This window comes from Macrotis lagotis, chromosome 3 (assembly GCF_037893015.1).
Source record: "Macrotis lagotis isolate mMagLag1 chromosome 3, bilby.v1.9.chrom.fasta, whole genome shotgun sequence".
Taxonomy (NCBI): Eukaryota; Metazoa; Chordata; class Mammalia; order Peramelemorphia; family Peramelidae; genus Macrotis; species Macrotis lagotis.
The window spans coordinates 138443057-138731414 of NC_133660.1; the positions used below are offsets into that span (position 1 = coordinate 138443057).

Consider the following 288358-nt stretch of genomic DNA (forward strand, 5'->3'; position numbering starts at 1 on the left):
ATGATTTCTATCTTTCAATCTTGTTGAAAAACCACAGTGTACAAAATGAAACTATGGACAAATAATAGGAAACAGCATAAGTTAAATACTAACATATTCTGACATTTCAATGGCTTGTAGCTTACTTTCAATCAGATCTCATCATAAAGCCAGGAGACCTTTTCTCAGAAAACCAGACTGACTGACATAGAGAACTCAATGCTAATTTGCCATAGTGATGTGGACAAGAATTCATTCTACATGAATGCTTTTCTTCATTGAATCTTAGTTAATAACATCATTATTATTTTGCATAGATTAATGAGATAGTCCCATAATATCTTAATACACATGGATTTGCTGCTTTCCTAAATTTCCAGGAAAAAATGTTTATGTCACATCTAATAGCAATATGAATCCCCAAAAAGATGAAAAAAAGGCCTTATATAGGATGTTATTATATACCATTCTATTGTGACTATTTTCCATTGCTTAAGGCTAAAAGGGGGGTTAGTAAAATTGGGTTGGGGAAGAGAAGATGATAGTGATAAGAAAGCAGGGAAGTTAGGTTGATGAAAGATGAATATAGACATTGACTAGGGGAATAACCCATAGGGTATAGTGATAAGAAATACAGGATAACATGGAAAAAACTGGAGGAAGATAGACAACTACTCAGACACACCTTACTCCTTTGTTCCCCCACTACAAGATCAGTTTTCACATTCAGATTTTTTATTGCTATACTTGGAGTTGCTGACTTCTACACAAAATTTTACTATGAGGTCAATCAATCAATTAGTAATCATTTATTAAACATCTATTATATTCCAAGAAATAGATGTTACCAAATGCCAAAAAATTACCTCTGCCCTGAATAAAGGTTTACATATTCTATCAGGGAAGACAGTCCTCTGATCATTAGTGAACAAGGAACAACCCTCATGAAGAAAGGGTCTGACTTTCTTATCCACCTAAATTCCACCAACTTACATTCAAGGCAGGGAAGCCACTTCTGCTGAAGGAACAAGAACACATAAGAGATATAGCAGAATATTCACTACTAAGAGATCTGAGACTAGCAATGACCTACAGATCACAGATCCTGTTTCCAGCTCAGTTCCTACAGTGATTAATGATGGGAATTGTTGTGAAGAAGGAACCTACCATTTTTGTTATTACCAAAGTCGGTCTTATCAACTGCCCTTGGTATATAGGAAAGACCATAACATCCCCTCAAACCACTGCTTTTGATTCTCATTTAACCCCTAAAACCAAAATGTAGGGCAATAACCCTTGTGGAGATGGAATCATGTAAATTTATTTCTAGATGCTTCACCATATCTTTAGGAGTCATACCTACTGATTAAATGAAAGCCTTTGATACAATAAACTGCTTTAAAACCAGTAATTGGATTGGATTTTGTAATAGAAATGCACTAAAGGACCATGGGACCTTTCCTTTTCATTTGCACTTGAAGCTTCTTATTTTCTCCTGCTTAAAATATGGACTCCTGGAGATTAGAACAAGTTATTTTTTTCTAAATATTTAGTAGAGTGCTTGATACATAATAAGGGTTTATTAAAGGCATATTGAAGGCTTTTTTCATTCCAATTATTCATTCACCCATTCATTCAAGAGTACCTAAAGTAAATGCTAAATAAATAAATAGCAGATAATTTGTTACTTTCATTTGGGTGTAGCAGAAATGATTAAGTTAGCTGTTGAAGACACTCCATTCTACAAATGGTAAAAGAGGAGATATTGCATTTCAAACAAGTTTTCATACCTTATTCCTATGCATCCTACTCTGAGCTAAAAATTCCATCTCCCTACTGAGCTTGAACTTTGAACCTTACATATCCCAGATGATATATTTCTATATATTCCCATTCAGTCTTATAATCCATAATTTTGCTACTCAAGGAATATGCTTTTTCTGTTTCTTGAACATTTATCATAATTTCTCCTCACCTGGGCTAAAATTGTAGAAAATGGAGGCTAATCAATTTATAAGGTTCTTAGTAGTATTTTTACTCATTTAATAGCATAAATATAATAGAATGAATCACTCATTTAGCAATAATAATTGGTGATAATAAAAACCTACTCTTTTTTTGCCATATAGGCCACACAGTTATTCTCCCACTAGTAATTTCCTGGTGCCAATGTCCTATAGTCTTTCTCTTTCTCCAATAGGGTAATGCCCTGTCACTCCAATTACTTCTTTTTGTTTGTTTGTTTTTTGTTTGTTTTTTTTTATTTTTTTGATATTTTTTTTTAATTTTTATTAAAGATATTATTTGAGTTTTACAGTTTTCCCCCAATCTTGCTTCCCTCCCCCCACCCCCACCCCACAGATAGCACTCCGTCAGTCTTTACTTTGTTTCCATGTTGTACCTCGATCCACATTGGGTGTGATGAGAGAGAAATCATATCCTTAAAGAGAACAGAATTCTCAGAGGTAACCAGATCAGACCATAAGACATCTGGGTTTTTTTTTTTCCGAATTAAAGGGAATAGTCCTTGTACTTTGTTCTAACTCCACAGCTCCTTATCTGGATACAGATGGTACTCTCCTTTGCAGAAAGCCAAAAATTGTTCCCAATTGTTGCGCTGATGGAATGAATGAATCCTTCAAGGTTGAACATCACTCCCATGTTGCTGTTAGGGTGTACAGTGTTTTTCTGGTTCTGCTCATCTCACTCAGCATCAGTTCATGCAAATCCTTCCAGGTTTCCCTGAAATCCCGTCCCTCCTGATTTCTAATAGAACAATAGTATTCCATGACATACATATAACACAGTTTGCTAAACCATTCCCCAGTTGAAGGACATTTACTGGATTTCCAATTCTTTGCCACCACAAACAGGGCTGCTATAAATATTTTTGTACAAGTAATGTTTTTACCCTTTTTCCTCATCTCTTCAGGGTATAGACCCAGTAGTGGTATTGCTGGGTCAATTACTTCTTAAGTAAACGGACCTGGGACATTATTATTCTAATATATTTGTATCCTTGTTCTGGATGAAAATTTCTAATTTTGGCTATGAACCTCACTTTCCTTTTCCCAGTCTAAAACCCAGACTACTTTTAGTTCTTTATTCATTTCCAGTTAATATTTTGACAGTCAGAAATGATTTAATATAAAAAGGGATAGGTTGGTCTAGAAAAGACCTAGATTGAGAGAGGAGAAAAGATTAATTCTCTACTTGGACAGAAAATACCTGTTGAATGGCATATAAGGTAGTCTTATCTAATAAGTCATTCCCCTTCTTCCTCTGAGTAATCTTGCTATTCACAGCTTTGCATAGAGACCTGTGTATATGATCATGTCATTCAGATATGATTTATTATATGGATAGAGAGTGATACAATTTTAATAAATGTCTAAAACCAGTATATTAAAATAGACTTCAATACTACCTTAAATGAAAGTATGGATAATAGAAAAGTAGAAATCTATCAATAGTAGCTGATGTCTAGGTGAATTTTTCAGTGAAAATAAAAAAAAGTTTTCACCAAAAGGACCCTCCTTGATAGATTCTCCAAATGATCATAAAAAGTCTTAAAAGAGGTCTTTGATCTTGTATAAGCTGAACTTAAAAGTCTATCATGAATATTTCTCCTTTTGAGTTATCATCCCTGCCTCTATCTAAATCCATAGGCAGCTTTTGACTATTAAAATGCATTATACCATATGTTTTGGAATTAAACTTTTGAAAACTAATATCTAAAATTCAGTTGGATTCCAAATAAAGCTGTAAATATATTAATGGCATTACTGGGCTTACTTCTAATTCATATGGTATAATCATATATGGTGTCCAGTAATCTATGTAATTTGCAGCATATAATCACTGAAACTCCAAAATACAACTTGAAGATGGAGAGGGGGGGAAATTTTCAATCTGCTTCAGTTTAGCATGTAATTTAGTTCAGTATTTCTTCATTGTGGGTACTTTTTCCACTAAAAGAGATTATAGTTTCCCTATACCTTGTTAGATGCCCTATGAGTTACTGTGCTAAAAGTCCATTACCCTATGATCAACTTGGTGATGAGCATCTGAAAACATGAGCTATTTAAATTGCTTCTTGCACAGTAAACATATTGTCTGTTTGGGCTGAAAATTTACAGCTTTTCTTGACTGTAGAACTTCCCAAAATTGCATATGTTTACATAGTGTTCAGTAACCAGATAAACCTCAGCTGACAGGAAAAATTGAGTGGAAGACTAGAGCAGTTACATGTAAATTTTTTTAAAGCCACAGGAAGAACAATCACTAGCCCATCTCCTATTCTAAACATGAATGTGAAAACAGTGTTATCATGCCTATTTTAATAACTTTTGAAGGATTCACACTCTTCTGTAGCAACCATAATATTTAGTCATAAACTAGCACTAGTTTGTATCTATTTATGGGAAAAGAGCAATAACTACTATGGAGGCACAATAATATAAATGGAAAGAGTCCCATGAGCTTTAAACTGAGAGCACCTGAGTTCAAATTTAATTTGAGTACTTGGCAAATCATTTCACTTTTCTAGACCTGAGTTTTCTTGTTTGCTTAAACATAAAAGGATGAAATTAGATTTCATAATCTACAGGCTTCCTTCCAGCTCTAAATTTAAGATCATATGATTATCAATTCTTTTGAACAATACTAAATTATCTTTATACTCCTTCAAATACCAGAGTTGACAATCATATTTTAAAATTTCCTTTTGATATTAACATAAGATTTTGCAGTGACAAACCCAGAAAAAAATTAAATCAAATAAATATTTAACTTTTTAGGAATCCTTTCAACATTTTGTAAGAGTTGGGGTACATACCTGAACAAGGTCCCTGGCTCATGAATCAAAGAGATTTGGCCATGGTGTATGATATGTTCATGAGATTAGATGAAATTAAATGTACACCTGGATCAAATATAATCAGAATTTCTTCTGAACAAGCTCTATACAGAAGATTATATTTTATTACTGAAAAGCAACCAACAAATTAAATTCAACCAATTCCAGATGAAGGAAACATTAATATAGACCATCTGATTTGGAAAAATGAGCCAATGTTTTTCAGTCCACATGAGCAAATATTTCTGAACAGTTTCTTCACATCATTCAAGAGGGAAAAATAAAAATCTTTTAATAAGATCAAATTTAATAGTTCATCTAAAGCACTAAAAATAGTTCTTCTCTCTCTTGAAAAGCATTAAAGCAGGTTAAGTGTCAAGAAATTTCTTCAGAGAAGTTAGAAATCATCAATTATTCTTTCTGAAGTCTGGATTCAAATATGAAGAAAAGTCTCGGCATCAACTGCAGTTCCAACAATGAGGATTAGGATGATGCTGAGGAGGGTTATATTCATGCCCCTTGGGCCTACTTGGTTTATAGATATAAGGAAATAAAGATTATTTTCAAACTCTGGTATTTCAAAAATCTCAAGTATATTATTACAAAATTCATTCTCATTGATGATGGTTTGTAATGAAAAGTAATTTCATTGAAAAGCAGCCAAGGAAAGCAAGGTTTTGGAGCACCTTAAAAATCAGGATTAAAGAAAAAAACATCTTGAACATTATTCATATGCTAGGAAATTTTACATCCCAGAACAATACATTTGAATGGCTAAGCATGGAATTCTATGGGTTAATCCAAAAGAACAAGTGTCAGGGTTACAATGTCCAACTGGCATTCAAATTTGCTCCAACTATCTTGCAATCCCTAGCTGTTCTCCATAGAAACAAGACCATTCACTGTGAGCTAAAGTCAGAAAGCATTCTTTTAAAACATCGTGGATGGGGGATTTCTGAGGTGAAGTAAAGATGATGGCACAAAGCTAGAAAAATCGCAAAGTTTTTTTTCTGAAGCTATTTTAAATGAATCTCTACACAGAAATTAAAACTACAGTTCTCACAAAAAAAAGAATGAAATAAGTTTTCAACTTGAGACATCACAGAGGAACTCCAGTAAAGATCAATCTCTTCTTGGTAAAAGGGAATTATAGTTCAGTATAGGGAGAGCTGAATAGTAAGCAGAAGGCTCTGAGCTACAGTGCACTTGAGTTCAAGGTTCAGCAAGCCAGTGATACAGCAGGCCAGCAGTGAGGGTCTCAAGTTCAGCTCAGAAGACAAAGTTTGAGCCCTGGGAACACTGATGTGACAGATGAGACTGAGTTCAGTTACCCTAGCAAAGGAAACAAGCCACTGTATAATGAAAGGTAAGTGGAAAACCAGGGACAAGATGTTGGCCTCAACACAAAAAGCTTGGGACTATACTCCTCTGATTTAGGAGGAGAGCACAACTATCAAAATGAGCAAAACTAAAAAAGAAAACTAAAAAGTGTTAACTATAGATAGCTACTATTCTGAGAGGGTGGCTAAAAATGTCACCTAATAAGAAAAAAACAGTGACAGAGTGCTCATATCTGAAGCCTCAAAGACTTTCTGAATTGACCTCAAATCTTAAAAGACTTCTTGGAAGAAATCAAAGAGGACTTTCAAAACCAAAGAAGTAAAGGGGAAAAAAATGGAGAAACGCAATGAGAGTCACATAGGACAATTGTGAAAAATTAGACTGAAAAAATCTAGAGAAAGAATATAACTCATGAAGAAGTAAAAGTAATCAACCACTAAGGAAACAAATTCTAAGTGAACTTAAAATTATTATTGGTGAAAAAAAAACTATGGTATCGATGAAAAAGGAAGATTTCATCAAGCAAAACTAAAGGGCTAAAAAAATAAGAAAATGTAATGTATAACTTAGCGAAAAACTTAGAAAATAGATTTATGAAAGATAATTTTGGAATTATTCTATCTGAAATCCCTGATCAAAAAAAGATCCTAGAAAACACATTTCAGGAAGTTTTCATGGAAACTGCCCCAATAACCTAGAATAAGAAGACAAAATAGTCCTTGAAAAAATCCATTTATCACCTGCAGAAACAGAATCCAGAAAAAAAGAAACCTCCAAGAATTGTTGTACTCAAGTTTTAGAATTCTCAGTAAAAGGAAAATGTTCCAAGCAACCAAAAGGAAACAATTATAATAACATTATATGAAAACAAGGAACCAGAGTTAGGAGTACACAAGTCTTAGAATCTCCAACATTAAAGAATTGGAAGACCTGGAATCAAATATTCTTGAAAGCCAAGAAGCCCGGATTATATCAAGGAATCAACTATCGTGAAAAATTCAGCATATACTTTTAGGGCAAAAAAAAAAAAAAGGCCTTTCAAGAAAATAGAGGAATTTCAAAATTATCTGATCAAGAGTAGAAACTGAACAGAAAATTTAATCTTCAAATATAAAATAGAAGGCAGGAATAAAAGGTTAAATAGAAAGGGGGGGGGGAATGCATTAGTAGGTTAGTTAGGTGGCACAGTGGATAAAGCAAGGGCCCTGGAGTCAGGAGTACCTGGGTTCAAATCCGGTCTCAGACACTTAATAATTACCTAGCTGTGTGGCCCTGGGCAAGCCACTTATCCCCATTTGCCTTTCAAAAACCTAAAAAAAAAAGAAAAGCATTGGTAAAGAACATTGAACTGTATGCATCACTACATGTGAAGACAAAACTTGTAACAAGTGAGAATTGCATTTCTCTTAGGAATGATAAAAAGCATACCTAGAGAATGTATGGATATAGATTGATCATGAAAGTGAGAAAATCCTTTAGCTGATATGTTAGATAATAAATATTAAACATAGTGGGAGGGAATATACTTTAGAGGGGGGCATAAATATATCTTTTTTATTTTCTTCATTTATTAAACTTTGATCTTTTGGATATTGACTCTTGGGCTTAGATATTTCTCTATATATGTTGATAACAGTCTTTTAGCACAAATATTATTTCTTTTTAAGGAAATATTTTATTTATATTTCAAACTATAAAAAATGGTAGTTTTACCAATCAGTTTTGCAAGGTTTTGAGGTTTACGATATTTCTTCTTCCCTCTCTTCCCTTCCCCCTGTCCCCAGTAGAAAACAATCTGATATGGACTTTGCTAATCATAGAACAAAATCAAATATTGTAAGAGAAGAATTAGATCCAAATCGAAGAAAGAAAACATTTAAGACAACAAAATTGCATAATACATAATACATAAGATAACTGTTAAAAATTGATGGTAATTAGCTTTGGTCTTCATTTAATCTTCACAGTTTCCTTTCAGGATATGGATTGTATTTTTTCCATAACAAGTCTTTTGCAATTGTCTTTTTCAGCTGAAATAAACAAGTCTATCATGGATGATCATCACCCTTTGTTGCTGTTAATGTATATAATGTTCTTTTGGTTCTACACATTTCACCCAGCATCAAATCAGGCAAGACTTTGCATACTTTTCTAAGTCCCTACCCTTATAATTTCTTATAGAAGAATAGAATTCTATCACATAAATATACCACAATTTGGTGGACAGACCCAATTGATGGACAGACCCTCAGTTTACAGTTCTTTGGAGATACCAAAAGAGGTACTATGAATATATTTGTACATGTGGAATTTTTAACACTTTTCATGACCTCTTCAGGATACATAGTAGGTATAAATGTATCTTGAAGTGATTTTACTTTAGATGATTCTTTAACTCATGATGATATATTGGGATAGTTTTGGGTGAGAGGAAGACACTGTATATAGAGGGTCTAGAACTAAATACATGATGAAATGATTTTGCTTTGTTATTTTAGATGCAATTGGAAGGAGTTTATTTAGAGAAGGTGGGTATAAATGAATCATGAGGTGTTTTTTCCTTTACATCATAATTTGGTTCATTAGTAATATGTTTTGATAGAAGGTATTTAGAAATTAAAGTATAAATTGATTATAATTTGAAGATGTTTTTGCCTCTTAATAAATATATTTCTAATGAAACAGTTGAAGAACATGTACTCATTTAGAGGCTTTGGGTATGAATTGAATATGCATTAACATTGCTTATATATCAAACCATAGATTTGACCCAAAGAGGAAATATCATATACTCCGATATGGGTATAAAAATTGATCCCATCCTACAGGGAAGGGAAGAGGGAAGAAAGGGGAAAGAATGGTGGAATAAGGGAATGATAAAAAAAAAGGGAAAAGGAAAGGGAAAAGGATTGATCAAGAGATAGCAGTCAGAAGGAAAAGGACTGATTGGGAGGTAGCAGTCAGAAACAAAACATTAGTGAAGAGGGGTAAGGGAAAAGGAAAGAGAAAAGTATAACTGGGGAAGATGGCATGGAGGGAAAGACAAAATTAAAATGTGAATTGGATGAGCTCTCACATAAAATGGAAGAAAATAGCAGAATGGATTAAAAATCAGAGTCCTATAATATATTGCTTAAAAGAAACACATTTGAAGCAGAGAGATATACACAGAGTAAAGGTAAAAGTTTGAAGGCTTTTATATTATACTTCATATTAAATGACACATTCAGGGCTAGCAATCCTGATCTCAAAGAAAGAAAAAGTAAAAATAGATTTCATTAAAAATTATAAGAAGGAAAATGTACCTTCTGAAAAAAAGATACCAAAGGCAATACAATAATATCACTAAACATATGTGAACCAAGAGGTATAGCATCCAATTTTTTATAGGAGAAGCTGAATGAGTTACATGAAGTTATATTAAAACTACAAGAGTGGGACACCTCAACGTCCCTCTCTCAGAATTAGATAACTATAACCACAAAATTAACAAGAAGAAAGTTAAAAGGTGAATAGAATTTCAGAAAATTTAAATATGATAGACCCCTGGAGAAAACTGAATGGGGAAAGAAATTAATATACTTTCTTGCTCTGTACTACATGGGACCTACATAAAACTCCTCATGTACTAGGTCATAAAAATCTCTCAATCAAATGCAGAAAGGCAGAATTGTTAAATGCATTTTTATTTCAGATTATGATGCAATTAAACTTACATGTAATAAAACATTGTAGAAAGATGAACTAAAATTAATGGGAAACTAAATAGCCTAATTTGTTTTTTAAAATTGCCAAAGATAGTGGGATGCAGGCAAAGCAATTTAAGGGAAATTTTATAGCTCTAAATGATTATATGAATAAAGTGGAGAAAGAGGAGATCAATGGATTGGGCATGTAGCTAAAAGAATTTTGTAAAAAATATTAAAAATTCCTACATAGTACAAAGGAGAAATTAATAAATTAATAAAATTGAAATAAAAGGTTATTGAACATAAACAAAATTAAGATATAATTTTATGAAAATTATTTAATATGGGGAGAACTGTAATTCTTAGATAAAACTTCAGGTAATCTGATTTTAAAAAAGGGGGGAAAGGCAAATTATCAATATCAAAAATGGGAAGTGTAAACTCATTACAATTATGGAGGTAATTAAAGTAATAATTTAGAACTCATTGGCCCTAATGTATTCCAATAAATCTATCAATATAAGTGAAATGGAAGATTAACAAAAATAGAATCCATTCAGTTTAATGGAAGAGTAAATAAGATATCTAAATAACCTTATTTCAGGAAAAAAGAAATTGGAGAAACCATCAATAAACTCCCTAAGTAAAAATCTCCTGTGCCAAATGTATTTACCAGTGAATTACACCAAACATTTAAGGAACAATTAATTCCAATTCTATACAACTTATTAATAAACAGGAAAAGATAAAGTTCTATAGTTACCCAGGTGGAACCAAGACAGACAAAAAATTACAGAACAATTTCCCCAATGAATATTGATGCAAAAAATTTAAATAAAATTTTACCAAAGATATTATAAGAAGATATTACATAGGATGATCAGGAAGGATTTATACCAGTCAATTAGAAATGATCAAATATTAGGAAAACAATATAATCAACCATATCAATAATAACATTGGCAGAAATCATATGATCATCTCAATTTCTATTTAAAAAACCCTAGAGAACATAGGAGTAAATGGTTTTCTTTAAAATGAAAAAAATCTATCTATCTAAAACCAATACCAAACATTATATGTATTGGCAGCATTTCCAGTACGATAAAGGGTAAAACATGGATGCCTACTATTACATCTACAATTCAATTTTGTATTAGAAATGTTAGCTTTAGCAATTAGAAAAGAATAAATAAATTAAAAGAATTAGAATAGAACATAAAGAAGCAAAACTTTTAAACATTGTTGACAATATTATAATTACCTTAGAGAATCATCTAAGACAATTACCTTAAAGAATACTTAGAGGAAATAACCTAAAAAATTAACTCAAAAGACACTTGAAGCAAGTAACATCTTTAGCAAAGTAGCAAAATATAAAAATAAAACCATATAAATTGACATGTTTATAAATATTATCAAAAAATCCAAAAAGTAAGAGTTAGAAAGAGAAATTACATTTAAAAGAATTTTTTAAAAATTCCATAAAATACTTGGGAATCTTCTTCCCAAGACAAAACCAGAAACTGTATGAATACAATTACAACATAATTTAAACACAAATAAAGTCAGATCTAAAAAATTGGAAAAATATCAACTGCTCATGGTTAGGTAGAGCTAATATAATAAGAATGACAGTTCTACCCATATTAAATTATTTATTCAGTTCTACATCAATCAAACTACCAAAAAGTTATTTTATAGAGCTAGAAATATGGTAACAAAATTCATCCTGGTGTCAGGAATATCAAGGTAATTGATGAAAAATTGCTAAGGAAGGTGGCCTAGCTGTACCAGACCTAAACTATATTATAACATAGCAGTAATCAAAATTATCTAATACTGGCTAACAAAAAGTAATGGATCAGGGAATTAGAGTAAGTACAAAGGAAAGAGCAGTAATTGACTATAGTAATCTACTGTTTGATAAACCCAAAGACACTAGCTTCTGAAATAAGTACTTACTGTGTGACAAAAACTACTGAAAAAACTGCAGAACAGCATGGTAAAACACAGGCATAGGTTAACATCTCATGCCCTACACCAAAATGTCTAAATGACTACAGGAATTAGATATTAAGGAAAATACAATAGATCAATTAAGAGAAGAAGAAATTATCTGTTGAATCTATGGAGAGGGGAGAAGTTTATGACTAAACAATAAAGAACATTATAAATTCCAAAATGGATGTTATCAACTATATTAAAATTAAAAAGATTTTGCACAAAAAAGCTCAAGGCAGCCAAAAAGTAGAAGGAATGCAGAAAACCGGCAAATAATTTTCACAGCTAGTGTTTCTGAAAAAAAGATGCATTTATAAAATATATAGGGAATTAATTCAAATCTATAAGATTCCAAGTCATTCTCCAATTAAAGATATGTTGAAAAAATTAAAGATTTTATAGTGATATGAAAAAAATTGTCCAAATAACTAATAATTAGAGAAATGCTTATTAAAACAACTCTGAGGTACCATCTCACACATATTAGATTGACTAAGATGACAAAAATGAAAAATGATCAATGTTAGTGAGGATGTGGGAAAATTGTGACACTCATGCTGTTAGTGGAGTTGTGAACTGATCTAGCCATTCTGGAGAGAATTCAGTAATTATGTTGGAAGGGTAATAAAACTCTACATACCCCTTGATCCAGTCATATAAATACTAGGCTTATGTCCCAAAGAGAGCATTAAAAATGGGAAAAAGGTCTCACATGTTTAAAAATATTTATACTAGTTGTTTTTCTAGTGACAAAGAAATGGAAATTGAAGAGATATCCATCAACTGAGGAATAATTGAACAAGTTAAGGCATATGAATCTTTTGTAAGAAATAATGAGATGCCAGACTCTATGGAAGCATGGAAAGACTTGCATGATCTGATACTGAGTGAAATGAGCAGAACCAAGAGAACATTGTACACATTAACAACAACATTCTGAGATGATCAATTATGATGGATGCAGTTTCTCTTAGTAGCGTGGAGATTAAGGATAACACAAGAGACCTGCTATGGACAAAGCTATCCACAACCAGAGAAAAAACTATGAAGTCTGAATGTAGAGGAAATCATACTAAGTTGACTTTTTAAAACTCCTTTTATGTTTTTTGTTTTTCTAAGAATTTTTCCCCTTTTATTTCTAATTCCTCTTTTACAACATGGCTAATATGGAAATATATAAAATCTGATTGAACAAGTAAAACTTTTTTTAGCAAGGCAATGGGGTTGTTACTTGCCCAAGGTCACACAACTAATAAGTATCTGAGGCTGCATTTGAACTCAAGTCCTCCTGATTCTGGGATGGGTTCTCTATCCACTCTTCCACATAGCTGCCCCTAATGTACAACTTTTACAAGATTATTTGATACCATTGGGAGAGAAGAAGGGAAGAAAGAATGGTAAAATAGTTACAGAACTAATAATCTTGCACTTGGATGAATGTGGTAAACTACCTTTGCATGTAATTAGAAAAACAAAATGAAAGAAACATTGGAAAAAAAAGAAAAAAAACAAGGATATGAAGAAGGACAAATACCAAACATTAAAATAATAATTAGAGATATAAATAAATAAATGCAGCCCTTGAAGAAAAATCAAAAACAGAAAGACAATACCATAGCCACAGTAAAACCAAGGTCATTTTTTTAGTACTAAAATTCTGCATGTATATCCATTCTTGTTTCTGCAATGCACCAGGGACCATCTTGGGTAGTTATACAGTATTCCTGTTGATGTATGGGATTTTTGGCTGTGTTCTTATAGAAATTTTTGACCCAACAATCTTCTCTTTCCCTGAAAGAACAAGAGAAGCTAGTAAGTTTTTATATAATAGAATTTCTATGAAGGGAAAAGCCCTATATGTTCCAAAATATTCATAGCAACTCTTTTGGAGTATCAAAGAACTGGAAATTGAAGGAATAACCATAAATTGTGGAGTTGATAAATTATGGTATGTGAATACTATGAAATACTATTGTTCTATAAGAAACCATAAATGCTTGAATTTTAAGAGTAGTATGGAATGACTTATGGGATCTGATGCTGAATGAAGGGCATAGAACCAAGAGAATAATGTACAAATCAACAGCAGCATTGTGAGTTGAACAACCCTTAATGGAAGCAACTCCTCTCAGAAGTTTAGAGAGCTATGACAACTGTATTAGAGTTGCTATGAATTATTACTATCCCCATCCAGAGGAAGAAATACACACACACACACACACACACACACACACACACACACACACACACACACACACTCTTCAGAATCTGATGAAGACTTTACAAAAAATTATCTCTTATGTATCTCTTTCCCTTAATTATAATTCCTCATACTTAAAATTACTAACTTGTAAACATATTTATCAAAATATGTATGTACAATACTTACCTGACTGTTCCCTGCTGAGGGAATAGCAGTGGGAAGGGAGAGTAGAAGAAAAAATTGTAATTTAAAAGTAAACATGTGCATATGGATGAAAATAAATAATTTTTTTAAAAAGAGAAAAAAAAGTTTCTATGGATGTCCTGCTCTTACCAAAAAATCCTTCTTAAACAAATGGAGTGTGCCAAGTCCATTATCTAGGTCTACCCCAATATTGTACATACAATGAAAACTCAGACAAAGTTATTTATTTTGCACCATTTTCTTATTAATAAAGGGTCTTGGATAAGAACCAAGGATGTTGGACTTAAGAGTCATGATGATATAGGTCCAAATCTAAGCACTGATATTACTTAGCTACATACAACTGTTTAAATCATTCCACTGCTTTGAGTCTCTATTTCTTTACTTGTAAAATAGGACTAGAAATAGTAATAGCACATACTATTTTAAATCTCAAATGAAACATTTTATATAAAGCATATTAAAAGTTTAAAGTGCTATATTGTAAGAGAAAAACAAAATTTGGTTTTTGTTGTTGTTATCAGCTCTTCACTTTTAGGTGAAAACAGGATTTTTCCAAATGATAAATGATTCTTTAAAGTAGAATAAATCTGTTTTTTTTCTAAATTATGACCACCATAAACTTGATAAATTCATATTCCTATGTCAAACATCTGATGTCAATTGCAGCTAATGAAGCTTCAGGATTCCCTATTTTCTAGAGGATTTTCTGGAACTCTGACAAATCTAGGTCACATAATCCATAGAGCACTGGGCTTGGAGTCAAGAAAATCTAAGTTCAAATCCAGCCTCAGAAATTTACTAGCTGGGTAGGTCTAGGCAAATTGCTTAATCAGTGCTTTCTTCAGTTTCCTTGATAATAAGAATTCTAATCACCTATTTCAGAAAGTTGTTGAATGGTTCAAATTAAATAATATTTATAAAGTGCTTAGCACACTTTTTAACACATGACAATCATTTAATAAATGTGCATTCCATTCCCCAATGTAATTACCATTTAAAAACTTTCAATCAGGTTCTCATATTTTTTTAGATTGATTATAAATTATTCTCTCTTCAAGAATTCTAAGTTCCAGACAACCTAACATATTTGTTATTCCTTATACACAACACTCAATTTTCCAGTTGCGTTTTTTTTTTTTTGCATATAAATTGCTCCTCTTAATTCTACCTCTTAGAATCCCTTTCTTCCTCCAAGGATTTTCTCTATTGTCACCTCATACAAGAGGTCTTAATTGAGCATTACTTCTCACTCCAAAATAACTTCATATTTACTTTATATATGAATGTATATACATATAAATATATTATCTATCTGTGATTTATTAATCATTACTTATATGTTCATATATCTTTTCTGCCAATAAAACATGACCTCTTTTTACATGGATTAATTTACCTTTTTTTTCTTTGTATTCTAAGTAGCTTAGTAAATGGGATAAATCAGGCACTTTTTTTGTACTTTCTAAATTAAATGAATTGATTTGAATATATAAAAAATTATAATCTTTTATCAGGATGACACAAATAATGACATCATATTTACAAATAATGATTATAGTTACTTTAATTCTTGAGTCATATATATTGGAGAACTCTTGTGACACCTTACTGAGAGAATGAAAAGATATTTAATTCTTCAATCATTTCTTTCATCAAGACTGATGCTGGTAGAATGGCATGCTCTACATGCAAGGGTAATATGATCAGGCCTTTTCCAAGATGTAAAACTCAAAATATGTCAAAACCCAGAGCCTTTTTGGGCTAGAGTGACAGCCATGTGATGAAGGCAGTTCTTGGGTCTGTTTAGCATTTTCCATTACTGTCTCAGACAGAATATATATATATATATATATATATATATATATACACACATATATATATATATATATGTGTGTGTGTGTGTGTGTGTGTGTGTGTATCAATGACAGAATACACACACACACACATATATACATATTCATGACAGGCAAGCCTTTGTGCCAGGAAAATTTCAGAATGCTGGCATCTTCACCTCCTCTCTAGTAAAAGGAGCAGAGGATTTATAGCTAAAACAGGTCTTTTAGATTTTACTACTACTACTACTATTACTACTACTACTACTACTACTATTTCTTTATCATTCTTATTGCTCTTCTTTTCTTTCTACTTCTTCAATAGAAAAAAGAAAGACACTGTGACATAGTGACTCAAATCTAAAGTAAATGACTTCAAATTCTGATCAAGAATCTTACCAGCTAAGGTATAGCTCTAAGTCACATATCTATGTGGGCTACTGAGGTTTGCAAAGTACTTTAAACTAAGCAAAAATAATAAAAATAATAAATAATAATAAATAATGAATTCAATAATTTTAATAATTAATAATAAATTTAATAATTCAGGATATGGGCATGGAACAAATCAATCAGTAGAGAGTATGGAACAATAGTGAAGATAATAGTGATGATGGTGATGATGATGATGATGATTATGATGTTGATGATATTTTCCCCAGAGAGGTTTTGTTTTCTTTTTTTTGCAGGCTGTGACAATCTTGCTTCCCAGCATGTGTATCCCCTAGGAGTGTATTTGACATATTAATGCTAAGAATTTTTCTAGATGGCTAACCATTACAATAATACATTGATGTCTATACAAGTACCTAAAATATATCATTTCATTTGATTGTTACAACAACTTTGTCAGGTGCCATTATTATCATCATTTTGCGGAAGAGGACATTGAAGTTCAGAGTTTTAGTGCACTGTCCAGTTAGATAGCTAGGCTATGAAGACTTGAACTTAAACTCAAGATTTTCTGAGCTGTTTTTTTTTTTATTTTTTTGCAAGGCAATGAGGTTGAGTGACTTTTTCAAGCTCACACAGCTAAGTATTGTCTGAAGTCAGATGTGAATTCAGGTCCTTCTGACTCCAGGACCAGTTCTCTTTCCAATGCACCATCTAGTTGCCCCGACTTTTTTATTCTTAACGTCATTTCATTACTGGGTTCCAGAATTCTTATCATTAAGAAGTAAATAATCATATCCATAATACATACTTCTCATGGACATTCAGAAAATTAAATTATAAAATATATTTAAAACTCTATACAAATATTAAGACTTAAAAATAGTCAGCACTTGGACATTTGAGACTCAAAACAAAAAAAAAAATGTCAAAATGATTTGGCCAAGGTCATAAAGGCAATAAACAGAAGGGTTAGGAGTGGATTTCCATCCAGGACCCATGACTCAATCTCATCTATTTTTTCTGTTATACTCTGTATGAGAGACCCAAAGAAAGGGGAAACTTTCACCCTTTTCTAATTTCTCACATTAAAGATTCTGCTTCTTTGATTTTCCAATATTGTCCTGTGTCCTTGCTCTCTTTCTATTTCAATATAGTGAGAAATTGAGTCACAGAAAAATTATTAAAATATTTTTTAAAAATGTGCCAAAATTAACATTATTTGTACTGCATATCTATAATGTAACATTTTGAAAATTCTCCCTATTAGGATTTTTAGTAGGAGGGGAAGTTTTAGATCATCTGTTTGAATCTTTCATTTTAAAGATAAGGAAACCGCTCAGAGAGGTAAAGAGATTTATCAAAGATCACACAGGTAGAAAACAACAATGTTGCTGGATTTCATCTTCATTTTCTCTGATTATTTAGTATATTTCCATTGGACCACAATGTTCAATGGTCACAATTATGTTTGACTTTAGAGGTCATCACCAGGTAATTTGGAACATTGCAGAATGTATAACAGTTTCAATAGTTGTAACCTGATTCAAATTACTTCAATTTTATTCACTTTGACCAATTTCTATACTTCTGAAAATCAGAAACAAAATCTAAAAAAGGCTTTGATTGACTGAACATGAAATAGAATACTAAAAGGAATTTTTGGGGGGGATATATTTTTTCACTAATTAAAGAAGAACTTATAATATCAACAATTAAACTCTTTTGCAAAATTTTCCTTTTATTAACTGTAATACTAGACATTACTTATTTCCCCATGCTCCTAATGAGATAAGAATGCTTTTATTTAGTTGAGGTGGGTGGAAATGACAATATTTTAGTGGTTGCTTTCAGGATCATCAACATGTGAACTTTGCTTAGATGATTTCTAATCCATGAATAGATTGACTGGTTTCCCTATGGACCTCCCAGTTCACTTTAAAGGAGAATTCTGCTGAAATAAACATCAATTCTCTTGTGGAATTACTACTTAAGATGGGTAATATTCTGTCCTGAGAGTGGAAAAGGTACTTGGAAGCTCTATGGCTAATAGATCAGTCTAAAAGAGAAAGAACCCATCCAACAGACACATAAATAACAAGAACAATTATGAGATTATTTATAAACAAATGGGCAGCTACACATTTATCAATGAATTTCATTCATTTTCAGTCATTTCATTTACTCCAAGCTGTAAGCATTCTCCCTCCCTGCTTGCCCACTGGTTTTGTTTTTAAAAAAATGTTTTAAGCTTTTATAAATCAGAATGTTATTGCTGTTTCCATGTTGCAAAAAGCAGATAAAGTAGCAAGGAAAAAATAATGAAAAAGGAAAACAATCCAGCAAGGCAATTTACAGCAGAAAAATGTAGCAGGATGTAGTATTCAGATGTATTCAGCAAATGGGAACAAAGAAGTTCAGTAATCTACCTTTATAGCACTGAATTGTTAAATGAAAATTACTTTTAAAAAATATAGTCTATGTTCCTCAAAGAGAATGGAGAGGGAAGTCTATTTCAAATATCGTTTTTCTTTCTTTTTGTTAAAAAATTTGTATTTTATGCTTATGATTTTTTTTCCTTTTCTCATGTTAAGGTCACCAATTGACAAAATGATGATGTTATTATTATTTATAGAAGCGATCTTTTAGGTGTATCATTTGTTACTCAAATTGAAAATAATTGTATAAAACATAGTAGAAATGTTAAATCTAGAGATAGACAACAATAAATTTAGTGATGACCTGTGATGTAATTGTGACAAATTTATTTAAATTCAATACTAAATTAACTTGAGGAAGTTACTTTTACTTGATGCAGGCTCAAACACACTCTGCAACTTGCAGACCTAAAGTTGTCTGGAACACCAAAAGGTTTCACAACTTATTCAAAGTTGACCAATCAATATATGTTAAAGACAGTATTGGACAAGGAACTCCCAGTTAATCTTTCTATTCAATCTCCCATATTTGAGTAACTGAGTGAATGCATACACACACTCCTATCCATTCTTCTTGACTTTGAAAAATCTGAGCAAACTCTTCAGCTGAGGCTAGTTTTTATATATCTAAGTGATCAATTACAAATTGAGTGATAATTGATAGAGTCAATGAATGCAAAGTTGATCCTTAAACATCCATTGAAAAACAAGCTAATGGAATTCCAATTGTTTAAGCAATCCATTATTTCCTTAGGGGGGAAGATGAAATTAATATCTGAACTGAGTCTATGTATCCATAATAAAGCAGATACTGGAAATATTTCCAAAATTGTACAAGTTGTGTAGTGGCATGGTCAGAAGTACCTTTCCCTCCACTATGTACATTTGCAAGAGTACAACGATTTGGAGATTTTGGTGGATCAGATAATTGTCTCTACTCCTTAACAACTTTGAAAGTATAAGTATAACAAAAAAATCATATATATATATATATATATATATATATATATATATATATATATATTTCCTAGGTATTACTTTTATCCTCATAATCACAAAAAAGGAAAAAGGAAATATCTGATGACTCAACATTTATAAATTCATTACCAAAATTATGTTTCTGCATATTATATGTTGATTTGTTTTTGTTTAAATACATATTTATGGCTTTGAATGAGTAAAACTTAATCAAAGAACAGTTCAGTTAAAGGGGGAGTATGGTGGAATAATATATTAAAAAACTACTTTCATATCAAGAAATCTGAGCTCTAGAGAGAATAAGCATATTAAAGAGTATTTGATTAAAGATAGGAGAGAAAAAATAAATGATAATTTCACTGGAGTAGCAAAGTGCCCTAAATGCAGTGGGCACTTAATAAATGTTTATCGATTTATTTATAGAAAGTCTGGAAGAAAAAGAAGAGATGAAGCTTTTAATAAATAGCTATGGGGCCTTTGATTATGCAAATATCTACTGCAGAGTCAGTAATTATTACATGCCTTATCTTAATGATAATTTTAATTATCACATCATAGAGGAAAAACAAATAGAAATTCCATCCTAAATCACAATCTGACAAATAGAATTTGTTTGATGAAGAAGAAATGAAAAGAATTCTGGGGGATTGACCATCCCCTCTCAAAATGTATCTACTCTATTCTTGCATATTTTGAGTATTTGATTCAGTTCTGGACATGGCATTTAAATAGGATATTAATAAACTGACAAATATTCAAAGAAAGATAACCAAAATAGTGAAGGACTTCAAAATCTTTTTCTAATGGGATCTTTTGAAGAAATTGAAGATTTTTAGAGAAGGAATGATGATAGGTTCTTCAAATCCTTAAAGGGTTTTCATGGAAATGAAACAATACCCTTCCTATGCTTAATCCCAGAGGGAATAATTCAAATTAATAAATGTATAGACTTGCATACAGCATGGGTCAGATGAGTTTGTAGACTCTTTACCTGAAGTAAAGTAGATGGATCTAATAGACATTTTTTCCCCAGTGTGTGCCATAAAAGAAAGCATACCTTCTGAGTATAGTGAATGGAAGAATTTTTTTTTAATGCAGATTTAGGTTTGCTAGAATAGACAATTTCCTTACAATTAGAGATCTCCCCACATGGAATGGGCTGCATGGAAAGGTTATTGCTTCTTAAAAGTATTCAAATGAAGGCTCAATGCTGACCTGTCAAGTATGTTGTAGAAGCAAATTTTATTCAGGTAAATTTTTGTAGGATAATCAAGTTAAAGACAGAAGGGGTCCTAGAAAACATCCAGTTCAAAACCTCATTTTCTAAGTAAGAAACAGAAAATAAGAGAGGTTAACTGATTAGTCCAGTGTTGCATATGTAGAATAAATATGGTAGAATTTGAACCCTGGTTCACTTATTTCAAGCCTATCCATAAAACCATAATACTTGGATATCCCAGAGGTAAGTCCTAACTCTGAGTTTCTGTGAAATCTCTAAGCTATAATCATACTAATTGTATAACAAAGTAAGTGGTACAGTTTTCCAGCAAAATAGACAAATGTTTTATATTAATTTCAGCATATTATGACAGTCTATCATTGATCATGCTGAGATTTTTCAACATACATGTATGAAGTTGTTAGAAAAAAAGATACTTCTAGATGTACAGGATCTATTAAATTGTTCAAGAGCAGAATCTAATCTAAAAAACTATAATAGGTAACAATACAAGTAATATTCCTAAAAATATCTTGTCAACACAATTTTATAATAAGACATCTTAAAGTGATGATGGTCCCATCCAAATTTAAAATATGAAACATTTTGAATTCTCAAAAATAAATTTTGATTATTCAATTTCTAATGTCAGAATCACAGCATCATAGAATTTTAAAAAATAAAAGGAATATCAAAGACTATGAGTCCAAATTGTATATAAAAAATGGTAAGGTCTTTCATGATCTCCGCTATTTACCCTCTCTTGAAATTCTTTTGAATATTCTGCTTTATATATCAAGCCCTGACATTGTATCCTTTGATTGGAATCTTTCTGTAAAGGGGAATCCATGTCTCATTAGACAATTTTTCCTGTAAGATTTTGTTTTATCTTCCTATACTATCCTGGAACTTGCTGTTTTCTTCATTTTAAATTTGGGGAATTACAGTTGTACTCATTCTAATTATAAATTTAAACAGCATATTAACATAATAATTTCCAGTGACTAAGAGTCATTTGACCCCAGAAGAGATATAGTGCCCTCATGTTGCCTTCTGAATTGAAAAACTATAACCTATTATAGTGCTTCGCCACTGAGGAGTAATTGTCTCATTCTTCAGATTTAATTCTCTGACATGTCAAGATTAACAAGTCTACAATATACAGCACTTTATCATATCTGTTAAGTACAAACTATGCTAAAGTTACAAAGACAAAAATATTACATTCTCTGATGAAGATATAACTTTAAGACAAATCAAGAAGAAAAACTCTGGAGAAGAAATCAGTATCACCTGGAAGGTTCAGAAAATACTTCATGGAGAAAGTGTGTTTATATTGAACCATGGAAGAAAACAAGGATTCAATAAGCAAAAATAATGAACAAATTAATTCCAAGCCTGAAGTTAGTTATATCATGTCTGAGAACAGTGCAACTGGCAAGATAGATCCCATTGCTACAGAATTTTAAAAGGAAGGGTATGTGAGCAAGAGGACAGAATGCAGTTGGGAATTTTGACTTCAATAACTTCTAAGTAATAATTCAAGAATAAGTAAATGACAAAACAATGAATGTATTCACCTCATTAATTTGGCAGGATTTTTTGGAACTAGAAACCTGGAAGAACCAATCGATCAATAAACAAATTTGATTAAGTTTCTCCTATTTTCCAGGTACTCTGCTAGGTGCTGGGGATAAAAAGATTTAAAGAAAAGCTTACATATTTTGCCCTCAGGGGGTTTTCTTCTTTTGAGAGAGAGAGAGAGAGAGAGAGAGAGAGAGAGAGAGAGAGAGCTATAAGAAATGATAGGTTTTTCCAAACCATGATAGTAACAAGTAACTTTAGATAAGTCTAGGAAACCTTCAAGTTCTGAAATTTATCAAAGATTTTAGATGTAGCATAATATATGATTCGTTCCCCCATTCTAACATAGGACCATTTTCTGGCCTTTCATTAATTCACTCTAAAATAATGTTCACCTAGGGAAGCTAGGTGGCGTAGTGGATAAAGCACCGGCCTTGGAGTCAGGAGTACCTGGGTTCAAATCCAGTCTCAGACACTTAATAATTATGTAACTGTGTGGCCTTGGGCAAGCCACTTAACCCAATTTGCCTTGCAAAAACCTAACAAAAAATAATGTTCACCTTCGCTAAATGACTAATATGGTAATATGGAAACACAATTGTAGATGTATAACTTTTACCAGATTGATTACTGCCATAGGGAGCAAGAAGACAAAGGAAGGTGGTAGAAACATGTAGAGCTCATAAAGATGCAAATGGATGAATGTTGAAAATTTCCATTCGCCTATAATTAGAAAAAATAATAGAGAAAAAATAAAATGTTCACCTGATCTAGAAATATATTTATTTTATATTTGTTCAACTAAATTATTTCTCAGTAGAATATGATCTCATTGAATTACTTACATATGGTCAGTTCTCAATGCATATGTTCAATTGTGTGTGTATATATATATACATATATATATATATATATATATATATATATATATCTTCCTTTTTGAAAACATTGATTAATTGGTCTAGTTAATCCCATTGTTAATCATTGTATTTCTTGTTTACATATACTTCAAAGTATTGAACTTTTGTTTTAGGTTTTTTGATTATGTAAATTTTAAATATATTTTTATTTATTTTAAAAATATTTTCCTATTGCATATAAAATTCTTTTAACAATCACTTTAAAAGAAATCTGAGGTCCACTTTTTTCCTCATTTCCATCATTTCTCATTTTTTAGAAGATTATAAAAATTTTTAATGATTGTACTTGTGAAATCAGGCAAAACATTTCCATATTAGCCATATTGCAAAAGAAAACAGAGAAAAAATAAAGCAACAAAAATTTTAAAAATTAAGAATATTGCTGTTAGTGTGTATAATGTTCTTATAATTCTGTTCAATTCTCTTTGAATGAGGTCATATCAGTCTTCCCAAGTTTTTGCTGATAAATCATGCTGCTTGTCATTTCTTATAGTATAAAAAGAATTTCATTGAAATAATAGAGCATAACTTGTTTAGCCATTCCTAAATTGTTGGTTAAATCCCAAGTTCCAATTCTTTGCACCATAAAAAGAACTGACACAAATATTTTTGTAAAATTAGGTCCTTTTCCCTTATCTTTGATCCTTTTGGGATATAGATCTAGTAGTGATATTGCTGGTTCAAAGAATATACATAGCTTTCTTTTTTGCAAAACAGTAGGAGTGACATGACTTGCTCAAGGTCACACAGCTAGGTAATTATTAAGCATTTTAATCTGGATTTGAACTCAGGTAAAATAATTTTGCTGTTACTTTGTACAATGTTCTCCTGGCTCTACTCATTTCACTTTGCATATGTTCCTCTAAGTCTATCAGGATTTCGGAGAGCATCCTGCTCATCATTTCTTACAAGACAATAGTAATCCATGGCAATCATATAACACAATTGCCCTCTAACAACAAACTCTACCTTGGTATTTTGATTAGAATATGAGTATAGGCAGTGCAATAGAATCCTGTTGTCAGTGCTCCCTGTATTCTAACTGTATTCCAGTCCTCTTATTATCTGTTGACTGAGAGCACTGGTAGCCACCCTTGCTGTTCCAGTCACCCTTAGGACCTGTTCCTGGTTTACTGGGATACTGTCCATACTAGTGTAGCATATGACCCACTCTTTTCCTGCTAAGAGAAACCTTTCCTGTCAACCTTCTATGCTGTCATGGGCTGGAAACTTGTTTCACCTTTTATTTTTGTGGGTTGTGCTACACTAGAATTTTTCTGAAGTATTATTTAAAGTTGTTTGGAGAGGAATTTGAAAGAGCTTAGGTGAGTCCCTGTATTTTCTCCACCATTTTTGGTCTGCCTCTCAACATTTGGGTCTGCAGTTACTCTAAATGGAATTTCTCTTTGTATCTCTGCCTGATGAATTTTGTTGGTAGTACCTAATGGTAATGATTTATATCAATTTATTTTACATAATAATTCAATTAAATTAAAATTGAAGAAATTTAAAACTTTAGTAAGGTTTATTTTATACAACCTTACTAAAGATTTAAATTCAATTATTTTTAGTTGATTCTCAAGGGTTTTCTAAATATAACATCATATCATCTTCAAAAAGTGATAATTTTGTTTCCACATTTCTGATTGTTTCCAATCAGTTTTACTATTAATATTTCACATTTATTTAAAACTTTTAAGTTTTTAATGAATTTATTTGCATTATCTCATGTGAAGCTTATAGCAATCTTCTGAAGCAAAGTTAGAGGAAGCTATGTGACTCAGTTGATATAGTCCTAGGCCTGGAGTCATGAACTGAGCTCATATCTGACCTCAGACACTTAGTAGCCATATGGCTTTGGGGAAAAAAATCATATAATCTCTGCTTACATCAGTTTTCTCAATGGCAAAAGAGTGATAATAGAATATACCTATAAAAGTTATAAGGATCAAATGAGATATTGTAAAGACCTTAACATAGCTGTCGATACATTTCTAGAAATTAACAATTTTTTTCCACCTCCTTCCAGTTTTCAAAAAAAGAAGACTGAAGCTTGCAGAGCTAAAATAATTTTTTATGGTCATATAACTACTAAATGGCAATGCTTTGATTCATATCTAGTTCTCTTGACTCTACTTCTAGCACTCTCCTTATTATATCATAAGAATGACATAATAGCAACTTAGTCTTCAAAAACAAGAGATCAAATTAAATCTTATCTAACCTACCTTTCTACATCTTACTCCATTCCAACCTTAAGTCTAAAATTTAGCAAATGTTATCAGTCATTGCCCAAGATGAATCATCCTAATGGTAGACCGATTGAGATCTCTAAGATATTTTATTAAGACCTTAATTAAATCTCTTTCACTTCACTCACTTTGAGGACACTCACGTAACAAAATGATAGTTAAGTTTTCTTTTTCTTTTCTTCTTTACTTTCCTCCTTTTAGATCATACATATGGGGATAAAGCAATGGACAAAAAGAGAGTGACCAAGAGGACCTTCAAGCTTCAAACCAATTTTTCTTCTCAAATGCAGTGTGGAGTGTTTTTCATTCAGCTAAGTTTCTGATGCAGATCACAGCCATGATGGAGTGACACTGGCCATTACCTACTGCTGCATGCACTAGTGTATAAGTTGGAAACAGGGAAAAATAATGTTCTTGCCAGGCAGGAAAGCAGCTCAATTCATCTTGCTCAGCTTCTTCACTGCTGTGTATAATAATGATGCACTCCCCCAGAGAGGACTAGCCTGTTTCCACCCCCCTCTGTATGTCTTGATTGCCATTTGCCCTTTCAAAAGAATGCACTGCCCTCAGGGCTCCTCATCCTGTAAAAATTAAAATGCTGTCTTGTTTGGGGAATCAGAGGGTCTGCAAGACCGTGAAAAATTAATGGGACATGTGTGAGTTTACGGCCCTTTACTTGTGATAAACCCAAGATATATTTTAGGAGTGACCTCTCATTAATTCTTAATATAAAAGAGAGCTTTACCTCAGCAGCCAAAGCTGTTGCCTGGTTCTATGGTGTCCCTCTAATATCTGTGGGGAACATTTAGAAAAGGAAGAGGCCCATTGGCCTGGGCAATAGATCTTACTTTGCCTCTGTAACCAAGTGGGCTGATGCAAAGCTGACAGTCTCCAAGGAAATATTATTCATTATGTATTTACAATTATTGGATTAAAACTTTGTAATGTGCTTTGTTCAATTAATAATCATACCAAGCTGACTGAACTCGGAAAAGCATTGTGCTTTTTAAAAGCTCTAATATAGGAAAAGACAAGCAGTTTGTCCTAATGAACGCGTCTAATTGGTGCACTTTATTATAAAACACTGGAACAGCATTTTTCAAGAGGCAGTTCTATTTGTAACAGGCTGTCTTCAGCATGTCAGAGTGTAATAAATGTGCTGCAGACTAGAACTGCTGATTAGCATTTCTGGAATCCCAGGAAGTTAGTAAAAGCTATTTTCCATTAAAGACAGACCTTTTTAGCAATCTTTGGGAAGGGAACTCTAGTAGAATGACCTGTAGGGGTGATATAGAAGTGTAAGTAACTTTCTAGAGATTCCCTTGGGTCATTCTAGGAAGTCTATGTACCTACAAGGGAAAAAAAATGTTCAAGAAAATATGTTAGTTTTATTTTGTTCTGGGAATCTTTCGGTATTTAGCACATGAGGTATCTTTTCATTAGCTATCTACTAGGTAATTATTAAGTGTCTGAAGCTGGATTTGAACTCAGGTACTCCCGACTCCAAGGCCAGTGCTCTATCCACTGTGGCACCTAGCCGCCCTGCATTCACCTTTTAATATGTAGAAAGAAAAATCTGAACTTCTGATTGTTAGCTCCATCATCCAATATAGTTGGCCTGGATAGTTTCTGGAATGTTACATGATCTTGTCCATATTCATATACCTGGTGAAATATTAAGGATACTGAGAAATTTTCTAGATTTCCTAAGTTTCTTAAACTGTTTTATATATGAAGAGAAATGGGTAATTTTTAAAAATGCTTTTTAACTCTAAACTTTTTTCTCATATTTCATTTCCATTACAGACACTTTATTCACTCAGTAGTAGATCAACAATTCATCTGTAAGTTGAAGTTTTACAAAGTTTCAAGGGTCTGCTGTGAAACTTACAGTCAAACACGTAGAATATGTTACAAGCAGGACCAGAATTCCTTTCATGTGTTTTATGAGACTAAAACTTTCTATCCAGTAACATTTTAAGCTTTTAATAATATAATAGATATTATTATTATTATTTATATCTATAAGTCAGTGATCCTCAAAACCATTTTTAAAGGACAAAAACACATAGACATGGAGGAAAAATGAAAGGAGATGAAAATAATGTTTTAGTGGGGTAAGGGAATGGTGCTAAGAAATACCACAGACGGAAACACAGCTTTAAAAACAAAAGTATGGGAATGTTAGGTTGATTCTCTATTTTGCTTAAGAAGAATGAAAGGCAGAAAAGTTATCTCTGAAATGAACCCTAATTAGTCAAAAGAAGATCAAGATCATTTTTCCTCTTGCATACACAAAAAGCCAGACTAAGAAATCATCACATCATGTAGAATGCTCATTTGAATGATATACTCCCAATGTCTATAACAATACTCATTATTTCTACCAGTAACTTTTGAAAGTGAATCCTATTCAATATGTTTTCTATGTACATTCTATGTACATATGTAATAGAAATATTTTCTTCTGCTGTTATATTGCTTAGACTGAAGTGAGAAGGTGAATGGAAACATATAGTTCACCCATCCATTAGTCATATTTGTATACATATATAAATATATCTGTATATATAATATAGAAATTTTTGCAAGTACTTATATCTACATATGTCTATTTTCTATTTGACTTTGACTTTCAAGTGAAATGTTGTAGGTAACTTCTCAGTGAAAAAATATCTGTCAATATAGGTTAATAATTGTCATGAAATGCATAGTTTTAGACAATTCTGTCATCATGCCTGTATATTTTAGAGAAAAGGAGTTGGATATAAATCCAAGAATTTATGATTTTGAGGCCATTGTGATAAACTGTAAATAAATAAAAAACATATTTACATATTTAAATACATAATACATATTTTTTCACCAATGTTTGTACATACATATTATGTACACATATATACATAAACTTGCCTATATTATATCATTGTTTCTTTTTTATTTCAAAATAATTTGTTTCTACATATGTGCTTGCTTGTTGTGCTTATAGATTTTTTAGCTCCTTGAGAGCGATGACTGTCATTCATCTCCTTTAGAACCACTAGCACCTTAACACAGGCCCTAACCCCATATTAAGGGTTTAATAAAAGTTTACTGTCTTACTGGTTGAAATTGTAAATGACCTTGAATCAGAAAGCATTCAGGTATACAGACTACACTTAGAGAAGTTAAGGTTCAGAGGAGCCTAATGCCCTAAAGCATAATACACACTCAGTTAAGATCAGAGGTAACTTCACATCGTAGTTGATCTAGAAAATAAAGAATGAGAAAAAATTTTCATATAAAGGAAATTGATTTTATATTACCAATGTCCTTCAGGACACATTCTCTTCTATATCTAGAATTTAGGATCTCAATTTTCTCTCTCTATCTCTGTCTCTCTCCATATTATATGCATACATATAGTCATATTCATACATGAACACGCACACATACATATATATATATATATACATACATATATACACATATGATTGTTGTTTTTGCAAAGAGATAGAACTCAACTTCATATAAGGCAAGTCAGTCCTAACAATTTAAGACACAGAAAAGCAAAGTTGACAACTTCCAAAGACAGCAGATTTCCTGTTTTCTTAGACTTTCAAATGAAGGCTAGATAGTCAGTTCTCTAGAATGTTACTGAATCTATTCTTGAATAGATATTAGCTAAATAAAATGGTCTCCCTTATGATTTCCCCTATAATTCTGAAATTATTACTTTTTTAAAAATACATTTTCTAAATTTTATGTTACAGGAGATCATGGAATATTTTAAGACATCAAAGTCATCCTTCTGGGACCTTTCAATATTTAGGTGAGTTGGAATCATTGATGAAACATGGTCATTTTAAATATAAAGCAGAAAAAAATAAGCCAAAAACATCTGTCCAAACTGTCTCATTTCTGTGCATTATTGTTTTGTTTCTGTTTTTAGCACAGTGCTTTGAACCTAAAGAAGTGCATAATAAATTATTTTTGAATAATTTATTGAAATGAAATGTCTTTAAAGTCAACAATTAACTATTTTCTATTCATTGTGTCATCTTTTTCTTTGCCATAATCCACAATTTGCCTTCTACTCAATTTTAATATTCAGAATGACAAAAACACAAAATTATTTTTAATTTAAATCTTAAAAGAACCATATAGAGAACTTACTCCAAGTTTACAAAGTAGAGGTGACTAAACCTCTGAAACACTAAGATTTAATCACTATAAACCACTTAATCAGAAAATTAAGACAATTGTTCAATATCTCCTCATTTCATATGGAGTAACCATTACATCTGGAATATAGGATCTAAATTTTCTCTCTCTTTTGAGAAAAATTGTTACTTTGAATAATTTCTCTGCATTCTACCTCTTCACGTCAGAATAAATTACAACTTAGTACTCCTCCATATCTATATTCCTTTAGAAGTTGTCCTTAATGTTTTGCTACTACAAAAATTGAAATAGTAGATGTATTTTTCTATGATCCCATAATCCCATATTGTTTAGTTTATTATATTTTATCTTATATTATGAATTCATGTTGATTTTTTTGTAGACAAAAAACTTTGCAAAAAATTTATAACTTTTGAACTGAAAAGAACTTAACTAAACATTTAAGTATACCTGAATAATAATCTACTCTCCCACCAATTCAGAAAATGGTCATCTGATTTGATCTTGAAGACATTGAACTTCTGAAGCTGTTCAGATAGCTCTAATGATTTGGAATGTTTTCCCTTATAACAAGCCCAAATATACTTCTTTGAAACTTTATTATATTGTTCAATTTCATGAAATCTAACACTTCTTCCAGAAAACAGTATTGCAAATATGTGAAGTCTGTTATATTATTCCCTTAAGTGATTGTTACCCCAGACTAAGTACTTCAATTTCCTTCAGGTATTCCAAATATTGTAAGAAGTTGAGACATTTCTTCACAATGACTGCCATGTTGTGACTCTCCAGTATACAATGTTATGTCTTAATATGTTGTTCCTCTAAATTGGAAATGACTTTTGGAGTTTAGTTGTAAATGATTAACACAATCACTATAGAGTCTAGTGTGTGACTATTCACAAATCCTCATTCTTCTAATATTTAATAAACCTTCTTTCATACTTCTAAACATTCTTATGCTCAATACTAAAACTTGAATAGTTGTATGATCTCATTGACTCAGGCATTGCCTCCAGTGAGGATAGACACAACATACCTATGTTTCTCTTATCCTATGTTACTCTTGGCTGTATACTACCATACATAACTTAGCCAAAGTAAGTTTGCCTAAGTTTCTGAGGTCTGCCTTTTACATATTACATGTGGCACAATGGAATACAAGGAATAACAACTGCTTATTCTGTTACTCTAATCATATGAACAAAAGCTCTTTTAAATTTCCCAGTCATACTGTTTCTCTGAAATGTCCTTTTGACAACTTATTTTACACAGCTCTTTGTCATCCTATATACCTCTCCACTACCATTTAAAATGACCTCCAATTTCAGTATCTGGAAGATAATGACATTCTTTGATATGTAGTTTTATAATCCCTTTTGACTGTGCTAGATGTACACAAGATCTGGTAGGTTTTATCAATAATGAAGGATTTCAAGTGCAGTTGAGGATTTCACTACCAGCTATGTCTGTTTGATAGCCTGGCCACATGATAATGAATTATTTAATGATGACAACTCATATACTAATCAATCTCAACAAATTTATATGATTTTATATGCATTTACATTGAAATATCTTAAAGGACAATGATAATTCACTGCTTGTGAAATTCAGTACCTTGGAGAAACTAATGGACACAGATTTGTCATTCAGAGGCTTACAAGTTATGGCTACCAGAGAATTTCTTGTTCAGTTATTTCAGATATGTCTCCTAGGTGACAAACTGAGTAGTACTTGGTTGTTTATTCATCATAAACTATCTAGCCACACTTATGAATGTCAAATCATAAGAGATGATAATACATGAATGCATGTAATAGGCTTATTAAAACAAGCTGTTACATTCTTATTATTGTTCAATATTGACATCAACAAAGTGAATGATACTAAAAAGATTATGTTTCAAAAGTACATAATAAAATGTCACAAAACTACATCATAAAAATGTTACTATGTGCCATAAGGAATATAAATAGTTTTAGAAATGAAACTGTTCAACCACTTAAAGTCAGGGAATGCAACTCTAAAAATCCTCTGTGGTCCAATGTAATACTAAGTAAAAATATCAAAAGTTAAATTTGCCTGACATGAAACCTTACCCAATGTAAAAGTTAATTTATGGGGGCAACTAGGTGGTGCAGTGGATAGAGCATGCTGGCCTCAGACACTTAATAATTATCTAGCTATGTGATATTGGGCAAGTCACTTTTAATCCCATTGCCTTAAATAAATAAATAAATAAACAAACAAAAATTAAACAAATAAATAAATGAATGAATCTTTGATGTATGTTTTTTCTCATTTTGTACAAATAATGTTTTTTATACATTAATAACATATATTTTAAGAGTAAACAAAATACCCCCTCCCCCAAAAAATATTGTCTCACTTGAGTGATAAAGTAAAGGGGAGAGAGAAAAAAATTAAAATAAACAAAATAGTAATAATTGTAGGTATGGCCAGGTGGTGCAGTCAACAGAGTACCAGCCCTGGATCCAGGACCACCAGAGCCCATATCTGGCCCCACACACCCAACAATCACCCAGCCGTGTGACATGTAAGATACCCCAACCCCACTGCCCTGCAAAAACCAAAAAAAGGGGAAAAAAAGACCCAATATAAAATAAAAATAGTAATAATAGTAGAGGTAGCTGGGTAGCAGACAGAGCATTGGCCCTTGAGCCAGGAGCACCCAGATCCAAATCCGGCCTCAGACACACAAGGATCACCCTGCTATGTGGCCCCAGGCAGGCACCCAGCCCCATTTGCCCTGCACCCCCCCAAAATAATAATAATAAAAAATGTGCTTCAGTCATTGTTCCACCAACAACAACTCTGTAGTGGGTGGATCACATTCTTTATAAGTCCATCAAAAAAGTTACTTCCATATTTTCCCACCATTGCCATTGCTAATCCAGCTCCCTCCTTTCGTATTTCTCCATTACCATGTATTATATTTTTCTCTCTCCTTTCACTCTGACTCTGCTGTAGGGTAGGTAAGTGGCACAGCAGACAGATCCCTGGCCCTGGGGTCAAGAGGCCCCAAGGCCCCCCTACCACCCCTTAGGCCCAGCATCCACCTGGCCCTATGGTCCCAGACAGGCTATCTAATCCCAGCCCCTTGCAAGAAGTAAAAAAGAAAATGTGTTATATCTGACCACTCTCCCCCCATGTTCCATCCTCTCCTCCATCACTCACATCTTCCCCTTACCCCTGCCCCCCTTCTTACTCTAGATGCCTATACCCCATTGCTTCCTCTTCTAGGCACCTCTGATGAGAGCAAAGATTCCCTCATTCCCCCCTTGTCTTCCCCCCTTCCATATCATTGCAGTAGCTCATTGTAATAAAGAAAAATCTTATTATATGAAATATCTTGGCCTATTCCCCCCTCTCCTTTTTCTTTCTCCCATTACATTTCCCTTTTTTCTATTGACTCCATTTTACACCATATTTTATCTTCAAATTCAGCTTTCTCCTGTGCTTCAACTATAAAAGCTCCTTCTACCTGCTCAATTAATTGAAAAAGGTTTATGTAAGTATTATCAGTGTCATTTTTCTATGCAGGAATACATGTAGTTCATCATCATTAAGTCCCTCATATTTTCCCCTTCTCCTCCAATCTCTATGCTTAACCTGAGTCCTGTATTTGAGGATCAAACCTTCTTTTTAGCTCTGGCCATTCCAACAGGAATATTTGAAATTCCCCTGGTTCATGGACAGTCCATCTTTTTCCCTGGAAGAGGGCATTCATTTTTGCTGGGTAGTTGATTCTTGATTGTATTCCAAGCTCTTTTGCCTTCCAGTATATTATATCCCAAGCCCTATGAGATTTTAATGTAGTTGCTGCTAAGTCCTGTGTAATCCTGCCTGCAGCTCCATGATATTTGAATTGTGTCCTTCTGGCTGCTTGTAATATTTTCTCTTTGACTTGGGAGTTCTGGAACCTGGCTATAATATTCCTAGGGGTTGTTTTTTTGGGATCACTTTCTCAGGGGGATCGGTGGATTCTCTCCATTTCTATTTTTCCCTCTGCTTCTAGGATATCAGGGCAATTTTCCTGTGGTAATTCTTTGAAAATGATGTCAAGGCTTTTTTTCCTGATCATGACTTTCAGGTATTCCAATAATTTTTAAATGATCTTTTCTAAATCTCTTTTCCACATCAGTTTTTTTTTCAATGAGATGTTTCACATTTTCTTCTAATTTTTCATTTTTTTGGTTTTGAAGTAATGAGGCCTGATTTCTCATAAATTCATCAATCTCCCTGAGTTCTATTCTTTGTCTTAAGGATTTGTTTTCCTCAGAGAGCTTTCTTATCTCTTTTTCCAGGTGGCCAATTTTACTTTTTAACGCATTCTTCTCCTCAATAACTTTTTGAACTGTTTTATCCATTTGACCTTAGCTGGTTTTTAGCATACTATTTTTTTTTTGGATTTCCTTGACTAGGCTGTTGACTTCATTTTCATGTTTTTTCCTGCATCTCTCCCATTTCTTTTCCCAGTTTTTCTTCTAACTACCTCATTTGATTTTCAAAGATTTTTGAGCTCTGTCATAGCCTGATCCCAGTTTCTGTTTTTCTAGGAGACTTTAGATGCAGGAGCCTGTGTTTCCTCATCTTCAGAATGAGTATATTGATCTTTCTTGGGATCATAGATAATGTATTTCTCAATGGTGTTCCTCTTTTTTTCTCTGCTTGCTCATTTTCCCAGCCTAAGCCTGTTTGTGGGTTCTTCCTGAGCTTTTGGGACACTCCCACAAGGGTCTCAATCTGTAAGGTTCTGTCTTCCCTTCTGGTCTGTAAATGACCATATGCACCCTCCTCTGCTACAGAGCTGAGGTGGAGGGGGCCCCTGCTGTTCTATGGGAGGGGGTAGACTGTGATCAGGATCTGAATGTGTTCAGAGCCCCAGAGTCCTCTTCCAGGGGCAGATAACAAAGCTCAGTAGTCTCTCTCTCTCCACTCCCCTCCCTAGGTTCAATGGGCTCATGTCCTGGGGGCTCCTGCTTACCAGCTCTGCCTGCTTATGTTTCCTGGATAAGGAATGCAATGATCATGCTGCTCACTGAGTGCCCTAAGGGCTGGACTTCACCTGCTCACTCTGTCAGAGGTCCCCCCTGCTGTTCCCCCAATTTGTACCTGGTGCTTCCCACGGTTGGAGGGGTGGCCTGCCAGAGGGGTGGCCCACCAGAGCGAAAGAACTTCAGCCTCCAGGAGGCAGCCCCAGGGTTATGGGAGCTAGGCTCACAGCAGCAGGGAAGTTTCCTGAGCTACAACCCAGGGAGCCTTTCTGCTCTTTTCCAGGTTAGCTTGAGTAGGAGAACTGCCTTACTAGGTCCCTCTGTAGGTTCTGACTCTCGAAAATTTAGTTAAAGTCCTTAGTATCAAAGATTTATGAGAGAGTGCCTAAGACAAGATCTGCTCTCGTCCCCATCTTGGCTCTGCCCCCCAATGAATAAATTTAAAAAAACTTTTAAAAAGTTATGAAACAAAGAATATCTTGTATAGTTTTCTTTATTTAAACAAATGCATTCATTTAAAAAACATGCAATTTAAGAATTTAAAAATAATGAAAAAATATGCTTCTAGTAAGATCCCTGTAGTCCTGAGTCAGAATTAGGCTGAGATTCAAGTCCAAGAGTTTCAACTCTGCTATTTACTAATTCTATGGCAAAAGAAAAGTCACAGAACTTCTCTGAGATTGCTTTCCCTGTCAAATAGAAAAGATGATCTCTAAGTAAAAGATCCCTTTAGCTTTGGCATTCTATGGTTCCATCATTCCATCCTGATAAGAATGAATTGAATTATTCTGTTTTGGAACTTATCATGAGTTACTTTCTTGAGGAAATAACTTACAATTTTGAAAAGTGAATCAAAGCAGCCTATGGCAGTACAGTGTGAAAATGAGAGGAAAAAGGTGTGCATCTTAGACCAATTATCAAGACATGTCATGTAAGTTGAAAAAAAGGAGGATGTAACAAAAGGTTGTTTCACTCCAGAAATTGCTTAGGTAGCAGTCTGCACATAATAATAAGGCCTTAAAAAGGTGACAGAGTATAACATTGAAGGAAATGGAAAGGCAAATATAGAGACTGGTTAAAAAAACTTGATAATAACTTTCTAAAAACCTAAAGTCAGTGGAAGTTCAGTAATTGCCACAATCTCAGGTATCTATCTTTCCCTGATTTAGTTCTCTCAATTGAGTCATTAAAGTTGGTCCTACATAATTAAATTCTTTAATTCTTCTGTGAGAGGAGAAACCTGTCATTTATAAAAGATGCCCAGGATACAAAAGGGGGGGGAAAAGTGAGATGTCTCAAAAACCCAGATTTGCAACTGAAACAAATTTAGAGTGAGTAAACAAGCTTCCTTAAAGTTCTTAGTGGTTTTCCATTAATGGTTCTATAAAAATCACCTCTAAGCTCAACAAAAATAATTTAACATAATTTGTGAAGAATTGGAAAGAAATGAATAAACATTGAGTCATATATTGAAACTTGATTCATAAGGGTCATTAGTCTTTTAATTTTTTTTAAAAATTCAGGTTCATTTTTGACAAGTTATTTTATGAGTTGACAACTCATAGCTTTTATAAAGCCACTACAGAAGGCTCCTTCACAAAAAATATAAAAAGATAAAAGAAAAACAAATCAAATAATGACATCTGACAATATATGAAGCATTCTGCCTGTGTTACTCTGTTTTTGTTTTTACTTCTGTTTTTTTGAAGGGAGGGGCTATTTCTCATTTTTCTCTTACATCAAGATTGGTCTTTATGATAAATGAGTTTTTCTGATTTACAGTATTGTTTTCATTTATGCCATGAATACTGCACTGTATTTATTCTTACCTACAAACTTTATTCTATATCAGTTAATAGAAATCATATTGCTTTCTGAATTTTTTGTATTTGTTATTACTCTTGGTGCTATAATTTTCCTTTAGTCTTTCATGTCATTTTATCACTTTGCTTTCAGTTTGTGGGATTCAGAGACAGTGATTCTATGAATACTTTTTCAGAAACTTTTGTTCTGAAATTCTTTGGTGTGATTTCTGGGTCATATACACTCTTCCCTCTTATAAATAATTTAAAGAAAGCTATTCATTACTGACCCTTAAGAAAGCTAATTTGTTAATTTCCAGAAGTTCAAGGTGAAAAATCACCTCAGAACAAGGAAAATCAAATTTATTTAATGTAGAGAATGCCTTTACTTCCTTAGTTCTCTATCCTTTTTAGAGAACCATTATGATATCATTATGCATGACTATTTCTAGAATTTAGTTTATATCTTAAGAGACTGTACAACCTTTAAGACTGCTTCCTGAGCTCAAATTTTACCTACATAGCATTGAATGCTTTGAGAGGGACAAAAACCCCACCAAAGTCCTAAATTATTTTCATCTATCATCCAAACTCTTATATATCTGACTTTGGAACTGTTGAATTAGTATGATGACTCTTCCCTGAATAACCAAGGAAAAAAAAAAATCTTGAGAAGTGCAATTAAGCATGGGAAGTCTTAGCATAATGTAGCATTATTTGAGTGCAGATTAAACAGAAACTTGAGAGGAACTTCATGTCTAACCAAATGGGATGGTATACAAGCTTGATTCTTTATGCAAACAAGACTATCAATTCTCCTACAGAAGGGAAAAAGTCACAGAACTTCAGAATTTCCATACAAATATTTTCTGACATTTTAAAGTATCTTTATATGCAAGACATTTTGCTAGTTACTGAACACCAATATATAAATTAATAAGACCCCCTTTGTTTAAAAATCTTGTGCTTTATGAGAAAAGTTTAAGATATTATTCATAAGAATGATTACCTTGCAGATTAGAATATAGTAAATTAACAAGAAAAATCAAAACTAGTTGCTTAGAGGCTCTTTAAAATGGAAACATTATTTCCTGTTGGATGGGGATAGAGAGAATGTAGAAAGTCTTCACAGGAAAGGTGATGTTTGAAGAGACTGACTGGAGGAGGTGGAGGTGAGATATCACAGGTTTGGAAATTCACATTCACTCTATTTACAAGGGTGGTAGGAAATGGTGAGGATGAGAATGGTAGAGGGTTGGAAGCAAAACAGAAATGAGCAAGACAAAAACTTTTGCTCTAATGAGTTATGTAATAAATGTTGAAAAAACTTTCATATCATGTAATTGCAAAATTAAATAAAACATCATTTGAGGAATAAAAAAGAGTTATGTAAAGAAGGATATGTCCCAGGAATGAACAGGATATATGATTTTAAAATCAAGAGACTTCATACCTTATTTGTAAGCTAGAACCAGTAGACTATCTGTGTTGAGGATGACTTCACTGTAGGTATAACTGTCTGTCTAAATGTAACTATGATGAGAGGAAAAATGGATGACAGATTGACACTGAAATAAGGGACCTCTGGTTACATGTCCTGCAACCATGACAAGTCCCTTAATCCTTCAGTACTCTGAAAAACTGTTAATAAGAATTAATAATCTCTATTGATGGAGGCAGTTTCTAATCCACAAACTCCCCATGGTGGTGAACCCAATGCCCTATATCTAAAGGGAGGGAATCAATGGAGAGAAAAAACATTTATAAACCATCCACTATTGTCATAAGTGATATTTTTCTTAAAAATATTTTAATTTGATCCTGATAACAACTCCTCAAGATAAATGTTATCATTATTCTCAATTTCCAGTTGGAAAAATGGTAGGTTGAATGACTTGCTTAGGGCCACAAAACCAGTAAGTATTTGAGGTCAAATTTGAAATCAGATCATAGTCGATAAATAGAATTCATTAAAAATTGAGACTATATCATCACCCGCATCTAAAAATATGTATGATTAAATATGATAGAGCAGATAGCAAACTGCATTGGCAGAAGGAGTTCCTTTCTGGTAGATGCACACAAATAAATAATTACACACAAACATATATTTAGTCTAGACAAGAATACACATTTTTACCTCTAATAAAGTAATAATATGTTGAATTCAAGTCAATCTATGATGATTTAAAAATCAAAAACTATAGGAGAGTTAAAGAAAAAGCATATGTTCCTCAGGCTTCTGTGGTTGTATTAAAGAGTCTCTCATCTTTCATTCATATGCTCTTTATCTACCAAGTGTTTTGTTAACTGGGTTTTTTGAAGAAGTTCCTCCAATTTATTGACCCAGAGCAAAAGCAGAAGGCCTGAGTTTAGTAAGTCTGTGCCAAGTAAAACTATGAAATTGATCAACCTTTCTTTCTCTTTGGCAGCTTCATCTTCCTCTTCACTTGCCCTATACCATCAACTGGAAGATTATCATTCTATTTGCTCTCCTCAACCTATCCTATGTTTCAATCTAAAAGGGCATGTTTTCAGTCTAGCTGTTAAGTGAAGTTAAGTGTCAAGAGTTTATGAGGGTACATCTTCTAAGCAGGAAACATTTTTAAGAAATGTATGATATAATGCTTTCTCCCAAGAATCATGAATTCATTCCAAGAAAGTTCCTTATTCTTCAATCTATTTATAACTGTTCCCTTTAAAAATATTTTTTTGCTGATTGCTATCTGCTCTATGACACTTAATCTTACATATCTTCAGATGCGGGTGATGATATAGTCTCTAGTTTCTGTGAGTTCTATTCATCTACTATGACCTGATTTCAAGAAAGAAAGAAAAATTCCTACCTTCCCAGGACTAGTGAATTCCTCTTCCTTTAGTAATATGGTTGAATTTCCTATTTTGTTTTTATAGCCCCTTTTCTGTAGGATGCTACAGCCTTCTTACACTACCTCTGTATTGTGTTTTAGGTGAGGTTCAGGGAATCGCATTTTGCTTTGAGCCATAAAAGTGGAACTTTTATACTACAAGCATTATTTCCCCATTGATGCAAAAAAATCTGATTCACACATTTGTCAATCAGATAAATGTTACATTTTTGTCATACCAAGAAATAAGAATTGCTATTTTTATCTGTGGAGCTAGAAAAGTGTGGAAAATAAGAACACCCAATTTGTTATTTATAGGTAGAGAGCAAACCCCATTTTGAAACTTTGTTTTGAAATGAACCAGTCTATTAGTCATGTTCAATTTAGTCCCAGACAGCTATACAAAGAAAAAAAAAAAACAAACACACAAATAAATAAATAAACAAACAAATAAATAAATATAAATTGATAAGAATTAAAAAAGTAATTTGCAAAAATTACAAAGAAAAAATGTAAACTTACTATAGAGAACAATTCTCTAAAAACTAGAGCAGCCCAACTATAGAAGATCTCCACTCATAGGAGATCTCCAACAATTACTAGATAAGCACTTCCTCAATATGTTTTAAAGGATTTAATGTAAAGACAGAGATTAGAATAAATTGTCTTTATTATCATTTCTTAACTCTAAAATTCTCTAAGGCTTTAATTTTGAGGGTGAACACTTATGCTTCAAGGAAGATGATGACAGCACCTATTACTACTACCACCTTCACCACTACCACCTAACACTTCAACCAGATTTTAATATTTCTAAAACATTTTTTCTTAATAACTCTGAAATGTATATATATCACAGGCAAGATTTTTTTCTCTTTTGCATATGAAGAAATTGAATCTCAGGGAGATCAGATAGCTGACCCAAAATCATATGAGTAATAAACACAAATGGGAAAACTTGAACACTGAGTTACATCTTTTTCTTTATGCTCTGTTTTTGTTCAGTGGTACATAGAGCCATCCATCCTATTCTGTTCTCTCCCCAGTCCTAAAGGGTGAAAGAACTGAGACCATCATTAAAATTTTTATCTCTATTTATAAAGATGAACAGTCTGCTTAGCATTTCATTCTTGACTGAATGTGAAAACAGATTCATATACTATCCATTTTCTTCAGCAATATCAGAAATAAAGAAAGGGGATAGGGACTGGATCTGTGGATTCACAAAATATTATGGGGAAAAATTTCCTTTGTCAATGATGGTTAACAGCTTACTTGAAACTTACAGAATGTCATATATGAGACCCACTGACCAGATGTAGCTGACAGCACTGCACAGTGGTAGCTAAAACCAAGTTAAGGTTATATTAGATTGGGAAATATTTTTTCCCAAATAAATTAAAAAATAGGATGAAACACAATATTATATTTTAAAACTAAATTAATAGTTTGCCTGATGGAATCTTTACATGCAGGTTTACATATAGTTTAGTATATCCCAATTTCTTTTGATCTGAGTTCACTAAAACTTTCTTGAGTTGCCTAGAACAGAGATATTAAGTGACATTCCAAGGATCACATAAGCAGTGTATCTCATTGATAAAACTTCAGGGTTCAAGGTCAGCTGTCTATCTACTATGACATAGTGCCTGTTGTTGTGCACAGGCATTTTGTTAAATCATAGAGATATATTCTGGGATCCTCAAAGGAATCATAAATTTAGAGATAGAAGGGCTTTTTAAAGTCATCTAATCCATATGCCTTATTTTATGTATGAAAAAAGTGAGACTCAGAGAAATTTTGACTTGCTCATGGTCATAAAAATAATTAGAATCCAAACTAAGTTCTTCCAACACTTCCTCCAGTATGATATGTCTACTTCTCACCCTAATGGAGGGTGAAATTAAGGACAATATGCATGATTCTAACTTACCTAAGGAAGAAAAAAAGATATCTAAAGAAGTAGAAAGAAGTATAGAATTATATTTCTTCATATTCAGTTGAGTGTTTCATATACATATGTTTGCTACTTAAAACTTGAGTATAAAGTAGAAGTTTACATTTGTGAGACTCAAATTCATCAGTTTTTCCCTTGTTGATCACATCCAAATTCTCATTCTGTAGAATTCAATTCTGAAATGAATATATCATTTTCATAACTTCATATTATACATACACTGATAATTAATTCATGTCATTATGAAGCTCAATTTCAATACAATTCTTATAATGCACAGATGGATTTTCTCTTTAGCAGGATAAGAAACTCAATGTACAAAGGGAAAAAAGGGAAAAAACTACAACCAGAAGTTAGAATATCAAGCAGGTACACATTCTAAGAAGTTTCCAACACCATATTTGGGCTAGTTGCTTTTTTTCTTTGATTGAGTCTGTATCTTTTAAATGGAAACCCTGGAGCATAAAGTCAGTCATATGTAATTCAATTGATTAAGTACTTATTAAGAACACCTGCTGTGTGTAAAGTCTTATGCTATGTGGTAAAGGACACAAGGGCAATGTAAAGAATATTAGGATAATGATGAAAAATTAGGTCATTCCCTGGAAAATTCCTATTTTATTTGAGGTGGGAATAGTTGATGAATGGAATAAATAACCAGATATTTAAAATAAGAAAACTTTGGGGGGGAAGATAAAAGGTAAGAGGAATATTGAAGACTTACCATAGGAGGTGGTCTATGAGATGATCCTTAAAGGAAGTCAAGGACTCTATGCAACAGAGAGGGCACATACCAAGCTTGGGGGATAGAGGTATGGGTAACCTGTGCAAAGGCAAAAGAAACAACAACTGGATATTAAAAGTTGAATCTAGGAGACAAATATACAAGAAAAATTGGAACAGAGATTGTATGAAGAGTAACAATATGAACTAACTCTAGGATAGTAGGATCTTCAAGGTGTTAGATGCCAAATTGCAGATTCCATATTACCCTATAACAAAGTTTCATAACATTCTTAAGTCATCTGTTTATTTGGTAGTCTGGAGAAATTACAAAATAAAATTCACAGGATTACAAAGGAAATGTATTATATTTATAGTTATCAAAGTTATTTTTTTAATCTTTTCATGGACTTCAGATAAAGAAATCCTGTCTACAGAGGGAAGCTACCTACAGTTTTTGAAGTGAGTGATAAGGTCAGAATCATTTTTTCATGAAGAATTTCACGGTAGTTAAATGGAGGATGGGTTAATAAAGGGATGTTGAAAGAAGATGAACCAATAAAGAAACTCTTAGTGTAAGGGATTGATGAAAAGGGTTGGTGAACTAGAAGGGGATGGTAGATACATGATCAAAGAGAAGTAGAATAAGGATGAGAACAGACAAGAATGAATTATATGACTGAATAGTCAGTAGATATCTAAATAGCATCTAACATCAGCCAATCATTCAACATTGTTTTGGCAAAGTTATAAAAATTCTTCAAGAAGCTCAAACTTCTCCCTCAAATAAAAGTTTATCACTTGAGAAAAAAAAGTTTAAGGTCATTGAAAGTATGCATGCACTTTACACATGCATAAACATGAATAGATATCTACAGATTTGTAAATTTATAACTATGTATATTCATATACATAAAGACATATCTAAACACAGAAATATTTCTAAATATAGACATATTTATATAAATATTTGTATACAGATATTATATATACATATATGTACATATATAAATATACATAACACAAATATATGAATTTTTTTGCTCATATATATGTTGGTTTATTGTTTCCCAGATTTAATTGAATATAATAGAAGCTATCAAAGCTAAATCTACACAAATCAAAACTGTAGGCCAGATGAGAATAAAGAGGTGACAAATATTTTTCCTGCTCAGTCATATTATTTGTTAATTAGGAGCACTGTTAAATAAAACAAATTAACTTAAAGTAGTTCATTATTTACTGTGAAGCTTTTAAAAGTAAGTTATGGTGACATCCAGCCAAGATGGCAGAGAGAAGTCAGGCACTGTGATAGGTGCTCTCTCTTTCCCCTCAGAAATAACATGAGAGAAACCTCTTAACAGAAATTCAGTCAACAAAACCCAGAAAGAGAAGGTAGAAGAAGAATACCTACCAAGAAGGTCTGTCTCAGGGGACCTTGGGTGAATGGGGAGAAGAGAGCAGAGGATCAGCTCAGGGACTGAAGCTGGAGGAATCTAGAGGGCCATCCTTAGCCATAGAGACTTCAGTTAATGGCAGGTGTGAGATCCAACTTTAGCTGTGGAGTCTTTGGCATGGGGGACAGTAGCTATGGGAGGGTGAGTTCCAGCACAGAATCTCAGAGCATGCCTGGAGAACAATGAGCTAGGTCTGGGACCTGAGCACCATACTTTCAGCAGAGCCTTTTGCCCAAAACAAACAATAAACAACTGTCCACCCCCCACCCCCTCATGGCAACAGAGTTCACTCAACAGAAAGAGATTAATTCCCTTCCCCCAAGGCCCAGCCCAATGTACAAGATCAACTCAGACCTTGCTGCTGAGACCCCCCACTTCAGAGAAAGCAGCAAACACTACCTACTGGCAGATCCTTGAAATTACCAAACCAAGTGAACAAAGCCTCTAGGATATTCAAAAGCAAACCTCTGAGAGTCAGCTCCCCACCCCCCACACACACACACAAGATGAGAAAAAGCCAGAGAAAATGTGGGTCCATGGAGAAATACTTAGAAGAGAAAGATTCTAACCCAGAGAGATCTAGCAGTGATGAGGAAAATATGAATTGGTCCCCATCGCACAAAGACTTCCTTGAAGAAATCAGGGAGTTTAAATATCAATTGGAAAAATTGGGAAAAGAAACTCAAGAGAAAATTAACATGTTGGAAGAGAAGATTAACATCATGCAACAAGCAAACAAATCCTTGGAAAATACAATCAGATAAATACAAAATGTGAATAACTAAATGAGATCTTCAGTTAGGCAAATGCAAAAAGAAAATTATTCTCTCAAATCCTCTATTGGGCAAATGCAAAAAGGAAATGATTCTCTTAAAACGACATTTGGGCAAATAGAAAAGGCCTTCAAAAATAGAAGGGACAAACTGGAAAAGGAATTTCAAAAGATAAATGAAGAAAAATCTTCTCTTAAAAAAAAAGAATTGAATTGGCAGAAATGAATGATTTCTTGAGACAACAAGATTGTGTTAAACAAAACCAAAAGTAAAATATTAAATAGCTCATGAACAAGACCACTGACCTCGAGAACAGATCAAGAAGGGAGAATCTGAGAATTATTGGCCTTCCTGAAAACATTGAAGAGAGAAAAAAAGCCTGCACTTACTATTACAGGATGTAGTGAAGGAAATTACCCAGATGTCATGGAACCAGAGGGCAAAATAGTTAATAAAAGAATGCATCAATCCCCTCTGGAAAGAAATCCTAAAATGAAAACATCAAGGAATGTTGTGGCTAAATTCCAGGACTATCAGATAAAATAAAAAATTCTACAAGCAGTCAGAAAGAAAACATTTAAATACCAAGGAACCACAAAATACCTGGCCACAGTAACATTAAAGGATCGAAGGGCCTGGAATGAGATATCCTGAAGAGCAAGGGAGCTTGGAATGAAGCCAAGAATCCACTAACTGACAAAGCTGAGTCTTCCCTTACAGGGAAAAAGATGGACATTTAATGAAATGGGACACTTCCAAGATTTCATGATGAAAAGACCTGAGCTAAATAGAATATTTGGACATCAAACAGTTATACAGTACATGGCATTAAGTGGCTATATACCCACTTGGGAGAAAGATTCTCATAACTCTTGAGAACTGTAACTCTGTTAGAGAGAATATACATAGTCAGAAGTGATGGATACTCATAGGTTTTCTGTGACTCAGAATGATTTAAAAACAGTATCTCCTTAAAGAGGGGGGCAGTAAAGATAAGGGAGGTTGGAGGGAGACTGAATGGGGTAAATTTCATTGAATCAAGAGGTACAAAAGACCTATTATAATTGAGGGGAAGAGGGAGGAGGTGAGAACCCCATGAATCTTCATCACATCAGACTTGGCTTAAAGTTAACTTAGACAGATATAATTAAGTTAAGAAACGTAGTTTACCTTTCCAGCATTAAAAGGGGAAAGGTGGAGGGGGGGGCGGGGAGGGGGAGAAAGAGGGGAACTAACAGAAAGAAGGGAAGAAGGGGAAACAGAAAGGGGAAATAAAGGGGAGGTGGTACATTTAAGAGGGTAAACACACTGAAGGTGGTGGTATTCAGAAACAAAACACTGGAGAATATGGATAAAAGGCAAAAGACAAACAGAAGGAAGATAGCATGGATGACAAGAAAGAGTTAGTAATCATAACTTTGAATGTGAATGGGATGAACTATTCTGTAAAATGTAAATGGATAGCAGAGTGGATTAAAAAACAGAATCCTACAATATGTTGCTTACAAGAAATTCATTTGAAACAAAGAAATACATATAGGTTAAAGGTAAAAGTTTGGAGTGAATACTTATGTCAGACAAAGCAGCAGCAAAATTAGATAGCATTTAAAGAAATCAGGAAGGAAACTATAATTTCAAAACTAAATATGTATGCACCCAATAGCATACAAATTCTTAGAGGAGAAGCTGAAAGAGCTACAGAAAGACATAGACAGCAAAATTCTAAAAGTGGGAGAGCATAACTTCTGAATCTCACATTTGGATGAATCAAATCATAAAATAAACAAGAAGGAACTTAAGGAAGTAAATATATTGTTAGAAAACCTAGATATGGGGGGCAGCTAGGTGGTGCAGTGGATAGAACACCAGCCCTGTTTTCTACAGGACATGGCACTTACACAAAATTGGTCATGTACTAGGGCATAAAAACCTAATGATCAATTTCAGAAAGGCAGAAATATTGAATACATGTTTCTCAGAACATAATACAATAAAAATCATATGACATACTGGGCCAGGGAGATATAGACCCAGAACTAATTGGAAACTAAATAACCTCATTTAAAAGAATGAGTGGATCAAGCAACAAATTAAAGAAAGTTTTAATAATTTCATCCTAGATAATGACAATAATGATACAACATACCAAAACCTATGGGATACATTCAAGATGACTGTCAGTGGCTATAATATATCTTTAAATGCTTACATGAATAAATTAGTGAAAGAATAAATCAATGAACTAAATATGCAACAAAAAATAGAGAAATAACAAATTGAAAGCCCCAAATAATACCAAATTAGAAATTCTGAAAATTAAAGGATAAATTAATTAAATTGAATGCAAAAAAGTATTTAACTAATAAATAAAACCAAGAGCTGATTTCATGAAACAAACAATAAAATTAGTAAACCCCTGGTCAGTATGATTAAAAAAAAAGAAAGAAGAAATCCAAATTACTAGTATGATAAATGAAAAAAGGTGAACTCACCACCCATGAGGAAAAAATTGAAGTAATAATTCATAATTCTTTTGCCCAACTCTACGCCATTAAATTTGACAATCTAATTGAAATGGATGAATATTTACAAAAATATAAGTTGACTAGATTAAATGAAGAGGAAATTAAAAACCTAAATAACCCTATCTCAGAAAAAGAAATTCAACAAGCCATTATTGAATTCCCTAAGAAAAAAATCTCCAGAGCCAGATGGATTCACAAATGAATTCTATCAAACATTTAAGGATCAATTGGTTTCAATTCTATATAAACTCTGGAAAAGTAGGTGAAGACAGAACTCTGCCCAACTCATTCTATGATACCAATATGGTACTGATACTTATACCAGAAAGAGTTATAATAAAGAAAGAAAATTATAGAGCTATCTCCTTGATAAATATAGATGCAAAAATCTTAAATAAAATTTTGTCAAAACAATTGCAAATTATCACTGGGATAATGCATTATGATTAAGTAGGATTTATCCCAGGAATGCAGGTTTGGTTCAACTTTAGGAAAACTGTTAGTATAATTATTTATATCAATAATATACCTATCAGAAATCATATGATCATATCAATCGATACTGAAAGTTCTTTTGACAAATTACAGCAACTATTCCTAATAAAAACAGTGGAGAGTGTAGAAATAAAAGGTTTGTTCCTTAGGATAATAAGCAATATCTATCTGAAGCCATCAACAAGCATTATATGCAATGAGGATAGACTTGAGGCATTTCCAATAAAATCAGGGGTGAAACAAGGATGGCCATTATCACCACTACTATTCAGTATCATATTAGAAATGTTAGCCTCAGCAATAAGACAAGAAAAAGAAATTGAAGGAATTAGAATAGCGAAGGAGGAGACAAAACTCTTACTCTGCAGATGACATGATGGTATATCTCTAGAATGCCAAAAAGTCATCTAAAAAACTACTAGAAATAATTAGCAAAGTAGCAGCATATAAAATAACCCCTCATAAATCCTCAAGATTTTTATATATGATTAGCAAAATACAGCAGAAAGTGCTAGAAAGAGAAATCCCATTCGAAGTAACCTCAGACAATAAAAATATACCTTGTAGTCTACCTGCCAAGGCAGACTTAAAAAGTTTTTTGGAAACAATTAAAATCCCTTCTCAAACAAATAAAATCAGATTTAAATAAATGGGCAAATATCAATTGTTCATGGATAAGTTGAGCGAATATAATAAAAATGACAATTCTACCAAAACTAAACTACTTGTTTAGTGCTGTATCAAACAAAATTCAAAAAAAATTAATTTAATGAGTTAGAAAAATTGATAAATGAATTTATGAGGAGAAATAAGAAGTCAAGAATTTCCAGGGATTTAATGAAAAAGAGTGCAAAAGAAGGTGGCTTAGACTTCCCAGATCAAAAATTATATTAAAAGTATCAGTCCTCAAAACTGTCTGGTATTGAATAAACTAGTTGCAATAGCTCAAAATGATTTTAATAATCTGCTGTTTGATAAACCCAAAGAGTCCAGCTATTGGGATAAAAAACTCTCTCTTCAATAAAAACTGTTGGGACAATTGGAAGTTAGTATGGAAGAAACTTAGATTACATCAACACCTCACACCCTAAACTAAGATAAGATCCAAATGGATATAAGATTTAGACATAAAAACCAATGTTATAAGTATACTAGAAGATCAAGGAGTTGTTTAGCTGTCAGATCCATAGAAAGGGAAACCCTTTATGATCAAGGAAGAGATGGAGAACATCATTTAAAACAAACTACATAATTTTGATTACACTAAATTAAAAAGACTTTGTACAGCAAAACCACCATAACCAAAATCAAAAGAAATGTATTAAATTGGGTAACAAATTTTTCAAGTAGTATTTCTGACAAAGGACTCATTTCTAAATATACAGAGAACTGAGTCAAATTTTCCCGAAAACCAAGCCATTTCCCATTTGAGAAATGGTCAAATGATATGCAAAGGCAATTTATAGTTGAGGACATCAAAATCATTACTTATTAGAAAAATGCAAATTAAAGCATCTCTGAGATACCACCTAATATCTCTCAGACTGGGCAATATGACCAGAAAGGACAATAATCAATGGTGGAAGGGATGTGGGAAATCTGAGACACTAGTACATTGTTGTTGGAGCTGTGAATTTATCCAGCTTTTCCGGAGAGCAATTTGGGATTATGCCCAAAGGGTAACAAAAATGCACATACCCCTTGACCCAGCTGGATGGGGGGGGGGGGGGCTAGGTGGTGCAGTGGATAAAGCACCAGCCCTGGAGTCAGGAGTACCTGTGTTCAAATCTGGTCTCAGACATTTAATAATTACCTAGCTGTGTGGCCTTGGGCAAGCCACTTAACCCCATTTGACTTGCAAAAATCTAAAAAAAAAAAAATACTACTACTGGATCTATACTCTGAAGAGATTTTGAAAAAGGGTAAAATCATCACTTGTACAAAAATATTTATAGCAGCCCTGTTTGTGTTGGCAAAAAATTGGAAATTAAGTGAATGTCCTTCAACTGGGGAATGGCTTAACAAACTGTGGTATAAGTATGTCATGGAACACTACTGTTCTATTAGAAACCAGAAGGGATGGGAATTCAGAGAAGTCTGGTGGGATTTGCATGAACTGATGCTGAGTGAAATGTATAGAACCAGAAAAACATTGTACACCCTAAAAACAAGATCGGGGTGATGGTCAAACTTGGTTGACTTGCTCATCCCCTCAGTGCAGCAACCAGGGACAATTTTGGGCTATCTGCAATGGAGAATATCATCTGTATGCAGAAAAAGAATTATGGACTTTGAGCAAAGACCAACAACTATTGCCATTAAATTAGAAAAAAAAGCCATTATATTATCATGTAATTTTACTATCACATACTTTATTTTTCTTCCTTAAGGATATGATTTCTCTGTCATTACATTCAACTGAAATCAATGCATAACATAGAAGTAATGTAAAGACTAAGAGAATGCCTTCTGTGGGGGGTGGGGGAGTGAAGCAAGAATGGGGGGAAATTTGAAACTCAAAATAAATAAAATCTTTCTTAAAAAAGTTATAGTGAGGCAGATAGGTGACACAATGGATAGAGCTCCAGCCCTGCAATCAGGGGGACCTGAGATCTGATGTAGCCTCAGACACCTATTAATTACCTAGCTGCATGAACATCAGCAAATCACTCAACTCCATTGTCTTGCAAAAAGTAAAAAAGCCTAAGAAAAACATTGCCATTGCGTAATGGAACTCTTAGGGGACAAGATCCTGAAAGTTCACTCCTGGGATACACATATTAATTTCCTCAAGGTGAAGAAAGGTTTAAATGCAGTATACTTGAATGTTTTCAAATATATGTGCATCTTTATTTGTGTATCTATGGATGTGAGCAGCTAGGTGATACAGTGGATAAAATATTGCTATTACATTCAGAAGGACTTCTCTTTCTGAATTCAATTATGGTCTCAGACATTTTCTATCTGTGTGACCCTGGGTCTGTCACTTAATCCTGTCAGCCTTAGTATCCTCAAAAAATGATACTGAGGGTACTTCCTTCCCCTTCCCTTCCCACTCCTCTCCTCCCCTCACCTCTACTCAGTTTTCCTTTCTTTTCTCTTCTCTAAGAGCACTCAGTTCTCGGATATAAAACCAGAAAAAGAACTGGCAATCACTTTAGTCTCTGCCAAGAAAATCCCAAATTGGGCTTTGAAAAGTTGAATACAACTGAAAAAATGGCAACCAATATAGATGCTTGAATATATATAAATATGTAGAGACATGAATGTCTATGCACACAAACACATAGAGGTGTGTATACATATTTGCATATATTAGAGCTATTAATAGGAAAAACTTGGGGTTCAAAAAATATTAAAAATTACTTTTTAAATATCTACTTGCCTTTTTTAAACAAAAGTGTTTTATGAGCCTAATATATTCAAATGTTGAGGTCAAACAGTGAGCTTATTTATAGGAAAAAATATAATTTTCCAAATGACAGAAGACATCTTCACTACTTTTCAACTGTTTGAAATATGTTGAGAGTTCAAGATGCTACCACAATTATTGCTTGTAGACAATTAAAAGATATTTGATTCAGGAGAACAAAATGTCACCTCAAGATTTTTCTTCCCATAAGATATTTTTGATGAATACATTAAATGGGTTTGTCTTGTTTGGTTTTTTTCCTTGTTTTGATGATTAAACCAAACCCATTTAAAGGATTTTGAATCTCATGTAGAACTGTATGCATTATAAAGGTTGCTGTACCTGGCACGATACCATCTGCAGTAGTGAATATCTGGAAAACCTTACAATCTAATAGTAATTTTCTCTAGCCTTTTTGGTTATTCTTTCACATGAGAGTGATGATCACCTTTTGCAAACATATACCTGCTTTTCTTTTGAGTTCTTTTGTTTTATTTTGTTTTTTTCCCACAGAGAGTTATTGAACAAGGTTGTTTCTTTTGTTCTATCACTCCAGGAATCTTACATATTCTGATGTGGTTTTTTAAGATTCATTGTTGGAAGTGAATCCCAAAGCTGCAGTTTTGCACTTCTGAATCAAATGTCTTTTCATATTCAACAATAAGTAGCATGGAATTTTCGATTCTGAACTCATATGTGTCAATTAACATTGTAAAGATGTAAAGTATAGAGGAAAACTTTGCTACTTCCCTACAAATATCCTCATTTAAAATGTATGCAAGGTATCAATAAGCTCAGGTCACAAAAAATTCATTTAGAAATGAAAATGTGAATATTGGAAGCACTTGTTAACTTTCTCTCAGTCTCATTTTTTCATATTAATAAGTCTAAGATATTTTTGACGTCAGAGTTTTGGTGTTTTGACTATTTTCAAATAACTTGTGACTGATTCTACCATTCCCTCAAAATGTTGTCATTTCTAGAATGAAATTCCTCTTTGTTCTCTAGTGTTATTCCTCCTAGCTTTATGAACATAGACTGGCTTATGATATTAGAATCCAAGTATAGTGGTCCATTTTCCTTGAAGTTTGTTATAAGAATCTTTGCAAACCTTATCAATCCTTATTCTGCTTGCTATCCTCTTTTCATTTTTTTACTTAAATGTCCTCGGCATGATTTTCCTTATTAGATCTTTTTGGCAACCTTCTTTTTTTTTAAGGCAATGGAGTCAAGTGACTTACCCCAGGTCACATAGCTAGGTATTATTAAGTGTCTGAGTACAGATTTGAATTCAGGTCCTCCTGATTCCAAGGTCAGTGTTCTATCCACTGTGCCACCTAGTTGCCCCTTGCAACCTTCTTTAAATTAGTTTTATAAGACAACTCCTTGTACAATCTTCCAGTATTTTTCCCTATATTTTTTTAATATGAGTTTAGCATCTAGATCAATATTGTTTTTTGTTAATTTATTTCCCTGCTAGATATGTATTTGATAAACATTTTATTTATATTTTTCAGTGTCCTTTGTTTTAGCAATTTAATTTTATTAGTAAAACATGTTCACAATTATTATATATGTATAAAAATACACTTTTTATTTTCACCTATTTCCCAGTTTTTATTATCAATAACTTGTTGTTCAAGGTTAAGTTTGAGTTCTTTTAATGTTACCTTGTATTTTTCACATCATTAGTTTTTTTAGTTCTGAATTTATTTTCATTTTTTCTGTAATGACTGGTATAGAATACTCATGATGCAATTCTAACTTTTTTGCCTTTCCATGAATATTCCTAAATTTAATTAATATGGACTTCTAAATGAAAATTATATTTGAGCAATAAAGGGTAAATTGAGTGGTGCCACGGTGTGTGTAAGCAGACTGAAACACAATACTAATAAGTAATTGCACTTAAGAATTGTCATCAACAATGTAATCAGGACAAAAAACGAAATATGGTCTATTACATATAGTAAAATAAAAGAATAATAAACAGAGAGTTTACTTGCTCCAACATTTCCATGTGATATCAAGAGAAAACAACAGTTATGGGAAAATGTGGAGCAAATATCAATAGGATGGGCAGGTTATAAAATTATCTATAAAATTATAAAGCATACCTCCATAAATGACAACATAGATTTACCAAAGTACCATAAACAACATGGATAGTTCTAGAGTATTTTCAGCTCTTTTTCCTAATCATGTTTTCCTTAACTATTAGCCTGTTTTCAAAATGTCCATATGCTTAAACATCACTTCAGTTAGATTTTTCAACCACAGTTGACAATTGCAAAATATTCTCTCCTCATTTATCTTGTAAAAGTGATCTATGAAAGTCATAACAACCGTCCATGGATGAAAGAATTCCAAGGAACAGAGAGCATACTTGATTTGACAACATGCAAAGGGGCTTGATTTCATAATTTCTCTCATTTGTATCTTTTGTGAGTCTATTACATAAAGCTCATCCCAAAGGAAAGAACATGCTTTTTTCTCTCTGAAACTTTGTAGGTCATGTAACAATTCCTTCTCAGCTGAGAATTTGCTGTTATTGTCAGAAAGCAGTAAGATTCTGGCTATATTACCTTTCTTCACAGTGGAGCATTGTGGAGGTGCAACATTGGATGTCACCCAAACATGCAAGGCTTAAAAACCAGATGTGGAATTTGTAAAGTAATATTGAATCACAGGAGCGACCATAAACTTTTTTCCGAGATTAAAATCATCTCAGCCACAAAATTCATCTCTAGGCAAATGGGGCATGTTCTCATACATCCAGTCCCCAACCCCCTAGAACTTTAGAGATTCACCTGATATTTAGACTAAGTCAACTGTGTGGAAAAGGAGAAATCTAAAGTGTTTTTTATATACAATTGTTAAATTGCTTTTAAGTTCTCATTTTTTTTCAGTTTTTACAAGGCAGTGTGGTTGTGTGTTGTCCAGGGTCACACAGCTAGGCCATTATTATGTATCAGAGATTGGATTTGAACTCAGGTCCTCCTGACTCCAGGACTGATGCTCTATCCACTGTACCACCTAGATGCCCTACTCTCACTTACATTTTTCAATTTTTTTATATATATTTTTTTTATTTTTATTTTATTTTTATTATATATATTTAATCCAAATTCTCTGCAAATGCATTGATGAAATAGCATTCTTATAAACAGATATTTTAGAACCTTTACTTAGAATTAGTATTACCTACATTATATTCCTTTCCAGTTGTGATTACAGGGGACTATCAGTGAAGTGAAAAACATTTTTAGATATCATACATTTGTCGATTCATTTCACTTAAACTGCATTAATTTATAATGATATTCTATGAGTAAGTGTGGGAGAATCATTAGAAAAGACAGCATTTTCAAGATAATCATGAATTGATGAATGAGTGAAAGAAAAATAAGATGTCAATACTAAATAATCTACTGAAGCAGAGAGGGTTACAATTTGATTGTATTTGTATCTGCAGGATCAAGTACAGTTTTGTATAATATAGGTGTTAAATAATGAAGTACTCCAAAGAGCTTTGATTTCCACAACACAAAAAGTTCCTGGAATGAGATTTTAAGATAAGTGTGAGGGAGTTGCCCCAATCAAGTAACTTCCAAAGTCATAAACTTAGTGTCAGAAATGGGACTTGGAGGTTAGGTCTTTAAGCCTCTAAGTTCACATTCTATTCATTGTACCATTCTGTTTCATAAGTACCTCATGAATATTTGTGAAATTCAATTGAATTGGATGTCTTTATTTACAATTAAGAAATTAAAAAACTAAAAAAACCATCATAATTGGGAATATGTACCTTTCTCACTACCTACACTTCTGCCACCCTGATGCAGCCTTTCATCACTTCAAGCTTGAAAGATTCTAAGACTATGGATTGTTTTCTCTGCCTCAAGTCTCTGGTATTCTAGTCCATTCTTGGCTCAGCCAGCGATTTTCCTAAAGCTCAAGTCTGACCATATCAACTCACTACTCAATAAACTGCAGTTGTTCAATATTACCTTTAGGATCAAAAATTAAACCTTATGTTTGACATTTAAAGCTCTTCACATCAGGCTCCTTCCCTACTTTTACAATCTTCTAATATTTTTTTTTTAGGTTTTTGCAAGGCACATGAGGTTAAGTGGCTTGCCCAAGGCCACACAGCTAGGTAATTATTAAGTGTCTGAGACCAGATTTGAATCCAGGTACTCCTGATTCCAAGGCTGGTGCTTCATCCACTAAGCCACCTAGCCACCCCCAGTCTTCTAATATTTCATTCCTTATCACATACTTCACCAATCCAGAGACACCGGCTTTCTTACTGTTTCCCAAATATAATATTCTATGACCCAAACACTGTTGTTTGAGCATTTGTGACAAATGACCCAAATGTTCTTAATTTCCTAATTGATTTTCTATTTTCTAGACAGTTAAAAGTGTATCTATTATAGGTGTCCTTTCCACCTATGATTTTCAACTAATATCAGTATTGTCCCTCTGAGATTACCTTCCATTAAAAAAAAAACAACTACAAACACACACACATATACATATATATATATATATATACACATGCACATATATGTTTATATGTATTTGTATAATCAATGTTTTCAAAACTGTCTCATCCATTAAAATTTAACTCCTTTGAGACTATCTATTAGATTTTTGCCTTTCTTTGTATGCCCAGATCCTAGAATAGTGCCCTTCAGTCATTAAACCATATTGTAGTATTAAAGTTATAGTATGCTAAACAATGGAGATTTGAAGAAGCCCAAAGACAAACTTTGCTCTGCAAGAGTTCACAAAATAATAGATAAAGACAAGACATAAGAAGAATATGAACAGGAGATGGAGAGGGTATCAACATATTAGGTTTGATAAAGTTCAGGAAAGCAATTTTGTGGGAAATAGTTATAATTCTTCTCAGTCTGCTTCATTGATTGCATTCTTATTAATCACTTCATTTATTTACAAAACTGGAATTTCCACATATCTTATTACCAGAATTTAATTTTTCTCCCCTAGAATTTCTGAATGCAGTTTCCAGATAAGTATACTAAAAAATACAAAGGAATATGAATACTTAATGGATCCATGACCTAAATGTGTGAGATGTTTCCTTTAAAAGCATAGTTCAAAACCCAAGATCAGCTGTAGGTCTGCTTATCCTCCATGACTTTTGTCCATGACTTTTCATAATAATCCCATTCTTGGTACATCCATCATGCATAGAGCTTTCCTCAAGACCTTTTCACAATCTTTAATGACCAAAAGTACTGGAGAGAAGTTACAAATTGTCTATTACTCTTGCTATATCACAGACCCAACATTTTTTTCCTTTATTTCACTTCTCCAATTAATCTTGTATTACACAAAACATTTCTAAATGGAAAATAAGGAATGCTTTTGAACATCTTTGAATTGAATAAATTGTTCCATTGGTTGCCATTTTTCCAAGCAGTAAAGAGAAAAGAGAAGGCATGGCTTCTTCAAGAAAGAGTTAATGTTTCTTTATAAATTGCAATGTTATGGTAGGATTATACTTGTCCTTCCTTCTTGAAGAAGACCACAACATCAGGGAAGTGAAGCCATGACAATCACATGAATGGGATTTGAGTGAGGGGGTGTTGTGCTGTCATCAGCCTCACTTTCTCCTCCAGAGTCATCTGGGTTCAGTGACCAGATATGAAACATGAAAACCAGAGATAGTCCTGGATGTGAGGCAATTGGGATTAAGTGACTGGTCCAAGGTCACATAGCTAATAAGTGTTAAGTGTCTGAATCTAAATTCAAACTCTTGTCCTCCTGACTCCAAGGACAGTACTCTACCCATTGTGTCACCATAAACAAACACACACACATATATACACATATATACATATACATATACATATATACATATGCACACATATGAAGAGAGTGGGTGAGAGAGAGAGAGAGAATTTTGGATGATATTAAAGAAAAGATCACTTCTGAGAATAAGAAAACGGTAGTCTCTTTGAACTAAGCCCTGGTCATAAAACTTCTGGATTCATATCATATTGTGTCAAGTTCTGGTCAACTATTCAGGAAGGTCCTTGACAAACTCAAGAGAATTCAGAAAAAGAAAACAAATAAGAAAATAAAGACCCTTGAGACTTTATACTATATACTCTATGTTTATTAGGTGAAGTAATGGAAACTGTTCATCCTGAAGAGGAATAGATTTTAGTAGGAGATGGAGATAAAGAGACATGATATTTGTCTTCAATTTTTTGACTAGTATTCATGCATATAAGGTATTAGATTTTTTGTTTGGCCACAGTGAACAAAATTAAAGTTGTTTAGAAAAAAATTTAGGCTTACTGTCTAAATTTGGCTTATGCTTACTTCCTAATCAGTGTTGACTAAGCATGATGGATTCCCTTTTCATTAAAGGTCTTCAAACATTGACTCAATGATTACTTACAGGTAAGCCAAAGTATTATAAATTATAATTTCCTTAATATATGCATTAATTGGTTCATATATGTTCCAAAGTTCACTAAGATCCTTACCAACCATGAAGTTCTCTTAATTTTATTCTACCACTGGCTCTTTCGTTGATCTTCTCCAACCACCACAATCTGCTCTATCTCCACATGAATTGCTCAGCTGCATCACATACATATATTTAGGGGTAGCTTTGTGGCACAGTGGATAGAGCACTGCTCTTATGACTAGGAGGATTTAAGCTCAAATCCAATCTTATACACTTAATAGTTAGTTAGCTGTGTGACCTTGAGCAAGTCACTTAAGACCATCGACTTGCTAAAACTAAATAAATAAAAAGAACAGGAAAAAAAATAAGAAAAAAGAAATACATATATTTAGAGATATACCCTCTCCACTCTTCCAATTATTACCACTACTCGCCACCTCCCCTCTATATATATTTTGTCTTTCTCTAGCAAATCCACTAAAATATCTTAGATTCTTGTTACCAAGGAAGTTAAGGTTAGTGATTGGGATTTGCCAACACTTAAGTTTGGGAGATCTGAGTTACTGTAGGGCTAAAGCTAGTTAGGTATCTACACAGTCTTGCATTACTATGGTGAGGAGGAGCTCCTGGGATCCCCCAAAATTAGCGAGCCAACTCAGGTTGGAAATGGATCAAGTCATGGTTGTAATGCAAATCAATAAATGATCAGTACTTTAATTGACTGCAATAGTATCAGACAGGGGAAAAAAGATAGGGATCATCCTGTTTTTGTAAAACTTGCTCTTATCATAGTGCCAAGAATATGATAACACTTAAATAAATGTTTTATATATTTGATTATTTTCTATATTTTTGACCAAAAATATGTAAATCTATCTAAAACAATGTTTGTTTTCTCCACAAGAATAATAATTCAAGCATGAATTATCATAGAGGATGAGTAACCTCCTAGAGAGCATCTTCAGTCAATTTTACAGAAGATAAATTATTGATGAATTCTCTGTGGTTCTTGTATCAGCTCTTGAGAAAGACAAAGGAAAAAAATAGAATGTACTAACAATGAAGATATTTCAGAGACAGGCAGAGAAAGCAAGGATCAATAGTTCTACTTTTTTCACCATCTACATTAATATAGAGATAAAACTGGGGCTATTAGAATAAGTAGACATTAGAATGTCTACTAAGCTATGAATCTCCAATATCACATGTATTGAATGAAATGTCGACAAGTGCTATTTCTCATTCTACTCACAAAAAAATACTAGTGCTGATAGTACAGATATTTTATATTGTTGATTAAACTGAGGCCCATGGGTTCAGCATGAGAGATGTAAAGGAGACAAAGTTGACATTTTATTATGAATGCTTAGAGACAAATTTGTATTTCTTCCCAGACAGAACCCAATAACCCACTTTTCATAGGCATGACCAACAGGGGTGCCTATATAAAGAGCAAACTTTATTCTTTTTTGTTTTGTTATGCTTTCCTAATTAATGAATCAGTGATCAATGAAGAACCCTCTCTGAGATTTCAAAAACAAATTAAAAAGAAAGTATAGTCTAATAGAGTTCTGAATTTGAAAATACGTAGACTTGACTTGCTATAATGACTCTGACACTTCTTAGCTGAGTAACTGTACAAAAGTCACTTAAATTCAATTTTCTTATTTTTAAAATGTAGATGAAATATATCTATATTATCTACTTTCGAATGAGAAAATATACAGAAACAATTTTTAAAACTTTAAAGCAAGGGGGCGTCTCGGTGTTGCAGTGGTCCTGGAGTCAGGAGTACCTTAGTTCAAATTTGGCCTCAGACACTTAATAATTACCTAGCTGTGTGGCCTTGAGCAAGCCACTTAACCCCATTTGCCTTGCAAAAAAACCTAAAAAAAAGTTTAAAGCACAAAATGTCAAATATTATTTATTGTTATTAAACACCATGGAAGAGATGACGTTGTTTTTCCATATTTAAAGTAAAATGGATTCAGAATTCCCTAAAAAAACCAACAATAAATGACAGATTCTTTGGGTTCATTTACAAGTTACTGTATATATCTGTACAGTTATAATCAGACAGATAGTTACCCACACACATACACACCCACACACATCCACACACACACACACACACACACACACACACACACATACACATACATAGACACACATAAACACAGAATCTCTGTCTTTCTAATTATATATCTAAAGTATACCACTACACAGTTTATCTAATTAGTTTGAAGACTGAGAATTAAAATCTAACATTTCAAAAAATGCCAAAAAACATTTCCAAACAGTGCACTAGTAGTTGTAACTAACATGATACGATTCCTCCTAGAAATAGTTGACCAAGAAATTGAATTGTTTCTTAAGATTATTCCCATTCAAGAACAATAAGAACTGTCACATTGAGGAATAGTATAAAAGTTGAATACATTATCCCTTTCATCCAAACTTTCTATCATAATCCTGCCTTGTAAGTTTTTTTTATATTTCTCGTCTCTAGCTAAATATTTCAGATCTTTCTCTTTCTCTCTGTCTCTCTCTTGAACATGCAGTGTTTACATGTTTACATATTTTGATAGCCATTCTCTTCCTGAAATTAACTTCCTCTCAACTTTACATACTGAATTCATAGCCATCATTTAATACTCAACACAAATAACACTTCTGTCAAGTTTTAACACTTCTGTGAAGTTTCTTTGATAATGATCTTTCCCCTTTATACTACTATAGCAGTTTGTTCTACAAAATACCACTTTTGCAATATGTAATAAATTCATAATCTGGGAACCATGGGATCTGTGGCTCCTCCCTAACTCTGTTACAAGTCAAAGCCAAAAATTACTTCATCCACAAAGTTAAGAAGATGAATAAATTTGTTTTCCAATTTAGATTCCTCCACTGAATCAATGATTAATTTTAGGACAGTGAAAATTAAGGAAAGTTTTGCATTTTCCCCTTCATTGAATCCACAATCTGATATGCCTCACAGAAAATTATTGATCCTAGTCTGAAGAACTTCTGGTTCTAAGTTTGTCACCATTCTCAAAAATCTTTGTTGCCTCATCAGGACATAAGTAGCATACTTCAGTGCTTGATTTGCCCTGATTAAAGATCTTCAAGCAGACCTCCTTTCAGGAACTTTGTATAAAGAGTCTTTGTTAGGTAGGGCATTGGGAAGGAATGGGTGGGAGTAGGGGACACTAGTCAATTTCTTAATTTCTTTCTAGATCTGAATATCTGTAATTCAGTGACTACTTTCATACAATGATTCTAGAATTCAATTTCCTCCTGCAAATTTTTTCTAGGGAACACAAACCTACTACTTAATGAGGAAAAAGTGAATCTATAACTTAGAAGAAATACACAAAAAACTATTTCATGTACAATATGTGTAATTAAGGGCTGCCTACAGAGAGTGGGATAATAATAAAAAAAAAAGAAACAGGCAGGGATGGGGGCAGCTAGGTGGTGCGTTGGATAGAGCACTGGTCCCAGAGTAATGAAGACCTGAGTTCAAATGTGATCTCAGACAATGATTATCTAGTTCTTTGATCTTGAGCAAATCACTTAACCCCATTGCCTTGCAAAAACTAAAAAAAAAAAAAAGGAATGAAATAGGGGCCTCTAAATTCTACCTAAAGATCGCTGTGGGACCTATTGACTTAGGAATAAAAACCAAAATAATATAACAATATCCTTTTGTATTTTTAATTATTTTCCTTTTTTTTAGGTTTTTGCAATCAGTGGAGTTAAGTGGCTTCCCCAAATCCACACAACTAGATAATTATTAAGTGTCTGAGGCCTCAGGTACTCCTGACTGCAGGGCTGGTGCTGTATCCACTGTGCCACCTAGCCTCCCCTAATTATTTTCTTAAATTTTTTCAAATATTTTAATTTCGTATCTTGTGAGCTTCCATGATTGTTTTCTCTGGGATAGACTATATTTATAAGACATCTTTTATTTAAAGATTTTGTTTATTTTGAGTTTTACAATTTTTCCCCAATCTTACTTCCCTCCCCCCACCCCCCACAGAAGGCAGTTTGTCAGTCTTTATGTTGCTTCCATGATATACATTTTTCCAAATTGAGTGTGATGAGAAAGAAATCAAATCCTTAAGGAAGAAACATAAAGTATAAGAGATAGCAAGATCAGACAATAACATATCAGTTTTTTTTTTCCTAAATTGAAAGTAATAGTCTTTGGTCTTTGTTCAAACTCCACAGTTGTTTCTCTGGATACACATGATATTCTCCATTGCAGAGAGCCGCAAATTGTTCCTGTCTGTTGCACTGATGGAATGAGTGAGTCCATCAAGGTTGATCATTGCCCCTATGTAGCTGTTAAGGTGTACAATGTTTATCTGTTTCTGCTCACCTCACTCAGCATCAGTTCATGGAAATTCCTCCAGGCTTCCCTGAATTCCCATCCCTCCTGGTTTCTAATAGAACAATAGTGTTGCATGACATACATATACAACAGCTAAACCATTTGCCCAATTGAAGGATATTTACTTAATTTCCAATTCTTTGCCACCACAAACAGGGTTGCTACAAATATATTTGTCCTAGTGAAGTTTTTACCCTTTTTCATCATCTCTTCAGGGTATAGACCCAGTAGTGGTATTGCTGGATTAAAAGATATGCAGAATTTTGTTGCCCTTTGGGAGCATTTCCAAATTTCTCTCCCAAAAGGTTGGATGAGTCCACAGCTCCACCACCAATGTAATAGTGTCTCAGATTTCCCACAAACCCAACAATAAGCATTATCATTTCTGGTCATATTGGCCAGTCTGAGATGTGTGAGGTGGTACCACAGAGAAGCTTTAATATGCATTTATCTAATAAGTAATGATTTAGAACAATTTTTCATATGAGTATGGATTGCTTTTATCTCCTTATCTGTAAATTGCCTTTTCATGACCTTTGACCATTTGTCAGTTGGGGAATGGCTTTTTTAAAAAATATGACTCAGTTCTCTGTATATTTTAGAAATGAGTCCTTTGTCAGAAACATTTGTTGTAAAGATTGTTTCCCAGTTTACTACATTACTTTTGATCAGGGTTACAGTGGTTTTGTCAGTGCAAAAGCTTTTTAATTTAATGTAATCAAAATTATCTAGTTTGTTTTTAGTGGTTCTCCATCTCATCCTTAATCATAAACAGCTTCTGTTTCCATAAATCTGACAGGATAACTAGTCCTTGATCTTCTAATTTGCTTATATTATTGGTTTTTATGTCTAAATCCTATATCCATTTGTACCTTATCTTGGTATAGGGTGTGAGGTCTTGGTCTAATCTAAGTTTCTTTCATACTAACTTCCAGTTTTCCAAGCAGTTTTTATCAGAGAGTATTTATCACAATAGCTGGACTCTTTGGGTTTATCAAACAACAGTTTACTATAATCGTTTCCTGCTATTGCACCTAGTCTATTTCAGTGATCCACCACTCTATTTCTTAGCCAACACCAGATAGTTTTGATGACTGATGCTTTAAAATATAATTTTCTATCAGGTATGGCTAAACCCCCTTCTTTTATGCTTTTTCCCATGAAATCTCTGGAAATTCTTGACTTTTTATTTCTCCATATGAATTCACTTACAATTTTTTCTAAGCCACTAAAGTAACTTTTTGGAATTTTGTTTGGTAGGTCACTAAACAGGTAGCTTAGTGTTGGTAGAATTGTCATTTTTATTATATTAGCTCTACCTATCCTTGATCAATTGAAGTTTCCCCAGTTATTGAAATCTGATTCAATTTGTGTGAGAATTATTATGTAATTGTTTTCAAAAAATTTCTTGGCAAATAATCTAGCAGTTATTTTATATTTCTGAGGTTACTTTGAATGGGATTTCTCTATCTTGTTATTCATATGTAGAAAAGTTGAGGATTTATTAGGGTTCATTTTATATCCTGCAACTTTGCTAAAAATTGTTAATTGTTTCCAGTAGTTTTTTTTGGATGATTTCTTGGGATTATCTAGATATACCATCATATCATCTGCAAAGAGTGAGAGTTTTGTTTCTTCCTTCCGAATTCTAATTACTTCAATTTCTTTTTCTTCTCTAATTACTGAAGCTAACATTTCTAATATGATATTGAATAGTAGTGCTGATAAAGGGCATCCTTTTTTTCACCCCTGCTCTTAATGGTAATGCCTTTAGCCTCTCCCCAATGAATATAATGCTTCTTGTTTGTTTTGCAGAGATATTACTTAATATTCTAAGGAACAATCCATTTATTCCTACACTCTCTCTAGTGTTTTTAGTAGGAATGAGTGCTTTATTTTGTCAAAAGCTTTTTTAGCATCTCATATGATCATATAATTTGATAGGTTTGTTATTGATATAATTGATTACACTAACAGTTTTCCTAATATTGAACCAACTCTGCATTTCTGGGATGAATCCTAATTGGTTAAAATGGATTATCCTAGTCATAACTTCTTGTAATCATTTTGCTAAGTTTTTATTTAAGATTTTTACATTTATATTCATCAGGGAGATAGGTGTATAATTTTCTTTCTGTGTTTTAACTCTTCCTGGTTTAGGTATCAGCACCATATTGGTTTCATAGGAAGAGTTAGGCAGAATTCCATCTTCCCCTATTTTCCAAAGAGTTTATATATAAATGGACCCAATTGTTCCTTAAATGTTTGGTAGAATTCACTTATGAATCCATCAGGCCCATGAGATTTTTCCTTAGGGATTTCAATGATGGCTCATTGAATTTCTTTTTCTGAGATAAGTTTTCTTAGATATTTAATCTCTTCTTCATTTAATGTGGGCAACTTATATTTTTGTAAATATTCATCCATTTCACTTAGATTGTCAAATTTATTGGCATTGAGTTGGGCAAAATAAATTTGAATTATTACTTTAATTTGCTCCTCATTGGTGGTGAGTTCATATTTTTTCATTTATAATACTACTATTTTGGTTTTCTTCCTTTTTTTTTAATCAAATGGTCCAAAGTTTTATCTATTTTATTGCTTTTTCAAAAAAAAACAACTTTTGTTTGTATTTATTAATTCAATAGTTTTTTTGCTTTCAATTTTATTCATTTTTCCTTTAATTTTTAGATTTTCTAATTTGGTATTTAATTGGAGATTTTTAATTTGTTTTCTCTATTTTTTAGTTGCATATTTAGTTCATTGATTTCCTTTTTCTCTAATTTATTCATGTAAGCATTTAAAGATATGAAATATCCCCTGATAAGCACTTTGAGTGAATCTAATAGGTTTTGATATGTTGTTTCATTATTGTCATTATCTAGGATAAAATAATTAATTCTTTCTATAATTTGTTGTTTGATCCACTCATTCTTTAAAATGAGGTTATTCCATTTCCAATTAGTTCTGGGTCTGTATCTCCCTGGTCCAATATTGTATATGACTTTTATTTCATTGTGATCTGAGAAAGATGTATTCACTATTTCTGCCTTTCTGCAGTTGATCATTAGGTTTTTATGCCTTAGTACATGGTCAATTTTTGTATAAGTGCCATGTACTGCACAGAAAAAGGCATATTGCTTTCTGTCCCCATTCAATTTCCTTCATAAGTCTATCATATCTAGGTTTTCTAACAACTTATTTTTCTCCTTAACTTCTTTCTTTTTTATATTATCAAGATCTTAGAGTGGGTGGTTGAGGTCTCCCTCTAGTAGAGTTTTGCTGTATATGTCTTCCTATGGCTCTTTCAGTTTCTCCTCTAAGAATTTGGATGCTGTCCCATTGGATGCATACCTACTTAGTACTGAAATCACTTTATTGTCTATGGTACCTTTTAGGAGGATATAGTTTCCTTCCTTAACTCTTTTAATGTTATCTATTTTTGCAGCTGTTTTGTCTGAGATAAGGATTGTTACCCCAGCTTTTTTCACTTTAGCTGAAGCAAAATATATTTTGCTCCAACCTTTTACCTTTACTCTATATGTATCTCTCTGCTTCAAATGAGTTTCTTGTAAGCACCCTGTTGTAGCAATCTGTTTTTTTAAACAGACTCTGCTATTCTTTTGTGTTTTCAGGGAGAGTTCATCTCATTCTCATTAAAGTTACAATTACTAACTCTTTATTGCCCTCCATTCTATCTTCCCTCTGATTGTATTTTCCACCTTTTCCCCAAGTATTTTGTTTCTGAATACCACTCCCTTCAGTGTGTTTGCCTTTCTATATCCACCCCTCCCTCTTTTTCCCCCTTTCCCTTTTTCACTTTTCCCTTCCCTTCCTTCTGTCAGTTTCCCCTTTTTCTTCCCCCTTCCTTTCTCCATCCCCACTCTGCTTTTGCCCTTTTAATACTTGAAAGGTTAGATGTTTTTTTAAGTTAACTTAGTATTTGTGTAAGTTAACTTTAAGCCAAGTCTGATGAGAAGTTTCAGGTGTTTCCTCATCTCCCTTCTTCCCCTCTATTACCATAGGTATTTTGTACCTCTTAATGTAATGAGATTTATCCCATTCAATCCCCTCCTTCCTCCAATCTCCATCCTTTCCCCTTTTTCAAGGAGGAGGTATTATTAAATCATTCTATCTGAGTCATAGAAAATTCTGAGTATGCATCCCGTCTAGATAAATACATTCTATCTAATAGGGTTACACTTCTTGAGAGTTATTAGAGTCTTTCTCCCAAGTAGGTTTATAGCCAGTTTCATGCCATGGGATAATAGCTTCATGGATAAGTCATGAGTGTTCATTACTTCTGGCTAGGTATATTCTCTCTATTAGAATTACAGTTCTCTCTCTTTTTTAGATTTTTTGCAAAGCAATAGTGTTAAGTGGCTTGCCCAAGGCCACACAGTTAGGTAATTATTAAGTGCATAAGGCCAGATTTGAACTCAGGAACTCCTGACTCCAGGATTGGTGTTCATCCACTGTGTACAACCTATCCACCCTAGAGTTACAATTCTCAAGAGTTCTGAAAATCTTTTTCCCATGCTGGGATTTAGTCAGTTTCAACTTATTGAATAGCAGTTTTTTTTCTTTACCCCCATTTTCTTCTTTTTTACCTTTTAATCTCTCTCTTGAACCTCCTATTTGATGTCCAAATTTTCTATTTATCTCTAATATTTTCATTAGCAAATTTTTGGAATTCTTCTATTTAATAAATGTCCATCTTTTCCCCTGAAAAAGAAGGCTTAGCTTTGCAGGATTTTGGATTCATGGTTGCATCCCAAGCTCCTTTGCTCTTCGGAATATCTTGGTGCAAGTACTTCAATTGCTTAATTTTGATGTAGCCTGGTCCTGCATAATCCTTACTGTGGCTCCTTGGTATTTAAATTGTTTCTTTCTGACTGCTTGCAGAATTTTCTCTTTTATCTAATAGTTCTGGAATTTGGTCCCAACATTTCTTAGTGTTTTCATTTTAGGATCTCTTTCCAGAGGGGATTTATGTATTCTTTCAATAACTATTTTGCTCTCTGGTCCCATTATATCAGGGCAATTTTCCATCATTAGATTCTTTAATATTAAATCCAGCCTTTTTTTCTCTTCAAAGTTTTCAGTAAGTTCAATAATTCTCAGATTGCCCTTCCTTGATCTTTTCTCGAGATCAGTGGTTTTGCTGATGAGGTATTTTATATTTTCTTCTATTTTTAGATTCTGTTTAACAGGTTCTTGCTGTCTCATGAAGCCATTAGTTTCTGCAGACTCCATTCTTTTTTTTTATTAGAGATTAGTTTTCTTCATTTACCTTTTGAAACCCCTTTTACAATTGGTCAATTCTACTTTTGAAAGAGCTTTCCATTTGACCAGTTGAGGTTTTGAGAGAATTATTTTCTTTTTGCATTTTCCCAGTTGAGGATCTAAGAGAATTATTCTCATTTTGTATTTGTCCAATTGTATTTTCCAATGATTTGTTTTCTTGTTGCAAGGTATTAATTGACTCTCCCAAATTTTCCAATTGATTTTTAAACTCTTTACTTATTCCTTCAATGAAGTCTTCCTGTGTTGGAGAACAGATCTTATTCCCCTCAGACGTTCTAGGTCTCTCTGTGTTAGGGTCTTTTCCTTCCAAGAATTTTTCTATGGATCCACCTTTCCACTGACATTTCTTCATTTTGCTAAGACCTTGAGTTGGGGAGGGGCTGGTTCACAGACATTTGGTGTTGGCATCCCTAGAGGTTCTATTCACTGAGTGTAAAATCTCCAGCTGGCCAGAAGCGGGTGCTAGAGGATTTGCTCACTGAGTGTAATTTCTCTGACTGACCAGTAGGAGGTTCTGATTGCTTTATCTGGAGTGTCTGTGACCTTTATTGAGGCCTTCTCCCTTAGCCTGGAGGGAGTGATTGTAGCTGTCAAATATTTTTGTCTTCAATCAATGGTGGGTTCTACCCTGGGGTGAGGTCATCCCTTACTCTATTGTCAGCTGGGCTGGTTCTTTTGCTCACACACCTGTGCCTGGGGCAAAAGTAGTCTGTAACTGCTTTTTTTGGGAAGAAGCTTCAACAGTAATGGAGGTATAGACTAGGAATTCCTTGGGACCAGAGGAACCCATTAATGATACTCACAGTTCTCCTGCACCAGGACTCTCCCCCCAGCCCTGTCAGCAAATTCCAGAGGGTCAGCACCAACACCAATGCCTCTGCTCCTTAGTTGACCCAAGCCACCATGGTCTAGCCCACATACACACACACACACACACACACACACACACACTGATCAAGCAGTTCCTTCTCCATGGACCTTCAGGCTCCTGAGCTCCAACCCTGCTACTAATCAACCTGATCGATGGCTGATCCATCCTCTGAGACCGGACTCACCCAGGACTGAGGAAGACAAATCCTGAAGTAGATATTCTTTCTCCTGGCTTTTCTTTCTGGGTTTTGTTGATCAGATTTCTGTTAAGAGGTTTGTTTCCTATCACGGATGGGGAAAGATCAGTAGACTTTAGAATTATGCCTGTCTTCCCTCCACTATCTTGGCCAGAAGTCTATAAGACATCTTAAAAGGGACTACCAATTGGAATGATTTGAGAAAATGGTTTAAAATGAATTATTGATGATCACTCACATTCTGAACATTAGGTCTCATTGATCTCATTCCATTCTTTCAAGAGACATTGTGAGTTTAAAGAAATGTAAACTGAAAAATGCTGGAGGATTTGTGCAAAAAACCCCAGAAACTTTAATTCTATATTTGTGGAGCTATGAACTGACCCAGTCATGCCTGAAAGTAATTTGGAGTTTTGCTCAAAATACTATTAAAGTATCATTTGATCGAGTGACAATCATATTAGGCCTATACTCAAAGAATTCCAAAGGAAGATGAAAAGAAATCATGTAAAATTATTTATAGATGCATTGTTTTGGTGGTAAAGATTTGGAAACTGAAAGAAATTTTAAAAAATAGAGAATGACTAAACAAGTAATAGTATATGAGAGTGACTGAACAATGTTTATATATAAATAATTACAAAATGGATGACTTCTTAGCAAGTGCAAAGCGAAGGGAACAGAACCTGGAGAAAAAATTATATCAACAATATTGTAAAGATAAGCAACTTTAATAGATTTAGAAACTCTGATCAAAACAATAATCAATTAAAATTCCATATGGCTCGTTATCAACTATAAGATAAAAGTGTATATTTTGTCTTTTCCTTTCTTTTATGGATATATGGACATTTTTTCTTGACTATACATATTTGTAACAAAAGAAAAAAAGAGTGAAAGTGATAGAGTGGAAATAATAATCAATTTTGAATTAAGAGACTTTTTGAGTGAATTCCACAAAGGACACTTGATAGGTGTGTAACCACAGCTTCTAGGAGTACAGGAGTATTATGTTGCCTAATTATAATACAACAATCAATCATAATGGATTAGAAGATTTTCTTTAGCATTAGGAATATCAGAGTTTACTTCCTACCTCAGGAACTACTGGCTGAGTAACACTGGATGAACCAAATTAATTACAAATTGCTCACCTTTTATTTTACTTTTTGTAAAATGAGGATAATAATAGGACCTACTTCATGGGAAAGATATGAAGAACTGTTGATAAAATATATATTTAGAGCATTTTATAAAGCAAAGAATTATAGAAATGACTATTATTGTTGAAGTTATCATCATTATTACCACTATCACATAACAGTGTTTTGATCGCATGATAGTAGCATAGTCTCTCTTTGCCATAGAACATTCTCTAGGACAATAAATTGATCTGTGTTAGTGGGGGAGTTTCCATATTTAAAATTTCCCACAATATTGAAACTACAAATCCAGCCTAAAAAAAAAAAAACAAAGAAATAAAATATACTAAATGACCACTTTCTAAAGAGTTATGTAAATAAAAGAAAGCTATTATGAGTTTTCATCTTAGTCTTTCTACCAACAAAGACTGCTAGCTAATGGAAAACATCCTTTTCTTTCCCCAGTCACTTTTGTTTTCTGGATCTTTGACACATCTGCCCTTCACCCCTTAGTAATATGTCACAACCATGGTGAATCTCAAAAGAGAGGCTAAAAATCAAGGTGAGTCAAAAAAAGAGTATTCCTTCCCCCAAAATGATAGAAGACAGTCAGGATTATGATATGTCATGAGATGAAAAAAGCAGTGGAAAAGAGTTTTTAGTCCTTCCAAAAAAGGGACAAGAAGGTTATGGTTACACCAGTAAAGAAGGTGCTACTAGACAAACAAGTAGTTGTTGCCACCACAACTTCCAAGAATATAGTCATGATTGCTGGTAAGAAGGCAGCCATGACCTGGCCACCCTCGCCCCCCCCCCAAATGGCTGCCCCATTAAAAAGCTAATATCACACCAGACAAAAGAGAAGCCACTGCAGCTAAAGTTCCAGCCACACTTGCTCCACAAAAAAGACCAAAAAATGGAAAGAATACAAAGAAAGAGAACAGTGAATCTGAAGAAAAGAACAGTAATGATCAGGAAGATGAAGAAACTGAATAACCCTAAACCACAAAAATGGGCACAACTCCAACCAAAAATAATTATGAAAAATTATGAGAATGTCACAGAAGATGAAGAGGATGATTTTGACAATACAGAAGATGAAAATGACTTTGAAGAGGTATCTATGTATACCACATTCACAAAAGGGAAGAATGCATTTGTGAAAGTTGCCTCTGGGAAACATGGAAAAGTCAAAAACAATATTGAGAGGAGGAGGAGGATGAAGATAAAAATAAGGAAGTGGAATGTGAGAAAAAAGAGGAGGAAGATGAAGAGAAGTAAGAGCCCATCAAATAAGCACAATAAAAAAATAAAAAGCAAATGAAAGAATAACAAGCAAATAAAAACGCACAAATACCCTGAAGTCAAGATAAAGAAAATGGAACCTGAAGCACCTAAAAATTTCAATATCTGTTTATTTCCAGAACATCAACAAAGCTTCTTCTGAGCTAAACACTGACATTACAGGTTTCTTTTCAAAAAGGACCTTACCCCTGTTGATATCTGCTTTGGTGCCTTCAGGAAGTCTAGCAATATAAAATTCAAATCCCCTGATGATGTAGAAAAGCTCCTAGATTTCAGAAGTTCCAAAATGCTTTATTCTGAAATGAAGGTAGAATAAAGCAAAAAAACTAAGAAAGATTGATATGTAAGGATGTTATTCTTCAATGTTCTTCATATAAAGAACTATGGCTGACCTAAAGGATACATATTCATTGAATTTGCTCTTTCAGTAGAAGTGAAAGAGCCTTTGAATTCTTGTAACATAGCAATTAAAGACAAAGTCATCTAGCTGCAACTGAAGGGACAGGAAAAAAGCTAATGCAGTTAGCTCCAAGAAGTCAGTTTTTCCAAAATATTGTTCATCAATGAAGTTTCCAAAGACATAGCAGAAGAAACATTAAGAAATTCATTTCATGGATTTCTGAGTACTAGGATAGTCACAGACAGGAAGACAGGGTCATTAAAATAGTTAAGTTTTGCAGAATTCAATTCAGAAGAGGCTAAAACTGCAAAACCCAGAAAACAGAAGATGGGGAGAATGATGGAAGCAAAGTAAGTCTGGACTGGACAAAGCCAAGAGGCACTGGAGTCAAGAAAATGGCCAAAGTCAATGGTCAGCAGCCAAAGAGGTTTTGGTGAAAGAAACTGAAGAAATTTTGGAGGTTGAGATGGTTTCTGAAAAGGTCTAAGAGGACAAGACAATAAAGGACAAAGAAATAAAAAGAAAATTAAGTACCTTTGCCCATTCTCTTTTCCCTTTGAATGGACTCTGTGTTTTAAATCCTATCATGTAATCACTGACAAAGCTGTCTGAGGATATTACAAGACAAAATGGCAATCTGGTCATCATCTGACAAAACCTTGATGGGATTTCAAGGGAAAGAGCCTGTTGGTTTTGACTGGGTGGATGTGTCAAATAAACTTTTTAAAGAAATGAATGATAGATGCAAAAGTTAACCTTTTCTCTCATGAGTTTATAATGTTATATCCTAAGTGAAAAATGATTTTTCCAAAAAAAATAAATTAATGAAAAAATTGCTTTAAAAACTATTAACTAAATATTTTAACAAAAATGAAGCTATTGGTATCTGGGTAGCACAGTGCCATTGTGATCAAGCACAAACCACTTTAATGAATAGTCTAGGTAGTACACTTTTCATGGGTTCAAATATATTTTTATTCCTTTAAAAATATATTTTTGGAATAAATGATTATGAATTCCTAAATATTTATAGTTGTTCTTTTTTGTGGTCATAATGGATGCATATAAATGGAGAATGGCTGATCAAATGGTATATGAAAATGATGAAGAACACTTCCATTATTAAAAATATTATAATATCAATGGTTTCAGTGGAATCTAGAAAGGACTATATGAAATGAAACCAAATAAAATGAACAGTAGAACCAATTCAACTAAATGAAAGAAACACATCTGAGGTAAAATGATTGAGCAAAGTTACTATTAGTTTCTAGTTCTTAATGCATAAATGTATAATTTAATGCCTCTCTTGATTCTTAAGGAGGGTACTCCCTTCACTTCTTCAGTTGGTTACTCATCTATATACTTATCCATTCCATTGGAATTTTGTTCATGTCATGAACCTCTACAAAGTTCTCTAGGAGTCATGCTCTTTTTCTCTTGTCATGTCACAAATAACAGTAGAATAAAGAGATTGTTCAATAATTTTTCTTTATTCAGTACAAGATATGTATGTTTTCTTTACAAATTAGGTATTCCTTTTGGTAACTCTTTCTTCAAAAGGCAAGGATTTGCAACATTCATGTATTTCAGTCTTGAACCCACCATGGACTTCAACATTGTGCTTTAGCCATTAATAGTTGCAGAGGTGTGAAAGTCTGGAAGAATTGAATTAAATTTCAGCTTTATATAGTTAGTAGCCATGTGACCTAGGTAAATCACTTAAATTCTCTCTATTTCTCAACAATAAAATTTGTTGTGAGAACAAATGAAATAATATTTTAAAGTATTCAGAACATAATAGGTACTTAATTTGTTTTTGCTCCCTTCATTTTACCCTTTCCCTTTTCCCACTTGGATGACCTGTAACATTTTTTTTTTTTGATTTTGCAAGGCAAATGGAGTTAAGTTGCTTGCCCAAGGCCACACAGGTAGGTAAGTATAAAGTGTCTGAGCCCAGATTTGAACCCAGGTACTCCTGACTCCAGTGCCAGCGCTTTATCCACTGCGCCACCTAGCCGCTCCAACCTGTAACATTCTTTAGAGGACAACGCATTTCTTCATATTTAAACATAATATATTACATGAAAAAGGTGTTTATTTTTTTCCTCAAAGAGAAGTTTGGAGTTATTAAAAGTTCTCCAATGAAATTTAGCATTCTCTCCTTCTTCAGCTGAATTATATACACAAGTTCATCATATAGATACATTGTCTATCTCAGATACTTGTACTGATAGACCAATCCCATAGGCTGTCCATCCAATTTCATATAAGAGTTGAGACATAATACACTTTTAAGCAATTTGTCCTTTTTTATCTTTGTCTTTTGTCATTTTTCATTTGTCTTTGTCTTTTTTGTCTGTTAGCTGAATTGAATTCTTAAAAATATCTATGAACCTTATTTATATATTCTTCTAGAGTATTTCTTGAATAAATCATACCCATTGTGGTTATCAAAATAATCCAGATGTTTTAGCATACTTCCTTCAGTGATTTTTCATTTTTTCCCTTTCCTTTCAGTTTCATTAATTAATTGATTCAATTTGCAAAGGATAAAATCATCACTTCAATTCCTTTGAGGATGATGCTATCTTCAGGTGAGTTGTACCTTCCTCTTTCTCAGATTTGTTTCTTCACAACAAGGTATTTTTATGTCATTTCTGAAATTTTAAAATTCATACTGCTAGTTATAACATCATATATATATGTATATATACATATATATATATATATATGAGATGCAATCTTAAATTTGTCTATTTGTTAGCTAACTGCTTTTCTTTGATATATATATAGAAGCTAAGGTCTTAATATTTTTACCAATAACATCCATGTTATGGCTTCCAATGGATAACTTGGCATAGTCATCATTTTTCTTTGTGGGTGTGTTTGTTTTATCTGCAATTTTCCATAGTATAGTGCTTTAATCTTTTCCAGATGCTTTTCTTCCTTCCCTTCTGTAATAATTTTAATGTCCTTATTCAATTTGACAAGTCTCTAGATAAGAATGTTCTTACCTTAAATCTTGAAATATATCTCATCTCTAGCCAAGAGTTTATCATTCTGGCATCTTAACCTATGGCCCATAAAACCACATTCTATTCTTTGCCATGATCTATAGAACCAGCTGTTCACTTACCATATTCTCTTTTCTCTTCCAAAAACTAAAACTTCAATTGGAAAAAGAGATGAAAACACCACCTGTGCCCCCAAGTCCTTGCATTTTCTGTCCAGGACTTCTTAATTACTATAGATACTTTCCAGGTTTCTTTTGGCAATACCATTCATTTCCAAATATATACATATCAACATAAGTGGATTTTGGTTGGCAGCTGTGATAAATCTTGGCAGGCTCAGGTAGAAGCTCTAGAGTGAAATATAACTCCCAAATGGACATGTAAGATCTCCATATGACCACTTTCATACCTTTCAGCAACAAGATTTATATTTCTCTTTTGAGTCAAATAACATGTTTCTTCACACCTGCAAAACCTGTGAAATCTCTTTCTTTTATCTTGGATATGAAAGGATGATTCTTCTGAAAAGTTCTGCATTTACTTTCTATGGAATAAATCTCATACTTGCTATACTACTGTCCCATTTCAGTGATGTTGCATTTTCCTTGTGTTCTATGTGCCCCATTCTTCTGATCTTCAAAGTCTTGATTCCAGCATCAGTTAGTTTCTGCTACTCAAAATAATTTTCTTCTTTTCTTCTTACTTGCATTATTTTTTTTTCATATTTACTCAAGACCCTTTAAATTCATTATTTATTAAGCTGATAAGTTAAGGAATATCCCCCAGTTCCTTTCACATGATCCTAAAGAAAGAATGGCAATCTGCAATACTCATGGAGAGAGTCTTTAATAAAGGGATTGGGAACCTTTTTTTCTGCTGAGTTACTTGAATATTTATAACATCATTCACCTGCCAAATTTGGTCAAACATCCAATTAATCCACCCTAAAAGCCTCCAAGATTTATTGTATTTTGAGTCCTACCTACAGTTGTGGCAGTGCCAGATAACAGACCTTATACTGCTTGCAGGTCAGGTATTATCCACCCCTACTTTAGTAGGAAGACTAATGGCATTAGATCTATACTACCTTTGAAAAATACCATTTATGAATGTTCTTCCTTATTCAACAATTATTTTTAATTTCATAGACCTGAGATGATAGATTTAGATTTTGTTGAGAACCTAGAGAACATCTAGTACATTCCCCTTTCTCTAAATACTAGAAATTATGACACATGGGAATTAAATGAATTGACCAAGATCATCTGGGCAGTAATTACAAAAGCTGAGATTTCAACACAGGTCCAACATCAAAAGTGACTACCTCTGACTAGTCTCACTTCTGTATTTAATTATCTAAATTTTATTTCTATTCTAACTCTATTTCCCACAAATTAGATCAGAGAGAAAAAACGGGTATAAATTCTATATAAGATATTTATATTTCGTGGATGAATTAAACTAGGTAAACAATAAGATTCCTTGTTTTCTCTAGTTCATATACCAAATTAATCCACTACCTAAACCAACTTCCCGAAATAGTATCTCAGTTCAACTTCTGCCAACACCATAAGAATAGCTCAAAGGGTAGAGAAATGCCTTAACTAAAACTAATGGAATTTCTCCTCCAAAATGTACTTGTGTGTTTTATATATACACATACAAACATAAATTATATATATATACATATAAGAATATTTATTTTATATACATATTTTATATACATATACATATACATATATATATTTCCAGGTTTATTTATATATTTATATTTATTTATTTATTTATTTACATATTTATATACATATATACAAATGTGTATATACATACACATTTACATACATAATTTATATACATATAAGAATATTTAAAGAGTTTCTGCCTCACCTCTTATTGTGGTGCAGTCATTCAATCATATCTGATCTTTTCTGACTCTGTGAACAACAATGCCTATGGAGGCAAAGATTCATTGCAAAGATAATAGAGTGGTTTATTATTTCTTTCTCCAATAGATTAAGGAAAACAAAAGTTTAGTGATTGTCCCAGGACCACTCAGCTAGTGTCTGAAACTGCATTGAACTCAGTTTTTCTACTGTAGGCCCAGTGTTCTAACCATTGAAAAATCTAGATGACTCTGGCTCCCTAGGTGCTTCCTTACATTGACTTTGTGAAATAGAGAAAAAAAAAAGCTAACTTCAAAGTCTGGATCAGAATATGCATAGAACATATTTTAGCTTTATCTTGAGTAATTTACATACATTCAGAATACTTCATGCAACTCTTTAAGACACTATGATAAAGAAGAAAAGAGAGAAATGTTTCGACCACATCATTGAAATCACAGTTAGACCCCATCAAACTATGACAGGAAAAAATGAAAAAAATGATATGGATTGCTCATAAGTATAGGAGAAGCAAAAATTAAAAATGCCACAGGACTGGGAGAGATGAGAAAAGTATATTTCACTTTACAGCAGCAAAAATATTTTTTTGTAGATACATCCTCCAAAAATAAAAATCACAATCCATCCATATTGCAAATGTCAAGTGAATCTTATCTATGTCCAACACAATAAAAATATCGCAAGAAATTCAATGCTATAAAATTATTATCTGAAGGAAGAATCAAAGACAGATATTAAATTTTTCTTTAAAGTCTTCTATTTGAAATTTTTTGAGATTGATTTTCCCTACATCACCCAGGCTTGAAGTACAGTAGCACTCACTGGCCCAATGCTATTACTAAATTTATAGGAGTGTTGACCAGGAATTGGTCATCCCTCCTTACATAGTCTGATGACCACTTCCTCCTCGAACTTACCACACTGGTGTCACACTTAATGAAGTCTCCTGATGACCTTAGCCCTAGAGCAATTTAGATTACCTAAAATGAAATGATACAATATCCTTACCTGAATATAAGTATGTGGTACTTCAACCATCAAGTTCATTTTTTAATACAAAAAATTATACAACAATTTCCTTTTTCTTCAGAATCAAAGTATGAAATATGAAAAAGTATAAATTATTATTTAAAGTTTTAGAGCTATTTAGTTTAACTTGATAGAGTAGGAAAATAAAGCAAAGATGAAATAACATGTTCAAAAAAGACACAAATAGGAAATTACCCACTAGGAGTTTCAGTTTAAGTCAAAAAAGATTATTTCCCCTAAACTGACCAATTTTTTTTTCCACAACAGATTTCAGGTGTGGAGGAAGAGCCAAGGTGATAGAGAAAAGGTAGGAAATCAAGTGAGCTCTCTCCAATTTCCTTCAGGCAACTTTATTATTTTTAAGAAATTTTTTTAATTTTGTTCTACAGTTTTTCCTCTATTCTTGCTTCCCTTCCCGCCCCCCCCCGCCCCGCCCGCCACAGAAGGTAGCCTGGGTAGTCTGTTAGTCTAGTCTTTACATTGTTTGGATGGTATATACTGATCTAACCTCAGTGTGATTAGAGAGAGAAACCATATCCTTATGGAAGAAAAATAAAATATAAGAAAAAGCAAAATTTTGCTGTTTTTTTTCCCAAAATTGAAGGTAATAGTCTTTGGTCTTGGCTCAAATTCCATATTTCTTTCTCTGGAGGCAGATGGTATTCTCCATCACAGATAGCTCAAAATTGTCCCTTATTGTTGAACTGATGGAATGAGCAAGTCCATCAAACTTGATCATCACCCCTATGCTGCTGTTGGGATGTACAATGTTTTTCTGGTTCTACTCATCTCACACAGCATCAGTTCATGCAAATACTTCCAGGTTTCCTTGAATTCCTACCCCTCCTGGTTTCTAACAGAACAATAGTGTTCCATGACATACATATACCACAGTTTGTTAAACCATTCCCCAATTGAAGGAACCTTAATTAATTTCCAATTCTTTGCCACCACAAACAGGGCTGCTATGAATATTTTTGTACAAGTGATGTTTTTACCCTTGATCATAATCTCTTCAGGTTATAGTTCCAGTAGTGGTACTGGTAGATAAAAGGGTATGCAGATTTTTGTTGCCCTTTGTGCTTAATTCAAAATTCCTCTACAGAAAGGTTGGATGAGTTCACAGCTCCAACAATGTATTAGTATCCCAGATTTGACACATCCTTTCTAATATTGATCAATGTGCTTTAAGGGAATATTAGCAAGTCTGCAAGGTGTGAAGTAGTACTTCAGAGATGCTTTAACTTACATTTCTCTAATAAGTAGTATTTTAGAACAATTTTTCATATGATTATGGATAGCTTTGAATTCCTCATTTGTAAATTGCTTTGCATATCCTTTAATCATTTGTCAATTGGAGAATGGATAGTTTTTTTGAAAATTTGAATCAGTTCTCTGTGGATTTTAGAAACGAGTCCTTTTCAGAAATACTAGTCACAAAAATTGTTTCCCAATTTACTATATTTCTTTTGATCTTGGTTGCAGTTGTTTTGTCTGTGCAAAAGCTTTTTAATTTAATGTAATCAAAATCATCTAGATTGTTTTGAATGATGTTCTGTTTCCCCTTCCATAGATGCGACAGGTACACTACTTCTTGATCTTCTAGTTTACTTATAATATAGTTTTTTATGTCTAAATCCGGTATCCATTTGTATCTTATCTTAGTAAAGGGTGTGAGGTGTTAGTCTATTCCAAGTTTCTGCCATACTAACTTCCAATTTTCCCAACAGTTTTTATCAGAGAGCTTTTATCCCAATAGTTGTACTCTTTGGGTTTATCAAACAGCAGAAAACTATATTCATTTTTTGCTATTGCATCTAGTTTATTCCACTGATCCTCCACTCTATTTCCTAGCCAATACCATTGATGACTGATGATTTACAAAATAATTTTAGATCTGATGAGGATAAACTGCCTTCCTTTGCACTTTTTTCATGGAATCCCTGGAAATTCTTGACTTTATGATCCTCCATATTAATTTACTTATAATTGTTTCTAACTCATTAAAGTAATTTGTTGGAATTTTCATTGGTAGGGAACTAAACATGTAGCTTAATTTTGGTAGAATTGTCATTTTTCTTATATTAGCTCAGCCAATCCACGAGCAGTTGATATTTGAACATTTATTTAAACCTGATTTTATTTGTGTGGGTATTGTGTTGTAATTGTTTCAAAAAGTTTCTGAGTCTGCATTGGCATGGAGACTCCCAGGTATTTTATATTGTCTAAGGTTATTTTGAATGGGATTTCACTCTCTAGCTTTTTCTGCTGTATATTGCTAGGCATATATAGAAATATTGAGTGTTTATGAGGGTTTATTTTATATCCTGCAACCTTGCTAAAGTTGCTAATTATTTCTAGTAGTTTTTAGATGATTTTTGAAACTCTCTAGGTATTTCATTATGTTGTCTACAAAGAATGAGAGTTTTGTCTCTTCCTTCCAAATTATAAATCGTTCAGTTTCTTTTTCTTCTCTTATTGCTGATGCTAACATTTCTAATAAAATATTGAATAGTAGTGATGATAATGGGCATCCTTGTTTCACCCCTGCTCTTACTGGGAATACCTCTAACCTATCCCCATTGAATATAATCCTTGACGGTTGCAGAAAGATACTGATTATTACTCTAAGGAGATATCCATTAATTTCTACACTCTCTAGTGTTTTTAGTAGGAATGCGTAGTGTATTTTGTCAAAAGCTTTTTCGGCTAATATTGATAAAATCATAGGATGTCTGATAGGTTTGTTATTGATATAATTAATTATACTAATTTTTCCTAATATTGAACCAGCCCTGAATTTCTGGGATAAACCCTACTTGGTCAAAGTGTATTATCCTAGTGAAAACTTGTTGTAATTCTTTTGCTAAGATTTTAATTAAGATTTTTGCATCTATAGTCATCAAGGAGATAGGTCAATAATTGTCTTTCTCTGTTTTAACACTTCTTGGATTAGGTATCAGCACAATATTGGTGTCATTGAAAGAGGCAGAGTTCCATCTCCAGCTATTTTTCCAAAAATGTATATAAAATTTGAACCACTTGTTCCTTGAATGTTTGATAGAATTCATTTGTGAATCCCTCTGGTCCTGGAAACTTTTTCTTAGGGACTTCATGAATGGCTTGTTGAATTTCATTTTCTGAGATGGGTTTATTCAGGTAATTAATTTCCTCTTCATTTAATCTGGGCAACTTATATTTTTGTATATATTCCTACATTTCACTTAGATTCTCAAATTTATTGCCATAGAGTTGGGCAAAATAATTCCCATATTATCACTTTCATTTCCTCCTCATTGGTGGTGAGTTCAACATTTTCATTTATGACAATAACAATTTGATTTTCTTCTTTCTCTCTTTTAAAATCTAATTGATCAGAGGTTTCTCAATTTTATTGTTTTTTTCATAAAACAAGTTATTGCTTTTATATATGAGTTCAGTAGCTTTCTTGATTTCAATTTCATTAAAGTCTCCTTTAATTTTTAGAATTTCTAATTTGGTTCTTAATTGGCAGTTTTTAATTTGTTCTTTCTCTAAATTTCATTTGTATATTTAGTTCATTGATTTCCTCTTTCACTAATTTATTCATATGATCATTTAAAGATATAATATGTTCCCCTGACAGCTACCTTGAGTGTATTCCATAAGTTTTGGAATGTTTCATTAATGTCATTATCTAGGATAAAATAATTAATCCTTTCAATAATTTGTTGTTTGATCATTGTTGTTTAAAATGAGGATTTTAAGTTTCCAATTAGTTTTGGGTCTATATTTCCCTGGACCAATATTGCATATTTTTATTGCATTATGATCTGAGAAAGCTGTATTCACTATTTCTTCCTTTTTGCACTTGATCATTAGATTTGTATGCCCTAGTACATGGTCAATTTTGTGCAAGCGCAATGTGCTGAAGAAAAAAAAGTATATTCCTTTCTATTCCTATTCAATTTCCTCTATAAGTATTACAACTAAGTTTTCTTTTCTTTTTCTTTTTTTTAGGTTTTTCCAAGTCAATGGGATTAAGTGACTCATACAAGGTTACACACCTAGATAATTTTTAAGTGTCTAAGTCCAAATTTGAACTCAGGTACTCCTTACTCCAGGGTTGGTGCTCTATCCACTGTGCCACCTAATCACCCCACAACTAAGTTTTCTAACAATCTATTTACCTTTTTAACTTCCTTTTTATATATTTTATGATTGGATATAATCTAGAAGCAGGAGTTTGAGATCTCTTGCAAGTAGAGTTTTACTGTCTATGTCTTCCTGTAGTTATTTCAACTTCTCCTCTAAGAATCTGGGTGCTATACCATTGGGTACATAGATACTTATTACTGAAATTACTTTATTGTCTATGGTACCTTTTAGGAGGATATAATTTCCTTCCTTATCTCTTTTAATGATATCTATTTATGCAGCTGCTTTGTCTAAGATAAGCATTGAACCTCTGCTTTTTTCACTTCAGCTGAAGAAAATATATTTTGCTCCACTGTTTTACCTTTACTCTGTATGTATCACTTTGCTTCAGATGAGTATCTTGTAAGCTGCATATTGTAGGATTCTAGTTTTTAATCCACACTGCTGATCATTTAAATTTTAAAGAAAAGTTCACCCCATTCACATTCAAAGTTATAATTATCAGCTCTATTTTCCCTACATGCTATCTTCCCTCTGTTTGTATTTTCCCCTTTTTTCCTCTTATACATATTCCCCAGTATTTTGTTTCTGAATACCTCCACCTTCAGATTTTTTGCCCTCCTATATCAACAATCCACTTCCCCTTTCTTTCCCCTTTCCTTTTTTCTCTTCCTCCTTCCTTTCTTTCTGTTAGTTCACCTTTTTTCTCCCACTTCTCATTCCCCCTCCCCTTTCCCCTTTTTAATACTTGAGAAAGGTAAGTTAAGTTTCTTAACTTAATTGAATGTGTGTAAGTTGACTTTTAGTCAAGTCTGATAAGAAGAGTCAAGTGGTTCTAACCAACTCCTTCCTTTTCCTCATTTGCAATAGGTCTTTTGTGCCTCAATGTGATGTGATTTACCCCATTCAATCTCCTCCCATCTCATTACTATCCCCCTTTTTAAGGAGGTATTGTTTTTAAATCATTCTATCTTAGTCACAGAAAAGTCATGAGTGTCCATCACTTCTGCCTAAATATATTCTCTCTAATACAGTTACAATTCTAGATAATTATTAGAGTCTTTCTCCCCAGGGAGGGATGTAACCAGTTCCATCCTATTGCATCGCAGTCTCATGGAGAAATCATGAGTGTCCATAAGTTCAGGCTATGCATATTCTCTCTAATAGATTTACACTTCTCAAGAGTTATGAGAATCTTACTCCCAAGTGGGAATATATCCAGTTTCTTCTTATTGGATAGCAGTTTTTTTTCTTCACACGCCCCCCCTTTTTGTTACCTTTCCATTTATCTCTTGAGCTGCCTTTTTGATATCCAGATTTTTTATTTAACTTTGGTCTTTTCCTAAGGAATTGTTCAAAATATCCCATTTAATGTCCATCTTTTCTCCTGGAAGAGAAGGCTCAGCTTGCCAGATAGTGGATCCTTTACTGCCTTCCAAGCTCCATTAACTCTTCAAAATATCTCATTCCATGCCATTTGATCCCTTAATGGTGATGTGGCAAGGTTTTGTGTAGTTCTTACTGTGTCTCCGTGGTATTTAAATTGGTTCTTTCTGGCTCCTTGCAGGATTTTTTCTTTTATCTGATAGTTCTCTAATTTGGCCACAAGATTTCTTGGTGTTTTCATTTTAAGATCTCTTTCCAGAGGGGATAAATGTATTCTTTCAATATCTATTTTGCCTTCTGGTTCCATGATATCAGGGCAGTTTTTCATCACTAAATCCTTTAATCTTAAATCCAAGCTTATTTTTCTCTTCAATGTTTCAGGAAGTCCTAAAATTTTCAGGTTGGTCCCTGCGCATTTGGTTCTTGAGGTCAGTGGTTTTGCTAATGATGTACTTTACATTTTATTTTTTTTTTGATCTTTTGGTCTTGTTTAACAGAATCTTTTTTGTTTCTTGAAGTTATTAGTTTCCACAGATTCTATTCTTTTTTTTAGACAAGAATTTTCTTCATTTACTTTTTTGCAGCTCCTTTTCCAACTGGTCAATTCTATTTTTGAAGGAGTTTTCCATTTGCCCAAGTGTACTTTTGAGAGAATTATTTTCTTTTTGCATTTACCCAATTAAGGATCCGAGAGTATTATTCTTATTTTGTATTTGTCCACTTGTATTTTCCAAGGATTTTTCTTGTTTTGAAATGTTAATTTTCTCTTCCCAAGTGTTAACTTTCTTTTGAGTTTCTTTTCCCAATTTTTCCAATTGATTATTTTGTTTTGTTTTGTTTTTTAGGTTTTTTCCAAGGCAAATGGGGGTTAAGTGGCTTGCCCAAAGCCACACAGCTAGATAATTATTAAGTGTCTGAGACCAGATTTGAATCCAGGTACTCCTGACTCCAGGGCCAGTGCTTTATCCACCTAGCCACCATCCAATTTATTTTTAAACTCCTTCCTGATTCCTTCAAGGAAGTCTTTCTGAGCTGGAGACCAAATCATATTCTCCTCAGAAGTGCTAGATCTCTCTGGGTTACAATCTGATTCTTCTATGTATTTCTCCATGGGTCCCCCTTTTCTCTGATTTTTCTTCATTTTTTTAGAATCTTGTGTGGGGGGTGGGCTGGCTCTCAGAGGTTTGCTTTTGAAAACCCTAGAGGCTTTTTTCACTTGGCTTAGTAATTCCAAAGGCTGGCCAGTAAGGAGTGCTGGTTGCTTTTTCTGGAGTGATTGAAGCCCTCTCCCAATCCTGGAGGGAGTGAGGGGGGTGAGGAGGGAGTGAAGAAGGGCAGCAGGATTTGAATTGACCTTGAACAATGGGCTGGAAGCCAATCTCCTTTTCTGTGCTCTGTAGTCCACACTTGAGCCTTGAGGCAGGGGACGGGTAGGGGTGGGGGTGTGTGTGGGGGCTGCTACCATTTGTTTCTTGAAGAATACTCCACTAAAAGTATGGAGCTCAGGTTCTGCAATGAGCTGGATAATTTCCAGGCATGTTGACCAACCCTCCCCTTCCCCAAACATTGAGTTCTCCAATCCAGGTCTCACCAAAGTCTTTGCTGCTAATTCCAAGTATTCTGGCTCCCCACCCCCCACTGCCATCCCTTCACCCACTCTTTGATCTCTCTGCTCCCTTTTCACCTGCAGTCCCCTGAGACCGACCTTGTTGGTAGGCATTCTTCTCCTAGGTGCTTTTTCTGGGTTTTGTCAATTGAATTTCTGTAAGAGGTTTCTTTCATGTTACTTTTGAGGGGACACCAGGAGTGCTTAACAGAATGCCTGTCTTCTCTCCACTATCTTGGCTGGAAGTCCTTCAGATAACTTTAAAACAAGCCTCAAAACAAATTCTGAAATGACAGAACCCACAAACGAATTAAGTAAAACAATTTTCTGGTCCAACATACCTTAGGTTACACATAGGAAAGGTGTGTCTCACTTTATAGGGGAGCTCAGCCGAGTTAAGGCACTGTCCAGCAAAGCCAGCAGGAGGCTCTTAGCTCTGGTTGATGGTCATGGCTGAACATACCAGCAACCCAGAGATCAAGTCTGGGAGATGCAGAGTAGGAGTTACTGAGCCATGCAAGCCCCATATAGCAGGTTGATCATAAAGATGCCCTGGTGCAACAGGTAAAACTCTATTTCCTGAGCCCCTCCCACTCATCCCCTGTGCTCAGCAGACAGTTTTCAGCCCCTCCCCCTGGAAAAAGAAGAGTGGGACAGTACTGTGCCCAAGGAGCAAAACTCAACTTTAAAGATCAAAAAACTGATTAAAAAAATGAAAATAAAAAAAAAGAAAACGACCACAGAATGCTACTATAGTGACAGGGAAGATAACACAAACAAAGAAGCATACAATAGTGTCAAAATATCTACATGCAAAACCTCAATAGAGAAATATGAATTGTTTTTAAAAGGTTTTCTTGAAAGAGTTCAAAAAATCTTAGAAATGAAATAAAAGATGTAGAGGAAATATTGGGAAAAGAAGTGAGAGCAGAATTATTGGGGTGGGGGGGAAGAGTCAACAGGTTGCTAAAGGAAGCACACAAAAATAGGAAGAGATGAATAAAAATTCACTGAAGAAAACAACTTGTTAAATCTGGAACCTACTGTTTGGAACATGTAAATGCATATGTGAGAAATTTTTTTATTATTTTCACAGTATGAAAGGCTCTTAATATACAAATTCTTTTCAAGGTTACTGATAACAGTCTGGTTGATATTTAATGAGTTAGTCCCTAAGAGATGTTTCAGTAATATTGACATGTAGAAAAACAATTAATAATGCCTTTTCCCCATTAATTTGCTTAGTTCAAAGATTTGCTCAGGATTATGTATCTAGGAAATATCATAAGAACATTGTAACCTAGGTTCTTCTGATTCCCTTTTCAAGCCTATATCCCTTTATACCTGTGAAAATTCAATGTTTCATAAATTCTTGATTGGATTGTTGCTGCTATTATTTAAAAATATTTAAACATATTTGATATTTACCCTCAAAAGGGATAGTATTAAATATGCTTCCACTGAATTCAGAGTATTTCCTTCTAGAAATTGTCAATATTTAGAAATCAGAATTAGAGATAAACAAGATTTCTATATTTTAAAATGTGATTAATGAAGAAGCATATTTATGTATTAATTAGTTTTAAAAAATAGTATGCATGTGTCTTAGCATGTCATTCTATAGTTTGTGTATTAAAGCAACAGTCAGCAATCTTTGGACTATATTGCACTTTGCTATTATAAAGCTTAAATAATCTAAGGACAAAATAATGACCCTTTTAACACTATTGATGCTATGTGAACACTTATGGAAATGATTTTTTTTATTTATTAACAGAAAAAGAGGGAAAGGGGATAAAGATAACATTAAGGGACAAAGACAGAGACTGTCTGGAAATTGATATAACTCCTGTGAATGACTTTAAATAATGGCTCAAAATAAATTCTAAAGTACCATAATCCACAAAAATACAGAATGAAATAATTAAGAAAACTAACAAGGACATTGTCTTAATTTCCATGTCTTTGCCACCAAGAACAGGGATGCTATGAATATTTTGGCATAAGTGATGTTTTTACCCTTTTTCATCATCTCTTCAGGGAATAGATCCAATAGTGATATTGCTGGATCAAAAGGTATGCACATTTTTATTGCCCTTGGGCATAATTCCAAATTCCTCTCCCAAAAGCTGGGATAAGTTCACAGCTCCACTAACAATGTATCAGTGTTCCAGATTTCCCACATCCCTTCCAACATTGATCATTATCATTTCTGGTCATATTGGCCAGTCTGAGAGGTGTGAGGTAGTACCTCAGAGATGCTTTAATTTTCATTTCTCTTATAATAAAAATGATTTAGAGCAATTTTTGACATGACTATGGATTGCTTTGATTTCTTCATATGCAACTTTGATATATTTTTGACCATTTGTCAGGGAGTGGCTCGATTTTTTAAAAATATTTGACTCAGTTCTCTGTATATTTAAGAAATGAGCCCTTTGTAGAAACATTTGTGGTAAAGATTGTTTCCCAAATTACTACATTTCTTTTGATCTCAGTTACAGTGGGTTTGTCTGTGCAAAAGCTTTTTAATTTGATGTAATCAAAATCAACTAGTTTGTTTTTAGTGATTTTCCTCCACCTCTTCTTTGTTCATAAACTCTTTCCCTTTCCATACATCTGACAGGTAAACTATTCCATGAACTCTGAGATTGCTAATAATAAGGGTTTTTTTATGTCTAAATCCTCTATCCATTTTGAACTTGTCTTGGCATAAGGAGTGATGTGTTGGTCTAATCCAAGTTTCTGCCATACTAACTTCCACTTTTCCCAAAAGTTTTTAGTGAAGAAAATGGCTCTATCCTAATAGATGGAATCTTTCGCTTTATCAAACAGCAGATTATTTTAATCATTTCCTGTTATTGCACCTAGTCTATTCCACTGATCTTATACTGTGTTTCCTAGCCAATACCAGATAATTTTGATGACTGATGCTTTGTAATATAATTTTTTCATCTGGTAGGGCTAAGCCACCTTCTCTTGCATGTTTTCTCATTAAATCCTTGGAAATTCTTGACTTTTTATTTCTCCATAAATTTACTTATAATTTCTTTTACCTCATTAATCTTTTTTGGAATTTTGATTGGAAGGGTACTAAACAAGTAGTTTAATTTTGGTAGAACTGTCATTTTCATTATATTAGCTCAAGCTATCAATGAACAGTTGATGTTTGCCCAGTTATTTAAACCTGATTTTATTTGTGTGAGAAGTGTTTTGTAATTGTTTTCAAAAAGTTTCTGAAGGGTGGCTAGGTGGCACAGTGGATAAAACACTGACCCTGGAGTCAGGAGTACCTGCGTTCAAATCAGTCTCAGATACTTAATAATTACCTAGCTGTGTGGCCTTGGGCAAGCCACTTAACCCCATTTGCTTTGCAAAAAAAAAACCCTTAAAAAAATTCCTAAGTCTACCTTGGGAGGTAGACTCCCAGATACTTGATAATGTCTGATGTTACTTTGAATGGGATTTCTCTTTCTAGCTCTTTCTGATGTATCTTGCTAGTCATGTGTAGAAATGTTGAGAATTTTTAAGGATTTATTTTATATCCTGTTTCTTTGCTGAAGTTGCTAAATTTTTCTAGTAGTTTTTTTGGAATTTGGGGGGGGGATTCTCTAGGTATACCATCATGTCATCTGCAAAGAGTCAGAGTTTTGTCTCTTCCTTCCCAATTTTAATTCCTTCCATTCCTTTTTCTTCTCTTATTGCTGAAGCTAACATTTCTAATACAATATTGATTAGTAGTGGTGATAATGGGCATCCTTGTTTCACCCCGATCTTTGTGGGAATGCCTCTAGCCTATTCCCCTTGCATATAAGACTTGTTGATGATTATAGATACTGTTTATTATGCTAAGGAACAATCCATTGATTTCTTCACTCTTTAGTGTTTTTAGTAAGAATGGTTTCTGTATTTTGTCAATAGCATTTTCAGCATCTATTGATATCATCATCATATGACTTCTGACAGGATTGAAAATCGGTTTAATTAATTATGCTAACAGTTAACTTAATATTGAACCAACCCTATATTCTTGGGATAAATCCTTCTTGGTCATAATGTATTATCCTAGTGAGAACTTGCAATCATTTTGCTAAGATTCTATTTAAGATTTTTGCATGTATATCCATCAGGGAAATAGGACAATAATTTTTTTCTGTTTTAATTGTTCTTGGTTTAGGTATCAGCACGATATTGGTGTCATAGAAAAAGCTAGGCAGAGTTCTGTCTTCACCTATTTTTCCAAAAATTTATATAAAATTGGATCCACTTGTTCCTTGAATATTTGATAGAATTCACTTGTGAATCCATCTGGCCCTGGAGAATTGTTCTTATGGAGTTCAATAATGGCTTGTTGAATTTCTTTTTCTGAGATAGGTTTATTTAGGTATTTAATTTCCTCTTCCTTTAAACATGGGCAATTTAAAGTTTTTGTAAATATTTATCCATTTCTTTTATATTACCAAATTTATTGGCATAGTTTGGCAAAATAATTGCAAATTATTCATTTAATATCCTCCTCATTGGAGATAAGTTTACCTTTTTCATTTATGATATGAGCAATTTGGTTTTTTTCTTTTTTAATCAAATTGACTGGATATTTATCAATTTAACTTTTTTTTCATCAAACCAACTTTTATTTTTATACATTAGTTCAATAGTTTTCTTGCTTTCTAGTTTATTATTTTCTCCTTAAATTTTCAGAATTTCTAATTTTGTATTTTATTGAGAGTTTTTAATTTGTTCTTTCTATAACTTTTTTCAGTTGCAAGTTTAGTTCATTATTTTAATTAATTTTAAATTAATTCTTTTAAATTTTATTATTATTATTATTTTTTATTATTATTAATTTATTAATGTAAGCATTTAGAGATATAATATATCCACTGACAGCCATGTTGAGTGTATACCATTGGTTTTGGCATGTTATTTAATTATTATCATTAACTAAAATGAAATAATTACTTCTTTCTCTAATTTGTTGTTTGATCCACTCATTCTTTAAAATGAGGTTATTTAATTTCCAATTAGTTTTGGGTCTATATCACCCTGGCCCAATATTGCATATGATTTTTATTGAATTATGATCTGAGAAAGATGTCTTCAATATTTCTGCCTTTCTGCAATTGATTATTAGGATTTTATGTCCTAGTACATGGTCAATTTTGGGGTAAGTGCCATATACTGCAAAACAATAAAGAATATTCCTTTCTATCACCATTCAGTTTCCTTGATAAGTGATTATGTCTAGGCTTTCTAACCATCTATCTCTTAAACTTCCTTCCTGCTTATTTTATGATTAGATTTATCCAAATCTGAGATCAGGAGGTTGAGGACTCCCACTTGTAGACTATTGCTCTCTATGTCTTCTCCTCTAAGAATTTGGATGCTATACCAATGGATGCATACATATTTGGTTTTGAAATTACTTTATTGTCTATGGTACCCCTTAGGAGAATATTTTTCTTCCTTATTTCTTTTAACACTATAAATCTTTGCAGCTGCTTTGTATGATATAAGGATTGCAGCCCTTACTTTTTTCCACTTCATCTGAAGCAAAATATATTTGACCTTTACTTTGGCCTTTACTGTATATGTATCTCTCTGCTTCAAATGAGTTTCTTGTATGTAGTATATTGTAGGATTCTGGCTTTTAATCCACTTTGCTATTCACTTATGTCTTAAGGGATAGTTCATACCATTCACATTCAAAGATATAATTACTAAGTCTTTATTGTCTTCCATGCTATCTTCACTCTGTATTTTTCTCCTTTTTTTTACTTCATTTATATTCCCCGATATTTTGCTTTTGAACCCACCATCTTCACTGTTTGCCCTCCTCTATCTAGCCCCCCTACCCTTTCTTTCCCCTTTCCCCTTGTCCCTTCTTCCTTCCCTTGCTTCTGTTATTTCCCATTTTCCTCCCCCTCCCCTTTTCTGCCTTTTAATACTTGAAAGGTAATATAAGTTTCTTACATTAACTGAGTGTATTCATGCATGTTAACTTCAAACCAAATCTGAGGAGATGAAGATTCGGGCATTTCTCACCAACTCCCTTATTCCCTTCTATTGTAATAGTTGCTTTGTACCTCTTACTGTGATGAGATTCACTTCATTCAACTTCCTCCGTCCTCTTGTCTCCATATTGGTCCCTTTATTAGGATATGTTTTATTTAATTATTCTGAGTCACAGAAAATTCATGAATGCCCATCACTTCTGACTAAGTATATTCCCTCTAATAGAGTTGCATCTCTAAAGACTTATGAGAATCTTTTTCCCAGGTGAGGATATAACCAGTTTCATCTTATTGGGTAGAAGTTTTTTCTTTACCCTTTTTTTATCCTTTTCATGTGTCTTTTGAGTCTACTGTCTGATGTCCAACTTTTCTATTTATCTCTGTTCTTTTCATCAGTAAATGTTGCAAGTCTCCTATTCCATTAAATGTCCATCTTTTCCCCTGGAAGAGAAGGCTCAGCTTTGCTGGATAGTGCATTCTTGGCTGCATTCCAAGCTCCCTTACTATATGTAATACCTCATTCCATGACCTTCAGTCCTTTAATGCTGAGGCAACCAGGTCCTTTGTAATCCTTACTGTGGCTCCTTGGTATTTAAATTGTTTCTTTCAGGCTGCTTGTAGGATTTTCTCTTTTATTTGAAAGTTCTGAAATTTGACCAAACTATTCCTTGTTGTTTTTATTTTAGTATCACTTTCTCAAAGGGATCATTGTATTTTTCAATAACTATTTTTCTCTCTGGTTCCATGATATCAGGGCAGTTTTCCATCACTAAGTCCTGTAATATTTGGTCCATGTTTTTTTTTTTTTTTTACTCTTTAATATTTTTAGGAAGACCAGTAATTCTTAGGTTGTCTCTCTTCAATCTATTCATGAGAACAGTGATTTTGCTGATGAGGTATTTTACATTTTCTTCTATTTTTTGGTCTTTTTGTTTTGTTTAACAGAATCTTGTATTCTCATGAAGTCATTAGTTTCCACATATTCCATTCTGTTTTTCAGAGAAAAATTTTCTTCAGTTACCTTTTGCAAATGCTTTTCTAATTGGTTGATTCTATTTTTGAAGGAGTTTTCTATTTGCCCAAGTGTAGTTTTGAAAGAATCATTTTCTTTTTTTGCATTTGCCTAATTGAGGACCTGAGTGAATTATTCACATTTTGTATTTGTTCAATTGCATTTTCCAAGGATTTGTTTTCTTGTTATGAGATGTTAATTTTTTCATTAGTTTCTTTTCCAAGTTTTTTCCAGTGGAGACCAATTTATATTCTCCTTGGACGTTATAGATCTCTCTCTCTCTCAGGTGGATCTGTTTGTTCTATGTATTTCTCAATGCCCCCCCCCCCCACTTTTCAATGGCCTTTCTTCATTTTTTCTAAGATCTTTTCTTGGAGCAAGGGCTGACTCTCAGAGGTTTGGTTTGAAACCCCTAGAGGCTTTGTTCACTAGGCTTCATAATTCCAAGTGAACTGGCCAGTAGCTGACACTGGTTGCTTTCTGTGGAGTGTTTGAGAACCTCTCCGTAGACCTGGAAGGGTTTTGGGGTGGCAGCAGGGTCTTAATTCTCCTTGACCAATGTGGACTGGGCCCTTGGGTAGCTAGTTACTCTCTCTTTCAGTTCAGGGACTTCTGTCACTCACACCTGAGCCTGAGGGAGTGGAGGGGCAGTTACTGATTGTTCTGGGAAGAGGGCTGCACTAAAAGTATGGAGCTCAGGACCCCAAGCCAGCAGGTCAATGTCTAGCTGTGCACTGCAGCTATCTGGGCTGCAACTCACCCTCCAGCCCAGTTGGGATTCCTCAGACCTCCACACCACCAGCCAAACACTCCATGGCTAATGTAGGTCCTCAAACCAGCCAGTCACAAAAGCCTCCATGGCTAAGACTGATCTGGCTTCACCCTGCTGCTGCCCCTGTGCTTGTTCTCTGCCTTCTACTCGTGGGTCACCCACGTTCCCCTAAGACAGACCTTGTTCTTCTCCTAGCTTCTTTTTCTGGGTTTTTTCGATTGAATAGCACAGTGCCTGAATTCTCTCCACCATCTTGGTCAGACATCCTCAAAGCTTCTTGATGAAAAGACCAGGACTGTCTAAAAATTTGACATAAAAAGGCCCATATAAAAAAGGGAACTAAGAAAGACAAATCAATAAGTTTTTAACTATTTACATTCCTTTATGGGAAACTGATATTTGTAACTCCATATAAATTATCTGAAAAAAAATATTTTTTTTATCATGGAGGTGAACATGGGGGAGTTGTGGGTAAGTGCATGAATTTAATTTGTATTGGAATTGAATATGGACATCTATTTTACCCTTAGTGTCAGGTAAAACAGGAGAGGAAGGAGAGATAAGAAGATTGTGGGGCTGATAGAAGGGACAGAAGACTAGGGGAGAAAAAATCAGAATTAAAAAACACTTCTGAAAATGGACAGTGTGTAGAAAGAGAGAGAGAGAGAGGTAGAGAGAGAGAGAAATAGAGAGAGAGGAGTATAAACAGGGTGAAACTAGAATGAATGGAAATGCAATATTCATTACTGTAAAAAATTATAGCAATTTTCTATGATAAAGAAGTAATTTCTCAAATATATAGATAATGAAAAACATAGATATCAAAATATATAGCCATATATCAAAGCTATATATAGTCATATGCTTTAAATCACTTCTGGTTAGTGAAATGTAAATTAAAACAACTGAGAAAAGATCTCATAAATCTATTAGATTTGATAGAAAAACAGTATGATAAATGTTGGAGGAAATGTTGGAAAATTGAGACACTGATGCACTGTTTGTAAGACAATTTGCAATTATACCTAAAGGACTATAAAACTATGCACACCCATTGACAGTTATATCACTAGTAAGTCTGAATCCAAAAGAGAATTTAAAAAAAAAGAGAAAGGACCTATATGTACAAAAATATTTATATCATCCCTGTTAGTAGTGAGAGGGAATCTGAAATCTAGTAGATGTCCTTCAATTGGGGAATAACTGAAAAAGGTATTGTTTAGAATTTGATAGAATAGTATTGTTGGAGAAGAAATGCCGAGCAAGATGGTTTTAGAAAAATCTGGAAAGGATTTTAATTATCTAATGCAAATTGAAATAAGCAGAACCAAGAGAACACTGTGTGTAAAACAGCAATATAAATGATCAACTATGAATAAGTTAACTATTCTCAGAAGTACAATAATCCAAGACAGTTCTGAAAGACATGGTAAAAATGTTCTTCTACTCCAGAGAAAGAACTACTGGATTCTAAATGCAGATTGAAGTCTTCTTTATCTTTCTTTTCCTTTTTTTATTGTATTTTCTTTCACAATATGTAAATATCTTTTATATGACAGCACATGTATAACCTATAACAAATTGCTTGTCTTTTCAATGATTGCAAGAGGACAAGGAATAAGGGGAAAGAAAGCAGAATTCAAAATTTTTAAAAAATGAATATTAATTTTTTACAAGTAATTGTGGATAATAAATAAAACAGGAGTTAGAGCTTCTAATTCTAGCAACTCATACCAGTTTGTTCAGATAAAAGTTTGGAGGAAAATGTCAGACTATGTTAATAAACTACAAAATGGTATTTATTAGTCAATGATTAACAAGAATAATGATCACATGTCTTTCTGCTTTGTTATTATTTCTCTTTAATCCCTTATACAACAAGATTTCATCTTCTGAGAAATGTTAGTAGGAAATTATAGAAAGATTTTCCATAATATCAATAAATTAGTTTTAATTCTTTTCATTCTGGCACCATGTCAATGAACTGGAATTTAAAAATGAGATTTTTCTAATATTTTACTGCTCTACAGGAATACAGAGAAATTGGTTAAAGACTAGAACATAGACCAGAAGAGCTTTGATCACAATTCTCCTTAGATCATTCCATTTTGGTAGGCCTGAAAGCTTATAGACATCCAGAATTATCTCTACAAATAGCAACACAGAAAACCTGAAACTCATTTTGGTTCCTGTTCCACCCTAAGAGCACAGTGCAACTTAAACATAAATTAAAAAACCCAATAAATAAGATGTAAAATGAAACAAGCAAACAAACAAAAGCCTGACTATATCAAGTTACTATGATGACAAGGAAGATCAAGTCAAAATTTAAAAAAAAAAAAGGTAATTATATGAAAGAGTTAAATGCAAAACTTCAAAGAAAAATGTTAATTGAACACAATGCCAACAAAAATCCACTGAAGAGAACTTGTTAAAAAAGTAAATTAAGAATACTTCTCTAGGATGGTAAAGGAAAAGAGAAAATTTGGAATTCAAAATTTTAAAATAATTTTTAATATAATTATAAAATAGTTTATGAAATTCATAACAAACAAACAAAAGGTCAAGAATGCCTGGGTGAAGAAGGGTGACTTTGCAGTTCCAGATCTAAAATTATATTAGAAAGTGATAATTCTCAAAGCAATCTAGTACTGGCTATAAAATAGAACATGGGGTCACCAAAATAGATTATTTACATAGTAGTAAAAGAAATAGTAATCAAGGCTTTAGTAAACTCAAAGTTCTAAGCTTTGGGTACAAAAAATTCACTGTTTGAACAAAATTGCTGATAAACTGGAAAGTAGTTTGGAGAAAGTAAGCATGGACCAAAGTCTGATACCATAGACCAAGATAAGTTCAAAATGGATAAATGATTTAGACATAAAGTTTGGTAGCATAATTTCATTAGGAGAGCATGGAAAATATATTTCTCTGATATATGGATAGGGGAAGAGAATTTGACTAAACAAGTCACATAAAGGATGATGGAAATTAAAATAGTCCATTTTGAAACTAAAATAAACTTTTACACAAGGAAACCTAATGCTGTCAGACAGAAACCAGGATACTTGGGGAGGGGTAGAATTGGGGTGGAATTAGGGGTTTTCTCTGATAAAACCCTCATTTCTCAAACAATGAAAAACTGAGACAAATTTATAAACTAAAGATCCATTTTCTTGTTGTTAAATGTTCAAATGGTATGAACAGTTTTCAGAAGCAAATTTCAAAGTCATTAAAAAATGTTTTAAATCAACTCTAATTAGAAAAAAGGAAATTAAAACAAATCTGAGACACCACCTCATCCCTCCCACACTGGCTAACATGATATTAAAAAATGGACAAATGCTAGAGTAAATGTGGAAAAATTGGGGACACTAACCCAGTATTGAAGGAGTTGTAAATTAGTTCAACCATTCTAGGGAACAATTTGGAATTATCAAAGTTAATAATTTTTAGAGCCTACGCTACGCGCCAAAGTTCACATTCTCAATCTATAACTAAAGATAAGGGTTTGGAATTTCTAACTTTTATTGTTACTTTTTCTAATAATCACAGGAAATCAGATAATTGGAAATTGGAAATCCTGACTTTTCTTTGTGAGAAACACATAGATTTCTAGTACTTGTTAAATATTATATCAGGTTAAAAATAGATAACCATCTTCTCAATGAAATGTAGGGGTAACACATTTGTGAGTAAAATGTAATCTAATTTACTAGCTGTCAGAAGTTTTAATGATCTCCTTGCTCATTTTAATGTATAAATGCTTTCTTTTTCCCTCTGTTTGGAGTGGTCATCTTGAATAGATGGTATTCATCTATAGATCTATGGTAAATCTGAGAGAATAAATTTTACATATTTCTTTTATTTTATTTTAATTGTAAGTTTTAAGGCATTCAGAATTATAGATAAAGGGCTATAAAATTCTTATATCCTTTGAACTGACAAAATCACCACTAGTCATTTATCCAAAAGAGATTTTAAAAAGTTGGGAAGAAGGATCTATTTGTATAATTATTCTTATAGCAATTTTTATTTTCTGTGAATGCAAAGAATTAGAAATTGAGGGGAGATCTAGGAATGGGGAAATGGATGAACAAGTTACTGCTTATGATTGTGAAGGAAATATATTGTCTTATAGGAAATGAAAAGCAAGATGGTTTCAGAAAAATCTGGGAAGACTCATGAAATCATAAAAAGGCAAGTGAGCAGAATAAAAAAAAAGTATTGTATACAGTAACAGCAATGCATTAAGAATGATCAACTATCAAAGACTGTTCTGATCAAGACAATAACCCAAGTCAATTTTTGAAAGCCCTATGAAAATACTATCCAGTGGATAAAAAATATTATCCAGCTCTAGAAAGAGAATGAAAATTGAAGCACATTTTAAAACTTTAATTTGGGTTTTTTTAAACTATATATACCTATCTATATAGACAGATAAATAAAAAATAATTCCCTGGATTTTCAGTGAGGTAAGAGTGTCGGGGGGAGAGAGAAAATTTAGAAATTAATTTTTAAATGCTATTTTTTACTTTTAATTGGAAATATTTAATAAAATAAATACAATTATATTTTAAAATAAAGTAAAATAAAATAAAGACAAAAGTAAAAAAGCATTGTCTCCAATAAAGTAGAAGTAAGCAATTTTATTCTAGTTTCCATATCTTCTGTCTTATGTAATATTACCTTTATGATATAGCTCAGAGTTTTATATTGATTATTACGTAGGAGTTCTTAAATAAGTTCACTCATTCCATTTACATAATTAATCCTTATTTTGTAATGAAAAAGTTTATAGGCAAAAAAAAATCTTTTCCCAATATGAAGTTTGTAAAGTTGATTCCTTCAGTATCCACGTATTTTAATGACCCCAATTTTTATCTATAATTGATTCACATTAAATTTAGTACTGAAAATGTAAAATGTGGTCATAAGATATGGTGATTAAAATAGTAGGGGTAGATATCTATTTGAAAATAAATGTTCTTCCTAAATCTTCCCAGCTCTACTCATCTCCTTGTCATCCCTGTTTCTTCTGGTTCGCATTGCTGAAGTGTGTTATAAAAGTCTCCAGATTGCAACTCATCTTGTGGTGATAGTATTACAAACAAAGAGGATGGTTACCTATACAATGATACCCAAAGCCTAAAATAGGACTGCACATACATCTTCCTGATTGGCTCACTAAAATCTGCCCTCAAATTACAAGAAAAGTATCACCACTTGGTTATTTTTCAAATTTTTTTAGGGTCCTAGGCATAGTCCTAGGGGCATATGAAGGGAGATATGCATTTACTTCTTATCACTTTAATGTTTGTTATCCCACTGACATAACTCCATTTAAACAAAAAAGACAAACAATAGCAATATAGATTTAAAACACAATCCTTTACTTATCAATAAGGAAAAGGAAATAATAATAAAACAAACAAAAATATTAAAGAAAATACAGGAGTTATAAAATACATCATAACTCATAGGTAAAACTTGGTCATATTTCCCAAACAAATTTTCACCTTCTGTGAGGGAGAACTGGCACATTTGTAACAGGAATATGGCAGGAGAACAAAAGGGGAAAACAAAACAAAATAAAATACATTTAGTAATGTAAGTCACCATTCTGAATTTCAGGCTTTCAAATCCTTGGTTCATTCAGTAAGCCATTATGTTTCAATGGACCTCCAGAGAAGATAGTGGGGCTGGTGACAGTACAAAATCCCCTCACTCAAATTGAATTCATGTGCTTGTTATGCCATCACCTCCCTGATGTAACGTTCTTCTTCAAGAAAGTCAAGAATGAAGGACACACAACATCATTCAGGAATCACAACACCACAAGGAATTGCTTATCTCCATTCACCACCATTTAGCAGGGCAAAGGCTCTTCCATTCTATTCTCAAACTGATGTCTCTTTCAACTTAAAATAACATCAAGAAGGTATTGGAAGTTGAACTCTAGTAGACTGCCTAGGCAATCTCTTTAAGAGGGAAACCTTCAAAACTTATCCATCTAACTCTCTCTTGTCTATTCAAGCAAAAGCCAACAACATCAAAAAAATCAAGAAGCAAAGTTTAAAGGAAACTACTCAAATTGCCTATCTATTCAAAACAAACATTTTAAGCTTATCATTCCATCATCTCACTAGCATTCAGCATTATCCAATTACATTACAGTATTTTTTCAATTTGCAATAGCTGCTTTCTCTTCACAAATCAGAAAGCAACAATCAATAAATCAATCAATCAATAAATAACTGTTTCTTTTCAGAAATTTCACCTCTCAAGTTCTGGTTGCCCTGAGGGGAAAATTGCAGGAACTGAAGCTGTTTTCTGAGATTAATCTTTATTCTGCCATTCACAAAGTAGCCAATGAAGGTTTCTTGTCAACTGACTGCCACTGCTCTTGGTTTCTTCTAATAACTCTGACAAAACTACTTTTCAGCCTCCTACTGAGCCTTTCTGGCTTTTCAGTTTTGCTAGAAATTTTAATCAAATTACCTTGAAGAAACCTAAGAAAAGAAAGTTTGAACACCTGAAATTTTTTCACACAGAGAACTTTTTTTTCAAATCAATGACCAATCTTTAAAAGAGAGATCTGTTGTTCCTAACAACTCTCAATTTTCCCATTGTTAAAATATTCCTTTATAATGGAGATACCAGTTGCAGAAATAGATTAAAAGGTAATTGTGAAATATAAAAAATACATTATAACATATATAATGCTAGTTTGTATTTTTCTAATTCAATATGCTGCCAAAAACTTCTTATGTAAGGCATACTGGCCTTACATTTCTACCTGAATTTGACACCACTATTTTCAGTTTTCTATGAAATATAACTTGTTCCCTTCATGTGTTTTCATATGATGGTGAAAGATTATACTAATTTAAAAAAATTATTAATAAAAAACTAAGGCTCAATAAATGCTGTTGACTTTTAGATCTCCCTTTTGACAAAAGTAGTAACCATGATCATTTCAATAATTTGGAATGTTTCCAAGAAAATCTATTTTCACATTCAGCATATGCTTTTATAGATGAGTAAATTCAGTCAAACAGGGATAAATGACTTGTCCAAGATCATACAGTTAGTAAGAACCTGAGACTGAATTTGAGCTTGTCTTCTAGACACTAGGCCTAAAACTACACTACCTAGATGTCCTAAGCAAAAATATTCTATTTCATAGACATTTGTTGCTCTCCAGTTTTCATCTACAGATTTTCTCTAAATGATTTGACTTAGCTAAGTAGATTTCCTATAAAATTTCATTTTCTTCTCAAGTACTTTAAAATTATTTATAAGATGAAACTGCTCATATTCTTCCTACTTTCCCTTTATCTTCCCTTTCCATCTCTTTTTCTGTGGATGGTAAATTTCTATCTTGAGAAAGTCAACTAATCAGTCAATTTATATTTTCAAATTATTAAACTTTCACAGAAACTAATCTATAATATAACAAGAAAATTAGATAATTCTATAAGAAATCTTAAAAGATAAAAAATATGTCAACATAATAATGATAGAAAAATTGGTGGTATCATCATGAAATAGAGTTCTTTGGAAGTGAAAAAAATCACTACTAGCTCTGAAGCTAGTATAAAAGCTCAGAATTTTTATTTTGAAAGCCTACAAAGTTCACAGATTAAACCTTTTTTTTTTCCTGGAGAGACAATAAATGCCTTGAGGATAGGTAGAATCATCAAGGTGAGAGTGACTAAAGGAAAGAGAAAAAAGAAAAACAGCCATAAGAGCTGGCTGGGCTTAGACTCCAGTGAGTCTGGCTACATGGAGCTGAGACAATATTTCTCTAACAGAACAGGCTGAGAGAACTTTGTTCTAGCTTAGAAAGAGAGAGAGAGAAAGAGAGAGAGAGAGAGAGAGAGAGAGAGAGAGAGAGAGAGGAGTGTTCCTTCTTGGCAAATGGTTTAGCACCTGGCTCCAGGTATTCTCCATGTATTCTCCCACCATAGGACTAGATCCCACAAGGAGTGGTTAAGACAATGCTCATTGTGCACAGGTGGCATTCTGCATACTTGTCTTTCCCAAAGGATGTGACCTTCAAGTCCAAGATGGCCATTTGTCTGTGCCCTGATTTAATATGATACTGGGATATGATGCCTGAGGATATGATAGATAAGATTAAAGGAAAAAAATCATGTGAGAAATAAAAAGGTCTAAAGTATTTGCCAAGGATGGTGATTTTTAGGCTAATTCATCTCCTGTATTGACTATTACATGTAGGTGATAGATTTTTTAATATTTCACATTTTTTTTCAAGAATCAATACTTTATTGAAACAGGTCAAATTGAAGGAATTTTAATCACACAGTGTCTAATCTGCCTTTATCTTCTTACTTGGACTTGCTTCTGACCTTTGTTGCAACCAGCATGCAATCTGACAGCACACAGAAAGGCAAAATGCATTTTATGTCAATTAACCATTTCCTATTAAGATAAAATCATTTTAAATAGCTGATATTCATGAAGATAATATTAATGGATTTTACTTATGACTACTATTGAGTAGTCTACAAGCCTTTCACCTCTTTCTCTCTTCATAGCAAATCATATTTGAATATGGTTTAACTTCTACTCCATGATAACTTTCATATTTTTCATCCAGTATCATATGTTGACATATTTTTTATTTTTTTTTAAGATTTCTTACAGAGACTTCCTTCAAAGATGGCTGAGAGAAGACAGGCATTGTGTTAAGTGCTCATCTTTCCCCTCAAAAACAACATGAAAGAAACATCTTAACAGAAATTCGACCCACAAAACCCACCAAGAAGGTCTGTCTCAGTGGACCATGGGTGAACCAGGAGATGAGAGTAGAGATTCAGCATGGGCACAGCAGCTGGGGGAAGCCAAAAGGTCAACCTCAGCAGTAGAGACTTTGGTGAGTGGAGGGTGCAAGATCCAACTTTAGCTGTGGAACCTTTGGCTGGGGGCAGAGGAGTTACTGGAGAGTGAGTTCCAGCACAGAGAGTTTCAGAGGACACCTGAAAAACAACCAGCTGGGCCCAGGACCTGAGCTTCAAACATTCAGGGCAGCCCTTTTCCCAGAACAAGCAATAAACAACTCCCCCACCCCCCTCAGGGCAGCAGAGTTCACTCAATAGAAAGAGATTAGCTCCTTCCTCCAGGGCTCAGCACATTGTTCAAGGTCAATTGAGACCCTGATGCTGAGGCCCCCAAACAGCAAACCTCTGAGAGCCAGCCCCAGCCCTTTCCCCAACTTAAGATCCTAGAAATATGAAGGAAAGCTACTGCAAAGGGGGACCCACAGGGACATGTTTAGAAGGAACAGATTCTAACCAAGAAAGGTCTAGCACTTCTGAGGAGAATATGAATTGGTCTCCAGCACAAAAAGACTTCCTTGAAGAAATCATGAAGGAATTTAAAAATCAATTGGAAAAATTGGGAAAGGAAATTCAAGGGAAAATTAACACCTTGTAACAGGAAAACAAATGCTTGGAAAATACAATTGGACAAATACAAAATGAGAATAATTCTCTCAAATCCTCACTTGGGCAAATGTAAAAAGACAATGATTCTCTCAAAACTACATTGGAGGCATGGCTAGGTGGCTCAGTGGATAGAGCACAGGCTCTGAAGTCAGGATTACCTGAGTTCAAATATGACCTCAGACAGTTAATAATCACCTAGCTTTGTGGCCTTGGGCAAGCCACTTAACTCCATTTGCCTTGCAAAATCCTAAAAAAACTAAACAAAAACAAAAACTACATTGAGCAAATGGAAAACTCCTTCAAAAATAGAATGGACCAATTGGAAAAGGAGTTGCAAAAGCTAAATGAAAAAAATTCTTCTCTAAAAAAGAATGGAATTGATGGAAACTAATAACTTCATGAGACAGCAAGATTCTGTTAAACAAAACCAAAAGATGAAAAAAGTAGAAGAAAATGCAAAATATCTCATCAACAAAACCATTGACTTTGAGAATGGATCAAGAATGGACAACATATATATGTTGTTGAATATAGGGCTTCATGAAAAACTGAAGAGAAAAAAAGTGCGGACTTAATATTACAGGATTTAGTGAATGAAAATTGCCCTGATTTCATACAGAGGGCAAAAATAGTTATTGAGAGAATACATTGATCCCCTTCAGAAAGATATCCTAAAATGAAAACACTGAGGAATGTTGTTTCAAATTCCACAACTATCAGTTAAAAGAGAATCCTGCAAGAAGCCAGAAAAAAAAAAAAAACAATTTAAATACCAAAGAACCGCAATAAGTATTACAGAGGATCAAGCAGCATCAAAATCAAGGGATCAAAGAGCCTGGAATGAGATATTCTGAAGAGCAATGGAGCTTAGAATGCAGCCTTTAATCCACTATCCTGCAAAGCAAAGCCTCTCTTCCAGGGGAAAAGATGGACATTTAATGAAATTGGGGACTTCCAATATTTCCTGATGAAAAGACAAGAGCTAAGTAGAAAATTTGGACATCAAACAGGAGGTTCAAGAGACACAGGAAAAGGTTCAAAAAAGGTAAATAAAAAAACTGTTATCCAACAAGATGTGTCTGGTTATACCCACTTGGGAGAAAAAGTCTCATAACTCTTGAAAATTGTAAGTCTATTAGAGGGAATATACTTAGCCAGAATAATGAACACATAACTTTTCTGTGACTCAGATAGAATGATTTAAAAACAATATCTCCTTAAAAATGGTGAGTCAGTAAGGAGATGGGAGGATGAAGGAGACAGAATGGAGTATATCTCATTACATCAAGAGATACAAAAGACCTTTTGTAATAGAAGGGAAGAAGGGAGGAGGTGAGAACAACCTGAATCTTCATCTCATCAGACTTGGACAAAAGTTAACTTAGACACAATCAGTTAAGTTATGAAACTTATCTTACCTTTCAAGCACTGAAAGAGTATAAGAGGAAAAGGGGAGGGGGGATAGCGAAAGTGAGAAAAAGGGGAAACAATTGAAGGAAGGCAAAAGGAGAAAAGGGAAAGGGGAAGAAAAGGGGAGGGGTTTGATATAGGAGGGCAAACACACTGAAGGTGGTGGCTTTCAGAAACAAAAAAAACCTGGGGAAAATGGATAAAGGGAAAAAGGGGGGAAAATAAAAACAGAAGGAAGATAGCATGAAGGGCAATAAAGACTTAATAATTTTAACTTTGTATGTGAATGGAATGAACTCTCTGTTAAAACATAAGCAAATAGCAGAGTAGATTAAAAACCAGAAACCTACAATATATTGCCTACAAGGAACTCATGTAAAGCAGAGAGATACATATAGAGTAAAGGTAAAAGGTTGGAGCAAAATGTATTTTGCTACAGCTAAAGTGAAAAAAGCAGGGGTAGGAATCCTTATCTTAGACAAAGCAGCTACAAAAATTGATAGCTTTAAAAGAGATAAGAAAGGAAACTATATCCTCCTAAAAGGTACTATAGAACATAAAGTAAATTCAATACTAAATATGTATGCACTCAATGATATAGCATATAAATTCTTATAGGAGAAGTTGAAAGAACTACAGAAGGACATAGACAGCAAAAATATACTACTAGAAGGCCTCAAACTACTACTCTCAGATTTATATAAATCTAATCATAAAAGATTCAAGAAGGAAGTTAAGGTGGTAAATAGATTGTTAGAAAACCTAGATATGATAGACCTATAGAGGAAATTGATTAAATTTCAAAAATCAGTTGGAAAAATTAGGAAAAGAAACTCAAGAGAAAAGTAACATCTTGCAATAGGAAAACAAATGCTTGGAAAATACAATTGGACAAATATAGAAAAGGTATATTTTATATATATATATATATATATATATATATATATATATATATATATATATATATATATATATATATATTGTGCAGCACATGGGGCTAAAACAAAAATTTTCAATTTACTAGGGCATAAAAACCTAATGATCAATTACAGAAAGGCAAAATTAGTGAATGCATCTTTTTCACACCATAATGCAAAAAATCATATGCAATATTAGGCCAGGGAGATATAGACCCAGAACTAATTGGAAGTTAAATAATCCATTTTAAACAATAAGTGGATCAAGCAACAAATTATACAAAGAATTATTTCATCCTAGATAATGACAGTAATTAAACAGCATACCAAAACCTATGGGATTCACTCAAAGTTGTTGTTAGGATATATATTATATATCTTTAAATGCTTACATGAATAAATTAGAGAAAGAGGAAATCAATGAACTAAATATGCAATTAAAAATTAGAGAAAGAACAAATTAAAAATCCCCAATTAAATATCAAATTAGAAAATCTAAAAATTAAAGGAGATATTGATGAAATTGAAAGTATGAAAACTATTGAACTAATAAATTCTAGAGATGGTTTTAGGAAAAAAATAAAATTAATAAACCTCTAATCAATTTGAGATAAAAAAAGAAAGAAGAAAACCAAATTGCTAGTATCATAATTAAAAAAGGAGAACTCACCACCAATGAGGAGGAAATTAAAGTAATAATATGGAAATTATTTTGCACAACTCTTCCAATAAATTTGACAATCTAAGTGAAATGAATGAATATTTACAAAAATATAAGTTGCCCAGGTTAAATGAAGAGGAGATTAAATACCTAAACAACCCTATCTCAGAAAAAGAAATTCAACAAGCCATCATTGTACTCCCTAAGAAAAAATCTCCAGTGCCAAATGCATTCACAAGTCAATTCTATCAAAAATTTAGGAACAGTTGATTCCAATTCAATATAAACTCTTTTGGAAAAATAGGTGCCTAACTCTTTCTGTGTCACCAATATGGTGCTGATACCTACAGCAGGAAGAATTAAAACCGAAAGAAAATTATAGACTTATCTCCCTGATGAACATAGATGCAAAAATTTTAAAATAAAATCTTTGCGAAATAATTACAACAAGTTATTATTAGGATAACATATTATGATCAGATTTATCCTTAGGAATGCAAGGTTGGAGACAGCTAGGTGGGGCAGTGGATAGAGTACCAGCTCTAGAGTCAGGAGTACTTGATTTCAAATCTGACCTCAGACACTTAATAATTACCTAGCTATGTGACCTTGGGCAAGCCACTTAACCCCATTTCCTTGCAAAAAACTAAAGAATAAAAGGAATGCAGGGTTGGAATGCAGGTTAGAAAAACTGTTAGTATAATAAAGTATATCAATAACAAACCCATTAGAATTCATATTATCATATCAATAGATGCTGAAAAAGTCCGATAAAATTCAGCACCCATTCCTACTAAAAACACAAGAGAGTATAGGAATGAATAGATTGTTCCTCCAAATAATAAGCACTATCTGAAAACATCAACAAGCATAATTTGCAACAGAGATAGGCTAGAGGTATTCCAAATAAAATCAGGGGTGAAAAAACGGATGCAGATTATCACCACTATTATTAAATAAGGGAGGGGGATTTATATAGGAGGTCAAAGACCCTGAAGGTAGTGGTATTCAGAAACAAAACACTAGGAAAATAAAAAAGGGAAAAAAGGGGGAAATCAAAACAGAAGGAATATAGTGTGAATGGCAATAAAGACCTAATAATTATAACTTTGAATGTGAATGGAATGAATTCTCTCTTAAAACATAAGTGAATAGCAGAGTAGATTAAAAATGCTTAGAAATTAGATTAGGTTACAAATGTTAGCATTAGCAATAAGAGAAGAAAAAGGAATTGAAGGAATTAGATTTGGAAAGGAAGAGACAAAACTCTCACTCTTTTCAGATGATATGATATTATACTAAAAGAAATCCAAAAAATTATCTAAAAAACTGCTAGAAATAATTAGCAACTTTAGCAAAGTAGCAGCATATGAAATAAATCTTCATAAACCTTCAACATTTCTATATGTGATGAGCAAGATATAGCAGAAAGAGCTAGAAGGAGAAATGCCATTTATATTAACCTCAGACAATAAAAAATACCTGGGAGTCTACCTTCCAAGGCAGCTCAAAAGCTTTTAGAAAACATTTGCAATGCACTTCTCACACAAATAAAATCAGATTTAAATAACTGGGCAAACATCAACTGTCCATCCATGGGTCAAGATAATAAAAATGACAATTCTACCAAAAGTAAACTACTTGTTTAGTTCCCTATCAATCAAAATTCCACAAAAAAATTACTTTGAGTCAGAAAAGTTGCAAGTAAATTTATATGGAGAAATAAAAAGTCAAGAAATTTCAAGGATTCAATGAAAAAAAGTGCAAAAGAAGGTGGCTTAGTCTTACCAGATCTAAAATTATTTTATAAACCATCAGTCCTCAAAACTGTCTGGTATTGGCTAAGAAACAGAGTCGTGGATCAGTGGAATAGACTAGGTGGAATAGCAGAAAATGATTATAGCAATCTGCTGTTTGATAAACTGAAAAGAGTCCGGCTATTGGGATAAAAACTCTCTCTTTGATAAAAACTGTTGGGAAAGGTGGAAGTTAGTATGAAAGAAACTTAGATTAGACCAACACCTCACACCCTTTACCAAGATGGGATCCAAATGAATACAGGATTTAGACATAAAAAAAAAATATTATAAGCAAATTAGAAGATCAAGGAGTAGTTTACCTGTCAGATCTATGGAAAGGGAAGCATTTTATTACCAAGGAAGAAATAGATAACATAATTAAAAGCAAACTAAATAATTTTGATTACATTAAATTAAAAAGCTTTTGCACAGACAAAACCACTGTAACCAAGATCAAAAGAAATGTAGTAAATTGGCAAACAATTTTTGCAAGTAGTATTTCTGACAAAGGGCTCATTTCTAAAATATACAGAGAACTGAGTCATATTTTCAAAAAAAAACAAGCCATTCACCATTTGACAAATGGTCAAAGGATATTCAAAGAAAATTTATAGTTGAGGAAATCAAAGCAATCCATAGTCATGTGAAAAATTGCTCCTAATCATTACTTATTAGAAAAATGTAAATTAAAGCATCTCTGAGATACCACCTTACACCTCTCAGACTGGCCAATATTATCAGAAAGACAGTGATCAATGTTGGAAGGGATACATGAAATCTGGGACACTAATCCATCCATTGTTGTGAAGCTGTGAACTCATCCAACCTTTCTGGAGAGTAATTTGTAATTATGCCCAAAGGGCAAAAAAATTTACATACCCATTGATCGAGAAATATCACTACTGGGTCTATACCCTGAAGAAATTTTGAAAAAGGGTTAAAACATCACTTGTACAAAATTATTATAGCACGCCTGTTTCCGGTGGCAAAGAATTGGAAATTAAGTGAATGTCCTTCATTTGGGGAAACAAACTTTGGCAAAGAATTGGAAATTAAGTGAATGTCCTTCATTTGGGGAAACAAACTTTGGCATGTGTATGTCTGAAAGCTATTGTTCTATTAAAAACTAGAAGGAATGGGAATTCAGGGAAGCCTGGAGGGGTTTGCATGAACTGATGCTGAGTGGGATGAGCAGAACAAGAAAAAAATTGTAAAACACTGTAAACATTGTATATTACAGCAACATGGGGTTGATGATCAAACTTGATGGACTTGCTCATACTATCAATGCAACAAGATCTGCCATGGAGAATACCATCTGTATCCAGAGAAAGAATTGAAGAATTTGAACAAAGAGAAAGAATTGTGGAATTTGAAGAAATACCAAAGACTATTAGCTTCAATTTAGAAAAAAAAAGCCTGTTATCTTATTATGTAATTTTGTTATCTCTTATGCTTTCTTCTTCCTTAAGGATATCATTTCTCTCTAATCACATTCTACTGAGATCAATGTATTTCACAGAAACAATGAATAGAGTAACAGAATGCCTTCTGTGGGAGGTGGAGGGAGGGAAGTAAAAATGGGGGAAAATTGTAAAACACAAAATTAATAAAATCTTTTCAAAAAAAGACCAACAGGTAAAAAAATAATTATAATAATTCTAGTGGCAAATAATATGAAAATGATGAGATCCTCATCATCTGAGAAATGCCTGAACAAACTATGGAATATGAATGTGATGGAACACTATTGTTCTATAAGAAATTATAACTAGTGAACTTCAGAAAAAATATAATTAAACAACATTAACAAGAAAAAAAGATTTTTTATAGAATTATTTAATTCTTTATGCTGTATATAGTTATAATTCTGAGAAAGTTTAATATGTATTTCATTTTTTAAAATTTATTTTTGTCATCCACAAATTTCCTTCCACCCTCCCTTCCAACCCCAATTCCCTCAGCCACAAACAGGCAGCATTGTACATATATATTTTTAATATACATATTTACTGATTAGTCATACTGGGTATGAGGAATTAGGCTTAAGGGAAAGAGATACATAAGGGATAATTTTTATAAGCTGCTCATCAGATTCTAAAGGGCTTTTTTTGTTTGTTTTTGTTTTGTTTTTGTTCCTCTGAATGGAGATAACATTGTCCATAGCCAGTCTTATAGGTAGCCCAGCTCTCTAGTTGCTGAAAGGAGCTGTTTCCATCAAGATTAATCATCTCACAATGTCATTGTTAGTGTGTACATTGTTCTCTTGGTTTTTAAAAGTACATCAAATTTATATGTCTGGTAAGAAATCTGATTTCTTTTTTATTGTAAGAAATAGAATATGGGACAGCTAGGGTGCACAGTGGATAGAGCACCAATCCTGGAGTCAAGGGACCTGAGCTCAATTCCAATTTCAGACAGTTCATAATTTCCTGGCTGTGTGACCTTGGGTAAATCACTTAATTCCATTGCCTTGCTGCTCCCCCCAAAAAGGAGTGGAAAGTTATTTCTCCATATATTAATTACAAATTCAGAAAGACAAATGATTGCAAACCTCCTTATACTTTACTACAGGAAAGAGAGATAACTATGGATCCTCTTTTGAATCAGATGGCATTGTGTAAGGATGATATTCTTTGAAGGGCAATTGTACAATCTAATATTGCGCCACCTGATAGCCTGACCTCTAAGAAGGCTTAATGATTTCATTATTATTTGTTTATCTATAAATATCCTGTCTTCCTCTATTTGGGGCAGTCATCTTGGATATGGCCATAACCCAGTAATAGGTTTTGTGTGTCATCTTTAATAGAGGATTTGTTGTAAATCTTAGAGAACAAATTTCATATCTAATATTTCTATCATTTTATTTTAATCTTAAATTATTAGGCTTTACAGTTCAAACGCAAATTGTCTTCAAGGTAATTTTATTTGTTCCCATTAAAAAAAAGGTTAAAAAAGTCAACTATTCCTAGAAAGCATATGATCCTTGGGCACAAGATAAAATTAATTTTACTCACCTTTCCAAGAACAATATGCAAAATATTATCTTTGACTATCTTTCAAATTTCCAAGTCCATAAGATCACAGAATTAAAGCAAGGAAGAGAACTGTGGAGTCAACTAATTCAACTACCCTCATTTGTATAGTAGGAAAAATTAGTCTTAGAATGTTTAATCGACTTGCCTAAAGTCATATAGGCTGTAGCTAGCAAAACAAAAATATCAATCCAGATATTCTAATTCGAAATGAAATATTCTTTCTGTCATACCATATTGCCTTTACTTAGATCAGAAGTAGCACTATACATGTTTTTATGTTTTCTTGGTGGCATATTCACTCACTGATCAAATTGATAGAAGTCATTATTAGAGTGCATATTTAATTTAAAATTCAGAGATTGTTTAACAATTATATGATTTCTAGAGTCCTCTGCCCTCTATTTCCATCATTAATACACTTATGCAGATAGCTTAAAGTAATTCATCAAGGGGCAACCATACTACTCACACTTGAGTTCCATGAATAACTCTAGTGTGGGGAGAAACCTACCCACTACTTGCTACTGTTCTCATTTATGCAATTCAGTCACTAGGACACTACTAAATCTTAAACATGAAACTTCTTCCAAACAAAAAGAAAAAATTATCAGAAAATTTAGTCCATATACAAAAAGAGAAATAATAAAAATGTAACTATCCACTTGAACATGTTTACCAGTGTACACAGTCTATTTGTTTTCTAATAGTTAAGACAGTCATTAAAACCAAGGATTGCATAGAAGGCTTATCTGGATTTGGAGGTATAAATACCTGGGTTTCAACTTCAGTCTCTGAAATGTAATGACTTTGTCATCCTGTGGAGTTCACCTAAACTCTAATTACTGTAGACAGATTTCTAAGTTGCAAATGAGTGCTGAGTTACACTTCTAGAGTTCCCTAACCTAGGAATTTCAGTGAAATTCCAGTGAAATCGCAAGTCTAATCCCTATTACTATCACTTTTAATATAAACAGTCTAAAAATCTGCCTTCAAATCTTTTATGACAGTGTTAAAAATTTTATTGGAGAATAATTCTCAAATACTCTCACTAAAATGTTAATACTATTTTATTATCATAATTTATGTGTCAATAATTATGATAATATATTCTTAGATTCATGAATAACAAGTTTCATAGCATTCTTAAATTATTGTTTTAAAATATTGTTTATTTGATCTTTATCACACCCTTTAAAATTTTTAATTTTGTGTATGTTTCATTATGTATTTTTCAGTATAAAATATTCCAGTGCCTGGCATATTTTAGTTGCTTTATAAACATTTTGACCATCAATCTAGCATCGGTAATATTAGACATGCATACTATTTGTAATATGGGAAAACTATTATATTGTTCAGCAAAATTTAATAATATTATTTAAATCCAAATTTGATGATTTAAGGTTGTTCATACTTAATATATCACCTGATCCTAGTGACTCTTGAGGAAAGCTACAGATGGCTACAAGGTATTTGTACTTAAATCAGGTCCTTGATCCATCCAAATCATTCTTGTTAGTAAACTCTGGATTGGTGATGGGTCTACCTAATTTTGTGATTTTGCTACCCTTGTGTTTTGGCTTCAGCCAAATTTTCTTGAATATTTGTAGTTACTCATAACTATCTTAATATTCCTTACTTTCAAATTATCCTATTTGCAAAATTGTTTAACTGAGTACCTAAGTTCTTGTTTGGACACCCTTATAATGAAAATAATATAATGCAATGTCTAATGTAAACCTTCCAGAACCTGGAAGAGAGAGAGTCACAACTTTTTGTCTCCTTCTCCACTACTAAATGAAATGATAAATTTCTTTCTAAATTGTTTCAGATTTGGAGAAATTTGTTCTCAGAAATAACAATAAATGATAGAATGAATATATAATGGGAATGAAAGAGCAAATATTTTTTACTCACAATAAAAATGTTTTAAAAACATTCTTATAGATGATTAATGACATGATATGGAAAAGAATTGTGCAGATGAACATATATGAAGCTGTTACATACTATATTGACCATCTATAAATTAATCTACAGTCAATAAATGCTCATTTACTAGACAATGTACTTGTTCATATTCAAAGAATGCCATAATCCCTAAAGTCAAGGACTTTATAATTGCATAGGGAAAATAAGTGTATTTGTGTATGTTTATATACATGTGTACATATGCAAACATATACCAGACAATAATATATATAGTATGTATGTTTATGGATGTATATGTGTATATATGGACACACACACACACACATATATATATGTATATACATATATATATATATATATATATATATATATATACCTAATAATAATGATAATTAATTTAAATAAATGCAAGGGATGGCTCAGTGGATGGAGTGCTGAGCCTAGGAGTTGGGAAGATATTAGTTCAAATATGACTTCAGACATATGTAAGTTTTATGGTCCTACACAACTCACTAACACTCTTTTAATAATTCATATGAAGAAAATGGCAAACCACTGCAGGTTCTTTGAGAAAACAAAAACAATCTCACAGACAGTACAGACCACAGGATCATGAAATCAGACATGACTGACTAAATGATTCCACAGCAACAATGTTAAATGCAAAATAGTGGGAATGACACCAATAGATAAGAGAGGAAAAGACTTCATTTATGATACTGTTAGAACTATATCTTAAAGAAGAAAAAGGTACTTTGAGGCTGAGAAAAGGATAAAATAGTGTCCAGAGATGAGACAAGCTCAATATAAAAATATAGAAACAAGAGATTATAATATCATATGAGAGATCAGTTTGTCTCTATTCCTTTGAATGAGGGACAGGGATAATGAATAAAGAAACTGGAAAATCATTAGGCCCCATGAAAACAAGGGTTTGGTTAACTAACTGAAGTTTATATTTTGTTTTAAAGACTATATAATCTCACAGATAAGTTCTTTGCTAGATATATAAACAAGTGAGTCATATATATATATATATACACACACACACACACACACACACACACACACATATACACACACACATATATATATATATATATATAGTTAAAACAGATATGATGAAGTCATGTTGAGAAAGTATAGAAAGTAAAGAGAGGAGGTCCAGGACAGATCTTTGCAGAATACCTACAGTAGGAGCAAATGTTTGACTGCATGGTAACTGCAAAGGAAGACATAAGGCATCATGGTTCTGGAGTCAAAGGACCAGTTTTCATATCCAATCTCTGAAATTTCCTATGTGATTTTGACCAAGTCCCTAGGCCTCCTCCATTTTCCTCACTTGTTAGATGAAAGGATTGCACTAGATGTCCACAGTATCCCCTTCTATCTCTTTATCTATGATCCTCAATTTATTTTTCTCATATATGGTAGTCCAAATAAAAAAAATAATGTAGTTGATAGATCTTTGATGACAATGAAGTTCACGCTATAGTTTCTTGGTAAGAACCTCACCTGGTTTTTTGACAATTGAGAAAAAGAGGAAAAAGAGACCAAGATTCATATCTAACATTGTGCCTGTGAATTAGAAATTGACTTTCTAATGAATCTTAGAAAATAGTCTACTCATATGATGAGGTTTCCATGTATGGATTTTTATCCTTTATTTAACTTAATATAGTATAGTTTTTGGTTTACATTTACAACAGGGTATTTTCTACTAATTCATTGTATATCTAAGAGAATAAACAGTTTATTCCCAGTAATGATTTCCCTATTCCCCTCTGAAAAATCTTGTCTTGTCATCCCCTCCTTGTTCTAAATTCAATCTATGAGGCTTTAAGTAATTCATTATGCAGAAGACCTTTCATCCTTTCCAGTGGCTGGCCACTCAGTATTTAGCTATATAACTCTATATAGTTAAAGTTATAATCACATTACTTTTATCATTTACACACACACACACACACACACACACACACACACACACACACATATATGGATGTATGAATGTATATATATATAAATATACATATATATATATTTAAGTATATATATATATTTTGGTTAACATTGTCTCAATTATTCAAACAATTTATCCTCACTTTATCAGCAGCAGTTGCTTATGTTTTTACTAAAAAGATTGGATTAAAATAATTTGACATGATTACTACTTAACTTTTAATTACTTTAATGATATTCACTGATTTCTATCCTTCTCAGGATTATCTTTATTTAGGAAATCTTAACAAAAGATTCCTTCAGCAAACTCAGTTCAGATGCGAAATAAACATTTCAGAGTCAGATATTTTGTTCAGATTACCACTGGATTTCTTGATCACTTAGCTGTCTTCCAACTCTGAGAATCAGTTATTCTGACTCCTAATTCTAGTGAAGATGTGAGCCACAAACTCACCTTAAAAAAATGACTACTGACTGAAGACAGAACCAAGATGGTGGAGTAAATATCCCCAAATTTTGCCAAATATCTTTGAACAATGATATTAGTTAAATTCTAGAGTGGCAGAACTCACAAAAAGATTGAGTGAAACAACTTTCCTGCCCACAACAAGCTGGAAGATTGGTGGGAAGGGGCTGCTGTCCCAGGATGGTACAGGAGCACAGAATAACTTGTACAGTGCCCCTGTATTCAGGGACAGGGAGACAAACTATTTGGTAATTGACAGCATTTGTGATTTGCAGACCTCTCAGCCCAGGAATTGCCATAAACAAGTGAGAAGTTTAACAGGAAAACTGCTGTGCCCAGGTGAGATTAGAGCGCAGTCCAGCACAGACCTCAGCAGTGTAGACCCAACCCAACCAACCAGAAGCAGGTCTTGGAGGTCACTGAATCATTAGCAGTAGCTGTTTCCAGAGCTGTCAGACCATGGATGGTATCGGGGTCAGAAGAATGGAGTCTCTTTGCTATCACTAAGTAGGAATCTGTTGATCTGCCTAGGCTCACAGTCACAGCCTGGGTCACAGTCTGGGGGCCCAGTCTCAGGAATAGGACAGAAACTCAACAGAGTTTACTGCAGCAGCAGAGTAAGGATCCTCCTCACAGTTCCAGGACAGAAAAGCATGCTAGTGGTCCCACAGATAACAGAACACAGGAAAGGAGAGGAGTCATAACTTGTCATAAGACCCTGGGAAAACTGAAAACTGGCAGGATCCTAGAAGAATCTCTGAAAACAGTTAAAAACCCCTCAAAACCTTGGGAAAATAAATCCTCCACCATAGAAGAAGAGTCTCAAGTGATCAAATCAAGTCACAGGCTGGGGAAATGAGTAAGCAACAAGAGAAAAAAAAAGAAATTCATCATTAGACAGTTTCTAGTGTCATATGAAAGATCAAAATCCACTCTCAGAAGAATACAGCAAAGTCAAAGATTCTACATCCAAAGATTCCAAGGGAAAAATATGTATTGGATATAGATCATGGAAGAGATTAAAAAGGATTTTGAAAATTAAGTAAGGGAAGTATTTGAAAAAATTGGGAGTGAAATGAGAGTGATACAGCAAAACACAAAAACTGAGTTAGCAAACTTGGTGAAGGAAATACAAAAAAAAAATACTGAAGAAAGTAACTTCTTTCAAACCAACCTGGGTCAAATGTACAGAGAGGTCTAAAACAATCAATGATGGGGGTGGCTAAGTGGCAGAGTGGATAGAGCACCGGCCCTGGAGTCAGGAGTAGCTGAGTTCAAAACTGGCCTCAAACACTTAATAATTACCTAGCTATGTGGCCTTGGGAAAGTCACTTAACCCTATTACCTTGCAAAAAAAAATCAAAGATGAGAAGAATGTATTAAAAATAAGAATTTACCAAATGGAAGAGGAAATACAAAATTTCATTGAAGAAAATAATTCCTTAAAATATAGATTAAAGCAAAGGGAAGCTGATGATTTTGTGAGAAATCAAGAAATAATAAAACAAAACCAAAAGAATGAAAAAGTAGAAGAAAATGTGAAATATCACACTGGAAAACAACTGACCTGAAAACACATCCAGGAGAAATAATTTAAAAATTATTGAACTACCTAAAAGCCATGATAAAAAAAAAGCATATACATCATTTTGCAAAAAATTATCAAGGAAAATCTCTTTTAATATTCTAAAATCAGAGGTCAAAATAAAAATTGTAGGGATCATCAATACTGCTAAATGAAATCCCAAAATGAAAACTGCCAGGAATGTAAAGCAAAATTTCAGAACTCTGAAGTCATAGAGAAAATACTACAAGTAACCAAGAAACAATTCAAATATCAAGGAACCACAGTCAGGAAAACACAAGATTTAGCAGCATCTACTTTAAAGGATCATAGGGCTTGAAATATGATGTGGAAAAATTCAAAAGCGTTTATATTACTAACAAGAATCAACTATCCAGCAAAATATATTTTTTCCAAGGGGAAAGATGGACATTCAATGAAATAAGGGACTTTCAAACTTTCCTAATGAAGCAACCATAGATGAACAGAAACATTTGCTCTTCAAATATAAGATTCAAATGAAGCATAAAAAGATAAATAGGAGAAACAAATCATAAGGGACTTAATGAGGTTGAACAGCTTATATTCCTGCCTGTGAAAATGATAAACCTTTTTGATCTCTTCCATAGCCTATGCCCAATTCCTATTTTTTTCTTGGAGGTTTTAAATGTAGAATCTTTGCTTTTCTTATCTTCTGAGTATGTAGTTTGATCTTTCATATGATCATAATTATCTATAGTCAGATATTTTTGCCTACTGTTGCTTTCTCATTTTCCCAGCCTATGATTTAATGATACATTGAAAAACTGGAGTTAATGGATGAAAGAACATGTACTGGGAGACAAGGGAAAGGGAGAGTTAGAATAGGGCAAGTTACTGCCCATAAAATAGGCAAGAAAAAGCTTTTGCAGTGGAGTGGAAGAGGGAGGAGGTGAAGGGGAGTGAGTGAGCCTAACTTTCATTAGAATTAGTTCAGAGAAGGAATGAGAAGCACACTGAATTTGGTTCAGAAATATATCTTTCCTTAGAGAAAAGCAGAAGAGGAAAGAGATGGGAAAATTTGGGGAGGGGATAATCAGATGGAAAACTTTTGTGGAGGGAATGGGTGAAAGGAGAGAAGGAATAGAATAAATGGGGATGGGGGAAATAGGATAGAGGGTAATATGGTTAGCAATAATAGCTGTGGGGAAAATATTAAAGCCAGTTTCTCTGATCAAAAACTTATTTCTCAAACATAAAGAATGAAATCAAATTTATAAAAAAATAAGAGCCATTCCCCAACTGATAAATGATCAAGGGATAGGAACAGTTTTCAATTGATGTTACCAATGTTATCTATTTAAATCATTTAAAAAATGTTCTAGCACACAATTAACAGGAGAAATGCAGGTTGGAATAATTCTGATTAATTCTGATAGTACAGAAAGAGAAAATGAAAAATGTTAGAGGGGACATATGAAAAATGAAACAACAATGCACTGTGGGAGGAGTTGTGAAAAGATTCAACAATTCCATAAAGTAGTTTGGAAGTATGTCCAAAGGGTTATAAAACCATGCCTACCCTCTGACCTAGCAATGCCATGAGCAGATCTTTATTGCAGAAGAATTGAAAAAATAGTGAGGAAAAAGACCTATATTCTTAAGGATATTATAGCAGTTATATTCTTGGGGCAAGGAACTGGAAATTGAGGGGATACCAAAATGATAGGGAATGACTGAAAAAATTATGGTATATGATTAAGATGAAATGCTATTATAGGAAATGATGAATAAGATACACTAAGAAAAAACAACCCCCCCCTTAAATTAGCATATGCAATGGGGAAAGTACTATATACAAAATAACAGCAATGTTGTAGATTGATCAGCTGAGAAAGACTTACTTTTTATCAGCAATACTGTTTATTAACCTAAGAGAACTCTGAAGGACTTATGATAAGGAATACTATCCATCCCAAAGACAGAGGTGATGGTATCTGAATGCAGATTGAAGCATTCTTTTTAAACTTTACTTTTCTTAAGATTTCTCTTTTTTGAGGGGAAGGAAGCTAAATTTGCTTTTACAATATGATTATTGTGGTAATGTTTTTCATGTTTACACATTTTTAACCTGTATCAGATAACTTACTTTCTCAATGGAGGAGTTGGGTAGGAAGAAAGGAGAAAATTCAGAACTCAAGATTTTAAAAGTGAATTTCAAAACTTGTTTTTCCATGCAACAGGAAAAAAAGAAAAGAAAAGAAAAGAAAATTTAAACAAATGATATTAAAAAAAGAAAAATAACTACTTAGTGTTTTTAAGTACTTTATAAAATGTGAAAATTGAGTTTTCCAATTAATTTCATTATGGGTATTCACAACCTAACTTTTGTCCTTTTTTTTGAAGAACTATACCACTTATAATCAACATCTAGATTCAAGTGAACCCCCCAAAATATTTATGAATTTTAGCTCATCCAAGTAATTTTTCCTATTGATATCTCTTATTAGGATATTTCCTATTCTTCCTTTATTTAGGATATTTTTGCAAGTACTAGATAATATGCATCTAACAATATTTTACATGACTTAATTGTCCAACCTTAGTATTTGATGTTGTTTGTATTTATTTTAAAATGTATTAAAATATTTATTAATTGGACTGTACATGCAAAGGATTTTACTAGATACTGAGGATGTAAAGTATAAAGAAAGGCAAAAATAAAGAATCCCTGTCTTCAGGTCAGAATAGTATTAAGGGGATAAGTATGGAGTGGCAGAAGACAGTAAAAGAGGAAACTTTCACTTCTAACAATGTTTATTCATCTCTTTAAGGTTTATGAAATCCTTCATTCTCTCAAAAACTTAATGACTCTTTCAAAGATGAGAAAGCTACTGCTCTAAAAAATTTACTTGGCCATGATCATACAACCCAAGTTTTCCTAACACTTGATTAGTAATAAGCTATGCTATTCTATTTTGGTTTGTTTGTTTGTTTTTCTCTTAGTTATAAGAACCAGGGAAAGTTTGAGGATAAAGGAAAGAGAAAAAAAATTAAAGTAAAATTAAAAAATAATAATAGGGGCAGCTAGGTGGCACAGTGGACAGAGCACCTGCCCTAGAGTTGGAAGCATCCCAGCCCAAATCCTGTCCCAGACACCCAACAATCACCCAGCTCTGTGACCCTGGACAAATCACCCTAACCCCATTGCCCTGCAAAAATCAAAATAAAAAAATAATAATAACAATAATAATAATAAACGTGCTTTTCAGTCTGTGTTCCCTACCAACTATATCTTGGGTGGATCTTGGGTGGATCACATTCTTTAGGATAAAAAGTTACTTCCATAGTTTTCCACTGTTGCCATTGCTGATTGCAACTCCCTCCATTTGTACTTCCCCACTACCATACACTATATTTTCTCTCTCCTTTCACTTCGTCCCTCTTCTTAAATGTGCCGTAGGGTAGCCGAGTGGCACAGCAGATTGATCATTGGCCCTGGGGCCAAGAGGCCACTAGCCCAAATACCATCCCTAAGGCCTAGCAACTACTCTGCCCTGTGGTCCCAGACAGGACATCCAATCCCAGCCCCTTGCAAGAAGTTAAAAAGAAAATGTGTTATATCTGACCACTGTCCCTCACAGTCCACCATCTCCTCCATCACTCACATCCCCCCTTCCCCCTGTCCCCCTTCTCTCCTTCTAAAAGAAGTTAACTTAAAAAAAACAGATCTAAGTACCATATAATATATATATATATATATATATATATTGCATATTTACATTTTTATAGTTTCTCAACAATGTAAGTCTTAATAACTTTTCATCTCTCCCTGCTTGATAGAAAGATGTTTTCCATATAACAGATGTTTAATATATTTGTTAGTGAATGAATGAATGAATACTATACTCTAAGCTTCCTCTTAATTGATATTGCTATTCCTAGATTACATCTCCTTGATTGGTACACTTTCAAGTACTTCCAAGTACTATTTTTATAAATATAGATTTCAGTTGACAATTTAATCTGATATTATTAAGTCAGAGTCCATATAGGAAGGCAATCAGAAGAGTGAAAGGTCTCAAATTCAGATCCTATGAGGAAAAACAGATAATGTAGGACTATTTATTCTGGAAAGAAATCTGAGGGAGAACTTAATAGATGTCTTCAAACATTTGAAGTTCTCTGTCACTGAAGAGAGGCTAAATTCTGAATAAGTATAGACTTCATACCAAAGAGAAATTTTTAAATATTAGAGATATCCCAAAGTTTGTTGGACTACCTGAGAGAGCATCTTCTCCCTCCTTTGGAAGTTTTCAAGCACAGAATAGATGACTATTTCTCAGGGTAAAGAACTTCAGATAACTCACCTGTATCTGACATTCTGTAATTTGGGGTTAGAAGAGGTGAAAAAAATGAATGTAAATTCCTTTACATTGACAGAAGGCATCTACTGCTCTCTAGGAAAGAAAAAAAAATGATATCATGTTCAACTACAAGCAAACTAAACCTGCTCAGTAATTTCAATATGTAAAGTGTGCAGTTCCTGAAACTTTTATTGAATTATTTTTATGGTTTCTTTTATTATTTAGTTGACAGAAAATTTCAATGAATCTGCATATTGAATTGGCAGAAATATATGTTGAAGCACCTATCTGAGGAAGGTTTACTTTTAATTAATTCAAGATTAATGCAAAAACTCAAGGAAATTTTTAAAAACATGATTGGCAAGACATTTTCAATTATAGATGAACTACTCTGAGAAACAAAACAAAAAAAACTAGTATTTCTCTTTATTTTTACCAATTTAATCAACAAAGGATTTCAACTTACTTAACAACTTGAGTTTCTGTGATATTAGCATAATGCCTGGTTTCTTAATAATGCTGTTAAATTTTTATCTCAGAATGTTGAAAGTTATCCATTTATAATTGGTACTTTTCATAAATATTATCATTCCCTTGGTATATTCTAAGAAATCAGTCAATTCATTTCATCTCCCTGAGGCAGGAAAGCAATAAGTTCTGCATTTGGAAAACATCCTCATTAGAATATGAATACTCTCAAGGGAATCTAGGCAAATTATGAAAATATTACTTAAGCAAAGAGAATGGAAAAGCAAAAATCAATCACAAAACACAACAAAAATGTACATAGATTTTCCCAAAAGCTTATGGACAAATCTGGGCTAAACAAGAGACATTCCTTTTCCTGAAGAGGTAAATGACTATGGTTATGAACCATTGCAGATATGGTTCTCAAAAAAAGGGTGTTTTTCTATTTATTTTTTTCTTTTTATTTTATATGACACAGTGTTTACTACAAAGGCAGGTGGTTAGTAAGACCCTAAATGATTCCAATGTTAAAGATATTTTTCAATATAATTTTCAGAAGAATTGAAGATCTCATGGAGAATTTTAATTTGCCATTTAGCTATTTTTAAAAATTGTTACTTAAGTATGTTTCCTCAGTGAGTAAGGGGGAAATAATAAAATCTAGACAGTTAGTTATCTTTTGTTGGTATCAATTTGCTATTATTCTAAAATAAAGCATATTTGGTATACAGAATCATTTTTTAAGTCTCACAAGACTGTATTAATATATAAATTTGAGCGGCACTGCTGGGAGTGTTATCCTTTTTATTTTCTTTGAGAAGTATATTTATTTATTTATTTGTTTTCCCAACAACATGCAAACAGTAGTTTTTACTAGTCATTTTTAATAAGATTTTGATTTTATCTTTTTCTCCCTTCCTCCTTTCGCTCTCTCTTCCCTGTGACAGAAGACAATCTAATATAGATCCATAACAAATAGCCTTTAAAAAACTTTGAATGCATAGGAACATGAAGAAATTTGAAGAAAAGAAAGTCAAAAATAGGGGAAAAATGCAGAAAGTAGCCTTTGGAGTAACATAAATTTTCAGACCTTTAGATTTCCATAATCAGTGCTCGGGAGATTGAAATAATTGTTTAGGCTTTATTTGCAAATCATCACTTTTTATATGATTAGGAAAGTCATAGGTATTAACATTGTAATATATTGGCCTACGGAATTCCAAGATGAGAAAATGCTTTCAACCAATATAGATTAGCCTCATCTCTGGATCTTCTATTTTTAATCCCATTTTAAGGCTTTATAATTATCTTTATTTTACAGAGGAAGAAACTGAAACTTTAACTTACTTGCCCATGGACAAACATTACTTTTATTCCATTCTCCTCAAGAGGTTTAGAATTTAGCACTTAAATTTTTAGTGGTAATTGATAACAGAGTGATGATATCTTTTTTGTTCATGTTTGCATTTAGGTTCCTTGCATTCAACTATGAATTCCTTGAGTGTGGGAGCAGTTTTCCCCTGTCTCTGTCACTGCAGAGTGCACAATACCATCCAAATGGTGGATATGTAGTAAATTCTTGACTTGAAGGCCAGGTTGTAAAGATGAAAAAGGGAAGAATTGGGATAAACCTATGGAGAGAGTGTTACAACTGAGGAACTAAAGGTATGAATGGTAGATTACACAGTTCAACTGGACTTTCAGTGTCCTATGATTTTGACTCACCCCCCTAGCTTCCACCAAATTACCCAATGACTCTTATATTCAAAATCACAGTAGAGTCTGTTAAGGCTAGGCAGGCAGACTTTACTCAGTTATATGTACAAGTTCTTTTATTCTACCAGAAGAAATTCTTTATTTGATGTTAAAGAATTTAGGCACCCTTCCCAGAGTGCCTACAGATGGTCAACAAAGGTGGCAATCTGATTTACCTGGTATTGTAAGAAAGTGAAGGAAATACATGGCCAGTAATGTCTCTTATAGCAAGGGGAAAGGGAAGAAGAAAATATTTCATTATGTGATTCAGGTAAAATCCTATTTTGTTGGAACATATGAAGTCTTCAAATGACAAAGTAATTGCCTAATAAAATGTTACAGTACAGCTCTAAGCAGAAAAATGAAGCAATTATTTTTTTATGTAGCTCTTAGCTTTCCTAACTCAGAATTCCTTTGTTCTTTTGTTTTGCTTTTCCTCTTGATCTGTTTGAAGAGTGTTTTTCTCCTGCATGTTTAATAGAGCCTGTTCCTCCAAAGGCTGATACTCTATGCTGCTTTCCCATTACTCACCTCAGCAGTATTACCTGACTGACTGTAAAATTAAAACCTGACTGTCAAACAGCAAGCAATGAACCAAAAGCAGAAATTGCCACACTATTGGTACGAAAACTCGTTGTCATTTGGGGCCCACTAGAGAGCATACTTCATAGTCAAGCAAACACAGTGGCAGTTCAGAAAGAGGTAAAATAAGAGAAGGTAAAAATAAACAATAATTGCAAACCTAAAGCTTAATACAACCTAGGAAAGCAAAGCCCTCTTAAAGAACACTAGAAAATAAATTTCAGAAAAGTTCACAATTAACTCCAGTTTTTACTGCAATGAAATATTTTAGTTTTTCTGTCCCCAATTAATTGCCTCGACATAGTTTGGTGACCCCTTATAAGGATTATTGGGCAAAATAATTAAGAACATTTGTTTAATCTTCTCTCAACTATTTATTCTTCATTACTTAATCTCATATACTTAAATTGTTGCTTCTTCCTATTCTGTCTGTCTCTCTCATTATCTCTCTCATATATACAAATATACACAAACATGATTGTGTCTGTGTATATATGTATACATACATCTATACATATATACACAGACACAAACATATATTTATAAATAGAGTATTCTCTTATAAACACACACACACACACACACACACTCACACACACTGAAACTGAAGGGATAATAGAATGTAAGCAGGGGTCAAAAATGTGCATTATGTATCCAGGACTGAATGCTATATACAATACATAGTAACTGATAGAGCAAAAAATTAAGGTTACATTAGTAAGAGTATATTAGAATAATGGATTGTAAAACATGCATTTGTCATGTCATACTTGTTTTAGGTTCTTGTTTTCAAGGAAAAGAACCTAAACTTTTCACTGAAAGTACTGAAGAGAACTTACAAATCAGAGTCGAACCCTTTCACTTTATACAGTATTAAGTTGAGACTCAAATAAAAGAAATGATTTGCCAAAGGTCTCATTCTGTGGGAATGTGATAAAAAGCAGAACTTGGATATAAACTCAAGTAATCTGACTGTAAATCCAGTGCACTTTCAACTATAATGACCTAAAAACTAATCATCTAATTCTACTCATCCACCAAAGAGAGAGATAAGGAAACCTGCCACATGCTTCACCTGTTATTTCCCCCTATTGACTTCATTGAATTAAGTTTCACGTGAAACTGTTCCCAAAAGGGGAACTCTGTTCAGATACTAGTCTGACCCTTCTCTCCGTTGGCTCATAGATTTTTAGGGTTACTGTACACTGCAGTAAACAAAGATAAATATTGTAATATAGAATGACCTAATTTCAGCAACCTTTAGTACCAATCACCTGTGATGGAGTCAGAGATTATGGTTATTGATTATGCTTCAGTCACAAGAGCTTTCTATAATATAATTCCACCCCTCAATGAAATCAGATCTGACTTAACTCGGAATAGTTATTGACTATTATTGCTAGTCATAATTAAAGTAGTTTTTCCTCCAAATTTTCTTTTAATTTTTTCTATTTTATGCTTCAACATTTTACACGTGGTAGCCAAAATAAAATACATTATTAAATGTGAATTCCACCAACTTAGATAGATGCAATATAATATTGCCCTTTTCATGTTAATTCAGTATATGATTTTAAGTTTGTTATGTGTTTTGCCTTATTAAATAGTAATTTTTCATCTAGCTGCCCACAATAGATTCATTTTTCTTTTCTTTTTCCTGTGTGAGATGACTAATGTAGAATCCAGCAGTGGTTCCAAGTCAAACAAATAATTTCTTCTTTGGCTTTCTCTGTTTCTATACCTGCTGAATTTATAAAATTAAAGGGTTTTTTGAGCATTTCTAATACAGTGAAGTTGATTCTCAGAATTCCAATGCAGTGAGTAGAGCACAAAATTTATTAAATAGCAAGATAAAAAAAAAAAACATTGGAGCACTGATCTATTGACAGGATGTTTCAGTCACTTGAAGATCAGTCATTCTAATTCAGGAAAGGCTTATCTTCAGAATGATGATTATCAGATATTGAAGGTTTGAGGCCATGCCAACTTATTATTTCATCTGCTTAAGTAGTAAAGATTTGTGATATGCATTAGGGAATAGATACTAGTATCAAGTTCATAACTGGAAGGGATGTGAGTTTCCACATGTGTTAGGTTACATATTCTTAAAGTATTGAAGATAGCCTTAGCTTACTGACCAAATTTTTTATGAGCAGTCCCAAGCTCATTCTGGTGATTGTGAATGCTGCCCTAAACTAGAAGGTGTACTGTAAAGCACAAAGCTTTCTATGGATGGAAAGTGAACAATTTCCTGGACATTTCCCCTCTCTCTTCTAGGAGACCACACTTATTCTTAATTTGTCTAAAAAGTGTGGCTAATGTAGAAGGACATAATCACAAGTAATTCTAGAGCCTTTAATTCTCCTCTACATTTCTACCTTGCAGAATATATTCCTCCTCCTCTAGTCATTTGAGACTTACATAATGAAGTCCCTCCTTAAGCAAGAACAGAAAACCATGCTTAACTGTGTATGTTGATTTTACTCTTTTTATAAAAACTAAAACAATGTGCAATGTATAATAGTGGAAATTAGTTATTATGTGGTTACTTGCTTAGATTTTACTCCCAATTCAATTGTTTTAACTCTACCACATAAATGAATAAGACTTAAAGAAAAATACATTGGTCCAAAATACCCTTGCCCTTTCAGAGGTTGGGGTCTATATCTGGGTTGGGGTAACATAGATACTGAGGTTAAAAATTAAAAAATATAAAATATGAAAAAATATATTCAAGTTTTATATTAGTGATAAGCACTAAATTAATGAAAGAAAAAGGGAGTTGAATTTGATAAACAGTTTTTTAAATAAATTTATTTAATTTTAATTTTATTAAGCAAGTATGTATTAAGCATCTATTATTTAAAAGCTACTATTCTACTGATAATATGGAAACACAGAATCCCAGTGATGAAGAAGCTCACTTTCTATTTAAAGATATATGTGCAATAATGAGCATATACAAGGGAAAGTGAGGAAAGTAGAAGAAATACATTTTTATTAATTTAATTTAATTTAGCTTTCCAATTACATATGATTATAGTTTTCAACATTCATTTTTTGTAAGAGTTTAAATTCCACATTTTTCTCCCTCTCTTCCTTCCCTCCTTCCTCCCCATGACAGCTAGTAAACTGATGTACCTTATACTTGTATGTTCATGTTAAACATATTTCATTCTTAGGCATGTTCTCAAAGAAAAATCAGAACAAATGGAGAAAAACTGTGAAAGGGAAAAATCAAAATAAATTTATAAAAAAGGTTAAAATAGTATGTTTTGCTTTGCATTCAGACTCCTTAGCTATTTTTTTTCTGGATATGGGTGAGCAATAGATGTTCTTTAATAAATCATAGAATCCAAAAGATTAAAAAATAAAACTAAAAAAGAACTATAACCTGCCATTTGATGATTGTCTTTATTCTTATTACCTTTCTAGCTAAATTATAATAAGGTAGGGTGAAAGAAAAAAGGAAGCAAAGAAGGAAACTAAGGAAGGAATTATTGGACTTTCAAAAATTACTTCTCTAAAATGAAACCTTTGTTAAAGGCAGTAGATTATACACAACTAATTGAATTAAGCTCAAGGAATTTAAACAACTTTTATTTATAGTTCACACCAATTTCTTACTATTAGGCTGGCAACACTAATAACAAACAAATTCGGATATTTCTTATGTTTGCATATTGAAGAAGTGATTATCAAGAGGAGTATTTTTCTAACTATATTATCTTATAATTGTTACCCTTCTTAATGACTCATGTTCAAAATAGGTCTAAAGTTTTCCAATTATAAAATATATTTTAAATATTTATATAGACTATTATATATATATATATATATATATATATATATATATATATATATATATATATATATATGATTATATAGAGGTCCAGAGAAAGAAACCAACAAAGAGAAAGAATATTTTTAGCATATCATTAACCAAAATTTTAGATGGGGTAGAAGATGGACTCATCTTTTACCAGATTCTGTTCTATGAAGAATCAAAGTTAAAGGTTATAATCCAGGCAATATTCTACTTTAAACTATGAAAGAGGGTAAGTAGTGAGATTTTTAGAGTATTGAATGCATCTTTGTATGTAGGTTCATAAAAGGTGTCTTCATTCTATCCTAAACATTTCAGAACAACTCCATGAAAGTTCAAAAGAACATTGTGACTTATTGATGCCAGAAAAGGATGCAATATTATGGGACTTTTACGAAATTAAATCACTACATGTTGATGTTCTTGGCATTTTTAAGTGGAGTGTTCTCTCCTAAATATCCTATATGTTCATTCTTATTGTCACCAACTTATTTCAGGAGTTTAACTTCAGGTCTGGGCTAGAAGTATAAGTTAGATTATTTGCCTTGAAGTTGGGGAAATTGTAATCAAATTCTGCCTTTTCTGCAGACTACCTGTGTTTCCTTGATTAAGTCACTTGTTCTCCTCACTTCCCTTATCTGTAAAATTATATAGTTGTATTTGATAACACCTGAAGTTCCTTTTGATTCTAAATTTCTATTGTAGCACCCTTCTTCTTCTGCCATATCCATCTTAGTAAAACACTCCATTGTTTTTTTTCATTTATTTCACTATCTGAAAACATCACAGTCTCATCAATATTAACTTTCTCCATATCAGTATTAGATAGTAAACCCCTCACAGACTAGTAGATCATCCTTGTGATTTTCTAAGACTAAAAAGCAAACAAAGCAACAACTATAACAAAGGTTAAGCTCACAAATGGTCCCCCAATTCTTGCCTTTTCTGGGTCTCAGATGACACAAGCCTGATAGGCTATTACAGTCAAACTCAAACTCTCTCCAAAGACATAAAATCTCCTAGAATTTATGCTCTTCTGTCATAGTATTTTTTAATTCTCCAGATCATCTCCATTCCCTTTGGAGGATTTTGAAGAGGCATATTATTCCCTCTTACTGAAAACACTATAGTGGTTCTTATTTTTTTATAGTAAATACCAAAAAAATAAATTAATCATTTAATATTATATTTGATCTGGGCTCCCACATTGCCTTTGCAACCCACTCCTTTCTCAAGTGTTACCCATTTCAGTAAGCTGAAAACTCTCCTTGCACCATATCTCCATGAGATAACTCCACTCTCATTTCAATATTTTTAAGTTTCTTCATATACCCAGCTCTTAGAATAACATCTGGAACATTATTATATTCCTTATTAGGATAAAATTGAGCCTTATTAATGATTCTGTTGCTCTACATTGATAAAGGGATGTTTCTTAATATGGATATTGATGATTTGTGTGAATTTATTTTAAATTCTGCTACAATGCTGAATTTATTATTTTAATCAATTTGATGTGTACTTTAGATTTTTCCTAAGTAACTTATGTCATCTACAAAAATAATTTTATATTTTCTTTACTGATATTTAATCTCTTTATTTCTCTTTCTTTTCTTATTTCTAAAGTTGTTGAATTGAGTCAAAATCCTTTTTCAGTATTTATTGACATAGTCAATTAAAAATAATTATAAATACTATCATGCTGAACGAAGTTTTCATTTCTAATATACACCCAAGCTTATCATTGTATATTATTGTTATATCTTTCAAGAAATGTTGAATAATTTTGATGTATGACTGGGAGTCACATTATTGTAGGAGAACCTTTAAGGTCATATCTTTAATATTTGTTTTTTCTTTATAATCATAATGATATAAGTATAGAGGAATTTTGTATTTTTTAATATTTTAGGATATTTGTATCATGGTAATGATATAGTTTGTGATGGAATATTATTTTCAAAATCCTATTTCCTAATAATATCCTCAAGAATATCCTTGAAGTATAAGTTTGATGATTCCCATAAAAATGTAATCTAGATAGTAAACCAGGCATATGAGTCAGCAATTGTTCTCCCAACCCCTTTTTGGCATATTAATAAAGTTTTCAATACATTTAATTTGTCTAATTCAGCTGCTTCCTTTTTCTTTGTCTACTTTAGTCACATTTTATGTCTTTTGTAAATAGAATTTGAAACTATGGTGCTAAAGGCCAAGTATGCTGGTATTCCTATACTTTCCTTGATGATTAAAATAAATCTATAGATTTCTGTAATAATTTGAGAATAATTCTTTGATGTATTCATTTTATTTTTAAATGTTCTTAGGTCTGCTTAGTTGGATCTCTCACCAAATTTCTGTAAACTGGCTTTACCTTTTATTGCTTCTTTCTATTTTACTGAGTGATAATTTTCTTTTTTTCTCATTTGAGTATATTTATTTTGAATTTTGCAATTTCCCCTAATCTAGCTTCCCTCCCCCCACCCCCATTAGAAGGCAGTCTTAGTCTTTACATTGTTTCCATGATGTACATTGATCTAAGTTGAATGTGGTGAGAGAGAAATCATATCCTAAAGGTAATAGTCTTTGTTCTTTGTTCAAACTCCACAATATTTCATACATTACTAAAATATTCTTGTTTAAGAGAAAACATAACCCCTCCCCCACAAAAATATAGAACCTCAATAAAAATAAATTAAAAGAAAGAGAAAATATGTGTTTCTGTCTGTGTTCTATTATCAGCTCTGTCTCAGGTGGATCGCATTCTTTATCATAAGTCCATTACAGTGCTCGCTTTGGCAGGACATATACTAAAATAGGAATGATACAGAGAAGATCAGCATGGCCCCTGTACAAGGATGACACCCAAATTCGTGAAGCCTTCCATATTTTTTAGGGGGCAGCTAGGTGGCGCAGTGGATAAAACACCGGCCCTGGATTCAGAAGTACCTGGGTTCAAATCCGGTCTCAGACACTTAATAATTACCTAGCTGTTTGGCCTTGGGCAAGCCACTTAACCCCATTTGCCTTGCAAAAACCTAAAAAAAATAAGTCCATTACAGAAGCCACTGCCATATTTTTCCACAGTTGCCACTGATGACTGTGACTTCCTCCATCCATTCCTCCCCACTACCATATATTATTTTCTCTCTCTTCCTTAACCCTGCTCCCAACTCTATATTCCATCCTAGAGACACATCAAGCATGGTCCCAGACAGGCCACCCAATCCCAGTGCCTTGCAAAAAGTAGCAAAGAGGGGAGGTTAGGTAGAGCAGTAGATAGGGGACCAACCCTGGAGGTAGGATACCTGAGTACAAATCTGGCCTCAGACACTTAATAATTACCTAGCTAGTGGCCTTGGGCAAGCCACTTAACCCCATCTGCCTAACAAAAATACCTAAAAAAATTTAAAAAGGTAATGCTTTATATCAGACTATTCTCTCCCATGAACTGCCCTTTCCTCCATCACCCACATCCCCCCCCCTCTTCCCTGACCCCTTCTCTTCTCCTTACTGCAGATGCCTATACACTATTGATTATGTATGCTGTTTCCTCTCTGAGCCTTTTCTGATAAGAGTGAAGGGTCCCTTATTCCCCCTTGCCTTCCCCCCTTCCATATCATTGCAAAAGCTCATTGAAAAAAATATCTTTTATATAAAGCTTCTTAGCCTATTCCATCTCTTCTTTCTCTTACTCCCAGTACATTCTCCTTTTAGCCATTGACTCCATTTTTACAATATATTATATATCTTCAAATTCAGCTCTCTCTTGTGATTCATTTATAAAAGCTCCTTCTATCTGCTCTACCAAATGAGGAGGCTCATATGACTATTATCAGCATCATTTTCTGTGAAGGAATACATGCTTTTCATGATCATTAGGTCTCTTATAATCTACCATTCTCCACTCTCTATGCTTCACCTGAGTCTTGTACTTGAAGGTCAAACTTTCTGCTCAGTTATTGGTCATTTCAACAGGAATATTTGAAGTTGCCCTATTTCATTGAAAGTCCATCTTTTCCCCTGGAAAAAGATATTCAGTTTGGGTGGGTAGTCGATTCTTGGTTGCATCTCAAGCTCTTTTGTCTTCTGTAATATTATATCCCAAGCCCTAAGAGCCCTTAATGCAGTTGCTGCTAAGTCCTATGTGATACTGACTGCAGCTCCATGAGATTTGAATTGTGTCCTTCTAGCTGCTTGTAATATTTTCTCTTTGACCTGGGAGCTCTAGATCTTGGCTATAATATTCCTGGGGGTTGGTTTATTTTTTTGGATCTCTTTCTGGGGGAAATCAGTAGATTCTCTCAATTTCTCTTTTGCCTCTACAATTTCTACTTTGCCCTCTAGGATACCAGGGCAATTTTCCCGTAAGAATTCCCTAAAAATGAGTTCAAGGCTCTTTTCCTGACCATAACTTTCATGTATCCCAATAATTTTTAAGTTATCTTTTCAGAATCTTTTTTTCCAGATAAGCTGTTTTTTCATTGAGATGTTTCACATTTTCTTCTAATTTTTCATTCTTTTGGTGTTGAAATATTGTGTCTTGATTTCTCATAAATTCATCAATTTCATTTGGATCCATTCTATATCTGAAGGATTTGTTTTCCTCAGGGAGCTTTCTTATCTCCTTTTCCATCTGACAAATTATGCTTTTTAAATCCTTCTTCTTAACAACATTTGTAACTCTTTTATCAATTTGACCTATGCTGGTTTGTAACATGTTATTTTCTTCAGCATTTTTTGGATCTCCTTGACTAAGCCAATTACTTTGTTTTCATGCTTTTCCTGCATCCCTTTCATGTCTTCTCCCAATTTTTCTTCTATCACCCTTACTTGATTTTCAAAATCTTTTTTGAGCTCTGTCATAACCTGAGCCCAACTTCCATTTTTCTTGGAGTCTTTAGATGCAGAAGCTTGTACTTCCTCATCTTCAGATTGGGTATTTTGATCCTCCTTGGGATTATAGACAGAATATTTTGACAATGTTTGGTTCTTCTTTTTTCTCTGTTTACTCATTTCCCCAGGTTGTGCCTGGTTTTGAGGTACTTCCTGAACTTTTGAGTATTATTTGGACACCCCTACACATACAAGGACCTCAGTGTGTGAGGCTCTGACTGCTCTCCTTGTCTGTGAATGACCAGAAGTGCACCCCACTGCCATGGAACTGAGGTGGGTGCTTCCTGTTCTATGGGGTGGGGGGCTAGACTGTAACCAGGATCTGAATGTGGTCAGAGCACTAGAGTCCTGTTCCAGTGACAAAGGACAAACCTCTGAAGTCTCTACTCATTCCCCTGCCTTCAGTGGACTGAGCACTCAGGGCTAAGCTTCCTGCAGGATCCTGCTTGCTGGCTCCACTCCTGCTTCTGTTTCCTGAATCTGGGCTGCCACAGTGCTGAGTACCCTGAGGGCCTGTGCTTTGAATTCGCTCTGGTGGAGGCCTCCCTGCTGATCCTCCAAGTTGTGCCCAGTGTTGCCCACGGTGCAGGTTAGGAAACTATTTCTGCTGCTGAGAGCTGTGATTCCCAGGTGCTCTGGGGCTGTTCCCAGGCAGTTGAAGTTTCTTCACTCTGGTGTGCCACCCCTTTAACTCCATGGAAAAGCATTTTTCCACTATTTTCCAGGTTGCCTCACTGGATCTTTCTATGGATTCTGTCTCCAAAAAATTTGGTTAGAATCATATTTTTGAAATATTTGGATAGAGCAACTAGGAGAGGCTCCTCCTGTCACCATCTTGGCTCCGCCCTGGGTGACAATCTTCATAATCAATCACTCATAATCCATTGCTATAAAATTTTACAAAATGATTTTATATTTAAAACTCAGGGCTATATTTAAAATTATGGACTGCCATCTCACTTCCCTTAGAGAGTTCTTTAAATGTTTAAATGGGATCTTTTAGACGAATTTATGTAGCAACTGATTTAAAGACTTCTACCTGGTGTGTATAAATATATATATATACATATACATATATATATGTATATCTAGATAGATAGATAGATAGATGATAGACAGATAGGTCATAGAACATTATTATTATATTAGAAACCAGGAGGGATGGAATTTCAAGGAAGCATGGAAGCATTTGCACCAACTGATGCTGAGTGAAATGAGCAGAACCAGAAAAAACATTTTAAAACCCAATAGCAACATGGGGGTGATGATCAACTTTGATGAACTTTCTCACACCATTAGTGCAACAATCAGGGACAATTTTGGGCTATCTGCAATGTAAAATACCATCTGTATCCAGAGAAAGAATTGTGAAGTTTGAACAAAGTTCAAAATATGATTTTCTAAGGACCACGTGTCAAGAATTTTGGGGACATATAGAATACTATAAAACTGAAAACAAAGAATAATTTAAGACAATCAAAACACAGATCATCCATTTCATGTCACAAAGTTAAATAGAGGATGATGAAGAAATATTAATGCACCTCTAATTTGTATAAAGTACATTGGAAGGGATTTGACATTCATCTGAAATTCAATTGCATCCTGAGCTACAAAATTTATGTTTTTAAATATCATTTAGTGAAATGAATATTACAAGCTAAGCTTCATATCCTTGAACTATTTAATCTTTGTCCTGGATAAGAGGTAAAGAAAAATATATATTTTTGTTGCAAGTGGGTACAGATTTCTGTGTGCACTGGCAAATATTGTAACTGTTAATTGACTTTGTATAATAATTTTTCTTTGTTATAAGGGAAAACTCATTGAATAAGGGTTTGGGGGAAAATATCCATGAATGACAGTGATATAAAAACAAAATTCATAAATTAACTTTTAAGAAAAGTTGCTTAGATCTTAAAATTCTTAGCTTGAGATTAAAAAAAATCAGGGAAAAAAAGAAAAAACTGATCACATATTAAGGATGGTACAGGCAATGTGCTTTCTATTTGTATTCCCCTTCTTCCCCTTCCCATTTTTATTCCTAAATTACTTGCCCTTAACGTTAGTTATAATTATAGAGATGTACAACATGGCTGGAGGGCACAGAGAGGAAATCTTTCTAAAAGTTTATTTTTATTTAATTTTATTTTGTTCAGAGAGCTCATTGCTTATTCCAGGAAGGTGACTTCACTTTTTACAGAAGTCAAACCTTTCTACGACTTTAATATTGAATCCTTGAAACAAACAATAGTGTTTCAAAATGAAAAGGAAAAACGTAATTTGATTCCAATCTAAACCATCTTCCAGCAGTTATTTCCAGAATGTTGGAAAATATTTCAAAAGATAGCAATACTCTCAGAAAAGGAAATGCTTGAAGTCTTAATTTTCTGTTAATGTTCAGGGAACTGAATTCCATTTGCTTGTCAGAGAAATTAATAGCATTCTAAAAGGAAACACTTTATTTCACAATTTAATATTACTTAATTGAAGAACCTTTGTTATCATGACCATGGGATATACCTCCTATTAATGTAGTGCATAGAATCTAGAGATATGTCTTGGACATATGGAAGAATTAGTGAATGGTTCCAAATTATATAGCTAGTATCAAAGATCATATTTGAATCTAGCTCTACTTATTCAATGTTCAACATGGTAAGCCATATTGTATTTATTCCTACAGCACTTCCTTCAATATAAAAAATATAAAAATATCCAATAAACCAAGAAGACATGACATTCAAAGAATATAAATATGTGGGAGTGTTTTCCATATATATATATATGTATATATATATACATATATATATATATGAGACTTGGAAAATGAAGTTTTATAGAGATTAAAAAGCAAGCAAAAACAATTGAAAACCATCTACAGGTTAGTCTATACAGTTTAATTAATGAAAATGTCTCTTAAGTAAATATTAATGGCTTTGGGCAGCCTGTCCACTATCCAAACAAAAAAAAATGGATTAATAAGACAGTAGCATTCATATTTCTCTCTTCTAACTTTTCCCCTAATGTTGGCTAATTATGCTTTGTTGGATTATGATAAAATTCTATGAAGACCAAGACCAGAGTAGTGACAATAAGTATCACTATTAACAGTACTTTTGTACAACATTCCTTGAGTTCTAAAATTCAGTTTCTCTAACAGCATAGTAGAATTTAAGTTGGATCATTTAAATAATGATAAAGCTGTCAAGATGCTGGTGTGATTTTCTTCTCAAGTAATTCACCTTCCATTACAAGTTTTATTATGCTTTGTAGTGGGCTTCTATAAATCTGTGGATCAGCTTAGCCTCATTTACACCCATTGCACATCCTATAGAGTTTAAACTGACTTACTTTAGAATTCACAGTAGTTGCTAGGAAACATTTCTGTGTTCTTTTCATTTCTTATAAAGCATTAACGTTTCAATTGATAAGGCTGTACCTTTAGACATAGAGGTATTTCAGCAGAATCAAACAATGACAATGGTACTGGGTCACAGATAACCAAAGACTAGACCTTGTTCTTCATAGCAGTAATATAAAAATTATAATGGAGGGGAAAAGGAGGCATAGAACTTTTGTTTTTTTAACTTTTAAAGGAATTGATTTCCTTAGTCAATTTTTCATAATTCTCCTGCTTTGTTCTTATTTCTTTTTTTCCATTTTTCATCTTCCTGTCTTCTTTGGTTTTTAAAATTCTTTTCTAAGCTCTTCCTTGAGATTTTACATTTGAAACAAATTCATGAACTCCTTTGAGTCTTCACATATAGCCATTTTTTTTACTGCTTTCTTCTTCTTAGATGGCATTTTCATCATCCTTATCTGAATAGGAGCTTTCAATCGTTAATGCTCTTTTTGTTATTTTGCTAATTTTGATAGCTGAGCTCTGCTCCTGGGGTGAAGGGAATATAGTCCCAAGTTATTTGTTCTGCGGTGGGAATCTGGTCACTAATTTATCACTTTCCTTGGTGTTGCTGCTTATTCAGAGGTTTGTTATTTTCCTTCATGCCCAGTCTTTGCTCATACAGTGGTTTGTTCCCAACTCCGTCCAAACCTTTGGCTCCAGCTTTCCCAGGGCTGAGACTGCATCTGGGGTTTGGACCCTTCCTCCTGACCTGCTATCAAGTTATCTTGCTGAGCAGTGCTACAATGTGGCTAAGAAGCTCCCAGTGGCTTCTCCTTTACCCTCAAAAAGACCTTTATTGAAGATCCTCTTCAATATCTTGAGCTGAGAACTCATTTCACTCGGATCTATACTTTTAATGTCTGTGTAGAGGTATCATTTAAACTTGTTCTGGGAGAGGTGGCTAGGTGGCACAGTGGATAAAGCACGGCCCCGGAGTCAGGAGTAACTGGGTTCAAATCCGGTTTCAGACACTTAATAATTACCTAGCTGTGTGGCCTTGGGCAAGCCATTTAACCCAATTTGCCTTGCAAAAAAACCCTAAGAAAGAAAAGTTGTTCTGGGAAAAGCTTTTGGGAACATGTTAACTTATGTTACCATCTTGACTCTGTCTCAGAGGTCCCAGTGTGTTTGTATATATTAAGGATATTTTAAAATAGGATACAAAAAATATCTTTCTATTACAAATTTAAATATGAATATTTTCAAAGATTGCTATTATGATTTGGGGGGGAGGTTATTCTTCAGATCATGTTTTGTTTTTGTTTTTATTTTTAGGCTTTTTCAAGGCAAATGGGATTAAGTGGCTTGCCCAAGGCCACACAGCTAGGTAATTATTAAGTGTCAGAGACCGGATTTGAACCCAGGTACTCCTGGCTCCAGGGCCGGTGCTTTATTCACTGTGTCACCTAGCTGCCCCAGATCATGTTTTTTAGAGCATTATAATGCTACAAAATATGTGTGATCCAAGCAAATGATGGTTTAAAACTAGCTAAGCATTTCTTAAAACTAATACTGAAAGGGGGAAAAAAATAAAAAAGTTCCCATATTTATATGATAACATATGAGTAACTCCTGTTCACTCTGATAATTAACCACTAAATTGTAGGCTAATCTTTCATATCAAAATCTTTGTCATTTCTTTGCTTGTGCCTCACTGGCATCATGGGTAAACATGAGATCAATATAACTAGGTTGTTCTGTAATTAGGTAAGAATATGGTGAAAGGGAAAGAAGACTCTACACTGAATCAAAGAATTTGGAATGTCAGTGTTTACTACTTGCCTACTTGCCTCCTATATGAATAACAGAATTAACAAAATTTGAGAAGTTTAAGGGATTTCCTTAGCTAACTAGTTCAACTCCCCCCCTTCCAAAAAAAAAAGAAAAGAAAAAAGAATCCCCATTAAAATATATCTAGTAAGTGAATCCTGTAAACTCTATAGGAAGAGCTCTAGAATGGGAGCTCACACTGTCTCTTGAAGCAGTTCTTTCCATTTTAGGAAGGCTTTAACTCAAGAATTCTGTGGGGGGGGGGGTAGACAAAGTCGCAATTTAGAGACAGCCACCCATCTAAACTCTCTCAATTTTCGTCTCCAAACAGCTTTAAAATAATTGTTCAAATCAAATTTTGGAGTGACAGTAACAACAAAAAGTCAGTGAGATATATTTTCAGATTAAGAAAATTTAGAAGGCAGCAGGAGAGATCTGTAACAGCAGGGTATGAGATGACCCAGAGTATATTACCAGCAGGAACCATCTGCCTTAAAAGTAAGGATTCTGAAAACTAGTCAGAAAGTTATGAAAAGGGACCCTGGGTCCCAGCACTGGGTGTAGCTGGTTCAGATTCATCATATTGCATTTATCTCAATGCTATAGCCTGAGAAGATCCTTTTAGATTCTGATTCAGGACTCAACTTATTTTGCCATCTGTTTATTTAATGAGAATATTATTGATAAATTAATTTATTGATTAAATGTTTAAATGATTAAATTAAATTACATAAATTTAATTTAATTTAATGATTAAATGATTAAATTGATTAAAATAAATGATTAAATATGCTAAAAAGTACAGATCCTCAGATTATAACATTATGTAAATTCATGCCTACTGTCTGGGGCAAAAAATAAAACTACTGACAAAGAATTAGAGATGTTCAAAAATAGAATAGGTTGTTCAACCAGATAGTGAGTTTCCCCTCTTTGCAATATTTCATCTGAGGGATTGATGGTCATTTATTAAAGAATGTTCTTGACTAGATGACTATGAAAATCTCTTTCATCTCTAAAATTCAATGATTCTTTGATTCCTAAGCCATTTTTCTTATTTAAATACAACCATGCACAGAATAATTCAAATCCACCCACACTTGACTGAACTTGGACCAGGTGCTAGCAATTCTTTTTAAGGCTATCGCTTAATCCTATCAGAATACCAAGGCAAAAAAAAATCATGACCTCTATATCCATTGTTTCACAATCATCCTTATAAAAAAGGGAATGAATAGGAAGGAGCTTTTAGAAATCTGAAAAATAAAGGCTCTTAATCAGCATTGTCAGTTAGGTAAGACCATTACATACTAAATGGTCTGAAAGAAAATTCACATCAAGAAATGGCGAGATAATGTAGTGTGGGTCTATCTGCCATTTTCTGTTCATCATTAGGATAAAAAAAATAAAACTATTCTTTTGTTTTCTCAAAAGCCAATGCCTTCCATACTCTGCAAGCTATGGGTAGATACACTCACTGCACACCAGGAGTTCAATCAGGAAGATGTTTCAGAAGAGCTTTTCATAATGACACCTTTTTCTTAAACGACTGTATTGGTTCTTTTCAATTGCTTCAGATGGCATTTTTTAAAGGTTAACTGCAAAGGGCCTGTAGGATCCGAATTTCAAGTCTTTTATTATTTTCCTATGGATGTTTCAGTCTTTGTAATACTGCTGAAACTGTTCATCTGTGATTATACTGTGCCGAACTGTGTGTGTGTCAACTCATTATCCCAAACAATAGTTAATGTAGCAATTCTGAACTGTATTGGATTGCAAAACTGCAGACTTCAAGAAAATATTTATCTGCTTAGAAAAATATTCTGGGGCAAATATCACCACTGTCTTCCTTTGAGGGAAAACTCTCAGCTCTGTACATCTATTTTGATCTTATTAATGATGTGGATGGTGGTCTGAATGGATTATGACCAGGGACTATGCCATTATCACATATAAAAAATCATTGATGCTCTAAAATAATAATCATAGCCATTTCCTGGTATCCTCTTCTTTTCTTTGAATCTGTTTTTATAACAAAGAAGAACAACAGCATATACCTTATTCCACATTTGTAGTTCCTCACTACTCTATAAGGGATGACTGCTAGAATGAAAAGAATAATGGTATTCAAGTCAAAGGAATTGGATTCAAATGTCTGTTCTTCCATTTTACTATCAGTAAGCTTGGGTAAGTCACGTAATTTCCATGAGCAACAACTATCTTATTAAAAATAATAATTATAATTATAATAACAAATATAACTTATAATGTTTTATATACTAGTATACAGTGCTATAATATTTTATAAAGCATTTTATATTATCTAATTCAATACTTACAAGAACCCTGTGAGGCAGAATGTACAAGTAGTATCCCCATTTTTTGAGACGAGGGACCTAACCGTGAAAGAGGTGAAGTTATTTAACCACAGTAAAAGAGCTAGTAAATATAGAAAGAAGGAAGAGAGTTTTTTGTATCTAAGGACCAGCACTCTATCCTTTATGTCTTCTCATTCCTGATGAAGTAAATAGGTTGATTTATAGGAATTTTATGGTTCCATCTGTTCTAAATTGGTCAACTTATGAGTCTACTGAAAAGAGGAAAATGTCTTTCCTGATCTGTTCTCTAGGATCAAAATAGATTGTTGAATTTATTCTGAGACTGTATAAATGATATTATAATTTCCTTTATGCTATTTTAGTAGACATTGCTTTGCTCTTCCTTTTAAGCCTGAATTAATTCAAGTTTCCCTATATTTTTCTGTATTCTTTATATTTATAATTTCTTTAAATATAGTAACTTTTATTAGGTCCATGATTTGTCCAGTCATTCCAAACTAACAAGCCCTTAGTTGCTTTTCTCAAATGCCAAACAATGAAGGATAAATTGAATTTAAGAAAGTTTTTAGTACTTTGATATATATATAGTGAACATTTTTAAATATATAATCCTCTTGGTTAATATTATTATAATAAAATTCCCAATAGGATAAGTTTAGATTTGGATAGATCTTCGAAATCATCAAATACAAGTTATTTTTTCATGAAAGTTATGTGAAGTCAATATCTGTTCCACCTTTGCCTTCATATCCCCAGCATATGCTCAGAATTGAATATCAGAGCTGGCATTGAAAGGAGGAAAATAAAAGAATGTAATAATTAAGTTATGATTAATTTATATCCTTTGCATATTTGATGATGGAATAAGAAAGTTAAAATAAGCCAGATTAAAATTTATAATAATATAAAATAACAATTGTGAAATTCTCCTTCGGTGAATTTTTATATAAGCATAAAAATCTCAGAATTCAGCTCACATATCTGGAGTTGAGAGAAGGGTAGAATCTATACTACAATACACCATTGATCATCTAATTTTTATTTTAAGACACCCAGTGAAGAATATCCAGATATACTCTGAAGTAAGTCATGCCACTTTAAGAAAACTTCAGCAAGTAGAAAATTTGTTTATTTATTTTTCTTTATATTAGGACCAAGTTTGAATCTTAGTTGTTTTATCATTGAGCCTTATTCTGCTCCCTGGGGCCAAAAAGAACATATTATCTCATAGATAACAGTCTTTTAAGTACTTGGAATATCTATAATGTCTAGTTAGGTCCCTCAATTATTTCTGTTTTTTCAAGTAAATATATATATTATTTTCGGATAAATTATTTTTTATACATTGCTAAAATATTCTTCTTCAAGAGTAAACATAATGACCCTCCCCCCCCAAAAAATAGACCCTCATGAACAATAAAGTAAAGGAAAGAGGAAAGAATAAAAATTAAAATTAAAAAAATAATAATAATAATAATATGGGCAGCTAGGTGGAGCAGTGGAAGGAGCACTGGCTCTGGAGTCAAGAGCACCTGAGCTCAAATTCAGCCCGACACACCCAACAATCATCTAGCTGTGTGACCCTGGGCAAGTCACCCCAACCCCATTGCCCCATAAAAACCAAAAATCAAATCAAATCAAATCATAGTGATAATAATAATTAATGATGATGATGATGATGATGATGATGAAGAAGATGATGATGATGATGATGATGATGATGATGATGATGATGATGATAAGGGTGGCCAGGTGTCACATTGGATAGTGTACCAGCCCAGGAGTCAGGAACACCCAGGTTCAAATCCAGCCTCAGACAACCAACAATAACCCAGCTATGCAGCCCTGAGCAAGCCACCCAACCTCACTTGCCCTGTAAACCCCCAAATAATAATAATAATAATAATAATAATAATAATAATAATAATAATAATAATAATAGTAATAATAAAAATGCTTCAGTCTGTGTTCCAACACCACCAGCTCTGTCTTGGGTGGATCACATTCTTTAATATAAGTCCATAACAAAAGCTACTTCCATAATTTTTCCACTGTTGCCATTGCTGATCACAACTCCCTTCATTCATACTTCCCCACTACCATACACTATATTTTCTCTTCCCTTTCAATCTGTCCCTCTTCTTAAATGTGCTGTAGGATAGCTGAGTGGTGCAGCAGCTTGATAACTGGCACTGGAGCCAAAAGGTCTGAAGCCCACATACCACCCCTCAGGTCCCTGTGGTCTTGGACAGGCCATGTAATCCCAGCCCCTTGCAAGAAGTAAAAAAGAAACGTGTCATATCTGACCACTCTCACCCCATGGTCCACACTCTCACCCCATGGTCCACACTCTCCTCCATCACTCACATTCCCCCCTTCACCCTGTCCCCATTCTCTCCTTCTTACTCTAGATGCCTATCCCATTGAGTATATATGCTGGTTCTTCTCTGAGCCACCTTTGATGAGAGTGAAAGTTCCATCATTACCCCTCACCTTCCCCCCCTTCCTTATTATTGCAATAGATCATGGTAATAAAAAAAATCTTACTATATGAAATATCTTAGCCTATTCCACCTCTCCTTTCTCTTACTCCCACTACATTTCCCTTTTAGCCACTGACTCCATTTTTGCAATATATTATAACTTCAAATTCAGCTCTCTCATGTGCTTCATCTATAAAAGCTTGTTGTAACTGTTCAATTAAATGAGAAGTTTCTTATGAATATTATCATTATCATTTTTCTATTCAGGAATACATGTAGTTCATGATTAAGGCCCTCATATTTCACTCTTCTCCTCCACTCTCTATGCTTCACTGGAGTCCTGTATTTGAAGATTAAACTTTCTATTCAGCTCTGGCCATTTTAAAAAGAACATTTGAAATTTCCCTGCTTCATTGAAAGTCCATCTTTTTCCCTAGAAGAGGATGTTCTGTTTTACTGGGTAGTTGATTCTCAGTTGCATTCTGACCTCTTTTGCATGCTGGAATATTATATTCCAAGCCCTATGAGCCTTTTATGTAGTTGCTGCTAAGTCCTGTGTGATCCTGACTGTAGCTCCATGATATTTGAATTGTATCCTCTGGCTGGTTGGAATACTTTGCCTTTGAGTTGGGAGCCCTGGAACTTGGCTATAATATTCTTGGGGGTTGGGTTTTTTTTGGATCTCTTTCTGGGGGAGATTGGCAGATTCTCTAAATTTCTATTTTGCCCTCTGCTTCTAGGATACTTTGGTAATTTTCCTATGGGAATTCTTTAAAAATGATGCCAAGGCTCTTCCTGATCATGACTTTTAGGAATCCCATAATTTTTAACTTATCTCTTCTGAACCTGTTTTCTATATATCAGTTGTTTTTTCAATGAGATGTTTCACATTTTCTTCTAATTTTTCATTCTTTTGCTTTTGAAGTATTATGTCTTGACTTCTCGTAAAGTCAACAGCTTCCTTTAGTTCCATTCTACTTCTAAAGGATTTGTTTTCCCCGGAGAGCTTTCTTATCTTTTTTTTTTTTCCATCAGGCCAATTCAGCTTTTTAAAGTATTCTTCTCCTCAATAAATTTTTGAACTGCTTTATCCATTTGACCAATTCTGGTTTTTAACATGTTATTTTTTTCAGCATATTTTTGGATCTCCTTGACTAAGTTGCTTACTTCTTTTTCGTGATTTTCCTGCATCTCTCATTTCTTTTCCAAATTTTTCTTCTATCTCCCTCACTTGATTTTCAAAGTCTTTTTTGAGCTCTGTCATAGCCTGAGTCCAATTTCTCTTTTTCTTGTGGTCTTTAGATGCAGGAACTTGTATTTCCTCATCCTCAGATTGAGTATTTTGATCCTTCTTGAAATCATAAACAATGTATTCCTCAGTAATGTTCTTCTTTTTTCTCTGTTTACTCATTTCCCCAGCCTCTTCCTGAATTTGGGGTGCTTCCTGAGCTTTTGAATATTTTTGGGACTTCTCCCCACAAGGCTCTGTCTTCCCTCTTGGTCTGAGGATGACCACAAGTGAACCCCTTTGCCACGGGGCTGAGGTGGTCATGGGGAGCTCTGTTGTTCTACCCGGTGGCCTAGACTGTGATGAGCATCTGAATGTGGTCAGAGCCCCAGAGTACTGTTCCAGATACAGAGGATAGACCTTTGAATTCTCTCTCCACTCCCCTACCTTGGGTATGCTGAGAATGCTTCAGGCATTTGCTCTGTCAGAGGTTCCCCCACTTATCTTCCAAGTTTGGCCCAGTGCTCCCTGGGGTGTAGGTCAGAAAACTGCCATCCACTGCTGTGAGTCATGGTTCCCAGGAGCCCCAGGGCTTCCTCCTGGAGGCTGAAGTTCCTTCACTCTAGCAGGCCACCTCTCTAATCCTTTGGAGCAGAGCTTTTCTGCTATTTTCCAGGTTACCTTGGGCTGGAGAATTGCCTCACTGGATCCCTCTGTGGGTTCTGTCTAGTTAGAGTCATTATTTTATAACTTTTGTAGTATTATTGAAAGAGAACGCTTAAAGAGAGGCTCTTCTCCTGTCACCATCTTGGCTCCACCACCTTCAATTATTTCTTGTATAAAGGGTTTATGCCTTATAATTTATTTGGTTACCTTTGACCCTTTTGATTTATCTTAAATGTTCAATTAAATGACTGAAGAGATTTATTGAATACATTGCTTCAGAAAATTTCACTAAACATTTAAGTAACTTCTATGGAATTCTTATGCTCAAATATTGAGAACATAGGAAGTTTCTTAAAGTTATGTATTAAAACATTTTTTTTTAATTTTTTCAAGGCAATGAGGTTAAGTGGCTTGCCCAAGGTCACACAGCTAGGTAATTATTAAGTGTCTGAGGCTGGATATGAAATCAGGTATTCCTGACCCCAGTGCTGGTGCTCTACCCACTGCGCCACCTAGCTGCCCCTTTAAAACATTATTAAATAGAGAGGCTAACAAAAGGGGGAAAAGGAAACAATTAACAATATTGTGTCTCTGCTAGATTCCTGAACATTTCCCATAATTTAATAATTTCAAGTTGAATGATTCGTAATTTGCTTTTATCTATCCCATTTTATGCACCAACATCTTTGTTTCTCTTCCTAATGAACCGATCATTCAATTTCTCCATAACAGTATTAAATCACTTGTCTCTTAAACCTATAATGGAATTTCAATGTTTCTAGCTCTAGGCACTTGAACTCTTTCCTTTAGTGATTTCATCAATGCCTATTGCTTTGGACCTTAAGTTAGAATACCTCAGAGGCCACTTCTTTCTTTTTTTTTTTTTGCAAGGCAATAGGGTTAAGTGGCTTGCCCAAGCCCACACAGCTAGGTAATTATTAAGTGTCTGAGGTCGGATTTTAACCCAGGTACTCCTGACTCCAAGGCCAGTGCTCTATTCACTGTGCCACCTAGCCACCCCAGAGGCCACTTATATCAAATAATTCATGAAGAAAATAAATATGTTCAGCAATCCCCTCTACAGCATACTTGATAAGAAGTTGTGTACCCTTTGCTTAAAGACCCCCAAGAAAGAATTGCATATCATCATCCCATTTTAAATAGTATTATTTTACAGTTTTCTGTTACATCAGGGATAAATCTACCTCTCTCTGAATTTTATTCTTTCTGAGCATAAGCTGAAAAAGAAATCTCTTCTCTCTTCCACATTCCTTAAAATAATGAATTGTATATGTCAGTTCCTCCATGAAACTACTTACTCCTTTTCACACTCTTCTACGATCTTGCTCTCTAATTTGTCAATGTCTTTCTTAAATCTAGGAAAGATTTTATACATAGTGTTGTACAAATGTTTATTGTATTCATTTTTGTATTGACATATATTTTTGTTATGGCTATATATATATATATATATATGATATATAAATTAGAAATGGCTGAACAAATGATAGAACATATATTGTATTTTCCTATATATGTGTTTATACCATACTTATATAATTTTGTTTTAATAAAGTATAAAGGGAGCCATTTCAATGAAACATTGGGAAGACTTTTATAATCAAATAGGTAGTAAATTGAGAAGAATCAAAATAATTTATTAAATAACATTACTATAAAGAAAAATACAAAGAATAACTATGATTCTAGAAAACCCATAATGAAATATACTCTCCTCTGCCTAAAATAGATGTAATGAATTTAGGTTATAAACTATATTTGGGCTTAGATGTATGTTCAAGCTTATATATTTTTCTTACTTTATTATGCTTATCTGTAAGAAAAGTTTTGTTTTCTTTTTTTTCCAGTATGGTGGAGATGTTTGTATGAAAAAAGATTTTTATACTTGAAAAAAATTATTTTAAAAGTCAAATTAAAATTAAGTCATTCCTTTTTGAAAATGTAATACCTAGAAAAGAAATTTATCTTAGATAATATGTGAAAACTTTTTCTACTATTCAGAATTTTTTAGTGTAGTTTTAGATTACATTTATACTTTTAATTGCCTTATCATTTTATTGAAGTTAGACTATTACCAGATTTTTTAAGAAACTTTCTTATATAATAATGGATTCCTATCTCATAACTATGGTGCTGAATTTTTGACCCCTGGATAATATTTTACATTTAGTTCATTTTACCTCATTTAGCTGACTTTATATTTAGTTTATTTAATTATAATGCATATCAAATTCCCAAATAATTAAACCATAGGTTACAAATTGGAAGACATAGTCAGATTCAGGATAAGCTTTATATGTTAGAACATTTCATTGCCTAAGTAGAAGAATTTTAGTAGGGATAAACATAAAGCTATATATGCTTATGAATTTATATAGATATACATGTGTATCTGTACATGAATACATGGATGCTTTCATTCACTTAGAAAATAATCCAATGAAGATTTTTGCATCATTCTATAGGAAACTTTTGAAAATGACACTAAAACATTAATGAATGCTCTTTGAATGTAAACAATCAGCAAGTTCTAAAACTAACGTATTATATTCTATATTCAGTTCTGATCTTCTAATCATTTATTTTTCTCTCCTATTATTTTTGTTCAGACATGAGCCCTCTAAGTGATCTAATTAAGTTATTTTATGTCAGATCACATAATAATGATAACAATACATATCATATATTTAGTAGTTTCCAAAACAGGTTTTTGTACAACTCTATACTAGAGTAAGATACTGCATGTTTTGTCAGTCTAATTTCATATGTGAGAAAACTAAAGTATAGTTCAGCAAAAAATATATGAAACTTTTATACAAAGTGCCTTCACTGGAGGTCATTAAGCAGACCCTGGAGAGTGACTTCTTTCAAATATTGTAGAGAGTTTGTATGTTGCATTGATTCAAGTTATAACCATTCTGAAAGGTAAAATAACAAAAATATTATCATCCTGATAAGTGATACAGGAGGATATTGTGGTATAGTGAAAAGAGTACTAGACCTGTTATTAAGAAAGTATGCTTTGGGGGGCAGCTAGATGGCACAGTGGATAGAGCACTGGAACTGGAGTCAGGAGTACCTGAGTTCACATCCAGCCTCAAACACTTAATAATTACCTAGCTGTGTGGCCTTGGGCAAGCCATTTAACCTCACTGCCTTGCAAAAAAAAGAAAAGAAAAAAAAAAGAAAATACACTTTTGGGTCCTACTTCAAACCCTTAAAAATTTTGCTAGAAAATCACAATAAGTGAATGAAAAAATCACTTATTAAACATTTATGTGGAAAGCATTATGCTGAATGCTGGGAACACAAGCAGAATGGAATATCCTTGATCCCAAGTAATTATCATTACAGTAGTGCAAGAAAACCTTTATATGAAATTTCTATCATGTCAGATAGAAAGGACCCAATGTCCTTAGCATGGTAATACTTTTTCTTTAATAGAGCCAAGTGTTCAAACAAGGTTGCTAATCTAGGGAGGACTATGTGATTTCTCTAGTTCTTGCCCTCAGTTTCCTGAACTGCCTTCCTCAGGTTCTGAAGAAATGTAAGGAAATTATTGGACTTGGTTAGAACATGTTTCCTTCTGTATCTCTCTCAAAGTGCCTTGCTATACTCTGTGAATGGCAATTATCCAGCAATTAATGGGGATATCTCGTTTCTTCTAAAAGCTGACTGTCCTGGATGATGACTGCAATGTCTGAATTGGAAGCTAGGTCAATATTTTAATATTCTCTCCTCTGTCTTTGTCTATCTGTCTCTGTACATCTATCTCTTTGTCTCTATCTGAATGGGTGCCTTTCTACATATGTATTGAGTTGCCTTTAGGAATCTATAGGAATTTATATACATATCTGTATATAGGTAGACATGTGAATATACAGATTATGAATGTATATGCATCCCCATTATGAGTAATAGGCATATATCTTTATGTATATTTGTATGACTCCCCTTTCTTATCATATTTATACTTATATGGATATACTCATACACATGTATATACATACACACAAAAATATTTTGTTCAATATCTTAAAATTTTTGTCATCATTGGCAAATTATTTCATTCTTTGACATACTGAATACATGTGCATGATGTGTAATAATATACAAATGTATTTTTATACCTTCCCGTGCTAGATATGGTTTTCTAATACTTTAATGAATGTTTTCCAGAATCTCAGGCAATTGATAAATAGCAGCAGCAGTAGCCTAAAATAAGTCTTGTCAAGTTTTTCTTTTCAGTACTCACATTGGCATTCTGTTATGTAAGGAATTCATCCCTAGTGTCATCAGATGCTAATGACCTTTGCTCCTTAAACACAATTAGAATATAAGACAGAAACTTCAATGTCAAATGCAGAGTATCACAGCTGCACTAGCAAGCATGGAACACTTGTTAATCATAGTAAGTTTTGATTTTTTGAAACTACCACCTGTGACAGAAGCCACAGTTGCATACCTTAAACATAATGCCAGATACAATGTAAAACAAAATGAAATTAGAGAATCCTGATCAGTTTCCCTGAATACAACTTGCCCTTCAGCCTTTTAACCATGCATTTGTTTTTCTTAACTGAACTTTAAAAAAATATATATAGGGAGGGAGTGGGGGTGGGGGGTATGGGGGCTGGGGAAAGGCATTTCATGAATAGGAAAAATGAGGAATATACAATGAAAACGAATAGAAAGCAATGGGGCAAATTAAGAAGCCACGGTAAAAGGAAAGGAACATAGTTCAAGAAGAAAGAAGAGTTAAGAGAGAAATAAATTAGGTGTGTGAAAAAAGAATAGAGATATATAGATTTGAAAATAATAATAATAAAGGACAGAAATATGAGCAAAATGCAAAGAGGAAGCAATGATTTACAATCTAAAGATAGATAGTAGTTTCCTGCTGATGAATAATTTTAATTGATGCTTCTATGTGAAGATATATGACTTTCATCTGAACAACCCTACAAAATTAGGGAGGTGATACCATGACATGAATGAAATTGGATTTGAATGAAGGGGTGCTGCACTCACTAGCCACATTTTCTCCTCCAAATTCATCTGGGTCAAATGGCCAGATATGAATCAGGATGATTGCAAATAGTCTAGGATGAGAGCCAATCAGGGTTAAGTGACTCGCCCATGGTCACACAGCTACTAAGTGCCAAGTACCCTAGAGCAGATTTGAACTTAAGTCCTCCTGATTCCAGGGACGATAAAACATCTACCACCTAGCCTTCTAACCTCTTCTTTTACCCACTTCTGATTTTATATAATTTTAATTGGGGCCACTAGGTGGTACAGTATAAAGAATCCTGGAACTAGAGTCAGCAGGACTTCTATTCAAATTCAGCCTTAGATGTTCACTAGCAGTATGACTCAAGACAAAGAACTTAAATCTATTTGCCTCAGTTACTTGGGAATAATATCACCTTCCCCACAGTATTGTTCTGTAGATCAAATGAGATAGTCTGTAAAAATGCTTCACCACAGTGCCTGACCCATAATAGATATTTTATAAATGCTTATTCCCTTCCCTATTTATATCTCTTTATTTTCTCCTTTTCTCTTATCATGATTAAAGTGACAAAGTGGTATGGAGATGATGGAGGGTAAAGCCTAAATATGAGCATATAAGACACAGGAATAAAATATGAGTGAACAAAATTCAATGTATATAGAAAAATTATCAGCGAAAAGACTGAACAGAAGACTCTTAGAAGTACCTAGAGGATTCAAATAAATTTTGGAGGTTTCACAGAAGATATACATCAAAACTGTACCTAGAATAATATGACTATACCTTTAACCCAACAACTGAAATGTTGAGGGACTAACAGCTTTACACTACTTTGCCTAAAAATTAAGCTTTGTGTCTAATTTGCACAAATTAGTAAAAATAGGAATGTGCCAGGTGACACCCTTCTTTACACAATCAGCCTAAGTTAGTTCCTCTATGATCTGCTCCCTTCCCAAAAGAATATCACTTTGTCCTTATATTTTTAATTACAGAAATATTTTGTTTTCCAATTATTTGCAATATTAGTTTCTACCTATCATGTTTTGGTAAGGATTTGAATTTTACACATTTTCCCCTACCCTCTATTCTCCACACCATAGAAAGAAATCTGATCATCTTTACATTGTTTCCATTCTGTGCATTGATTAAAATTGAATTTGTTTAGAGAGGAAAACAAACATAAACTTGAGGAAAAAATAACATATTATAAATAGCAAAAATATGTATTACATAGGACAACTTAAAAAAAATAAGGTAATAGTCTTTGGTCTTTGTTTAAACCCCACAATTCTTTATTTGGATACAGATGGTATTTTCCATTACAGATACCCCCAAATTGTCCCTGATTATTGCACTGATGGAATGAGCAACTTCATGAACATCACCCCCCATGTTGCTGTTAGGCTGTATAAAGTTCTTCTGGTTCTGCTCATCTCACTCAGAGTCAATTCATGGAAGTCTTTAGAGGCTTCTCTCAAATCCCATCCCTCCTGGTTTCTAATATAAAAATAGTGTTCCATAACATACATATACTTTAGCTGCTGAAAATAGATATTTATTAAAGAAAGTTACAGCATATTATTAAAGGTATAGAAAAGTTACAAAGAGTTTTTAAGAGAAGACCACATGTATTACTGATTAAATTTTGGCCAAGCCAGCTGACCAGGGTTCCACAGGAGACTGGAAGGTCAAACAGGCTGCTTCCTCCCTTCTCTCCAAGAGTCCATGGGAGCGGGTGGTGACCTGGGCATGCCCCAAGTCTCTCTGGAGATTTTGACTCTTGGGGAGGAGTCTCTTTTGGGTAGTCTTCCAGGACCTGTGCTCCCTGGCTGCCCCACCAAAAGAGAATCCAACCCAAATTAGATTGAAGGTTGTGCCTCAGGTGTGATCTAAAATAGATGATAGAAGAAGATTCCCTTTACAATGGAAACAAAAGATTTACAAATTTTGTATCCAACTGATCTCATCATTCCCATACCAAATTTTCTCTGCAACATATTCACCCCTCAAGTTATTGAGGACCCAGATTCTCCTAGAGAATTGGGATGAGGTCCATCTTCTGGAATGTCTTCAAACATGAGAAGGGGTGTAGCAGTCTCCCTACCTAACCTAACCTAACCTAACCTAACCTAACCTAACCTAACCTAACCTATTAGGAACTCATTTGGAGAGGGAATATTCTGCTGACAAAACTTGATTGAAATAGCATCTGGGTGTATGGGAAAACAGGATAAAATAGAGACTGATATTCAGCCAAAGTCACTAGCTGTAGGCCTGTTGCTTGAATCCTAGAAGAGACAAATTTGACAAGGAGTTTAAGTAGGCAAGGGCCAAAAGGAAGCAGAAGAACAATTATTATAAGTGGAACAATCATGAGGCTCAGCAAAGAGAGTAATCCAGAGCTCCAAGAAAACCCAGAGGAAAGGGAGCTCAAGCTGGAATGTAGATCTTGCATCCAAGATGCCTCTTGAAGTATTTTCTTGGTATGGAGTTCCAGTTATGAAGAATCTGACTTAACCTGAAGCCAGGAGAAATAGGAATGAAAAGACAAAAGATAATTAGTAATAATAGAATATGTTTGATTTAACGACAGTGAGGATGATAATAAGAATATGATCAGTTATATGGAGTGAAAAATAGCCACAGACATTTATCTCCAAGCTTCCTCAAGATGTCTTCTTAAACAGGTGCTTCAAGTCTTCCAGTGGTTCACAAGAGTATATGGTGTCACCTGGAGGAAAAGCTGAGAGAGGGAAAAGTTTAATCCTAGAAAGGTGAGTCCTGCTAGGGAGACCTTCCAATTTCACTGCTTCTGGGGTAGTGAGAATAATTTGATATGGTCCCTTCCATTTCACCCCCAGTGGATCTGTTCCCTGAGCCTTCTAGGGCTTAAAATGTACTATATCCCCTTGACTTACAGGTGAGACTTCCCTAGAGCCATTATCATCTGATTTGGGCAGATGCTTGTTAGCATACTCAGAGAGAGCTGTTCTAACAGTGCCTAGTTGATTGGTAAACTGTGTAACTAGGTGTTACTCTGGGTCCACATGAATATCTGATTTCAGGCATGGTCTGCCATATAACAGTTCAAAAGTGCTAAGCTTCATGCTTTCCCATGGAGCAATACGTACTCTCAACAATTTTATTGGAAGAAGAGTTAGTCAGCCAGTCTCCCTTGTCTGGCTGACTAACTCTTCTGGCTAACTAACTGTGCCAATAGGCACAGTTTAGCTAAGCTGTGTTTGAGAGTGCCATTCATCTTTTCTACCTTTTCTGATGCTTGAGGATATCAAGCTGAATGAATGAAGAAAGTATGTAATGTTCAGTGATCTAGCTACTCCCTGAGTTATCTAAGAGACAAAAGCAAGGTCATTATCACTCTGCAAAGAGTAGGACAGGCTGAAGTGTGGAATTATCTCCTTCAAAAGGACTTTGGAGACTTCCTGAGCTCTCTCAGTTCTACAAGGCCATGCCTCCACCCAGGAGGTGGTGTCCACCAAGACAAGGAGGAACTTAAAGCCTTGACAAGGGGGCATATGTGTGAAGTTGATTTGCCAGTCTTCCCCATGATAGGCACCTCTCCTTTGTACAGGTTTTAAGAATGTAGGCTTATCCCTTCATGGTCACCAAATTGTACCGTTGATTTGTTTCTTGAGTTCAGTTATGTCCTGTGACGAATCACAACTCAGACTTGGGAATGGAGGTTTTGGAAAGAAAATAGAGATTTATTAAAGGAAGTTATAGCATATTAAGAAAGGGATAGAAAATTTGGAAAGAGTTTTTAAGAGAAGACCACATCGATTGTTGATTAAATTTTGGCCAGGCCAGCTGGTTAGGATTCCACAGGAGACTGGAAAGTCAAATAGGTCACCTCCACCCTTCTCTCCCAGAGTCTATGGGAGGGGGTGGTGACCTGGACATGACCCAGGTTCCTCATTGGAGGTTTTGCCTCTCAGAGAGGGGTCTCTTTTGGGTGGTCTTCCAGGTCCTGTGCTCCCTGATTGCCCTACCAAAAGAGAATGCAATCCCAAATCAGGTTGAAGGTCAGGCGCTCAAAGGTGGCCTAAATTAGATGATGAAGGAAGATTACCTTTAAAATGTGAACAAAAGTTTTACAAAGTTTGATCTTATCACTCCCATGCCCAGTTTTCACTGCATCAATACCGCAATTTGTTCAGCCATTCCTCAATTATTGGACATTCCCTCAATTTCCAATCCTTTTCCACCACAAATAGTGCTGTTATGAATATTTTTGTACAAGTGATGTCTTTACCCTTTTTTCATGATCTCTTCAAGGAAAAGGATCAGAAGTAGTGTTGCTAGATCAAAGGGTATGAACATTTTATGACCCTTTGGGCATAATTACAAAATTGCTCTCCAGAAAGGTTTGATCAGTTTACAGGTCCACCAACAATTCATTAATGTCCAAGATTTCCCACACCCTTTCTTCCAGCATTAATCATTGTCCTTTCTAGGCATATTGACCAATTAGAGAGGTGTGAGGTGTTACCTCAGAGATACTTTAAATTGCATTTCTCTAATCAGTAATTATCTAGAGCAATTTTTCATATGACTATGGAAAGCTTTGATTTCCTCATCTGAAAATTGCCTTTGCATATCCTTTCATATCAATTGGGGAAGGACTTGGTTTCTTTTTTTTTTAATGAGTCCTTTGTCATAAACACTAGTGACAAAAAATTGTTTCCCAATTTGCAAGATTCCTTTTGATCTTGGTCATGGTGGATTTGTTTGTACAAAAGCTTTTTTAAATTAAATTAAATTTAAATTATTCTTTTTGTTTTTAATGTATCCATCTCTTCCATGGTCATTAACTCCTTCTTTTCCCATATAGCTGACAGGTAAATGATTCCTTGTTCTCCTAGTTTGTTTATAATATTCTCTTTTATGTCTACATCCTGCATCATTTTTATCTTATCATGTAATAAGGTGTGAGCTGCAGGTCTAATCTTGCCTTCTAAATTCAATTTTTTCCCAAGGTTTTTTTTTTTTTTATCAAAGAGAGTGTTCTTATTCCAGAAGCTGGGTTTATCAAGTAGCAAATTACTATAATCATTCCCTCTTCTCTCACCGATCCACCACTCTATTTAATAGCTAGTACCAGACAATTTTGATGGCTGATGCTTTATAATATAATCTTAGATCTTGTAACGTTAAACCACCTTCTTTTGCATTTTCTTCATTTAATCCCTTGTTATTCTTGACTTTTGATTTCTCCCATACTAATTTAGTTACAAGTTTTTCTAACTTGTTAAAGTAATTTTTTGAAGTATTATTGGTAAGGCACTAATTAAGTAGTTCGATTTAGGTAGAATTGTCATTTTTATTGTCTTAGTACAGCCTACCCATGAATATAAATAATTTGCCTAATTATTTAAGTCTAATTTTATTTCTGTAAAAAGTGTTTTATAGATTTTTCATACAGTTTATGAGTCTGTCTTGGCAGGTAGACTCCCAAGTATTTTATATATTCTGAAGTTACTAAAGTATTGGAATTTCTCTTTCTAGCTCTTACTGCTGTATCTTGCTAATAATATATAGAATGCTGAGGAATTTTTAAGGGTTTATTTTATATTCTGAGACATTGCTAAAGTTGCTAATTGTTTCTAGTAGTTTTTTATTTTTTTTTTAGGTTTCTCTAGGTATACCATGATGTTGTCTACAAAGAGTGAGAGTTTTGTTTCTTCCTTCCCAATTCTAATTCCTTCAATTTCTTTTTCTTCTCTTATTGCTGAAGCTATTATTTCTAATACTATAATGAATAGTAGTGGTGATAGTGGACATCCTTGTTTTACCCCTGATCTTATTGAGAATGCCTCTAGCTTATCCCCATTTCTTTTAATGCTTTATGATGCTTTCAGAATACTAGTTATCATTCTAAGGAATAATCCATTAATTTCTATACTCTTTAGTGTTTTTACTAGGAATGGGCACTGTATTTTTTCAAAGATTTTTCAGCATCTATTGAGATAATCATATGATTTCTGTTAGGTTTATTATTAATATAGTTAAATATATTGACAGTTTTCCTAATATTGAACCAACCTTGCATTATTAGAATAAATCCTCCTTGCTGTAATCACTTTGCTAAGATTTTATTTAAGATTTTTGCATCCATATTTTATAGGGAAATTGATCTATAATTGTCTTTCTCTGTTTTGATTCTTCCTGATTTAGTAATCAGCACCATATTGGTATCAGAAGGAGTTGGGCAGAGGTCTATCTTCATCTTTTTTTCCAAGAGTTTACATAGAAGTAGAACAAATTGTTCCTTAAATTTTTGATAGAATTCACTTGTGAATTTATCTGGCTTTTGATATTTTTTCTTACGGAGTTCAATAATGGCCTATTGAATTACTTTTACTGGAATGGTGCTATTTAAATATTTAATTGCCTCTTCATTTAACCTGGAGAGCTTATATTTTTTGTAGATATTCATCCATTTCACTTAGATTATCAAACTGATTAGCATACAGTTGGGCAAAACAGTCCCAAATTTATCCTTCAATTTTTACCTTTGATATTTCAAAGGTAAGGTAAATTTATCATTGATGAGTTTACCTTTTTCATTAATGATACTGTTAACTAATGCTACATCAATTTCTTCTTTCATTTTCTAATCAAATTAACCAAAATTTCATCTATTTTCTTGTTTTTCTTCACAAAATCATCTCTTGGTTATATTTTATTTTATTCAATAGTTTCTTGCTTTTGATTTCAATAATTTCTCTAATTTTTTAGAATTTATAATTTGTATTTAATTGCCTTTTTAAATATTTATTCTTTTTTTAATTTTTTAAGTTGTATGATTAGTTAATGGGTTTTCTGTTTCTCTACTTTATTTATGTAAGAATTTGAGGATATAAAACATCCCCTAAAACATTATTTATCTATATCCTATAAGTTTTGATATGTTGTCTCATTATTGTCTTTGTCTAGGATGAAATCATTGTTTATCTCTATAATTTATTGTTTAATGTACTCATTCATTAAAATGAGATTATTCTTTTCCAATTACTTTTAGGTCTATCTCTTCATGTCCCATTATTGCATGTGATTTTTATTACAATATAATCTGAGAAGAACATATTCATTATTCCTGCTTTTCTTCATTGGATTATGATGTTTTTTATGCCTTAGTGCATGGTCAGTTTTTGGGTAGATACCATGTAGTGAAGAAAAAAAATGTATATTTCTTTCTATCCCCATTCAATTTTCACCAAAGGGCTATCATGTCTAGGTTTTTCTAACATTCTCTTTACCTTCTTAACTTCCATCTTGTTCATTTTGTAGTCAAATCATTCAGCTTCTCCTCTAAGAATTTGGATGCTCTACCACTTGGTGCATACATATTTTATATTGAGATTGCTTCATTGACTATGATACCTTTAAGGAGGATATAGTTTCCTTACTTATCTCTTTTAATGAGATCTACTTTTGCAGCTGATTTTTTTGAGATAATGTTTGCTACCCCTGCCTTTTTCACTTCATCTGAAGCATAATATATTCTGCTCCATCCTCTTACCTTTATCTAATATCTCTGCTTCAAATGAGTTTCTTGTAAGGAGCATATTTATAGAATTCTGATTTGTAATCCACTCTGCTATTGACTTACATTGTATGAGAGAGTTCATCCTATTCAAACTCAAAGTTATAATTACTAAGTCTTTATTGCATTCCATGCTATCCTCCCTCTGTTGTATTTTCCCCTTTTTTTCACCTTTTCCATATTCTCCAGTATTTTGTTTCTAAATACTACCTCCTTCAGTGTGTTTCCCCCTTTTATCCAGTACCTTTCCCTTTCCTTCCCCTTTCCTTTTGCCCCTTCTTCCTTGCCTTCTTTCTGCTTGTTCTGCTTTTCCTCCTCCTTATCCCTTTCTCCTCTTGATATTTGAAATGTAAGGTAAGTTTCTCAATTTAACTGAATGTGTGTGTTAATATTCCTTTGAGTCAAATCTGATAAGAGTAATATTCATGTAGTTCTTAGGGGTGGCTAGGTGCCACAGTGGATAGAGCACCAGCCTTGGAGTCAGGAATACCTGGATTCAAATCCTACCTCAGACACTTAATAATTACCTAGCCACGTTGCCTTAGGCAAGCCACTTAACCCCATTTCCTTGAAAAATCTAAAAAAAAAGGATTCATGTGGTTCTCACCTCCTGTCCTATCCCCCTCTATTGCAATTGAACCTTTATACCTCTTCTTATAATATAATTTATCCCATTCAGTCTCCTCCATCTTCCCATCTCTTTGCTGCCCTCCTCTTTTTAAAAAGATATTGTTTATAAATCATTCTATTAGAGTCCCAGATAAGTTGTGAGGATTCATTACTTCTGGTTAAGTACATTTTCTCTAATAGAGTTACAATGTTCAACAATTATGAGAATCTTTCCCCCAGGTGGGAATATAGCCAGTTTTTTTTTCTTTTTCCCCCTCTTCATCTATGTCTTGAGTTTTCTGTTTGAAGTTTCCTATTTCATTAAATTTCCATCATTTCCCCTGGAAAAGAAGGCTCAGTTTTGCCAGATAGTGAATTTTTTTGCTGCATTCCAATCTCCCTTGCTGTTCAGAATTTCATATTCCAGGTCCTTCAGTCGTTTAATGTTGATGCAGCCAGGTCCTGTGAAATCCTTACTGTGGCTTCTTGGTATCTGAATTTTTCCTTCTGGTTGCTTGCAGGATTTTTTATTTTAGCTTCTTGTTCTGGAATTTGGCCAAAATATTCCTTGGTATTTTCATTTTGGGATCCCTTTCAGGAAGGGATTGATGTATTTTTTCAATAACTATTTTGCCCTCTAGTTCCATCATACCATGGAAATTTTCACTATATTATGAAATAACAATCCAGACATTTTTTTTATCCCCTATGTTTTCAGGAAGCCCAATAATTCTTTTGTCTCCTGGATCTATTCTCTAGGAATCTTACATTTTTTCTTTTTTTCTTTTCTATTTCTTTGACAGATTCCTGTTGTCTCATGAAGTCATTAGTTTAGACAAATTCCATCTTTTTATTTAGAGAAGAATTTTCTTCATTTACCTTTTGCAGCTCCTTTTCTGGTTGCTCAATTCTATTTTTGAAAGAGTTTTACATTTGCCCAATTGTGGTTTTCAGAGAGTTTCTTTTTTGCACTTGTCTAGTTTTGTTTTTGAAGGATCATTTTTCTTGTAGCGAGATATTAATTTTCTTTTGCAAAGAAGTAATTTTCTCTTGTGCTTCTTTTCCAAGGTTTTCTGATTTTAAAACTCCTTTCTGATCTGTTCTAAGAAATATTTATTGGCTAAAGACCAATTCATATTCTCCTTAGACATTGTAGATCTCTCTGAGTTAGGATCTTCACCTTCAAGGTAGCTTTTGATGGACCACTCTTTCTGCTGGCTTTTCTTCATTTTCCTAGGATCTTGTACTGGGAGGAGGGGAAGGTTCACAGATCTTTGCTGTTGAAATCCCTAGATAGACGCTTTGCTCACTGGATTTAGTAATTCCAAATGACCGGCCAATAGGGGATACTAGACACTTTCTCTGGAGTGTCTGAGACCTTGGTTTGTGGCCCTAGGTCTAGTGGGATGGGGAGGGGGAAAGTAGGATCCTCCAACAATGTGTGTTTGGTCCTCAGGCTTTAAAATTAATCACTTTAATCCTCAATCTGTACTGAGGCAGATCTGTGGCCCACACCTGTGATTGGCAGGTGGAGGGAGGCGCTGTTGTTATGTTTGTTCTGGGAAGAGTCACTTTATACCAGAGGGATGAGGGGGAGGGTACTCAACTGGAGACAAGGGGACTTTGCTGAAAACATGGAGGTTCACAGCCCTGGACTTCTAGACTAGTGGATCTAACCATATAGATGTCTAGCTGCCATGCTAGAGTTCTCCTGCCCTTGCTGGAACTCTTCAGACAATGGTTCACACAGCCAAAATTTCTAAGGCTTTCTTCAGGTTATTCTCTTGGCCTGACCCCATAACTCCTGTGTTGGCTTTCTACTCTCTACCTCAGTTCACACGCTCTCCTAAGACAACCCTTGTTGATACATGTTTTTCTCCTTTATCCTTCTCTGGGTTTTGTGGTTCTAAATTCTGTTAAGGGCTTGATTCATATTTTTTCTGAGGAAAAGTCAAGAGAGCTTAGGAAAGTACCTGTCTTCTCTCTGACATCTTGGCTGGAAGTCCCCTAGGTTTCTTTCCTTCTCTGTGAAGCCTTGTTCAAAATTCCCCTCCTCAGCCTCCAGTTCTCTTCCACCAAAAAAAATGATGTCATTTTAAGATCAAGATTTTTACTATACTTAACTTTATTTTTAAAGCAGGTTTAGAAATAAATTTTTGTTTGTTTTCTGGTGTTTCCTTGGGAATAGGAATTCCTAATTAGTTCTCTGACTTCATAAGTCTCTTTAAGTTCATACCCTGAATACAACTGCCCAGGAAGCTCTAATATGCCTTCAAAGAAAAATAGTAAAAATATTGAAAATCACTACATTCATCCCATAACTCTTCATTATGCACTTCTTTATTCATGCATCTATTACTATAAGCAAGATCATACTAAAGTTTGTTGAATGAATACATATGGGTAAAAATGAGATTTGGCCATCATCAGTAAGGAGGATGTGAGTCACTTCCATATATCATGAAGCTCATTTTTACTCAAATGTAAGTTGAATTACAAGACTTCCGAGCTATTCATATACTTTTATGTTTTAAAATTTTCTATGAATTTGGAATCAGTTAATTACTCCAAGACAATTAAAATTATTTTAGTATACCCTAGAAGATGATAATAGTACTTCCTTCAAGTAATATTTTCAAAAGTTTTCTCTTACTATTGTATCACAAATTTTTTTTTTAATATTTAGAAGATATTCTGTGTTGTGACTTTTACCCCAGCCTTCCTCACAAAAAAATGCTAGAAAATATGGTAAGGCATCACCCGATTTGAAAATAATTATTTTCAGGGATCCTTAAGCATTATCGTTACTGTTTCCTGGACTGGAATATTATGTAGGCATCTGAAAACAGAAGATGAAAAATGCTTGTTTGATTTCCTGGTGCCAAATTTTGATTTCATTAAAAAACTGTTCCATTAGTAATATTTGTTTTGGATTGATAAACAGCAGATTGGAAAGTCTAGCAATAATGTTTTCAAAGACATGCAAAATTCTACTTCATCTCAAAACAGTCTGTCTGCCTTTTACTATTTAGGGAACTTTAAAAGGTTAAACCTTAGGGGGGTAAGGATTCCTTTCATTCCATGAAACCTAATAGAGCTAAACAGACTTTGTCTTATATATACCAGTGTAATTTTATTTTAAAAGGTACAAGTTTTCAAGAAAAAATGACAATGAAAATATTTTGCTGTTGCTTAAGATAAAGCTTTTATTTTCCTTTAGTTTGGTTCTGCATGTTTTGGTGATCAATATAAGCTTATTTTCAAAGAGATGAACTCTCAGTTTCACATTGAAAAATTCAGGTTAAAAGCAATGTCAATGCTACTTTTCACCATTGTGTGTGTCTTTGTGTCTAATTAAAGGTTACTTGTCTTAATAGTGAAAGGACTTCAATTGGCAGTTCCATAGAACCACTTATGGACCACTTAACCTGTAGTAACATCTCACTTACAAAATGCACAATTATCCTCAAATATGTCAATCAGAGACAAAATGAATATCTATGCCAATAGTTACTTTTCAAGACCACCAAGGCCTGTTCATGCAATGTACTGGTTCAGTTTGAGTATTTTTTTTTTATATCCATTCTTTTAAATTCATACTCTTTTAATGTAATTAATTGTAAAATGAGAATAAAATTTCCATAATTATAAAATGGCACTTTGTGGTCAAATGCATCAAATTCTGCTTATTTATCATAGTTATTTGCCATTCCTGACTCCCATTTAAAGTATGTGTTAATAAAATATTTCAAAGAAAGCAGAAAGAGAATTCTCTTTTTCTTTCCTTTCACATTTTGGTGAAAATAAGCAGATACATTTGAAGCCATTCTTCACCATTAACATAGTAACCTGTGAAATTACTATGACCTATAAAATTAGAGGCTTTTAACTTAATACTCATTTCAGACAACTACTTTTCCTCATTTAGAACAACTTTTCTTTGCTCTATTTCAAAATAGTTTTTGACTATAAAACAAACATGGACCATTTTAGGTCTATGCATATACTAATACTTATGTATATATTTTTAAAAATTTGACTTTAAGCCGCAGTTTTTCTGTGGGGACTCCAAATAAACATACTTGCCTTCTAATAGATGGGGGGGAGGCTGAATTTTAATTCATGCTTTCAAGTGACAGGTGATGATGAATGGCCTCACAAAGCCCCCATCATCAAGCTTTGAAGTGCCATTGAATGGTGTTGGCAGAAAGCTGCCAATTTAGTTACCAATGGCTAGCAGCTTTAAGGCTGTACCTTTCAAGTAATTTGTTATATTTCCTCAAAGCACAGCAGTTTCACATAGTTTATTCAGGTAAGCATTATTTTAGAACAAGATGTTAAGATCACTTTAACATTGCCAACACATCTCTTTTTCCAGTCTGAACAATTAGAAAAACTAGTCAATATATTGCAACTTACATCATTATATTTAAAAACATAAACTACATCTGATTAAGCAATTCTTAAATCATTATCAACCACCTTTATCCTTATTATGCAGAAGTCTTTTTCTTAAGCAATTCAGTCTTCGACTTCATCACAGAAATCACTCATTTGAAAGATGAAATATTATTGTCTCTTTCTTATCAAGTGGCAATGTCTATCAGCTTGGGCTCCTTGTCAGAGAAAGTATATTTGCAATTGGAAGGTATCTAATTTTGACCATCATCAGTGAGGAGGATGTTATCCTTAGTTGTCAGAGAAGGGATCATTAAGGAATCTATTTTATCTTTAATGAAAGCAACACAGATCAACTTTTGTACTACATTTAGTCTTTGAACAGTTCCCATTTTAAACTTCATTACCTTTAGCATCTTATCAATGGTACTCCCTATGAAGTCAAATGTGAAATATAAAAGATATTATCATTTATTTTTAGAATTCTATCAATTAGTTCAATATATTTCATTTTTTAAGCATTCCTATTAATCCATTATTGAAAACCTAGGGAGGATATTGGAAGTAAGTTTTTTTCTAATTTCAGTTTTTTTTTCTAAAAGTTTATATTTTATAAGCTCTCTTATTATGGCTATGCTTTGTTAATTAGACTGAATGCAATCTACTGACCTTAAGTTTTGTTCTTTAGGTCTATTAGGGATTCATTTTATTTTGATTGGGTTCCTCCCATTCTAATATTTCAACATATTTTTGTTTCAAACCTAAACAGAAAAAGAGAATAGCATTAATTGCTATAATAAGAATGTCAAACATTCAATCAAATTTCAAATAAAATCTTGATTATCTCTGAAGAGAACAGTATATTAAAATATTCTATAATATAGCAAATAAATTATAACAAGTAATTGAGTATCTATGGAGTAAGAAGACCTGGCTTCAAATCCTCCCTCTGATGCCCACTAGTCACATCACCCTAGTTAAGTTATTTAATCTTCCTGGACTTTATTTTACAGCTCAAAAATGTATATATATATATATATATATATATATATATATATATATATATATATATTGGATTAAATGATTTCCAGGGTCCATCCCATCTCTAGATCTAGGATCATTTGAGGCAATTGGTGCTCAGAGGATTGATATATTTTAGCAAAATTTCATCTCATATGGACCCTACTACTTACAGGTATCAGTTCTGTAGTACTCCTTTATCAGATGTTAAGGGTAATGAAGTTTAAAATTGGAACTGTTCAAATCACCTTGTCCAATTCACCACCTTAGTTTGGTTTTATAAATACTCTTCCTTCTTATAGAAACAAAAGTCATATAACTTGCAGATGAAGCTTCTTATTCCCCTACAACAACACAACTAACTATAATACTAGCATTTTTATTACATCAAATACATGCTAGCAGTTATACTAAGCATGTTATAGATACCATCTCATTTTATCATCACAAACAACTTTGAGAAGCACACACTTTTATTTACCCCCATCTTATAGTTGATGAAATTGAAAAAAAAAATAGGAGTTAACTGACTCAGGTCACATAGCTTGTAAATATCTGAGCTTGGATTGGATCTCATGACTTGTGACTTCCTATCGATTAAGAGGACAGGACTAAGCTGTTGTGACACAAAGTGTTTAACTCAGTTAACTATTTTCTTTGACTCTATACAAATCCTAAATTAATTGGGGCAACTAGGTGGTTCATTGTATAGAGCACTGGCCTAGAAGTCAGGAGAATGGAAGTTTAAATCCAGGCTCAGACACTTGACACTTAGTAACTTTAAGACCAGGGCAATGCTGCTTGCCTCACATGCAGGGCCACCTCCAATATTCCTGATTCAAATTTGGTTACTGGAAGCAGATGGCTCTGGAGAATAAAGTGAGACTGGTTACTTAGCATAGAACCTCATCACTCAAATCCAATTCATGTGCTTGTTATGGTATCACCTCCAGGATAGCAGCATGAGCACAGGGTTTTCCAGGAGCTCTCTTTCAAAAACTTTAAAATAATAACTCTAACTAAAGTTTTGAGAGATAGAGCCCACAGAAACACCAGTGAGGCAATTCTCCAGTCCAGGATAAACTGGAAGATCATGAACAGGTTCTGTTTCATGGTGTTATATGGGGCAGCAGCATATCTAGGATCACTGGGCAAGAGTGAAGGTGCTCCAGTCTTCTGGAAAAAGCTCATGGGGAGCCTGGGTCCCTAGGAGCACTGGCTCTTAGCAGGCAGAATTAGTTTTCTGAACTTTCAATCCAGGGAACACCAAGCACAACTTGGAAGATGAGTGGGGGAAACTCTACCAGAGTGAGTGCAGAGCCAGCATGGCCCTCAGCACAGCCCAGATCCCAGGAAACAGAAGCAGGCCACAGAGTCACCCATCAGCGAGCCACCATCAGCTACTACTCAACCCATGGAAGGGAAGGGGGTGGGGGGAGACTATCAAGTCTCCTCTGTCCCTGGGACAGGACTCATGTTTTTCCATATTCATATCCTAGTCACAGTCTGGGACCTCAGTCAACCATAATGAAGAAGGGATCCTCCTGACAGCTCCAGGTCAAAGGGGTGTGCTTGTGGTCACACAGAGACCAAAACACAGGCCAGGAGAGAAGTCAGAGCCTCACATCAGACCTTGAAGGAACTGAGGTCCTTTTGTGGGGGAGTTCCAATAACCTTCAAAATCTTGGGAAGCATTCGAAAATCAGGACATAAGCTGGGGAAATAAGTAAACAAAAAAAAAGGAGAATGATCATGAAAATTACATTGGTCCCATAGAGCACCAAAACACACACTCAGAAGAAGACAAAGTCTAAGGTTCTGTATCTAAAGCCTCCAAGAAAATTAGGTATCATGCTCATGCTATAGCAGAACTCAAAAAAGATTGCAAAAATCAAGTAAGGCTTGTAGAGGAAAAATTGGGAAGAGAAATGAGAGAGTTGTAGAAAAAACATTAAAACCAGGTCAGCAGATCCAAAAATTGTTGAAGAAAACATGTTAAAAACTATTTTAGATCAAATGGGAAAAAACAGTCCAAAAAGTTAATGAGGAAATAAATACCTTAAAAATAGAATTGGTCAGATATAAAAAAGAGATAAGAAACCTCTCTGAAGAAAACAACTCCTTCAAATGTATGATGTATCTAAAGGAAGCTTATGAATTTGGGAGGAATCAAGAATCAATAAAACAATACTAAAAGAATGAAAAAACTAGAAGAAAATGTGAAATATCTCTTTGAACAAACAACCAACTTGGAAAACAGATCCAAAGAAACAATTTTAAAATAATAAGGCTACCTGAAAATCATGATCAGGAAATGGGCCTTGATTTCATTTTTAAAGAATTTCTACAGGAAAACTGCTCTGATATCATAGAAACAGAGGGCAAAATAGAAATTTAGAGAATTCACCAATATCCTCCTGAAAGAGATCCAAGAAAAATAACCCCCAGGACTCCCAATACAAAGAGAAAATATTGCAAGTAGCCAAAATGAAGCAATTCAAATATTGTGGAGTTACACTCAGGATTGTACAGTGCTTAGTAGCATCTACATTAAGGGCCTGTAGGATTTGAAATATAATATTTTGGAAAGCAAAAGACTTTGGAGTACAAATGAGAATCAACTACATAGCCAAACAGCCACTTCTAGGGTAAAGGATGGATATTTAATGAAACAAGGTTAATTTCAAATGTTCCTGTTGAAATGGCCAGAGCAAAACAGAAAGTTTGATCTTCAAGTACAGGACTCAGTTGAAGCATAGAGAAGGTGGATGAGATGTTGAACTGTATGTATTCCTGTCTGGGATAATGATACTGATAATACTCATATGAACCTTCTCATAAATTAGAAGAGTCAGAAGAAGCATATATAGAGAATGTACAGGAGGAAACGGAATTTGAAGGCATAAAACTCCAGGCACAGGAGTTAATAATCCAAACAGAAGTTTGCATGTTTATAAAATTGCACAAAGGGAGGAGGAAGTACAGCAAACTCCTCCTAAGGGAAAGAAAAGAATGGTAGATCAAGGGAAAAGATTGACTTCCTCCCAAAGGGGAGGAGAAATCATGCATGAATAGGGTGGCAAAAGTTTCATGCTTTTCCACTGGGAACAAGTAAGCATGAAGATAGAGGGTATGTATAACCACAAGAACCCCAACTGCACATACATTTTCTTCATCTGGTGCTGTCCAAGTGCTTGGTTTGACACTGAAGGACACCCAAGGAGTCCAGTTTGGAATGCCAATGATGATTATATCAACTGAGGTTAATTCTTGATACATTCACAGTCTCCTGCCCAATCTACCTTCAGTATTTCTGAAAAATATGGCAACTCCAGAAGACAAATTCAGGGAAACCCTTAACATTTACTAAACAGATCCTGTCATGGGACCTCAGAGTACCTGTTTCTCCATTATTTCAATTCCAAAATTTCCTTGGGAAATATTTGCCATTTCATGGTTCTTGGATTCAGACCTGAGTTTCATATTTGCCACAAACCCTGACCTCCATAGAAACTTCAAATAGTGAAGAATCTCATGTTAATGAACCCCCAAACAAAACATATCCTCCTTGAACATGCCAATGGCTCTCAGTCCCTAAAGAAACCATACCATCCAACCTCCTATACCTCAAAACCCTATAAAAAGATTTGCTCTCCCCACTCCCCAGTGCTGGAGTCTGCCTGAACTCAATCCACTCTTCCTTCCTTCAATAAACAGCTTTGTATTCACTTCCAAAAACACAAACAAACAAAAGAGAATGAAGGAGAAACATCATCAACAACATGATTATGACTCAAGTGTTCTATCTTCTATCCCACCTATCTGTCATACTTGACTGTCCTCTAAACCTTTGCACTTTTCCAATTAAATTTGCATATATCCAATAATTTTGGCCCTTGATATTAAGTTGGAAGAAGAGGAGTCTGGAGTGAAAGAGAAAATGTACTTCGTTATTGTCTTAGGTTGCTTTTAAAATTTAACAAAGTATATGCATTACAACAAAAAAATTAAAATTTTTAATAAAAACTGGTTTTCTCTTCCCTTTAAACTTAAGCATATTCAGATATATATATATATATATATATATATATATATGTATATATATATATATATATGAAATATATAGGAATCACTTTCAAAGTAAATTTAGACAATATAAAGTATTTGGGAGTCTACCTCCTAAGGCAGTCTCAGAAACTTTTTGCAAACCATTACAAAACACTTCTTAATTAAATAAAATCAGATTTAAATAACTGGCCAATATCAACTGCTCACAGATAGGCTGAGCTAATATAAAAAAATGATAATTCTACCAAAATTAAACTACTTATTTAGTACCCTACCACTTAAAATTCAAAACAATTATTTTTATGAGTTAGAAAAAATGTATATAAATTCATATGGAGAAATAAAAAGTCAAGAATTTCCAGGGAATGGATAAAAAATCAAAAGAAGGTGGTTTAGTTCTAAGGGATCTAAAATTATATATAAAACATGAGCCATCAAAACTGTTTGGTATTGGCTAAGAAATAAAGTGGTGGATCAATGGAATTAAGTAAGTGCAATATCAGGAAATGATTATAGTAAGATGCTATTTGATAAACCCAAAGAGTTCAACTACTGGGACAAAAACTCACTTAGATAAAACCTGTTGGGAAAACTGAAAGTTAATATGTCAGAAACGTGGATTAAAACAACACCTCACACCTTTTAGCAAGATAGGATCAAAATGGACACAGTATCTAGACATAAAAAAAACCCAATATTTTAAGTAAAATATATGAAAAAAGAGTAGTTTGCCTGTCAGATCTATGGAAAGGGAACCAGTTTATTACAAAGGAAGAGATGAAGAGCATTTTTAAAAACAAGCTAGATAATTTTGATTACATTAAATTAAAAAGGTATTGCACAGACAAAACCACTGTAAATAAGATCAAACAAAATATAGTAAATTGGGAAACAATTTTTACAACTAGTATTTCTGACAAAGAACTCTTTTCTAAAATATACAGAGAACTAAGTCAATTTTTTTTAAAAAAAGCAAGTCATTCCCCAATTGACAAATCGTCAAAGGATATGCAAAGGCAATTTTCACATGAGGAAATAAAAGCTATCCATAGTCATGTGAAAAAATACTCTTAATCACTATTTATTAGAGAAATACAAATTGAAGAATCTCTGAGATTCCACCTCACACCTGTCAGACTGACCAATATGAGCAGAAAGGACAGTGAATCAATGTTGGAAGGGATGTGAGAAATCTGGGATATTATTACATTTTTGGTGAAGTTGTGAACTCATCCAACCTTTCTGGAGAGGAATTTGGAATCATTCCCAAAAGGCAACAAATATGTGCACACCCTTTGATCCAGCTATACCACTATTGAGTCTATACCCTGAAGGAGATTATGAAAAAGGGTCAAACATCACTTGTACAAAAATATTCATAGCAACCATGTTTGTGGTGGCAAAGAATTAAAAATTGAGTGTATGTCCATCAATTGGAAGACTATTGTTATTTTAGAAACCAGCAGAGATGGGAATTCAGGGTAGCCTGGAAGGATTTGTATGAACTAATGAGCAGAACCACAACATTATATACCCTAATAGCAACATAGGGTTGATGATCAACCTTAATGGATTTGCTCATTCTATCAGTGCAACAATCAGGCACAGTTTGGGGACCATCTGTATCCAGAGAAATAATGGTGGAGTTTGAACAAAGACCAAAGACTATTGCCATTAATTTAAAAAAAAATCATTATCTTATTATATAATTTTGATATCTCTTAGAATTTATTTTTTTTTCCTTAAGGATATGGTTTCTCTCTCATCACATTCAAATTAGATCAATGTATACCATGGAAACAATATAAAGACTAACAGACTGCCTTCTGTGGTGGATGGGGAGAGGATTGTGGGGGGATTATAAAATTCAAAGTAATTAAAAATTTTTTTAAATGGGAATAATAACAGCATGCACTTTACAAAGTTGTGAAAAACAAATAAGAAATCACCTTGCAAAATTCGAAGCACTATGTAAATGTTCAATATTATTTAAATTTAAAAAAGAAATGTTTAGGGATTATGAGAAGCCCTCACACTACCTAGCCCCTTATTTTATAACAATAATCTGCAAACTCAGCTGCTTTCATTCAGCAGCTTAGAGTGCTGGAAGGAGAGAAATGATGCTGATTCTTTATTCCTTCTCAATCTCTGTCTCCTCCTCCTCCTGTCCCCCAACACCCCACAAGGTTGAATCATTTTCTGAACATTTTTTCCAATTTAACCATGTCATGTACCAGCTTATCCTTCACTGTGTTTTTGCCCTTACCTACATCTTCTGATATTTTCATATTTTGCCTGCATTCTTTAATAATATTCATTATTACTAGTATCTTATTTTCAATTGTGTCCACTAGTCTTCTTTAATCCTTTATATTATTTCTGCTGATTTCTTTTCTTTTAATTACAGCAACTGATCTCTATAATTATATTTTTAGCAATTGTATTATTTATAATATGACTTCTTATGTTATTTGAGAGTTTCTTGTATTTTTCTTTATTTTATTTTAATTTTTTAAATTTTTTTGTGTTTTACTGTCTCAAATTAATTTTAGTTTTTGCATGAAAACATGGCTGGCTTTTTTTTCAGCTTTTCTATCCCTGTTTTTGAGGTTAATCCTTAGAATGAAGGACTCCTCATTGCTTCACTATGCCATCCCAATAGAAGCCCCTGGATGCTGATTTGAAAGTGAACACCAGTGAGATGAAAATATTCTTCCAGTTTAGTGACTATGTTACTGACTCTCTTACATTCACCCAGAACTTAATAATGATATCTAAAATCAGTCTAGGCCATTTCTATCATTTGTGGAAAAATTCATTTGTAAGAAATGCTAAACATCATTTTATTATTAGTAGCATTTGACTAATAATGCTCTGACAAGTTTCATAGCATTCTTACACTCCATTGAGTTGTGATTGAAAGAAATTATTGCTGTTTAATTTAAAATATGCCTTTCTGTACTGTCCTGATATGAATTTCAAAACCAAAAATTAAATAAAACTGTGAGCTAACAATAATTAATTATGAGCTAGCATGTATTCATTAATTCAATATGACATAGCATTAATTCCTTAATTAACTCTAAGTTACCTAACAGTTTGACAATGTTTAGGATCAGAACATGTATATTTTAATCAGTCATCAAACGAACACTAGAATATATAGTAAATCAAATAATGAAATTTCTAAAATAAGTGTTATCTGGAATCCTTTTTATGCGTGAGATTCATCTCAGAAATTATTTTGTAAGAAATGTGAGAAAACAAGTAGCATATGTCACATGTATTATTTGATTGGTTAGACCTCTAAAAACAGTATCATTTGGAAATCAGAAGTTGATGTGTGTTTGTCAAAATGACATATTTTGAGCATATGGGCATTATTTGCTAACATTTTAATGTCCATATGTTGTCTACCCTAAAGAAGATTTTGGCTTGGACTAGATAGTTACTAAGGACTCTGAAAGTATAAATTTAGTGATACTCTGACATCCTTTCCAAAGAACTCCTGGAAATATTTTAGCTTAAATAGTTTAATAATTATTTCATTTTCCTGTGAAAGTATAGGTTTAATACTAATTGCCATTGTTTTAGTATTAAAATTAAGTTTATGTGGTATTCTCCTCTTGCCTCTATGATAACAGTGATCAGTGTGCTTGATTAATATACCAATGCCCTTGAGAAAAATAGTTATTTTTAAAACAACGAAAAGGAAGAGTTAGCAAAAATCGATTTAATTTTCTCATTAATATTGTAAAGAGAATTCTATGAATATTTTTAATAGTTAAACATAGGATAAACAATCATACAGCAAGCATTTAACTGTTCAACATGTGCAAGATACCATGCATAAAACTGTGATGCAAAGAAAAAATGAAACTATCTCCTCACTAAAAATACCCAAAATTATCTTTGTAAGGAAAAAAATGAAACATCCACACAAAATATATAAATATAAGTATATGCAAAATAGACTTGGAAATGAATGAATTCACCATTTTTAAGGAAGGATCTAAGAGTTACAGGGGTCAAGAAACTTATCCATGTAGATTTATAAACCAAAAACTTGAATTGACCCCAGATATCACTCAGGTCAATCCTTTAATTTTACAAATAAGAAAACTGAAGTACAAAAAGCTTAAATTATGCACTCCAGTTCACACTGATGGTAACAAAAATAGGATTTAAACCAAGGACCTCACAGTCAAAGTCGTATTCTATCTACCATGCTACCCAGAAAAAAAATATACTTCTAGTTGGGGGTGCAAAACCTGTGGATGAAGGAAGACTAAAAAAAGGGAATACAAGATTTGGAATTTTACCCTTTATAACTACCTTATTTAGAGTAAAGGAAAGATTTAAAAGAGATCCCACAAAACTGAGAGGGAACACTCTTAAGGAAACAGTTATAGTGCTTCCTGCTGAGCCACAAGGAGCAGCAGCACATGGCACCAATGGTAGTGACATCACCTACTTTCCAAGGATAATTGAAAGCCAAAAGACCAAGCAGCAAAATTATAATTCTGTCATTATTGTTGTTATTCTTTTGGATGTTTGTTTGTATGACTGAAATGCTGACATTAAAATCAAACAAGCAAAAAGAAATATGGAGATTATATTGGTCCTAGTCTTCCTGCTTTTACCCCAGCTGATTGTGACAGGCACTCACTCTTAATCCTGTCCTTTTATTGTATTATAAAGCTATATCTTATTGAGCTGATCTTATTCATCACATACACTTATGTCTGACCCAGACCTATGTATCTCATTATGTCATTTATTTAAGGGCATGATAGAGAGTCCAGAGCACATCTGGGAGATGTGCAAGAGAGAGAATTGGGATTCCCAAATCCTAATCTCATTGATATAGTATTTTCTTTTTCTATTTGGGGAAATAAGCATTGATATGTTCTCCAATTACATATCTAAAGACAGTATTATAGTGAACCTAGTTACTCCAGGCTATTCTTTCAAATGAAAGGGCTAACCTGTTGGGACACAGTGTTTAACTCTAAGTATTTTGTTTGACTATATACAAATCCTAAATTAATTGCGAATTCACCCCATCACTTCAAGCGCAATCAATACTGTGGAACATAAATTATTATTTTTAAATCCCATGAGAAATGTCAGTTGTGTCAAATCTCCGCTTCAGTACAAATCCCAATTGTCCATAACTCAATAAGTAAGAACCTGGGACTTGCTTGACCCAGAAGCACATTAAAATTAAGTGGTTTGAGAACTTCATGGCTTTAGTCCTGGGGCTGTAGTTACTACATCATGATGTCCCAGGTATTCCTATGTAGATGTTTATTTAAAATGTTAGTATTTAAGACTGTTTGAGAGGGAAACATAAGGCATAAATGTACATACTTATCTTTTCCAATGAAGAGACATAGAATTATAGAATTTCATATTTGGGAGATAGATTAGTAGCCACCTAATAGAGTGCCTTTGTGAGAAAGAATACCCTATTCAATGTGTACTGGAAATGATCATTCATCTTTTCTTGAAGAATCTGCTAACTCCAGAGGCAGTGAATTTCACATTTGGATAGACCTTATGGTTGGGAAATTTATGAGATTTTATTGTTTGTTTGTTTTTAATTCCCTCTTAACCTCAAGTTATAAATGCTATTTCCTTTCCTGAAACTACTTTGTATTGAATTTTGCATGTGTACATCATTTCTCTTCAGTAAAATGTAAACTTGATGACAAGGACAATTCGCTTATTGATTTTATATCATCACATCAGAATGAAAACTTCAAGGGCTTTTATAACCAAACTCTAGAACTCTAAAGTAAAGGAGAAAATACTGCAAGCAGCAATAATAAAACAATTTAAATACAAAGGACACACAATCAGACTCAAAGAGGACCTATCAGCCTCAATATTGAAGGACTGGACGATGTGCAATACCATATATCAGCTGGGATTACAACCAAGAATTTAATACCCTATAAAATTCAGCTTATACTTTCAGGGGAAAAGATGCATGTTCAACAAAATAAAGGACTTTTAAAATTTCCTGACAAAAAAGACAGAACTGAACAGAGAATTCAGTCCCCAAATACAGGACCCACGAGATGCATTAAAAGGATCTGATGCTGAGGGAAGGGAGCAGAACCAAGAGAACAATGTACACATTAACAGCAACACTGTAAGAAGATTAACTCAGGATGGATGCAGCTGCTCTTATCATTTCACAATGCTAGGACAACCCTATTAGATCAGTTATGGAGAATGCTATTCCCATACAGAAGAAAAACAAAATAAAACGAAACAACAACAAAAAAACCTTTTATATCCTCAATGCCTAACACAGTTCCTGAACCATAACAAACACTTAATAAATGCTTGTTGGATAAAATCAAATTAAAGTTCAAATTTGGTTTGCACAACTTCTTTTCATTGATACCAGTTCTAACCTCTAGGGGATGATTAGAACAAGTCAAACTCTTCATCAGATAACTATTGAAACTTGCATAGACTTATTGTGTCTGACATGAAGTATTTCAGGTCCCTCAGTCATTCTTCATATCTCATGAAAACCAATAAAAATTGTTTACCTTTCACTCTTTGTCTCTCTCATGCATACATATGTGTGTATACATGAGCGTGTGTATGTAGAATGAAGTAAGTTTCCTTTTTTCTATTTCATCCATCTTGATTATGCTCCATTTTCTTTTATGCTAATATTTATATTTTCTAATAATATATTAATCATTAAATATAACATTTCATAATGTCTGATTTACTCACTTCTATAGCAAAGAAAAGAAATAAAATGGAATTTCACCCAAAAGACACTGGAGAAATTAATGAATGGATTGACTAATGTATAATAAAAAAAATCTGAGATCTTACATGTACAAAACAATTTGTTAAGTATTCAGGTTACTAATAGAAAAGAAAGTTCTTGTTCTCAAGATAAAACTCATGCTAATATGAGGAATTTCAGTTGTAAGTCAAATGGAATGACAGTGGTCTAAGGATGTGGAAGAAAAGCAAACAGAAATGAATCTTCTTTAATATTATTCCAATTAATAAGCTCATATTCATTTCTGACATTTGACAGAATCAGTTTTTCAAGATTGTTCTTTTCATTTTGACTTTGGTGGAAGTTATCATACCGTCATCTGCTGTGCTCAGCTTATCTTTGTTTTTTTTTTTCCTTTTGATCCAAAAGTTGAAAAGATACCACTAATTTAAAAAATGTAAATGTAATATGTTTGTAATTAATTTTACTTGAAATATTGTTTTTTAGAGGTGAGAGAGATCAATGCCATATTTGCTGTTTGAAGAGGTCTGAGCCTGTTCCAGTACACATAAGTTAAGATAGGTTGAATTATTTGTCAACCCTGTAGGAGTGAGTAGTTTACTATTTTCTAGATGAAACAGAGAAGAGCAAATGTAGAAAGTAGGAACACGTCCATTCTTGACATCAGCTCAACATGACCATTTAAGAGGACTTGTATTACCAATTTGAAGCCTAAACCATGGAAAACACAGATTTAATCAGGTCCTCCTTCCAACTCGGGTTTTCAAGTTTACATGTAATCATTTGTGAGAAAACTATAATGTCATCCTGTGTTCAATCAGAAACCAATGAAACAAAACAAAATAAATTGGATGGCTGCATATTTCCCAGAGGGTATCCAACTTACTGAAAAGTCAGATTCTAGAAGAGTTGGCCACCACCAATCACTCATATGAACAAAATATTAAAGAAAATATGGTGATTGAGGAAAGGAGGACAGTTCATTAAATTCAATAAAATCTTTTCTTAGTACCTACTACATGTAAATGTGACAAGAGAAGCAATCTGTTGCAATGGTTAAGGACCTGATCTTGGAATTAGAAAAGCTGTTTTCAAAACTTTCTTCACATATTCTGGAGATATTGCCTTGATTAAGTTCTTTAAAATTTTAAAGAAAGTGAAGCAGTCACTGGTAGATGGACTTCTCTTATCTAGGTGATCCCTATATGGTTAAAATCACAGGTTCATAAACCTCTTTCACTTTTTTGCATGGTACCCTGTTAGTAAAAAAAAAAAAAAAAACTGCCTTCAAGAAATGAATGAATATGACATTTATTGCTTTGTTATTTGTATGTAAAACACTATGCCAAGTGCATAGGATACAAATAGAAAAGTAAGTCAGTCCCTGCCCTCAAGGAGTTACCTTTCTAATTAGAGAGTTAACATATATGGGCATTTTCAGCTATCATCATAACCATAGGTTTTGTTTCCCAGACTAATTACTTTGGATTATTGCCCACAAATATTCCTTTTTCAAAGGCTTGAATTAGCAAAGCAGTTAACACAATGCCTGGAATGTGGCAAATGATCAATGAATGCTAGGTCTCTTCTTCCTTTCCTTTCTCTTCCTGTACTATGGCCTCTGAAGTTTGAGATGAAATGGTGGTAAGGTGATGTTGATAGTTTGACTTTCCTGTTACTTGTTACTTCAGGACTTCAGGTAGACTAACTTTCCTATACTGTGAATGGCAGTTCATTTGCAGTTAGTGGGAATGCTTACCTCCATCTCCATAGGCATTGCTTCCCAATATGATATATAAATATGACGTCCAGACTTGCAACAGAACTGGGGTTGGGAGGTTGCCAATAATAACTGCAGGTGACAGTAAATCAGACATTATTATTGGTGGTATAGAGAGTGGTGCTCTCTTTCTTGTTAATATTATCTTCCTTCAATAACAGATATGGAAACTAGGCTGAAAGCAGACCTTATGGTCTGGGGATACTATTATTCCCAAGAATCTAGGGTTCAGAGATCTGGGCTATTTTCATCAGGGTCTGAGGGGAGAAGGTGATCAAAGTGATGGTGAGGATTTAAATTGCCTGACAATCTGGCCAAGTCTCTCCCTGAGGATCCCTTGCTTCTCCAGTTCAGGCTGCCTAGTCTGCTCTATGAGTGGCAGTTGATTGGCAGTTGGTGAGAGATGACTCACCCTTTCTAAGGAAGAGTCACTTCCCAGTATGATTGAGTCTGGGTCAGAAGAAGAATGTTAATTTTTATCTTACTTGGATGCGGGATGTGGGATGTGAGTTTAATCCATCCATATATATATATATATATATATATGTATATGTATATATATATATATATATATATATATATGTATATGTATATGTATATATATGAGATACATTAATTTATTTTATATATGAGATACATTAACTTATTTCAGAAATATATATATGTATATGTATATATGAGATACATTAATTTATTTTATATATGAGATACATTAATTTATTTCAGAAATATATATGTATATGTATATATATGAGATACATTAATTTATTTTATATATGAGATACATTAATTTATTTCAGAAATATATATATATATGTATATGTATATATATATGAGATGCATTAATTTATTTTATATATGAGATACATTAATTTATTTCAGAAATGGAGTAAATGATTAATTAGTATAATTATGAAATATTTTGTGTAGGAAATAACATCCTAACTATGGAATCTTCTCTTTTATCATTAGTGTTATAACCACAGATCAAGCTATCTTAGAATTCAAATATGTAAACTCTGTCATTTTACCAAAATTGAATCTCAAGAAGATGGATTTATTTGCCCAGAAGTAATATTTCTTCACTTGTACAGAGTATTGGTAACCAGTTGTAATGATTTCCAGTCCAATATTGTTTGTTCTCCTCCTGTTCTTTCCTCTATACATGATATGAAGACAAGTGGTCAGACTGTGATAGCAAGTTGACACAATGTCAATATTATTTATTATCCTGACATATTATTTTGATTAAATTCATGTAAACTTCCCAGAATTCTTCACTTTGCTGGATATGTATTTTCCCCTTAAGAATTACCCATCACTTGTACAAAAATATCTGTTTGTGGTGGCAAAGAATTAGAAATCGAGGGATATCCATCAATTGGTCAATGGCTGAACAAATTGTTGTACATGTATGTTATGAAACACTATTGTTCTATTAGAAACTAGGAAGCATGGGATTTCAGAGAAGCATGGAAAGACTTGCATGAACTGATGCTGAGTGAGATGAGCAGAACCAGAAGAACATTATACACCCTAACAGTAACATGAGGGTGATGATCCACCTTAATAGACTTGCTCATTCCATCAGTGTAATAAGCAGGGACAATTTTAGGGTATCTGTGACAGAGAATAACATCTGCATCCAGGGAAAGAACTGTGGAGTTTAAACGAAGAACAAGGAATATTACCTTCATTTAAAAAAAAAGTTACCTTATATACTACATAATTTTGGCTATCTCTATTATTTTGTTTTCCTCAAGGACATGTTTTTTATCTCTGAACACATTTTGATCATGTATAGTATAGAAACAATGTGAAGATTTTCATATTGCCTTCTGGAGGAGGGAGGGGGGAGGGATGAGAGAGTGGTGGGGGAAGTATAAAATTTAAAAACCATACCAAAAAATGATAGGTAGAAACTATTCAAAACCTTATCAAAAATGATAGATAGAAAACAAATAAATATTTATATATTTTTTAGTTTTTTTTCTGCAAGGCAAATTGGGTTAAGTGGCTTGCCCAAGGCCACACAGCTAGGTAATTAAAATATTTATATAATTAAAAAAGAATTAACCCAGGAATTTTTTGTATATTACAACTTCAGTTAGAAATTTATTTTTTAAATTATCAAAATTTGTTTTCCTTCCTATCTTCTCCACCAATGTAAATAAAAATTAAGTAAACATAGACCCCTTGCAAAAAATCTGTGTATAATCATACAACACAAATTACTATATAGGCAATGTCTGAAAAATCTTCTCATGTATTGGGTGTTACTCAGCTGATGTAACCTCTACACGGAGATGACTTACAAGAGTATTGTGAAGATAGGAAAACAAAGTACCATGGAGAGACTATAAAACTGACTATGGTTAAACTACCATTAGGTGATTGGCTTTAGAATAATATGAAGATTTTTTGCTTCAGCTAATTCCTCTTGGATTCATTTATGTCTAGAGGGTTTCAGTGACCCTATCTTTTAACTTATGTCATGTCAGATCATGTCATAATGGGGAGGGCCTTGGGGACTTCTTCCATTCTGAGATCATATGGCTCCTGAGGAATAGACCTCAACTTTTGGCCTTCTCATTTGAACTTTTCCATTCTCCATGAAAGAATTAGAACCTCATAACTTATTGTGTTCAAAAAGTTGATATGAATATATTCTGACATCTGAAAACTCCAGTACTTGCATTCCAGGATAGGTATTGCAACATTTCTTGTCCTAAAAAAACAAGAAATAATATTTGGGAGCAACCTTCTAGATCTTTACCAGTAAGAGAAATGAAAGTCACATTCATTAATGATGTTGCTGTCATACTACATAAACTTCAAGAAACCCATGCTTTTTAAGAACTGATCTAAGTGTTGAGCCTACCAACACTGGAAGAAATATTAGTATTAAATATGAAGAAATTTAAAAAAAAGAAAAGGAAAAAAACACATCTTTTGAACACCTCTCTGCTCACAACAATGTTCATTACTACCTTATTTTCAGGTAATTCTGACAATTATGCTAAAGCATTATTCTCCCTGCTACTTTGATTGTAAGTGTTTTAAAAATAGGGCTTTTGCCAATTAACCATCAAATTATCACATTAGAATAAAAGAATGTCATTTCATATTTACACAGTACATGAAATAGAGTAATAATACAATGGGAGCTACTGTGGCAAAAAATCCTTGGTGCTCCACTCTCAGATTTGTCTGGTCAATTGTAGGGAAAGCTATTTCCTCTTTTACTTTTATCCAAATTAATCCATTGTTGATTTTTTTTAGTTTCCATTAATCAGTCAGATGCAATCCACTGGAATGTTTCTGGATAGTTTGGTCATATCTACTGATATAGCATGTCACCACTAAAAATGTCTCTTTTCCAAATAACTGTTTCTAGTACAAGAGATTCCACTGTTACTCTATAGTAAATGTGACTTGAAACAGGGAGTTTCAGATTTCATGCATATGTCCAGTAGTACTTGGTGGCAGGCTGTTCTTTAGGATTAGAGATGAAATCAACCTTGTCTCATCAGGATGCCTTCCTCCACACAAAATAACTCATTCCAATATTGTATTTGTAACACTGGGAGGAACTCACAGTGTGATAATGAAATGTCCCTTAAGTAGACCAGAGGGATGCTGGCCAGAGGGGTCTGTCTCTGAAAAGAGTTCAGTGGAATTTATACAAGATGTTTGACATTCCTGGTAGCAACTTGCTGTTAAACATGAAAGAATAGCCATTTCATCTGCTCTGGGAACATATACCTGCTAGTTTATGGCTAATTTGAATTCCTGGCTCTTCCATTCCATTTCTAATTTTCCTAAATCACCTCAGACAATTGAACAACTCCATTTTAGTCTTACATAACAGTTTTTTTTCCTCCTGAGCCTTCAAGCTTTCTGAGCACCGTGTTCCATAGCTGCTATGATGATCATAGATTTAGTTAGAAGGGAGCTCAGAGGCTATCCATTTCATCAAACGTCTTCATTTTATGGAGTGTGGTATTGTATCATCATTTATTTAGCTTTAGAAGAAAAATTAGAGGCCATCTAACTTAACAACTTTATTTTGTGGATGTGGAAACTGAGATCAAGTAACTGAGATTTACTCAAAGAAATATAGATAGTAAGGAACCCAAATCCTATGATTTCAAATGCATGTTACTTTTCGATGTAAATTGTTAGTACAGGAAAAAACAAGAAGACTTCTTGTCAATAAATATTATATGAACAGAAAGCTTAATTTATGCATAATTGATGTTTGGCAAGTTGTATAGCATTCCTGAAGAAGCTTATTACATTCAATGGAGATTTTTTCACCCCACTACTTGTGGGTCGTAAAGAAGATGAGGTGGGGAAGGTTAGGGATTTACTGTTTATTCTCCTTGGATATAATGTCTGGTATTACAATGTTACCAGGCCATTCGTAACATGTACATAAACAGTTAAGCATACCTAATCACAGGATCATCATGTTAAAAGATATCAGAACATAAACTGTATATTTGGACCTGGAATGGAGCCAAAACGTTCTAGCACTGTGCAACTCTACTCCTAGACTTATACCCTAAAGACATCAAAGAGAACACTGGTTTTCCACAATGTTTGAACCAGTTCACTACCCTACCAGCAGTGTATTCACATCACTATTCTTCCACATCCTCACCACTATTTGTCCTTTTCCTTTTGTGTCAAATTATTCAGTCTAAAAAGTATGAGGTGATGCCACAGATATTTTTTCTCTTTTTTATTTTTTGACTTTTGAGAATAATTTAATGTGCTGAATATAGCAGAATGAGCTCAGGTGTACAGATTGAAGAAAACCCCAAATTAGAGAATAAATAATGCTTTAGAAAAGGCCATAGTGATAAAGTACATAAGCTTGATTCATCAGCATTGTGAACAATAACCAAGGCAACTTCCTAGTACTAGCAATCAATTTTGTAACTACCCTGAGATTTTACTGCACCAGAGAAATGTGGACATGGACAAGGACTTGAATTCAGGAAAGACAAAGAGCTGAGTAGAGGAGATATGAACTCTATTCCCCTGGCCCAACCCCAAACACAGAAGCTCATTTGCAAAGTTCAGAGACTTAGCTCCTGGAAAGAAAAAAAGACATAACAACTAACATGGCTAAAGACAGAAAGGATAGATGATATGGGATGGATGAAAGGAGGGAGAAAGTTCTCTTCCTTCCAGGAATTCAGCCTAAACTTCCTAGTCAGTTCTTTGGCAGAATTTTCTGTTTTCCTGATTAACTGTTACATTTTCAAATAAAGAAGCAGATTATATGGTTTGTACTTATAGTAAGCTGTCCTAAGCGATATTGAAGGGGATATGGCTATCGAGAGAGAGAGAGAGAGAGAGAGAGAGAGAGAGAGAGAGAGAGAGAGAAGCTAAAATCAAGTGTTAATCCATTAAAAATTCACAACTGACAAATTTTGAATTGTTAGTCTATGAGCCAAAATGAAAAGTTATATTACCAAATAAAGAAAATATTCAACCCATCCATCTCCTAATTCTACTAAAGAAACAAAAATTGTCCCTTTATGCTCTTTTAATTGAGTCAAGGAACTATAGTTCTTTTAGAACATTCAAATTGACACTTTGACCTATTTACATTACACTAGATTTACTTTATTTAGATTCAGTGATGAAAAATTACTGATTCATTCTCTAGGACCACCTAGTCCAATAAAAGACTAGTAGACTATGATTGTAATTTGTATCAATACCTAAATTGTGGATCCAGTTATTAGTTAAACATGTCTTAATTGAAAATAATCCTGGAATAAAAGATACTTATCTAGAAATATAGATGAATACATGCCTGCATATATATATACATATATATATATATATATATATATATATATATATATATATATATATATACAGATATATACATAAATAAATGCATAGGCACACGAGATACCCAAGCATCTTTATATCCAGTACTGGCACAGGGAAACCACAGTGGGCAGTATTGGTAGAATTAAGAAATGAAGAAGGGATATCAAATTTAAATGTTTTCCTTAAGGTTCTCTTTGTTATGTCCTTTCTGACCAGAGGTACCGTCCTTTCTTCCAAATAGTTAGGTGTCAAAGACATCTTGCAGAATTTTTATGGTTCATTAGGACCTAGTACCTGGAGCTTGTTGGATATCCTAGGTATAATGTCGTACAGCATCTCTGTTTCTATTTGCTGGATCTTCTTGAACTGTCTTTCCTGTTTGCTTTTCTTTCCCCCCAAATGATGCATCTCTCACTCCTCCATCATATACAACAGTAATTTCTTCCTTTTCATAATAAACATTTTGAGTGCTCTTGTTCCCACATTTCAGTCTGTGTCTAACTCATCTTACACTTGAGGGAGAAATTTTTGGTGTTTGTCTTATTTCTTCTTTTCCTAAAGGAGATTTCTACCTCTTTTTGTAAATAGGTGTGGATCTGAAGCTTTTTTCTCAAACTATAAGAAAAACTTCCAGATTTCTTCCCACTTCTGAACACCTTCAAACTGTCTTTTGTGAGCCTCATAGTGATGCTTTAGCAACAAGAGTTCTGAATGATTTAGCTGGAGCAGGATTGTTGTATAACCTTTTGTCTAGAAGGTGAGAGGTCCACAGATATTACACACTGCACATCTTTTCCTGAATGCAGCAATCATCTGTGCTCATTTTTCTTTCCCTCCCACCTGCACAGCCACTTAACCCTCAGGATCTGTCTGTCTGGAAGAGTGTGTAGAGGGAGCAGAAAGATTATGAATGACCTCTTGCAGCTCCCCATCCCCTCACATTCTCCTCCACAGAGCAAAAAGACTTGCACTTAATTAATTTTTAATTTTAATTTCTCTAATCAGTACTGATTTAGAACATTTTTCATGCGATTATTAATATACTTGATTTCTTCTTTTGAAAACTGCCTATTCATGTACTTGGACCACTTATCAATTAGGGTATGTCTCTCTTTATTTAATAAATTTGTCTCATTTCTCTATGCACTTGAGAAATGAACCCATTATCAGAGAAACTTACTATATCCAAAGTATTTTTAAAAAGTAAAGGATGCAACTCCTTTTTCTTTTTTTAGTAATCATTTTAATATATTTTAAACTAAAAAAAAATACAACTGCAGAGTCATATATTCTGATTGAATTAGCTGTTTCTTTTCTAGAATATACATTCTTGGAGTTCAGTGACACACTAGAAATCTTTGTCTCACCCTTTTTCCCAAGTACTTAACATGTATTTAATAATAATCTGTTGAATAGATTACTGAATGACTTCAGTGTATGAAGTATTCAATAATCAACTTAATTCACCAAAAAATTATTAAGAACATTTATTGTATATAAATTTCTGAGATAAATAATAGCAACATTGAGATAAAAATGATACAACATTCCTAAAAGAATTTAAAATTTATTTGGGTGATGCAATATATACCCTTAAAAGGAATATGTGAGAGAAGCAAAGAAGGGTTGAAGAGAAAGTACTCAGGAATATCTGAGAAGAGAGAAAATATCTTCCACAGAGGTAATAAATAAGAGTTTGATGGAGGAAATGGGAACTGACCTAAGGAAAAAAAAATTGAATAGACAAAGAAAAGAAAGTCTTGCCAAACTAGCATAGAGATAATAAAAAAATGGATGTTTTCATTTAAATTCAATAGAACTATTCTTTGCAGAACCTGATGCTGATGTGGCAACTTCAGTTATTGAATCAATATAGCTAAATGATTAAAAATGTATGCCAAAATAATTAACACTACAGTTATTAGTATTTATGAATGTATTGAAAAGAATAGAATTTTTCAAAAGGATATTATTAGTTAAAAAATTGCGATCTTGATGCATTGCAAAGAAATCTTTAGGCAATAATTCATTTGAGAGTAGAAACTAAATATAAAAAATTGAAAGAATCAGGGAAATAAAGCAAATTATAATGTTCTACTTTGTATATTTTTAAAAATTTTAGGATATTTTAGGGAGAAATAGCATTTTAGCTGAAGTACTGAAGTGTGCATTGAAAATATATGATAGATATTTCTAAAACAACATAGTACTTTAATTGAAAATAAAAAATGTTAAGATTCAGTAGCACCATAAAATAGTGGCAGGATACTGCAGTGGAGTATTTCACTTGGTGATCTCTTCAGCCATGATGGTTTCAATTATATCCATGCAGATGTCTCTTAGATCTCCATCTCCATTCTGGTCCCAAATCTCTTCTAACCTCCAGTCTCACACTTTCAGTTGTTTTTTGATTATCTCAAAGGGGATGTCCAAAGACATCTTAAATATCTAAAATTGAACTTATATATTTTTATTAATATTTTATTTGTTTTGCAATTTATATACAATAGTAGTTTCTACCTATGATTATCTATTTTTTGTTATGAAAGATACTATTTTAGTTTTACAATTCCCCTCCATCTTACTTCCCTCCCCCCTCCATGGAAAGCAATCTGTCAGTCCTTAATTTGTTTGCATGTTGTATATTGATTCAAATTGAGTGTGATGAGAGAGAAGTCATATCCTTAGGAAAGAGATAAAAAATTTAAGAGATAACAAGATCAGACAATAAGATATCTGTTTTTTTTTTCTAAATAAAAGGGAATAGTCCTTGAACTTCGTTCAAAGTCCACAGTTCTTTATCTGGATACAAATAGAACTCTCCTTTGCAAACAGCCCAAAATTGTTTCCAGATTATTGCTCTGATGGAATGAGCAAGTCCTTCAAGCTTGACCATCACCCCCATGTTACTGTAAGGGTATACAGTGTTTTTCTAGTTCTGCTCATCTTACCCAGCATCAGTTCGTGCAAATCACTCTAAGTGTCCCTAAATTCCTATCCCTCCTGGTTTCTAATAGAACAGTAGTTTTCCATGACATACATATACCACAGTTTGCTAAGCCATTCCCCAGTTGAAGGACATTTACTTGACTTCCAATTCTTTACCACCACAAAACAGGGCTGCTAAGAATATTTTTGTACAAGTGTTGTTTTAACCTTTTTTCATCATCTGTTCAGGGTATAGACCCAGTAGTGGTATTGTTGGGTCAAAGGGTATGCTCATTTTTGTTGCCCTTTGGGCATAGTTCCAAATTTTTCTCTCTCGATAGGTTGGATGAGTTCACAGCTCCACCAACAGTGTAATAGTGTCCCAGATTTCCCACAACCATTCCAACAATGATCATTAACCTTTCTGGTCATATTGGCCAGTCTCAGAGGTGTGAGGTGGTACCTCAGAGAAGATTTAATTTGCATTTCTCTAATAATTAATGATTTAGAGCAATTTTTCATATGACTATGGATTGCTTTGATCTCCTCATCTGTAAATTGCCTTTGCATAACCTTTGACCATTTGTCAATTGGGGAATGTTTTTTTCTTTTAAAAGTATGACTCAGTTTTCTGTATATTTTAGAAATGATTCCTTTGTCAGAATGAATAGTTGTAAAGATTGTTTCCCAATTTGCTACATTTCTTTTGATCTTGGTTACAGATTTTATCTGTGCAGAAGCTTTATAATTTAATGTAATAGAAATCATCTAGTTTGTATTTGGTGATGTTCTCCATCACTTCCTTAGTCATAAACTGCTCCCCTTTCCATAGATCTAACAGGTAAACTAGTCCTTAATCTTCTAATTTGCTTATAGTATTGTATTTTATGTCTAAATCCTGTAACTATTTGGTTCTAATCTTGGTAAATGGTGTAAGATGTTGGTCTAATCTAAGTTTCTTCCATACTAACGTCCAATTTTCCCCATCAGTTTTTATGAAATAGAGAGCTTTTATCCCAATAGCTGGACTCTTTGGGTTTATGAAGCAGCAGATTAATATACTTATCTTCTGCTTTGTGCTTAGTCTATTCCACTGGTCCACCACTCTATTTCTTAGCCAATACCAAACAATTTTGATGACTGATGCTTGATAATATAATTTTAAAACAGGTAGGGTTAAGTCCCCTTCCTTTGTGCTTTTTTTTTTCATTAAGTTCCTGGAAATTCTTGACTTTTTATTTCTCCATATGAATTTACTTACAATTTTTTTGTTATGCATTAAAGTAATTTTTTGGAATTTTGATTGGTAGGGCACTAAGTAGGTAGCTTAGTTTTGATAGAATTGTCATTTTTATTATATTAGCTCTACCTATGCATGAGCAGTTGATATTTGCCCAGTTATTTAAATAATATATAATTTGTCTGAGAAGGGTTTTATAATTGTTTTCAAAAAGTTTCTGAGTCTGTCTTGGTAAATAGACTCCCTGGTAATTTATATTGTCTGAGGTTACTTTGGATGGGATTTCTGTTTCTAGCTCTTCCTGCTGTATCTTGCTAGACATATATAGAAAAGTTGAAGATTTATGAGGGTTTATTTTATAACCTGCAACTTTGCTAAAATTGCTAATTGTTTCCAGTAGTTTTTTGGATGATTTCTTGGGATTCTCTAGGTAGACCATCATGCCATCTGCAAAGAGTGAGAGTTTTGGCTCTTCATTCCCCATTCCAATTCCTTCAATTTGTAATACAATATTGAATAGTAGGGCACCCTTGTTTCAGCCCTGATCTTATTGGGAATGCCTCTGGCCTCTTCCCATTGAATATAATGCTTGTTGATGGTTTCAAATAGTTACTATTAATTATTCTAAGGAAAAGTCCATTTATTCCTACACTCTCTCTAGTGTGTTCAGTAGGAATGGATGCTGTATTTTGTCAAAAGCTTTTTCAGCATCTATTGATAGGATCATATAATTTCTGATAGGTTTGTTGTTGATATAATTGAGTATACTAACAGTTTTCCTAGCATTGAACCAACCCTTCATTCCTGGGATAAATCCTAGTTGATCATAATGTGTTATTATAGTGATAACTTGTTGTAATTGTTTTGATGACATTTTATTTAAGATTTTTGCATCTATATTCAGCAGAGAGATAGGTATATAATTTTCTTTTTCTGTTTTAACTCTTCCTGCTTTAGGTAACAGCACAATATTGGTTTCATAGAATGAGTTAGGCAGAGTTCCTACTTTCCCTATTTTTCCAAAGATTTTATATTGAATTGGAAGCAATTGTTCATTAAATGTTTGGTAGACTTCACTTGTGAAATCCATCAAGCCCTGGAGATTTCTTCTTAGGGAGTTCAATGAAGGCTTCTTGAATTTCTTTTTCTGAGATAGGGTTGATTATGTATTTAATTGCCTCTTCATTTAACCTAGGCAACTTATATTTTTGTAAATATTCATCCATTTCACCTAGATTATCAAATTTATTGACATAGAGTTGGGCAAAATAATTTCGAAATATTACTTTCATTTCCTCCTAAATGGTGGTGAGTTCACCTTTTTCTGTTATGATACTTAGCAATTTGGTTTTCTTTTGTCTTTTTTTTTTAATCAAATTGACCAGAAGTTTATCAATTTTGTTGATTTTTTTTCATATACAAAATTTTGGTTTTATTTATTAATTCAATAGTTTTTTCCTTTCAATTTTATTAATTTCTCCTTTAATTTTTAGAATTTCTAATTTGGTATTTAATTGGGGATTGATAATTGGTTCTTTCTCTTATTTTTTTAGTTGCATATTCAGTTCATTCATTTCCTCTTTCTCAAATTTATACATGTAAGCATTTAAAGGTATAATATATCCCCTGAGAGCCACTTTAAGTGTATCCCATAGGTTTTGGAATGTTGTTTCATTATTGTCATTATCTAGGATAAAATGGTTAATTCTTTCTATAATTTGTTTTTTGGTCAACTCATTCTATAAAATGCGGTTATTCAGTTTCCAATTGGTTCTGGTTCTATATCTCCTTAGCCCAATATTGCATGTGACTTTTATTGCATTGTGATCTAAGAAAGATGTATTTCCTATTTCTAGCTTTCTGCAGTTGATCATTAGGTTTTTTATGTCCTAGGACATAGTCAATTTTTGTCTAAGTTCCATGTACTGCAGAGAAAAAGGTTTATTCCTTTCTATCCACATTCAATTTCCTCCATATGTCTACAAAATCTAGTTTTTCTAACAATCTATTTGCCTCTTTAACTTCTTTCTTGTTTATTTTATGATTCGATTAATCTAGATCTGAGAGTGGGAGGTTGAGGTCTCCCACTAGTAGAGTTTTATTGTCTATGTCTACCTGTAGTTCTTTCAGATTCTCCTCTAAAGAATTGGGATGCTATCCCATTGGTTGCATATATATTCAGGATTGAAATAACTTTATTGTCTATGGCACCTTTTAGGAAGATAAAGTTTCCTTCCTTACCTCTTTTAATGCTGTCAATTTTTACTGCTGCTTTGTCTGAGATAAGGATTGCTATCCCTGCTTTTTTTACTTCAGCCAAAGGAAAATATAATTTGCTCCAATCTTTTTCCTTTACTCTATATGTATCTCTCCTCTTCAAATGAGTTTCTTGTAAGCAGCATACTGTAGGATTCTGGTTTTTAATCCACTCTGCTATTCACTTACATTTTAAGGGATAGTTCATCCCATTCACATTCAAAGTTATGATTACTAATTCTTTATTGCCCTCCATGCTATCTTCCCTCTGTTTGTATTTTTCCTGCTTTCCCCCCTTATCCATATTCCTCTGTATTTTCTCTGAATATCACCCCTTTCAGTTTTTTTGCCCTCCTATATCACCCCCTTTCTTTCCCCTTTCCCTTTTCCCTTCCCTTCCTTTTGTTAGTTCCCCTTTTTGCCCCACTCTCCTTCCCTTACTCCATTCCCCTCCCCTTTTCCCCTTTTAATATTGAAAGTTAAGATGATTTTTTAAGTTAGCAAAAAATGTCTAAGTTGACTTTAAGTTAAGTCTAATGAGAAGAAGATTCAAATTCATCTCCTCCCTTCTTCCCCTCTATTACCATAGGTAATTTGTACCTCTTAGTGTAATAAGATTTACCCCATTCAATCCCATCCTTCCTCTCATCTCTTTCCTGTCCTCCTGTTTAAGAGGGTAGTGTTTTTTAAATCATTCTATCTGAGGCATAGGAAATTTTGACTATCTGTCTCTTCTAGCTAAGTACATTCTATCTAATAGAGTTAAAATTCTTGAAAGTTATTAGGGTCTTTCTCCCAAGTGGCATTAAAGACAGTTACATCCCATTGGATAGCATTCTGATGGATAGTTCATGAATGTCCATCATTCTGGCTAGGAATATCCTGTCTGTTAGAGTTACAATTATCAAGATTTATGAGAATCTTTTTACCCATGCTGTGATATAGCCAGTTTCAACTTATTGAATAGTAGTTTTTTTTTCCTTTTAAAACCCCCCTCTTTCTCTTACCTTTTGATGTGTTTCTTGAACCTCAAATTTCATGTCCAAATTTTCTATTTAGCCCTGGTATTTTCATCATGAATTTTTGGAATTCTTCCATTTTGTTAAATGTTCATCTTTTACCCTGGAAAAGAATGCTCAACTCTTGCAGGATAGTGGATTCTTGGCTGCATTCCAAACTCCCTTGATCTTTGAAATATATCAATCCAGGCCCTTCAACCCTTTAATGTTGATGCAGCCATATTCTGCATATTCCTTACTGTAGCTCCTTGATATTTAAATTGTTTCTTTCTGGCTGATTGCAGGATTTTTGCTTTTATCTGATAGTTCTGTAATTTGGGCACAACATTCCTTGGTTTTTTCATTTCAGACTATTTTTCTGTAGGGGATCGATGCTTTCTTTCCATAATTACTTTGCCCTCTGGATTCATGATATCAGGGCAGTTTTCCATCACTAGGACCTGTAATATTAGATCCAGGCTTTTTTTTAATCTTCAATGTTTTCAGGAAGTCCAATAATTCTCAGGTTGCCCCTCCTCAACCTATTATCAGGGTCATTGGTTTTGCTGATGAGGTATTTTACATTTTCTTCTTTTTTTATCTATTTTTTGATTTTGGTTAACTGGCTCTTGCTGTGTCATGGAGTCATTAGTTTCTGCAGACTCCATTCTTTTTTTAGGGATGAATTTTCTTCATTAACCTTTTGCAATTTCTTTTCCAATTGGTCAATTCTACTTTTGAAAGAGTTTTCCATTTGAGCAATTGAGGTTTTGAGAGGAATTATTTTCTTTTTGCATTTGCTCAATTGTGGATCTGAGAGAATCATTCTCATTTTATATTTGTCCAATTGATGATCTGAGAGAATTATCCTCATTTCATATTTGTCCAATTAATGATGTGAGAGATTTATGCTCCTTTTGTATTTGTCCAATTGTATTTTCTAAGGATGTGTTTTCTTGTTGCTAGGTATTAGTTGTCTCTCCCAAATTTTCCATTTGATTTTTTTTGCAAGGTAAATAGGGTTAAGTGGTTTATCCAAGCCACACAGCTAGGTAATTATTAAGTGTCTGAGACTGGATTTGAACCCAGGTACTTCTGACTCCAAGGCTGGTGTTTTATCCACTACCACACCTAGCTGCCTCCTCCATTTGATTTTTAAACTCCTTCCTTATTTCTTCAAGGAAGTCTTTCTGTGCTGAAGACCAGATCATATTCTCCTCAGATGTTCCAAGTATCTCTGAGTTAGGGTCTTTTACTTCCAAGAATTTTTCTATGGATCCACCTTTCCGCTGACCCTTCTTCATTTTACAAAGACCTTGAGTTGGGGAGGGGCTGGTTCGCAAGGACTTGGGATTGCTAGAAGCTCAACTCACTAAGTGCAATTTCTCTGGCTGTCCAGTAGGAGGTGCTGGTTGCTTTTTTTCTGGCGTGTCTGTTACCTTCATTGAGGCCTTCTCCCTTAGCTTGAAGGGAACAATTGAAGCTATTGAATCCTTTTGCTTTCAATCAATAGTGGGCTTTACCCTGGGGTGAGGTCATTCCTCTCCCTATTTTCAGCTGGGCTGGTTCTTCTTCTCACACACCTGTGCCTGAGGCAGAAGTAGTCTGCAATTGTTTGTTCTGTATAGAGGCCTGGAGGCGTGGACTCAGAGTTCCTGAGACCAGAGGAGTCCAGGGATGGTGTCCACAGCTCTCCTGCACCAGAACTCTCTCCCCAGCCCTGTTAGCAAGTTCCAAAGGTTTAGCGCCAACACCAGTGCCTCTGCTCCCTAGCTGACTCAAGCCGTTGCATTCTAGCCCCACTGCTGATCCAGCAGGTCCATCTAATCTGGGTAATCCGGGGCTGATCTGCCCTCTGCTCCCAGACTCACTTGCCTGGATTTGCACAGGGCTTCTGTGGGAGACAAAACCTGAGATAGATGTTCTTTTTCCTGTTTTTTCTTTCTGGGTTTTGTGGGTGGATTTCTGTTAAGAGTTTGTTTCACTTGATAGATAGGGAAATATCAGGAGATTTTAGAACTGTGCCAGTCTTCTCTCAGCTATCTTGGCCAGAAGTGTATCATTATCTATAATGTTTTGAATTTTATAATTTTTCCCCCACCTTTCCTTCCCTCAGCCCATCCCCCCACAGAAGTAAGTCTGATAATATTTTCATTATTTGCTTACTATACATTTTTCAAAATTGAAAGAGTTGGGAGAAAAATTATCTCCTTGAAGAGAAAATAAACTGTTAGAAATAGCAAAATTAAGTATGACATATTTGTTTAAACCATAGTTTTATCTCTGGATACATATGGTATTCTCCATCTCAAATGCTCTAAAAACGTCCTTGATTATTGCACTAATGGAATAAACTAGTCCATTAAGGTTGACCATCACCGTCATGTTGCTGTTAGGTTGTACAATTTTCTTCTGATTCTGCTCATCTCACTCCACATCAGTACATGCAAGTCTTTCCAGGGTTCTCTGAAATCCCATATCTCTTGGGTTCTAATAGAAAATACCACAATTTGTTCAGCCATTCCACAGTTTTTTTCTCAATTTACTGCATTTCTTTTGGTCTTGGTTACATTGGTTTTGTATTTGCAAAAGCTTTTCCATTGAATGTAAACAAAATTATCTAACTTGTTCTTAATGATGTTTTCCATCTCTTCCTTGGTCATAAACTGTGTCCCTTTCCATAGATCTGACAAGTAAACTTTTCCTTGATCTCCTAGTTTGCTTATAATTTTGTCTTTTATGGCTAAATCCTGAATCTATTTTGACCTTATTTTGGTATACAGTGAGCAATGTTGGTCTAATCCATGTTTCTGCCATACTAACTTCAAATTTTTCCAAGAGTTTTTACTGAAGAGAGAGTTCTTATTCCAGAAGCTGGACTATTTAGGGTTATCAAACAGCATATTACCACAATCATTCCTTACTGTCTCATTTTCACTTAATCTATTCCATTGATCCACTATTCCATGTCTTAGCCAATACTAGACTATTTGACAACTTATGCTTTCTAATATAATGTTAGATCTGGCATGGTTATGCCACCTCTTTTTCATTTTTTTTCCATTAAATTCTGGATATTCTTGACTTTTTGTTTCTCCATGTGAATTCAGTTACAATTTTTTTCTAGCTCATTAAAGTAATTTTTTGAAAGTTTGATTGGTAAGGGACTAAATAAATAGTTTAATTTAACTAGAAATGTCATTTTTATTAAATCATCTTATTATATCAGCTTACCTAACCATGAGCAATTGATATTAGCCAAGATATTAAAATCTGATTTTTATTTGTATGAAGTATTGTTTATAATTGTTTTCAAAGAGTTACTGAGTCTGCCTTGGAAGGTTGACTCCCAAAGTATTTTATATTGTGTGAAATTACTTTATTTTTTTAAAGATTTTATTTATTTTGAGTTTTACAATTTTCCCCTTAATCTTACTTCCTTTCCCCAACACCCACAGAAAGCAATTTGCCAGTCTTTACATTTTTTCCATGGTATACTTTGATCCAAATTGAAAGTGATGAGAGAGGAATCATATCATTAAGGAAGAATCATAAAATATAAGAGATAGCAAGATCAGACAATAAGATATCAGTTTTTTTTTCAAAATTAAAGGTAATAGTACTTGGTCTTTGTTCAAACTCCATAGTTCTTTCTCAGAATACAAATCCTATTCTCCATTGCAGACAACCCCAAACTCCCTCTAATTGTTGCACTGATGGAATGAGCAAGTCCATCAAGGTTGATCATTGCCCCTATATTACTGTTAGGGTGTACAGTATTTTCTGGTTCTGCTCATCTCACTCAGCATCAGTTCATGTAAATCCCTCCGGGCTTCCCTGAATTCCTTTTCCTCTTGGTTTCTAATAGAATGGTAGTGTTCCATGACATACATATACCACAGTTTGCTAAGCCCTTCCACAACTGAAGCACATTTACTTGATTTCCCATTCTTTGCCACCACAAACAGGGCTGCTGTGAACATTTTTGTACAAGTGATGTTTTTAGGATTTTTCATCATCTCTTCATGGTATAGACCCAGGAGTGGAATTGCTGGATCAAATGGTATGCAAATTTTTGTTGTCCTTTTGCTTTAATTCCAAATTGTTCTCCAGAAAGGATGGATGAGTTCACAGTTCCACCAATAATGTAACAGTGTCCCATATTTCCCACAACTCTTACAACAATGACTATTATCTTTTCGGGGCATATTGGCCAATCTGAGAGGTGTGAGGTTGTACCTCAGAGAAGCTTTAATTTGCATTTCTCTAATAAGTAATGATTTAGAGGAATTTTTCGTATGAAAATGGATAGTTTTAATCTCCTCATGTGTACCAACGCATATTATTTTACCATTTGTTAATTTTTTTTTAAATTTGACGCAGTTCTCTATATATTTTAGAAATGAGCCTTTGTCACAAACACTAGTTGTAAAGATTGTTCTCCATGTTTATTACATTTCTTTTGATCTTGATTATAGTGGTTTTGACTGTGCAAAACTTTTTAATTTAATATAATCAAAATCATCTAGTAGGTAGTTAATTTTTGTAGAATTGTCATTTTTATTATTATATTAGTTCAACCTATCCATGGGCAGTAAATGTTTGCCCAGTTATTTAAATGTAATTTTATTTCTGTGTGAAGTGTTTTTGTATTTATTTTCAAAAAGTTTCTAAGTCTGTCTTGGCAAATAGACTCCCTGACATTTGATACTGTATGTGATTACTTTGAATGTGATTTTTCTTTCTGACTCTTCCTGTTGTATCTTGCTAGTCAATTATAAAAAAAGTTAAGGATTTTTGAGCGTTTTTTTAAATATACTGCAACATTGTTTACAGTAGGTTTTCAGGTGATTTTTTTTGGATTCCCTAGGTACACCATCATGTCATCTGCAAAGAGTAAGAGTTTTGTCTCTTCCTTCACAATTATAATTCCTTCAATTTCTTTTACTTCTCTTATTGCTGAAACAAGGATTTCTAATACAATAATCTAATACAATATTAAATAGTAGTTTGATAATGGGCATCCTTGTTTCACCCCTTAATGGGAATGCCTCTAGACTATCCCTGTTGCATATAATGCTTTCTGATGGTTTCAAATGAATAATGCTTATTATTCTAAGGGAGAGTTCATTTATTCATAAACTCTCTAATGTTTTTAGTAGGAATTGGTGATATATTTTGTCAAAAACTTTTCCAGCATCTATTGATGTAATCCTAAGATTTCTGATAGGTTTGTTAACCACATAATTAACTAAACTAACAGTTTTCCTAATAGTGAAACATCCCTGAATTCCTGGGATAAAACCTACTTGATCTTAATCTATTATCCTGGTGATAACTTGTTGTAATCATTTTGCTAAGATTTCATTTAAGATTTTTGCATCTATATTCATCAGGAAGGTAGGTCTATAATTTTCATTCTCTGTTTTAACTCATCCTGGTTCAGGTATCAGCACTGTATTGGTCTCATAGAAAGAGTTAGTCAGGGCCCCATCCTCTATTTTTTTAAAGAGTTTATATAGAATTGGAATTAAATGTTCCTTAAATGTTTGATAGAATTCACTTTTGAATCACTCAGGCCCTAGAGATTTTTTCTTATGGATTTCAATGATGGCTTGTTGAACTTCTTTTCCTGAGATAGGGTTGTTTATGTATTTAACCTTCTCTTCATTTAACTTGGGAAACAAATTTTTGTAAATATTGGTCCATTTCACTTAGATTGTCAACATAGAGTTAGGCAAAATAATCCTGAATTATTACTATAATTTCTTCCTCATTGGTGGTGAGTTCACCTTTTTCAATTATGATATTAGTAATTTGGTTTTCACCTTTCTTTTTTTTATTAAATTTACCAGAGAATTATCAATTTTATTGCTTTTTTTTTTAAATCAACTCTTGGTTTTATTTATTAATTCAAAAGTGTTTTTCTTTTGTTTTTATTAATTTCTTCTTTAATTTTTAGAATTTCTACTTTGGTATTTAATTTGGGGTTTTTAATTTGATCTTTCTCTAAATTATTTAGTCTCATATTTAGTTCATTGATTTCCTCTTTCTCTAATTTATTCCTGTAAGTACTTAAAGATATGATATACCCCCTGACAGTCACTTTGAGTGAATACCAAAGGTTTTGGTATGTGGTTTTATTATTTTCTTTCTCTAGGATAAAATGGTTAATTCTTTCTATAATTTGTTGTTTGATTCACTCATTCTTTAAAATGTGGTTATTCAGTTTCCAATTAGTTCTGGGTCTATATCTACCTGGCCCAATATTACATAAGATTTTGATTGCATTGTGATCTGTGAAAGATGTATTCACAATTTCTGCAGTTTATTATTAGGTTTGTATGCCCTAGTATATGGTCAATTTTTGTATAAGATCAATGTACTATGGAGTAAAAGGAATATTCCTTTCTATCCCCATTCAGTTTCCTCCATAGTTCTATCATGTCTAGGTTTTCCAGCAATCTATTTACCTTCTTAAATTCTTTCTTGTGTATTTTTATGATTTGATTTATCTAAGTCTGAGAGCAAGAGATTGAGGTCTCCCATTAGTTGTGTGATCTCTATATCTTCCTGTAGTTCTTTCAGCTTCTACTCTAAGAATGTGGATGCTATCCCATTGGTTGCATATATATTCAGGATTGAAATAACTTTATTGTCTACAGCACCTTTTAGGAAGATAAAGTTTCCTTCCTTATCTCTTAACTTTATCAATTTTTACTGCTGCTTTGTCTGAAATAAGGATTGCTACCCCTGCTTTTTTTTTTTACTTCAGCCAAAGAAAAATATAATTTGCTCCAATCGTTTTCCTTTACTCTATATGTATCTATCTGCTTCAAATGAGTTTCTTGTAAACAGCATATTGTAGGATGCTGGTTTTTAATCCACTCTGCTATTTGCTTATGTTTTAAGGGAGAGTTCATCCCATTCACATTCAAAGTTATAATTACTAACTCTTTTTTGCCCTCCATGCTATCTTCCCTCTGTTTGTACTTTTCCTCCTTTGTCTCTTTATCTGTATTTCCCACTATTTTGTTTATGTATACCACCCCCTTTGGTATGTTTGCCCTCCTATTTGCAACCCTTTCCTCTTTCTTTCCCCTTTCCCTTTTTTTTGCCTTTTCCCTTCCCTTCATTCTGTTAGTTCCCCCTTTTTCTCCCCCTCCCCTATTCCCCTTTTAATACTTCAAAGGTTAGATGATTTTTAAATTAACTGAATATGTATGTAAGTTAACTTTATGCCAAGTCTGATGAGAGGAAGATTCAGATGTTTCTCATCTCCTCCCTTCTTCCTCTCTATTATAATAAGTTTTTTATACCTCTTTATGTAATGAGATTTATCCCATTCAACCCCCGCCCTCCTCCCATCTCCTTGCTGTGCCCCATTTTAAAAAGGAAGTGTTTTTAAATCATTCTATCTGAATCTTAGAAAATTTTGAGTATACATCAATTCTGACTAAGTATATTCTCTCTAACAGAGTTACAATTCTTAAGATTTGTGAGACTCTTTTTCCTATGCTTGGATATAGCTGGTTTCATCTTATTGGATAGCAGTTTTTTTTCTTTACCCCCTCTTATTTATTTTTTTTTTACCTTTTCATGTGTCTCTTAAACCTCTTATTTGATGGACAAATTTTCTATTTAGCTCTGTTTTTTCCATCAGGAATTGTTAGAAGTCTTAAATTTTGGTAAATGTCCATCTTTTCCCCTGAAAGAGAAGGTTCAGCTTTGCCAGATAGTGGATTCTTGGCTGCATTCCAATCTCCCATGTCCTTTGGAATAATTCTTTCCAGGCCTTTCGATCGCTTAATGTTAATGCATCTAGGTCCTGTGAAATCCTTATTGTGGCTACTTGGTATCTACAGTGTTTCTTTCTGGCTGCTTGCATGATTTTCTCTTTTATCTGATAGTTCTGGAATTTGTCCACAACATTCCTTGGTGTTTTCATTTTAGGATCTCTTTCCAGAGGGGGAACAATATATTCTTTCAATAACTATTTTCCCTCTGGTTCCATGATATCACAGCAATTTTCCATCACTAAATCCTGTAATATTAATCTAGGCTTTTTTCTCTTCAATGTTTTAAGGAAGAAAATACTTCTCAGATTGTCCCTCCTCTATCTATTCTAGAGGAGATTGGTTTTGCTGATGAGTTAAATGATTTTACATTTTCTTCTATTTTTCTGTTTTTGGTTTTGTTTAAAAGTCTCTTGCTGTCTCATGAAGTCGTTAGTTAACACAGACTCCATTCTTTTTTTTTAGATAAATGTTTTCTTCATTTACCTTTTGAAAATCATTTTCCAATTGGTCAAGTCTATTTTTGAATGAGCTTTCCATTTGACCAGTTGAGATTTTGAGAGAATTATTTTCTTTTTGCCCAATCGAGAGGATCTTATAAAATTATTCTCATTTTTTATTTGTTCAGTTGAGGATCTGAGAGAATTTTTCTCATCTTTTTTTTTGTACAATTATATTTTCCAGTGATTTGTTTTCTTGTCACAAAGTGTGAATCTTCTCTTGGGTTTCTTTTATTAAATTTTTCCAATTGATATTTAAAATGTGTCTTTATTTCTTCAAGGAAGGCTTTCTATGCTGGAAACCAGATCATATTCTCCTCAGAGTTTCCAGATCTCTCTGAGTTAGGGTTTTTTCCTTCCAAGAATTTTTCTATGGGCTCTCCTTCTCAATGGTCTTTCTTCATTTTACTAAGACTTTGAGTTGGAGAAGGGCTGGTTCACAGAGGTTTAGTGTTGGGATCCCTAGAGGCTTTGGTCAGTGAGTGTAATATCTTCCACTGGCCAGAAAGGGGTGCTGGATTCTTTTCTAGAGTGTCTCTGACCTTGATTGAAGCCCTCTCCCTTAGCCTGGAAGGAATGATTGAAGCTGTTAAATACTTTTGTCTTTGATCAATAGTGGTCTATACATTGGGGTGAGGTAATCATTCACCTTATTGTCAGCTGAAGTGTTTCTGCTGTTCACACACCTGTGCCTGGGGCAGAGGTTGTCTGTAATTGTTTTTGTTCTGGGAAGAGGCTTCAGCTGAAATGGAGGTGTGGATTCTGAACTTCTTACTATAGGAGGCCAGGGATGGTGTCTGCATCTCTCCAGCACCAGAACTCTCCTTCTAGCCCTGCTGGCAATTCTCTCAAGGGTCAGCACCAAAACCAATGCCTCTGTTCCCTTGTTGATCCAAACCCCCAAGGTCATTCAGGCTCTAGCCCCTCCTTGATCAAGCCAGTCTTGTTCTTGGGCTCTCAGGCTCCAGGGCTCCAGCACTACCACTACTCAGGCTAATCTGCAACTAATACAGGCTCCCAGGCTCTCTCCTGTACCATGCTCATGGCAGAATTTTCCATCTGCCCCTGGACTCAGCCAAGATTGCAGCAAGATAAATCCTAAGGTAGATATTCTTTCTCCTGGCTTTTCTTTCTAGGTTCTGTTGATCAGATTTCTGTTAAGAGGTTTGTTTCATATTATATATGGGGAAAGATCAGGAGATTTTAGAACTGTGCTTGTCTTCTCTCCACCATGTTGGCCAAAAGTCCTAAAGTTACTTTAAATGGAATGCATCTTTCTAGCTCTTGCTGCTGTATCTTGCTAGGAATATAGGGAAATGCTGAACATTTGTGAAGGTTTCTTTTATATCCACTGACTTTGCTAAAGTTGCTAATTATTCCTTGCAGTTTTTACTTTTTTATTTTATTTTTTTTTAGGATTTTTGGAAGGCAAATGGGGTTAAGTGGCTTGCCCAAGGCCACACAGCTAGGTATTTATTAAGTGTCTGGGGGAGGATTTGAACTCAAGTACTCCTGACTTCAGGGCCAGTGCTCTATCCACTGTGCCACCTAGCTGCTCCTTCTTTGTAGATTTTAGATGATTTTTTAAGGTTCTCTAGGTATACCATCATGTCTTCTGCAAATAGTGAGAATTTTGTTCCTTCCTTCCCAATTCTAATTCCTTCAATTTCTTTTTCCTTCTCTTAATGCTGAAGTTAACATTTGTAATACAATGTTGAATAGCAGTGGTGATAAAGAACACATTTGTTCCACACCTGATCTTATTGGGAATGCCTCTAGCCTATCCCCATTGCATAAAATGCTTGTTTCTGGTTTCAGATAAATACTGCTAATCATTCTAAGGAGCAATCTACCTATTCCTGGGTGTTGTACTTTGTTAAAGGCATTTTCAGCATCTATGGAGTTAATCATATGATTTCTGTTAGGTTTATTATTGATATAGTCAATTATATCAACAATTTTCCTATTCTGGAACAAAAATTACATCCCTGAGTTAAATCCTGTTTGATCACATCATATTATCCTAGTGATAACTTGCTTTGCTACGATTTTCTTTAAGATTTTTGCACCCAAATTCATTAGGGAAATTGATCTATAGTTTTATTTCTCTCTTTTGACTATTCCTGGTTAAGGTATCAGCACCAAAATGGTGTCATAGTAGAAGTTAGGCAGAGTTCCATCTTCATCTATTTTTCTGATGAGTTTTTATATAATTAGAACCAATTGTTCTTTAAATGCTTGATAGAATTCAGTTTTGAATCCATCTGGCCCTGGAGATTTTTTCTTAGTGAGTTCAAAGATAGTTTATTCCTTTTCTTTTTCTATGATATAGTTATTTAGGTATTTGATTTCCACGTCATTTAACATGGGCAACTTATATTTTCATAAATATTCATACATTTCATTTAGATTACCAAATTTAGTGGCATACAGTTGGGCAAAATAATTCTGAATTATAATTTCTTCCTCCTTGGGGGTGAGTTCACCTTTTTCATTTATGATACAATTAATTTGGTTTTCTTCTTTCTTTATTTTGAATCAAATTAACCAAAGGTTTATCAGAGTTATTCGTTTTGTTTTTACAAAACTGATTTTTGGTTTTATTAATTGATTCAATAGTTTTCTTGCTTTTGATTTTATTAATTTCTCCTATAAGTTTTTTAGAATTTTAGTGTTTAATTGGGGGTTGTTGATTTGTTCTTTGTCTAATTTTTAGGTGCATACTTACTTCATTGATTTTCTCTTTCTGTATTTTATTCATGTAAGCAGTTAAAGATATAATATATCCCCTAATAACTGCCAAGTCTGTATACCATAAGTTTTGGTATGTTGTTTCATTATTTCATTATGAAGGATGAAATCATAGATTTTCTCTATAATTTATTATTTGATCCACTCCGTGAGATTATTTAGTTTCCAATTAGTTTTATGTCTGTCTCTCAATGGCCCTTTATTGCACATGAAATTTATTGCATTATAATCCAAGAAGTATTCACTACTTTTGCCTTTCTGCACTTGATTATAAAGTTTTTATGCCCTAATACATGGTCAGTTTTTGTGTAAGTGCCATATACTGAAGAAAAAAAAAAAGCATATTCCTTTCTATCCCCATTCAGTCTTCTCTAAAAATCTATCATGTATAGGTTTACTAACATGCTATTTACCTCCCTAACTTCCCTTTCACTTATTTAATGGTTACATTTGTCTAAATCTGAAAGAGGGAGGTTGAGATTACCCACCAGTATATTTTTGTTCTCTATGTCTTCCTGTAACTCATTCTGCTTCTCCTCTAAGAATCTGGATGCTATACCACTTGGTGCATGCATATTTAGTATTTAAATTGCTTCATTGTCTATGGAACCTTTTAAAAGGATATAGTTTCCTTATCTCTTTTAATGAAATCTATTTTAGCAACTGCTTTGTCTGAGAAAAGGATTGCTACCCTTGCCTTTTTCACTTCAGTTGAAGCAAAATATGTTCTGCTATAATCTTTTACGTTCCTGTATAAGTCTCTCTGTTTCAAATGAGTTTCTTGTAAGTAGCATATTATAAGATTGTGGTTTTTAATACACTCTGCTAATCGCTTACGTTTTATGGGAGAGTTCATCCCACTCACATTCAAAGTTATAATTACTAACATTTTGCCCTCCATGCTATCTTTACTCTGTATTTTCCCCCCTTTTTTACTTTATCCATATTCCCCAGGACTCTGAATACCACCTCTTTCAGTGTGTTTGCCCCCTTATATCCACCCCTCCCCTTTCTTTCTCCTTTCCCTTTGCCCCTTCTTCCTTCTGTTCCTTCAGTTAGTTCCTCTTTTCTTCTCCCCTCCACCTTTCTCTTTTTAATATTTGAAAGGTTAATAAGTTTCTTAACTGAGTATGTGTATGTTAATCCCTCTTTGAGCCAAATCTAATGAGAGAAAGATTCAGGTGGATCTCATTTTCCCCCTTCTTCCTCTATATAGCAATAGTTACTTTCTACTTCTTTACGTAATGTGATTCACCCCATTCCGTCTCCTCTATGCTCCCATCTCTTTATTGTCCCACTTATTAATGGAAATATTGTTTATAAATCATTTGGAGTCATAGACAAATCATGAGTGTTCATTACTTCTGGCTAAGTATATTCTCTCTAACAGAGTTTCAGTTCTCCTGAGCTATGAAAATCTTTCTCCCAGGTGGGGACATAGCTAGTCTCATCTTATTGGACTGACATCTTTTTTTTGTTTTCCCCCTTTCTACCTTTTCATGTGTTTCTTGAGTCTCCTGTTTGAACTCCAAATTTTCTTTTTAACTCTGTTCTTTTCAACAGGAAAGTTTAGAAGTCTCCTATTTCAATAAATGTCCATCTTTTCTCCTGGAAGACAATGCTCAGTTTTTCCAGATAATGAATTCTTGGCTGCATTTCAGATTTCATTGCTGTTCAGAATATTGTATTCTAGGCCCTTCAAACCTTTAATGTTGATGTGACCACATCCTGTGTAATCCTTACTGTGATTCCTTGGTATTTAAATTGTTTCTTTCTGGCTGCTTGCAAGAGTTTCTCTTTTATCTGATAGTTATAAAATTTGACCCCAATATTTCTTGGTGTTTTCATTTTGGGATCCCTTTCAGGAAATGATCAATGTATCCTTTCAATAACTATTTTTCCTTCTGCTTCCATGATATCAGGGCAATTTTCCTCCCAGAGATTCTGGAATATTGAATCCAGACTTTTTTTTCTCAATGTGTTCAGTAAGCCAAATGAATTCTTAAGCTGTCTCTTCTGGATCTATTCTCTAGGTCAATAGTTTTGCTGATGAGGTACTTTCAGCTTTCTTCTATTTTTTTTTTCAATTTTTAGTTTTGTTTAACAGATTTTTATAGTCTCATGAATTCATCAGTTTCCACAGATTCCATCCTTTTTTTTAGAAAAGGATATTCTTCATTTATCTTTTCCATTGATGATCAATCTTAATGGACTTGCTCATTCCATCAGTGTAATAATCAGGGACAATTTTGGGGTGTCTTCAATGGAGAATACCATCTATATTTAGACAAAGAATTGTGGAGTTTGAACAAAGACCAAAAGCTATTACCTTTAAATTATTTTTAAATAAATGTTATCATTTTATGTAATTTTGCTACTCTTATATTTTATTTTTTCCTTAAGGATATTATTTCTCTCAACACATTCAATTTATATTAATGTATAGCATGGAATCAATGTAAAGACTAACAGACTGCCTTCTATGGGGAGTGGGGGAGGGAAGCAAGATTAGGGACAAAAATTTTTAAAATTCAAAAATAAAAATTTTTTTTTTTAAAAAAGAGAGTAAATATGGGGACCCATGGCCCTGATCTTCCAGACCAGCAGAGCTGACAAGACTGATGTCTAGCTGGGCTGCAGTTCTCCCTTCAATCTTGTTGGAGCTCTCCTGACTGATTACAAAGTCCAAGGCTTCCATGGCTCTTCAGGGGTTATTCTGTATTTCACCCCACTGCCCCTGGGCTGGCTCTCTGCAATCTGGCCCTGGCTCACCTACATTCCCCTGAGACAGATCTTGTTGGTAGATGTTCTTCTCCTTTGCTCTTTATGGATTTTGTGGATTTGAATTCAGTTAAGAGGCTCATTTCATATTAGTTCTGAGGGAAAGCCAGGACACCTTAGCATAGTGTCTGGCTTCTCTCTGCCATCTTGGCTGGAAGTCTGAACTCATTATTCTTACCCTTAAAATGACTCTTCCTTCAAATTTTCTTATTATTGTCAACAAAGCCACATTTCTTTCAATCACGAAGGTTTATACAATTAGGTGTCATTCTTGATTTCCTCACTCTTTCTCACCCCTACCCCCCCATATCCAAAAGGTTGTCAAGTGTCACCTTCAAAATATCTCTTGTATATGACATTTCTTTTTGATGACACTGTAAATACATTCATCATCTTATATTTGGACTATTGAAACAGACTTTCAATGGGTATCTGTGCCTCAAGTCTCTCCTTAGTGCATTCAATCTTCTCAACTGTCAAATTGAACTTCCTAAAATACAATCTATATCCTCTCTATTCAATTTATTCCAGTGACTGGAAATCAAATATCAAATTCTGTTTGGTTTTAAAAGTAATTAGTAACCTTGCCCCATTCTACTTTTCTAGTTTTCTTATTCCTTAATCCCTTTCATAAATTCTGTGAACCTGTGATACTGGATTTGCTATCTATTCGAAAACAACACTCTCCCTTAACTTTCCATCTGTTCAATGGATGTTTCCCATACCTAGAATGTTTGCTCATCACTTATACTGATGAGTTTTCAAGAAACCTTTCTCAATCCTGAATCTTAATTCATTCCCTCTGAGATCACCCTCTGTTTCAACTATGTACATCTCATTTATACATAGTTGTTTGTTTGTAGTCTCTTCAATAGACTTAATAGCAACTTGAAACAGGGACTCCCTTTTGGCTTTCTTTATATATCCAGTTCCTAGCTTTTATGCTTATGGACTGTAGGATCATGAGGTCATATACATTCTGAGTTTCAGTTTCTGCAATTATAAAATAAGGATAATGAAATCGGTAGCACCTTCTTTACTGTTATGGTAAGACCCAAATGAAAAAAATGTAAAGGACTACATAAACATTAAGGAGTTATTCACATGATATTGGTTGTGTATATTCCCACCTATTGCAAAAAAGTAACTTTATCTTTCCTCTATATCACACAGTCTTTGTTTATGCTCTCCCACAAGTCTTGCACATGGTTCTACCCAAGATTCTGGAAAATCTCTAGATTCCTTTGTCTTTGTTGTGTACCAATAGGGAACATGCCTTGTATTCTATTTTTTCTTACCATCATGCCAAAAGGCTTTTTGTTTCTGGTCATATATCTATCGATGACAATTTCTACTAAATCTTGCTAAATTGACTCACCATAGTATAAAGGTGACTATAGGCGGGAGAGAGAGAGAGAGAGAGAGAGAAAGAGAGAGACAGAGAGACAGAGAGACAGAGAGACAGAGAGACAGAGAGACAGAGAGACAGTGAGAGAGAAAGACAAAAAGGAATGAGAGAAAGAGAGCTAGAGCTTAACACAAAAACCTTTAATGAATAGCCTGACAGATTTTATTTTAATTTGTAAGACCTTTGAGTATAGTTGGGATATTATAGATCTGTTTTCTGAGGAACCTTCTAAGTTAGTGTAGAAAAAAATATAATGAAGATATTGGCCATCAGATGCAAAGGAAAGACTAAACTAAAGGAAATGTCAAAAATCATTTTCTCATGTCAGGAGAATTTTAAAAATCTGATTCTTTCTTAGTATGAATATGCAATAGAAGACAATGTATTCAGTAGAAAATTAATAAATAACTAGATGTTTGCAAAAAATGCTAGTAAGAAACCAAAAATATTTTTTGAAATTCTGTTTTTATTTGATTTACTCTATACATATTTTATATCCATGAAAAGCTTTTAGCCTTCTTAGGTTATATGATCATCTATTCTATGTGTTTATTTTGAAATTTAAAAGCTTTCAATGAAGGTGAAGATCTACAATATTTTTTTTAGGTTTTTGCAAGGCGAATGGGGTTAAGTGGCTTGCCCAAGGCCACATGGCTAGGTAATTATTAAGCTTCTGAGACCAGATTTGAACCCAGGTACTCCTGACTCCAAGGCCTTTGCTTTATCCACTATGGCACCTAGCCACCCCTACATTATGTTTTATCAAAGAACCAAGATAGATCACCTACACTTTACAGTATTAATCTGTGCTTAATTTATAAGGACATGCATGAGATGTGTAGTATTCTTCCCAACTCTTAGTCAACTCAAGCAAAGTGTCATGATCATATCCAAAGTGACTACATGACTCTGTCACATGAATGTTAAAATACAGTGAAAAAAAAATTGAAGGCAATGATGCTATTTTGAAACCATCCAAACATAAGGGGAAACTGATATTTATTTCCTGAATTCTCTGGATCTGCTTCATTCTTATTGTATATTGTACTTATCTTCAATATTTTCATATTGTCCATCTCACTTATCTTCATTATATTGGTCTTGCTTTGCCACCTTTCCTTATTTAACTCATGATTTTTTTCTTGAATTGCAATTTTGGTTAATCATTTGATTCTTGACTGACAACCATAGTTTCAACTGACTGCCTTTTTATCATAAGATTTAAAACAAGAAAGGATCTTAGAAATCACCGGTTTTTACCACCTCATTTTACAAATGAAAAAACTGGGGTCCAGCATGGCTATATAACTTCTAAAACTCATATAAGTAGTATGTAGCTAAGTCATATTTTGAACCTGATTGTCTATCTTCTGAAGTGGGATACTTTCTGCTACAATTCACTGCAACAGGAATATACATTTCTGTGGAGTTTGTGTAATCATGTATATAAAGGAACTTGTAGTTATATAATACCATATAATGAAGCCTATAGACAAAGTAGAATATCAAGACCCTAACTCTTTCTCTGAGTTTTACTCATTCTTGGTATATGAAAAATATTTGCAACATTCTTAGCATAGTCAGGTATATAATTGATTTTAAGTAAATTATTGTTTCTTTTTCTTCTCCTTCTTCCCAATATATTTTTATATAAATGGTTTTAAGTTCCAAAAAGACACTTCCATGATAGTTATATACAAATGTGGTCAATGTCCTAGGAATAAGCCTGTAGAGGGTAAAAAAAAGAAAACAAAAAAAATTTTGTTTTACCATCATTCTAACTCTTGAAACCTTATCCAATATATTTTCTATATTAGTAGTAACAAACTCAAATAGAAACAAATTACTGAAAGCCAAATATTGACTTAAAAACACAAATAAATATTATTTTTATTCTATTGAGTTTTTACTTAATCTATTCAACATTTTCCATTTACATTTCAATCCATTTCTTTTTGCACATGGGAATTTTGCCAGCTACAAATTGGTCATGAGTTTTAATTGTCTGAAACATCTCCAGACCCACACATAATAACACTTTTAGATCCTAAGCATAACTAAGTCCTCAATAGAGCAAAGAAATACTGAATTAATACATAATAGTAAATATATATAACTATATATATCAGAGTAAATACATCACAATTCATATATGAACCTATATTATACACTTAATAGCTATTGTAAAGATTGGGCACACAATTATAAGAATCTAACAGTGAAACAATATTATTGAACATTCTAAAGAATTTGCAAGTAACCCCTCCCCAAAACAAGCAAACAAAAAATTACTTTTCTATTCACTGTTTCTCTGTAGATCTTTATGTTCTCCAGCAGCACTTTTCCCCCTACTTGAATGTGGAATTTCTAAGTTCTTTTCAATTAATCATCACCTTTAAGAAATTATTAGGCCATAATCCAAATAGAAATGCTAAACTAAAGGACTTAAAAGCTCATCACTTTTGCTATCTCTGGACTATATAGATAAAAACAGCCAGTTTTTCACTCTCTTCAATTCTGTATTATCTAGTCATATTTGAACTCATAGCTGCAAGTTCCTCTCACCAACATACCACAGGAAGAGCAATCTGCTCCTCCCCAGCCCTGCAACTTTTCATTTTCAGATTACAGATAACAGTAGAGAGCATTTACTTCACTTTAGCACAATTCTAGATGACTCTGGAGAACAATAGTTATCTCTAGAATTTTTGGTAGCTGACATTAATGTTTTATTGATTGTTCAGTAAGGAATCTTTCATCCTAATTGCCCTAGCTCCAAAAAATATTTTTTCATTTACTTCTGATGCTCTTCTACTTATGCTGCCTCAACTTGTTTCTTTTCATTTTTTCAGGATATTATTCTGTTCAGTGGTGTAAATGAGAATCTCCTGACTTTCAGTATCTCATTCTTTAATTGAAAAATTTATAACTCCCCAAATTTCCAGTATAAGTTTAGTAGATGTTTTAAAATCAAAGTTTAGTTTCCTAATTATTATGTGATTTCTCATTTCTTCTTTAATCATAAAACATATACAAATTAACTGAAGTACCAACCATATTGTGCTCCAGAATTTTCAATTATAGAATGAAGTCCTTTTTCCTTTGGTATCCTTTGAAACTGTATTTAACAATCACATTCCTCTAGTTTTCTTGTGCACAAAAACGCATTTTTCTCCTTTTATTATAAATTGACACATATGCTAAAAGATACATTATGCCTTATGCCTAGAATGAGGAAAGGACATACAGTCTTCCAAAGAAACCAGGAGAATATATAAGAAAATAATCAGGGTAATAAGGCAGCAAAATTCCACTAATTATTTTGAAATTCAAATTTAAATCTTTAGCAACAGGCTTGGAAAAAGTTTATTAAAACATGAATAAATGAAAGTTATATCATGTGTGTTGTTATTTTAATTGTTGTTTTTGAAGAAGCAGTCAATAGAAGAAAGGATTTGGAAACTGTTAAGTGAAGACACACTGGTGAAGAGATACACTTCTGGAAGGCAAAGTTTGAAATGGAATCAAAAGCTCAATTAAGAAACTTGCCTTTGGCAAATAGAAAGGTCATTTCACCTCTTCTTATCCTGGAACAGAAGAGGAGAAAAAATGGGAGCTGAAAAGTGTGAATTTAGCAAGAGTGAGAGTACAAGAGAAGATTGGATTTTGGGGTAGGGTAAAACTTGAGTAGAGGTCACTCCTAAAAGAGTAATGACAAAGGTGGCTTAAAGAGATAAAATAACATTTAGAAGAATGACATTGAGGGTAAATCAGGAAAGAGTAAAATGATTTACTCAGTAGCAGTAATGTGACATTTGACAGTAGATAATGAACCTTTATAATTGCCGGTCTGATTTTTTTTGACTTCCTCTTGCAGTATTATTAACATTTGAGTATAACTAAGAAGGCATGTGTTGGAAGTAATGAAGGGTTAAAATTTGGCAAGTAATGAATGGTGAGGAGATGACAGATATTCCAATAAAGAAAATTAAGTAAAATTAATTTAGTAAAGCAGAATTGCACCATTCTTTTGTTTTCATTTTGATTGAAACAATGAATAATAAAACATGTCTTCAAAAAAACCTGAAAAAATCTTGTCCTGGGATTTTAAAACCTCCAGGAATTATTATACAAGTCTGCAAAATATCCAGATTCAAATCTTTTCTCCTCCTAGAGAAGCAACAAGCTGTTGGTAAGCTGCTTGAGAGCAGAAAGCTAGAGGAACTTTGAGTAAATGAGAGAGAGAGACAGGCGAACAGAAAATGAGACAGACTGCCAGGAGAAGTGACTGGGCTGAGACTTGGGGAGTCTGTACACCAGGAGGGAAGTATAGGGCAGGCTTTTATGTTCTTGCCCACTCTCTGGGTAAAGAAGGGTCAGGAGAGTGGGGACAAAAAGGAACTCCCTCCCCCTCTACATGACTGAAACCAGGTAAAAGACTGGACTTTGGGTGGAGGGAGAATGGAAATAAGGAGATGTTCCATTTAACCATGCAACAATGAGTCAATTGACATCACAGGAACAGAAAAACATTTTTCTAACATATTTTGTAACATATTTCTAACATATTTTGTAAGTATTTCTTCTATCATTCTCCTCAGAGAGACTTTATCAAAAAATTACAAAATTTCCTGCCGATTACTGCATCACTATAACTCCTTGCATCATTAGAGATATGAAAGGAGAAAAGAATTTTCATAAATGATCAATGTCATGATTTGATGGACTTTACTATAAGCATTTCCTATAAAGAAACTCTTGGGAAAGAGGAGAGTTATGATTAGCATATCTTTGCATACATGTGCAAAATAATTAGTTGCATTCCATTTTTAAATGAGCAGAAAACAATAGTAACCAAAAAACCCCCCAAAAAAGGACCCTCTAGAAATGTCTACTAAGGGAACTTTTATGAGCTTCCTTGTTCAAATATATGTTGTGTATTTCTTTTAAAATGCATTTAGAAGTTCGCAATTTCTTATACTATCCTTAATATAATAATATTTTTGATGCTTGTTAAGATGAAAGTTTAAAAAAAAGATTTATTTTGAAAAGATAAAAGAAAACAGTCAAAATGGCAGCTGTTTAGGTCTAAGCTAATAAAAGGTAGTGTTGGATTCATATTTGCTAACACATATTAAGTGTGTAATATATTCAAGTTTGTCTTCAAGGCATCATAAGTGGCAGGCAAGCAAAGTTAGAAATAAACAACTCCATTCTTCCTAAATTTTTCATTTTACTGGGAGAATAAACATGAAAATATGAAAAAATTTGGAGAAAGATTAATTACGGTTATCACAAAAGGAAATTTACAATGGAAAGAAAAGGAAAGATAAAAGGAGAGAAGAGGGGAGGAGATGAGAAATTAGGGCAGGGGAGAAGAAAATTAGAGATTAGGGTTATATCCTGGGCATGGATTTGTGAAAGAACAGATACAAAGAAATTCAAATTCACAAAACAATTATTCAAATAATTTGGCTAGAATAAAGAATACATAAAAAGTGAGGTATAAAATGTCTGAAAATGCAGGTTAGAATCAGATTTGAAGTTCAAATACTAGGCTAAGGATTTATATTTTATTTTAGAGGCAACAGGGAATCAATCACTTATTAATTTCATGTTTTAGTTTTGCCATTGTGCTAAGATCTTTAGATATAAAGAAAAGCAAACAAAAAGTCCCGACCCTCAAGGAATCCATGATTTATTTAGGGAGGCAAGACAAAAACAATAATGTACTTTATGATACACAGGATAGATGGGTGTTGCTTGACCTTCATTCATTTTTTTTAATTAAAGATATTATTTGAGTTTTGAGTTTTACAATTTTTCTCCCAATCTTACTCCCCACCCCACCCCATGGAAAGCAATCTGTCAAACTTCATTTTGTTTCCATGTTGTACATTCATCCAAATTGAGTGTGATGAGAAAGAAATCACATCCTTAACGAAGAAACAAAAAAGTATAACACATAACAAGATCAGACAATAAGATATTTGTTTTTTTCTAAATTAAAGTTAATAGTCCTTTGAAATTTGTTCAAAAAGCTATGGCTGTTTATCTGGATACAAATGTTATTCTCCTTTGCAGACAGTCCAAAATTGTCCCTGGTTGTTGCACTGATGGAACAAGCAAGTCCACCAAGGTTGAAAATCACCCCCATATTGCTGCTGTAGTGTACAGTGTTTTTGTGGTTCTGCTCATCTCACTCAGCATCTCAGTTCATGCAAATCCCTCCAGGCTTCCCTGAATTTCCATCCCTCCTTGTTTCTAATAGAATAACAGTGTTCCATGACATGCATATACCACAGTTTGCTAAGCCATTCCCCAATTGAAGGGCATTTACTTGATTTCCAATTCTTTGCCACTACAAACAGGACTGCTAAGAGTATTTTTGTAAAAGTGATGTTTTTACCTTTTTTGATCATCTGGTCAGTGTATAGACCCAATATGGTATTATTGGATCAAAGGGTATGCTCAATTTTTGTTGCCCTTTGGGCATAGTTCCAAATTTCTCTCCAGAATGGTTTGATGAATTCACAGCTCCACCAACAGTATAATAGTGTCCCAGATTTCCCATAACCCTTCCAACAATTATCATTACTCTTTCTGTTCATATTGACCAGTGTGAGATGTGTGAAGTGGTATATCAGAGAACCTTTGATTTGCATTTCACTAATAATTAATGGTTTGCTTTGATCTCCTCATCTGTAAATTGCCTTTGCATATCCTTTGATCATTTGTCAATTGGAGAATGGCCTTTTTTCTTTTAAAGATATGACTCAGTTCTCTGTATATTTTAGAAATGAGTTCTTTCTCAGTATAATTAGTTGTAAAGATTGTTTCCCAATTTACAACTTTACTTTTGATCTTGGTTACAGTGATTTTATCTGTACAAAAGCTTTTTAATTTAATGTAATTGAAATCATCTAGTCTGTTTTTGGTGATGTTCTCCATCTCTTCCTTAGTCATACACTGCTCCCCTTTCCATAGATCTGACAGGTAAACTAGTCCATGATCTTCTAATTTGCTTATAGTATTGTTTTTTATTTCTAAATCCTGTAACCATTTGTATCTTATCTTGGTAACGGGTGTGAGGTGTTGGTCTAATCTAAGTTTCTTCCATACTAACTTCCAATTTTCCCAGCATTTTTTAACAAAGGGTGATTTTTCTAACTCATTAAAGTAATTTTTTTGGATTTTGATTGGTAAGGCACTAAACAGGTAGTTTAGTTTTGGTAGAATTCTCATTTTTATTATGTTAGCTCTACCTATCCATGAGCATTTGACATTTGCCCAGTTATTTAAATCTGATTTAATTTGTGTGAGAAGTGTTTTTTAATTGTTTTCAAAAAGTTTCTGAGTCTGTCTTGGCAAATAGACTCCCAGGTTTTTTATATTGTTTGAGGTTACTTTGAATGAGATTTCACTTTCTAGTTCTTCCTTCTGTATCCTGCTAGACATGTATAGAAAATTTGAGGATTTATGAGGGTTTATTTTATAACTTGCAACTTTGCTAAAATTGCTATTTGTTTAGAGTAGTTTTTTAGATGATTTCTTGGGATTCTCTAGGTATACCATCATGTCATCTGCAAAGAGTAAGAGTTTTGTCTCTTTGTTCCCAATTCTAATTCCTTCAATTTCTTTTTCTTCTCTAATTGCTGGAGCTAACATGTCTAATATGATATTGAATAGTAGTGGCGATAATGGGCACCATTGTTTCATGCTTGATCTTATTGGGAATGCCTCTAGCCTCTTCCCATTGAATATAATGCTTAATGATGGTTTCAAATAAATACTGCTAATTATTCTAAGGAACAGCCCATTTATCCCTAAATTCTCTAGTCTTTTAGTAGGAATGGATGCTGTATTTTGTCAAAAGCTTTTTCAGCATCTATTGAAAGATCATATAATTTCTGATAGGTTTGTTGTTGATATAATTGAGTATACTAACAGTTTTCCTAATATTGAACCAACCCTGTATTCCTGGGATAAATCCTACTTGATCATAATTTATTATCCCAGTGATAATTTGTTGTAATTGTTTTGCTAAAATTTTATTTAAGATTTTTGCAACTATATTCATCAGGAAGATAGGTCTATAATTTTCTTTCTATGTTTTAACTCTTACTGGTTTAGGTATCAGCACCATATTGGTTTCATAGAAAGAGTTAGGTAGAGTTCCATCTTTCCCTATTTTCCCAAAGAGTTTATATAGAATTGGAACCAATTGGTCCTTAAATATTTGGGAGAATTCACTTGTGAATCCATCAGGCCCTGGAGATTTCTTCTTAGGGAGTTCCAAGAATTTCTTTTTCTGAGATAGGGTTGTTTAGGTAATTAATCTCCTCTTCGTTTAACCTGGGCAACTTTTATTTTTGTAAATATTCATCCATTTCACTTAGATTATCAAATTTATTGGCACAGAGTTGGGCAAAATAATTTCAAATTATTACTTTAATTTCCTCCTCATTGATGGTGAGTTCACCTTTTTCATTTATGATACTAGCAATTTGATTTTCTTCTTTCTTTTGTTATCAAATTTACCAGAGATTTATCAATTTTATTTTTTTATAAAAGCACCTCTTTGTTGTATTTATTAATTCAAAAGTGGTTTGCTTTTGATTTAATTAATTTCTCCTTCAATTTTTAGAATTTCAAATTTGGTATTTAATTGGGGATTTTTAATTTGCTCTTTCTCTATTTTTTTTAGTTGCATAGTTAGTTCATTGATTTCCTATTTCTCTAATTTATTCCTGTAATTACTTAAAGGTATAATATATCCCCTGAGAGCTGGTTTGGGTGAATCCCATAGGTTTTGGTTTATTGTTTCATTATTGTCATTATCTCAGTTAAAATGGTTAATTCATTTTGTAATTTGTTTTTGGTCCACTCATTCTTTAAAATGAGGTTATTCAGTTTCCTATTGGTTCTGGATCTATATCTCATTGGCCCAACATTGCATATCACTTTTATTTCATTGTGAGCTGAGAAAGATGTATTCAATATTTCTACCTTAGGCAGTTGATCATTAGGTTTTTATGTACTACTACATGGTCAATTTTTGTATAAGTTCCATGTACTGTGGAGAAAACGGTATATTCCTTTCTATCCCCATTCAATTTCCTCCATAAGTCTAAATATCTAGTTTTTCTAACAATCTTTTTACCTCCTTAACTTCTTTGTTGTTTATTTTATGATTTGATTTATCTAGATCTGAAAGTGGGAGGATGAGGTCTCCCACTAATAGAGATATTTTTAAGGTTTTTGCAAGGCAAATGGGGTTAAGTAGATTGCCAAGTGCCACGCAGCTAGGTAATTATTAAGTGTCTGATACTAGATTTCAACCCAGGTACTCCTGACTCCAAGGCCGGTGCTTTATCCACTATGCCACCTAGCCACCCCAATAGAGTTTTTCTGTCTTCCTGTAGTTCTTTCAGCTTCCCCTCTAAGAATTTGTATGCTATCCCATTGCATGCACATATATTCAGCACTGAAAAAGTTTTATTGTCTATGGTACCTTTTAGGAGGAAAAAGCTTCCTTCCTTATCTCTTTTAACAACATTTTTACAGCTGCTTTGTCTGAGATAAGGATTGCTACCCTTGATTTTTTCACTTAAACTGAAGCAAAATATAATTTGCTCCCACCTTTTACCTTTTCTCTGTATGTTTCTCTCTGCTTCAAATTAGTTTCCTGTAAGCATCATATTGTAGGATTCCAGTTTTTAATCCACTCTGCTATTCGCTTACATTTTAAGGGATAGCTCATCCCATTCACATTCAAAGTTATGATTACTTCTTTATTGCCGTCCATGCTATCTTCCTTCTGTTTGTATTTTCCCCCTTCCCCCCAATCCATATTGCTCTGTATTTTGCTTCTGAATATCACCCCCTTCAGTGTTTTTGCCCTCCTATATCACCCCTCCCCTTTCTTTCCCCTTTCCCTTTTCCCCTTTTCCCTTCCCTTTTGTTAGTTCCCCCCTTTTCCCCATTCACCTTCCCTTTCTCTGTTCCCCTCCCCCTTTCCCCTTTTAATATTGAAAGGTTAGATGTTTTTTAAGTTAACTAAAGATGTGTAAATTGACTTTAAGTCAAGTCTGATGAGAAGAAGATTCAGATTCCTCTCCTCCCTTCTTCCCCTCTATTACCATAGGTAATTTGTACCTCTTAGTGTAATGATATTTACTCCATTCAATCCCATCCCTCCTCTTGTCTCTTTCATGTCCCCCTTTTTAAGAGGGTAATGTTTTTAAATCATTCTATCTGAGGCATAGAAAATTCTGAGTATCTGTCACTTCTAACTAAGTACATTCTATCTAATAGAGTTAAAATTCTTGAGAGTTATTAGAGTCTTTCTCCCAAGTGGGTTTAAAGACAGTTACATTCCATTAGATATCAGTCTCATGGATAGGTCAGCAATGTCCATCACTTCGGGCTAGGTATATTCTGTCTGTTAGAGTTACAGTTCTTAAGATTTATGAGAATCTTTTTTCCCCATGCTGCGATATAGCCAGTTTCAACTTATAGGATAGGAGCTTTTTCTTTCCTTTTACCACCTCCCCCTTTTTTTTAACCTTTTCATGTGTCTCTTGAACCTCCTGTTTGATATCCAAATTTTCTTTTTAACTCTGGTCTTTTCATCAAGAAATTTTGGAATTCTTCCATTTCCTTAAATGTCCACTGTTTTCCCTGGAAGAGAAGGCTTGACTTTTTGGGAGTAGTGTATTCTTGGCTGCATTGCAAATTCCCTTACTCTTCAAAATATCTTATTCCAGGCCCTTTGGTCCCTTAATGTTGATGCAGCCAAGTCCTGCATAATCCTTACTGTGGCTCCTTGATATTTAAATTGTTTCTTTCTGGCTGCTTGCAGGATTTTCTCTTTTATCTGATAGTTCTAGTATTAGGCCACAACATTTCTTGGTGTTTTCATATTAGAAAATTTTTCTGTAGGGCATTGCTGTATTCTTTCAATGACTACTTTGTCTTTTTGTTCCATGATATCAGGGCAATTTTCCATCACTAGAACCTGTAATATTAAGTCCAGGCTTTTTTTTCTCTTCAATGTTTTCAGGAAATCCAATAATTTTTAGGTTGCCCCTCCTTGACCTATTCTCGAGGTGAGTGGTTTTGCTGATGCGGTATTTTACATTTTCTTCTATCTTTATTATTTTGTGATTTTGTTTAACTGACTCTTGCTGTATCATGAAGTCATAATTTTTTACAGACTCCATTCTTCTTTTTAGGGAGGAGTTTTCTTCATTAACCTTTTGAAATTCCTTTTCCAATTGGTCAATTCTACATTTTAGAGAGCTTTCCATTTGACCAACTGAGGCTTTGAGAGAAATATTTTCTTTTTGCATTTGCCCAATAGAGGATCTGAGAGATTTATTCTCATTTTGTATTTGTCCAATTGTATTTTCTAAGAATTTGTTTTATTGTTGCAAGGTATTAGTTGTCTCTCCCAAATTTTCCAGTTGATTTTTACACTCCTACCTTATTCTTCAAGAGAGTCTTTCTGTGCTGAAGACCTGATCATATTTTCCTTAGAGGTTCTAAGTCTCTCTAAGTTAGGGTCTTTCCTTTCCAAGAATTTTTCTGTGGATTCACCTTACTGCTGACCCTTCTTCATTTTGCTAAAACCTTGAGCTGGCAAGGTGCTGGTTCTCAGGGGCTTGGGATCACTAGAGTCTTTACTCTCTGAGTGCAATTTATCTGGCTTTCCAGTAGGAGGTGCTAGTTTCTTTCTCTGGAGTGTCTGTTACCTTGATTGAGGCCTTCTCCCTTAGCCTGAAGGGAGCAATTGAAGCTACTGAATCCTTTTGCCTTCAATTAATGGTGGGCTTTATGATGGCGTGAGGTAATTCTTCTCCCTATTTTTCAACTGGGCTGGTTCTTCTGCTCACACACTGTGCCTGAGGCAGAAGTAGTCTGCAATTGTTTGTTCTGGGAAGAGGCCTCAGCTACAATGGAGGTGTGGACTTAGAGTTCCTGAGACCAGAGGAGTCCCGGGATGGTGTCCACAGCTCTCCTGCACCAGAACTCTCTCCCCAGGCCTGTTGGCAAGTTCCAGAGGTTCAGCACCAACACCAGTGCCTCTGCTCCCTAGCTGACTCAAGCCCTTGCAGTCTAGCCCCACTGTTGATCCAGCAGGTCCATCTAATCTGGGTAATCCGGGGCTGATCTGCCCTCTGCTCCCAGACTCAGTCACCTGGATTAACTCAGGGCTGCTATGGGAGACTAATCCTGAGGTAGATGTTCTTTCTCCTGGCTTTTCTTTCTGGGTTTTGTGGGTGGATTTCTGTTAAGAGGTTTGTTTCACTTGATAGATGGGGAAAGATCAGGAGACTTTACAACTGTGCCTGTCTTCTTTCTGCCATCTTGGCCGGAAGTTTAACCTTCATTCTTAAAGAGGACCATGGCATAAGGGACCTGAGTCTTTAGATGTAAATAAATTGGATTTAAGTGAGGGAGAGTTTTAAAAAAAGTTATCAATCTCACATTTTCCTCCAGAACCTGCTGGATCCAATGGATGATTATAGATCAGGTCAACTAGAATGTGAAAGAAAGCCTTGACCTTTTAATGGAAGGTCTTTCATAGGACTAAATTTGAAGGAGACAATGCCCATTCAGTGATTAAGGCTAGCTTAAAGGAAAAGATGATGATGATGATGATGATGATGATGATGATGATGATGATGATGATGATGTTGTTGTTGTTTTGTCCTTCATTCTCCAAGAATGTCTTTCTGGAAGAAGGGAATTGATGCCATGATAAGCACATGAATTGGATTTGAGAGAGCGAAGGGGGAGCTATGCTAGTCCCCAACCTCACTTTCTCCTCCACAATTATCTGAGTCCACTGACAAGATATGAATCAGAACAACTGGATATGGCCCTGGATAGGAAGCAATCAGGGGTAAGTGACTTGCCCAAGGTTACATAACTCTCAAGTGTCAAGAATCTGAGACTGATTGGAATTACCTTCCTTCTTACTCCAAGGTCAGTGCTTTATCCACTTTACCACCTAATAAGAAATGAGACAAAGAATGACCTCTTATCTAATCCAAAACAAACAAACAAAACAAAGTAATCCTTATGGTGAAGATCTTCAGTATTTCTAGCCAAAGCAGAAACAATTGCTTTTTACTTTGAGCAAATCAGTGTCCCAAAAATGCCCAAGAGGCATTTGGCCTGAGGATTATCATTAGCCAATCAAAGCTAATCAGAGTGGGTTTAAAGAATTATATTTAAGAAAGAAATCTGAGGGGGCAGAGTCAAAATGGATGCAGGAGATGAGCCACTCCTAGGTGCTTTCTCAAAAATATTTCCAAAATCTTAAAATTATTACTCTAACTAAATTTTCAAGAGACAGAACTCACAGAAAGATCAAATGAGACAATTCTCCAGTCCAAGGTAACTTGGAAAATAATGGAAAAACTGCTCTGCAGAGTTAGAGGAGCCACCCCACCAGAGTGAAGGAACTTCAGATTCCCGGGAACAGCCCCAGGGTGCCTGGGAGCTATGGCTCCCAGCAGCAGAAGCACTTTCCTGACCTGCACCCCAGGGAGAAGCAACCACAACTTGGAAGATCAGCAGGGATGACTCTGCCAGATGGAGCATGTAGCCCAGGCCCTAAGAGCAGTTGCAGATCAGTGTGACCCCAGCACTCAGAGTTGCTGGTAGCCCAGATCCAGGAAATGAAAACAAGGCCATGGGCCCACAACCCTGAGTCTCTGGGCAGCTATGTCCTGAGTGCTCAACCCATTGAAGGTAAGGGAGGGATGAAGACTTCGAGATCTGTCTTCTGTCCCTTGAATAGGACTCTGAGTCTCTGACCACATTCAGTTCCTGATTGCAGTCTAGGCACCCCATAGAACAGGGACATCCCTCCCTCAGCCTCATGGCAGAGGTGTGGGCTTGTGGTCATTCACAGAGCAGTCAGAGCCTTACACACTGAGGTCCTTGTGGGGATGAAGCAATAAAACTCAAAAGCTCAGGAAGCACCCCAAAACTAGGCACAGGCTGGGGAAAAGAGTAAAGAGAAAAAAAAATGGAACCTGAACATTGAAAAATACATTCTCTATGATCCCAAGGAGGATCAAAAAAACCAATCTGAAGATGGGGAAGACCAAGCTTCTACATCTAAATACTCCAAGAAAAATAGAAGTTGGACTCAGGCTATGGCAGAGCTCAAAAAGCTTTTGAAAATCAAGTAAGGGAGATAAAAGAAAAATTGGGGAAAAAATGAGAGAGATATACAGGAAAACCATGAAAAATGAAGTCAGCAGCTTAGTCAAGGAGATCCAGAAAAATGTTGAAGAAAATAACATGTTAAAACCAGCTTAGGTCACGTGGATAAAACAGTTCAAAAATTTATTGAGGAGAACAATGCTTTAAAAAGCAGAATTGGCCAGATGGAAAAGGAGATAAGAAAGCAATCTGAGGAAAACAAATCCTTCAGATGTAGAATGGAGCTAAAGGAAGCTGATTGCTTTATGAGAAATTAAGACACAATACTTCAACACCAAAAGAATGAAAAATTAGAAAAAAAAATGTGAAACATTTCGTTGAAAAAAAACAACTGATCTGGAAAAAAGAATTAGGAAAGATAATTTAAAAATTATTGATATACCTGAAAGTCATGATCAGAAAAAGAGCTTTGACCTCATTTTTAAATAATTCATACAGGAAAATTGCCCTGATATCCTAGAAGCATAGGGCAAAATAGAAATTGAGAGAATCTACTGATCGCCCCTGGAAAGAGACCCCCCACAAAAAACAACCTCCAGGAATATTATAGTCAAGTTTCAGAACTTCCAAATCAAAGAGAAAATATTACAAACAGCCAGCAGGACACAAGTCAACTATTGTGCAGCTGCAGTCAGGATCACACAGGACTTAGCAGCAACTATATTAAGGGCTCTTAGGGCTGGAATATAATATTCTGGAAGGCAAAAGACCCTGGAATGCAACCAAGAATTAACTACCCAGCAAAACTGAACATCCTTTTCCAGGGAAAAAGATGGACTTTCAATGAAACAAGGGAATTTCAAATGTTCCTGTTGAAAGGACCAGAGCTGAATAGAAATCTTGACCTTCAAGTACAGGACACAGGTCAACATAGAGAGTAGAGAAGTGTAAATTATGAGGGACTTAATGATGATGAACTGCTTGTATTCCTGAAAAAAAGTGATACTAATATTACTCACATGAACCTTCTCATTTAATAGAGCAGGTAGAAGGAGCTTTTATTGTTGAAGCACAGGAGAGAGCTGAATTTGAACATATAATATATTGTAAAAATGGAGTCAATGACTAAAAGGGAAATTACTGGAAGTAAGAGAAGGGAGATGTGGAATAGGCTAAGATATTTCATATAAAATATTTTTTTCAATGAGCTTTTGCAATGATATGAAAGTGGGAAAGGTGAGGGGGATTGAATGAACCTTCACTCACATCAGAAATGGTTCAGAAAGAAAACAGCATACACCCTCAATAGGGTATAGACATCTAGAGTAAAAAAGGAGAGAAGGGGGGCGGGGAAGAGGGGGATGTGGGTGGTAGAGGAGAGGGCAAATGATAGGAGAGAATAGTCAGATATAACACATTTTCTTTTGTACTTTCCTCAAAGTGTTGGGTTTGGGTGGCCTGTTTGGGACCATGGAGCTGGGTGGTTGCTGGGTCTCTGAGGTGGAATGTTGGTTTCGGGCCTTTTGATCCCAGGGCCAGTGCTCTCACCACTGTGGCACTCAGCTCACCTGCAGCACATTCAAAAAGAGGGAATGAGTTAAAGGAGAGAAAAGATATAATATATGGTAGTGGGGAGGGATGGATGGGGAAAATTCCAATCAACAACAACAATTGTGGAAAAACATGGAAGTAATTTCTGAGATGAACTTATGATTAAGAATGTGATCTGCCTGAGACAGAGATGATGGTATCAGAACACAGACTGAAACACATATTTTCTCTTTCTTTATCTTTATTTCTCATGCGGTTCCATATTTTTGTGGTGGCAGGGGGTATTATCTTTCCTCTTAAACAAGAATATTTTAGTAATGTATCAATAAAGTCATACTAACCCCCCAAAAAAGAAAAGAATACAGGAAGACTGGGACTTCAGGGAAGCATGTAAGGATTTGCATGAACTGATGCTTAGTGAGATGAGCAGAAGCACAAAAACTTTGTACAACCTAATAGCAACATGCAGGTGATGATCAACTTTGACTTGCAAATTCCATCAGTGCAACAATCAAGGACAATTTTGGGCTATGTGCTTTGGAAAATACCATCTGTATCCAGAGAAAGAACTGTGGAGTTTTAACAAAGAACAAAGATTATTAGCTTCAATTTGGGCGGGGGGAGTTATTTTATTATGTAAGTTTGCTATCTCTTTTATTTTTTCTCCTTAAGGATATGATTTTTCTCTCATCACATTCAACTTAGATCAATGCATACCATGGAAACAATGTAAAGAATAACAGACTGCCTTCTGTGAGGGGTGGGGGAAGGGAAGCAAGAATAGGGGTAAATTTTTAAAACACAAAATAAATAAAATTTTCCATTGAACTAGAAAAAAGAGAAAGAAATCTGACTTGTAGACCCCCAAATGCCTTGAGAATATGCTGGTACCAAAATTTACATTCTTTTAGGCAGATCACTTTCAAGTAAGGTTAAGATGCCTTATATGGACAGAGGAAAAGCAAAGAAATACAAGAAGGAAAGAAGGAAGGCAGGAAGGAAGGCAAGCAGGCAGGAAGGGAAGGAAGGAAGGAAGGAAGGAAGGAAGGAAGGAAGGAAGGAAGGAAGGAAGGAAGGAAGGAAGGAAGGAAGGAAGGAAATGAAGGAATGAATAAAAGAAGGAAGGAAAAATGAAGAAAGGAAGAAGGAATCTGTTTTTACTACTCACAGAGGTTTCTCAAAGAACATCATGACTCAATACCATGCAAGTGGAAAAGTCAAAAGTGTTTGCTTTCTCCTTCCAGATGGAAGTTAGTCACAGAGGGAGGACACTAGAGGAAGCTATGTCACACCATGAATAAAGTGCCAAGCATAAATGTCCATAAGATCTGAGTTCAAATTTGACCTCAGAAATTTAACTAGCTATGTAACCCTGGACAAGTCTCAACCTCAGTTTACCTCTCTTCTCTCAGCTGTAAATATAGGACAACATTAGAACTTACCAACCAGATTTGTTGTAAAGATTAAATATTTGTAATATGTATAGTGTCTAACTCAATGTCTGGCACATGGTATGTCCTATGTAAATGTTAGCTATTATTATTAAGCCACTATATCAAGTATACTATGAAAGAAACATGCAAAAGGTCAGGGAAATGAATTTTTTCACAAGAGTACATGAGAGAATAAAATATAGAAATATCATAAGGGTAGGTTATTATAATGCATTAAAAGACTCTGCAGGATATCTCTACAATGACAGTGAAATTTATCATCCTGGAAGTTTCCCTTAATTCTGTGACTTCTCCCAGAACAGTCTCCTCTACTGTTTAGTTGTTTTATCCCAGAATCTCCATTTTTAAGGATTTCTGGACCAGTCATATGTTTATTCTTTTCCAGTCTGTTCTTGATCTTGGATATTTTCTACTATCTCACCTTCACTCCTATTCCCCCAACCCCTTTTTATTTTGATTTATGGGTTGTCTTCTCCCATTACAATGTAAGCTACTTGAGGGAAAAAAGTGTCCCTCTTTCTAATTAGATTGATATTCTTGTCTTTTAGCACATGACCTAGACTAGAGTAAGTATTCAATAAATGCTTGTTGACTTCATTTAAATGGAATCAGTGGATAAATAAACTTACTGGAGTTTAGTGAAATTTGGTGTAGGGGAACCTACCTAATTAGACATATGTCTTGGTATAATTATTTCTTGAAGGATGAACTAGAATGGAAAGAGACTAAATAAAGACAAGTCAATTTTACAGTAGTATAGGGACTTAGTGATAAAAGTTTATACTATGGTGGGTATTGTGAAGATAGAGAGAACATGATTGAATCAAAAGAAATGGAGATATTCAGAGGGGAAAGATGAATTCTGCCTTGTATGTGTTGCATTAGATGCGCCTTTAGGGGTCAGCTAGGTGGTTCAGTAGATAGAGCACTGACTCTGGAGTCAGGAGTACCTGAGTTCAAATCTGGCCTCAGACACTTAATAATTACTTAGTTGTGTGGCCTTGGGCAAGTCACTTAACTCCATTGCCTTGAAAAACTAAAAAGTAACAAGATATACCTTTAGGAATTTAAGATCTTCAAATGTCAGGTACTGATGCAAAATAGATCTGGGGAGAGGGAAGGTATGGATAGATAGACCTAGAAATCACTTAAGAAGAATATGTGAGACAGGAACCTAAGAGAGTAAAGTATTAATATAAATTGATCAACAAGTTCTGGATTAGTGAAAAATTTGAAGAGTATCAACCTCAAAGTGGCAAAACTTGATGAGTGATAGTGGTAAAGAGATGGGAGAAAAGAAAGGATTTTTAGGATTACCAATCTTATCCAGTGAGTGAGGATTAAAAGATAACAAGCAACCTGTATATGAAAGAGTAACCAGGGATGCAGTCACCAGAAAGGAGCTAACTCAGGTAAAACTAAGAGAGACTGGAAAAAGGAAAGTAAGTTTATACTTTTATAAGCAGACCTACTAGACATAGAAGAATTGGGTAGAATGTTTGGCAGATAGTGCTGAGGGGTGTAAAAGTGAGGGAGCCAGCTGTTGAGGATGGGGGATAGTATATGGACTCCACCTAAGGAACAAACAGAATCACTGTAAGGGGAAGAATTTGAGGGGGAAGGTATATCATTGAGCCTCACTGGGGAAAATACAGGCATAGTAATTAGACTACTCAGGGCTTTTTGTTGAGGTCTAGACTCAGAAGAGGTTAGTTATATATGCCCTATCTTGCAATAGATGGAGTAGGTGAAGGAATGACTTGGAGCAATTCAGTCAGGAAACAAAAACTAGTAGTTCAAGGTAGGTAAAATTTAGGAAAGACATCTAAAACATTGGAAAATTTTCTGGAACTAAGAGACCAGATATTGATGCACAGAATTTTGAATGCAGAAAATTTATAATCAGAAACAAGTTCTATAATTTTATCACTGTTAAATCTTGTTAGGTGTCAAAAACTGTTTGCTCCTGAGATGTAAACTGATACCTGTTGGCTTTTCCCATCTCCCCATTTCACTTTCACCTAACTTTTATTTCCCATTGACATTGGTGTGAAAGGAAATGACATTTTGAACCTAAAAGTCTCACACCTTGGAACCGGAAGGACTATATTGTTGCTTCCCATTGTAGAATACCTGGTCCAGGTGCTAGACCACTCCCCAAGTACCACTCTACTACAGAAGTGTATTTAAGAATAAGCACCATCCCTTTTTGTTCTTCTTGACTTGACCTTCCGCTCTGCAGGATGACTGTATGTATCTCTCTTTCCTTTCTAGGCCATCTCTCTCTCTCTCTCTCTCTCTCTCTCTCTCTCTCTCTCTTCCTTTCTCACCCTCATTCTCACTCAAATATCACCTAATCTCTCCTCAAAGTGCTTACTGTTTTTCTAAGAGTTTTAACCTGCATACTTTGTAATAATTTCTAATAAATCCTGAGCAGTTTTAAAATCCCAGGAAGCACAGAAATTCTTTTGTCTTTCGGTAAACCTGGATTTCTATCTTTAACTGGTTACTGCAAAACTGATTGGAAACAAGACGATTGCCCTTGACACAGGTTAAGGAGGGTGACCTAAGAAAGTCATTGGGCGAAGATAGTGAAGGAGATTTTTGAGTTGTTAAATGAAGATTTAGACCTTTAAAAAAAAAGATTACTGATTTAGTAGTTGGGTTAATATCAGTTAACAATTGCAAACTGGTAGGTTTGTGGACCTAAAATATTGTGGTGGTTATATAGTGAAGAGAAGAGGAAATATATGAGAAATGTTATGGAAATTGCCACTTCAAATTTGGGAAATGATTTCATATGGAATGATAAGAGTCCTGGATAATATTCAAGCTGTAAAATAAGATGATAGTATTCTTGAAGACATATTTAATGGTTAATATTTTCCTCTGATAACACAAAGGTGCATCTTTCACGAGGAAATAATAATGTACTCTAATATAGCAACATTAACTGGCATTTGTTTAGAACTTTAGAGTTTGAAAAAACTTTAAAATATATTAGCTCATTTGAGTGTCACTAAAACTCTGGAAGATAAGTAAAACAGTTATTATTTCCATTTCATGGAATAGAAAATTGACACTCAAATAGGTTACATAGTGAATATGAAAGTACTAGAGTCAGTACTTGAAAACAAGACTTCTTGATTCCAAGTCCAACTTATGTAGCATGGGACCTACAGAATTTGAGGAAGGACAGGGTAAGGGGCACAGGAAAAGGGTGAGATAGTACAAGGAGAAAAAATAAGGGAAAAAATGAAATAATGTAGTGAATATACAAGAGTTATAAGAAGTCAATAACAAAGTATTATCAAGTTGTTTGGGGAAAGTGGTACTCCAGTGTAAATATTTGAGATAATGAATCAAGAATCCTTGAAACCTGAGGGCTTCCTGTAATCCATTGGCTATAAATTATGTTACACTCCTACAGATACTTAGACTTGGATTCCTATGGTGTTTGAAGAATTGATCCCTTCATACTTTGCATTTATCCAAACCTTTCAGCCAGAAAATTTGCAGGAGTAGGAAGGATAGAGGCAGATGCATCAGACATAAGAATAATCTACAGACTGTGGAATTCTGAGCATGCAGATTGAACCACCTTGCAACAGAATTAGTATCCTGATTCCTGCTGTGACTGATTTTTGGACCTTTGTAATTACTTTCCTCATTTGTAGAATATCCTTTACAAAAATAACCTGACACAGATCCCAATTTGCTTTTGGACAGACATTCAATTATATCTCAAGCTACATTAAAATCCTGCTGTTTTGACTTCCCAGCATCCTGAATCATCCCAGAGTAATTCAGCCAAATCACCCTTCTTTAGTCTACTACCATTTCATGACACTCCAATTCATGACTTAAATAGTTGTAAAAATATTATCTATGTCTTCTGTAAAAATGTTTTATTTGGTTCTCAAATAGCAATAGATACATGTAGGGTTATAATTGTGTAGGAACATTTCTCTAAATGTGCATGCAATTGCTAGTCCTGTAATATGAGCACAATGAAATATCTATTGTCATTCCCTTTGGAATTTTCCTTTGGGAATTTAGCTCCTCACACCGACTTTTCATTTTTTTTTAATTTAGAGTTAACTTGGTATTTTGCTTTGGGTGCTGTCATCCCATTGACATTATTTTCATTAAAGCCTTTTTAAATTCCCCTTTGAAAGCAAAGTGAAATAGAATTTTCTAGAAATATTTGATAGTTATTAATTTTAATTGTAGAAAATAAGCACTTTAAACTTTAAAATTAAAAACATCTGTTTTGATTGAGTGATTGATATTCTAACCCACAGATGTTAGCCTTGTATTCTCAAAGTCTGGGTTAAACAGCTCTCCAATGGTTGAGGGGTAAGGGGAATAGAAAAGTGTTGTCACAATTTTGTGAAAGTGCTGAAAGGTGCTGAAAGGAAAGATCAAAGATAATTTTTCCCTTATGTGCCATTGTTTTGCTCCCTAAAGTTTGAAAAAAATTTCGTAACTTCTTTTGTTGTTATTGAGGCTTATTTTGCCTGTCAATGTGAATGGATACAGAGTACACATAGAGAGTGAACTATGCTCAGAACTGAAAAGAAGAAATGAAGGTAAGATAGCCTTCAGAAAACTGAAATATTTTTAATAATTTGAAATATTTCTCTCCAAAAAACCACCATCTATTTAATATTGCCATACTTTCAAAGATGGAATAGAGTTAAAAGCACAGATTATTTCTACCTTTGAAGAATTCAAGAAACCAAAGAACCATTGAGGGATGAACAGAGAGAGTAGGCAATGATAAGAAAGAATTGTGCCTTGTTTTATCAATGAGTGCTGTGATCAAAATAGGCACATGACTAACACGAGGACAGTCAAATGACAAGAGTGGAGGAATAACAAATAGACAAACTACATGTTCCATTATTATTCATTGAATGGCAAGAACACTAGAAGAAGGATCTCAGAACAATAAGTAGATCTCATTGAAGGAAAGACATAGGCAAGGATGAGAAGTCATAAATGGATTGCAATCTGAATAATCAGTACTACCTATGTCAATGTGATAATCTAGCAAAATATTTAAGTATTATTATAAAAAATCCATATAATAGTATAATTCTTGTATTTCATGGATATAGTTGTCATTAAGATTGGACCTGTGATTTCATTCTTCTAGGAAATTAATTTTTGAAAATTCTATTTATCAATGTAGTATAGACATCTTATGCGTAACTTATTATTTTACAGAGTAATCTAGGGCACTAAGAAATTAAGTGATTATTCCAAGGTCTCATAGCTAGATATATAGGAGGCAGGACTTAATTCTTGGTCTTACTGACTCTGTAGCCAGTTTTCTACTTATCATAAGATATCATGTCTCTTTGGCCAATTACTTACTGGTGATACAACTTCTACAAAACCAGTAGAAGTTAAATAGGGGAATACTTATGCCAGTATTTTCAGAAAAAAATTAATTCTGAGTCTCCACATCAGTTTATTAAGTATACAATACTAAACAAAAATAGGCTAGATAATCCTATTTTTCTATAAGTTTCTACTCATTTCTCTATTCATATGAAATATATATTCTTGGAGTCTTAACTAAATATTAATTTCATTGGCTATTCAGTTAATTAGCTGTATTGCAAACAGATTAATTAATTGAATAGTTGATGAATTAATATTTATTTAAATCTCTTAGAATAGAAATGTGTGGGGCAGCTAGGTGGCGTAGTAGATAAAGCACCAGCCTTGGAGTCAGGAGTACCTGGGTTCAAATCTGGTCTCAGACACTTAATAATTACCTAGCTGTGTGGCCTTGGGCAAGCCACTTAACCCCATTTGCCTTGCAAAAATCTAAAAAAAAAAGAATAGAAATGTGTAAAAGTTGACTTGAAGCTTAATATCAAAAAACAACTCAGATCTTGGTAACAGATTGCATAATTTGCTGTTAACTAGAAGAACAAGGAATGGAAGCAATTTCAACTTTTATATTCTCAAGCTCAAAGATCACTGCAAATGGAAACTGAAGCCATGAAAGTCTTCTTGGAAGGAAAACAATTGCAAATTTGAAGAGCAAAATAAAAAGCATAGATATCACTTATCCAACAAAGGTCTCCTGGTCTTCCCTCATATAATACGAAATAAACCTTTTAACAGAAATTTGATCGACAAAACCCAGAAAAAGAAAATAGGAGAAAAACATCTACCAACAAGATCTCTCTCTGGGGACTTTGGGTGAGCCAGGTAAGAGAACACAAAACCAGTGGGGCAGGGTGAGAGTCAAATTAACCTAAGATCAGTAGCAGAAGCTTTGACTGCATAAACTGTGGTTTAAGAGCCAACTAAGCTCCAGAGGCTTTCACTGTGGGAACTGTAGTCTGGTGAGCTCCAGCAGATCCGGAGGGCGAGTTCAGGGGATGTGAGTTGCAGAGGCTAGAAATTGATCTGCTGGGCTCAGCTAGTGTGGAGGATCATGGACTCCATAATTTCATTTCAGTGGAGTCCTCTTCCCAGACCCAATACAGTAACAACCCACCCACCCCCCATCCCCCAAGTCTCAGGGTTGGGCAGCAGATCTCCCTTCATTTCATAGGGAGATCAATATTCTCTGCCCAGGGCCTGGCCCACATTTTTCAAGGATAAAAGTATCCAACAACACCACCCACCCCCCTGTAGGTCTAGGGAGAGGGCCTGAAAAACAATATTTTAAGCAAACTGGGAGATCAAGGATAATAGTTTACATGTCAAATCTATGGAAAGAAAAACAGTTTATGACCAAGGAAGGCATGGAGAACATCATTTAAAGCAAACTAGATAATTTCAATTACATTAAATTAAAAAAAAACTTTTGCACAGACAAAACCACTGTAATCAAGATCAAAAAAAAAGGTAGTAAACTGGGAAACAATTTTTCCTACTAGTATTTCTAACAAAGGACTCATTTCTAAAATATATGGAGAACCGAGTCAAATCTATTTTAAAAAAGCAAACACTCCCCAGTTGACAAGTGGTAAAAAGGATATGCAGAGGCAATTTATAGATGAGGAAATCAAAGCAATCCATAGTCATATGAAAAATATCTCTAAATCATTACTTATTAGAGAAATACAAATTAAAGCATCTCTGAGGTATCACCTCATCCCTCTCAGACTGGCCAGTATGACCAGAATGGACAATGAGTTATGTTGGAATGTCTGTGGGAAATCAGAGACACTAATACATTGTTGGTGGAGCTGTGAACTCCTCCACTCTTTCTGGAGAGCAATATAAAATTATACCCAAAGTGCTACAAAAATGTGCATACCCTTGCATCCAGAAATGCTACTATTGGGTATATACCCTGATGAGATCATTTAAAAGGGTAAAAAACAACAATTGTACAAAAATATTCATAGCAGCTCTGTATGTGGTGGTAAAGAATTGGAAATTGAGTGAATGTCCATCAATTGGGCAATGGCTCAACAAATTGTGACATATATGTTATGAAACACTATTTTTCTATTAGATACCAGGAGATTCACAGAAGCCTGGAGGGATTTGCATGAACTGAAGCTGAGTAAAATGTGCAGAACTGGAAGAATATTGTACACCATAAGAGCAATATGGGGTTGATGATCAATCTTAATTGACTTACTCATTCTATCAGTTCAACAATCAGGTCCAATTTGTATTGGTATCCAAAGAATTGTGGAGTTTGATCAAAGACCAAAGACTATTACCTTTAATTAAAAAAAAGTTATCTTATTCTGTAATTTTGGTGTCTCTTTTATTTTTTTTTCCTTTAAGGATACGATTTCTCTCTCAAAACATTCAACTTAGATCAATGTATAGAATGGAAGTAATTTAAAGACTAACAGACTGCCTTTTGTGGGGGTGGGGGTGGGGGTGGGGAACATAAGTAGGATGGGGGGAATTGTAAAAATCTAAAATAAATAAATTAAAGATGGAAAAATATGATGAATTTAAGATCACTGTGGGTCATTAGCTTTCTCAAGATGTTGGTTGAATCCTCTTCTCAAGAATTATCTTAATAGTGTTTCTTCACAAAATGAAATACCTCACCTTATATCTTTCAGGAAAAAGTTCTCCTATTTCGTTTTTCCATGCTCAATCTTTGTCCAACTATGATAGTTGGAGAAACTATATAAAATAACACTGAAAATGCCAGTTTTCATACAGACTATTAGTGGATTACAATTAAATATTACTCCTCACAAGCCCATTATCTTCTAAATATATAGTAACTACTCCATAGCCTTTGTAGGAGGAGCTTTTAGAGATGGGTACCAAATTTAGCTCCTTAGACAATATAGCATGCTCCCACATTGCTATCACATATCATTTGCCAAATTATGTCTATTCTTCTCATACTTTTGCTACTTTCAATAATCTACTCAATATGTATATTTTTATTTTTTCATAATGTTTTAAAAAATATGGGAAAATAAGCATGTTTCAGTAATTAATATATTCTCAAGTTGACTTTTCAGATAATAATTTTAGATAATCTTTCCATAACTCCCTTCTTTCAGTACCTAAGAACTATAAAGAAGACAGAAAAAATGTTATCTTAGAATATTTGAATACAGAATCACTTGAAATGTAATCCACCTTTTGAAACAAATGAGCTCATTTAAAAAAATGAAATGGACAACTGCAGCATTTTTTGTTGAATATTAATGCTTTTAATAGGACAGTTTAAGTAATTTATTTAAAGAACAGAGGTATATAATTAACTGTATTTTCCAGTTGTCATAATAGAACCTATTTCATCTACTGGGTTATGTATTTGAAGAGTTACTCAGTGTAACTGTAGCAATTAAATATTTAGGTTATAGTGTTTAAGTTTATGAAAACAAGCTTAGGGTAGATAGATGGAATTTATTATGCTGATGTTCTTCTTATCTTTTAAGTGATTGTATATTGATAAGAGAATTCATGAAGGTAGGAAGAAATATAGACTAATACTCCAGAGCAGAGAAACCAAATGATCAAAGGCAAGAAACAGAAAAGAAAGATTTTTGAGAAGAAAATTTGAAAATATGTAGCATACAAAATTCAGTTTCACAATTCATCAAATATTGAAGAAATTGCAATCTAGTCCAATCTGAATAGAAATGTTCCCACCAACATACCAAATAATTTTCTAGCCTTTACTCAAAGAACTCAAGCAACAAGGAACCTGCTACTTTTGCAAAGACTTATTTTACTTTAGAAAAGATCTGATTTTTAAAAAGTATTTTTATATCTATCTAATCATCTATAACTTCTACCTCCTGAAGTTTAAGCCACTTGGGGATTTTTTGCATTTACCAATTTTGTCCTTATTTTGGTATAGGGTGTGAGAAGTGAATCTGTAGTTAGTTTTTGCCTTACTATTTTCCAGTTTTCCCAACAACTCTTGTCACATAGTGAGATCTTATAGCAGAAGCTAATGTCTTTGGCTTTGTCAAACAGTAGATTATTGTTGTCATTTACTACTTTTCTTTTGAACCTATCGAAGTCCACTAATTTATTTTTTTAAGGTTTTTTTGCTAGGCAAAGAGGGTTAAGTGGCTTGCCCAAGGCCACACAGCCAGGTAATTATTAAGTGTCTGAGATCGGACTCTTGACTCCAGGGCTGGTGCTTTATCCACTATGCCACCTAGCCGCCCACATTACTCTTTTTCTTAACCAGTACCAGGCTGTATTGATGATGACTGGCACTTAATATTATAGTTTTAGATCCAGGAGAATTAGACCAGCCTCCTTTACACTTCTTTTCATCAGTTTCCTTGATATTCTTGACTGTTTTTGCTCCAGGTGAATTTTGTTAGTATTCTTTCTAGTTTGGCAAAATAATTATTTGGTAGTTTAATTGGTAAGGCACTGAATAAGTAATTAGATTTGAGTAGAATTGTAATTTTTATTACATTAGCTCAATCTAAACATGAGAATTTGACATTTATCCAATTATTTAAATCTGACTTTATTTGTATGAGAAATGCTTTAGAGTTGGGTTTTCTGGGTTTGTCTGAGATGGTAGATTTCCAACTATTTAATGTTGTCTATGGTCACTTTAAATGAAATTTCTCTAGAAATGCTGATGATTTATGTGGATTTATATTATATCTTGGTATTTTATTGGATTTGTAAACTATTTCAAGAAGTTTTTTGAGATAATTTTCTTGGTATCTTTAAGTATACCATCATATCATCTTTAAAGAGAGAAAGCTTTTATTTTTCATTGCCAATTCTGATTTGTTCAATTTCTTTTTCTTCTCTTATTGTTAGAACTAACATTTCTAGAACTATGTTAAATAGTAATGGTGATAATGGGCATCCTTTTCTCACCTCTAATCTTATTGAAAATGCTCCAAGTTTCAGATGGTTGCTACTTTTTAAAATTTTATTTTTAGTTTGTTTGTTTTCATGTTATTACAATAATCTTGTTGTGAAAGTAAATATAAACCCACCCTCTTGCCAAAATGATATAGAAACCTCAAGAGAAATGAAGTGGGAGAAAAAAGTATACTTCATTCTGTGTTCAAATTTCATCAGCTCTGTCTCTAGGATATCATAAGTCCATCAGAGAAGTTGTTCCAGTATCTTTTCCCAAAGTCACTCTTACTGGCTGTATTTCCCTACATTCTATTCCTCCCATCTCCCATTTATTCTATTCTCTTTCTCCTTTCACCCTATCCCTCTCAGAAGTGTGTTGTATCTGATCACCCTCTCCCATGATCTTCCCTCTCTTTTATCACCTACTCCCCTTTCCCCTCCACTATTCCCCTTCCCTTATCTCATCTCTTTCCTCTCATTTATCTCTAGGATAATATCGATTTCTTTACCCTATTGAGAGTACATATTGTTTCTTCACTGAGCCATTTCTGATGAGAATGGAGGCTCACTCATTCCCCTCACCTTCCCCCTTCCAGTCTATTGCAAAAGCTTTTTCTTGCCTTTTTTTGTGAATATCTTTGCCCATTCTACCTCTCCTTTACCTTTCGCCAAGTACTTTCCTTTATCACCCATTGACTCCAACTTTATACCACTGATACTATTATATTCATCTATATATGATCCTTCTAATGACTCTAAAAAATGAGAAGGTTCATATGAGTTATCAGTATCTTCTTCCCCTGCAAGAATACACACAGTTCAGCATCATTGAGTTCCTAATAACTAGTCCTTCTTGTTCACCCTCTCTTTGCTTCACCCAATTCTTTACTTCAACATCAAACTTTGTTTCCTACTCTGATTTTTTCAACAGGAAAGATTGAGTCTTATTTCTTTGAAAGTCCTTCTTTTCCCCCTGAAAGAGGATATTAAGTTTTGCTGGGTATTTGATTCTCAGTTACAAACCAAGCTCTTTTGCCTTCCAGAATATCATACTTCATATCCTTCAAACTGGAAACAGCTGCACCACAACCAGGCTGGAGCAAACCAACTCACACCTTCCAGGAACAGCCCACCAAGCACCTCGGTCCCTAGGTACATCTGAGTTCAAAGTAGAGGGGGGCAGTTTCCAGAACTCTTGGCCCTGGAATTTATTTTATATTTTATCAAAGGCTTTTACAGCATCTATTGAGGTAATCATATGCTTTCTACTGGCTTTGCTATAGATATGTCCAATAATGTTGAATATTTTCCTAATATTGAACCATCCTTGACAACCTGGTATAAATCCTTTGTAATCATGGAGTATTATACTAGTAATAACTTGCTGTAATCTTTTTTTGCTAAATTATTTTTATGATTTTTACATCAATATTCATCAATCTCCCTAAGATTGGTCTATACATTTCTTCATCTGTTTTGGTTCTTCCTGATTTAAGTGTCAGCACCATGTTGGTAGCATAAAAAGAATTTGGCAGAACTCCTCCTATTTTTTAAAATAATTTATGTAGAATAGGATAGGAATTACTTATTCCTTAAATGTTTATTAGGAATCTCTTGTAAATTCCATCTGGAATAGGATAATTTTTCTTGGGGAGATTATTGATAGATTCTTTAATGTCTTTCCGAACTGGGGTTATTTCTTCTTTTAATCTGGGTGGTTCACATTTTTGTAAATATTCATCTATTTCCTTCAGATTATCAAATTTATTGACATTGGGCAAAATAGCTCTGAATTATCTCTTTAATTTCCTTCTCATTGGTGGTTAGTACATAATTTTCATTTTTGATATTGGTAATTTGGTCATTTTTTAAAAAAATCAGATTAAACAAATGTTTATCTATTTTATTGACTTTATCATAAAATTAACTCTTAGTTGTATTTATTAGATTAATGGTATTCTGGCTTTCAGTTTTATTAATCTCTCCCTTAATTTTCAGAATTTCTAAATTGGTAGTTAATTAGGGATCTTTATTCTTTTTCTAGCTTTTTTAGTTGCATATCCAATTCATTGATCTCTTCTTTCTCTATTTTAATCATGTGAATACTTAGAGATATAAACTTTCGCCTTTAGATTGCCTTGGAGCATCCCATAAATTTTGGTGTGATGCCTTATTAATATAATTTTCTTTAATATAATTTTTGATTATTTCTATCATTTGTTGTTTGATCCACTTATTAATTAAAATTCTTATTTGGTTTCCAATTAGCTTTTGATTTATCTTTCCATGACCTTTTTTACATGTAATTTTTATTGCATCCTGTTTTCAGAAGTATTTGTTTATTATATATGCCTTTCTGCATTAAAGTAAAAGGTTTTTATGCCATAGTACATGATCAATTTTGGTTTAGATGATATGTAATTCTGAGAAAAAGTTTCATTCTTTTCTATCCTCATTAAGTTTTTTTACAGAAGTCTAACATATCTAAGTTTTCTAAGATTTCATTCACCTTAACTTCCTTCTTGATTATTTTGTGTTTAGATTAACTAGTTCTGAGAAAGGGAAGTTGAGGTCCTCCATTATTAGAATTTTGCTGTCTATGTTTCCTTTTAATTCATCCAACTTTTCCTCTAGGAATTTGCATGCTATACCACCAGGTGCATACATGTTTAATAATGATATTGGCTTCATTAACTATGATATCTTTTAAGGTCATATAGTTTCCTTCCTTTTCCCTTTCAATGAGATCTTTTTGTGATTTTGCTTTATGTGAAATCAGAATTGCTATCCCTGGTTTTTCTAATTCAACTGAAATAAACTATATTTTGTCCCATTCTTTTACCTTTATCCTGTGTATATATATCTCTCTTTGCTTCAAATGTGTTTCTTTCATCTTTTTTGTTTTGTTTTTTTTTTAGGTTTTTTGCAAGGCAAATGGGGTTAAGTGGCTTGCCCAAGGCCACACAACTAGGTAATTATTAAGTGTCTGAGACCGGATTTGAACCCAGGTACTCCTGACTCCAAGGCCTGTGCTTTATCTGCTATGCCACCTAGCCATCCCCCAAATGTGTTTCTTTTGAACAACATATTGCAGGATTCTTTTTTTAAATCCATTCTGCTATCTACTTCCATTTATTGGATAGTTCATCCCATTCACATTTACAAATAAGATTGTTAATTCTGTATTTCCTGCCATGTTGTTGTTCCCCATTTATATTTTTCTTTTTCTTTTCTTCTAATTCCTCCTCGCCACAGTTTAACTCCCTTTCCCCTTCAACTTTTATTTTAAAATTTAAGCTTCAGTTTGTTGTCAAATATCTTTGACTTTCTTTTTCTTTGTTCCTTCTTCCTTTGTCTTCCATATTCCCTGCCTCCCCCCTTTCCTGTAGAGTAGGATAGATTTTTAAACCCAAGTGGGAATGTATTTTGTTCCCACTCTGGGTCAAATCTATTGAATAGAATTTATTCATTTTTCACACTCTCCCTTCTTTCCCTCTAAAATTAGAAATCTTTATCCCTCTTCACCTGGTATTATTTATCTCTCAAGTACTATTAATTAGATATCATCAATGACTCTGATTATTTGATTGCTTGATAAATTCAAAGTGTTATCAAAGTACCATCACAGATTGATTGATTGATTGTTTCAAAAGCAGCATTTCCTCAAAGTCACTAAGTACCTTCCCCTCCTCTGTCTCATTAGATATATACCTTTCAAGAGTCTTGAATTACATCAAATTTTAATCATTTTTTTCTTACCCCTTTTATTAAGTACCTTCCAAGGACATACATCCTTATGTGCCAAAGAATCATCCAAAGTCACATCATTTCCAGAACAATTTGTACCCTTTCCCCCAAGCATACTTTCTTCCACACTTCCTCTCCCCTCCTTTCCCAGTGTACTTAACCCTTTATTAAGTTTGGATTAAGACCAACCTTCATTTAATTAACTATAAGAAACCTGAAAGGTAAGTCCTAGGAAACTCTTAATGTCTCACTTAAGAACTTTACAATTGATTTTAAAAAATGGGAGACACTGACTCAGGACTGTAAGTGCTAAGCTCTTTGGGCATAGTAGAATTAGAATAGGTCAAAAGAATCTGAGACCTCTTCAGTGGAGAGATAAGATCAACCATACCCATATCCTCTAAATCCAGTCTCTTCAATTATATTTGACCCTTTAGTTGTCCTAAGAGAAGTACAATTCTCAAGAGTTTTAAATGCTTTATCTTCCCTTTTATACAATTTGATGGTCTTGACTAACATTTGTTTTTCCTGTTTTGCTTTATCTTTCCACTTTTCATTTAGATTTTCATGAGTCTCTTGAGTAGTGTATTTGGTGATAGAATTCTCTGTACATACTTGTCTTTTTGTCAGGAAATTTTGGAAGTCCTGTATTTCACTGAACATTCATCTTTTCCCTTGACAATACATGCTGAATTTTGCAGAGTAGTAAATTCTTCATTGCAATCCAGGTCCTTTGCCCTCTTATATATGGTATTCCAGGTCCTTAGGTCTTTTAATGTTGAGGCTGATAAATGTTATGTGAGTCTGACTGTGTTTCCATTTTATTTAAATTGTTTCCTTTTTGTTGCTTGCAGAATTTTCTCCTTTATTTGAGGTTCTGGAATCTGACTACAGAAACCCTTGGAATTTTTATCCTGGGTTCTCTTTCTTGAGGGGTTCTATGTATTCTTTCTTTCTTTCTTTCATTCTTTCTTTCTTTCCTTTTTTTAGATTTTTCAAGGCAATGGGGTTCAGTGGCTTGCCCAAGACCACATGGCTAGGTAATTATTAAGTGTCTGAGGTTGGATTTGAACCCAGGTACTTCTGACTCCAAGGCTGGTGCTCTATCCATTACACCACCCAGCCACCCCTATATATTCTTTCAATGGCTATATTGTCTTATTGTTCTAGCAGATTTGAAAAGTTTCTTTTGCTTGTTTTTTTTTTAGGTTTTTCCAAGGCAATGGGGTAAAGTGGCTTGCCCAAGGCCACACAGCTAGGTATTTATTAAGTGTCTGAGGCTGGATTTGAACTCAGGTACTCCTTGAATTCAGGGCCGGTGCTCTATCCACTGCGCACATAGCTGCCCCTTGGATAGTTTTATCTGAAAATTTCCTTCATGATATTTTCCAGGTTCTTTTGTTGATCTTGGCATTCTAATAGTCCAATGATTCATAAATTATCTTTCTTGAATCTATTTTCCGTGTTGTTTATTTTTCCTAAAAATTACAATTTTTGCAGTTTTTAAACCTCTTTATTTTGTTTGATGAAATCTTATAAATTTGAAGCTTCATTGGTTTCTATTTGTTCAATTCCATTTTTAGTGTATTATTTTTTCAGTTAGCTTTTGTGTTTCCTTTTCTACTTGGCTATTTTTAATTTTGATGGAGTTGATTTCTTTAGTTTTTTTTTTATAATTTTCCTGCACAATTCTCATTTCTTTTCTCTATTTTTCTTCTTCCTCTTTTCTTTGGTTTTTAAATACTTTTAAAGCTCTTCTATTGAGTTCAATTCATTGACTCTTTTGAGTCTTACCCAGTGAGTAATTTTTCACTGATTTCTTCTTTCAACATGGCATTGTTATCATCTTTCTCTGCAAAGTAGTTTTCTATAGTGTGCACTCTTTTAACTTTTGTTCTCATCTTTATTGTTTTAGCTCTTTTCCTGGGATATGGGTAGTATAGATCCAATTTTTTTATACTGGGATTGAGTTCTGATGCCTGACTTCTCCTTGGCCAAGATGTTGTCTATGCATTCTATACTTTTCCTTCAAAGAGTTTTATTTCCTTCTTTTTGTCCAGGTTCTACCTATACAGTGATTTGTTCCTCAGTCCTGTCTTTTGTCCCAGTATTCCCATGGTTCAGACATTGTTTGTGATTGGGAACCTCCCTGCTGGCTTGCTACTTACCTGATGAGACCTATGCTGTCATCAAATTGTGAGGACCTGGAACAGCACTGTGGCTTAACGTCTTCTGCAGGCATTCACCTTCTTCAGCCTTACTTGGCTTTACTTCCCCTTTTCCCACAGAGACAGACCTTTACTTGAGTTCCTCCATGATGTGTACTATTGAAAACTTCTTTGGATCTTTTCTTTTTTCTTGGTGGGATCTGTAGCTTTAATGTCTGTGCAGAGTCTTCATTTATCTTTGGTAGGGAAAAGCTTGAGGAGCATGCTAGTTTAACAGTCCTATCTTGACTCCACCCCAGAAATCCAGTAAACATCCTTACAATCTAATCAATCATTTGCTTCATCTAGGATGTTAAATTCTCTTAGGAAGAGTAAAATTAATTTTCTTTTCCAATACAAGAAAATTCCTTGCCTTTTTCTTTTTTCTTCACAAAGTGATTGCCATATTTCATATATATATATATATATATATATATGTATATATATATATATATATATTAGATATATATATATATATTATTTCTTTGTTTCAGTCTTTTAAAAATTGATCAATGCTTATTTTTCCTTCTAGTTTCATTCCCAATTGTTATTCAGATAAATAAGATCATTTTAGTATTTTGACCATAGTGCCTTAATGATTCTATCTTTCCATTGACCCATATACATTTACATTTTTACTTATCTTTTATCTTTACAAATTCTTGTAAATAAAATGAAAATTTAAAGTTGTTTAGCGTGCCTTTCCCTATTAGTAATTAAACATATGTTTTCATGGTTTTTTTTTACAGTTATATGTTTTTCTTCTGAAAAAAGTTGTTCATCTCCTTCAACCATTTAGCTCTTGGGGAATGGTACTTGAATTCTTTTCCAACTATTCTGTCCAACTGTAAATTAAACTGTGATAACAAGTAGCATTTTTAATATCTTCTCTTTCTTCTTTAGTTTTAGTTTACTGTTAATTTTAATTGTTCTCCCTTTCCCAGGGTAGAAGGTTCATTCTCCAAGACAAAGAAAAAGAAGCAATATAGGAATTGAATAGTTCACTAGTTTTTCACAATCATTTATAATTCAACATTTATTTAATATCTACTATTTATCAAGAATTTGCTAGAATCTAGGCATGCATATATAAAAGTGGTTATTTTTTACAAGTTCTCTTCAACAATTAATCTAGCAGAATAGAGACTAAATAGTAAGAAGATGTACATGCTCAATTATGCTCTTATTAGGGGTGGAGTGAGTTTGGACTTGTGATAAATATGGGTAGTCATAAATATGCAAACTCCAATGAATACTAGACTGTAATTTACAGTCCTAGAGGGTTGTTGGGTATACATTTCAAGATTGTAGCTAGTATTGATGAGATGTGGGACTTAAACCATATTTTTCTCATAGTGAGGTAGGTCCTTTACCTACCAAATGACACTGCCTTGACATTCTTTTAATGATATAGATTTTTTTAATGATCATATTTTGAATAGTGACAACCAGCCTAATAGCACTGATAACAATAATGAGAAATAAGGAAATTACCAGGAAGAGAAAAGCCCTGGAAAAGCCCTTTGGCTAATAAATTATCCTCTTTACTCAAAAAACAAACAAACAAAAAAGACACTAAATTACACTATTTAAGAGGTGGTTTCACTTCCTAATCCTTACTCAAACTTTACACATAATCAGCCAGTATTTAGAGTAAGTTCCTAGGTGAATTATGATATTCTATAAGGACATTCTATAACATATTCATCTATAACTGCCTTTACATCTATGATTAAATCTTCAACAAATCTGATATTAATAATTAAAATGTTTAAATGATGTTGAACTCACTCTTTTTAAGAAGGCATAAAGAATATTTTCAAAAGACTTTGATTTTTTAAATTAAAATTAATATTTAAAATTAAATTGTTACCCTGAAAGTAAGGAAAATTCCTATATTTTAAGAATTTTATGTTCTAATGGTTCCAGGCACACATATATTCACTGTTAGACAGTTTCTGAAGATTATAGCTGGAGCAGTGCGGCTTTTAAAAAAATTAGTGATGCTCTTTATTCATGTTGCAATTATTTCTCAATATGTCCCCTGCCCTTTTGCACACATAACAAATACATATAACATATGCATACTAGAGAATATTATCTTTTAGTAAAGATATATATTTAAGGAAAATAAATCAAACAAGGAGTATACCTTATTTCTTTCCCTCTACAAAGTCCAAAATTCCTTTATTGAAAACAGGAGTTATTTTTCATAAGATAAATTATTTATTATATTCAAAGTTGACCAGTACAATGACCTGAGTTCTGATGTGTTTTGCGTTGCTATGGTTTTAACATTACCTTGATCATTGTCTATCCTCATAGTTATCCTTTCTATTATATAATCAATTAATTGGCAGGTACTCACTTAACTTCTATTAATTTGATTTTTGGGAGGGCAGGTACATTTAAAATATTGTCTTTTAGAACTAAGAAAATGTAGTGTTGTGTATCAAAATGAAACTTGATGGAGAAATATAAAAAAGTTATATTATAATCTTGGCTCTACTACGTTGATGACTTGGACATGTCATTTCTTTCCTTTTACCTGCTTTTTTTCATATTAAAAAAACAATGTTGAACTAAATGATTTTCAGGTCCCTTATATTTCTTATTCTATAAGTAGTAAATATTGATTACTATATTAATGTTGGAGCTATTGTTTGTTTTTCATCTATCCATTTAAACTTTTAAATTTTCAAGTCCTTGGAGCAGCCTCATAGGGAGGGTATAACCTGTTTATTATTTGAATGTCTTCTTTTAACTGATAAATGGAAAATATAATGAATTAATTGCTTCAAAAACCTCTACTAAAATTATTTTAGAAAAAATCTAAATCTGGAATAGTTGTTGTAAATGCATCATGGCTAGTTTTTAATCTGATTAATTATGACCCTTCAAAAATCAGTGTCAGCAGTTATTTATTACTCTGGTTATGAATTGGTAGTGTTGTCACTAAATTTATTTTAATCTGAGCATTTAATATTTTTATCAGAGTACAAATATGTATTTATAAAACATGTAAATTGTTCAGAATGACATTGCATAACACAATAGTAGAGTGGCTATCTTGATTAGGGGATTTTAACTATTTTGCTTGGATTGTTCTGGAAATCTTTGGCAGTTTAGTGAAAGGGAAAGAAAAAGAGAATAAGAATTTATATTGAACCTACTATGTGCAAGACATTGTTTTAAATACTTTACAAATATTATGTCATTTGATCGTCACCACAACTCTTTGAGCTAGGTATTCAATTCATTTCATATATATTTGGAGAAATTAAAGTAAACACAGGTAACTGACTCAGGAACATAAAGATGCTAAGTACCTGAGGTCATATTTTAACTCAGTCCTTTCCACTCTGCACTGTGCCAGCTATCTGTTTATATATTTTATTTTGAACATTTAAAGACATTTTGAAAAGGGAGTCAGAATGCTTTAAAATGCATAAAATAAAATACATAGATTTACAAAGGAAATCAATGATACTGAAATGTTATCAAGTTATTAAAAATATTGACAGATTGTATATCAGGAATATATTAGTGGATATAACATGTGACATAATATCTTGACTGGCAATTTTTTTATTAATGAGATACAATTCCATGCAAGAGTTTCAATTATGCCAGGAATTCAGAGTCTATGACAATGATGTTTAACTATGGAAAGAATAAAGAAGCATATAGACCTCTGACAGACTGAAAGCTGACAAAATAGTCCCTTTGTATCTTATAAAACATAGCCTTACTAATAATCATGAAGGAAATAGAGAATTTGGGGTTCCTTATAGAAAGTAGAGCAAATGTCACCAGTTCACCTTAGACTTCACTCAGTACAACCTCTGTGATTTTTCATGGAACACAGTGGGCTTTATGGGATGAGCTGAGGAGATAATTCAGAAAAAAAAATTGCCTTACTTTGTCTTACCCAGCTCTTTTACAGGTTTGTTTACTACCCATGGAAATTATTTGTCTGGGCCAATAATAAGAATTAAAGTTAGTTTTTGACCATAATTAAAAAAAACCATTAAACTGAGCAAGTTCAAAGTAGAGAGGAAATAGAAATAGAAAAGATATATAGATGGATAAGGACTTCTTTAGTTAGCTCATTGTTTTCCTCATTAATAAGATGAGGAAAACTTGATCACCTTTGAAGTCCCTGATAGCTTTAGATCTATTTTGTTGAGAGCTATATTCCTCTCCTCTAAGGGGCACAAAGTTTGAGAGAAGTAAAAGAACAGCAGATGATAGACAACAGCAGTAGCACAGAACAGCAATAGCAGCAGCAGGAAGCACAATAAAGAAAACAAAGCAACAAAGGACTCTACATAAAGCAACACAGCAGCTCACCCAGAGAAATCATCAAAAAACACTGATGCCTCTTTGGCATCAAAAGTATAAATTGTCTGGAATTTGAGTATAACCTGACCATATGCATTCTTGGGTTAGAAATTTTTCTATATCTCTCTATGTGAACATATATTCTTTATAGAAGCTCTCTCGCCTACTGTACCTCTGTGATCTTTGTTCTTGTTCATCTTGCTAATTTATATTATTAAATATTGTCTGGTTGGTTAGACCAGAAACATATAAGTGGAACCTTAGGAGAGTTTTGAGAGGATGCCTACCAAACAATTAGTACTATTTGATCAATGAATTCCTTTCTAATTTTGAAATTCTTTGATTGTCTATATGGGGGGTCTGTAGGAATGAATGTTAAGTGCTATCATCATATAAAATAAGAAAATGCGAGTTTCTCTTCATAACAAATAAATTATTTGGTTCATTATTAGATCATAGAAAAAAATTAGTATGAGTTCAGTTCTCCTCTCAGATTTTATCTCAGTAAATTGAAGGAGATGGATAGGATAACCTATAAAGTACATTTTAGCTCTAAGAAATTATGATTCTATGCATCACAAAAATTATGCAGATAAAAAAGGAATACGTATTCAAGATTAAGAACTATTTCCTCTATTTTCTTATAAAAAGGTGATAAGACAAGTATTTGAAACCCTTGTTATTACAAAACTTTTAAGCAGTGATAGAGTCTGTGGATCAAAATATATTCTTGGTTCAAAAAGAGTTGGTATACTTATATAGATAAGGAGAAACAAGTACAGAGCTTTCATTTGGTAGAAAAAAGCCAACTTGGTTTCCAGGCAGCAAAATATGCCTGAATGATTTGGTAGAAGCAGAGATTACCAATTAACTTTCCCCACTGTATTTTAAGTTCAATGATTCTTAAACAACAAAGGTGTGTGTAGAGTAGAAGGGCAGGAAGGAGCATGGACATGTGGCATGATGCAGTGAACATTGTAGGTAGCAAAGCATTGCCACAGTGTTCCCTGTCTGTGCTCCCTTTAACTGAACATAAATGATGGTTAAATTTTAATATTTCGTTAGGGCTTCAAGTTTTGGTAAGTAAGCTACATGCATTAATGTGCCCAGGTCATACCATAATAGCTTGAAGGAACTAAAGATATTTATACTAGAGAAAACTCGGAGAAAAATGTGGAAGTTGGATACAACTTCTTGTTGGAAAAGGCTGTCAGAGATCAGAAATGTTCTCTATAGTTCCCAATGTCAGAGAAAGCAGAAAAAGCTAAGAGTTACAAAGAAACAGGTATAAGCGTGATGCAAGGAAAATCAATCTTGCAATCTCTTCCCAAATGTAATAGACTGACTCAAGATCTGGTGGATTTAACTTCACTGAGGGTCTTCATGGCTTCAAGCAGAGTTTGAAGAACCATTCATCATGAATGAGGGAGTAGAGGATTTTTTTCCCCTAGTTTGAGGCAAATTCAAAAATCATTGAAGTACTTTCAAACTCTGAAATTCTGTCATTCTAATACTTAGGATAGAACTGAATATAGCTACTATTCCTATCCCCATTTTACAGAGGGGGGAAACAAATTCCATTGAGAAAAAGTAGTGAAATAAACAAATGTGAGAAAGGAAAGCATTAACTTTGAAAGAGCTCAAGACTTAGTTTGCTTCGTAAGAAAAAACAAAACAAAAGCAAAGGAAGAATTCCCCCCAAATGAAGGAACTACACTCATTTATACACCATGAGCTCCTAAGTAGACATATTCAACACTTGCACATATAAGGTTGAGATTTTTGGCCACTGTTTTCAAGGAAAATTGTGAGTGCTGCTGGGAGTCAAAAGTTTCACAGGAGTGCTCATAGGAAACATCAGACCAAGAGATTCAATTTGACTACCAACTAGCCCAGTGTCTGGGAGAAAGTAGAATTCATGTTTCAAGAAAATATTATGATATAGATTCTTAAGTAGGTCAGGAATTTCTGATTCTGGAATTAAAAAGCTTTAAAACTATATTTTCCCAATATAAAATTTAATTGATTCAAGATATCTAGGTTTATTAGAAATAGTCTGAAGTAATGTATTAGTATAGATGAATCTATGTGCTAAATTTGTAATCAGAGGATTTGGATTTGAGTATTTGTACTGATACTATTTGCCTGTAACTCTAATTGTTTTAAAATTTTTCCATATGAGTAGTGTTGTGAAAGGAGAATTAAGGGGGGAAAACAAGAGAAATAAGAAAAAACATAGAATTTTTAAAAAGTGAACATAGTTCAATTTTGCTATGCATTAAGACATAGTTTTTCTCTGAATGTGGATCACATTTTCCATAGCAAGTCTCCAAGGATTGTTCTTCATCACTGAACTTCTGAGCAGAACTGTATATGTCATAGTTGATCATTTCACAATGTGGACATTGTTCTCTTGATTCTGCTCAATTCCCTTAGCATTAATCAGTTCATGAAACTTCCCTTGCTTCTCTAAAGTCTAACCACTCATGATTTCTTATTAAACAATAATACTCAATGATATTCATATACCATAACTTGTTAAACCATTCCCTGACAGAGTTCATCCCCTAAATTTCCAATTCTTTGTCACTACAAAAAGAGTTGCTAAAAATAGTTTTGTACATGTGGGTCTTTTCCCAATTTTCACTAAACAATTCTTGGAATTTAGACCTATATTGGTATTTCTGGATCAAAGGGTATGCATTGTTTTATTATACTTTGGACATATTTTCAAATGGTTAGATCAATATATCACTATTACAAAACTTGATTGAAGTTTCTTCAAGTCCTTACTCAACCCCACTCTTCACAACCAACCAGTTCCTAAATCTCATTAAATTTATCTTCAGAATACCATTCCCTTCCCTCCACTGTTGAAACCACTACTACCCTAGCTGCCGCCCTCCTGACCTCTTGAATTCAGAAACCTCCTAATTGTTCTCTCAGCCTAGTATCTACTCTATCAAATCCATTCTTCACACAGTTAGTAAAGTGTTATTTATAAAGCATGTGTCTGCACATTTCACCTCTCCATTCAATATATGCAGGTGATGCCCTATTTCCTTGAGGAATTTCTCTCCCATTTAAATACCTTTACATCTTTTTTCCTTTCTCATCACCATGAATTTTACACCATTTTAATATATTTTATGATCCAGCTACAATTCCCTATTGACTTTTGCTTACAGATGGCATTCTGCCTCCTGTTTCCATAACTTGCCACTTCTTATTTCCCATGTCTGACATGCTTTCTCTATTTATCTTCATTGTCTGACTTTTCTAGATTTCAGTTTGCTTTAATACATGTCAAATCTGACCAAATGTGCGAACCCTCCCTTTATCTCCCTCCTATACTATACTATCCTCACTCTGACATTGCCTACCATTTATATACATATGTATGTGTCTGAGTATGAGTATGTCTGTATATATATGTATATATATACATATATTTTACAATTGTTGTAATTTTTTTCCCCAATTTTTGACTTTTCTTGTAATTTTTCTTGAATTTATTTCAATTACGCAAAACTTTCTCTCATATAATGTAATCAAAATTATTCATTTTACATCTTATAATGCTCTCTATCAATTGTTTCACCATGAATTCTTCCCTTTTTTCCATCATACAGGTAAATAATTCCTATGGGAGGGTGGAAGAAATTTTGTAACTAAATATATATATATATATATATATATATATATGCATATGGATGAAAATAGATAAATAAAATTCCTTGCTCCCTTAATTTGTTTTTAATATCATTCATGTCTAAATGGTTTATACCTTTTTTAACCTTATCTTGGTAGTTGGAATAAAATGTTGGTCTATATCTCGTTTCTGTACTACTATTTTCCAGTTTTCCCAGCAATTTTTATCAAATAGTGATCACAAAATTGTGTTATCTTTGGATATATGAAAAATTAAATTACTATAGTCTTTAACATGCCTACTGTAGAAACAATATGTTTCGTCAGCACCAGGTAGTTACGATATATTTTATAAAGAATTCACAAAAGCTTCCCATTTCAGAAAAAGAAATTGAAGAAACCATCAGTAAACTAACTGAGAAAAAAATCTTGAGGTCCAGATGAATTTAAGTGAATTCTACCAAACGTTTGAAGAATAATTAATTCCTCTTCTACATAAACTACTTAAAAACATAGGAGAAGGACTTTTGCCAAATTCCTTTTAAGATATAAATATGGTGCTGATACTTAAACCAGGAAGAAAGAAAACAAAGAAAAGTATAGACCAATCTAATGAACACTGATGAAAAAATTTTAAATAAAATTTTAGCAAAGAGATTACGGCAAGTTGCTACTAGGATAATACATCATGATCAATAGGATTTCTACCAGGTAGGCAAGAATGGTTCAATATTAAGAAAATACTCAACATAATTGAACATATCAATAGCAAAATTAACAGAAATAATGGATTATCTCAAGAGATAGTGAAAAAGCCTTTGATAAAATATACCATCTATTCCTATTAAAAACAATAGAAATTCCTGGAATTAATTGAGCTTTCCTTAAAATAAGAAATAATATCTATCTAAAAACCACCCACAAATATTATATGCAATGGGGATAAACTCAGAATATTTCCAGTATGATCAGGGGTAAAATAAGGATGCCCATTATCACATTACTATTTGATAGAGAATTAAAAATGCCAGCTTTAGCAATAAGAGAAGAAAAAAAATTGAAGGAATCAAAATTGCCAATGAAAACACAAAATTTTCACTCTTCGCAGATGTTAGGATGTTATACTTAGAGAACCCAAGAAAATTATCCCCCCAAAGCTCTTGAAATAATTAACAAATTCAGCAAAGTAGCAGGATATAAAATAAACCCACATAAATCATCAGCATATCTATATATAAACAACAAAGCCCAAGAGGAAGAGTTAGAAAAAGAAATTCCAATTAAAGTAACTGAAGATAACATTAAGTATTTGTAAATCTACCTCCCAAAGCAAAACCATATAAAGACAACTACAATTGCTTCTCACCCAAGTAAAATCAGATTTGAACAATTAAAAAATGTCAATGGCCCAGGGTTGGCTTGAGCTAATACTATTAAAAATGATAATTCTACCCAAATTAAATTATTTATTCAGTTCCATACCAATAAAATTGCCAAATAATTATTTTACTGAGGTAGGAAAAACAAAGGTCAAGAATATAAAGGGAACTGATGAAAAAATGTAAAAAGAGGTGACCTAATTATATCAGATCTAAAATTGTAAAGTAACAGTCATCAAAACTGCCTGATACTGTTTAAGAACTAGAGTAATGGATCAATTGATTAGGATAGGTTTAAAAGAAACAGTAATAAATGACTACAGTAATCTACTATTTGCTAAACCCAGACATTAATTTCTGCTATAAGATCTCACTATTTGACAAAACTTCTTGGAAAAAAAGTATGTTAAAAACTAGGCATTGACCCACATCTCACACCCTACACCAAAAGAAGATAAAAATGGAGTCAAATTTTAGACATAAAGTACAACATCATATATAAATTAGTAGAACAATAATTACTCTGTCAGATCTATGGAAATGGGAGAAATTTGCAGCCAGGCAAGAAATAGGTTACATTATAAATTGCAAAATAAATGATTTTGACTATATTAAATTTAAAAAAGTTTAGCAGTAATTAAATAATGCTGACAACATTAGAAAGAAAACAGAAAGCTGGGAAAGAATTTTTACTGCTAGCGACTCAGATAATGATCTCATTTCTAAAATATATAGAGAACTGAATCAATTTATAAGGTTACAAGTCATTAACCAATTGATAAATTATTAAAGGATATGAGCAGGCAGATTTCAAATGAAGGAATTAAAGCTGTATATATGCACATGAAAAATTCTACAAATCTTCATTGATAAGTGAATTAATACAGCTATGAGCTATGGCCTCAAACCTATCAGACTGATTAAGATGACAAAGAGACAAAATGCTAAATGTTGGAGAGGTTGGTTCTGAGAGAATTGGGACATTAATACATTGCTGATGGCATTATGAACAGATCCAAGCATTCTCGAGGATAATGTGGAATTATGCCCAAAGATCAATAAAACTGATCATACCCTTTGACACAGCAATTGCAATTCTAGTCCTATATCCTGAAGAAATCATTAAAAAAATGGGAAAAGTTTCACATGACCGAACATATTTATAGCGACTTTTTTTGAAGTGCCAAAGAACTGGAAGTTGAGGGGATACCCATCAATTGGGGAATGGCTAAACAAGCTATGGTACATGAATGATATGGAATATTATTGTTCTATAAGAAATCATAAAAGATCAGATTCTAGGGAAGCATGGAATGAATTACAGCATCTGATGCTGAACAAAAGGAGCAGAATCAAAAGAGCAATGTACACATCAACAACAACATTGTGAGTTGATCAATCTTGATGAATGCAGCTGCCCTCAGAAGTTTAGAGAGCTACTCAAATAGGATAACAGTTTTAGAGTTGCTATGGGCAATGTTATCCCCATCCAGGCGAAGAAAACAAAACAAAACAAAAAGATAAAAGAAAAACCAACCCTTCAGAATCTGAGGAACAGTGCATTCATTCTTTTTAGGCTTTTTTTTTTGCCCTGGGGCTGGATTTGACCTCAGGTACTCCTGACTCCAAGGCCAGTGCTATATCCATTGCACCACCCAGTCACCCCTAGTGCATTCATTTTTTTGGTTAAGTGGCATGCCCAAGGCCACACAGCTAGGTAATTACTAAGAGTCTGAGACCAGATTTGAACCCAGGTACTCCTGACTCCAAGGCCATTACTTTATCCACTATGCCACCTAGCTGCACCTGCATTCATTAAAAAAAAACTCTCTTATACATTTTCCCTTAATCCTACCCCAAATTGCTAATATGTTAACATGTGTAATACAAATATGTATGTACTATATTAATCTGTTTGGTACTGAAGGGAGGAGGGTGGGAAGGGAGGGTAGAAAGAAAATACATACATAGGCATATGGAGGAATGTTGACAATTTTTCATAGCATGTATTTGGAGGAAAAAATCTATCAAAAAAAGAATTCACAAAAAAATTCCTGGTTCCCTAATATTCATAAAATTTAGCAACACACAGATCATGCTACTCTGACAAACATGCCTTTGTCACAATTTATACAAACATATGCTTAAAGTGCTTTCATTCTTTAATGTGGATCTGCATGCCAACTTCCAATTCAAGAAAGTGCCATTTAATTTAAGTGTATACTCCTAACTAGGGCAACTAAGTGGTACAGTGGATAGAGTACCAGTCCAGGAATCAGGAGGATCTGGGTTCAAATTCAGCTTCAGACACTTAATAGTTCCTCATTTTGTGACCATGAGTAAGTCACTTAATTCTGATTGCCTCACATTTAGGGCCATCTCCAATCATCCTGATTCATATCTGACCACTGGACCCAGATGGTTCCAGAGAACAAAAAGAAGCTGATGATTTAACATGGCATTCAATTCACTTGCCTGTCATGGCATCATCTCCCTGACATCATGGTCTTCTTCAAGAATGAAGGACAGAAAACATCAATACTCCTCTGTTCATAACAAGCACATTATTTTAGCAAATCTCATTAAATAAATCACACTACGGGGCACACTAATTTCTCAGTGGGTTGTCAAATTATAACCTCATCTGAACAACATCCAGGGCATTTGGAAGCCTAATCATCACAGGTCTGAAGTCTTTGAAATATTTTCTGACCTCTGAGTTTATATTTGCGATGTTTCCAATCTCCCCTAATTACAAAGCATTTAAGCAAAAGATGGGAATTCCCAGGTTCACTTATGCTAGGCATCCAAACTTGAACAATTTCCAGTTTCACGTAACAAATCAATATCATCATGTTGATTGTTTTTATGATATTTCTCCAGACTAAAGATTAGTTCCAGTTATTTATTTCGGAAATGTTCTACATAGTCCCCACACCCCAACATTTCCTCTTTCCAAGATTAAACACTTCAAGTTGTTTTAAATATACTCCTTCTTTTAAAGTTCAATTATGTCATTCATCATAGAAACAATATCAATTTCTCTTTTAAAAAAATGTGTGCAATCTATCTTACCACAATATGTAATAAAGGCAAAGGAAATATTTTCTATGATGGAGCAGAAATTAATGTAAAATGGCTCATTCTACCTGCTTTTGTGGGTTTCATGCTCTATGTTAGATAAATCAAGATGCCAGTTTGAAAAGGATATGAACTCTGTAAGTGATAAAGATAGTAAGCCCAAGAACTCACAATGTGAAGCTGAAATAGAATGATGAGAAATGTCTAAGATTTTAACACATATCAAATTTCCAAAAAGTAAGATTGCAGTTGTCAACTTTGGCCTGGGATACTCACCAGGTGGTATTTGTTTTCCCAATTTTCCTAAATATTTTCCAAATAATTTTGGATGAATTATGTTGTTATTCCATAACACTGACATAACAGTGTATTTTAAAAACAAATAAGTTTCAATATCCTATGTAACCCTCTGGGTAAGATCTTCAGTTTAAGACCCACTAGGGAGATCTGGATTACAGTATTTTAATAAAAGAATATTTTTTGTTTATTTCTACTTGTACAAAATCTGTATGTATTATTTCTTAGCAAATGGCTAGTGGAACAAGTGAAAATGAGATTCCTGGTTACTATCTAATTTTAAGAGGATGTAGTGTGTGTGTGTGTGTGTGTGTGTGTGTGTGTGTGTGTTTGTGTGTGTGTGTGTGTCCTATATGTTTTTATTTTATAATGGTTTAAAAACAATCATCCTCTATGATTATACCCATTTGACAGATTAACAGGCTAAACCAATTTTTATAACCTATTGGACAGTGAATAACTGAATGGATAGGAATTTCTTCCCCATGATGGAATAATAAGCTATTGAACATGTCATTCAGAATATTGGGCTTGATTATCACTGGTTCTTCTTAATAAGACTGGAAAATGCATATATTGTCTATAGTTTCCTTATACAAAGGTAAGACCATGGTGGACACAAACATTTCATCCCCAAAACTCCAATCTTAATCCAAACCCATTAATCAACATCTCATGAGATTTACTATATCTAGGACATTCAAGTTATGTTTCATTTTTCTTCCAATCATCTTATCACTAACTCCGCTGTTGCAGATTTACTATGTTTTCCTACTCCCACTTACCAGTTTTAGAACAAAAATCAATACTTTTATTGCTACTAGAAGTATGGGTCAATATAGTAATCTAAAGCTTCATTTAATAGCTATGCAACTTTCCCAAACTAAAATGTCATCCATAGCCACTTATATACTAATATATCTATCTATGTATCTATGTATCTATGTATCTATGTATCTATGTATCTATCTATCTATCTATCTATCTATCTATATGTATGTATATGTATATCTTCCATATATTTACTATCTATCCTTATAAGAAGGAAAACTTCTTGAGGTCAGGGAATGTGTCTTTTCTTTCTTACAGGTAGCCCCCACACTTCATTCAGTCCTTTGTAAATAGTAGTATTTACTTGATAAATAAAGTATTTATTTAGTTAATTATTTATTCATTCCTGGTGAAATTTCTGACTATGACCAAGACATTTCCCTTGGACTTCTGGCAATGTCCCCTTCCCCTGGTTTTGTTCCCATTCAGTTAGAGGGTTGCTTTGATCTTCAAAGTCATTACTGCTTTTTAGGAAGGGATGTTCTTGGGATTGACTGACCATCTCTCTGGTGAAATTCCTGTAGATCTTGCTTTAAATCCTTTTAAGACATATTGTTTCAACTTCACTAATAGGTTCTCTTGTTACTTTTTCATCATTTGACTCCTAGGATCAGACAACATCACTGAAATATGGTTAACCCCATCCTAATGGTGACTTCATGGCCTCTGCCAGTCTTTCTGTAATTCATGTTTCTCCAACAGCTTATAATTCTGAATATAATACAGCATATATTTGATACAAAAACCCAGAGGAATATTTATTTTTCTTATGTCTTTCACTAATCAACTTCTTCAAGAGTCCAAGTATATGTTTACCTTGTACAGAAAATCACAGGGACCTCTTGGTTGTAAGGACCCAGAACCAGGGCAAGACAGTGTTGTGCACGGCTTCCAATGTCTCTTGATATTTATTTCCCATTCAAAGACTGCTGAATTTTTTAGTTACTTTATATAAGAGCAATAAAATCTATAGCTAGATAAGAAAAGTATACTATTGATATGTTTGATCTCAATAATATTTTAGGTTTCATAAATTAATTTTGATGATTGTAGTGTCTTAACCATTGAACTGAATTTAGGGACAGGGAAAGCCCAAGACTAACAAGCTCAGAGTCTAGATTTCTCTCTAAATAGTAGAGAAGAAATGAAAGAGGAGACAACTTTTATCCTTTATATAGCTTCTTCCTGCTATGGCAGCTAGGTGGTACAATGAAGAGAGCACTGAATCCAGCCTCAGACACTTGACATTAGCTGATTAACCTTGGGCAAATCACTGAACCCTGATTGCCTTTCATCCAGAGTCATCTCCAGTACTGATTCATATCTGGCCAGTGGACTCAGATGATTCTGAAGGAGAAAGTGAGGCTGATGCTTTAGCATAACATCCCTTCCTTTAACTACAGTACATGTGCTTGTCATGGTAACACCTCCATGGTGTCATGATCTTCTTCAAGAATGAAGGACACAGTGACCATTAGGTGGTGCAGTGGATAGAGCACTGCCCTGAATTCAGATCTGACCTGAGACACTGAATAATTACCTAGGTGTGTGACCTTAGACAATTCACTTAACCCCATTGCCATGGAAAAAAGCAAATAAATAAATAAAATAAAATAATGAAGAGCACACATCATAATCTCCTTTCAATCCACCAGCTTTAATTCAACAACCCACCTCGAGGTGGCAGTGATTTTTCTTTTAGTTTCCTCTTAATACCAATTTCTCCTAGAAAAAATAATCTCTCTTTTCTAGATGCCAAATTTGGTGGAAAAGTATAGAATACTGACTTGGAGATGGGATACCTAAATCTTAATTTACTTTTGTGCTTCACAATTCAGATTACAGATATTAACTAGAGAAAGACTGGTGTAGGGGAAAGTTTGAGAACTCAGATTACCATCAGGACTCAGTTGTTACCTAGAGAGGCTTTTCTTCATTTGAAAAAAAAATACCTTGGATATAGAGAAGCTGATTTAAGAAGAAAATACAAGTAACCTTTGGCTAAATCTGATAAACTAAGTTGAGAGATAAGCAAAACAAAATATATATTGATATAAGCTTACCGGAAGATTGACAATTGGGCAGGTAGAATCTTTGATATCCTATGATTCATGAAAAATTAATAAAGGAACATTAGACGAGAAAATCCTTAATTTTATATTATGTATTTAATTGTGAAAAAAGATACTCTAAAATAATATCTACATAATATATCATGTTGAATTTAATTATCTTAATAGATGCATAAAATGATTAATTTTATAATTTAACATTTTTGACTTGAATAGATAATTAAATTAGTGTAGGGAAATCGCAGTGTTGAAACCATCTCTCTTATGTAGATCAGCAACTGACTTTATTTTGGGATTTGAATAGAGGGGACAGGAAGAGCACTTGGAAAGTAAAATCTATGTCAATGATCAAAGCAAACAGAAAGCATCAAAGGTAAGATTTTTTTCATGTAGTTCTTCAGAATCTTCAAGGCTACTTGTAATATAGCATAATTGCCATGTTATATATTAGGATACAATGTACAATTTGAAAGTAAATGTTCTAAAAATTTCATGATATTATATGAGAGTCTATTATGTTATATGGCTCAGCAGATCTTTCTTTTAATTTTTAAATTTTATTTATTTATTTGTTTGTTTGTTTATTTGTTTGTTTTCATCCATATGCAAGTGTATATTTTTAAGTTACAAAATTTCTCTTCACACTCCCTTCACACTCCCTCTCCTCTCAACAGGGAGCAGTCAGGTTAGCATTTTACATACATATTTTGTTAAACATGTTTATAAATTGGAAATTTTTGGCAACAGGAACTATGGTTAAAGGAAAGAGGTACATAGGAGATAATTTTTATAAAGTGTCCATCAGATTCTGAAGGGTTGTTTTTTGTTCTTTTTGTATGTTTTCTTTTGTTTTGTTTTTCTTCCACTGGAAGGAAATAATAGTCCATAGCCTGTCCAATAGAGTTGTCCTAGCTCTCTGGACTTCAGAGAAGTGCTGCTTCCAACAAGGTTGTTCATCTCATAATGTTGTTGATGTGTACACAATGTTTTCTTGGTTCTCCTTCCTTCGCACAACATCAGATTCCATAAGTAATTCCAAGCTTGTCTAGAGTCCAACCATTTATGGTATCTTATAATAAAATAGTATTCCATAGTATTCATGTACCATAACTTGTTTAGCCATTCCCCAATTAGTGTGTATCCACTCAATTTCTAATTCTCTGCCATTACAAAAAGAACTGCTATAAATATTTTGGAACATGTAGGACTTTCCCCATTCTTTATAACTTCTTCTGGATGTAGACCTAGAATTAGAATTGCTAGGTCAAAGTGTATGAACAGTTTTACTGCTCTTTGGGCAGAATTCTCTATTACTTTCCAGAAAGGCTGGATCCATTTACAACTCCATTAGCAATGCATCAGTGTCCCAATCCTCCCACAACCTCTTCAACATTGGTCATCTTCCTTTTTTAATCTTGGCTAATGTAATAGGTATGAGATGATATCTCATTGTTGTGTTAATTTGCAGTTCTCTAATCAATAGTGATTTGGAATTTTGTTTTCATTTAATTATAATTGGCTTTAATTTATTTATCTGAAAACTGTCTGTTCATATCCTTTGACCATTTATCAATTGGGGAATGAGTTGTCATCTTATAAATTTGATGCAATTCTCCATATATTTTAGAAATGAACCCTTTATCAGAACTTTAGGTTATTGTTTCCCACATTTCTGCTTTCCTTCTAATTTTGTCAGCATTAATTTTATTTGTGCAAACATTTTTTAATTTAATATAGTCAAAATAATTCATATTGCAGTTTATAATTCTTGTTTGGTCATAAATTTATCACCTTTCTATAGATCAAATAGAGCTTTTTTTGATCTATTAATTTATCTATAGTATTGCTCTTTATGTTTAAATCCTGTACCCATTTAGACCTTATTTTGGTATTGGCTGTGAGATGTAGATCTTTGCCTCATTTTTGTCATAAAATTTTCCACTTTCCCCCACAATTTTTGGCAAATAGTGAGTTCTTATCCTAGAAGCTGATGTTTTTGAGTTTGTCAAATAGTAGATTGCTGTAGTCATTTACTGAAGTTTCTTTTGAACCTATTCTAATCCACTGATCCATTGCTCTATTTCCTAACCAGTACCAGACAGTTTTGATGACTGCTGCTTTATAGTATAATTTTAGATTTGGTAGAACTAGGCCACTTCCCTTTACATTTTTTTTCGATCAGTTACCTTTGCTTTTCTTGCCCTATTGTTCCTCCAGATGAATTTTGTTACTATTTTTTCTAGCTCAGTAAAGTAGTTATTTCGTAGTTTGATTACTATGGCACTGAATAAGGAATTTAATTTGGATAGAATTGTCATTTCTAATTATATTAGTTAGACCTATCCAGGAGTATTTGACATTTTTCCAATTATTTGGATCTGACTTTATTTGGGTGAAGAGTGTTTTATAACTGTGCTCATACAGTTTATGTCTTTGCTTTGGAAGATAGATTCCCAAGTATTTAACATTGTCTACAATTGCTTTAAATGGAATTTCTCTTTCTATTTCTTGCTCTTGGGTTTTTTGTTCATTTATAGAAATTCTAGTGACTTATGTGTGTTTATTTAATATCCTGATACTTTGGTGAATTTGGTAACTTTTTCAAGGAGTTTTTCAGATGATTTTCTCAGATTCTCCAGGTATGCCATCATATCATCTGCAAAGAGTGAAAGTTGTACTTCCTCATTGCCATTGCTATTTCCCTCAATTTCTTTTTCTTCTCTTATTGCTACTGCTAGCATTTCTAATACTATATCGAATAGTAATAGTGATAATGGGCATCCTTGTTTCAACCCTGATTTTATTGGAAATGCTCTGAGTTTATTAACATTAAACATTTTTTGTTGGTTTTCGTTAGATACTATTTGTTATTTTTAAGTAAAACTCCATTTATTCCTAAACTTTTTGGTGTTTTTTAGCATTGATTGAAATAATTATATGATTTCTGTTGGTTTTGCTATTGATGTGTTTAATTATGTTGAGTGTTTTCCTAATGTCAAACCATCCCTGCCTATTTGGTATAAATCCAACCTGAACATGGTGTATTATCCTAGTAATAACCTTTTAAAATTCATTTAACATTTTTTGCATCAAATATTTTATATCTTTTATACCTTAATCCTTTCATTAGTGAGACTGAATTATAATTTTCTTTGTCTGTTTTGGTTCTTCCTGGTTTAGGTATAAGCACTATGTTGGTGTCATAAAAGGAGTTTGGCAGAATTCCTTCTGCTCCTATTTTTTTAAAATAGTTTATGTAGAATAGGAACTAATTGTTAATTAAATGTTTGGTAGAATTCATGTGTAAATCCAACTGGAAAGGGGGACTTTTTTCTTAAGGAGTTTATTGATGGTTTCTTTATTTGTTTTTCTGAAATGGGGTTATTTAAGTAATTAATTTCCTCTTCTGTTAATCTGGGAAGTTTGTATTTTTGTAAATATTCATCTATTTCACTCAAGTTATACAATTTATTGGCATACAGTTTACCAAAGTAGACCTGAATTATGCAATCTTTAATCTTTTATCTTGTATATTTAATTATTTTACATTTTCATTTTTTGATACTGGTAATTTGGTTATCTTCTTTCTTTTTTTTTAAATCCAGATTAACCAAAGGTTTGTCTATTTTATTGAATTTTTAATAAAACCAACTTTTAGTTTTATTTATGAGATCAATGATTTTCTTCCTTTCCATTTTATTAAATTCTCCTTTGCTTTTCATAATTTCTAATTTAGTATTTAATTAAGAATCATTGATTTATTTTTTTCTAGCTTTTTTGATTGTATATCCAGTTCATTGATCTCCTTTTACTTTATTTTATTCATATATGCATTTAGAGATATAACGTTTCCCCTCAAAACTGCATTGAGATTGGCTAGGTTGCTCAGTGGATAGAGCAACAGCCCTGGAGTCGGAAGTACATGATTTCAAATCTAGCCTCAGACACTTAATAATTACCTAGCTGTGTGGCCTTGAGCAAGTCACTTAAACCCATTACCTTGCCAAAAAACAAACAACCTCCTTCCTAAAATCAAAACAAAATAAAACAAAAACTGCATTGTCTGCATCCCATAAATTTTGGCCTTAGGTCTCATTATTATCAATTTCTTGGATATAATTATTGACTCTTTCTATTATTTACTGTCTGATTTGCCCATTATTTAAGATAAAGTTATTTAATTTCAAATTAGCTCTTGGTTTATCTTTCCCTGACCATTTATTACATTCAATTTTTGTGCATCATGATCTGAGCATTGCATATTTATTATTTCTGCCTTTCTGCATTTGATTATAAGGTTTTTGTGCCCTTGTACATGGTCAATTTTTGTGTAGGTAAACACAGCAGATACCAACTGCAGAAACAATGAATTTGTGATTTCCCCAGTATGGGGAATTTTTGATTAGGTGACTATCCACTAAAATCAAAATAATTATATGTGGTTTAATATTTAAGTCCTGGAGAGCTCCAATAGATTCAGAAAGATTAAGTGATTTGCCATTGAAATGAATGTTTTTTACCTAAAGATTTAATGATTAATGAACAGAAAGAAGAAAAGTAAGGCAGACTTGAAAAAAAAAGAGAGAAATTGGAAAAGCTAGGAAAGTGAGAGGTACCTTTTATTGAAAGAGAAAATGGTAGAAAGAAATAATTAACAGTAGAGAGAACCATAGCAGAAAGATTCAAGATGGTGAGTGAAAAGAAATATATATCTTTAGAAATTTGCCCATGCCCCAGGATAAAGAGCTCAGTACTTTTTCCTTTTATGATCTTGTTTGAAAGAAATTTGCTCCTTTGAAAGACAGAAGTCAAACTTGGTATGTTATATACTTTCCAGGTACTAAATTATCTCTGACAGTAGGTTGATTACTTTATTCTTGCAGGTCAAGATAAGATTTCCAGGCATAGTAAACAGAATGTTTGGCTTCGAATTAGAAGAGCTGGGACTAAAGCTTGCTTCAGTAATTAATGACAGCGAATGAAGCAAATTTCTGATCTTTGAAATGGTGATAATAGTTACCAGATGGAAGACCACCAACCTTTTTGTTTTACTTGTTTAAGTACTACAAACCACATGCAAGGCAATCAACATGAAAATCACATTCATTTGAAAGGGAAATTAAGAGCAAAGCCAAATGAAGGAGAAAGAGACATGAACTCACTCCTTGAAAAAATAGCTATCCATAGCCCCAAAGGAATCCATCCATTGTTGTGTTCCTATTTAAAAACAATTATTATCACTTGTTTTATGCTCAGCTCATTTCTTTCATCCAACTTGAAATTCTATAAGACTGAGAAATGATTGCAATTGCAATGCCTTTTAACAAGCAGATATCTTTTCAGTAGGAAAGTAAAAGAAGGTACTCATTCCAAAGCATTAAAATATTATATAAAATTTGGAAGTGATCTTAGTCCCTTTAAAATAATCTTTCATTTTGAAAATAAGGAAATTAATGATCTTTTTTTACCCTTTTTCAGGATACAGAGCCAGTATTTCTGGATCAAATGACTTCCCAGGGTCAGAGAGGATGATTCATTCATCTCTTAATGAAATTGACACTGAGTTGAGGATAAGTCCAATGCAATCTATATCTTATAGCCTCACAGAGTTAGAGCTGTAAGAGATCCTAAAATACTTGAAAAAATAACTGAATAACACATTGACTAACAGATTACAAAGCACTGTGCTAAGTGCTGAGTTTTCTAGTAGAAAAGAGTCACTGCTCTCTGAATTCTAATGGAAAAGGTAGCACAAAGAAAGTTGTGATTGTAAGTCAGATGCAAAGGTCTCAGGGTTCTATTATTTTAGATTATTTGTAGTTGAATAATAAATTTATTATTGATTTTATATCACATATAAAGTTTGTAAGCCACTAAAACTCCAAGATAGTCTTCAGGAATAATATCAGAGACTCATGTTTCCCTCATTTTATACTTGTGAATTCAATTTTGTGAATTTAAGTATAAAACTTTTTCATTTTATTAGATTGAATCCAATTTTCTAAATTATTAAAATAATTTCTTTTTAGATTTTGACTCTACAATCCATATTATTTATTTGTGAAATTTGATAATTATGATAGACTAAAATCTATGTACAGTATGTTTACAGTATACCCCTAATCTAATAATCTTGTCAAAAAAAGTGAAATAAGGATAGTTTGCCCTAAACTATTTTCAGTGACTTTTTGACTACATTTTTCTAAAATCCTAAAAATATTTTTAAAAGTATTCTAAAATTTTGGCAACTAACAAAATAAAACTTAGTGGCCTAGAGTTTGCAGATTCCATTATTGATTTTTTAATCTATTTTTTTATTATTTGTTATTCCAACAATATGCAATATTAGTTTTAATCAATCATTTTTGCAAGATTTTGAGTTTTACATTTTTCTGTGTCCCCCCATTCTTTCCCCCTTCCCTGACAGAAGGCAATCTGATATGAGCTCTATATTTATGCTAAACATAGATCTATGTTGAACATATTATGAGACAAGAATCAGACACAAATGGAAGAAAGAATACATTAAAAAGAAAAAAAATTGCCATAATACATGTCAAACTTTAAAAATTGAAGATAACAAGCTTTGGTCTTCATTTAAATTTCACTGTTCCTTTTCTGAATAGGTATGATGTGGTGTGATTTTTCACCATTAGTGTTTTGAAATTGTCTTTGATTATTATACTGCTGAAATGGACAAGTCCATCATGACTGATCATCATCTCCTGTTGTTGTTAGTATGTATAATGTTTTTCTGGTTCTGATAAATTCACTCAGCATCAATTCATATAAGTCTTTTCAGACTTTTTTTGAAATCCTGTTCCTCATGATTTCTCATAGAATAATAGTGTGCCATCACATACGTATACCCTAATTTGTTTAGCCATTCCCAATTGATTGGTATCCCATTAATGTCCAATTTTTTGCCACTACAAAAGGAGCTACTATGAATATTTTTGCACATGTGGGATTTTTACCCTTTTTCAGGATACAGAGCCAGTATTTCTGGATCAAATTGTATGTACATTTTTATGTGGGTATAATTCCAAATTACTCTCCAGAATGGTTGAATCAGTTCACAACTCCCCCAGTAATGCATTAGTGTTCCAGTTTTCCCATATCTCCTCCAACAATTATCATTTACCTGTCTGGTCACATGGGTCAATTTGAGATATTTGAGGTGGTACCTCAGAGATGCTTTGATTTGCATTTCTCTAATCAATAATGTTTAGAGCAATATGATTATAGATAACTTTGAATTTTTTTTATCTGAGAATTGCCTTTCCATACCCTTTTACCATTTATTAATTAAGGAAGACTTGATTTTTTATAAATTTGATTCAGTTCTCTATATATTTTAGAAATAAGTCCTTTCTGAGGAACTCTAATTCTAAAAAAATAATTTCCAAATTCCTTCATTCCTTTTTATCTTAGTTGCAGTAGTTTTGTTTGTGTTTATTTAATGTAAACAAAATTATCCAATTCATTTTTTATAGATTTCTGTCTCTTCTTTGGTCATAAACTGCTCCCCGTTCCATAGGTCTAAAAGGTAAACTATTCTTTGTTCTCCTAATTGGCTTGTAATATCACCCTTTATGTCTAAATCCTGTACCCACTTTTGACTTTATCTTGGTATTGGATCTAAGAAGTTGTTCTATGCCTATTTTCTGCCACATTATCTTCCAGTTTTCCTATCAGTTTATATGGAAGAAACTGGAATCTTTTAGTTTATCAAACAGTAGATTACTATAGGAATTTATTGCTGTCTCTTTTACACTTAATCTGTTCCACTGATCTACCACTCTACTTCTTAGCCAGTACCAGAGTCTTGTTGGTTGATGTTTTTATAACATAATTCTAGATCTGGAGTGGTTAGGACACCTTCCTTCACATTTCTTCATCAGTTCTCTTGATATTCTCGAGTCCTCCATATGAATATAGTTACATTTTTTTCTAGTTCACTAAAGCAAATTTTGAAACTTTTATTAGTGTGACACTGAATAAAAAAAATTAATTTAGCTCAATCTACTCATGAGCAATTGACCTTACTCAATTATTTATGTCTGATTTTATTTGTGTGAGAAGTGTTTTATAGGTGTTCACAAAAAGTTTATAAGTCTGCCTTGGCAGGTAGACTCTCAAGTTATTTTAAACGAGATTTGTCATTCTATCTCTTGCTACTGAAACTTCTTAATAATATATAGACTTGCTGAGGATTTATGTGAGCTTATTTTATATCCTGTGACTTTGGTAAAGTTGCTAATTATTGCCATTAGATTTTTAGATAATTTTCTAAAATTCTCTAGTATAACATCATATTAACTGCAAAAGTAAAAGTTTTGTTTCTCCATTATCTATTCTGATTCCTTCTATTTATTTTTCCTCTATTGTTGCTAAACTAATATTTCTAATACAATATTGAATAATTGTGGTGTTAGCCCCATTACATAAAATGCTTGTTGATTTCAGAGGGATGCTGCTTATCATTTTAAGAAGCATTTCATTTATTCTTATGCTCTCTAGTGTTTTTAGAAGGAAGGGGTAATTTTTGCCAAAAATCTTTTTCAGCATCTATTGAGAGAATCATATGATTTGCTACTTTAAGATCAATAATTAAAATCAGTTGCACTGATAGTTTTCCTAATAGTGAAACAATCCTAAATTCCTGTTCTAAATCCTGCTTGATCACAATGTATCATTCTAGTGAGAACTTTCTGTAATCTGTTTGCTAATATTTTATTTAAAATTTTTGCATCATTTAGGGAAAATGTTCTATAATTTCCTTTCTGTTTTCCCTCTTCCTAGTTTAAGGAAATTGATCATTAGGGAAATTGACCTATAATATTCTTTCTCTGTTTTGAAGCTTCCTGGTTTAGGTATCATCAATATATTTAGAGTCCTAAAACATATTTGGCAGACCTCTTTTATTACCTATTTTTTTCAAATAATAATGGAAGATAGATAGATAGATAGATAGAATTGGAATCAATTTTTCCTTGAATGTTTTTATAATTCATTTGTTTATCCATCTGAACCTGTTTTTCTTTTTAGGGAGTTCAATGACAGTTTGTTGAATTTCTTTTTTTCTGAGAAAGAGAATTATATATGTATATAATTTACTCTTCTTTTAATCTTTTTTAAATATTTATCCCTTTCTCTTAGAGTATCAAATGTATTATCATATAATTGAGCAAAAGATTTCTGAATTATCACTTTAATTTCCTCCACAGTGGTGGTGAATTCATCTTCTTCATTTTTGATATTATTAGTGTGGTTTTCTTCTTTCTTTTTGTTAACCAAATTAACCAATTATTTATCTATTTTTTATGAAAACCACTCGATTTTATATATTTTTTCAATCAATAGTTTTATTGCTTTCAAGTTTATTAATGTCACCTTTAATTTTCAGAATTTGCAATTTGGTATTAAATTAGGTTTTTTAATTTTTTCTTTATCTAATTGTTTTACTTGTATTCTCTTCTTTCTCTATTTTGTTCAAGTAGGCATATAAAGATACAATAACTTCTTTGGCTGTATTCCATAAATTTTGATATGTTGTTGTCATTATCTTGTATGACATCAATTTTTTCTCTTATTTGTTGTTTGAACCTCATATTCAGTAAAATTAGGTTTTAAGTTTCCAATTAGTTTTAGGTCTATCCATGGTCCTTTTTTAATCATGATTTTTATTGCATCATGGTCTAAAAAGGATACATTCAATATCTCTGCCTTTCGGTATTTGATTAGGTTTTTAATGTCCTAATATATTATGGATATTTTTTGTGTAGGTACCATGTATCACAGAAAAAAGTTATATTCCTTTCTATCCTTATTCATTTTTCTCCAAAATTTTATCTTATGTAAGAGAATTTTCTAAGTTCTCTAACTTCTATTCACCTCCTTAACTTTATTGTTGTTTATTTTATGTTTAGATTAATCTAATTCTGAGAGAGGGCAGTTGGGATCTCCATCTAGTAGGATTTTTCTATCTATGTCTTCCTAATTCATTTAACTTCTCTTCTAAGAATTTGAATGATATACTACATTGTGAACACATAGTGAGTTTTGAAATTACTTCATTGTCTATGGTACCTTTTAGGAGGATAGAATTTCCTTCCTTTTGTCTTTTAATGAGATCTATTTTTATAACTACTTTGTTTGAGATTAGGATTGTTACTGCCTGCTTTTGTCACTTCAATTAAAGGATAATATATATTACTCCAGTCTCTTACCTTTACTCTGTATCCCTCTGCTTCAACTGTGTTTCTTGTAAGCATCATATTGTGTGATTCTAGTTTTAAATCCACTCTGTTCTCTGCTTCTGTTTTATGGGAGAATTTATCCCATACACACTGACATTTAAATTACTAACTCTTTAGTGCCATCCATGCTATCTCTCCTCCCTTTGTATTTTTCCTCTTTTTTTCACCTTATTCCCTCCTCCTCAGTGTTTTGCTTCTTAATACTGTCTCTCTTCCTTTTTTTATCCACCGCTCTCCCTTTTCTTTATCCTTTCCTGCTTCCCTCTTCTTCCCTCCTTTCCATCAGTCCCTCCTTCTCCTCCCACCCACCGCCTTCTATCCTAATGCATTAAAGGTGAGAACAATTTCTAAACTCAACTGAATATTTGTTTTAAATCCTCTTCAAGCCCAAATCTAATGAGAATAAGTTTCAGGCAGTTCTCACCTTCTCCCTTCTCTCCCTCTATTGCAATATGTGCTTTGTACCTCTTCACGTGATGCAATTTACCCCTTTCAACCTTCCACTTCACCCTGACTCTTTACAATCCCTCCGCCTTTTAAATGAAATTTTTAAGTCATTCCACCAAATACCATGAATGAACATACCTTCAACCTAAGTATATTTCCTTCAATAGAGTTACAATTCTCAAAAGTTATGAGAATCTTCCTCCCAAGTGGGGATGCAACCAGTTTAATATTATTGGATAGCAGTTTTTTTTTTCTTTTCCTCTGTTCTCCTTTTCATGTATTTCTTGAGTCTCCTGTTTGAAAATCAAATTTTTCATTTAGCTCTTATCTTTTCATCAGGAAAGTTTGAACATCACCTATTTTGTTAAATGTCCACCTTTTCCCCCCAAAGAGAAGTCTCAGTTTTACTGGATAGTGAATTTTTGGTTGTAATCCAAGTTCCCTTTCTCTCTGGAATATCATATTCCAGAACTTTTGATCCCTTATTGTTGATTCAGTCAGGTCCTGTGTAATCCTAACTATAGCTCCTTGGTATTTGAATTTATTCTGCCTGGTCACTTGCCAGATTTTCTCTTTAATCTGATAATTCTGGAGTTTGACAATATTTCTTGGTGTTTTCATCTTGGAATCCCTGCCAGGAGGAGACTAATATATTCTTTCAATGAATATTTTGCCCTCTGGTTTCAGGATGTCAGGGCATTTATCATTAACTATATGCTGAAATATGGAATTTAGTCTTTTTTTAATCAAGGTTTCAAGTAATCCTATAATTCTAAAACTGAATCTCTCAGATCCATTTTCCAGCTCAGTTACTTTTCTTCTATTTTCTTCTATATTTTTTCTTTTTTAAAAATTTTGATTAACAGATTCTTTGTATTTCATGAAGTCTTTAGCTTCCACAGATTCCAATCTTTTTTCCAGAGAAGAATTTTCTACATTTAGCTTTTGTATCTACTTTTCCATTTGGTCAATGCTATTTTTGAAGGAGTTACAATCCTTTTCCATTTGCCCAGTTGTCATTTTTTAGGAAATTATTTTCTTTTGGCATTTGTCCAATTGTGTTTTTAAAGGATTTATTTTCTTATTCTGCCATTTATTGCTGCATAGAGCTAATTTCCTCTTGTGTTTCTTTTGCCAATTTTTCCATTTTGAATTTAAATTCCTTTCTGATCTCTTCTATGAAGTCTTTCTGGACTGGAGACCAGTTCATATTTTCCTCTGAATCTTCATATATCATGTCTTCCTTTTCTGTAGCTAGAATCATCTCTAAGGTAACATTAAAGAGAAACTGCTTTGTGCTGACCTTTTTCATTTTGGGATTTTAGCTTTCCCTCAAGCCTTTTGTTGATGAAGGCACTTAGGTGTTGAGAACCCTAGAGGCCTTGCTTTCTGGGGTTAAGAACTTCAAGTGGTTACTCAGTGGACCATCCAGTAAAGAACATCAAAAGTTTTCTCTGGATTGTCTGTGTTTGGGTGGATGGGGGGAGGTGTGGGAGGCCCACTCCTCACACAACCTAGTCACTGGTCTAGGCCATCAGGAAACACCAGAGACTCTCTCTGGATAACCAACTGTGGGGAAGCCCTGTCACCTACATGGAACTTTGGGGAAAGGTGGGAACACCTGGGACTATTTCTGTTTTTGTACAGGAATGTCAGGGCTTGTGAGGTGGGTCTTTCAGGCTAGCTGAGCTAGTGGAATGAGTATCCTGGGAAACCCCTCTGCAGCTCAGTTTTCTACTCCCACCATTGCAGTTTTCAGGTTAGAGCCCTGCCTCATACTGCCACCTGGGTCTCTATTCTTTATCATGGATGTGGCTATGTTACCCCATGACAGACTTTGCTGAGAGATGTTAGCCCTCTGGTTCTGTCAATTCTGTGAATCCAAAATCTGTTAAGAGACTTGATTCATGTAAGTTCTGAGGGAAAGCCAGGAGAGCTTAAAACAGTTGTGTGGCTTCTCTCTGCCATCTTGGCCAAAAGTCAAGTCTCAGGGCTCATAAAAGGAGCAGCAAAGCAGATGATAATATCTCTTCTTTCATATAATTTCTATAAAATAAATCATATTATTTTCTTATGTCAAACACTTTTATAATGACCAGAACTTGCTGGTAAGAACTTTCTTTTTAGAATTATTAGTAGTTGTGTCTATAGTAGCTGTCAGAGTAGTTAATGGGTTCATTTCCACAGTCGTGGCTTCCCAGAATGATGGGGATGAGTATTCTAAAGGCTCCTGGATTCAGGGTTCTAGGGAATCTCCATTAAGCCCTGAGGGAAAGATAGTTGAAAAGTTGGAAGTGGCTGTTTGATTTACTTGGTATATACTTGCTCCTCTCTCCTCCTTATGCTGCCTTGCTAATTTAGCTAGGCCACCACATCTGTCCTGTAAATGACAGTGGATGGAATTAACTGGCTTCTTTTGTGCCTGAACTATTTCCCTAGATGATGGCCACATGTGCTTCTCAGACACCTACTTATTTTTCTACTTACAGCACTCATTTTTAACTTGTAAAATTCTATCATGCCCCCCGCCCCGGAATCTATCACTGAGACACCTCAATTTTATGTTTTAAGATATAATCAGCCTTTATATTCATACTTTATCAGTACTCGCTGCCCCTGTGACAAGATGATGGAGTCATATACTCTTCAACTTTATTTAAGGAGGAAAGATTTACCTTGATTTTTCTAGCAATGCTAATTTTGTATTTCTTCTCTATCATGTCCAAGTCTTGGACACCTGTCCATTGGACTTTCTTTTGTTTGTTGTCAGCTCCTTGAGGTTAGGACTTGTCTTTTCTTGTCCATCCATCCTTCCTTCCTTCCTTCCTTCCTTCCTTCCTTCCTTCCTTCCTTCCTTCTTTTTTTGTTTGTATCCTCAGAATTAGCCCAGTGCCTGAAACTTGGTAAATGTTTAATAAATAATTTATTCTCTATGGCACTTTGGGTGTAGACTAGTTTCATGACTAGTGTCAGAGGCATTGGGGAGAATGTGCCCTGGAATTATATAAAACTACTAAAAATCTGTGATTCTAGGATTCATTTACTTTTCCCTCAAAAACCACAAATCTGCCTGGCCATGACAGATGATTATCAACTGTTCCTCTTATTGAGATGAGGAAGATGGAATTCTTCTGAATGATTTCTTTTCTCAATTATAGTTCACAAATATAAAGCTGGGAAGGCACCCAGAAGCCCACCTAGTACAATTTCTTTACTTATAAGGAAACCGAGGTCAAAGAATACTTTATGACTTTATGACTTGATCAAAATCAGACTGGAGCTCCAGAGGTGTGCTTTGAACCCAAATCCTCTACCTCAAGATTTAGTATATTTTCATTTTTTTTCCCAGCATCATTTATTGTATGGCATCTGTTTTTGAATGTAGATATCCAAGAGGTAAATATTTCTTTTTCCTTCTCAGAAAATATTTTCTTCCAGATCAGGCTCATCTGTTTTATATTTCAGCACACTTCAATATGGCATTTGTTTTACAAAGATGTACTTAAATGTGATGATTGCTTATGTAATGCCCTCATTTTTTAAGGCAAACTATAACTCAAGAGTTAGAGATGATGCACTCTTCTTGTGTCCCACTCTAGGATTCTTTTAAGTCAGGTTCTTAGAATTTAGCATCCATAGAGAGAAATGATTTCCTTTCTCTTCCACAGTAGTTATCCCTGGTATGTATTGCTAGGAAAGGTTCCCTTAAATAAACCTAAATTCTGTCTCTTCATCAATTACACCTATTGTTTCAGTAATGTCCCATAAGGTCAAGCAAAACATGGTTAATCTTTTAATTACATTAAACTTTCAAATGTTTGAGATTAACATTCATGCTCTTCCCATGGATAGAAGGAATGAAACAAGCACTGACTATATGCCAGAGAACTGTTTTACAAATTTTCATTTAATCCCCATAACTTTATGAGATTGAGCCTTCATAAACTCCATTTTATAGTTAAGAAAATTGAGGAATGCAGAGGTTAAGCAACTTTCCCAGAATTGCAAACCTCAAAAGTGTTTGATGTTAGATCTGAACTAACATTTCTAATTTCCCACCCTGGCACTCTATCCAGGACATAACCTTGTATACTTTTCCTCTCCAGGGTGGCTGGCCGGCCATGACAGATTATAAAGGCACTCCTCTGGGTTTGTGGATAATATGCCCTTGTTCATTTGGGTTAAGATCAAGACTTTTTTGACTGGATTGGAGTTTGTAGTCTAGTAAAACACCCATAGCATTTCGATAAACTGATATCTAATGATAGCTTTCCAATTCATACTTTATGCGGTGACTTTTTTTTTTAGTGAAGAGTAAGACATCCCAATTAATTTCATTTTACTAGATTTGACTCAGGCCAAAAGTTTTTTGGAATCAGACTTTGGCATGAATCATGTTACTTAGCCTTCTCAGTTTTTTTCATCTGTGAAGCTGATTATCATGTTTTCTATAGCTTTTTCCAAATACTTGAAACCTCAGTAAGAATTATCATAGAAAAGACCTAGAGATGTATAAAACAGAGTAAATATAGATTGTTCCTCCTAGGTTTTTGAATTGAACCAGAAAGAAATGTTAAGACTTCAGGAATTGTGAAATTCAAGGGAAAGTTTTGGTTTGGTTCCAACTGGGGGACCCCTTAATCTTGTGGTTTGAGGGGAAGCTCCAATAGATAGGGACAAATTTAAGATACATGTAAGAGTGATGAATAGTTCAAAGCAGTAAATGTGGCTGGTAGGGATGGGATTGCAGTTGGAGGTTATTTTAGCAGAAGTATAACAATCTGTTTTTTTTTTTTTTTACTGGAGAGATGGAATACAGAATAAATGGGAAACTTAAAAGGATTTGAGAAGTTAAAAAGAGAGATAAATTGCCTTAAACATTTCAGAAAAGTTAGGGTTTATCACCTTTATATTAACCATGTATGGTAATATACTGGTTATGTTTTGAATGCAGTTTATTGCATGAAAATATGTTGAGAACAGGAATTTAACATAGGATTATTTTAACATATTGGCTCAATATGTATACATATTCATACATATATATGACATATGTGTGTGTATATGTGTATATATGACTATATACATACATAACCATATAATATATATATGTACAGATACATCATACAATTTAGTTTCAGGAGTCACTTTAAAATTTTTTCTGCTGTGATTATCTACAATGGTCATATTAACTGAATAATAGTCAAATTTAATCTTAATTTCATGCCATGCACCTATATTAATATAGCCATAAATTTCAAATCTTTGACTGAATAGAAAATATATTCTGATAAAAGAGAAGGAAGGCAATATGGAATAGAATTTCTTTTTTCTACAGGCATGCTGAACCTGAAGAAAGAGTAACCACACAATCCTCAAAAGGACTATGAAAAAGTCGAAGAGACATTTACATTAAAGAATAGATCGCCATCCATCCCTCAGCAAAATACAAAGTAGATAGTTTGCTAAATGCTTATTAATAGCCAGAACAGGGACAGGCTCATGGTATACATAAATTCAACAATATCTTAAAACATGTAGAAGAAATCAAATGTCTATTTCAAATTGAAAAGAGGGAGGAGATTATCTAGGAATGTTAAAACCACCCATGTATTTGGCATAAACAAAAATGCTGCTAGTCTGAAATGTATGGTTGCTTACCTCCTCTTTAAATAGCTCCTGGAAGCTATTAAGAATAAAAGATAACCAGATTTGCTCCAACTTTGTACTCAGAGAAGGGTGAGTGAGTGTATTTCTTTCTAGAAAAGTTCATTTCTTTCCAGCTGCTGTGGGATTTAGTATTACAGTGAGAAGCTGATGACTGGTCACCCAAACATTGTTAGAAGGGCAGTGGCCAGTGAGAAATGACACAAGAGTTGAATGTTTCCAGATCTCATTTTAATATATCATTATAGAAAATATGTGGAAATAAGCCATGGCAGCCAGTGAGCACCATTACGCAAAGCCATGAAAATGCATAATTCTGGGATGTGGGATATGCTTCTGCCACTGCAGCTGCTCCCATTCTCTTCTGTTTATTTGCAGTCCACAGATTCAACATTCTAAAATTAAGAGAAAAAGAAAAGACTGGATTATAAATGTTCTAAGAGTGGATTCAGATTGTAGGAATGAATATTATCATCAAAGGAGGCAGCTGCTTTTAAATGTGAGTAGGAGTTATCTAACTGGAATGAGAAGATTAATCCCAAGATAACCTGTCATTGCAGGCATCAATAGGGAAGATGCTCAAATACAACTGAAAGCATCCACTACTTCAGCCTATAGTAGTCTGACTTCAGTACAATTCTTTATAAAGTTGCATTATGAATTGCATTGTATTTTGTATAAATCAGCATATCTAGCCTAAATTATCCAATGGAAATAAACCTTTTATTTATTATGAAATTAAATGTAAACCATTGTAGGAATAGATAACTCACCAAAACAGATTAGAATTTCAATTATTCCATGATGGGAATGAGCAATAAGAACAAGCAATTTTATATTGAAATATAAGTGATATACAGTATTTCACATCATGGGATTAGATTATCTGTGCTAGCAGTTCTAGAATTGAATCCCTTTTTTAATCAATGTGAAGGGACAGGGACAATGTTTTGCCAAGTTTGCAATATGTCTGTGATGAAACTGTCCAATGATTTGAATGAAAGATAGTTCATAGCTGCAGGTATTGAGATAATAGAAAGGAGAATAATCTCACTATTTTTCTGAAGAAAAAGCAACTAGAAAAGGGTTATTTATAAAAGAGATACAAAAGATAATTTCTTCCTTATTTCAAATCACAGGATTATTAATGTAGAAAAATTATAAAAGAAAAAGTAATCTATAAATGCATTTTTATGTTGCTTTGGCTAAAAAATGAGGTATGGTAAATTAGAGGAAAAATAAGTAGTTTAAAACAAAGTCTCTTTTTTTCTTTCTATACATATCAATAGTCATCAATCAAATAAAAAAAAGCTCCTTCTCCCCTCCCCACAAATCCAATAACACAAATAGAATAAGACAATTAGTGTGAAGCAATTTTGGCTTATCTCCAAGAAAATCAAATTAAGAGAACATAAACAATTTTAAAATATAATATAGAGGAAAATTACAATTAATTTCTCCTGATTCTCAACTAATTTATTTTTCTATATTATTTCCATCATTCTTATATGCTGTATTATAGAGGTGGAATATGGGTAAATTTCATCTTTACCTGATATATTTGATGCTGCTTAACATAGGTGACAAATTGCTAGTTAAGACTAGTTAGCAATCCAATATTATTTTAGTAGTTTTTTCCACTAATATGCTTTGTTTTTATATCATTTAGATTTTCCCCCACATCCCTCTAAACAAAACCAAAAATGTAATCAAAGTAATACAGTGTTGTACAACTGTGAACTCCACCTCAAGAAGAAAAGGATTTCTTGTCATCTGACATAATTTTAAAATAACAACTTGGAACACTAAAGGCATGAATTTTAAGAGTATTAAAAATAATTCCACACAAGTAATGGATGAAAAAATCAAATGCAGTTTAGAACTACATGCACCTTAATGGTATTCATGAAAGCATATCTAAAAATACATTATGGGATATATTTGTTTTGGTACTTTATTAAATGCTTGTGTATTAAAATATAGACTATTTCATTTCTGATTTAAATGTATGAAGTAGAAACAAAATGAATGAAAGAATGAACTTTTAATTCCTAATTGGGTTTATCCATTGATATAATGGTTTGTTAAGTTAAATTTAAAAAACACAATGTATATTCCTCTCACAGTTCTTGGATGAGCTATTCAGAGTTGCATAAAGCTTTTGGAAGATTATTTTTGCATTCTTTCAGTATCCAAAATGAAACTAATTGGAAAGTAAGAATTAGTACTCTTTTCTAAATGTTTAAAATCTCTCCAATTCATAAAAACAACTTAAGATGTCAAACTCTAAATAATTCAGCAGAGCTGATAAACCTGACTGGCTCATACTACATTAGAATAACCTTATCAGTTTGCTAAGCAGTTTTAACCTGACCATTTTCACGAGAGTCTCCAATATAGGGTTTCCATGAAGAAATAGCAAATTCAAATTCATTTGCATTATTCTTTCTACAAATCAACACTTCTGAGTTTTTTAAATTCACTTTGTATGAAATGGGAGAAACAGCTAAATGGCAATTATTATGAAAAATCATTTGACACTTTTACTGGATTTTTGACCTCAGAATGAGTCCAAGTAGCTTAAATATCAGTCAGCAGTGAAACAATGAGAACTTTTTCATTGTAGGAATTCCTTCCACTAAAGTTGAAGTCATCTACATCTCATATAGTCTTATAGTTGACTCATAGCATTACACAGAACCTCTGCAATGTGATGTTGGGGAAAAAATTCAATGCCAATAACAACAACAATAAGCACAAAAACTAATATGATGTGATTCTGCATTATTTATGACATAATGTCCAGAATAAAGGATATACAAAGTCAAATTGCATCTGTAACTCTGTGTTTAAATCTAAGCACCATGTTTTAAGAAAGACATAGATAGAAAAAGATAAATTGTGATCATACTAGCATTGTAATGGAACTAGAGAACATGCCCTATGAAGATCAGACTAAATATCTAGAGGGAGACATTAAACTTGGAAAACAAAAGACTTAGTGATTATGATACTTGTCTTTAAGGGTCTAAAGACCTGGAATATGAAAGAAAAATTAGCTTTGCTCCTTTTGTCCCTAGAGAGTAGAACTAGGAGCACTGGTGGAAAGTAAAGAAGGTTATATTTAGACTTGAGATAAGAAGATTTCTAATTATGCAACTATACAACAAGAGACTATGCTGTTTCAACAGGTAGCATATATTCTCTCATAACAAAAGCTTCAAATAAAGACCAGGTAGCTATTTTTGAGTATACTAGATAGGACATTCTTAATCAGTTGTACTGGATATGGATATCCTTTCAACTTTTTCTGATATTCACTGAACTTCATTTCTACAAAAAATATTCTTATAAACACTTCCATAAACTATAGCAATTCAGAATATTCAAATGAATAAGGACCTCAAAAGAAATAATACTCCTTTATGGGAATAAAGTATCACCTCATAAGTATATAAAAACCTTTTCTTGCACTCATCATCTTGAAACCTTCCTGAAACATATTTTGAGAACTAAACAATTTTGGTTTATTTGTTATTTTCTTCAATGATACCTTGAGTAAACAAATTTAGACGTGCTTACATCACACCTATGTCTTCAGAAATTATTTCAACATGCTGATGCTCAATAAAGAATGATTTATTTTCACTAGGTATCAAACATAACAACAACAGAAGACACATAAATATTATGGAAAAATAAGCATAAACAAATCAGTCAAGTCTCCCCCCCCACTTCATTCAAATTAATTTAGATTGTAGCAACCAAGATTTATAAATAATTTGTTTTTATTTAATGTTAGTGAAAACAAAAACTTAAAGTCTATCTGTACCTGGTCAGTAAATATCTTTAAAGATTTGGATTGTTCTCCTATGCTTTTCATTTGGGATAGCAAATGTAGCCTGACATAGATTTCATATTGGTTCGATGCAAATTTCATTCAAGGGTACCCTATGTGAAAACTCTCTTCTATTGAAGATAATAATTCTTGATGTCATAGCCTCAAGCAAAAGGAAAGTTCACACGACTTGCCTGTGTCACCAAACTTGCATAATGATGTTTAAGTCTAAAGAATTGATTGACCCATACAAAGACTAAATAGCTTCATAAGAAATGTGAGATTTAAAATGGTATCACATTTCAGAGTCCTTTTATTACAACTCCTTTATATTTTAGACTTAAAGAAACTAGAAATCAAAGAAGTTATGTGACTTGCTCATCTCATACAGGAAGTATCAGAGTTGGATTTGAACTTGTCTTCTAAATCTAGAACTGGTATTAATTATACTTCGATGTATGCTAAGGAAAAAATGCAGTCAGCTAAAGTTTCAGGCAGAAATGAAAGATTTCATGTAAAAGATGAACTCTGATCAAGAGAAAATTTTAGGGCCAGACCAGAAAGGTTTATTTCAGTATTGTGTAGTATATACATATATGTATGCATATTTTTGTACATAACTAGATCTCCATTTAATTTTTATATCAACATTTTGAGTTGAAAGTTATTATTCCTAATTTGAGATTCAGAAGATTCAGTGATTTGTCAAGGGTCACATAGCTAGCAAACATCAGAGACAGTATCTGAAAAGATCTTCTTGACTTTCAGTTCAATATTCTAAAAACAATGGAACAATATCTTCAAGTAATACTAGTCTCTGATTCCAAATCATTTTTGTTTGTAGTTGGGATGTTAAGTATAAGTGAGAAACTTAGTCAAGATTGTACAAGAGATATAAAGAACAGAATTTTTAAAGCTAGAACCTTGTCCAATGTGGGGAAAAGCAATGTGCAACTTCAAGAAGAATGTAGTGTTAGGAGTGCTGTTCTATTTGCACAGAAGATCATAAGAACCAGAAATAGCAAAGAAAATGCACTCCCAGAGAATACTCAAGTAGAATGTGTGGAAAGCATTCTGCCTTAGGGGGAAAAATTTTCCTTTTAAGAAATCCTGATAGAAGTTTACCCTCTGTTAGAAAAGAAGACAATTCCATAGAATATAAACAGTATATATTTAAATGTGAGCTTGATCAAAATGGACAAGGTGAGTAAATGTTTACATAATGTGTGCCTAATCTTTATTTTGCCCACAAAGATACTTGAATGACAAGTCTTAAATAAAGGGAAAAATGTTATTAAGTAATTTAGTCAGTCTCAGTATAAAGATTTGTGTTCAAATTCCCTTCATGAACTTGCGGCTGTGTGATTATTAGAAATAATTTCTCAATGTTAGGGCAACTATTGAAAATTATAAATTGTGGATGAGAGGGTATTTAACATTGGAAAAGAAAATGTTCTAATTTCAAGTTTCATTTACCACTAAAATCATAGTTCCAGAACTTCCTAAAAAGTTATTTGGACTATATCCAATTTCATTAAATGAGAATTTAGATAATTTCTGCAAAATTTTTAAGGCACTCTCTACTAATGCAATGAAAAATTGTAATTTTCACATTCAAGTTGATACAATACTTTCAATAGTACTTTTTCCTTCAAGAATTTTAGTTATTTTCATATACACCTTATTTTATCCACTTGATTTTTGATGTATAATATGAAGGATCAAAGATCTGGTAAGAGGAGACATCTCAGGGATCATCTAATCTAGTTCTTGCTGACAAAGTTGTTTGGCTAAAGGTTTCAAGGATTTGAGGAAACATGAAACTTAAAAAGATCAACTCTGACCCAGAAGAATATAGGGGCAAAATAAATTTATTTATAAATTACTGTGGATATTAAAGGAACAAGGAAATTGTGTAGGAACATGGGCTATGTTTCATAGGGAAATTGTTTCTATGAAAGTAGAAAAACTAAGATAGAAATTAATGACAGTTATGAAGAATAGCAACCAGGCTGATAACAGCAGTCTCCAGCAGGGCAACCCGGCTGAAACCCCAGCAGGTGATAAGACCAGGGTTATATTGGGTACATGCTGGAAAAAGGATAAGAGAAGAGTTAGGGTGATGTTAGGGAGGGATTAAGGAATGAATTTGTCACATAGACTGTGCATGTCTTGAGGGGTCAATTTAGAATATTCAAGTGGTGTCTGTAAGGCAGACAGTGGGATGGGAGTAAGAGCAACAGCTCAAAGTGTTAATGCTTTCAGACTAGGGCAAGGATTTGCTTAATCTTTGATAAGGGTAAGGTATGTCACTGAAGTCCATTGACCCTCATCACAACCCTTAGTTTAAGCCATTGATTTAATGCCAGAAGGGTCCATTAAGGAATCTAAAACAAACTTCTCATTTTACAAATGAGGAAACTCACAGGAAGGAAAGTGAAGTAACTTGTCCAACTTCATCTATGTCACACAGGTTGTGAGCATAAGAATTGGGATTTGAATTCAGTTTTTTTTCTGACTAGACCTTATTCTCTTTCCATCGTAGCTTATACTTGATTCTTTTAACTTATTCGAAGGATTTACTACAAGTTCTTGAATCATCAACAGTATGCTAATGTCAGAGGAAGAAATGAAACTTCATGTCATTTGTTTTCTTATCTGAGTTCAGCTGTCTTTCTCAATAGTATTTTTAATCAAAAAGTATATTAGTAATTTTTAATAGCATGAAAAAATAGGATGTTAAAGAATATGGAGGCAGAATGAAAGAAGATCCAAATTAATAGCACAGCAGGAAAAAAAAATGAATGTTCACAATGTGATTTCAATGTGGCTCTTGAAGAAGCAAAAATAATCATCTCTACCATTTTTCCCCAGACCCTTTTCCAAGGGAGAATTTAACTCTGGCCAGAAAGAGAAGCAGAAGATTGGGGTGAGAGCCCACTTTTTAGTGCTTCCCTGGAGAAAGATGGTATTACTTGGTTTTCAAATAAATTTTTGAATTAAAAAATATGTATTAAGTACTTGCTATGTGCAAAGCACTGTGCTAAACTACAGATGCAATTAGAAAAATAAAACAGATATTGTTCTAAAGAAGCTCACATTCTAATAAAGGGATGTTACAGTTGCAAGTACATGGGAATGGCCTAGTCTTCTTTGGGAAAAGCAGCAAGTGAGATAACAATCCATAGTTTTTATTGTTTTAAAAAAAGAAAAAAAAAAGGAAAGAAGGGAAGAAAGGAAGAAAGCAATAAACTGATTTTCTACTTAAGATTGGTGCTCATTTTCTTTAAGGATAATAGTAATTTAACTGCTGGATACTTGAGCTCAGTTCTGCCTATGAGGAATCATTATTTAGACTCGGGAAAGCAAGGGTGAAAATAAAACAAAAATTTATCAAAAAGGTTACAAGACAAAGGAAGGGCTAGGGAGAGAGAGAGCTAGAAAGAGAGATAAAAGAATAGTGAAACAACATTGGCTGGGCTACAGGTTGGTAGAGAAAGCAGGGTCCAACCCAAGTTTTTATGACTTGCCTCTCATTCAGAGGGCAAAAGGTGAACTTACTGAACCAGGAATTACATAGAGGGTAAAGCTTAAGGAGATCAGCATATAAATTTTACATTAAGTAATGAATCAATGGTACATCAAGAATGGGGATCTCCACCCAATTTGAGCAGCCTTTAAGATTACAAATTCCTTTTCTGTTACAATCATAATTCTCTATTTCTAGTCAATTTACATCTCAAGAGTAGGTTTTAGTCAATTTACATCTTCAACCAATTTTCTTTGTTACATTCACAATTCTCTTCACCTTTCCACTGCATCAGTAATGGAAACAAGATAGAATTTTATGATTGAATAATGAGAAATTTTACATTTTCCATTTAGAGTAGGTAAAAGGTCATTCAACTTAAGATGTATTCAAGATAGAGTTCCAAACAGAACCAGACACAATTGAAATTTTGAATTTGTCATTCATTTGCACATAGATGAATTTTCCATTATTTCTACAAGAAAGTACATATCTGCTGTTTGCCATAGGAAGATGAAAATCAAAAGGAAATATATATATATATATATATATCATATGTGTACATTTATGCATATCTATACTTTTTCTGTTCATTTTTTTGATTGTTTTGCTGTACAATAGTTAAATAATGTTTATACATATATTCACCACCAATTAAATCTTTCTTCTCAATGCTAAGAGAATCATAATTTTATTCTTAAGTATAAGAAAAGCATGCCATCTCTAATTCATTAAAGAATGTTTTTGGTAATGAAAGAATCTAATAAATAAATATAATTTTAGAGACATTGATGCGAATGAAAATGTAGATCATGCACAGGATAGTTGGAAAGTGTGACCAAACTGCAAAACATTATAAATAAGGAAATTTTGAAGGAGTGTTCTCAAGGTCATCTTTAATGAAAAGGTAAAGTGAAAAAGTAGATGGATTTTCTTGGTTAGAATAAGGGCCAACCGATGAAAAATCTATAATTTATACAAAGAATTGATGAAAGAAAGAAAGAATATTTAATTGATTGACTGTCCATGATTAAATTAAAAGAGTATATGGATAAGAATAATTAAGATTAAATCCTTATGGTAAGGTTGCAATCTACATCTTTGGAGATACATCTACAAGGTCAAAGAGAATAGATCAATTTGTGTATTTTAAATGGGACTATGGACCATTATCTTCCATTCCTTGATTAAAAAATCATTGGAAAATGGTTAATTCATGAAAGGACTGATAATAATAATGATATTTTACATTCATCTGAGGTATCTTTAAAAACAATGTCACTGATTTTATTTTTTTTGTTTGTTCTTTTTTTGACCTTCAAAATATTTTTTTATTATTTATTTAGTTTTTTAAGAAAGATTTTATTTATTTTGGGTTTTACAATTTTTCCCCCATTCTTGCTTCCTTTCCCCCCAACCCCCACAGAAGGCATTCTTTTAGTCATTACATTGGTTCCATATTATAAATTGATCTCAGTTGAATGTGATGAATGTGACTGATTTTAAAAAAAGAGTACTTGGTAAAGTAAGAAAATTTCAGTGATTTTTCCCAAGGACACATAGGGAGGCAAGAGATAAGATGGAAATTAAACCCTAAGATTTGGTACCATCCATAATCTATTTTGTCATTATTTAGAATTTCTAATATATTTTCTCTAGAAATCTTGATTACCTCTTCTAGATAGGAAGAAAAAAATGTGAGCATGTATAATGATATTTTTAATAAAAGGAAATTTTTAATGATAGTATTATTTTTCCTGGAAAACTAAACATTTCCCAGTATTGATCATGATGTCATCTTGCTTTACCTGCCAATTAAATTACATGAAAAGTTAATTATTTTTCAGACCCGAAGATAGACAGATTTCTCCTTTTACCCTGGATCAGTCACAAAGTTCTGTCAATTCTTTCTTCACAATATCCTTTAAATCAATCCCTCCCTCTTCTATCCCATGTGCTAGCACAATACCCTGTTAACAACTTGCAAGTGCCACACATCTGAGAAGGGATGCAATTCTTATGAACTTTTTAAGCCCTAGTCAATAGAGCACAGGATAATTTAAAACACCCTATTTAAGCATAAGATTTTGTTCATTCAGCAGACAAATATACTTAATTATGAACTCTGGGGCACATACATTTATTGAAAACATTCAAGTGGTTAAAGGATTCAAATGGATTTGTGCTGCCAGGAATATAGATTCTTCCTTCAATAATAACCCATCCTAAGCAAATCTTGTTTGTATTTGCAAATTATATATACATATATATATATATATATATATATATTTATACACACACACACACACACACACACACACACACACACACACACACATCACACATTTGCCAAGCATTAGAATGGGTATATGTTCTGTGTAGAAGCAAAAACACTTAATAGTAAGGAATATCTAATTTTTTTAATCACCAGTGTCTGGCACAAAATAGGCATTTAGCAATTAAAAATTAAATGAAATAACTAACCTATCGGAATACATACTGGCTTACTATCAAAAGGCAAGATAATTGGTGATCAATTCTTTAACTACAGTAACACCTGAAACACATCAAAATTGACTTCTTGCAATTAAAAATAGAATTCTTGTTAACAAACTTTAAGAAAAAGTATAGGAATTATTCATAAAAGAATAGTAGAATGGGGGAGGGAGAGAGAGAGAGAGAGAGAGAGAGAGAGAGAGAGAGAGAGAATGAATCCCACCAGAAAGAAAATTGACTCAATGCCTCCAGTCACAAGACTTCTAATCAGTTACTCCTAAGAGGCAATATAATATCATTTTTATACAATTATAAACCCTACCTTTTGGAAGAAGTAAATCTGTTTTAAATCAAGGGATGACTGGTAAATCCAAGCAGAAAGCTAACCTCACAATCCAGTTAACCTGATCTTTGTGAGCCAGTGAGTAACTGGACACCAGTTTAAAAATTACAATACTGCCAAGGATGTTTTAAAGAGATAAATTTCTAAAAACATTTTTTTAACCTCTTCATACATGAACCATTGTAGTTGTCTGACTGGCATTCCAACACCTCAGATTCTTTAATTCCTTCAGTTTTCTTGGGCCATAGCATTGCAGAGAAAAGCTAAGTCATTCATAGTTGTTCATCTTACAAAATTTGTACATAGTACATTTGCTTTAGCATCTGCTCACATAAGTTGTTTTTTGTTACTGAGAGTATCCTGTTCATCTTTTAACAGAATAACATTTCATCTTAATACCATAATTGTTTCAGCCATTGCCTGACTGATGGGCATCCCTTCAATTTCTTGTCAACTTGCCACCAGAAAAGAGGAGCTATATTTATAGCATATTTTATATATAAATATAATGTAAATGTTATATGTATGATATGTAAATATAGATAGATAGATAGATAGATAGATAGATAGATAGATAGATAGAATAATATTCTTATACATATAGGTCCTTTTCCTTCCTGTTTTCCATCTCTTCTGAAAACAGACCTGTATTAGCATGACTAGGACAAAGGGTAGTCATGGTTTTATGGTTATTTGGGCATATTGACTTTATCAGTCTAAAGGAATCCATTTATCAATAAGTTCAATGTTCTAGTTTCATATGTATCTAAATTATCTTTTCATTTTTGAGGATCAGAGACTTTTCTTGCCCTCGGTTTTCTTTTTAGTTAAAGGAGGTGTAATCAGTTATCTCTGTTCTTCCTTTTCATTATAAAAATTCTACAGTCACTACTGCTAAATGTGACTTTTTCAGGAAGCATAATTTCAAAGTTAATGGATGGATAAACAAAATTCAGTTCTACTATTAGCAGTGTAGTTAGAGATTTGGGAAAATTTGAGAGTTGCTGGCTTGTTTAGCAGTTCAGTGACATGTGGGGCCAAAAAGGTTACAACTGAGTAACATTGTAAGGCTGCTGTGTGGCATTTTGGGTAGCATTAACAAAGAGATTTGGTAGCATTAACAAAGGACAAAGGAGGATTGTTGTAGGTTCTAGTAGCTATTATTCAGCAAACTTGCCTTTGTGTCTTCAGAATAAGAGTAGAGTCAAGTGAACTTTTGGGTCATGCATTTTTTTTAGGTTTCCAGAAAACATACCTTAGTGAAATATGTATTTTGATGAACATTCACCTTTGACATGTTGTGTCTCATCTCTAATAGAGAATCCCCTCAGGAAAAAAAAAAAACAGTTAGGAGAGACACTAGAATTTTCAGAATGTTCCTTACTCAGGCTTTTGGTATTTTGTGACAGAACTTGCTACTGTTCTTATATAACAATGGGTTAATATTTCAATAAGAACTAAAGCTATGATGAGAAGGTCAGTTTCAACTGCTTTTCCAAACCAACTCTCCAACACATCAGGCTAGTTTTTGAGATCCCAGACATAATATCCTCCAAAAAATTTTAAAATGAAAGTAATCTGTGTCTAGACCATAGGTCAGTAATATTATCTTACACATGTGATCTTTTATTTCAATTTGAAATCAGAAATGTCAAATATGACAAGAAATATCTTCTCTTGATGAATATTGAGATAAAGGAATATGACTTTTTGTACTTGGATGCTTTTAGAGAATTGTTGCCTCCTGGAAATTTCACACGACTGGAGTATTCGGTCAGAGCTTATCGATATTTTTCACAGTTAACTTAGTGCTAATATGGAAATTAACTGGAAATGTAACCAATAACAAAGATTTTTTTAAAAGGAGTGTTGACACAACTCCCATTTTCTTTCAGTTATATTTATAATGTTTAGTGAAATATAAAACCTGTACAGACAAGTAACAACATCTTACTTTCATTCTTTTTTTCCCCTATGCAACCAACTATTTGATACTCTGCTTGTCAGTCTGATATGAACTGTAGTTGAGAATATTCTGCAGTATCATTTTGAATTCTGGAAATCATAGATTTAGAGACTGTATAGAAGAAACTTAAAATTCATTTAGTCTAACCCCATCATTCCACAAAAAGGAAGTTTAATTCTAGAGAGGATAAATCACTTAATAACTTGGGGAAGTCACTCAGGTAGGGTATCAAAAGCTGGAATTTGATTCCAAGTCCTTTGATTTCAAAACCAGCATTTCATGCAGCACTTCCTATGGGTAGAGTAGTAAACAATAAAGTCATTACTAGTAGATGTCTATATAGGTTTGTATAAACAAACCATGATCCATAAACAGAAAGGCAGGTCATTGAAAATGAAGGACCAGAGGCATTAAGTGATATAAGAAATAGAGGCAAGTTAAAAAACAATGATGATGATGATGATGATGATGATGTTATGAATTAGAATTATGGGATTTTTGGAATATATTGGGTATAAGCAACAAGAAGTCAAGCTGAAGTGACAATTCTTTCAATTGGACATATCATTTGAATTTTAATTGAACGTCTAATGTCTTGCCCAACTATGTCTACTCAGTTGTTGCTTCAGCCTCAGTAACCATTTTCATTTTTCTCAATGGAAAAAACAATTTCTAATCTGTTGCAACCATAGCAAAATAATCATTGAAATAGCAAAATAGAATTTCTGGAATACATTAAGGATTTCATTTTATATGTGTTACACTAAAATGATTCAGTGATAAGTCACATAATGTTATCATGTCAGACTTCGGGATTAAAAAAATCAGCCTTTGCATGTAGTCTACTGGGGAAGTCTAATGTCACATGAGGATAGGTCTAGAGCTAGAAGAGAACTTGCAAGTTATCCATTCCAATGCCCTTATGAAAGAAATGAAAATGAAATAAAAACTGATATCAACAAGGAAATTCAGTGATCAGCCCAAGTTAATGGAGGCAATAAACAGTAGTAAGCATCAGAGAGTTGAGATTTGGATTTAGATTCTCTGACTCTAAGTAAGTACTTAGCCCACTGTACCATGTTTTCATAGATAAATAGTTGGAAAGACAGACAGATAGACAGACAGACAGAAAGACAGACAGACAGTCATAAAGACAGACTGAGAGACAGATGGATAGATATGTGCCTATATGTATAAGCATATAGATAGATAGATAGATAGATAGATAGATAGATAGATAGATAGATAGATAGATGATAGATAGATAGATAAGAGAGGGACAGGGAGAGATAGAAAGTCAGAGAGCTAGAGATACCGAGAGAGAGAGAGAGGGAGAGAGAGAGAGAGAGAGAGAGAGAGAGAGAGAGAGAGACATATGCACAGAGATAGAGAAACAGAGAGTCAGAGACAGGCAGAAACAGATTGTGACTGAGACATAGACAGACAGAGTGAGTCAGGGACAAAAACAGAGAGACAGAGACAAAAAGAGGTAGGGAAGGAGGTAAGGTGCAGGCAGTTAGGTTAAATAAGGAAGACATCTAGTGTTCAAATCTTGCATCCAGTAATAACTAGATTTAGAATCCTGTGCAATTCATTTAATCCCGTTTAACTCAATGACTCATCAAAGTGATCTGGAAAAGAAAGTAAAAACTCACTTTAACATCTTTGCTAAGAAAATTCTTTTTTTTCTTTTTTTTTTTTTAGGTTTTTGCAAGGCAAATGGGTTTAAGTGGCTTGCCCAAGGCCACACAGCTAGGTAATTATTAAGTGTCTGAGACCAGATTTGAACCCAGGTACTCCTAACTCCAGGGTCTGTGCTTTATCCACTACACCACCTAGCTGCCCCTAAGAAAATTCTTAAATAGGGTCACAAAGATTATATATGATTGAAGCAACTGAAGTAAACATGCATACAAGTATATATAAATATGTACACATTTGTAGGTAATAAAAGCAAAGTATATTCAAGAGTTAGAGAGTAGTAGAGATTTAGTGCATCCAGAAAATATTCATCAATGTAGTTCCAGTGGAAAGTTTTTACATTTTAACATACAATATAATCATTATTTCAAGTGAAACTTTAAAGTAGGTTTCATTTTTTTAAATTTGTAAAATTTCTGAAACAAAGAATTTGGAAGAAATTTTAACATGTAGCTTTTTTAATAAAAATAATTGTCCATAGTCATAAAAAGCTTCTTTTTGGCTTGCATATGAGAAAAATTCATATGCTGAATACAACATGGCATTGACCAAAATGCTTAATTGAATCTCTATTTAAGAGTCTCTAGTTCATATGTCATTCAAATAGAGTTACAATTAAGATTTCAACTAGCCAAGTTAGGGCCCTGGGCAAATAGACTTAGAAAATTACTCTGAAATCAACTTTCAAATTCTCAATGTCAAAAGATTCCAAGAAGTAATTAAGACAAATCCAGTTAAGGGAGATGGGAAATGTGATTATCTGATTAACTCAGAGCTAGGTACTACAACCAAAATGTTATTTTTTTGCTTATTATTCAAGTTAATTAGAAGATAAACCTGTTTTTTTTGTTTTATTTCTAAAAGATTGCTTGTTACATTTTTTGTAACCTCAAAATTTCAGAGTATGCCCATTTTAGTCATTTGATTTTCTGAAACTCTTGTATTATTTCATGATTTTTTCCAAATTTTCTGTGATTACACAAATTATTCAATCTTAAAATGCATTGTGCTATAACATATGCATCAATTCAAAATTAACCAGCATTATTAAAGTGCCAAAGAGGAAAACAATATCAAACAAGTACCTGATTCTAATTTTACATTGGGAAAAAAATGACCACAATTTAAATAGTTATTTCCCTATTGCTGGTCTTTTAGGTTGTTATAATTATTTTTTATGAAATTACATAAAGGGCATTATGAAAATTTTTGAAAACAGTTTCTTCAATCTGTTTAATTTTATGGTCTCAATCATGTTAAAATGGGACTATTTTTATTTCAATTAATTCATAGAGTGTCATTGGTTCACAATATTTTAGAACTAGAAGAAGCCTAAGAAATCATTTCCTTTAGTTCTTGTTTTATAGTTAGGTGAAGAACTAGAAAGATAAAATGACTTGTCCATAGTAAATGGTAAAACCAGGGCTGTAACTTTAATCCTGACTATTTAAAGCTTTTAACTCTAAAATTAAAGAAAATTCTCCTAAAGGAATAATAAATCATGATCCATAGGAGTCAATTCTCTGTTTTATGCCTAAACCCAGAGGTATTTAAAATCATATGAAATGAACAAGACTTATAAATTGTCAAGGAGGGTGATGATGCATTGCTAAAAATATCTAGAAATGGTTTAGTTTTGGTTAGATACATTGTTTTATTTTGTTTTTAAATTATATATATATATATATATATATATATATGTATAATATTTTTTTAGTTTTTTGCAAGGCAATGGGGCTAAGTGGCTTGCCCAAGGTCACACGGCTAGGTAATTATTAAGTGTCTCAGGCCTGATTTGAACTCAGATACTCCCGCCTCCGGGGCCGGTGCTCTATCCACTGCGCCACCTAGCCGCCCCATTTATATTTTGAATGTAGTATCTGATAATGTATTTCTAAATTGTTACATAAAAACCTTATAAAATTTAAAACTAAAATTATAGAAGCAGATGATATTGCTATTTGATGATAATCTTAGGAATATGATTTGCACTGAATCACTAATTTTTAATAATGTTAAATGTTTCAAAAATGATTAGTACATTTCTCTACTGTTTTATTCAATTATTCTTTGATCATTATACCAGAAGCTTCAGTAATTAGTCCATCAAAGTAGTGTCAGGCAATGAAGAGAGTGTTAGAGTTGAAGTTAGGGAAAATCTTGATTCAAATCCACCTCTGACATTTACTGATTGTGTGACTTAATGTCTTCAGAAAGAGGGAAAGAGAAAATTTGGAATTCAAGTTTTTAAAAATAAATATTAAAATTGTTTTCTCATGTAATTAGAAAAATTGATTGCCACCTAAAAGAAAAAATAAAAATACCTGTTTTTATTTCCTCTGAGAGATTAATATGATTCATCTTGAGGCTAATATTAATATGTATGGTTCACATGCTGTCTTTCTCACTTATTGACTATATGACTAAGAACAAATAAGAACACCACTCAGAGCTCCAAGCAAATCATCAAAAATATATAGATCATAAAAAGATCGAAGATCTCTGTCAGGAGAGGGACGTTCCATACTTGGAGTTACTCAAACTGATAAAGTCCTAGGGTTTATTTCCAAAGTAGTATATAACTCTCAGGGCTATCTTAATTCTTTAATCTAATTATGTAAGGTGCATATGTAACATGCTTTCTAAAACTTAAATTTCTATTAAATGTATCAGTTATTGCGATTAGTTTATATACTGCAAATATCATGACCTATCATGCATAAATCTTCAGACTGTCTACCTGTGGCCATTTATATATCAGTGGAATTGTTTCAGAAATCTTGCATGACCATAGTCTCATGGCTTAGTAAGGTAGGCTTTATTGATTACTGAAAATTATATACTTGATCTATTTAGAATGATCCAAAGCATTTTTGAATTAAAAAATCTTCATATATTTCTGTATGTTCTAAGAAGCAATGTGCTATATTTTGATGGTGTGCTGGATTCAAAGTCAGACAGATCTAAATTCCCCTTTTAAGACATTTTAGGTTGTTTGAGCAAATCACTTGGATTGTCACTGAAATTAGGCAACTCTTTAAGCATATATATATATATATATATGTGTGTGTGTGTGTGTGTGTGTGTGTGTGTGTGTGTGTGTGTGTATATATTTGAAGATAGGAGGAGAATATTTATGTCATTACTATTAATGCTATTACTATTTTTATGCTTTCATAACAATTATGAAAAGTAGGTGCTATTATCTCTGTTTTATAGATGAAGAAACCTATGAGAAAAGAAGTTCTGTGAATTACCCAAACTTACATAGCTAATATGTATCTGATTTGAAATTGTTTTCAAATTATTTTTAAATTTTATATATTCATCCTTATGCATATGTAGATATTTAAGTTTTAAAGTTTCTTTCCATCCTCCCTTCCCATTCCCCTCCCCTCATCTATGAACAATCAGGTTAACATTGTATTACATATTTTTGGTGAACATGTTTGCAGATTAGTCATTTTTGGTATGAGAAATTAGGATTAAGGAAAAAGAGATATATAAAATATAATTTTTATTAAGTGTTCAGCAGATTCTGAAGGGTTGGGGTTTTTTTTTGTTTGTTTATTTTTCTTCCTCTGGATGAGGAAAACATTGTCCATAACTGGTCTAATTTGATGGTCCTAGCTTTCTAAACTGCTGAGAAGAGCTACTTCCATCAAGGTTGATCATCTCATAATGTTATGTTTCTGTGTACATTGTTGCTTGCTTCTTTTCCCTTCCCTCAGCGTCAGATCCTGTAACTCATTTCACACTTCTTTAGAGTCTGACTATTTGTGGTTTCTTATAGACAATAATTTCTCATAATATGCATGTACCATAACTTGTTTAGTCATTCCCCAATTGATGGGCATCCCCTCACTTTCTAATTCTTTACCAATACAAAAAGAGCTGCAAAGAATATTTTGAAACATGAAGAACTTTTCCCATTTTTATAATTTCTTCTGGATATAGTCCTAGAATTGGAATTGCTAGGTCAAAGGGAATGAACATTTTTATTGCTCTTTGGGCATAATTCCATGCTGCTCTCCAGAATGGTTGGATCTATTCACAACTCCACCTGCAATGCATCAATGTCCCCAACCTCCCACATCTCCAACATTTATCATTTTCCCTTTTTCTCATCTTCACCAATCTCATAGGTGTGAGGTGATGCTTCATTGTTTTAATTTGCATTTCCCTAATCAAAAATGATTTGGAGCATTTTCCATATGATTATATATTTTTAATTTAAAAACAGTCTATTCATAGCCTTTGATCATCTATCAATTGGGGAATGACTTGTAACCTCTATAATTTTGCTGAAATTCTCTACATAATTTAGAAATGAGACCTTTATCAGAACTCCTAATTGTGAAGATTGTTTCCCAGCATTCTACTTTCCTTCTAAATTCTGGCAGCACTGATTTTATTAGTACATATCTTTTCAATGTAATATAATCAAAATCATTCATTTTGCAGTTTATAATATACTCTAATTCCTTTTTGGTCATGAATGTGTCCACTTTCCTTAGATCTGATAAAGTGTTTATTGCTCTATTAATTTATCTATAGTGTCACCCTTTATATCTAAATCCTGCACCCATTTTGATCTCATTTTGGTATAGAGTGTGAGTTGTGGATCTATGCCTAATTTTTGTGACACTATTTTCCACTTTTCCCAACAATATCAGTGAATTCTTAAATGAGAAGCTGATATTTTTGGATTTGTCAAATAATTTTAGTAGATTGTTGTGGTCAGTTATTGTGGTTTCTTTTGAACTTAGCCTAATTCACCGATCCATTACTTTATTTTCTAACCAATACTAGGGAGTTTTAATGAATGCTGCTTTCTAATATATTTTTCGATCTAGTAGAGCTAGGCCACTTCGCTTTACATTTTGTCATAAGTTCCCTTACTATTCTTGATATTTTGTTGCTTCAGATGAATTTTGTTGCTATTTTTTCTAGCTCAGTAAAATAGTTACTTGGAATTTTGATTGGTATGGCACTGAATAAGTAATTTAATTTGTGTAGAACTATCATTATAATAGTTCAACCAGCTCTTTTTTACATAAGTTTCCTCATAGATAAAATAGAGATCTAATTATTTAGATCTGCCTTTATTTGGGTAAGACTGATTTCTGTGGATTTATTTTATATCTCACTATTTTGTTGAATTTTTTAATTATTTCAAGAAGATTTTTATAAAATTTTATTGGGTTCTCTGGGTATACCATCAGATTATATGCAAAGGGTGAAAGCTTTGCTTCCTCATTGCCAATTCTGATTCCTTCAATTTTATTTTCTTTTTATTGGTTCAGCTAGTATTTCTAATGACATATCAAATAGTAATGATGATAATGGACATCATTGTTTCACCCCTGATTTAACTGGAAATGCTCGGCATTCATTCTTATCACAATAAGATTTAATTGTTCATTTAACATTTGGTAGAATTCACTTGTAAATCCAACTGGACCTGGAGAAATTTTTAGGGAGTTTTTTTGATGGTTTCTTCAATTTTTTTTCTAAAATAAGACTATTTAAGTATTATGTTATAAGTATTATATTATTTATTATGCTTTTACCATTTTTTCATCATCTCTTCAGGGTATAGACCCAGTAGTGGTATTGTTGAATTAAAGGGTATGTTCATTTTTTTTGCCCTTTGGGTATAGTTCCAAATTTCTCTCCAGAAAGGTTAGATCAGTTCACAGCTCTACCAACAGTGTAATAGTGTCTGAGATTTCCCACATCCCTTCCAACAATGATCATTATCCTTTCTGGTCATATTGGACAGTCTCAGGTGTGAGGTGGTACCTCAGAGAAGATTTAATTTGCATTTCTCTAATAATTAGAGATTTAGAGCAATTTTTCATATAGCTTTGGATTGCTTTGATCTCCTCATCTGTAAATTACCTTTGCATATCCTTTGACCATTTGTTAATTGGGGAATGGATTTTTTTTCTAAAAATATGACTCAGTTCTCTGTATATTTTAGAAATGAGTTCTTTGTCAGAATCATTAGTTGTAAAGATTGTTTCCCAATTTACTACATTTCTTTCGATCTTGGTTACAGTGGTTTTATCTGTGCAAAAGCTTTTTAATTTAATGTAATTGAAATCATCTAGTTTGGTTTTGGTGATGTTCTCCATCTCTTCCTTAGTCATAAACGACTCCCCTTTCCATAGATCTGACAGGTAAACTAG

At 33.4% G+C, this 288358-nt stretch overlaps 1 non-coding gene across 1 annotated transcript; it reads left to right on the plus strand.

Moving 5' to 3' along the window:
• The first annotated feature begins 129032 nt into the window (after positions 1 to 129032).
• Positions 129033 to 129139, plus strand: LOC141519804 (U6 spliceosomal RNA). Its single transcript, XR_012477440.1, has one exon. It is a non-coding gene; the product is annotated as a U6 spliceosomal RNA (small nuclear RNA).
• Positions 129140 to 288358: the final 159219 nt, after the last annotated feature.